This window comes from Podarcis vaucheri (assembly GCF_965113315.1).
Source record: "Podarcis vaucheri genome assembly, chromosome: 1".
Classification (NCBI taxonomy): Eukaryota; Metazoa; Chordata; class Lepidosauria; order Squamata; family Lacertidae; genus Podarcis; species Podarcis vaucheri.
In genome coordinates, this window is record NC_138759.1 from 100,974,592 (window position 1) to 101,181,655 (window position 207,064).

At 41.2% G+C, this 207,064-nt stretch overlaps 1 protein-coding gene across 1 annotated transcript; it reads right to left on the bottom strand.

Annotated features, from left to right (window-relative positions):
- Positions 1 to 3,586: 3,586 nt before the first annotated feature.
- Positions 3,587 to 206,741, bottom strand: LOC309517755 (von Willebrand factor D and EGF domain-containing protein-like). The gene is made up of 30 exons (XM_082197221.1): positions 206,518 to 206,741; positions 168,295 to 168,479; positions 157,601 to 157,829; positions 155,289 to 155,354; positions 154,746 to 154,978; positions 146,997 to 147,086; positions 142,297 to 142,432; positions 139,002 to 139,219; positions 135,876 to 135,949; positions 133,480 to 133,756; positions 130,764 to 130,978; positions 124,716 to 125,668; positions 104,456 to 104,592; positions 101,100 to 101,261; positions 95,321 to 95,425; positions 92,095 to 92,209; positions 89,584 to 89,834; positions 87,096 to 87,315; positions 82,966 to 83,103; positions 79,409 to 79,558; positions 77,359 to 77,523; positions 56,535 to 57,404; positions 47,018 to 47,113; positions 42,623 to 42,718; positions 40,013 to 40,108; positions 38,589 to 38,684; positions 25,475 to 25,570; positions 22,682 to 22,777; positions 12,315 to 12,412; positions 3,587 to 6,059 (listed from the first exon to the last, which is right to left on the bottom strand). Exons 1-30 carry the CDS (start codon positions 206,615 to 206,617, stop codon positions 6,045 to 6,047), a joined length of 5,778 nt encoding a protein of 1,925 aa, XP_082053347.1. The 5' UTR covers positions 206,618 to 206,741; the 3' UTR covers positions 3,587 to 6,044.
- Positions 206,742 to 207,064: the final 323 nt, after the last annotated feature.

Below are 207,064 nucleotides of genomic sequence, written 5' to 3' on the forward strand. Positions count from 1 at the left end.
GGCAAAGAGGCAGAAGCTGTTTGGTAGGTCTCATGTTTGAATTAAGCCCAAATTTATTATCTTTTCATTATATTATCCTGCAGCTTAGTTTTCAGTGGACCCAGTGGAGTAGGTTTTAAGCAGGAAGCCAAATACTGAATGGCCATGATGACTGGATTAACCTTCTTACCACTGCAGGTGTTAGAGCAAGATTAGTTCTCTGGACTGGACTGTTGCTTCCCAGGTTATACTTTTCAATGCAGATAAGAAGGGAGATTTCTTTTCCAAGTATGTCCATAGATCATTTCCTTTTTGCATTGTTCATTTAGTTTTGCAACATCCAGATGCTTGATTTGAATTCCTAGCTCTTTCTCCAGGGAGGACATGTCCTTTGTATTGCACATTCTGAATTTGTGAAAGGCTTCAATTACATGGCAATTATGAACAATGATTTATTCTAATGTAAATTTCCATTCGCTTGGTTGCATTCTTATGACTTTCATGTGAAATATGGAAGTTGTTTCCCTCCCCGATGTTGGCTTTTATGCATTTCTCAGAAACTCTCTTGGATAGTTTGGTTCTTTACCTTCTGGAATATATGATATTAAAGGTGAGAAGAACAAGGACAGTCTCTTCCTTTCTCCCTCTCTCTCTTTTTGTTTTCAGGTACTACAATGCAAGTGACCATGGCTGATTTTGTTGCAGTTGTGCCACACCTAGTTCCATTTTTGTTCTCTTGCCATGGAGTCAAGATGTTCTATTAACACCTCCATGCAATGCTTTTGTCGCTATTTCCTTCTTCTTTACTTGATGGTTTACTTTGTTCTCACTGTCTCAGGAGTTAATTTATATTCATAGTAGTGTGGTTTGCATTGGCTTCCAAATATATACATGTGGTGTTTTAAATAAAACATTAGTTGAGGGAAAGCTGGTATCCTTGTACACATTTCTGTGTGGGTTTTAAAGAAAAATAAACTATAGCTAGCTATGCTCATTGAAAATGTTACTCTATCATGAAGTTCATTGAGGGTACAGATCAACTGCCTTTGGCTTTTGTGAGGGTATATAAGGACAGTAAAACATAGCATTATTATATCTAGAGAAGAAAGAGGTTTGTACATAGTTGGACCATCAGACTTTTGAATATATGGGCAACATAGAATAGGCAATGAAGATAGTTAGATCCATTCTTCACCAAGATTAAAATGGCACTAGCTGATAATAATAATTCAGCATTTTCACACAGCTAAATCAGAAAAATCTAAGGCGTATTATATATTGTTGAGTTATTTTGGGAATTGCTGTAAAGTATTGCTGAGATGTAATATAAAATATTTTCAACATAGGTATCATTTATTTACAGTTCCAAAGGCTAAAAGAATTGCTTACTGCCTAATCTGGATATAATAGACCTGAGGTGAAAATGATAAGCAAATGGAGAAGAGGGCAGGAGGTTTTCACAGCAAAAGGGCATCTGCAGGAGGAATATAATGATAAGTGTACAAAAGATATGTCACTGCTGACAGTCTCAACACTGAGATGTAGTCTATATGCCTAGATATGTCCTTTCTTAGATGTGTAGAGCTGTGAAGCTGGGTTGTTGTTTTTTAATCCAGCCACAATCTTTGATTATGTATGTTCAGCTTTGAAATCCTGGCACAGAAAAGAAAATCCCAACACTAGTTTATGTCCTCAAATCTGCTTTCCCTCTGAAACATAGTGAAGGGGGAATTATTTTAAAGGGAGAAGTGGCAGTAATAGGAAAGGGTGCCAAGTCCTTCCCCTTCCAACAACCTTTCTCCCATGCCTCCCTGTTCCCTACTGGAACCCCAAACCCATGGTTCTGTCCAGTGTACAGGTAGGGGATTGCAGCTTACAAAACCAGCTTGAGGCAAGGGCTATTCTGGAAAGAAAACAGTAGGTGGGGAAAGAACAACTTGTCTCCTCTGCTGCCTCTCTCCTGGAAATCAGCCCACCCCCCGGTTTTATTATAGAGAAGAGAAGCAGAACCTGGGGTCTCAAGGTACAGGCTGGTGGCATAGCATGCAATAAGGCATTTTCTGTGGTGGTATCCCATCTACAGAACACCATCCACTCTGAAGCTTTCAGTGAAAACATTGGCATAGCTGTAGTTATTTCCAACTGTCACAGAAGGTTATTGTGAGGATATACGATAAGAACAGTGAAGTATAGTAATATTCTACTTAAAGAAGAAAGGGACGTGCACCCATATGCACAGTCAGGCTTTTAGATACAGTGGTACCTCAGGTTAAGAACTTAATTCGTTCTGGAGGTCTGTTCTTAACCTGAAACTGTTCTTAACCTGAGGTACCACTTTAGCTAATGGGACCTTCTCCTGCCGCTGTGCAATTTCAGTTCTCATCCTGAAGCATAGTTCTTAACCCAAGGTAATATTTCTGGGTTAGAGGAGTCAGTAACCTGAAGCGTCTGTAACCTGAAGCGTCTGTAACCCAAGGTACCACTGTACATAAGCAACACAGATTCTGCACAGTGGACACATACACAGAAGTTTTTTTGATGCTACTTGCATATAGCTCAGTGGTTGCTCTGAGCTATGTCACCAGACCATCAGACTTTGCAGCATTATGCTGGTATCTTTTGTCTGTTTGGGTGATTTCTCTTAACTGCTTCTAGCAGTCACTTTGGGGAGTTACCATCCCTCATCAAGATCTAAAACCTGCTTTAACCTTGTGTTTTATTGGCAGAGGTGAATGTGTGTGCTTGACTTTCCAAGTTTTTTCTCTGCCAAAGGTGGTGGCGTGAACTACAGCTTCCCAAGAGCAATACGATAAGGCATATTTGTGCAGTGCCATCAGTACATTACAAGCTTCTATAAGTTTGGAAGTCAACGTTTGGCCTGTTCCTTGGCAGTCTCTCCCATCCTTCCTTTATGATCTCTCTCTGTCCAGCCCATCTCCAGCAGAGATTAAATTTTGCTATATTAAAATACAAACAATGAGGCACATTAACTTAACTAGTGAGATGTACTGTGGGAATGAAATCTACTTTAGGTCCCAAATCCAAGCTTGGCAAGGACTTCCTATTCATCAACACTGCCCATCATGGGCATAATGGAAGCAAGGTAATATAGCTTCTTTTTTTATTGATTCTCCCTGTAGTTGAAGAAAGACATAATTGCTACCATCAATTTAATCTTGCAACACTCATCTGTTGCCAACCTTCTGCTCTAGTGCCTTCCTGGAAGCGTTGAATTGAAGTTTCAAACTCAGTTCCAAACTCACCATCTCCCAGTTTTGGACAACCCACGGAAGTGTAATTCTCCTTCGGTAAAAGGTCCTTTCTTCATGTAGCATGGATGGGAGGTCAGCGAGGCTAGAATAACAATTGTATTTCTATGTGCACATCACAGATTTATCTAGAATAACATTCTCTAATATGCTGGTGCCATGAGTTTCTTTGTGTTTCATATTTCCCTCTGCACAATTTTGTAGAGATGACAAGAATTCATGAAAATAGAAGAGAACAAAGAAAGAACTGGGGAGGGGGGGCAAATTGAGGGACAAAAATAATATTTATTCAAAGAAAAGAGTACAATTACATAAAACATCTTAGTCTTTGCAAAAGTAGTACAAAACAAACATTGTTCGCATATTGAAAAGGCAGGTGGCAATATGCAAAGAAATATACTTAACAGCTACAGGAACTGAAACACTTTAAGTAGAAAATAATCTGCATTAATGATTATAAATTTCTTAGCATTAAAAGGACACATTCACATCCATTTTCTGCAAAGATTCTGATTCTTGTGATCCAAAGCACTGTTGGAATGTCTACTCAGCTGGTGTGAAGCAACCCAGCCTATCACAAAAATGCCACAGCATCTTGGCATCAGTTCCATAGATCACTTGTGATTAAACAGCATACTTCTGCATCCATAGAAGCTGCTGTTGTGGGGTTACTCATGAAAAGCATTGTTCACACATTATGGTTCTATTTGTGACTGCCCCAAAACACATTGGCCGGATTCAACTAACGGGGTCCCATTAGTGTAAGCCCATGCAAGGACTTCTGCTAGTGCAACTCCCCCCCCCACCTGTGCCTCCCAGAATTGACTCAGGGGGATTAGGAGAGCCCACAGAACAGTGCAGGGAGGAAGAGAGGGGAGATTGCTCCACCAGGCCAGCACTGCACCCATGCCATGCCAAGCAAGAAAGTCTACAGTCCAAGACAATGTGGGGGTTCTTTTTAGTTTTTAAATAAGATGTTTTTATATTTAAATTGAGTCCATGCTGAACTCAGTTTGCCCCTGCTTTCAGTTCCTTCATATTTCTTTTCTCCCTTGGTATTGCTACTGTGCATGTGCGCCATTGATAAAACACAGCAAAAAAAGCAAGGCTGATGTGCTTGTTCTAGTGTGTTAAAGATACACATAAGTCCTGTTTAGATGTTTGCCTGAATTCACATGGGCTTAATCTGTACACACAGGCTCCACTCACTCCAATGTCCCAAGGCATGCAGGTCTCTCTTTACATCATCATGTATTTGGCATTCAGTGGAATGTGCTTACAAACCTCCTGCAATAGCAGGTACACCCCAACACCATCCTTGGTTTAAGCCTGTGTGGGTTAAGGAGCCACAGGCATTCCAATCCCTGTGCCTCAGTAAAACAGTGCAGGAAAGAAAAGTTGCAAGCATACATATGCTCAAATAACAAATGCTCTTCTAGAAGTGTTTTATCATTGCACACCTGCATATTGATAGTATATGTTTTATGTGTGGAAAAGCAACTGATGGAACTGAACAGATATAAACTGCAGCCATATTCAAGCATTCTTAAGAATGTGTGAGGACTCTAACTCTGCAGGGAGCACTGGAAACTATACGGTCCCAACCCCTTTCCTTTTAACCGTGGTCTGCAGGGAGATTCCAACTACATTCAGTTAAATGTGGTTAGGCTGCTCCCATCATCCAGGAACCCTGATAGTTTAGAGAATTTAATTGCAGAGTGGATTTCCATTCCTTACTGGTGGGAATGGAAGAGTCTGTCAGTTTTGATTTTCTCAGTTTCTCATTTGTCAAATCTTAAATTCAGTTCTGCACAGCCATTTGTGATTTCCTTACCAAAAATTCTTTGTGAGAGTTCATCAGCATTTTAGTGCAAAGTTCTCCTAATAAACACCTTTCCATATGCAGTTTTGACTTAATGTACAGATTTTTTGCAAGCAATTTCCCCTGATATAATGCATTTTTGTATGTTATTTTCATGAAAAGCTTCACTTTTTGCACACTTTCTCCTAAAATATGCATTTTTGTAAACATTGTTTGGTAGGAGAACTGCATTGCAAAGTTCAGATAAGTGTGAATTTTAAGGGTACCTGTGCTTCAGGCCCCATATTGTTTTGGAAAATGTGAATTTGATGGAGTCTGTTTTAAATGTATATGTATTGAATGAATTTGAATTTCTTCCCCATTCCTCCCCACTGGTGTATGTGGGGATACTGGAGATGGGGCCTACATGTGTGTCTCCTACTCACTTCAATGTCACCTGCTTTCTTTTGTAAAACTGAAGAGAATTGGTGCGTGCTCTTGTTCTGGAGTTAATTGTAGAAATTTTACAGGTAAAACTTGAATTCAGGAGGTGTGCAATGCAGGCCAGAGCAAACAAGAACAACAAGAAGAATGGATTAGGGTACACCCCAACATCCTCAATGTTGGCTTCTCTATAGAACCCAAAGTTAGCAGAAAGCGACAGCCTTTCTAAAACACTCTGCAAGTCACAGTTGAAATAGGCACCTGCAGTCAGTGAGTAACTGAGGTATTGGTACTATGCTGCAATATATATATATATTGAGATTGAGAATGGTGTCACCTAATGTGACACAGGCAACTAGCTAAAGCTGTTCGAGTATGTTCTGGAATCAGTAATTTCTCAACATGACTTAATGCTTGCCATGAGTGGAGGCAGGAGGGAGAAATTTAGCTATGTTTCTATAGTGCATTGTCTGCCAACTCTAAAAGAAAGGAGGGAGTCTTAGCATTTCAGCATCAAAATGAATGTCTTCATTGTCCTTCTGCTGTTTTCTTCATCCTATGGGGAGCTGTGAAACAGAAATGAGGATTCAGCTGCTGAAGGGATTAGGTGACAAACAGGCCTACACCCACATTGTCACAAAACAAGTATGAAATATTCTAATGTAGTAATGGCATGGCTTCTGTCTGGTTTTTTCTTAACCCCCTTTTTTCTCTTTAATTATGACGATACTGCAACTACTCCACATTTCAGAATTTGATCCAAGCAGGCAACTAACAAGTGTTATAATTGTCCAATAATTTCACCTGTAGTGGCTGTCTTTATTGTGGAACAATGTGACAGATCTGCTTCCAAAACACGCGCCCACGAGGGTATCATGTAGCAACGGCTGATTTCTCCTCCATCATTCCAACAGAGGAAAATAACTATATTGCTGAAATGGTTTGGCTTTGACTCTGTTATTTGCAGTGGGGTTGACAGTTCTGAAGCTGGAATTAAATTTCTTTCCTCTAAAGCAGGAGTGTCTACAAAACCAATTTGCTATTTTCCATATGACACAGTGAGACTGTTGACACCTTGCCTATATGAGTTTGAATGTGCTCAGCCCATTTCTACGCTGTGGAGGTTTGTCAGTAAAAAGCATCTTAGTTTAAGGGTGGAAGTAAATCTTCTCAGTCCCCCAAACATGATATTAGGTGACAGAAAGAGCTTTTGTCTTGCAGGACTACAAGAGACCTATAAATCCACTAAATGTGCAGGACAAAAGAGTCGGGGGATTATTCATCTCTAGGAGGAGAGGACTGCTGGATCTCTCTGCATCTGACATGACACACATATACTCCATATATGATACTATCAAGTGTAATATTTCGGTATCAAACCTGGATATATAATATTTGATGGTGCAAATTGTTTTCCTGTGATTTAATATAAAGAATATTAAATATTCATATTACATATTTAATATAAAGAACACTTAATGTTTGTATGTGGTTTTCAAGCATTCAACATGCTACACATACATTATCTAGTTATAATTCTTACAATAAATCTATAAAGCAGGGATATTCACCGGATGTTGTCTAACTGCAATTCCATCATCCTGTCCCATGATGGAATGGGGGCTAATGGGAGTCGGTGCCCAACTAAAACTTGGGGAGAGCACAGAGGTTCCCCAGCCGCAGGTGGGATAAGTCAATATTATTATCCTTTATATTGCAGACAGGAGGAGCTGATGTGGAGAGGGAGAGGGAGGGAGGGAGGGAGGGAGGGAGGGAGACAGGCTTGCCAAAGGCCACCTAGTGAGTAAACTGGACTTGCTGCCGCCAGTGCAACTCTTACATCGGATTTGGCCCAATACATTTTCTAGAGAAGAATGTGAGAGAACATAAAAGCTCATGCATGGCTTTATAGAATGTCTACCTTCAGCTGCAAAGTGCTGCAAATTTCAAGAAAGCTTCCAGGTACAAAAACTCCATAAATCAGTTGTGTCTGATTAAATTTCTGTATTCCATCTGACTTTTTGCTAATGATTGCAAAAGCAGTATTATTACCCACAAAACAGCTATGTTCTTAGCTTGTTAGCGTTTTCTTCTTCTTTCATGAGCAAGTCTTTCTGTCTGTCGGTTTTGATTTTTAGAAGCTAGCAAGGGCATTTGTCTTCATGTTTACCTCAAAATTGCTAAATGATCAGAATCTTGCAAGGACTGTCTTATTGCAGTTTGGCATACTATTACAAATTCTTTATCCTCCAACATATATCCTAGCACCACTGCCACACATTGTCATGTCTGTAATATGTAATTCAATTGATTATATCTCGTCAAATGGAAATATGTGAAGGGGGGGACAAAGGAAAGCAAAGAAATAAGAGTTTTATAGAACCCTCCCCTTCTTTCCTGAGGGGAAAAAATGAAACTTACATAAAATGTTAAAAATAAAAATGACACTTCTGCCCTAACAAATGAATAACTGAGGCAAGTCATCCTTCTCTCTCTAGGATGGATGAAGATGTCCATTTTGGTATTTCTCAGCTTCTCATTTTTCTAGTCCTGGGGTCTGCAACCCGCGGCTCCGGATCCACATGTGCCTCTTTTACACCTTTGCCGCGGCTCCGGGGCGGATACTAGTGAGGGGAGGAGGCGCATTGTGCGCCCCGACACTCCTCACTGTGGCGGGCGCTGTACTGGCTGTGACGTCGCATGGGGGCGGTGCGTGTGTTAGTCACGCACCGTCCCGACGTCACCTTCCCGCCCGCTGTCAGATCGGGGCTCCGGAGATATATTTGTTTTAAATGTCGCAGTGGTTTTGCGGATCCCAGTTGTTGTTTTTTCTTCGGAAATGGGTCCAAGTGGCTCTTTTTGTCTTAAAGGTTGCAGACCCCTGTTCTAGTCTTTGGCTCAGTTTGACACACCATCATCATATTAGTGTGTATTTCTCTAATGCACACATTTCAAAAGCCATGCTGCATTTTTGTGTTATATTTACTAATATATACATTTTTATGCACACTTTTCCTAAATACATTATTCAGAGAACTGCATTGCAATTTTCAGATAAGTGAAAACACTGAAAAATAGTTGCATTCCACTGCATACATATAATTTTGGGGAGTTCAAATTAGGTAGCTTCTCATTAAAATGTGAACTAATTTTTTTCATCATCCCTGTCTCCTGTAGTTTATTAGCCAGTATTTGGCAGAGACCTAAACACTGTGTTTGTGTTTGTGTGTGTGTATGTTTTAGTGCTACTAACTGGACAATGAAACCAGGGGTTTGTTTCAGGCGAAGGAAGTCAATCTTCTAACCTGTCTATCCAGTGATTACTTTTCCCTTTCTAGGCTAAAATGAGAAGAGGGACAGGGATTCACTTAGGTGCCAAGATGCAATTACACATGCCCTTGTCCTTCAGCCAATTCAGTGTAAAAAGAACATTTCTTGCCACAAATTCCCATTCAGACCTGCTTTCTGGAGGCCATTATAAATCCTTTGGGAAATTTCTTCCCTCTTGGGACAGAAGTCAGGGCCAAAACTCTAGATTGGCTATTTCCCATTGTGGGGGCTCTCTGCTTTTCTAATCCAGATTGAAGGAGTTGAACACCTGTACCCCATTCAATCCAAAAGCTGCAAAGGAATGAACAATACCAATGCAGCAGCGCTAACTTCAACCAACTTAAACTGAACAAAAGCAGAAGGCTAGGACAACTCCATGACTCCTTAACTATCTCTCACAGATAGGTTTCTGGAAATATCCCGCTCAAACTGAATATGAAATTGTTCCATGCCATCAATTAGCAACAAGCAGGAATTTCACCAGTGGTATATGAAACATTTTCTACTCTGTCAGGCTTCACATTTTCTACCTCCTTAATGACATGAAGCAATTGAATCAAGCCAAATTCTCGACGAGTCTCTCTTCATTGAGGGAAGGGTAGCAGATATTCTTAGGTTAACATTCTCCTCTACAAAAACAAAAACAAAGAAATCTTGCCTTTGGTGGGGGACAGGCATTATGAGGATTGAGATAACTGACATACTCTACTAAGATGGCGTCATGCTGAATCTCATGCTAGGCTCTCCACCATCCCAGGGTGTGCACCAAGGCCGCGTAGTCCCATGTCATTTAAATACTGCCCCCTTAGGGAAGGAAGCTAAGAGAGGAGACAAGAGCTCATGATTGCACTATTGTCAGCCACTCCACTGTCATGCTGTGTTTATAGCTTGGAAGGAAAGGCCTAGATGAAGGCAGGCTGTGATTATGCTTTATCCCTGCCATTTGGTAGTGGGAAAAAGTTGGGAAGAGTCTTGGTATTTTCCATGGGCTCTTCTGTTCCTCTGCCAGGCACATTCCTAACCTGATTACAAGGCTTGGCTGTGGGGACTTCAGTAATATGAAATTCCTCACACTCGACTTGTAATGGACCATGTCCCTTGCTAAAAGATATCAAGAGAAGGAGAGAGAAAGAGAAAAGAAAAGTAAAGTAAAAAATAAAGTACTAAAATCAAGTTCTGAGAGGATGCTGACTAGGTAGGGTTGGTACATAAAGGAGATAAATTAGATCAGAAATGTGGTTGGTTGGCCAATGGCTGATGGTTTTAGGAGTTGTAGTCCAACAACAACTGATGAAGGGTCACAGGTTCCCCACCGCTGTCTAACTTTTGGCTCTGCTTTCTGACCCAGGTTGAAGGGGTGTTTCAAAAAAATCAAGCTTTTCAGAAGCCAGCGAGAATTCCAGGGAAGCTCGGTCAAAATCTTGCTTTAAAGAGAACTTGCTTGCTTCCCCTATCACATCTAGATGTTTTTTTCTGAGACTCATAAGAAAAACATAACACAACATAAAGACAGAACTCTATTTGTGTAGTCTTTTTTGAACCTAATAGTATTCCATTATTGCAATAACTGTATAAACAATGGCTCTGATACAGCTAAAATTAGTTATGACTAAATGTCATCAAAGCAAAGAACAAGTTGCTGATCACTTAAGTCCCATTGCTTTCAAAGAGCATTTTAGGAGCATGATCTTAAGCAGATTTACTGAGAAATCATCAAGTTCAATGTACTTTCTATGTGAAGGTGAATATAAATTGCATCTAATTGCAGCTGGATTTAGAAAGCGTTGAACAATTCAAAGATATATGTTACCTACTTGCTCCTTGTCTCAAAAGTGCATGACCAAGGTGCTGAATTTTGTTTCCTCACAAATTTATCCAACACATGAACTGGGAACTGCTGTTATACCAATTAGACCCACCCTGTAGCATCTACAGATACAGTGTGAATGCCTGCAGGGAAGAAGCCTTTGACCATTATAGTTACATACAAGGGTTCCAGGCCAGATGGAACCTTTCACACATACATTTGTAAGCAAAAAGGCCCTCTTGCAGACAGCCATGTTGAAAGTGTGGCTTCAATAATGCCCCTTCTCACGCTGGATGAACTTGGGAATAAAATGCCTGATCAGGGCATTGAACACAGAGTTTTTGTGTATGTGACAAACTGCTAAATCCCAAATGGTCAGAAGCTAGCATTAATATTAGGATTTAGGTGGATTATAATACCTGCTGCTATTTTTACTTTACGTTTTAGATGCCAATCCTGAACATGCTTACGAGGAAGATAATCTCACTGAAATTCAGCTGGACTTTGTTCAAAATAAGCTATGCTTAGGAATGGGCTGTAATCTTCTTTCTGGAACTGACTTCTGTTGATGACAAGATAAATTGAGCTAGTGACCACTGCAGTGACCCAGTAGCATGGCAATTCTCATATTCTAAAGCTTCTGCTAAAGCTTCTCCAAATTCTATTTACTGTGCAATGGTTCACTGATAGGAAAAATGGATGCTCAGCATTTGATTTGATATTTTATACAAAGTACAGCACAGTTCCACTTCATTTGTGAACTGACAGATCTCATACTGCACATTTGCAATCATAGCAATGGTTTCGAAAACAAACCTGATAATTTTGGTTTTGATATAACAGAAAGGTCAGTTCTCACTGTACCATGAAAAAAACTATATATAAAAACTTTTGAATTTAAACACACACAGACAATCAATCGCTTCAGTTTATCTCACTGAAATCTAGGGTGTCAAAATAGGATATAAAATAGAGCACTTCAGAAAATGCAAGGTATATTTTCCCCGCTGGCTACAGTTGACCAGTTTAAATAGTTTTTGTGCAGTCTGAAAATTACAATGAGTCTTGCTTCATCTTATCTGCATCTGCTGCATGCCAATGTCAATATAGAAGTTTTATTTTCCTGGGAGAATGTCACTGTCAATGAAATGCATCAATAACTGTAATTCTGAGTTTAAAGATGTGACTTCAGTTCCAGAATATTGAATGTGAAAAGGCTGTCATAGTGTATCGTACTACATTATCCAAACATAGTAGAAAACACTATGATTCTCTGCCCTGATGCTGAATGTATAGTCAAGCTTGATTCAGGAGATTTCATGTTATTGAAAGAGGCACACAAAGCCTGACTGGTTAAAATAAAAAATATTAAGAAGAAAAAACATGTAGGGAAACATGAAGGGCAGTATCCAGGGAAGTAGTTCTGCTAGTGCAAAGACTTCTGGATGAACAGTGGAATGCCCCCTCCCCTCCCAGTGCACACCCTAAATCTGTTCCAGGGTTTCCCCAAATCCTTCACAGCAGATCTGTGGAAGCTGAGGTGTGTGTGCCATTGCACACACATAAATCCTCATGCTAATGGAACTACAATGCTGGAAACCATCCAAAATGTTTTGTTCGTTCTGCAATAGTTCGTTCCCCATGTTATGAATAGGGGATCAACATTACAGAAATACTACTGTACCTTCTTTCCACAGTTTGAACCACCATGCCCACTTCTACAGGCACAAACATTTGGCTTGACACATCTCCCTCCAAACTGGCATTTCGGCTCGCAAACAGCTGCAACAAAACAACTTGTAAGTATCATTTCTATTTAAACAACAGCAATTATATTAAACTATTCAGTCACATCAGATTTTGCATCAGATTTCCTTCAGTTGCATCAGATTCAGTTGTGAAGTGGTTCCCGCCCCCCACCCCCCCATTTCACAGTTCTTTCAACCCTCGGAAGTCATCCACATGCTAACTCAGTGTGGATCAGATTTGGGGGCTTGATTGCACCTTTCGAATTTCAGGCATTTGGAACTGGATGGTAAAAGCCACGAATCCATGCTGTGTTCATCCAGTGATGTTGGTTTTCATATCACCAGCCCAGAGTCAGGCAGCCTGATCCAAGAACAGCAGCTGCGATGGGCTGGAAGAGTTTTGTGAAGAGGCTCCAAAAACCTATTAACATACTAAATCTGTACATAACTTTTTAGAGTGGTCTGTTTGTGTGGGCATTGTAAGGATAAAAAACTGAACCCCTCTAAAGATTGTAGTCCCTTGTTCTGATGACATGAGAATACCATTCACTGAAAAGGGGCAATCTCATAACAAAACGCTCTTCTAACGTTGCACTGTTGACGTGAGTGGATTACTTGCACGAGCAGTTCTCTGCATGAGGTAGCCAACTGTAAAGCAAGGTCTGAGTGACTAATGCTCCTATAATAACTTTTTATTAAGGAGAGAGAACAATAACTTCTGTGAATGGGAGCTCTTCATTCCAAAGCCATTACATGCTTGCATCTCATTGTCCTTGCCTATTATCTTAGAATCATAGAATCATAGAGTTGGAAGAGACCACAAGGGCCATCAAGTCCAACCCCCTGCCAAGCAGGAAACACCATCAGAGCACTCCTACATATGGTTGTCAAGCCTCTGCTTAAAGACCTCCAAAGTAGGAGACTCCACCACACTCCTTGGCAGCAAATTCCACTGTCGAACAGCTCTTACTGTCAGGAAGTTCTTCCTAATGTTTAGGTGGAATCTTCTTTCTTGTAGTTTGGATCCATTGCTCCGTGTCCGCTTCTCTGGAGCAGCAGAAAACAACCTTTCTCCCTCCTCTATGTGACATCCTTTTATATATTTGAACATGGCTATCATATCACCCCTTAACCTCCTCTTCTCCAGGCTAAACATGCCCAGCTCCCTTAGCCGTTCCTCATAAGGCATCGTTTCCAGGCCTTTGACCATTTTGGTTGCCCTCCTCTGGACACGTTCCAGTTTGTCAGTGTCCTTCTTGAACTGTGGTGCCCAGAACTGGACACAGTACTCCAGGTGAGGTCTGACCAGAGTTTCTCTTGAACTAACAGAGAAAGGCAGAAGACTCTAATTTCTCCTCTTTAATAAATACGTAAGTATGGGGTTTGAGTTCCATTGGTGAATGGGCCCAGAGTGACCTTTTCAGTTCCAACAAAATAACACACACACTTTAAGATAACCTACCTTGAAGAACTAACAACGACTTCTGTTTATAATACATTACCTTACAATGGAAGAGGAATTTCAAAACCCATTAATTTAGATTATGCAGATGATGACAATGGCCCCGTATTGTAAATCTGAACCATGCCCCTGCAACTACAGCAGCTGTGATCCATGAAAAACTGGGCTCACCTAAATTCCATTAGTAGTATCAGTGGAAATTAAGCACTTCATTCTATGCTTAACTCCAGAACTTTTTCAATGGGACTCTGAAACACCTTGGTTCTTCTGGCTTAAGTACTGTGCCTCATCGGCCTGCCATGTTGCCACAAAGTACCAGCTCACCTCCATGTCAAGGTCCTTCACAATCACATTGGCTCAAAAGTCCCAGTTTTGCTTGTAAATGTTAGCCTGCAAGGTCTAACAAGGTGTGCAATCACCTTCTGTTGAGATGAACAAAGGAGTGCCCTACTCATTATACACTGGCTAATGCTTAATCTCTTCCATTTTCCTAAATCATAGCCACATATAGATGGCAAGCACAGTGAAGAGGGATGCAGGGTCATGCATTCAGTCCTGCCTTCAAACTTCCACTGCCCCCCCCACCCACCTTGTTGCCATGTCTGCAGCACAATGCCTGCACCAAAGAGACTTTTCTAGGCAGGGAAGTTCCCTGGGCAATATAGAGCCCTGGGCAAACAACAATGTTGGGTGCAGAAGAAACAGCAGAACCTTTGGAGCAGAGCTAAACATGCTGTGTGCAGTTCCTTTGATCATGCTTGTCCCTTAAATTGGCTCCCCCCAAAAATCTCAACAACTTTGGTTAATCCAATGGGTTAACCAAAAAAAACCTGCCAGTTTTTTATAGTGGGAGTAGATCACAGCCTCTTGGGAGTTGGACATGCCTGCATTAGAGCAATGAGGCAGGAAGGCCCAAAGTCCTAGAATGACCTCTCAAGTATTACTGCATCACACCCACCTAGACTGCAGACTCCCCCTTCTGTCAAGAAGAAAATGACAATCAATGGCTGATGGACCATGTTTGGATAGAAGATCACAAGCAAATATGGATTGGATTGGGTTACACCCCTGGCACAAATCTGTAAACTATCTGCATAATCCCCTGAATTCTATAGACAGATGATTAGGAAAGAGCACTGCAGCATACAATCCACCTTCTATACAGGATGAAATGAGTTTGCTTTAGTTCATCTAGTCTAATGTGATAAATAACCTTTTGAAATATCACCACTTTGTAAAAATAAATAAACAGGATTATGAAGTGTTTATAAGTAATATAGTTCACCATTTCAAGCTTGTCTGGACATATAATTTATTTTCTAATGCTGGCAAGCTATTTTATGAATCTAAAAGATATATCAGTTCATTAAAGTTATGCATCATATCACTTGTGTGACTGACCCCTGCTTCTGTTTGAGTGGTATTCCGCTAAAACTCAGCTATGTTTCCCGCCTTCATAAAAGTTAAGGCAAAAGGACTGCTGATTTCAAGCCAGTTTTTTCCTCTCCTAATTAGCAGTGTGTGCTCCTATGACATTGTTTTGGCAGAGAAAAAAGAGAACAGCCAATTCATAAGGCACTAGTCCAAGAACACACATGTCATGTTATTATTTTAATTAGATCTCAGGAGCTGAAATTTCTGTAATTTCTTTTTAAACAACAAAATCTTTCCTAGCAGCGAACTTATACTGATTATAGCCAATGTTGTTTTGATACAATGTTATTTGAATTGCCTGTCTGTGTGGCAAAGATACCAGAAGTCACTAGCAAAATACAGTCTCTCTCTCTCTCTTAAATTGTGTGGTACAATAAAGTTATAGATTTGTTAGTGGGTCTGTATTCACACACCAGTTTATTCCCTGTCCCCACCATTTTTTAGCTGTTAATTTCCACATGATAATTGAGTTTTCACACAATGTAAAAACCATGTCTGGAAATACAGTGCAAGTTTAGCACTAATTTCTATGTTATTTGCAGGTGAGTTGTTTTTCTGGAAGCAAATAACGTGGAAATTGTTAGGATATTTCCGTTCCACCTTAAAAGGGAGCAGGCTTTGTGAGTCACAGAGTCTGCGCATGTCCTGTTCACAGGATGTTTATGTTTGCTATTCCTTTCGATTTCTCAGTCTGTCGGAGACTCTGACGCAGAACAGTCATGTCTCTCTTTGTTCTGATCAACACTGAATAAAGCTTGTAAATAATGCTCTTCTGCTGTGCAACTTTCTGGCTGTGCTTCTGCTGATAAAGAGTGTGCACGAGCCCTGGAATGTGGCAAGGTATTCCAGAAAACTCGTGTCGCTAAAAGCTCATACTGCATGACTACAGGGATCGATGGATCGTCCGGCAGCTGGCTTGGGGCCATGATGGACTATATCTCCCTGGCAGTATCCCAACAGAAATGAGAACTAAATTTGAGCTATATTCCCCATGCCTCCTCCCCCTCTCTTTCAGGAATTGGCAGTGATACCTCAGAAGGCAGGTGAGCAAAGATACCCTACCTGTACCACCAGAACCAACCGCTGCTGCTGAAAGGTGACCAGCTTCTACCATTGTGTGCCACTGAATAGGAAAAGTGGAATTCAAGGTCATTACCAGAATATGTCATGAACCAGAGGTAGCCTTCCAGGGAGCAACCGCACAAGCCACTGTTGTGCGGAACTGAGGCGTATTTGCAGTTCTCATCCAAATGAGCAGGGCAGAGGAAAATCTTACACACCCTTGCAAGTTGCTTAGCCAAGATGGCATTATCCTTATCCATATATCCATCCTATTCTGCTAGCTATCACTACCTATCTTGCGATGATCACTGTCTGTAATCCAAAGAATTGCTTTACCTCATGTAGGAGCTTTCATTACTTTCTTCCTAGGACAGCTGAACCTAGTGCCCTATCACAAACTGCTTTTCAACATCCTCTCAGCTCCAACATAGTTTGTCGTGCAGCATAAGTTTCCACCTGAAAAATGCAAGTCTCAAGCTGCCTTTGGTGTATGGAACTAACTCCATAGACAGTTGATTCCTAGTCATTATGCTACTGTACATGCGGGTGGTGCTGTGGGTTAAACCACAGGATGGTGGCATAAGTCCCTCACCATATTTTAAGCCAGTATAATTTGCATCTCTGTAAGTCCCCTAAAAGAAGCATCCCAGGGTTGTGGAACGTGGGTGGCGCTGTGGGTTAAACCACAGAGCCTAGGACTTGCCTATCAGAAGGTTGGCGGTTCAAATCCCCGCGACGGGGTGAGCTCCCGTTGCTTGGTCCCTGCTCCTGCCCACCTAGCAGTTCGAAAGCACGTCAAAGTGCAAGTAGATAAATAGGTACCGCTCCATCGGGAAGGTAAACGGTGTTTCCGTGTGCTGCTCTGGTTCGCCAGAAATGGCTTAGTCATGCTGGCCACATGACCCGGAAGCTGTACGCCGGCTCCCTCGGCCAATAAAGCGAGATGAGCACCGCAACCCCAGAGTCGGTCACGACTGGACCTAATGGTCAGGGGTCCCCTTTACCCTTTACCCCTTAATGTTTATGAACATCAGTGGTATAAAAGACTATTGCTAAAAATAGAATTTTTGTTCACACAGAGATAAGAAAGCCTTTCCCCACCACACCTGAACTTGTACATTTTCCAGCAGCATATGGCTGGTTACTCTTGTACCCAGAATGATAGACTACATAAACGTTTGGTCTCATACAGCATTTCTTGAGCTCTGATTAGAATTTGCTGGTTTGTACACAGATGGATACCTTGCACCTGCGATAAGCCTTCTGTTTCTTAAGAGCTCAGAGAAAGGCAGAAGACCACAGGTGCAACTTGGACCACTGCAGTGATGCAATAACAGGGAAAATAAATCACCAGTCCATTTAAGAGTTCTAAGGGATACAGAAGCTCTATGCCAGATGGAATATGTCAACCTGGTTGTATAGAATTATATGCTTACAGGGAGTGGAGCTGTTTATCGTATTACAGAAGTAATGTAATAGAATTCTGAGATGTAAGACATTGGATGCACAAAAACGGACCAGGAGAAACTCCACTGCCTAGAATATGTAATAAAACAATAGGCATTACATTATATCAAAGAACTATCTTGCACATGAGGTGAGGAAATTAAATCAGCTAATGGGGCACAGTATGTTAAAGGGAAGAATAACTAGCAAAATAATAATAATTCAGTACTCAAGTAGAACACACTCCCATTCTACCCCACGTATTATTGCAGGGAGAGTTAAAACATTTCAGAAGAAAATTGGAATGGAAATCAGAAGATAATAACATAGCTGGGGTTTAAATGAATATTTCATAAATGCATTTACAAGGAACATCAAACCACTAAACACTAACAATGACACAGGCATTATCCTCTATCGTCTTGGCAAGGAGTGCTGTTTAATAAGCCAAGTTTGTGCTGAAATTATAATCAATAAATGCACCATACTATATAAAAAAAGTTTCCCTGTGTGCTAAAAAGAACAGAGCAGTAATTTTCATGCAAATAGCAACCTTTGTTGAGAATGTTACCTTCCTTGTATAAATGGAATAGAAAATCTGGAAGCAAGAGTATAAAAGTGATAGAGGCAGCAAAGGGTTCATAAAATCATGAAGCTGCAGATTTGACATGCGAATGGAAGGAAACTGTTCCTGAAGGGCAAATGAGAAAGCTAGTGTGTGTTCAATAATATTATATTAGAACAGATGATAACCAGCATAAATGACAGGGAGGTCAGTGAAGAGGATTTCCCCGTTATTTCAGCTTCATTCATTTTTCTAATTAATTCCTAGGATGTTTCCAAACACAGCAGTTTGCAGTGTCAGACACGGCGAATGAGTGCCCTCAGCAGCTGCATACCGAATGAGGACCCCCGTGCTGATATTTGCCAGTCCAAAGGGAATGGAATCATTACTGGCAACACAGCCATGGTAGTGTCAAGTCAGGTCAGCCACCACTGTGCCAAACCCCTTTCATGAAAGAAAGAAAAAGCCTCTTTGGAAATTGGAAAATGAACTGTGAACTGCAGCAAGTGGAAGATGTAGCTGTTGATTTTAGAAGAGGAGGGTCTTAACCTGACATTGGAAAGAATCAATGGATTACATGAAGAGCTCCCACACGTCCACCTCCATAATCTGAACAATTGTCCAGCCAAGCCTCAAAGGCCAGGCTTCCAAGATGAATACCAGCCTGGCAAACCTAGATACTTCATACTGCTTGCCAGTTACGGAAGCTGATGTGTATACAACTCCCAATGGTCACTATGCATGAAGAAGGCTCTAAGGCTCTTGATTTCACACACACCCTACTAGACACTGCACATTCAGCTTCTCACCACAGTGAATCCCATACTTAGGTCATGGAATTCCTGGTTTAAGTTCTGGAATCCTTAACTCCCATTGAATCAGTCAACATGGCTTGGTGGCCCATAGGACCACGTGTGGTTTGTAAATGTTGCACTAAGAAGTGATAGAGTAGATGCTAAATATCTAAGCAACTAGATAGTCTTTTTTCTCAGGTATCCCCCTATGGACACTTTATTCAACATTTGAGGCCTTTACCATAAGAAGCTTAGTAGACATATATTAGGAAATCTTGGTGCCCACTCTGTGGAACACCTTCTAAAGGGGGGCATCAGAATCCAGCACTTTTATCCTTTTAGATATTTGGCAAAAACCTGGCTCTTTCAGAAAGCCTCTGATTGCTTCATCTCTGCATTTACCTCTTAACCTGATACTTTGTACTGCTAGCATACTGCTCTGTTGTGAGGTTCTGCTTCCATACGTAAAATGATTATTTTATTGATTTTAATCTGTGTTTTGCTTTGTCTTTGGATACAGAAAAGTAGGATTACTGTTATTTATTACTGTAAGTGAATAAATAAAAACAATAAAATAGAATCTTAAAACATCTTGTTTAATCTTAAATAGAAATGATTTATAACCCCCAAATGCTTTATTTTTAATTTGTCTTTGTAGATTTTTAAACACTCTGTACCCATTTAGTGAACATTTGGACCAGCATATATTTCTTCTTTCCTCTTCAGTGTTTTAGTTTTCTTAATTTTATATAGTCATATTTGGAGTCTTTTAAATAATAAATAAAAGATGCAAAGTGAGGATCTTTACTGGTGGTGCCCACTGTGAAATTATTTATACTGCTCAAAGAGTAGTACATCAGGTGAAATAGCTATGTTGGCTTTCACCTATTCAAAACTATTTTTTAAAAACTGTCTCATATTGGACAAAACAGTTTTCAGAATAAGAAAGTATGATAAGCCAACTTGCTGTGATTAGAACTTTTGCAGAATTAATAGAGGAACCAAAATAATATTTTGCTCTCTCTCTCTCTTAAGCGTGAATGCTGCATATTGTCAGACAACAAGAGGAAACATTAAAGCAAAATCAATCAAAACATGGGGAACCAGCAGGTGGTCATAAGTGTTGGTATTGCTATTAGCAATCTGCCATTTATTTTCAACTGAAGCATTATGGTGGGGAGCCCTATAGATGCTTATTATTTCCTCCATGTAAGTACTTTATGCATGAAATGATAATGTGATTACATCCCCCCCCAACCAGTTCAACATGAAAAACTGCAAGTTTGTTTTACTTAATTTGACTTCTATGCAAAAAGACAGAGACAGTGTTTGAGGATGAAAGAAATGTGCTTTCCCAATTTATACTTAGCCACCAAGAAGATTTCTGTCATACCATTAAAACTGCAAGAGCAGGTACGCTTACTTGGGAGTAAGCTTCCTGAATTTAGTAGCACTAGTTTCTGGGCACCTGGAGAAGGAACTGGCAAACCACTCCAGTATTTTGCCAAGAAAACTCCATGGACATAAAAAAAGGAGAAGCTTTGAGAAGAAAGTGAGCATTTCCAAGGCATGCTCTGGTTCATGGGGTCACGGAGAGTTGTACACGACTAAGACGACTAAACAACAAAATTTGTGGGCAAATGTGCATATGATAAGCTGCATCCCCTACAGCAATGATAGTTTGTGTGCATAGGCGTTGCCATTTGCTCTGCAGATCTAACAAAGACTAAAAACGGTCTATTTAATTGTGTGCATTTGAAGGGCAGGGGGAAGAGAAATTGAAAGAGACAACTTGGATGAAGATTCCAGTGTAATCCTTTCTTATAATTCCTTTTTTTTTGGGGGGGGGGTGTATTAAATTTGGAAGAAATAATTCAGCATAATGAAATAAATCAGATATTTCTTGTTTCTACAGTCATAGTTTGCATACATTTCAAAGTTCATGCTCTCCACTCTGAAATGTGACTGGTGCTGACATGACTTTTCAGCACCAGCCTCTTTAACCAGGGATTGAGTTTACCTGGCCAGCTACACTTATATCTGTAATTAATCTACTGCTCTGTTAAAGTATTAGTTGTACTTTAAATAATGCTCTGGGTTAGTGGAGGATAAAGCTACCAGTGGCTGCTATTCCGGATGGCTGTGCTCTGCCTCCATTGTTAGACACAGTATGTTTCTAGATACCAGCTTCTGAAAACTACAAGAGGGGAGAGTCCTCTTGTGCTTGGGTCCTGCTTGCATCCTTTCCATAGGCATCTGTTTGGCTACAGTGAGAACAGGATGCTGGACTACATGGACCATTGGCCTGATCCAGCAGAATGTTATGACATTATTATGTTAGTGTTGGTGAGTTGTTGTTTTTACCATAGTTGCGGGATGCAGGTGATGCTGTGGGTTAAACCACAGAGCCTAGGACTTGCCGATCAGAAGGTAGGCGGTTCGAATCCCCACGACGGGGTGAGCTCCCATTGCTCGGTCCCTGTTCCTGCCAACCTAGCAGTTCAAAAGCACATCAAGTGCAAGAGATAAATAGGTACCACTCTGGAAGGTAAACGGCGTTTCCGTGTGCTGCTCTGGTTCGCCAGAAGCGGCTTAGTCATGCTGACCACATGACCTGGAAGCTGTGCGCCGGCTCTCTCGGCCAATAAAGCGAGATGACCACCACAACCCCAGAGTCGGCCACGACTGGACCTAATGGTCAGGGGTCCCTTTACCTTCACTACCATAGTTGCATTGTAGCCTACCCTGGGATCATCACCAAATATGCAGATGGGAAAACTATAGTTTGGAGAAGCTAGGGATTGACATGAACATGGTTCCCACACTGTCAAATCAATCCACTCTCCTCATTATTAGCCTTTTCAAAGTCTGTGCTGTTTACCACATTTTCCAGTTACTTTAATGCAGTGTTTCCCAACCGGTGTTCCGCGGCACACTAGTGTGCCGTGAGACACCGGCTGGTGTGCCGTGGGAGGGAGGCGGGCGAGTCGGGCGGCGAGAGGCGGCGGCGGCGAGGATCCGCGTCGAGCCGGGGGCGCCTCCGCGGTGGTGGTGCCGAGCGGCGGGGCAGCGCGCGCAAAAGGGAGGAGCGCGAGACAGCGGAGGAGGAGGAGGCCGGCATGTCCGGGCAGCAGCAGCAACAGCAGCAGCAGCAACTCCCGGCGACGGCTCCTCCTCCGCCCGCTATCGCCGCCACCACCACAACAGCCGCCGCCACCTCAGCTGCTGCCGTCCCTCAGTCCCTCGCTCTGCTGCCTCCTCCCACCCCAGCAAGGGGAAGGGAAAAAACGTTCACTTTTGTGCGTCCCTCCCGGCGTGACGCTGCGCGCTGACGTCACGGGGCGGGGCTTTAATGGTGGTGTGCCGCGAGATTTTTTTCTGGTAAACAGGTGTGCCGTTGCCCAAAAACGTTTGGGAAACACTGCTTTAATGAATAGTGAGCTTCTTTTCCCAACTGAAAGCATACCATATTCTTCAGGCCAGGGGCAAAGGCAAGCAAACAGAAAACGTAACTATGACCAAAGCTCAACAAGTACTTACGAATCTGGCACAGGAGACCCACCCATCCTGCCACGCACTGGCAGACATTAGGTCTGATACATTCCCCACCATTTGAGCAGCTGGGCAAGCAAACAGCTGAACAGAAGAAAAAGGTGAAAAGAGGCAAATGAGAGGATCTGCAGGATGCCCCCATTGTTCGTAAGTGAATGGCATGTGTTAGCTTCCCTCAATTATTTTCAAAATGGTCGAATCTCAAAAGAGCTTAATGAGCATTCTTCACGAGGCAATTAGCATTCTGAAATTTCCATGATTAGAAAGTTCTCCTTAATCTCTGTTAGTCTGACTGCTAGTTTCATCACGGATTTGTTCCAAAGGCAGATTCCCTGGCCATTAAAATTTCATTTCCTATTAGGGCTTGAAGCCTTAATTGATTGATTGGTGTGATTAGCTGAGTAATCCATTAATTTCAGACTAAACTTGTGGGTATTAAATGAGATTTTAACCAGATCAGTGCCCTTTAAAGGGTGCTGAGGGGCAGTATCTTTGCCGTAAACAATCTGCATGCATCAATCAGGCCAGCGCAATGGCTTAGGATTTCCCAGTCAATATTCACGTAAGCAGTGCTAGTGGTTATATGGAAACTTGCCTCTGTGCAACCAATGATTTTGCCCCTTATCTGGGCTGAGATATCATCAAGAATTCACTACTAGGCAAGTAGCCATGGCTGTACACAGGGTCCTATCCGTGATCTGCTTAAAAGCATGGGGCATAGGTCAGGGAAAAACTTGCGCAAGCAGATCCCACAGACCCAGCCTCATGAATGAGCTTGAATACGAAAAAGGACGCCTGGGTTGAGAGGAAGACAGAATGAATAGCATGCAGACCATGCCAAGGGGGGTAAGCCAGCCATAGTAGGAATTTATGATTTTCTTGTAGTAGTAGTGGGTTGTGAATGTGCTTCACATTTTAACTATTATTATTTAGTTATGTTTTTGCATTACCTTTCAATGTAGCTTTCTAAACTGATACACACACAAAAATAGAAAACTGATCAATAATACATTATATATAATAAACAACACAAATCCATGCAATATAAAATAGTTAGCAAGCATTAGCTATAAGCTGCCCTGCATTTAAACATACTATCAGCTACTTGCTCGGTGCTTCTTCTCCTGGAACTGTGTGGTGTAATGGCTTTGGCCTCAAGTCTGAAGAGATGCTGCCTTCCCTTGACTGTCTTATGTGGGACTTCTGAGCCCCATCCCCTTCAATATTCAACAAAGACCAAGTATAGGCTTGCCTCTTGAGGTGCTACTTGATCCTGGACTACGGGTGATAACCAATGAAGTAATACTCAGAGCATAGAAATCAATTAGCTTAAGTTGAGGAAGGGGCATAGGTAAAGGGTAGAGCATCTTCTCTTTATATAGAAGGTCCCAGACACAATGCTTGGCATCTCCAAGTAGAGCTGGGAGAGACCTCTGAAACCTAGAGAGCCACTGCCAGTCACTATTTTCCAGGGATAGTCCCAAATTTTACAGAAGCCATCCTGGTTTCTGGTTTCATCCAACTTTTCCTTAGGACGTCCCCATTTTCAATGGAGAAATGTTGGAGGGTATGGTAGGATGTCCCCATTTTCAATGGAGAAATGTTGGAGGGTATAGAGTTATTCAACCCCCAAGCCATCTGAAGGCAGCCCTGTATGGGGAAATTTTATAATGTTTAATGTTTGATTATGTTTTCATATATGTTGGAAGCCGCCCAGAGTGGCTAGGGCAACCCAGGGTTTAAGTAGCAAAATTATTATGATGGAATAGGACATCCCTGTTTTCCTTGACAAAATGTTGGAGGGTATGCAGTCAGTGTAGAAAATACTGAGTTAGATGAGCCAATGGTCTGACTTGGGTTGTCAGATCCCTATGTTCTTCATAAATTACTTAAATCCTAGGTTGCTTGATTCCATTGTGTCTACTCTGAGTATAGCTAACATTGGATAACACCCTATGTTTTTGAGTGATGAGGGTACTAACTGGCTGTCTGGGGCACAGTTAATATTTGAGAACCTCAGGAATAGCAGGTGTTGTGCCTTAGCAATAATGATAGAATGAAACCCAGTGCTGAATCTTGAAATGTTTTATCAGCAAGACAGATACGATGTGTCAAGCCAGTATATTAATAAGTCTTCTGTACAGTTTGTTATCTTCATTTAAAATTTATTCAGCTTATCTGCCAGCATCATAATAATGAATAACCATGTAAGGGGGGTGGAAGTTATTTCCCCAAACATTTTCAGATCAGATGACTTATTTGACTTATATTTTTTATGTAAACTGCAGTCAAATGTGGTTAGGCTTAACAGTGTAAATTATGCACTGAATGAATGTGCTTGTGATGACCTTGAGAATATATCGGCATAGAAAGGCTTTTACTACAGGCTTTAAATAGTTCTGGATTTGAAATATATGTCATTTCTCCATAAAATGTAACAAAATATGTGTGGCTGCTAAAACAGAAAATCAATACTTCACATTTAATACTACAAAAACTGAATTTCTGCAAAGAAAAATCTGCATAGCAGATAGACAGCTGCATAAGACAGGGGAAGGGTGGTTTTTTTTCTTTTTAATCTTTCTATTCGGAAGCATAAAATGTTTATATCAATTTGTATTGCCAATATATAAAACTGTTTTCTCCACAAAGTCCTGAAGCAGCAAAACTAGATCATTTGCTATATGGCATCCTAGCATTTAAAAGAGATTACAATTCATGCTGGCAGGCCTGAGTGATAAACAAATAGCGTCTTTTTGTACGGGAAGGAGCTTGACTCACGTTTACTGCAGCGCTTTCCTTTCCAGCCAGATGGGCAGTCGCAAATGTCGGGGCTGATGCATCTTCCTCCATTCATACACATAGGATCACAGACACCTGCAGTGTGGCATAGTTAAACAAGGGGAATGACTGAGGAATATTCAAGACTCCCCCTGTCCCAAAAATTTAGTTTTGTTTCGGTTTTGTTGCAAGTTTTGTGATGGCAAAGTTTTGTGTAATTAAAGACAAAAAGTAATTTGGAAGTGAAGAAGTCTTAAACTTTGGGATTTGAAAGCTTTAGTAAATCCTTCTAGAAATCTGCTGAGGTCCACTGCGTGCGAGAGACATTTCAAGGAGCCTTCAATAAGAGCTGCTTCGCCAGAGAAATGAGGGAGACATTAATTACAATGATTCTTGAAAAAGTAAACAAGAAATCTTCAGTGGCAGATGTAGGCAGACCAATACCACTTATTACTGCTGATTGCCAAATTCTTGTTAAAGCCATTCCCCTCCTGATTGGAAAACATATTCTCAGGCATTCATCTGGATCAGCAAGAGCTGGTGGAGAATTGATTAGTTTCACACAATTTCAGGAATGCGTTTGCATTTTATCCATCAAGGATAACAGACAAGATAAGGCTGGAATTGCTGGTGGTTAGAAGAAAGATAGGGAAAATGTCTAAGCAAACACTATTTCAAACATTTATTTCAAAGTCCTTTGGCCAAAGTGGGCCAATTTCTGTGGCTTGGGGAGATAATAATGGTGGCCACAGCTGGCTATCTCAAACATCTGCAGCCCAATGTACCAGGAACCAAATTAGAAATGAGTAAATTGGAGAAAGCTACTTAGTGATAGGCTCAGTTTGATCTTATCCTTGTTTACTCAGAAGAAGGTCCCAGTGACTACAATGAGAGTTACTCCCAAAGACATGTGGCCAGGACTCCAGCTTTACAGCATAATGCAATGCATGCTTGCTCAAAAGTAATTCCCATTGGCTGACTCACAAGATTGCATCATTTGTTTCCGGTAGCAGAACTCTGCCTGGGACTCTGGAGTGCACCTGCCAGTCAAAATATTATTTATTCTTATTTTCTGCATTTAGTAAGGACTGTGCTAAATGCACTGCTGATCTGATCCAGGAGTTTCATATTACAATACATACAGAATGATATTCAGTTGCAGTCCATGGGTTGGCTTGGAGATATTGTCAGGGTGCTGTCAGTGATTCCGGCTGTTGCCCAGGAAAGTATAAAGACAATGGACGATTTCTCACTGTCCTTTTTATTCAGTATTTACAGAGAGAGGCTATACAACTCAACCTCTTGGATAACGGCATTGTTCTGAGTGAATTTCCACCCCTCCGTCTCTCCCACTTCTGCATTTGTCACTTCTACAGGTGCTGATAAGTGCCCTGTGTCTTCGAGCTCTTTGATCTCCTACTATCAAGGCTTGCCAGGTTCTGGGAGAGGGTGGGTCTGGAATGCTTTCTAATGACATGTCAGCCAGGTGTTGTTCTGGCTCTCCCATGATTTCCCAACTTTTCCTCTCATCTGCCTGTGAGCTGTGACCTCCCATAAACCCCTGCTGTAAATCTATACTGTCGTCGTCTTCTTCTTCTTCTTCCTCCTCCTCCTCTTCCTTGGAAGGCTTAGGAGAAGGGGGGATGGTCTCCACCATTCCTCCTCTGCTCAGTCCCTGACAGATATGGAGACATGCTTCTGACATTGGTCTCACCATAGTTTACTTGGACGGGGCAGGGTGGTAGTGGGAAGTTTGGGGCTTTATATTGGATCCACATTGGTGGATCCAATCTGGTACTCCCAGCAGTATGCTAACACAGTCCTAACCTCACCACCCTCTGCCCCAGCCCATCCCTATCCAAATAGGCTGCAGTAATGCTGGTATCAGGAGAGAAGGTCTGTGGCTCCATCTCACTACATAGCCTCAGAATTTTTGGCCTTAGAATTTTGATCACAAACCATGACCCTCTATGCTTCATTACAGGCTTTCAGCAGCCTAGAACTCAGCTAGATTGGTAAAGAAAAGGCGTTTTATATACGCTGTATATGCATTATAACACTGTGGCACCAGGTGGCACTGTGAAGGTCCGTTTTTGCCAATGCGATTTGTCATACAAAGTTTGCAACAAATTTAACTGAAATGCTTCTTTGATGTTTCTAGATCCAGCCTTATTTTGCACCCCAGATCTATCATAGTAGAATACCACCATACCAGTACATTTGGGAAATGAAAGTTAGCAACTCTATTTCAGATATGGAGAGGAGGGACAGACGGACTAAAGGCTAGTACTCCAGAATCTAGCTTTGTAAGAGACAATGAGTTATTTTATCCTGCCCTAGTTTCACCAAAGACTCCTAAGTAAGCTTAGCAGTGAATGAATAAGAGGAGAGGTCCCTGGATCTGTTGAGTCCCTGTTCAGTTATATGTACTAGAAGATTCTTGCTATGTAAAGTTAGTTTACAGTGAGCCATCAATGCAGATAAATGCAGTATTTTCTCCCTTGCTTCCTTTTGCTAACACCATTGCCTCATTCTCCCATTTCTTAATTTTCTTTAAATACAATTCCATTTTCAATACCCACAAGGCAGCCTTCAACATTTGTCGGTGATAACTAGCTCCAATCTAGATCCCACTTTAGGCCTCGGTGGAAAAACTCCAATTTTAAAATAGCAAACAAAATGTTACAGGCTCTCATTGGGAAACTAAATAAATTATCAGACATTGCAAACAAACTGAATTATCCTAATCCTCCCAGGAGCAAGCATGACTTTGAAAAAGATTCAGGATTTCTTTCCTGCAGAAATGCATCACTTACTGACCCCACAGATCATGAAAATTCATTTTTTCCCCTACCTACCTGAGGGGGAAATCTTATATAAAAGCAATCCATTGAGTAATTGCCACAGGAAATGTAGAGTTCCATTTTAAAATTCTTTTCCATTTTTTAAAATAATTTGTTGTTGATAATGAGGAAAAATAATCTTTAGCAGAAAAAAAGAATTGCTAACTAGAAAAGTATTAAGCAGAATAGGTGGTATAGATAACATTTCCAATAAATTGTTTTGTTTAATTTCTGCTTAAGAGCAAAAGCACAATTGTCAGAGATTCTTGGTACATTGTTGTTAGGACTGAAACAAATGGCCAGGCTGAAATACTGCTTTCCAGGGGCTGAACTAACACCCCAATTCTCCCCTTTCTTTTTCCATGTTGATTCCTGTTGTCTGCTAATGTTTCACTTTTTGCTAGTGCTTTGGTGGCATAGTTTGGATCTTCCTGTTCCTGAGAATAGTGACATGGATAATCTCAGCCAAGTGGTAAACATGCTGCAATCACAAAGCCATAAATTCAATCAGATCTGACGATAGCCACAATCACACCATACATTTAAAGCACTATGATACCACTTTGAACAGTCATGGCTTCCCCTAAATAATTGTGTAGTTTGTTAATTCCAATAGTTATGTTTGTAGAGGGGTTGATTATGAAGCCACTCTGGGAATTATAAGTTTGTGGGGTTCACCCTGTATGATGACCTCTATCAAGATAGAGGCAGGGAAAATGTGTCCTTGTTAATTTTCCTCAACCGCTCGGTGGTTTGTTGGTTTGTTTTGATACCATCAACCATGGTATCATTCTGGAGTGCCTGAGTTAGGGGTGGGTGTCACCGCTTTTGCGGTGCTTCTGGTCTACTTGGATGGTCATTTCCAGAGGGTGATGCTTGGGGAGTGCTCTTCAGCCTTGTGGAGCATTCAATGGTGGGGGGTCCCTCATAGTTCAATTTTACCCCCTTGTGTTTAACATCTACATCAGGGGTGGCCAACTTCAAAGAGACTGCAATCTACTCACAGTTAAAAACTGGCAGTAATCTACCCCCTTTTCAAGGGTTCAGGTAAAGGTTATTGAGCTTCTTTAGGGAGGAAGAAAGTGACACTGAGCTCTTTTTAGGAAGGAAAACCCTGTTTTTGGTGGTTCAGGTCAAAGTTGTTAAGCTTTTTTTAAGGGAGCCAAAGTTTTTTAGCTTCTTTGGGGGGAGCTACTGATCCACCCATGATCTACTGGTAGATCACGATCTACCTGTTGGACATGCCTGATCTACATGAAACCTCTGAGTGGGGTCACCCAGAGTTTTCAACTACAATGTCAGCAAAATGCTGATAGCACATAGCTCTACTTTTCCTTTACATCTGCAGCTGTGGCAGTGGATGTGCTGGACTTAGGGCAGGGGATGGATTATATGGAGGCACTCCCCCTTCCACCCACAAATGACAGTCGACAGAAGTCCATTACTGGGGCATTCTTGGACTTCTGTCGGCTGTCATTTGTGGGTGGAAGGGGGAGTGCCTCCATATAATCCATCTAATCCATCCCCTGCCCTAAGTCCAGCATAAGAGATGTTTGGATTGGTCTGTTATTCACTGAAAATTCATAACTGATATCCACATAATACATTGAAATTGCCCATTCCAGATAAGGTGGATCATCATGTAGTATCTATCTAACTTTCTATGGTATTGAAGTAGGGATGCGGGTGGCGCTGTGGTCTAAACCACTGAGCCTCTTGGGCTTGCTGATTGGAAGGTTGGCGGTTCGGATCCGTGTGACAGGGTGAGCTCCTGTTGCTCGGTCCCAGCTTCTGTCAACCTAGCAGTTTAAAAGCACATCATTGCAAGTGGATAAATAGGTACCGCTGTGGCAGGAAGGTAAACAGCATTTTTATGTGCTCTGGCTTCCTTCACAGCTTCCCATTGCACCAGAAGCAGTTTAGTCTTGCTGGCCGCATGACCTGGAAAGCTTTCTGTGGACAAACTGCGGCTCCCTCGGCCTGTAGCGAGATGAGCGCCACAACCCCATAGTCACCTTTGACTGGACTTAACTGTCCGGGGTCCTTTACCTTACCTTTTACCTATGATATTAATGGTCTGTTAGGTTGGCAATGGCAATGCAAGTTTTGCCATTTGATCTAACTGGCACTGGAAATAGGTAGACAAAGAACTGAACACCATTAATGCTGAGTTTTACACAGTATGCTAAGAATGTCGCGATTCATCTTTCTTGCATACTGCAACATCTCATATCTTTTAATAAGATTACCCTTTCCATTAGACCATAATTTAGCACAAAGGGACAGGGTTTTTCACTTTAATACCTCTCATTTTAGCTATAAGAAACAAAATGAGGAATCCTATGTAGGGAGAATATTAACTCAGTTTCCTGGTGTCAGTTACAAGCCCTTTCCTTTTGTCTGGACCCTTTCAGAAGAACTGAAAGTCCATGTACCTAACTAACCTTTCCTGAAACTATAATTTAGATTCTGTTTAGCCCCAGGACAATAATTACCTGTCATCACATAGCCTGAGCAATACTGGAGATAAGGGGAGAATAGGACTATGCTGCAGTGCTGACTAGGAAGATACAGTTTTAGAAACATTGGATTTCTTTGCCCTGAGAGGCTAGTAAATTGACCTCAACAATCTATCCCACCTCAGTGAAAGGCAAGAGAGTACCTCCTAGCGATATGTTCTTAACCAGCCAAACAATCAAATGTATCAGATACAGCTGCTAGGTGGTAATGCCAAAAAATAATGATAAATGATTGAATAGTAGGATAGGACAGCATGTATTCTTGATGCATTTTCAAGGGGAAAGTGTTATCAACTGCAATGGTCAGATTAGGTCAGAAGAGAATCATATGAAAAATACAACATTAGTAAAGGGATCCATAGCTAAGGTACATACCTTTTTCAACAGGTGAATAACCTTATTTAAAGGTAAAGGGTAAAGGGACCCCTGACCATTAGGTCCAGTCGTGACTGACTCTGGGGTTGCGGCGCTCATCTCGCTTTATTGGCCAAGGGAGCCAGCGTACAGCTTCCGGGTCATGTGGCCAGCATGACTAAGCTGCTTCTGGTGAACCAGAGCAGCGCACGGAAACACCGTTTACCTTCCCGCTGGAGCAGTACCTATTTATCTACTTGCACTTTAACGTGCTTTCAAACTGCTAGGTTGGCAGGAGCAGGGACCGAGCAATGGGAGCTCACTCCGTCGCAGGGATTTGAACTGCCGACTTTCTGATCGGCAAGCCCTAGGCTCTGTGGTTTAACCCACAGTGCCACCCACGTCCCTTATTTAGTTATAACCTTATTTAGTTTATATTAAATATGACCAGCCCTTAACCATAACTGGTGAAAATAATATACCATTCTTTGATATCATTTATCAGAAGATGTGTTACTAAAGTGATTGAGGTACATTGTATAAAAGAGAGGTACCATAATTCTTAACTAACAGCTGATTGACACCTCCCCAAAGGACCTCATGCAGTATGTGAACAGATATTAAGAATGTTCAGAACCACAAACCCCACAAAATTGTGAGACAAGTCGTTCAGTGTTTTGTGGTACACTTCATTTGCTATTTTCGCTACTGAGCTGTTATGAAATACAATCATCCAAATGTTAAGTTATTATTATTTATGGGTTGTTGTTTTTTTAAGGCTAATGAGTTCACTACTTCTTTTTTAGGCTTCCATGTTGGCTTTTTCAAGATTCCACCATACCATTCATTGAGGGATTATTTTTTTCAAAGTGCAAACAAACTGTCTTCAGATATCGGCTAAAATGATGCACAACAAAGGGGACTCTTAACAGTATCCAGCTGTACTCTCCACACCCTCTAAATCAGGCACCGGGAATCTACGGCCCTCCAGATATTGCTGGAGAACTGCCCCCATAATCTCTATTTGCCACACTGGCTGGGGCTCATGAGAACTGGGTCCAACAACACAGGAAGGGCCACAGCTTCCTCATTTCTGACCTAAGATATTTTGCCATCAAAGTGTTTTCCCATACCATATTACTTAGGGTGACAGTGGCAGCAGAATCACTAAAACCTCATCCTAAAAGGAGGACAATCTCTCATTCAGATGCAGAATTAATTGCCCAATTGTTTTCCCTGCATGCACCATGGAGGCTTATTCCCATCTACACCCTGCAGTGTGAATGGGCATTCCATCAGGTGTCCTGTGGATATATACCTCTGTCAAGCTTTCAATGTACATCGAGGTACATCAAGGTGTCCAGGTAGATTGGCTGCAGATAAATGTCTGCTCATGAGGAAATGAATCTTCTAAAGCAGGTAACATCTGGTCAGGAGGAAATATAGATAGACTAATATATCATTGTGCTGGAATCTTTTAGAATAGGCATAGGCAAACTCGGTCCTCTAGATGTTTTGGGACTACAACTTCCACCATCCCTAGCTAACAGGACCAGTAGTCAGGGATGATGGGAATTGTAGCCTCAGAACATCTGGAGGGTCGAGTTTGCCTGTGCCTGTTCTAGAATCGAAGTGGCTTAGATAACACATCAACTGCATACTCCGGCTTCTATGAATTAATATCAACTTTAGAGGTCTAGCTGTTGGTGCCACCTAAAGTATCCACTGAATGAGCAAAAAAGACACAGCTTTTTCTGTAGTGGTATCACAGCTCTGGAGAGCTCTTCCTATCCAAAATTGCCTTTTTCCATCAGAGATTTTCAGCTCATTTTTAATGTATAACAACTTTCAGTTTGATTGTTGCTAGGTTTTTTTAAATATGTGAAACATCATTTAGCCTCACTACTGTTGGTTTTCTACTGCTGATTATATTATGTTTTAATAATCTGTGTTGTCTGAACATTAATGGCTATGTTGTAATCGTTCTCATGGATTGTTGCTATGGTTGATGATAGTGATGATGATAAGCGTTTAGTTCTTGGCTTGTGGCTAACACCCTTACTCAATACTCAGCACCAAACGTTCAATGAAAACAATGTCACACAGTAAAGATGACTATACAGTTGTTGCAGGAAAGTACTGATATCAGTGTTTCTACAAATTATTTTCAAGATTTGTCACCAATACCATCAGGGCCAGCTGCAGAGATTTTGCTGCAGAATAGTGCTTCCCCCATCCCATGTAGAAACGCTGAGCAGAGTGACAGTTGGGTAGAGTCCTTCACCACATGCAAGGTCAGCAATCTGGTTTAGGGAGTTCAGAACAGGCTGCATGACACAATGACAGCGTGGACTCTACTCTACTAAGCATCTGCCACCAGAGGCAGCCTCATCACTTTGCTGAATGGTAGGGATGGCCCTGAATACCACATTAGACAAGAGTCGTCAAGAACAAATGTGTTCAGCAAGGCATGGTTTTCCTGCTACTTTCCAATGAAGATTATCACTCAGAGGCACAAGTACAGTTTTAATGCCATACTGAAGTTAGATCTAAGCTAGGCAGAGGGTCAGACAACTGTTGCGTTTGAAGCTTCAGAACAACCTTCATCACAAAAGGAAGATTAAACACATGCCAGTAGCAGGCTGAGGAACAAACATCTATGGACTGAGTTCTCATATAGCTGAGCTAATCCCATTACTTGCTGTTCAATGGCTGATAATCCCAATAGGAACCAACATCATCTACCGGGACTCAAGCAACTCCTGATGATGGCCCTGGGTAGTCATGTGAAGCTAGCAGCCACATTGCACTGGATTGATGCTATGATCTAGTTGAGATGCCTGCAGTGCAGGGGGTGGGACCAGTTGACCCTCAGAGTACCTTGCAACTCTACAAGTCTATGCTGGATACACTAGGAAATGTGGGGAATTTAGAATAGTGAGCACTAATGTAGGGTGGGGCTCACCTTGCAAAACTTCCCCTCATACATTTCTCTGAATCCCAACCAGAAATTACCAATTTTCCTCCAACTAGCTTACGTTAGATGGAGGGATTTGTGAAACTAGTGACTCACATCCTTAATGTATTAATGTATTAAGGATGTTAAAAAAACCCACAACCTTCTCTGATATTTCTGCAGATAATTCGTCTTTAAAAATTATTCAACAACCATATTTGCAAAAGAAGACATTCAATTTTGGAGGGGTTTTTTTAATTAAAAAATATGTATTTCGAAAGGTTGTATGGTTATTACTTCACGTCTCAGCATATTATGGGTTATCATACTCAGAACAGACCCCTTAAAATAAGTGGACTGAAGTTAGTCATACATCCATTCATTTCAATAGGCCTACTCTGACGTATAACTAAGCTGGAATGAAGTCTTTGAATCGTTAGAATCACTGAATCATAGAAGTGTAGAGTTGGAAGGGACCATGAGGGCTATCTAGTCCAACCCCCTGCAATACAGGAATCTTTTGCCCAACATGGGGCTTGAACCCATGACTCTCAGATTTAAGAGTCTCACGCTCGACTGACTGAGCTAGCAAGTCATGGGTTCCTAACTGAAAAGTACAGAGCTATGTCATAATTGTGCATTACTTTGACTTAAGAAATGTCTGTTTAGCTTATGCTAGTCTTTATTTTTTAAAATCCAAGACTTTATAAGAAGGATAAACATTGTAAAGCCTATATGCCATGTTTCTCCAACCTACGCCAAAACGTATTGTGTATGTTTTCCTCTTTAAAAAACAACCCACAGCTTCACATTGCGGGGGGCGGTGAGAGAAAAGCCCATAGGCTAGAGAAAAAGCCTTATGCTGCTGACCCCTGCTTTAAGAGGGTAATAAATCAATGTTCAAGTAGTGTTATTTCTTTAAAATTGAAGTATGGCTAAATATTGTTCTGATATATAATTTGCCATGAAAGGCATTTTCTTTAAGAGAGCTTTTGTTGTTTGGCCCGGTGTGGATGCTGAATAATGGAATTCTCAGCAAGCAGAATATAGGGAGCCTGTACAGTAACTGATGCATAATCATACATTTTGCTGTCAGCTCTGGCATCCTCTTCGTTTTGCTTGCAAGAGTCTGGATAACATAATCACAGTGTGGTTGTTTGTCAGCAAGCATAAAGTGTTGAAATCTCTGCACTTCAGCTGCCAGCCAATCCAAGATATGTGATTTACATAACATCCCCCCCCCCACCGCCCTGCTCCAGCGCTATATTTGTTTACACCAACAATCAACATCCACTTTCAACCTGAATGCATTTTATTTAAAATTAAAGACATAGCAAAACAACGATAGAACAAGACTGAATGACAAGAGACATGGTGAAGAATATGTTCTGCCTCGCGCAACGGCAGCTGCCGGAAAAGGTTCCATAGAAAACTAAAACAAACAAATAAGCTGTGGAAGGAGAGAAACGAGGCCATAAGCAGAACACTTCCACAAACTCATAAGTGAATGAAGGGTGATTGTCACCTCTCACTGTTGTGCCCTCCTTGTGCTTAAAGTTCTTTCAATTTAAGGTGATAATAAGAAATTTATTGGTCATCATTTCAAGCACACTTGTTTTTTAAAAATATTACAAAAAAGGATAATACAGAATACAACAGTGCATTAAAAGTTAGAATAGGGGTCACAGAATCAGAATTGTGGAGTTAGAAGGGACTCCTAGGATCATCTAGCAACCTCCCTGCAATGTAGGTATGTGCAGCTGCCCCATACAGGGATGAAACTGTTAGAATTCCTGCTCCATGATTGCAGTCATGGGATTTTTGTCTATCACATGACAGTATATGTTTTGACTCCACAGAGTGGGAAGTGACAGAGACAGGATGTTTGTGTTACTGTGTTCCGTGAAGAGGGACTATTGTCCTTTGTTCTTTTTCCTGTTGGCAGATGCTGGAGAGAGAGGGAGCCATGTTGCAGTGCTCCGTGTGTGTTTATATGTAAATACAGTAGATTAGCCAAAATGCTGAGTTGCTGAGGTCTGTCACGCATGATGCACAAACTTTGCAGATCCCTAAATGTGCCGGTGTTGGTTGGCATCAGTTGCTGTGATGTTCGGGCTGAAGAAAGCTTATGAAGCACCCGAACAATTGACCAGGAGGGAGGGAACATGCCAGTCGGGCATGTGTCTCTGCCAGAGTCCTACTCGAGTGTAGGCTGAACTCCTGACAAAAACTTGCACTCTTGGCATTATCAGCAGCATGCTCTAACCAGCTGAGCTGTAGTTGCTTGGCAGGGGAGCCAGCTTTCCACAAGTGACTTCCATGCATCTGAGGCAGGGATGAGGGACCCATTGTCTGTGTGTCCCTCTTGGCTTGCCAGGCTTCCCCATTTGGCCCACAAAGCCATACTCATGCACCTTACACCTGGTAAGGGTGGAGCTTGCCCAAAGCTCACTTTGTGCAACTCCCAAGTGCCTGGCAACCAGCTGACTCTTGGGAACCTTTGCAGTGCTGCACAAAACAAGGGCCCAGCACTAAGCAGGATCACTCCCCCTTCACATCAGCCTCCAAAAACTTGCATCCTTGTGGAGTATCAAATGCATATTTGTGAAGGCAAATATACCCATGGAAACAAGAATAGAAGCTACGGGGGACGGGACAGAAAGCAGGACAAGGGTTAAGTGCTCCTGCCCCTAACATTTAGCCCTTCCAAATTACCTCTTGCTGAAGTATCCATTGGATGCTCACACCAGTGTTTCCAACTCATGTGTAGTTCTAGCCTTAATCTAGGAATGAATGCCAAATACACTTCATGGTTACTGAGCAGCCACAAACCATTTCTGTATTGGTTTATTAGACACAGAAAGAATTTGATAAATGTCTATTCTAAATCTGAACTATTCTGAACTAATGAACTTTCTATCTCAAAAATATTTCTACAGAAAATGAAAGGAAAATATTCCAGTAAATGTGTAGTATTCATAGAATCATGGAATTGTAGAGTTGGAAAGATCTACAAGGGTCATCTAGTCGAACACCCTTCAATGCAGGAATCTTTCATCCAATGTGGGGCTCAAACCCACAATCCTGAGATTGAGTCTACCAGCTGAGCTATCCTATTCAGCTAAGTTCTCCTCAGAGTCAACCCACTAAAATTGCAGAACTTGACTAAATTAGATTCATTACCTTCGTTAGGTCTTCCCTGAGGAAAACTTGGTTGACTACCACTCAAAATCCTGAAAGCAGTGTAAGCAATAATATTTAAGTAGGTACAGTTAGCTAACAGAGAGGGAAACATCTCAGCATTTCATGTTTCTTCAGAGCTGTTGACTGAGAAACCTCACATGTAAGCAGGCAGAAGTGCAACAATACTTTTCGGTCTGCTTTGAGAAATGGAAGCAATATATTTTAAAGGTAGAAACAGCATTTTTTAAATGTACCCTGACCTTAAAAGCTAGATGTCAAACTTAAGGCATTATCTATCTATCTCTCCCCTCCCCACCATTTTTCCCTTCTAGGTTCTTCCAGCCATGGGCTTCTATTTAGTTGTGTATTTTTGCAACAAAGCAAGGATGGTGCTTCATTGTTCTCTCAGCTGAAGGGATAATCAATGCAATATGGGGAATAAGGCAGCTTGCATGGCTGGAGGGGGATTCTGAACTGCTTTTTTCTTTGTCTGAAAGTTAAAAGTCCTTTGGAAATACACAGCCTTTTCATGCCATGTGTGGTTGCTTCACAGTTCCCTCCTTGCCACTTTCAAGCTGGTTTATGTGCGTGTCAAGAGAAGTTCGGGAGAATGAATTTTCGCCTGTCTTAAATTCCCTGTATGACAGACATAGGAAGTTGCTGTGGAATTTGTACAACTGCCAAAATAACAAATCTCCCATAGGACTACGGGAATCAAATGCGAATAGATATGCTAAGGTGTAGAGAGAATTATGACTGATAGGAAGAAAGAAGTAAAGCAAAAATCTTATTAGCTAACTGTATTAATTAGGCTAGAAAGATAGCACAGTGACATTTTAGATGGTCTTAGTCAGAGGCTGTGGATTGGGCTTTAATAATTTTCCTCACTAAGTTTAATGCCATCTAATTAGCTCATCTCACCCTGCAGATTTGCTCAGTTCACTTGAAATGAATTTAAACATATACATAGACAAGATCAGAACAAAATAGGCTTAAGCGCTTCCCTTTCTTTGATGCCATGATAGCACCATTAATACACTGGGACATGGTCTAAGCAAACCTCTGGTAATGGGATGTACCGCCTTTTGTAGTGAGGCTGCCAATATGCGTGCCACGATATAAAAATTGAAGATTAGTACATTAATCCAAGCTAAACGTCCTATTTAACGTGCTTGGTAATAAGAATCTTCCTTAGGTGAAAATGCATTTCTAAGGCAGGATATATTTGAAAAGTTAAAGAGGAATGAAAAAAACCTTACTTTTCTGACACCTTCTTCCAACATAACCTTCCATGCAGGAGCACACGTTGTTTCTCATACACTGTCCATTGTTTTTACAAGGAGGATTGCAGAAAGCTAATTTGAAAAAGCAAAGAAAGAAAGTAAATGCCTCACTACTAATGTGACTGGGAACTGCAGCATAATCTCTAGGCAGCATGATGTTATGGAATGTAGTACCAGCAAGGCAGTGCCTAGAATAATATCCAAGACTCCAGATCAGTGTAGCTCACGTTTCCACAGTTGCTTGTTTCTAGCCATAAGAGTTGCTGTGGCATTTGGGGAGAGGGAAATTATCATGTTTTCACACTGAATTGAGGTGCTGTGGTTGATATGACCTGGACACAAAGGGCTAAAGCCCCTCTCCTCCATGCCATATTCCCAATCCATCTTCCCTCCTCCAATCAGACTTGGTGAAAAAGACGGAAAGAAAAACCCTATGAGGGAAAACTCCATCACAAATCATTTGTTCATGGTTTTCCAAACTTGGATCGCCAGCCATTTTTGAACTACAACTCCCATCATCCCCACCAATGGTCAGGGATGATGGGAATTGTAGTCCAAAAGAGAAGGAGACTCAAGTTTGGGAAATCCTGCCTTAGTCAATAACACCACATGAAGATTGTTTTTGGCAGTGTTCTACAAATGCACAAAACAAAACAGGACAGAATGGTATATATCATAAATTGTATAGTAACTAAAACATCTGTGAGAGGAAAAAACTATTGACTGCTCTCACACGTTAGCAGGGAGGAGTAAAGTGGGAACCATGTTTCCTGTGACATGCAAACAGAGTCTTTTTGTGATTAGATTAGGTTAAGATTAGGAAAATATGGATGCATTTGTAACCAAAAGTTTATATCAGATGCCTCTGCTCCCCACCCCCATAAGAGAAGAAAAGATCCAGCTAGACTGTTTCTATGGGTGTCAAAGCAACTTAGTGAAAGTTCAGCGCCTGATAAAGAAAAGAAGAGAAGTAGTTTATAGTCTGACCTCATTTACACTGAATTTAGATTAATTTGGGTAAGTATCAGGCTATTTCCTATAATTGTGAACATACTGGGTTGTGGAATAATAAAATGCTGTCTTCTACACTGTGTAACATTTTGCCAACGTATACTTTGAAGTTCAGTTAATTACACATTGCAAAACCGTTTGCAATGGTACATTCAATATATTTTTCACACATTCCACTCTGTTGCAAAAAAAGAAAGTATAGAATGTATCACACAGCTTTCAGTTGAGACATTATTCTACACATCCTCTAAACAATATGCCGGCTACACGGTAGGTGACGTGTTCTGGATAAAACTGTGATGCAAGTGGATGTAGCAAATAATTGATGAAGATGGTAAAGTAGAGGAAAGGTATATTTTCACCAGTGGGATTCTGTTTTTCCATCTTACCGAATTGACACTGAGGTCCAAAGAAACCATGAGGACAAGCACACGTATTCGGCCGAATGCAGGTCCCACCATTTAGGCAAACCGGATTGCAAACAGCTGCATACAATTGAGGAGAAATTCATTGGTTAGTACACAACCATAGATTTTTATTCCTGGTTTTTCATAAACAATAAAGAATCCTTGTTTTAAACAAGGGTCACAATCCAAAATGGCACCTAAAACAGTGCTTCACTGTGATCAAGACACCCCCCCCTACCAGCAGTGTGTTTTATTTCTTAATTGTTTTGTAATCTTTCTCTCAGGTGGGCTTGTATTCCTGAGGCATAATGTGTTCCTCTTTGGGCAGTTTTGGATGGCTGATCAGTGGTTTTGGGGGTGGAGTGGGGAAAGAGGATTAGCGTAAGCAAGTTAGGCTTTCTCAGCTTGTTGGAAATGTGGTGCTATTGAGATCTTCCATACGCTGACATAACTTCCATTTGTTCATAGCACATAAGAGGTGTGCATTGCATTTTAGCATTGCTGTAAAGGATTTGAGGAGTCTGTCAAGAAAATCTATAAACCACTTAAACCGGCATTTGTGTGCACAAATCATCTTGGTCTCCTATTGGACAAAAACACCTTAAGGGAACCCAGGCTTGTTTTATTGGTTTGTGGATCAAATGAGAGGGTTTATAAACATGCATTTCAAGATCTGTCATTTGCTCCGAACAAACCATCTTGCGACAGGCTTAGTAGTTTATATGAATAAGATAATCATTTCAGCATGCATAATCCTCCCCTGAAATCCATGAGCATTATATGTGGGGCAAAAACAATGCAGGACAGCACTCTATGGGCACAATCTAGAGAAAGTAAGGTTCACTTAATTGCCATTGAAACTAATTGTGCACAAGTACTTTAATAAAAATGTGTGTCTCTTTTATCCCTAAATGCACACACATTGTTATTGCAGAAAAGATTTGCAGGGGCTGAAACAGACAGCAATCTAACAGTCCCAGAGATTTTCTGAAACCAATCAACAGTATAACAGCAGGAATGTACGGGGCAGGGGGAGGGACAATGCTGTGCTGCCACCTTCCTGACAGCTGCATTGCTACTGATTACTGGGGCAAGGAAAGAGTAGTGGCAAGATCAGGGCTGCATGGGGGCACTGGCAGGTGCACCAGATTCACACTGCTGCTGCTTCTGTGCAGCCTCAACCTTCCCACCATGCCTGCCCCATATTGTCTCAGCAAGCAGCAGCAACGTCACAGCTGGGAGGCTGGTAGTACACTCTATGCTGAGAGAATACAAACATCCATCCTGCCTCTGTGAGAGCAGAGAAGCAACTCCCTCTCGATACAAAGAAAGCCGAGAGAAACACAGGAAAACCAGGAAACCAGTGTACGTCACATCCAGTCTCCCATTCCCAGCAGTGGGAACCCAACAGTAACTCTGACTGTGGAATGTAAACAATTGTCTTGTGACAAGCATTTTGCTGCTCAGTGAGGGAAATAGAAACCAACAGTACAGCACTGTCCCACTGCACCAGACACTCCTACAAATTCATTCATTCATACATACATACATACATACATACATACATACAAGTATTTATTTACCACTGTATCCAGGTGGCATACAATGTTAAAACACAAAGCACTGTTTGAAATAATAATCAGATAATCATTAAAGTGACTGGTTAATAAGTACAGATAGGGTGAACTTACAGAATCATCTGTTTGCCACAACCAGCCCTTTAGAACTTTCTTCTCCATTATAACCACTTACTTTTAAGAAAAGGCCTGGTGCTGTAATGTTTTTATTGTATGTGATCTTTCAGGTTGTGTGTGTGTGTGTGTGTGTGTGTAAAAACTTCAAGTTAATCTGGTTAATCAAAAATAAACCAAAAATAAAATTCAATAGCTGGAAATCATCCCTGTGAGCTAAAAAAAAGTCTTCAGGAGATGCCTAAAAGTCAAAAGTGTGGACACCTTCCAAATATCTTCTGGAAGGCCTTTATAATACAGGGAACAACCAACAGTGCTCCTCTGGATGATCTCAACCATAGAACTGAGATGTATGGGCTCAGGTGGTCCTTACCAAGACAAACAATATTGACAATAAGTGAATTTCAGGTTCTCTGGAAAAGGGGGAGTCACCAAACACTTCTGCAGGTAGCTCTAATACTTGTTGAACCAAAGAGAGATGCCCCCATACAACATGCTCTTTCAAGAACTACATGCTACAGTTCCTGAGCTCTCAATGGCATTTCCTATGTACCGGCAGAAGGAGCCAACAGACTGTGACATTCAACTAGTGGCCAGTGGGAGTGGCACGTCCCATAATAGTCAAGGGCATCTGAGATCCTGGAGCAAGAGCAAGAACCCACATGCAATATACTGTAAAATGTGGCTATAATTATAAATTAGTCAGAACCATAAGGAGACTGAACAGTGGAGCTTAAACGATGCCAATTAGCCCTCTGATTTTTCAAAACAGACAAAACAGAAGGAGAGGGGGACTCTGCTAGAAGTACATGCTGGACCTAGACAAATGATGGATGGGCATTGCCTCCAAGTGAGGGTGTTGCACCCTTAAGCTATAAAGGATTCTGCTGTACATCTTTACCTGTCTCACACAAAGGGCTGCTCCATCCAGGTTTGCATTCACATTCATCCGGTGCAATGCATTTCCCACCATTGTGACAATGCCTATTACATACCACTAAAAAAACAAATTAGTCCAAGGTTATTTGAGCAAAGTACAAAGTACTGGTTTGTGTTTTTTTGCTTCAAATTGTGCTGATTAAAATCCAGAGCGGCTATGGAAATTTTCTCAGCCCATTTGCTACTAAAACTGAAATGAGAATGCTATGTCACTTCCTTTTGTTTCCTGTTGAATTATAGACTATGAAAGGATTTATACAGAGACATTATTTAAATATTCCAGTAATATAAGTGCATATATATATATATATATATATGCAGGTTTTGGTGTCTTCGGGTGTCTTCCCGTGTAAGAGTCGGGGTGTCTGTGCGACGTTTCGACGAGGTCTCACTCGTCATCTTCAGGCTGGTGCTTTCGGCTTCTTGTTACTGGAACAGAGCAGAGTCTGGTGTTTGAGTTCCTATAAATACTGTTGAGGGGTGTGGTGTATAGCCTCCAACGTTCTGGGTAGAGAGGAAGTTCCTAGATTAGTGTGCCTTTTCTTCTTTTGTTCCTTAATTACTTGAGGGATATCTTGGGTGATTTCATGAGTGATATTCTGAATATCACTGGGTGGGTCATTAATTACTTGAGGGATATCTTGGGTGATTTCATGAGTGATATTCTGAATATCACTGGGTGGGTCATTAAGTGTAGATTAGATTGCTAAAGCTCTCGTGTCTTGACCTCTTGAGCTTGTGAAGAGTTTTTCTGAGAAGATGGCTGTGCTGCATTTAGTTGTGCTCTGGCTTGGCTTCGTGTATAGGGGCGAGCTATGGTTTTGTGCCTTGTGCCAGCCAGATCTGTGTAGGGATTGCAGGGGGGTGCAGCATCCGGAGGTGCCACTATAGTTTGGTTGCTGGATGGAGTCTGTAATATGTCTGTGGAGAGGGTCTGGGTTTGGGTCTGGTGTGGTTGATTGGTGACGGCGTTCTGTGTGCCTCTGGTTCTGGTGTCGGTTTTTGTGGGGAGGGCTAATTTCCAGATGTCTGGCAGGCGGGACGTGTCGTCACGCTTGTTCATGTTGTGAGGGTGTTTCTCTATCTCGATGGCTTCCATGATTATTCTCTTGTGGTGATGTTCCATGTTAAAGAGCAATTTGGAATCTGCAAAATTAATTTCGTGTCCTGTTTCTTTCATGTGTTGGAAAAGAGAGGAAGTTTTTTCTTCTTTTTTGACGGCATTCTTGTGTTCTGCGATACGTGCATTTATTCGTCTGTTTGTTTGTCCAATGTACGTGGCTGGGCAGACTTTGCAGGGTATTTCATAGACCCCTTGGTTTTCCAGCTGGATTTTGTCTTTTGGGTTTCTGAGGATATTGGCTATTTTTTGGTTGGTGCAGAAGGCTGTTTTGATATTGTGTTTATGGAGGATTTTGCTGATTTTGTCTGTAGTGCCCTTGATATAAGGAAGGAGGGCCATGCCATTGTTTTCTTCTGTGTCTTGGTTTTTGGGGGGTGTTTCTTTTTGGATTAGCTTCGTAACCCTGTTTTTCTGGTATCCATTGGCGATTAACACATTTGAGAGATTCTGTAACTCAGTTGTCAAGTGGTCTTTGTCAGCCAGGCGTTTGGTTCTGGAGATGAGAGTCTTGGCTACGGAGTTTATTTGTGCAGGGTGGTGGTGTGATTGTGCATGTAAGTAACGGTTGGTGTGTGTTTTTTTTCCGGTAGATAGTGTGTCCTAGGGAGCCATCAGGTTTTTTGTAGATTAGGACGTCAAGAAAGGGGAGTTGGTTGTTGTCTTCTATTTCCATAGTGAATTGTATTTTGGGGTGTAGGCTGTTGAGATGTGTGAGGAAGCTATCTAGTTTTTCTTTTCCGTGTGGCCAAATTACAAAGGTGTCGTCAACATATCTGAGCCAAAGTTTGGGTTTGTGTTCTGACTTGTCTAAAGCATTGGTTTCAAAGTGTTCCATGTACAGATTTGCGATGACCGGTGAGAGGGGTGATCCCATGGGTGCTCCTTCTATCTGTTTGTATCTTTGTCCATTGTGGATGAAGTACGTGTTGGTTAGGCAGTGGTTGGTCAGGTCCAGGATGTATTTGGGGGGGTTGTATTTGTTTTGAATGGCTGTCAAGGCTTCATTAATGGGCACTTGAGTGAAGAGAGATACAACATCGAAGCTCACAAGTAGGTCATCGGGATGTAGGTATTGTTTCTTTATTGTTTCTATGAACTGGAAGGAGTTAGTAACGTGTGAAGCGATGGATTCTGCATAGGGCTGAAGTTGCTTAGCGAGAAATTTAGCGAGATTTTGTAGAGGTGAGCCTATGGAGCTGACTATTGACGAAATTAATTTTGCAGATTCCAAATTGCTCTTTAACATGGAACATCACCACAAGAGAATAATCATGGAAGCCATCGAGATAGAGAAACACCCTCACAACATGAACAAGCGTGACGACACGTCCCGCCTGCCAGACATCTGGAAATTAGCCCTCCCCACAAAAACCGACACCAGAACCAGAGGCACACAGAACGCCGTCACCAATCAACCACACCAGACCCAAACCCAGACCCTCTCCACAGACATATTACAGACTCCATCCAGCAACCAAACTATAGTGGCACCTCCGGATGCTGCACCCCCCTGCAATCCCTACACAGATCTGGCTGGCACAAGGCACAAAACCATAGCTCGCCCCTATACACGAAGCCAAGCCAGAGCACAACTAAATGCAGCACAGCCATCTTCTCAGAAAAACTCTTCACAAGCTCAAGAGGTCAAGACACGAGAGCTTTAGCAATCTAATCTACACTTAATGACCCACCCAGTGATATTCAGAATATCACTCATGAAATCACCCAAGATATCCCTCAAGTAATTAATGACCCACCCAGTGATATTCAGAATATCACTCATGAAATCACCCAAGATATCCCTCAAGTAATTAAGGAACAAAAGAAGAAAAGGCACACTAATCTAGGAACTTCCTCTCTACCCAGAACGTTGGAGGCTATACACCACACCCCTCAACAGTATTTATAGGAACTCAAACACCAGACTCTGCTCTGTTCCAGTAACAAGAAGCCGAAAGCACCAGCCTGAAGATGACGAGTGAGACCTCATCGAAACGTCGCACAGACACCCCGACTCTTACACGGGAAGACACCCGAAGACACCAAAACCTGCATTCCTATACCCGTGAAAATCTACGAAAGCATATATATATATATATATATATATATATATATAGCCCATCCTGGGTAACCTAGTGTTCAAACATGGAGTAAAGAGTGCTATTCCAACACTATAATACACATTTGTGGTTTAAAGGTAATATAGACAGCTTTTGCTCTAAGGCAGATTATTTTGCTAACCACCCTTAACAATAGTTTGAACCTTAATGGCAAAGTTTGCTACTTTTTTATTTTCTCTGAGTATTTTTGCATTTGCTTGCATAGCCTTGAATTCCATAAGCATTATTGTACACGAGGCTTCTTCTAGTGCTCATGCACAGCAAGGTGGGCAGACTTCTTATATAATTGTAATGTGCTTTAGGAAAGCACAGCACAGGGGTGATATTCAAACTTAAATATATTTGTAGACTCTAGCTGCTACTGATGTACGTTTCCGAGCACAATTCAAAGTGTTCGTGCTGATGTTTAAAGCCCTAAACGGCCTCTGTCCAGTATATCTGAAGGAGTGTCTCCACTCCCATCGTTCAGCCCGGACACTGAGGTCCAGCACCGAGGGCCTTCTGGTGGTTCGCTCACTGCCAGAAGCCAAGTTACAGGGAACCAGGCAGAGGGCCTTCTCAGTAGTGGCACCTGCCCTATTGAACACCCTCCCACCAGATGTCGAAGAGAACAACAACTACCAGACTTTTAGACGACAGCTGAAGGCAGCCCTGTTTAGGGAAGCTTTTAATGTTTGATGCATTACTGTATTTTAATATTGTGTTGGAAGCTGCCCAGAGTGGATGGGGAAACCCAGCCAGATGGGCAGAGTATAAATAATAAGGCCTAAATGAAAAGGCCTCTGTTCAGTCATCTTACTGTTGCTCACCATGCACTGGTGAGACTGGCACAGGGCAAATGTACCAGCAGAACCAATATGCCGCTCCTGTTGGTGTGTTTGCACAATTCCAACCTCACCACCACCACCACCACTTCCTCTCTAACTCCCGGTAAGCAGCAGTGATGTTATCAAGCAGAGGTCAGATGAACAGCATGGCCTTATCACAGTGTCCACTACTACTTATGAAAACTAAACGTAGGCTGCATTCTAGGATAATATGTTGAAAATACAGGGATGTCAACAAAGAAAATAATTAAATTCAAGAAAGGCAAAATAAAAACAGATGCACATACGTGTTTCACATCTAGGACCCACAAATCCATAAACACAGGAACAGATATTTGGAGTGATGCATGTTCCTCCATTCTCACATGAGGGCTCACAAAATGCTACATTAAAATACAGAAAGCAGATAATTAGAGATTTGATACAGTATAACAGGTTAGCTACAATCAGGAACGCCAGTGACCTGCACTCTGTTATTCTCACATAGCATTTTTCTATATTCCACGACTGCAAAATATGAACCTTCAAGATTTGCAGTAACAGCACAAGTCAATGATTAGAAGAGAGGGCATCAATAGCTGCGTCAGCACCACCTCCTAGCATCTGAAGGTTACACCAGTATTTCAGAAACATTACGAGAGTGCTAATTGCCCATATTTATTTGTTTGCGATATCTGACGTCTGCCTACTCAAGAGTTCCAGGCGAGGAGAAAACAATAACATTAAAATCACAATTGACAATAAATCAATCAGCACCATAAAATTAAGGCCAAACACCAATAAAACAGATGGCAGAAGCAAAAATGAAACATCCCCATACCACCACCACCACCACCCACCCAAAAATTGAGCAGAGATGTGCATCTTTACATATCATGTTTGCCCAATCTGAAATAGCTTTTGAGGTGGTGTCTTAGAAATGAAGGGAACAATTCAGGATGACGTTAAGGCAATTGTTCAACCACAGGAAGCATTTCAGCTTGCTAGATGGAGCAATTCCTCCTTTCCTCACCCAAAACACTGTCCCAGGGGTTCTATTGGGAACCCCATATTTACTAGGAAACAGACGAATTATGAAAGGGTGGGGCATTCCTGTGAGAGAGGGGGTTATTTTGGGAGGGGGCTATTGGTTTTTGTATTAATTATTTATTTGTGTTTTTATCTTGTGAACTGCCATGATATCTTGAAGAAGAAGAAGAAGTGGTGGTGGTGGTGTCTGGTTTCCACCTACCTTGAAAGCCTCAGAAAGACCTGCAGCTTAATCAATTTATTTTTAAGGCATAAATTGGGCTGGTGAAATTCAGCTCCTTCTCAAGTTTCAGGTGCCTGTACTCTGACATATGGGATCCTCCTTAATGAGGGTCCTGGTTGCGCGCACCCCCACTGGGAGAGTTGTTGCTGGGCGTGGCCCAAGCATTAACCATTGGGCCCCAGGGTTGCGCCGGGCTGTTTGGGCCAATCGGGGCAGTTGGCATGATTCCTGGGGCCTATAAAAGTGGCAGCACAGCATAACTGGGGGAACTTGCATCATGTTGCCAAACACACACCCCTCCCTTAGGTGCTGCTGCTTTGGCCTTGCTTTGGATTGGGTCGCCTGCTTTGGAGCAGGGGCTGGGTAGGAATTTTTTCCCTTTGGCAGATTGGATGTAGCCACTTGGTTTTCGCCTACCCACTTAGCAATCATCACAATTGGCGGTTAGGCATTGGCTTATTGAAGTGTGTGGGAGGGGAGGTGCGGCCATCACCTGCCCCTCCATGAATAAGGGTATTCCGGTAAAGGAATCTGGGGGTCCTGGATCTTGTCCGAAGTCCGCTTGAGGGGCTAGGGCCATGTCAGGACCACAGGAACCCCGGGGTGAGCTTCGTTGGTCTTCCTCAATGTTGCTCCCTCGTTTGGTGTTTACCCTTTCAGACTTCCAGCCAGAGAGTCAGTTATAGTCTGTTGCCAATGCCTAAGCCAACACCGCTCACTTTGCTGTAATCAATAAACTTGTGGCCTAAATTTTGCCCAATAACTTAAACTAAAATTATGTGTCAGTGTGAAGTTGTTTTCAGGGGAAGGGCTTGGGGGCCTCGAAGCGCAACCATCTGCAAGGTCTTTTAAGTCATTAATATTTTGGTGGACCCATCTTACAAGGCATACTACTTCTCTCTTTTAAGGTACAAACCCAGTTGAGAAGCCATCCCCTCTTTGCAACAGTATTTGGCTTCTGCGTATTGATCAGCATAATTGGACAGTTCTGTGATTCTGAATGAATTAGTACAAATTTTAGAAAAATTGAATTGCAATGTTCAGTGAAACCCACCTACACCTTTCCTAAAACAGTTGCAACAAATTCGGCATTTTTACCATTAAATGAAAAGAAGATGAGCATTTTATATAATGATGCAGATAAGTAACCACCCAAATAATATCATAGTATATGGTCGAAGCAGCTATTGTTTTATGAAGTGATACAGTCAGTTATATTGGGGTGGGGATGTTCCTGAAAATTGTTAGCTATTTTAACAACTACTGTCACATTGTCCCTGTAAGGCATAAATTTCACCAAGTATTATGTATTTCTTTTCTCTTTGTGAGTCATCTTTCTCTTTTCATTGTATCTTAAATTGTGAAGGGCACTGCATTTTCACTTCCCATGCCAAATCACTTCACCTATTATTTCACACATTTATACAGAATATGAAATTAAAAGAAATCTGCTGCTTGTTAGGAAGCCAGAGTTGAAAAGTGAACATCCTGGTTAGAGAAAACATAAGAAAGATATATAAAGTATAACTAGCAAGCTGTCACCAATAATAAATTTTTTTTTTAGTACTAAATGGCTTTCCAAAGCATGCTCATGTCTCTTATATGACAATTTTCTTCCCATCCTACAAACTCTCCACAACTTATTTTTTTTTAATAAAATGACCCATTTTTGCTCACATTTTCTTATGTTGGCAGAAAATAGTAATAAGGAGAACATTATTTCAGCAAATTGACAATTTTATTGCAAATAATATATATCGAAGTAAAGCTTTTTCCAAACTATTTCCACCATATAAGGATTCAATGCTTTTTGGTTTCAGTGGCCTTTAAAATATCAGGGAGTGATGATATGGTCACCACAACATTTGATTTCCCATTTTTAATGTGAGAACATGGAAACTGCTGAGTGAATCTCTTGTGAACCTAAGGAGATTCCTGTTTAATACAAAAAATGCAAGTTACAGGGGTGAAAAGGGGGGGTGAAGGGGCAAAGATATGAAACAAAAGTGATGACAGCTAAAATGGCAAAGAATAGAGGAAATCTCATGTCTCTGTTCACCTCTTGATACCTCCGTTCAATTCTCAGATCACCCCTAATTGATCATTCTAGATTGGGAAAGCAGCTAAGGCTCATTTAGATTTCCAGCCCAAAGTTTTCCATGCAAAACTCCCCACAAGTTACCACAATGGTCAATCTACACACAATCTGTATATATGTAACATAAAACAGTTACATATATAAAACCAATTCTCTTTATATAAGCAGTTTGAACCACAACAGCACATTCATAGAATGAATTGAAATTCAAAACATATACCAACTGGGATAAACATTTTAGAAGGCTTGTTGAAAAAGGAATGTGTTTAACAGGCACTGGAAAAGCAATAGAGCATGTAGGTATTAGTGAGTAAAAAAAAAGTTTAAGGATCGAAAATAAATGCATCACATTTTCCATATTATACAAGAACAAAGAAAGTGCAGAAGCTCCTGTCTGTACTGCTGACTTTGGTTTCTGGATGGACACACTACAACCCAAGCACAGCTATGCTGAAATCATGGAACGGCCCATTGTTTTGGTTGGGAAGGTGGGGGGGAGAGAAAAGAAACAAATAAGTTCTATATCCAGATGGAGATGGGAGTGGGAAGTTACTGTATCATTTCCTATCTGCTCAACTGAGAACAACATTCACAAGACTTGGAAGCTCCAAGATCTTTTCTGGACTTCAGGGTTTTTTAATTAAATAATAATAATCATTTTCATTTAACTCTTTAATTCACTGTCTTCTTTGTATCTAGTGAGTCTCCCAAACATATTGAAACCACTGCCTTCTTTTTGAGTGGCTTAGTTCACTTCCACCCAGTTTCTCTATTAGATGATGTGATAAGAATCATCATGATAGTCCTGTAAAACTATAAATGCAATGTGCTCAAGGACTCATATAGTGTGAATTCACTGAACTAAGTGTAATTTACATTAAAATAAACTTGCAGATCTTTAAAAATCACTTTTATTTTTAAAAAATAAAACACCAGGCCATATTTGCAGACCACCCCTACATAGCATCTGGGATACTCGCAAAAATCAGTGCTGTGTGGTTGCACTTATTTTGGCATTCAGAAATACAAACAGCTTATGTAAAATAAAATAAAAATTAACGGTAGATTTATTACTGAAACTATGATTAGCATAAATGAAACAGCCTATGCAACATTCATCTTGTTACTCTGGATGCGTTCTGATGAAGGTGAAGCTGCATTCGGTTTTTTACTTCACCTAATTAAACAATTAAGGGAGATACAACCTGTTCAAAACAGACCACAGACGTCATTAGAGAGTTTCATGTAATTACTGATCACAGTCCCATCAAGTGCTGTTGCTGTGCAATCACTATTTAAAATGGATGTACATGAACAAGAGTGGTGCCTGGCGGATAATAGCCATAGTAAATTATTTATCAACATCTAGAATAATTACATGATAAAATAAAGCCTGATGTCTGGGGCCTGCGGACAAGCCCAGTGATTCTCAACATTTAACTGCATATGATATGATTGAAGGAGGTACTCTAGATTATGTGGTTTATGGACTGCGGCCTATAATAAAAGCTAACACAACTGTGTCAAATGGATGGCAGCCTTTGTCCAATAGAGGTTGCTGTTTCTAATAAGCTTGAGTAAAGCGTACCACAATATTTTAAGAACCATATTAGGCAATGTAAACTTTGAGGCATGGCAGCTCAAAGCTGTCATGAATACAGATGAGAGGTATGAGGCCCATTTGATTAAGACATTTGAATTTATTACTGAAATTTAAACTAGTAAAATACTAGCGTTAACATTTTCTCTCAGGCATGAAAAGTTGCCTCATTTTAATCTTCCTTTGGGCAACAAAGCCATAGTCATTATCTTTGTACATCTATCTGGATATTCCATTGTAAATATGCCACCGGTATAAATCTCAGGGGAGAGGAATTACATACAAAATACAATTATTTCTTGCATGTATTCATAATGATGAAAAGTTAATTTTGTCAGGCACAAGTGCTACTCAACGTTTAGCATTCTTATCCTCAATTTATTCCCTCCACAAGACATTTATTTACTATATTCTACAGTTCTCTGAAGGCCTCATTTGTCAAGAACATTACTGTAGGATTTTGCATTACTTTATTGTTTTAACACTCTAACTACCTCAGCACCCTGGCTCTCACCACCAGGAGTTAGCAACTACTACTACTACTGCTGCTGCTGCTACTACTACTACTATCCTTAAAGATTAGCTAGTGCTGCTGCTGCTACTACTACTACTATCCTTAAAGATTAGCTAGTTCAAGCAGACACAACAAAATATCCAGTCTAAAATATTCTAAAAACCTAATTTTTAATATTCACATTTTGATATGCAAAAGCAACAGACTCCACCCTGAGCTATCACAAAGTCTGCCACCTGGTACCTCAAAGAAGAAATGTCTGTCCATGTCCTTGTAATAAACTGTGCTTAAATGCAGTCACTGAAGTGGGTTTAAAAAATGGAAATGGGATTGCTAGGCCAGACTCAGTTCTATCAGCCTGAAAGAAGTGGAATGGTACCCAACTTTAATCACCACTTAAAATAAGTCTTGTTTGATATTTTGTTGGTTCTTTGAGAAGAGTAGATACACACAAACACTTCATGTCATAAAGAAAGAAAGAAAACGGCAAGAGCCTTTTCCTATTTTTTATTCAGTGCCGCACGTATTCTGGTGCACTGCACTGTATTTCAGAAGCACTACAGATATCTCACTTGCAGATCCTGCATAGGTAGAATATTCATGACTCCTTATGCCCTAAATCAGTGGCAGCTACCCAAGATATGACATGAGTGATACAATAAGTAACTGTGTAAATGCTTTTTAAAAGAGAGAATAGCAGGCACAGAACAGAGCCCTAGCTGGTGTGTGTGTGTGAGATGATTTTTTCCCTGTAACAATTTCATAAAATTCTCATGATTTGGGAAAAATGCTTCTGTAATTCTGGAAGCACAAAACTGGGGGGAAGGGGAAAGGAAGAGAGAGAAGTGAAGGGATTTGATGGCATGGGAGAACGAAGAAGGGTCAGATAATAATAATGTATCTGTGGAGGCAGTTGCTAGCACAGAAGGCTGAAGGAAGGTGGGAAAAGGAAATTTTGAAACAGGGAGTTTGATTTTTGTTACCAGATTAATTTATCTGAGCCCAAGGATTTCACACACCAGAAGATCAAGGGCCACATTGGGGAAATGTTTGAATGTACAGTATGTGGCATGATTAGGGTCTGGTGTTATTTTTCTTCATTTCTGTAAACTTTGAGCTTTTAGAAACCAGTGAAAGGTTTTAATTGCATGGAAGGCTTCTAGTGTGGGTGGATGATGGATTGTCTTTATTTTAAAGGAGTAGACTTTTGTGCAATTGGGAATATAGTTTGGAGACTAAAGAGTTCACACTGTATGGAAAATCAATGGCTAAATTTGGGGAACAGAAAATAGTGCATGTGTAGTATATATCTGCCTGTCTATATAATTTTACTAGATGTCACTGTGTTGGTTTTGACACTGATTTTGTTTCTTCTATGAATGCTGAGTGTCTAGGGGGAAGGAACTGGTCCATTATTTTCCTGTAGTAATTTAACAAACAATAAATAACCCCCATGGTCAATCTTAAAATAAATAAAAAAGCAATCTGTATTAATTCAAAAGGGTCAGTCAGCATATGCTGATTGAAAAAAACTGTCACACAGTTTTTTAAAAAATGCTGAACTGTATTTTGTAAACTAAAATATTAACTATGAATGAAAAAGTACCTCACAAACTACAGTGTACAGTGGTGCCCTGCAAGATGAATGCCTTGCAAGACGGAAAACTCGCTAGACGAAAGGGTTTTCCGTTTTTGAGCTGCTTCACAAGATAAATTTCCCTATGGGCTTGCTTCGCAAGACGAAAAACGAAAACATCTTGCAAGTTTGTTTCCTTTTTCTTAACACCGTTAATACAGTTGTGACTTGAGTTCGAGGAGCAACTCATAGAACGCGGTGTGGTAGCCTTTTTTGAGGTTTTTGAAGACTTTGGTGATTTTTGAAGCTTTTCCTAAACTTCTTTTAAACTTTTAAAACTTTTTTGGGGGGTTTTGGATTTTGGGTTGGGGTGTTTGGAATTCAAGGACTTGGTGTTGGGGAGGGGTTTGCAAGAATCTGGAAGCTTGTGTGTGTGTTTTCTGCATTTTTATGATTTTCTGTGACCATTGGGCCACTCTGCTGTTTTTTTAAAAAAATTCTGGATTTGAATTTCTGGGTGGTGGGTGGCTGGGGGAACAGTTGAGGAGGGGTTTGCAAGAATCTGGAAGCTTGTGTGTTTTTTTCTGCATTTTTATGATTTTCTGTGACCATTGGGCCACTCTGCTGTTTTTTTAAAAAAAATATCTGGATTTGAATTTCTGTGTGGTGGGCGGCTGGGAGAACAGTTGGGGAGGGGGTTCTTCAGCAAGAAGCAAAGAGTGGAAGAGGAACCTTCTTCGAGTTATCCCCCAGAGTCTTAGAAAATGTACTGTACACTTTGTTGATTTTTAAATGTTTTTCTGTCATGTTTCGAAACTTAATTTATTGTTCCTTCAATTTTTGAAATGCTCTTTACAGTATGTGTGACTTTAAAGAGCACTTAATAAACTCTTGTTGTACCAAATTTGGCTTTGTTTTGTTTTTGGGAGGAAGGGAAAGGAGAATGTTAGCCGCTTTGAGACTCCTGAAGGGGAGTAAAAGGCGGGATATCAAATCCAAACTCTTCTTCTTCTTTTGACCATAAGAACGCATTAATTGAATTTCAATGCATTCCTATGGGATTTCGTGCTTCGCAAGACGAAAAATTCGCTGGATGAAAAAACTCACGGAACGAATTAATTTCGTCTTGCAAGGCACCACTGTACTTTGTTTTAATGGAACAAGGTAACAGAGTTTAAGTAGTTAATAACCAAATATACAAAGTAACCTATTAGCACTTCCTATGGGCATGAATAACTAGCATCTGACTTGTAAGCATCTATTTTCAGGTGCATATATGAAAACTTGAGATAGGCAGTGGTAAACCTGCCTAATATATGGGGTTAGATAAGTCCTAGGAACAGCAGGTGAAGAAGCTACATTTTTGGGGCAAATAGATTTTCATGCATATGGAAATTTAATTAGATTAATAACACAGGTTATTTAATAATAAAATGATGAATTTAATTTGCAAGAAGAATTTCGAAAGAGGAATATACCCAGTCTCCCGTAATTGTGTATAACATTATTTCACCGTGCTCCTTTAAATTGTCTAATTAATGTGCTAATTTAAGCAGGAAAGTTAATCATCTTTTTCACAATGCAACACAGTGATTATATCTCTGGAGACATGTATATCAGGTCATAGGACAATTATCCCCTCCTTACCTCCAGACTACCAGTGGAAGATTTTAAAAGTAAAGTTATAATTTGGTACAATATAGGTTGTGAGTAATTGTATAGTTAATAGACATATGGTACATTATGTTAGTTTCATTTATGCCTGTTTTAATGTTACAGACGACAATAGACGTTTTCCCATTTTTTCATTCAAGTAATTTGGTCATAAATTTCATTGGTCAACTTGTTGAAGGAAGTAGACTCTACTTCTAAATGTTGTGAATTCAGACATTTCTCCCTCTGTCTCTCATACCAAATAGTTGTTCCTAGTAGTTGCCCCTAAGTGAGTGCACTGTCTAGCAGTTGCTAGTATATCAGCACATGATCCATGATTCTGGAAAATCAAAAACAGCCAGAGATGATGTTGGAGCCATTGGGTGTTGGACCCAGACATGCCCTTTGTCAAATGGAAGGGCTCCTTCCATTCATGGAAGGGATTCCAATCCAGTGTAGGCTCCCAGTAAAGAAGGCAGGGAGAAAAATTTCACCAATTCTCCCTTCCCCTTGTTCCATGTGCCATTTTCTGCACTGTTTCAGAATTTTTCAACCTCCAAAGCACCTTTTCAGGAAATATGGAGGAAGTAGAAATCTGCAAAAAACAACAACCCAGCTTCCTCCCCTTCCACTGGCACAAATGTCCCATGGGAAGTTTCATTGTTCCTTTGAATAAAGAAACAGTGACTGAACAGGCATATCTCAGCCACATCAATCCCACAAGCTATATTTTACCCTTTATCCTCTACTCATAGTTTATTATCTGCGTAGCTTTCCTACTGCAAATTAGGCAGTGTGGTCTTTGTGGATGTGGCAGAATCTACCTCACCAACTCTGACCGCAACAGTTTATTTATTTACTGTTTGTTCTATTTATATTCTGTCTTATATCCCACCACAGTTACTGATACATTACGGCAATTGGAATAAAGATTGTAAACCCATTTGTACACTCAGACTCCTGACCTATATACACATAGTAGATATACTTAAATGAGTTACTATACTCACATACACTGTAACTGTAAATGTGTTATATAAGTAAAACACCAACTCAGCACTTGAAATGACTGAAATATTAACACAGGCACTACTTTCTTCCCGTCTCTTACCTTGACATTCAATTCCATCACCGCTGTATCCAAATGGACAGGGTCCACATCTGAATTCCCTGTCCTTTGTTGGCTCACAAAGCACACCACTGAAACATGGTGCATCTGCACAGGTGACTTTCTTCTCAAGTAGCAACCTATCAATTGGTGTGGAAAGGCCCAAATGATTGGCTGGAGAGGCATGAGGCTTTCTGCCCCAAGATGTCCATACTGGAATCCTTGTTTTTGTAGAAGCTCCTGCTGGGCGGATGAGGCCTTGTGGGGTTATACCAGAAAAAGTAGCTTTCAGATGGGATGAGGAGGCCAATGGTGTTGCTAAAACAGAAGTACCTGGGCAGCCTGCTTTAAAACCAAGAGCAGATCTAGTGTGTGAAGTCCCAAGAGACTTTTTCCCAAAAGACTGTCCATCAAATGAGGTATGAGTCTGCAAATCAGCATGTGGCCTTGTATTTAATTTCTGTTGAGTGGAAACATTTCTTCTGGCAAGTGACTGGGCATGACTCTTATAGTGTGATAAGATTTGGGATGCCCCTTGGTGAGTTGTTTCATGGTGCAGAAGAAGGCTCTGGGTGCTATTTTTTGCTTCATCTGATGAAATGCGTCTGTGAAACAGTTTGGAATTCAAAAGCAGCTTCTTCACAGATGATGCCTGAGGCCAAGGTTCCACTCTTTCACTGGCTAGTGGTTGAATATCAACAGTGATAGGATATCGAGCTGTAAGGAAAGTTGTTTCTGGTTTGGAGATGTGAACTTCTGAGAGTCTCGAATCAGTATTATTTGATTTCTTTAAGTCATCTTGAGTGGAAGAAACCTTAACATCCCCGGTGACTTTCACTGGTACGTCAGTCACACTTTGGGTGGACCTTGACACTAAACAGAAAGAAATACGGTAACAGGAAGTATTTAACATTTGCTAGTGGCATGGACAGCCTTGACATGGGAGATATGTGGTCAGGATCTCTTGTGGGTTTGATTGGGGAAGTGGTGCTGTGGAGAGATTGTAACCCTTTCCTCTTTTGCCTATCAAAATCCTTCCTGAAGGAGGGGGAAATAAGTAAGTGTGATACAGGCTCTTTCTTGTATGTCACCCCTTTCAATCTAACTTAATAGCATCTTAGAAGGGGGAGAATTTCTATCAGGAAAACAACTGCTTTCTCAGTATGCCTTTCCCCCCTTTCTATAATACACACGTGAGTGTTAATTAGTAAAATAAAAACTTGAGTGGAAGTAGGTGGTCGATTTTAAGGGTGAACCTCAACAAAATGGCTTGAGAAAGATACGAGAATGCACCTTCCAGCTTTGCATACCAGTTCAAATTATCACAATTATATAAACACACTGTAAAAGATGTTGTCGGGATGATCTTTTACATAGGACCGTAGGAATCTAAGTGCGAACATTGTAGCCCAATGTTGTCAACACTGAATGGAATCATTTCTCTAGACAGGAGTCTTTCTCATCCCTTCCTGGAGATGGTGGGGACTGAACCCACCAGCTTGCATGCAGATGCTCTATCACTGGGCTATGTCTTTACCAGACATATGATAAACACCTTTTTGAGACCTAGAAATGCATGCTATTTCTTAATATACTCTTACTGTCACCCCTCTCCATGGCAGAGGCCTGTTTCCATCAATACCATCCCTGCCCTCCCTTTCTGAATAAGGCTATAGGCTTTCAAGACTGGAAGAGCCTTACAAAATCAAACTGCCATTCAAAGGCAGGCTTATCCATGCATCAGCTCTCTTCTGCATAGTACTTTCCCTGATTTAATGCATAGAATCGACACTGCAGTGAGCCAGTAGCACATCCTGCAGAAATCAAGCACAATGGAGGTCCTAGTGCTACAATGGATTCAGAAATAAAATTTTCTCCTACATCAGTGTTACTGACAGCGGGCAGTAACAGCTGAATTTCTGATTCCTTACCAAAGTCTTTGTATGTTATTTTGTTTTAAACATCTACTCTATACGTTTCCCTATAACCATAGGGGGAAGCTTATAGCATCAATGCACCACAAAATGGAGTTGTTTGGGAATATCCATAGTGCAGTTGAGTCTTCACCACTGTGTGCACTATAGAGATTGCCTAGTGAGATTTTGAACTGATGAATAAAATGCAATGGGAACCATAACATGGGGATGTCTGTTGAAAACTGCTAGTGTTGGAATAAATTTCCTGTTTCCTCTTCCATTTAATTCTGAACTGTACTTTTGCCGGCAGAATAATCACATTATTTCTCATTTGAAGAACTGCATAATTTACCAACCCCTGAGAAGAAAGTAGGTTTCGTTAATAGAAATTAGAATCAGGGCAGCATTTTTAATTTATTTCTTAAAGTGGCACTTTTTGTTTAACAAAGAAAGGTTGAAACTGCAAGGTTTGTCTAAGGTCATGGTTCATATCTTCAAATCGTATTTCATGCAATCAATCAATACTTTTAAATCTATATACCATAAATCTATATGCAGAGGTGGAGCTGGTTAGACCTATTCATTTTGCTTATTTAACCTACCAAGTAATTAAATATTGGATTGGATGGGAGGAAATACCAATGACAGTGTTCAAGGTCAAAGTTGACTTTATATTCCCCTCCACAAAGTGTTTTGCATATGCAGTACCAAACTGGATTTCCTTCCTTCCTTCCTTCCTTCCTTCCTTCCTTCCTTCCTTCCTTCCTTCCTTCCTGTGTCATGCATCTTTGGAAATATGTAAGCAGAATGAGCTACAGCTGGAGTGACTTCCTCCTAATACGAGTATTTGCCAAGTTGCATGCTTGGTATTATGGGGAACGTCAATGTCTTTGTAGCTAAAAAAAAATCAAAGGGAAGGGCCATGGCCACAATGTTTATTACTTATGGCAAGTGTGCTGCAGAAAAGGCCTTTGGTTAGTACTTAAACAATTTAAAATTGAGTGTGTGTGTATTGTTTTGTTTGGTATTATATTATGTATCTTTGTGTTTTTATATTGTATTTTATATTTATATTTATACTATGATCCTCAGATGAAAGGCAGTATAGAAAATATTTATTTATTTATTTGAAGTGTGTTTATTAAAGAGTAGCATTTAATGCTGGGGGATCTACCTGCAAATATTCCTTTGAAACATTGACTTGGCTATAATTGTAAATTGGGGTAGTATTACTCGTGTTATCTTCTTGCAAGGAATCTGAAACCTGCTTTTCTTCCTATCTTTAGTTTTCAGCATCACTGGGTCTGAAAACCGTAGATCAGGAAAGTAGCCAGAGTGCTTCTATATGACTGGAAACATTATTGCATGCTTTGGTGACAACCAGGCTAAATTATTACAACTGGCTTGACACGAGTCTGCCTTTGAAAAGTGTTTGGAAATCACAGTTGGAACAAAATCCTGCAGCCAGAATTTGGGCTGGGGTGTGTTTACTGGAGCATGTGACTCCACTATTGGACATTATTTATTGGTTCCCTCCTTGTGTTCCATTTGTGAGCACACTTGAAGCATTGATTTTTACCTTTGAGCCACAAATGGTTTCGGGAACACCCCTATCCATTGCCTATCCATGTAAATTTGGCTATCCTTCCACTGGGTGGTAGGTGTGAATGGTGTGATTGACAGCTGATGTCTGATCAAATTGATGCCAGTGGAGAGTAAACCAGTGGGTACCAAATGACTGAAGAGGTTTTTTATTGCCCTTCTACCCATGAGAGTTAGAAACTCTCTCATTCTCAATAATGAAATGCTTCAATAGACAGATGCTTTAGCAGTCCCGTTCACAATTAAATCTGTGTTACTTCTACCTGGGCATTTACCCACCATTGGATCATTATGAGCCGCTCTGACTGGCCATGCTGAATATTTCCCCCACTTGGCTTCCTATTTTCTTGTCACAGCTTTACAATGTACTCTATAATTTTAAGAATGCATCTCATTATTAAGACAATTCAATAAATTTTCAATTTGTATAGCTTTAGTATCGTTAACATTCAGCAGCACATTCTGAATAGCTCATCCTTCATTTAGAAAAATGTCTGCAAAGAAACATTTCTCTGACGTATTGTGCTCTGTGGTTCATTACTTTAAACTAGAAACATATGCCACCAACACCGCATATGCCTTATCTAAATTGTCGGGAGAGTATAGAAAAATTATATTAGTCTAAGGAGTCTTGCTACAAGAGTGTAAGATATCGTCCCATCTTTCCATTTATCTCTCTTCGCCTCTTTATTAACCGCTTCTCTGGGTTTCCCCTCTGAATTTCTTTTGTGACACAGAGAATCTATAACCTAACCACGCTTTTTTAAAAAAATAATAGGGGGAAACCAAGAAGACTGAACAAGTCAACAAAATTGTCAAAGAGAAAATGACATGGTATGGGCACTCAACAATGTCAGAAGCCATGTTTTTATATGCACTGCTGCTCAACACTCCACATATGGATGTGTGTGTGTGTGTGTGTGTGTAGTGCATCCTTCTAGTGAAGTATAACTATATGCTAAAATTTAACAGGTTTCTACTAGGGCTGGGTGATAACTGGTTTTCAGTAGTGTGGTATATCACCAGCTAAACATCGTGATATATTAATATATCAATATATATCAATATATCGCAATATCTGAAATAAGGAAGGAACTACAAAGAAGTGATCAGGACAATGTCCTGGCAGCTGCTACTGCTTAAGGGTCTAAAACAGGTAAATGATGATATTATTAATCACCTCAATGTACTACTCAAATTCACCAGACGAACTTTGCATGTACATGTATATACATGACATCTATTTGAAAGGTGGCTTCCAATGTGACTGTGATCATGTCAACTAATTCACTGAGTCTCCTCAAATGATTCACAGATCATTCAGATTCGGTGTTCAGATTCTGTGTCAATGAGGAAATTCAGAGGAAGGAATTACGGTAAGTCTGTATAGTTAAAGCTATGGTTTTCCCAGTAGTGATGTATGGAAGTGAGAGCTGGACTATAAAGAAGGCTGATCGCCAAAGAATTGATGCTTTTGAATTATGGTGCTGGAAGAGACTCTTGAGAGTCCCATGGACTGCAAGAAGATCAAACCTATCCATTCGGAAGGAAATCAGCCCTGAGTGCTCACTGGAAGGACAGATCCTGAAGCTAAGGCTCCAGTACTTTGGCCACCTCACAAGAAGAGAAGACTCCCTGGAAAAGACCCTGATGTTGGGAAAGATGTAGTTTACCAGTGAGATGTTTTTAAAAGTTTAGCTGGAATAAAAACGGTGGCAAACACTGTTGCAAAGACTTCATTGCTGCCAAGTGAGTGGTGCTAAAATCTTGAGTTATTTTATAGCGAAAGAGGTTGTATTAAGTGAGAGCAATCTATTTACTCATGTCATATTAAAGGACTTATTTATTTGTCTCAGAGTCCAGATCATTCCTTGGTTTTCAAATGAAAATCTTTCAGAACAGTGTAATTGACATTTAAATCCATTTATTGCTGCATTTGAATAAAATGAGATCGAAGAATTTGAAAGCTTCAATCATTAAAGCAAACACAGTCCTGGCATGCAGCAATGATGAGGTGGAGTGCAAGTCAGAGGATATTTTTCTGAACTGTATAAGATGTGAGAGGAAATAGCATTTAATTCTAGTTAATCCATTTAATGCTTTAGATATTCCCCAAATGCTGCACTAGATATATCCCTCTCCGTGCCAGCTACTTCATTATGAAAAGGGCAACATAAAGCTACAGAGAGCATTTAGCAGGAGGAAGCAATCAGAATTCAGGGCTATGGTGAGTGTAACATTGCATCAAAAAGCAGTAGAATATGCTGAACCTAAAGGAACTATGAAGATTGGGTAGGACACCAAATCCCACTCTTCTCTCCTCATGTTCCCTACATAGGTAGGAGGAAAAATGCTGGAAGGCGTATTGGCCCTCATGTACTTGGAATTACATTACATCACAAATGCACATTGTCAACTGGAAAACAATAAGTAAAAAGAGGAAAGCAATGATTATTTTTGGACACATGTCAAATTCACAATGAAGTAATCCATTTTCATGGATCATTTCTGAATCAGATGTGGAGAGTGCTGGCCTGCCTATCATTAAATTCAGAGGATATTAAGTAGATTTATGTCCCAGTAGAAAATCAAATGTTCTTTGGTTATTCATGCTAGTTAAATAATGTTTAGAGTAGTAGCAGTAAAAACTGCCGATGATGACATAGCAATGGTGGTGATTATGTTTGTTGACCATGCACACATGCCAGCCATTAGACCTGCTCCCTTACAACTGCTGTGGTGTCCTTCAGTTATGTAAACACGCCAGATGGGAGTTAATAACAGCAGGGGGCATAGCCTGAGTACTCCAATTCCTGACAAAATACGTGATATATATGGGTCTTTGCAGCTGTCTACTCTTCACACATTGACTTGTCCTAAAATGTTCATCCCATGGATGGTGACATAAAACTATTTATGCATAAGTATTTGGAAGATGCTGCTGGGACATCAATAGCTCTTCTTCATTCCTACAAACCAGACCAAATATAATATTAGCTAGATGAAAGAAAGAGTTGTTGCCCTCCCCCCCCCCATTTCCTATCTTTTTGACAAGAAAGTGGACATGTTTCCTCATGCAACCTCCCTGGTATGTCTTTCCAACTTTCTGCAGCACCTGAAATTAGAATGAACGTTTTGGAGGCAGTTTGAGGGAAGGGTGGGAGAAACTGAGTACAGTGGTACCTCGAGTTACAAACGCCTCAGGTTACAAATGCTTCAGGTTACAACTCCGCTAACCTGGAAGAGTTACCTCGAGTTGAGAACTTTGCCCCAGGATGAGAACAGAAATCGAGTGCCGGTGGCATAGCGGCAGCAAGAGGCCCCATTAGTGAAAGCACGCCTCTAGTTAAGAACAGTTTCAGGTTAAGAACGGACCTCCGGAATGAATTAAGTTCGTAACTAGAGGTACCACAGTATGTCAGTTTTAAACAAAAAGGGGGAAACCTCCATATTTGGAACAGCCAAAATTATTATTTTTTTAAGCAGTGGCATGCTGTACCACTGAGAATCCCCCCCCCCCTCTATACAGTGGTATCTCGGGTTACATACACTTCAGGTTACATACGCTTCAGGTTACAGACTCCTCTAATGCAGAAATAGCGCTTCAGGTTAAGAACTTTGCTTCAGGATGAGAACAGAAATTGTGCTCCGGCGGCACAGTGGCAGCAGGAGGCCCCATTAGCTAAAGTGTTGCTTCAGGTTAAGAACAGTTTCAGGTTAAGAACGAACCTCCGGAACGTACTTAACCCAAGGTACCACGGTACTCTATTGAAGCCTAAAGTGAACTTTCTTTGCTTAACCTCTGCTTTGTGCATTTTATCTCCTTTCTCATCCCAGTCTCTATATTTACTAATAGTGCAATACTAAGCATGTCTGCTCAGAACTACGCTCAGTTCAATACTGCTGCTTTCCAAGTCAGTGCAGGCTCCATGTAAATGGGGATGAGCAGTTTTCGTACAGTTTCCTTAAGATGGGATGCAAGTTTAAAATAAAAATAAATAAATAAAATTGGTTTCTTTCTAAATCATACCAGTCTTATAACTCCCGAACTGACCTGCTAAATCAGATAGATGGAGATGTACCCTTGAGGTTCTTCTGGAAAGTCCATCTATTTATATATTCCTAAACACAACCTAGAGGGACGCAGGTGGCGCTGTGGGTTAAACCACTGAGCCTAGGGCTTGCCGATCAGAAGGTTGGCGGTTCGAATCCCCACGACGGGGTGGGCTCCCGTTGCTCTGTCCCCGCTCCTGCCAACCTAGCAGTTCGAAAGCATGTCAAAGTGCAAGTAGATAAATAGGTACCACTCCAGCGGGAAGGTAAATGGTATTTCCGTGCGCTGCTCTGGTTCGCCAGAAGCGGCTTAGTCATGCTGGCCACATGACCCGGAAGCTGTATGCCGGCTCCCTCGGCCAATAAAGCGAGATGAGCATCGCAACCCCAGAGTCCGGCAGAACTGGACCTAATGGTCAGGAGTCCCTTTACCCTTTACTTTTAAACACAACCTGCACACCATGTGACCAAGCTGACAGTGAATCCAATGGTTCATGGTCAGAAGCAGGTTGTAGGAGCAGAGGAATGGGAGGTCCCATTCTCTGAGCAGAAGTCCACTTACATAGCATTGGATTTCGCTCTGAATATAGCCCACTGGGCCTACTAGTCAGATGGGCTGTCATACAGGTCTGTTGGGTTATGTTGGACTTTGGTTGGTCACAAATTATGCAGTTGATTGCTATTTTACAGTTTTTGAGAGCTGACATGGGATGAAAAGGCATTCGGCATTTTATCATTGGCCCACAGTAGTAATTAATATTTGACTGTTCTTGACAGCTGACATTCAGTGGTATTTAGTATTTCACAGTGGACAGCTTATGAGATTTCATGTCTGATGCCTGCCAGAATCAAAAATGTAAATATTTGTTTCAACTCTAATTAGAAGATAATATTTGTTTGTGAAATATGTGATGACAGCACAGAACTACATACATTCATGACTTTAATAGAAATAGTGCCAGCATTGAAAGTACCAGTTACTTATTTAAGGTGAGACTGCAAGGTAACAAAGGAAAATAAAACATGTAGATGATGCAATAGAATTTTAGGATATAGAATACTAAGATTATTATTGCTAATATATTTCAAGGATGCATCAGTGATAATTAAAACTGAAAAAATGATTTGATTCTTATGACCAGGGTGTGAAACTATGGAAAGAATAGCTATGGAAATCTGTAAGAGATGTCAGACAGCACTAGCTGAAGCTTCCAGTAAATTTATATATGAATTTATGAATCAGGATTGTACCTACTGTCCTCTTTCCCAAACACCACGTGTTCATTCTTCAGAGGTTGGATCCCGAAAAACTTCCTCCCCACCCTCCTAGTAGCTCACACAGCTGCACAAAAAGGCTCCCTTGAGGGTCAGAAGACCTCAATGAATGGGGGTGGGGACTGTGACATAGGTTGCTGTGAGGGAAGGGAATTCCTCAAAACTGGCTACAGGCAACCTGTGCAGGTGGAGTTTCTGAATATCAGTGTTACTTTCTTATTATTTTCTGGGATCCCCACTTTCCTCTCTGTCCTCCTCATAGTCCCATGACCTTTAGGAGAGCCTGTGCAATGGGCTGAGAGTCTGCTGGGGTGTATAGGACAGTGAAGTCAGTTTTCCCCAGCTTCCTTACACATCTGTTTCCCAAGTTCCAAGTCCAAGGCTAAACACACACAAATGTACTTAACCTGTTCAGTTCCTAATCACACTGGAAGCCAACATGCAAACAACTTGCAGAAACATTGAAATGTTTGGACGCTGCGAGTGAGGATAATGGACACATATGCAGCAGCCTTGCTCATATTAAAGTGTTTCCATAGTATCCTGAATGCTATTTTTCACCTTAAGGAAAAAAATAGCTGTGAACTGCCTTTTTATGACAGCATAAGTAAAATATTGGACTTTTTTACAGATAAATGCACATACACATATATATGTTACATTAAAGGTACAACAGGTAGATAATGTTCCCATTATCTGGATAATTATGAAATTACTCAGAAGGGTGTTCTCTAAAGACAGAGCAATCCATCAAAATTATTTTCATTTTGAATTTCATTACCTTAATGCACACAGTAGCCAGCTAGCTTTCAAAATCACTAGCCAGATAAAGTGGGAAGAAAGCCAGGGCATTCAGGTCTTTAGCAATATTATTTTTTTCGTACATTTGTAAACATATAAATTAGGCGCATTTGGCAAGGGACTGATTGGGTGTATTGATTAAGTGCAAAAACAAAATGAGAAGAAACAGATCAGTTTAGTCCTGTGAGGCATTATTCTATACATGAAATTAAGACAGCATGGAAAGGGAACTGGACCATACAAGCTGCCTGTTGGGCTCCCACAAAAGGTAGGGATGGTCACATTTGTAAAAGATAAGGCTATCAGTTGCTACTAGCTATGATGGCTATGTTCTGTTGTTGTGCATATCCTCCAGCATGCTGCAGAGGAAATGGGATGCTCATCTTTAGGGGCTGTGCTTCTGGAGTTTTGTCAGCATGCCGAGAGAGTGGGGGTGGGGGACAGACAGCAGTGCACTGACTGGTGGATGTGTGGCAAGTAGAGACATAAATATGGGGAAAGGCGTAGAGTGACAATACAACCTAAACTTCTGGTAAACAGTTGAAGACTCTGAATCTCTACGGCATGGAAAGGCGCTGCTCTGGCTCTTAGGCACTCAGCAATGAACCCCTTCTCCCTTCTCTGATGCACAGTTTTCCACTGAGAGTGTGTGTTGAACCAAAGGGGAATTGTTCTGGAAGCCCTGCAAATGCCATCTTGGGTGGTCAAGATAACCCACAATTAATTGCTAGTTGTTGTAATCATGATCACATATATGTTTAATATTCACTTGCTTTGATATAAGTTAATTGGCTTGTTTATGATACTATCCTTACCAGTGGGCTTGGGTTGCTGCCACCTATGACCTCATCTGGTCAGATGAAGCGATAGGAAGTCCTGGCCAAGGAAGTCCTGCTGCTTTGGGTGTAAAGAATGTAGGCCCCTTTGCTTGGGTGCCAACAAGCCATCTCCTTGCTGCAGTGTCCATCCTGTGTTTGCTGTAAGTCGACACTTTTCTTTAATAAAGCATTCAAACGGACCACTGTCCTTTTTGACATCCTTGTTTGGTATCTCTGCACCCACCAGCCCTCCTTTGGGCCAGTGAATCAGGACAGAGAGCAGAAAGCAAATTTTTCAACTGGAGACTGAAAGTCCTAGGAGAGGTTTGCTCTACATTCTTCCACATCTCTATACTGGAGGAGGAGGAGCCAGAAGTAGCTCTTGGTGTGTTTTGGGATGGGCAAGCATCAGGGAGAAGCAGGCAGGCAGGCAGGCAAGGAGAGGCATCTGCGCTCCAGCCACAGCTGCTGTGGGGAGGCAACAAAGAAAGGCATGAAGGAGCCAGCACAATCTGCGCTAGTGACTCTTTTGGGGACTGCACTCTCTCAGGAGCCCAAAGAGAACATCCTGGGATCTGAAGCTGGTATGGCTTCCATAATTCCGGAATGTCCCAATAAAATCGGGACTATTGATAAATATGCAAGTGGGGAGTGCACTGTGGCTCACTGCTCCTGCTAGAAGGCTTCCCATGGGTGTCTGGTTGACACAGCATGGGAGCATTGATGCTGGACTAGCTGGGTATTTGGTCTGATCCAGAAGAACTGTTCTTATTCATTAGTGACCTCACTCCCACGCTCCATGTGCTGTAGGATTGTTTGGAAATGAGAAGTCTGCTTGACGATGCATAGTAAACCATACAGGGTGGGGCAAGTGCTCCACAATACATCACTGCTATCTCTCTAGATTTATTGTATGGATTTTTGGGACCTACCATACCGGCATATTTGCTTCTCAAGAAATAGGATCCTAATAGTGTGTTTTCTTAAAGTATTTCAGGCATGCTCCCCTTCCAATACTCCCACAAAGATAGAGAGAGAAAAAATGTTATTGTTATCTGATGACTCTAGGACTGTCACTGACTTACTCATGGCTGAAACTGTTCAATATTGGTATAAGTGGATGAGCTACAACTAGCGAGGTCTGATCTAGTTCGCTGAGCTACGTGAGAATATTAAGATGTATAAGAACAGACAGCGGAAGAAATTCATAATATTTTTTTTCAAAAGAAAACCCATGCCATTTCCTCAAAGGAAAAATGGCTCAAATTTAAATATTTTGCAAATAATTCTGTCTTTCATTTAACTCCCAAGCAGTAAATGGCCTAAAATTGCAACCACATTATTTCCAGCGATAAATACATAAAAGTGACATTTACTTAACATGTGATGAAAATCAGGATTTCTTTTTCTAAATTGCAATTGCTTCAAAAGAAATAATAGATGCCTTTTAATATCACATAAGTATATGTAAATGCCCCCCAAGAACACTTTTCTTTAGGCAATTCTGCATGATTTCACAGTTATTTTCAAATGATTAGATCTCTGTGTGTATACATGTGTGTGTGTGTGTTAGCAGCTTAGGAATATAGGAGGTTTCCTTATAACAGGACATACTTCCTTATGGCAGGCAGGACTATTTACCAATCTAGCCCAGTGTTATCTTACTTTGTTAGTACTTTTCCAGGATCTCTAGCAAATATCTTTTACATAACCCACTACCTGATTCTTCTAACAGGAGACACCAAGAACTGAACCTGGTATCTTCTGCATTCAAAACATGTCACTGAACTATAATTTTGTAATGTCCCCTAGGTATATTTATATTTGTTAAAGACCTCACTAAATTTAGTACTGTACTGGATGTTGATGTTTTTTATAGACTGGTGACTTTTAGTGATTGTTTGTTGATTTTCTGTTCTAAACAACAAGCAGAAGACTTCTACGGTGTATTTTGGAAAACAACCAAAATAATGTAAGAAACATTTTAGTCATTGTTAATACCTGACATTTGTACAGCACTACCAAGTGTTCAGAGCACTTCACACACATTGTTCCATGGTCAATAGCTACAGTGGAACTAGCACTGTGTGCAATGGATAGTATAGAGAATTAAAGTCTGAGGTAAAACATTGTTAACACGCTATGTAGATTTTTTTAAAAAAAATGTATATTGTCGTGATTATGAACTGGTAAACAGTTAGAGGTTAAAAACTTGCATTTACAGAAAGCCCAACTGTTTACTTTGTATACTACACTTATTGTGGGCTGTTGTAATTGTCATTTATGTTGCTAAACAAGTCATGAAAGACGCTGTCATAGGTCTTAGTGCTTCACAGTTAGATCTGTCAGTTTATAAACGGGGCAGGAAAACATAAAAGCTTAGGTTTTGAGAGGCCAGTTAGCCACTGGTCAGAGGGGCCCTGACTGAGGTCGTATAAAAGGGCGGTCACCACATTGTCCAAAGTCAGTATGGTCAGTTGAAGCAATTTAGGCAGGGAAGAGCCTGAGGAGTTAAACAGCACAGCCTAAGTAGGAGACTGGATAAACTGTGAGGGCTAGTAAGGAGAAGAAGGCACTAGAGAAGAAGGAGACGAAGGCACTGGATAAACTGTGAGGGCTAGTAAGGAGAAGAAGGAGGTGGTTTTCTAGAATAACCTCTGGTCACAGTGACAGTGGAAGGCAGTTGGCCTCAGGTAGCAAGGGACTTCAAGATGTTCTTGGATGCATCCTGATTATCACGTTCCTGACCAGAAGGCACTTTTCAGGAAGAACCTGGCAGTTTGTCTCAAGAAGTGGAGATTCCAGTGTGTGACAGCTGTGAGACTCTATATACTCTCTCTGACCAGAGACAGAACCCTACATCTTGTTCTCTACCATATTATTGGAGAGCTAACTTGGACAGAGTTATGAAAAGGACCATTGGCATCTGGGTTTTACTCAGCGAAGTGAATATAACAGCTTCCTTTTAAGAAAAAGTGCAAATGAAGTAAACATTGAAGCATCTTAAGATCATCTAGTCATACATTATGAATATATATTACATGTAAAGAATTTTTTAATAAAAATAGATTTGTTTTCACCTTTGAATAATTATTGTGTATCTTCATTCTATGCCTATAAATCTAATACTTGGCTATTATATTATTCATGATGTCCTAAGCAGATTGTTTTGTGAAAGATATTGTGGTGGCAATCATTTTTTTTAGGGATATGTAACAAAAGTATATTTAGAACATATTTTGAGCAAATATTGATAAGTCAGATCTTCTACATTTGAGGTGGTTTGGCAGAATAGAAAGATAACCAAATATCCATAGCTGGCTGGAACTGTTGGGGCAAAGCCCCATAAACGTCACAGATGGGCATAATCCAAAATGTCATCCATGGGGGGTGGGGACTATTAACTTAAACTTCAGCAACAACCCCGGTTCTCAGGGGCCTGAATAGTAGGCCAAACCAAGCATTTGGACAGAATGTCCAATGTGAATTAGTCTAATCCCATTTTAAAACCATCTAAGCTTGGCTGCCATCAGTACATCTTGTGGTGTTCAAGAAAAGCATTCAACAAAGCTGGAAAGAATATCTAAGCTTTGTCCTGTGGCTGCCACTAGCATTCATTGTCACTGTTGTGAAAAGGCTGCTCTCTCTATTTAGAATGCATAGTTACATAGAAATGTAATCACCCGAACACCTACATTTAAATGATTACAAAATCCTCTCACAATTACATACAAAGTCATTTTCCTCTGTTTAGATACTTAGTAGTTGGGTTGTTAGTCTTTTCTATTAAAACTCAGGAAGGAAGTGCAATTGCTTAAGTGGAGTTGGGGGGAGGGGAAAATAGCAGGGCCTTGTTAGAAAAGGGATGTAATCTGCGGTAGATGTTGTGATTGAATGCAAATATTATTCATGGCTTGTAACACGGGCCTCTCCCTAGTGGTTTTATAGCTTGGGATTCATGGGTCTTCTGTTGCTGAGCTACATTGCTTGCTAAATATATCATCTGGATTTGGAGTGCTTAACATATTCTAGATGGATGGAATGTATGGATCAGCAAGGCTGGAAATCATTTATCTTTTAAATTATCTAAAATATTCTTCCCATCGTGTCTACCTTTGGGTGTTATATCTAGGTCACTGAATACTCCGTAGAAAACTTCCCTGTAGTATTTTTTCCCCTTAAGTGTCTAGATTTTTAGTAGCTATTGCCTAGGCAAGATAAATTATTGTAGAAAACTCATTTTTCCCTGAGAGGTAGGATGACTCCTAGCAGCAGTTCCAGTAACATCTACTGGGTACTACTGGATTTATTTTGCATCCCAGAAGCAAAAAGCTATTACTTCCCTGGGTCCACGGTAATTTTCACAGCACATCTGAATAGTTTGCCGCCTACCACCACTGAATGTTTAACGCAACACTCTGACATGATGACATCCTTTTCCTCTTCTTTCGATATGCCCTTTATTTTTACAACACAACAAGACATTGTTTTGCTTAGATTTTTCCTAGCTATCCCTGAAAGAAATCTCAGCAGGTTTCAGATCAAATCCCATTTTCTTTAATTGCACCATCCCTCCTCTTTATTTGTAGTCTGCATTTATCCCTTGTGGATGGAGTGGAAAAGCTGAATTGTACATGCAAGCCAACTGCTCCCCCCCCCCCAGTTTAATCTCTCCCTACACTCCCTGGGAAAGATGGAACTCCTGTGGAGGAATGCACATAGGAACCAGGCTGGATGAGGCTATAGACAGCATCACTAATACCCAGCACCTGACCCAGAGAAATTTGTGACTAACTGAACTCCATAGAATCTCTCTCTCTCTCTCTCTCTCTCTCTCTCTCTCTCTCTCTCTGTCTCTCTCTCTCTCTCTCTGTGTGTGTGTGTGTGTGTGTGTGTACGTGCGCGTGCTTAAACAGCAACCCCTTCTCACAACATTGAAAAGGGCAGGACAAAAACACTCAATTATATTTATATTATTGTTACTGCTTATATGAAAGAAAATATATTAGGCCTTCAAGTAGTTGATATCTTTTTTCGTGCATTTTGTTAAACAAAAAACAAAACCAAAATAAAACTGGCAAATATCAAGGTATAAGCCTCAAAATTATGTGCATGGGAATAACCAGGGCTAAACTTATATGGGCCCTCACTATCCGTTGCCCACTGCCAATCATCTTGGTGCTCACCACTTGGCAGCACTGCATATACTCCCACCCTAGATTGGCATATGCTGCAATAGGATGGTAGCCAATCAGCTCTGGTGAGCAACAGGAAGTAGCCTTGCTTTATCTCCCACAATGCAAGGCTTTGGCACCCAGCACTGAATGCTGGGCATTGCATCCCTTCCCAAATGACACTGCCCAAATCCAGGGTGCCATCTTCTGGGCTTCTACCCCTGCATGAGTTATGTGACCTGTACAAGATTGTGGGGCCCCCAACAGCACTTTTTCTCAGGCACAGAACCCCAAAATGCATGTGTTGGCATGCCATGTCTAAAAAAAGTGCTGCCTGAAATAACACAGCCATTTGGGCCACTGTCCTCTTGCAGGAAAAAAATTAGGATATTCTGTTTTTTCCCGGTCAGTTGAGGAGTATGTCAATGTATTGTGGGAGATAAAACATTATGGCTACCCAACTGCTAGTCAGAGCCAAGCAGCTGATTTGTTCCCATCACATATTACAGTGCAGTCACTGGTTAAACCCATCCAGGCAGGGAGAGGCTAGTTGTCAACTAGCAGGTGCAGTGAGTGCTACCATGGCCAACAACCCTGCAGCTGGGTGATCAAATACAAGTAGCCACTAGCTGCAGTGCCAGGGAAGGACAGCAGCAGAGGCCCCTTGGGCTGTTTTGATAGTGGAACACACAGCCTCCATTTCATTAGAAATTGCAAAGCAAGTGGCCACCCAAGCTCTATTAAGCATGCTTTACTAGTGGGGTCCCTGCAAATTGTGTCCTGCTCCCAGAAAGCGCGTGTTGCGGTTAGATCATCAATCCTGACCTCACTCCTGTTGTGGGTGGAAGTGATTGGTAGCCACAAAAACCCGATTGGTGGTCCCTCGGTGGCTGGGGTAAATCTGGCCAATGGAATTTTTTCATGCATTAACTGAGGGACCCATATATACTGCTGCACGTTGTGTTGAGCTTCCTCTTTTCACCTCGTGCATCGGATCACTCTCCCACCCTCCCTATATTTAGGGTCTTGCTATGCCCTGCTTTGCCGTCGTGGGTCATCTGTTCTTGGGACAGGGGCCCGGTAGGAATTTTCCCATTTGGCTGATTGGCTGGTGCCACTTGGGTTTCATCTGCTGCGTAGCAAATTGTTACAACTTTGTAAGGTTTGGTGGTTAGGCATTGGTTCAAGGTGTGGTCGAAGGGAGGTTGTCATACCTGCCCCCCCAATGTGCAAAAGGGTATTCTGTTAAAGGAATCCAGGGGCTCGCCTTGCTTTTGTCTGATCCCCTTCTAGGGGTTGGGCCACGCCGGAGCCTCTGGGAGCATCTGGGGTGAGCATCTGAACCTGGTCCAATGCTCCCCAGGGATGTTTTCCCCTACTGATGTGTGCAGGAGTCCAGGTGTCAGTGCAGCCCTGCTGAGGTCAGGTGCAGCTAGTCGGGAACCAATGCCTAAGCAAACCACTCCCAATCGGTAATCAATAAAGTTGTGGCCAAAATTATGCCAATAACCTTAAACTAAATTCTGTGTCAACTGTGTCTTTATTTATTGGGGGGTGGTCTTGGGATCGTAACACGCATCTATAGGGACTTGCACTAGACAGCCTTGAAAATCCCAGTTCCGACTGTAAGGCTTGAGTTGATTAGAAGCTGCTGCTCAGTAATGGCAGGTGCAAACCTGAGAGTAACTTCACCCAAAGTATTGCTTTGCAGCACTAACAAATAGTGTGCTAAGCTTCTCTCTCATAGCTCATAAGCCTTTGTGCAATTTTCATTGTTGTCATATTTGAAAGAGAAAATACAGTTCAGCAATAAAATCTACAAGTGAAATAAGAGAAAAGCTCTACTTTTCTCTTTACCAGAGTAAGAAAATGCATCTCAGAAGCTGATGTATGGAATAGGGGCAATAATTGAGCTCACAAATAGCACTAGTTTTCACTCCTATCCCTAAGCAGTAGTCAGTTACAATAAAGCGCTTGGTGACAATAAATCAGAATGTTTTTTTCTTCCCAGGTGCTGTCTTGAAAAATAATTTCCTGTTTGCAAAAAGAAAAGAAAAAGCTTATTTTTCTTCCCCCATGAGTACAAAAACACTTTGGTAAAGATGGGCAATTTTGCAATTTTTGTATGAATAAATGCTTATCTCTTAATCCTTAAATCATGACTACTGAATCAAAACCATCTGATAAGACAGAAAAATGTGTGAGCCACCGAGAAGCTCCTTTCGTTTAAATATTTTAAATGTCACTTGGAATCTTACTAGTCAGAGGAGATCTTTGTTTAGGAACTGGAAGAGTGTTCTTTGGCAGATCAAAACTATTATTCAAATAATCACAATTCTTCATGCATGTAAATTTAATTTATCTACTCTTCCATTTCATCCACTTTAATCATCAGGTTATATAAAGTACTTGAGCCTATCCTGTACACATGGAGGTGCAGCCACACAACTGGAACCTTGAGCTTTTGCTCCACACATGGAAAAGCCTTTAAAAGGCTTAGTAAGAACATGTTAATAATAATCTATTTTGCTAAACAAAGAACAATGAAGCAATGACTAAAGACTGCACCTATACTTTCACACTTCATTTTTTTTTACGTTAGCACAAATTTAGGAAATCCTCACTTGTACTACTTCAAAAGTTGGTTATCTGTATCTCTCAAGGATGAGAGATGCAAATCCAAATGACCATCTATAAGTTCTACTTGTGGTCTTTTTTCTCAATTAGGATTACACCTTTCTTCAACACAGAAAGAGGAATGGCATGACTGATGTTTCTTTCTGCTCAAATAAATAAGTCTGCTCCTAGAGTCTGCTCATTATAGGAAACTGTCCATTCAGGAGGCCCCATTTAAAGAGAATTGCATGTATAACTAATGATTAACTGAAGTTTTGCACTCCATCATAATAACTGAAAGTCTTATACTGAAAAACCATCAGACTATTGAATGGAAGCCCTTTCTCCCCAAAGCCCATATGCTTCAGTTCGGTCAAATTATTTTTCCAGTTGTGCCACTCTTGGAATTTGGTATTAAATTAAAATTATATTAAAAATGGTGCAACAGATGAGTGCTACCTTTGCAGAAGGGTCATATCATAAGAAATATAAATAGGAACTCTCACTTAAATAATTAAATAAAACCCTCCTCAGAATTCTAAATGAACAGTTGACAAGCTTTTTGATGAAGTTTCAGGCACCATTTAGCAGACAAGGATAATTTATCCTGTTTGTCCTTCCAGAGGCTATGAAGAATTGGGAGAATTAAAAAAAAGGAGACAAGAAATCTGGTTGGTTGATAGCCAAAATCTTGAATTCTTTTTTGTGGCCATGTGCCTTGTTTCTACCATGTCCCTAAGACCTGGGGGTCACCTCTTTCTCTATCATCACAGCACTCTTCATAACCCAAATACAGAAATTAATAAAATAATCAGTGTTTGAAAACTAGAGCTAGACCATGTGCAACACACTACCGAGAGATAGTCCGAACACTTTTATTATCAAATACCCCCTGTCATTGATGCAAGGATCTGTTTCTAAATGGGTAATGTTGATATAGGTAAAGGTAAAGGGACCCCTGACCATTAGGTCCAGTCGTGGCCGACTCTGGGGTTGCGGTGCTCATCTCGCTTTATTTGCCGAGGGAGCCGGCGTACAGCTTCCGAGTCATGTGGCCAGCATGACTAAGCCACTTCTGGCAAACCAGAGCAGTGCACGGAAATGCCAGTTACCTTCCCGCAGGAAGGTACTACTTGCACTTTGACATGCTTTTGAACTGCTAAGTTGGCAGGAGCAGGGACCGAACTGTTAGGATATTTCCGTTCCACCTTAAAAGGGAGCAGGCTTTGTGAGTCACAGAGACTGCTTATTTCCTGTTCACAGGAAGTTTCTCTTTTGTTTATTGCTTTCGTTCTCTCTCTGTGCCTGAGACATCGAAGCAGGCAGTCATGCTTTTTCTTTGTTCTGATCAACGCTGAATAAAGTTGTAATGCTCTCCGGAGTGCACCTTTCGTTGTGCGAACTCTGCTGATAGAGCGTGCACGAGCTCTGGAATGTGGCAAGCTATTTCTGAGGCTTCGTGTCGCTAATTGACTGATACTGTATCTACGGGAGATCGATGGATCGTCCGGAGGCGACGTGGAACCATGATGGCCTTTGTCTCCCTGGCAGTATCCCAACACGAACAACAGGAGCTCACCCCGTCGCAGGGATTCAAACCGCCGGCCTTCTGATCACAGTCAACAAGGAAAGTGGGTACAGTTAACCAATGACATCATAGTGTTAAACTGTTGACTAGCTTGTGGATGCTATAAACTGGGAGCTGCGAATGCTAAAATCTTGAGGTTATAGAAAAAAGGGGACTACAGCTGTAAAAGATTAAGTAAAAGAAAAGAACAAGGGAAAATTAGATAAAATCAAGGGGGATGATTTGCTGAAAAAAAATTGGAAATTGGGATGCAGAAAGGGGAGGTATGGGGAAGTCGGTGAAGTAAGGTTTAAGAAAAAAGGTTTTGAAATTATACATGTTTGTTTATGTGTTTGTTTGTTTGTATTGTGCATTGTTTGTGTTTATAAAAATTGTGAAAAACCAATAAAATTTTTATTTTTTATATATATATATATATATATATATATATATATATATATATAAAAACTGGGAGCTGCTTTCAGCTCCCATTTCAAAAAGATGATTTGATTTAGAGCACAACTGCTGCGATGAAGTCTCAGTAGCTTGGTGGTAGAGCACATGAACTGCATGTATAAGGTTCCAGGTTCAATCCCCAGCAGCTTCAGTTCAAAGGATCAAGTTTCCAAGAGCCTCTTTTTGTTGGAGTAGAAAAATCCTGGGCTGGTTGGACAAATAGTATGACCTGGCATTCTGATGCTCCTTTTCTTTTACTGATTGAGTAAAATGCTAACATTGAAATATAATGCTACAATGTATATAAAAAGTCTACCACCCAATATCCAACTTATTTAGACTAATGCTAGACTAATGGTTGCCATTAATTTGATTCTGAATTAATTTTAGAATGAATTGATTTTTGAATGCTGTGTTTACTTTTACTGTTGTTAGCCACTCGGAGCCCGGCTTTGGCTGGGGAGGGCGGGATATAAATAAAATTATTATTATTTATCATCATCATCATCATCATCATCATATTTAACTTCCCAAACGAAAGGCAGGTACCTGGTCTTGATGCTCTTGTACAGATTCGTCCATTTCCAGATAAACCTGTTGGACATCGGCCACAGAGATATCCAATATCAGGAGGTTTACGGTCAATGCAGACAACTCCAGGAAAGCAAGGTCTGTTGGCACAGTTAGTAATGGGTGGCAGAACTGCTCCATGACCTAAAACAGTATCCAAGAGCCATTTCTCAATATTAAACTATTAACGGGAAAGTTAATTAAAAAGTTAAGCAGGGAGCTAATATGAGCTTTGGCCAAGGCTTTCCATTATTTTTACTCTTTTAAAATATAATTAATGTTGAATGTCCCAAAATTGTGTGCCAAGCATAAGAAAACCCTGAAGGCGCAACATATCAAGCCAGCTGTTTCTCATTAAGGCAAGATTTATTAGCCTTCTAATTACATGTTTTAAAGTTTACTATTCAAAGGTGCTTGGCATTTATCAGGAGTGAAATAGAAATGGTAATTTTTCAGTGCTGGGGAACAATTACGTAAGCGAAGAAGCTGCATTAGTAGGAGGCAAACAACGTATATTTCACCACAAGCAAATCTATGGAAGCCCTAGAGGCCCTCTTTCCTTTGCACAGCATCTGTTGGAGAGGGTGCTTTGAAATGGAAAGTACCAATGGAGAAGGGAGTGCTCCACCCTCCTGCTTAAAGCCTGTTTCCCCTTGAAACATCCCCCCAAATCTCATTTTAGTTTGCAAACATGGGTCTGGAACCTTAACGTCACCACCTATTTCCTCTAGGGCTAGGTGCAACATTGCCTCCCCTCACACTTGCTTGTATGGAAAAAGTGGTATTTCACATTAATAAAAAAAAACACATTGACCCTGCTCCTGTGCCTTTAACAGAAGCTTGGCATGGCAATTTAGCCGATGTAGTTTTCCTGTCATTTATTAACTCTGCTGTTGCCTGATCTGCACCTTTCAGAATAATGTGCAGAACAGAATTGAACAATCTACTGGATTTTCATGGCAGTTGGAAGCAGTTTAAAGTCATCAAAACACACATTTAGATATTTTTTTGGGGGGAAACTGCATGTTTAAATTCCACCATCATCATTCTATTCTGTTTCTGCAATGAACAGTGAATGGGTTGTGGTGGCAGTGGTTGCATTTGGAAGGGAGTAACAAAAACAACAACAACCCAATTCTTGGTTCAATGCAGAAATGGAATAACATGAATATAAAAAAAATATGCCAAAGAACACAAACTAGGAACAGAAACATCAATCAGCCCCTACTTTATAGAGGATTTTGGAGGATAGGGTCCTTCAATGGCTGTCAGTTACAATGGTTAAATGAAACCTCCATGTTCAGAAACAGTGCCCCATTGAATTCCAGTTGCTGGGGAGGAGCAGGAGGATAATAAGGGCTTTGTAGACTTCCCAGAGACACCCTGTTGTCTACTATGGGGAGAATGATGCTGGGCTAGATACAATTCTTCTTATGTACTTTTGAAACCACAATCCCATGTGCATTGGGCAGAATTAACTTTTCTATGCATGCTTTATATTATTTATCTTTTATTTCCTTAGTAGATAGGGTCAACCCCCCAGTCTTGGCTAGACAGGAATCTGCTGTTCTAAAACAGGAAGGCGGGAACTTCCTTCTCTCATAGCAACAACACTGTGTCCCTAAAACAGAAATAAGGAACCTTTCAACCTCCAGATGTTGTTAGACTCCAGCTCTCATCATCCATTCCTATTGGCCATATTGGTTGATGCTGATAGGAAGTCCAACAACTTATTGGAAGGTCACACCAGGAAGGTTGCCCGTCCATGCTTTATTGGGCCCGATCCCATAATTTTAGAAGCACAGGCAGTCACCCAGTCTTCTTATCAATCATAATTAATATCCCTGCCAACACACTGAAGAGCTAATGTAATTTAAAAGTGATTTGTATGCTTTTTCAATCCATATGTTTAAGCTTTTATGCAGACTGTTTAGGAGACTAGTTTTGTGCAACCAGTGACAGCTATGTACATACACAACAAAGTCTGAAAAGAAACCTTTTGACACTCATCTAATCACACTTCACTTACCATGATCAGTAATATTAACATACTTAATTGCAGGCAACGTCTTCGCTTCTAGAGGTATGACTGGCTGTTTACTTTCACTCTTTTTCCATTCACCTTTAGGATTATGATTATCATTAATGAAAGCTTCTGTCATGTCAGCACTGTCCTCAACTGTAATAAAAAAGAGCAGAGGTGAAAGAAGCACTGCGTTAGTTTTTGCTGTGATTAATGATGGAAATGAAGACTTAACATCAAATCAGATAACCCTCCAGGATGTTATCCCAGAAGCCAACTGGGGAACAAAGGCGGTCAAATGAGTCAGCATCTGGAGTCTCATCAAAACAAGATATAATTTAGCAACCACATCTAATGGAGGGCGTGCAAAGAGAAGTTTGCTACCCAAACGACCTTTGATAAGGTAACAGACTTTGCTGAAGGGACTAAAATGACACATTACCTTGGCCAATTAAAAACAAAATCATGCTGGCCTTACTCCAGCTCTGGCCTGCATTTATACCAAATGGATCGTTGCCAAACTACACTGTGACGTCTCCAAGCAGCAGCTGGCTCAAGAGCTGTACTTTGGACACTCTTGCTTAAAGTGCTCAAGGAAGTAAATCAAGTAAATTGTCCATCGGAGACTATTTAAAATATTAATTTCCTCCAATAAGTTAGAGACTGAATATTCCACTTGGAGCCATGTTTCAAAGCAATTAGCTACTGGCTAGCTTCACTGAGAAGGCAAGTGTGAATATTTTCCATCAAATGTTGGGGAGCCATTACTCACGGTGGCGCTTTAGGCACAGGTTAGCATAGTCCACCTACTGCGCACAACATATAGCTGAAACTTTTCCAAGGCATGAAGATTTGTGGGACTTTGCGTGGTGCCGGGATGAGCATAGGCGTTAGTGTGGAGACCCAGCTGAGGATAAGGCATTGATTACAAAAGAGGAGCCGCCATGAGACGTGCTAATGAAGGAATGCTGTTGCGATGAATAAAGCAAAATATAACAAAAAAGCCCTCAAGGCTGACTTAATGGCCCATATCTTGGTAATAAGCCATGGATGTGCCTCAGATGCAACGTATGGGAGGCTTTTAAAGTATGGGCTTTAGGAGACAGGTAGCAGCTTCTTGCATCATATTCTTGCATCCGCCAGAGTGGGCTATGTCTCTCCATTAACTAGTGTCACCAACAGAGATAAAACAATACTTTCATTATTGTCATGCAACAATGGTGGTGTAACATCCAACTTGTCTGACCTTGGCTAGCATTGGGGCTGTGGAACTCTTTCTACCCTCATTCCATTCCCACATGTCTTCAGATATTCTGCTGCATAAGGCGAGGAGGATTAAAACACTGTCCCTCAGCACGGCTGCTCTAATCAAATTTGGAGGTCTCTGCAGCTGCTTTTACATGCCAATGGGTTTTTGTTTTTTTGTTTTTTGGAAAGCCAGGCAATCCAGTTATTGAATCAGATTTGTTTCAGCTCTCAGAACAGTAACTCTTCTTATATCTTGGAATGTCATTCCAAGCCAAGTTGGCAAGGCAGTAGAAAATCTTCCATGAAAAAGGAATTTGCAAGCAATAACTGTTCTCATTACTTCAGTGAAGTTGCTTATTTAGGCTTGGTACAACTGTTATGTCAAAGAAAGCTTTTAAAAAGCTTGGCTGTGTGCAAATAAGCAACTACATTTTGGCTAAGGGCAGGATTTTGCTTAGACTTTAATTGAATCTTCCTTTCTCCAGTCACACTTAATCGAATTAACCCACACAAAACACAGATGCACTTCAAGGCAGCCACAAAATGCCCTGAACTCAAGCAAAGGACTAGAAAGCTGTTTATATCAGGCTAAATTGTAAATTTAAGCAAGGAAAGATTTAATCAACTTTACAATAGATGGTACATTGATTCTAGGATTCCTCAGTTGTAAGCTATTGTTATCCTCACACGCTCTCTCCCCCCCCCCAGTGCTGTTTTCTTTTATAATCAACAAAAGAGTGAAGCTCTTGGCCATTTCCTCTTTAGTTCATTTAATTTGTTTCTTCTCCACACTGAAGGTTAATAGACAAGTATACACAAACAGAAAAATCAAGAAGGCAGGTGGCTAGATCCTCAGGAGTGTTCATAAATTATTTTATGCATAATGAAGTGAATGATTCATTAAACACCCTCTCTAATACCAGCTCAGGGAATTCTGAGCCTCACACGCTTTTCTTGAAGTCAGGGTTAAAACACACACGCACAGTGCTCACCCACTGACATATTTTTGTAACTAGATTTTTATTGATTTTTAAGTAAATAAAATGTATCTCTTGTGTGAGAAGGCTACAACAAAAAGAAATAAAGGTTTGGGTGAGCATAACCTCTAAACCAATCAAGTTTATAAAGTCTGAAGAGTGAGGGCACTAAAAGAAAATCAAAATTTTGAGTACGGCCAAATTGTCAGAGATATGTTATGGTTTAACAAACAAAAATACAGAGCTGCAATATGAAAAAAAGTCATCATAAATCAGTCGACCTGAGTTGAAAAATAAGCTGCTAAATGATGAAAACTAAAACAGAATTGGTCTAGTATATAAGTGACATTTCACATTGATGAGGCCTGTTATGATGAACTGGAATCCTGTTAGGTAACAGGATTTCAAAGATGGACTTTTCCATTTGTCAGAGTTTGAGGTCAGTAAGTAAGTTCCTCCATCCTAGATCTTTGAATGCAGCTGGGCAAGAAATGGAGAATTTGGCTCATTCTGTTGTGTTTAAACAGTCATCCTAGCAGCTACCAAGAAATATAGAATATGTGGATGGGAATAATCCTCCTTCTTTATTAACCAATTTAAAATATGGTTTCAATTAGCTAAAAAAACTTACTATTTTTGTGATTGTACTTTTTATATTTAAGTTTTTAATAAAACTCCCCCTGCCCTTCCAGACCTAACACAACACTTGCAGCATCTCTGGTTACCTGTGTTCATTCTCAGATATTCTGAACTAAGCATGCATGAGCTGCTTGACTAAAAAAAACGGAATCTGGTCCCTTCAAACATTATGCCTCAAATGACAAAACCCTTGAGGAGGGATTGATGCTTGATCCACCACTTGAAGGGGCTGGTTCTATGTATAGTGGTGAGTCAGGAAGGCTCTCAGAAGCCATGTGAAGATCTTCTAGCGGCCAGGAAACCAAGCATCTGGGCTCAGTCTTAATCCTGTTTACTTCCTAACCAAAGCTGATTATACTGTGCAAAAAAGAAGACGGCATGTTCCAGATGTTGCATGGGTTACTCAGCTTGAAGCATCCAGCCTATTCTGATGCAGAATTTGGGGTTGTTGTTGTTGTTTGTGTGTGTGTGTGTGTAGTATTTTTTATTTCTACACCTTTTCACATGCAACAGTTTTTGTAGACAAGCACCAGAATGTATGCCGGATGGGATACCTATATATATTGCTTAATCATATGTGCTTTCGTAGCTTAATCATATACATACACACACAAAGACACACACACACACACACACACACACACACACACATGAAATGATATAAAAATAAATACAAACAAACAAACAAAGAATACTCACATTTGCAGCTTCTACCATCACCCTGCATCCCATTGGGGCAGTTGCCACATGTGTAAGATCCAACTGTGTTTGTGCAAGAGACACCAGAAAAACAAAGTTCCTCTTCACATTCATTTGTATCCTCCTGACAAGTAAGCCCTGTGCCAGGAAAAACACAGTGGAGGTTAATAAACAGAAAAGCCTCTGATTAATCCTAAGCTTAAACTTTCATGCATACTAGGCAGGTGTCTCAGCTGTAAACTCATTGAAGAATATGTCATTCATTTGCCACCCAAACTCCCCACTGGTTCATTTCATCCTGCTGCTGCTTCACTGTTCATTACTGTCATCTTATTGCTATCAAAAATGTGGAACCTTGAGAGTTATGGTGAAAAGCATTAGCTACCCAAAGGAAATGAATAACCCCCTTTTCTCAAATTGCGGCTCATGCTTTTCTTGTTTTCCTTTTATCCCGGCAATGTTATCATATAATTTGAAATCTAGGGTCACTATTTGGGCCTTTGGGTTTGCTAACCAAAGCTGATTATACTGTGCAAAAAAGTTTTTTTGCTGACCATCTGGAAGAAAAAACAATCTGAGCTGTCTCCATGATTTAGATAGAAATTTGATACAAAGAAGAGTGTGTGTGTGTGTGTGTGTGTGTGTGTGTGTGTGTGTTAGAGAGATGGACCTAAATAGAATAATCAGTGAATTGCTGCAGTTCAATCTGCTATTAAGAAATGGGTTGCAGAGAGTGGTTGGAAATCTGATCATGTGTTTTGGAAGGGCAGCACAGATTGTTAACCAGGTGCTTTTCTTTAATCAGCATGGGGTTCATTAAGTGACAATGATAATCTTAGCTACACAAAATATTTGAAGCTTTGTTTAGCTATTTTGTTATAGTAGATAAAGTAAACTTCACCAGTTGGTTTAGGGCAGGTTGTTTGTTCCCATATATGTAAATTACATGATGCTTTAAATTACTAATTACCCCCTCTCCTACCGATATTCTTTAGAACCCAATTTTTTCAGATATCTTTGGTTTTGGGGATCTGCTGCTTGTAAGTTTCTGTAATAGTTTTATTTATTAATGGCTTTTGCCATATCTTTGTTATCAAATTAATCATTCTGATTGTATAATTAATCTATTGGTTCAGGAACCCAAAAACCATTTAAAAATTAGGAAATAAACATTATGGTTTCTGCTGATATGGGTTTTCCAGAGGGAGAAAAGCAATGGCGATGTTAGGATCACTTTCTTGAAAACAGAAAGAAGATGATGGACAGGTCATGTGGTGCTAGGAAAACCATAAAAGAGCACAGGCCTTGTGGTACTGATAATGGAATGAGTGGGTGAGTGTTCTACTGATTACATTACGACACATGCAGGGAGGTTTGGCATTTGCATGTATCAGAATTCTTCAGCCCATGACACTTAGGGGTTAGGACACACTGTTTTCATTTTGATAGATGGTAGGGGTTAGCCTGGTCAATCCAGCACCCTTGTTTTTGGTTGATAGTCCTTGCCATTTTAGCAATCCAAGATAGACAACATGGTAGGTGAGAGGCAAAATGTAAATGTGGAAACAAAATGGAGGTAATCTGAGCGGGAAAATATTTGTGTGTGTTAGTGTAGTGCAGTCACAACGGAAAGACAATTTGATGCATAGCATCCACAGTCCTGATGGAAGGACTCCTTGTTTCTCTGTATGTTGGTTTCATTGGAGAGCAATGTGACAAGCCTGGGACTGAATCCGCATCCAAATGCAGGTGTTGTCTATCCAGGTCCACATCTCTCCAAAGGTCCATTCTAATGTGCACCCTCAACAGCCTTTTGGAGCATCTAATCACACATGACTAGAGCTCTCCCAACTTGGCAAAAGGGGCATTTCTCTCCCCAAATGTGAAAATCTTCACACTCTTTTACACAAGAACACTGCAAAGGGAAGGCAGGAAAGGGTGTGCTTCCCCTTGTGAATTATGCCCCCCACCTTATTTTTTAACTTGTCGATATCTGTGCTCCTCACTGTGCTCTTTCTGTACAGAAAATGGTGGCAATGAGCATCAGCACCAAACCCTTTAAATATCTGTCAATGCGTTTAGATGTCCCAGTGGGAAGGTATCAAATGAAAGTTTAAAATTACTGCGAATGAACTCTGGGCCCACAGCCTACACAGGCATTCCCATGGCTCTTGCTCATTTTTAAAAATCTTTAGCCCTCTACCTGTTCCCCTGGCATGCATCCAAAATTAATGTTGCCTTATCAATGACAGCAGAGAGGAATTAAGATTGCCCTTGTATTTCTGTATGCATAACAATGCTTCCTGCACTCTCCACGAGTTGCTTCTCCAGAGATGATACTTAAGGTGCTCTCTAAAGAGTTCGTGTCTTTGTTCCTACTATCTGTTTGCTATCATTTGTAAAGAACTGACGCTGAAACAGTCTTGTCACTTGAGCAGTACAGCATTGCCTTCTCATTAGATTATTGATGGCTTTCTAGGGAATTGAGACATAAACACAACATCAAGGATAAGCTTTTATTGCTGTAATGGAACCTGCCCTGAAGTGAAATCATCTACCTTCCCAGCTGGCTTCCTGCTGCACTTGCATATAATTTTTCACCTGCCATTAAAACAAGTGAAAGATATTCCTATTTCACTCAATCATTTGATTATTTGGTTTCCCCTCCCCAAGTCTACTTGCTACAGGAAAATAATGGCAAAAACAGTGAATATTTTTATTTACATGAACCTGAAGGAAAAGGGGGGAATTGAAGCAGATCATTTTTCCTAGGATTATTAATAAAGGGAAAGAAGGGGCCCCATTGTTCACAGTGTATTTGCTACTGTCAGGACTAACTTAAAAGATTAATATATTCCCTTGTTATCTTACAATCTAAAGAACTGAGGTTCCCCCCTTTTGCTTGGTGGTTAGCATCATCTGTTGCACACCTTCTTTTTTATTAAATCATTGTACATATTGGCCTTAAACCCTTTTGCAGAGAAATTCATTCTCTCCAGAAATTAACATGGGATCATATTCTTAGAAAGCCTTGATTACTTAAATCACGGCTTCACTGGAAATGTGACTATTTTGCTTGTTGGAGATGTCCGCTTGGAAATGGAGATCTGTTTAAGCTCCAAGATAAGGGATTGAATTTAATATATTAGTGGTAATGAATAGCTCCTGACTTATAGACTGAATAGACTATCAAATAAATAATTAAAGCCCCACCCCCACCCCAGGGGAAGAGAAACTGACATTGTGGTAATTCAAAGTAGCTACTCAGGGAGCAAATAAGACTGTTTATAATCTCCCAGCCAGGAACACGAGGAACAAGATGCTTTCAATTAGCATTTGCTGAAAGCAATTTTGGTGAATTTGATTGACTTGAAGAAAGATATTAGAAAGACATTGACCAGAAAAACGATATTGCTAGGTAATAAATGGGGTATATTTGCTGCTGTGTGGAATTTGTATTTGTATTTTGTGCTAATAGGAGAAAAGCAATGTCTCAGATGTACTAAAGGGCCTTAGTGTGGAAATACTCCAAAGTTCCTCAACCTGTGTTTTGATTATCCTGAGGTGTCAGTTCAGGCACAAGTGTCAGATGTCAGAATCATTCGTGTTACCTAATCTGCAACAATTAAGCAACAAAGTACAGTAGTGGGGAAAGGTGGTCAGATGCCTGTGTTCCAGAGTTAGTAAGTAGAAAATAACTGATTCTGTCTCTTTGCTTCAAAAGAGTGGGAGAGAAATTTGGTTTGGTTCACAATTTAATGCAAAACTATCTAAGTTTTACTTCCCAAAACAATATATGGACCAAAATCCATTTGCACCTCTCCAAATGTTACCTGGCAGTTTACCAACCAAAGGAATGCTGATGAATTTTTGTGAAGATTTTTAAAGAAAAAAATCACAATGTAGTGAACTAAACTTAAAACTGGGAAAATGAGCGATTGAAATTGACAGATTAGTCCATCCTTAGGTTCTATGCATTAACCCTGTCATGTGGAAAAGATGATATTCAGATACGACTTCAGTGTGCCAGACACTACTTCCACATACCAGGAGTAGTATATAGACTGCCTCTAAATTTGACCAGAAAACAGTAAGGAGACTCCAGAAAAAAAATGCAAAGCTCTGCTTACCTTTCCAACCTGCTGGACATTTACAAATGTAACTATCTTTTCCATTGATACAGGAGCCAATCCCACATGGGTTTGATTTGCAGTCATTACGGCTGTTCTGGCAAAGTTCCTGTTCAAATCCACTGGGACATATGCAGAGATATTCACCAACACCCGGAGGGAAGTTGATGTTGGTGATACATGTTCCACCATTTAAGCAGCCACATGCTTTCACTGCAATCTAAAAGAGGAAAGCACTGGGATGATGTTTCTTCTTTCTCTTGCACTGCATTGCAATGGAGCATCTAACTACCTTTTCTACAAAGGAAGGGTTCAGTATCCAGCCTCCTAAAACTTTCTTTTAGTAAAACAGCTATTTCAAGATCTAGTCATTTAGAATTCTATGTAACCATGGTTTGTAGCTCCAAATATGAAATTATAAATACAAAGCAATATTGACTGAAATGTAGCTGAGACATACCGAGGGCCAAATTATTGTTATTCATCATCTTATACCACAAGAGATCTCAAAATGGCTTGCATCAAAAAATGCAATACAGATACAAAATTACATAAAAATTAAGCACCAGAGAGAGTTTCAAAAAGTAATCCTACAATAAACTGCAGCAAAACACACAACATCAGCATGATCAGCATTAAAATACCAACCAGCAGCAAATCACACCAAGCAACAGAAAGAATCAGATATGGTCAGTACTTGGTGAACTTTGCTGGGGAGAGCATCCCACTACTGAAAAGGACCTCTCTATTGTTGCCACTCTTGTTGCAGGTCTACTAGAAGCAGCACTTATGGGAATTGGCAGAAATGACTGGCAGACTCCGAGACCAGGGAGAAGAGTTGGTGGAAGAAGATTGGAAAAAGTTTAAAGATTATTTACAGAAATATTTTAAAATTAATGAATGCTAGAACGATGCTGGATAGAAACTAAGTGGTCTTTAGCTGTAATGCTATAAGGGAATATGAGAAAATGGCTATTAATAGGTAATAATTTAATGTTACAATATTTTTGAATTTGAAGACAAAGAGAATGAAGAGGGGAGGGATTTGCTGAATTAACAATTTGAACTGGAATACAGAAAGCGGAGGCGTGAGGAGGTCCGGGAAATAAGCAAATGAAAAACATGTGATGGAAAGACTGAATTGTTTTTAGCTATTTTTTTTTTGGTATTTTTCTTTTTTTCTTTTTCTTTCTTTCTTATTATTTTGTAATCTTTTGAAAATTTTAATAAATATCTTATAAAAAAAATAGAAGCAGCACTTATGGGGCACTTAATGCAACTTGAGAAATATGCAATAGCCACTGAAAACTGAAGGTATGCATCGCCTCCCAGCACCTTTGTAATAGCTGGCAGAACTTGCTCATCTCTTAATGCCACAACATCCTGCATTTCCCCACTGCTGCGCCACATCATTGGCTGCTGGCATGGATTAAGTAAAGATGAACTATCAGGACACAGTTAGCATTGCAGAGAGGAAGGGGAAAGTTAGCCACACACTTGCCATTTTCAGTGGCAGCTGTGTATTTGGCATAACATCTGATTTGGCCTTATATAGACTATGAATCTAATCCTTGACTTACCGTATTTTTGCTGTATAAGACTCACTTTTTCCCTCCTAAAAAGGAAGGGGAAATGTGTGTGCGTCTTATGGAGCGAATGCAGGCTGCGCAGCTATCACGGAAGCCAGAACAGCAAGAGGGATTGCTGCTTTCACTGCGCAGCGATCCCTCTTGCTGTTCTGGCTTCTGAGATTCAGAATATGTTTTTTCTTGCTTTCCTCCTCCAAAAACTAGGTGCGTCTTGTGGTCTGGTGTGTCTTTATTTTTCATGCATTTCCAAGTAAATCTGGGTGTGGTACCATGTAAATTCTTTATCAAGTGTTGTGGGTGAATATTTATCCTGCACTTATCTCGTTCCAGGCTCCTTAACAATTACCCATTGTGAGTGAGACACTTCTGGTTGTAAGTTTCCTCCTCCTATGCATTTTCCTCATTAGCCCACCCTATTGAAGGATTAATGGAACACCTTGCAATAAAGACAAAGCAGAAGAGAAGCACTGCCAGGGAGCTGAGGCTCTGGAGTAACGACATAAGAGCATGGGAACCTCTAAAAATATCATTGCAAATGAATTATGTTCTCCCCTTTATGGCGAAAACCTGGTCTTTTATGTTGTTATGTGCTTTTCTTCAAAGATCCAAATGCACACAGTGAATTTTAAAGCAGATTAATGAACCATTAAGAGGCTCGGCAAAAGTGTTCTTTCAGACAGCAATCGATAGTACCCTCTCTTGTTCGTTGTATATATGGGTTTTACGTTCTCCGAGTTATTTATTAGATTAATTGATCATTACTGTCATGTTGGATAATATGCACTTACTTGAAAATAGCTGAAGTCTTAGCTTTTTAAAGACAGTAACAAATTATTAGCTATAATGGAAGCAACGGATAGTGTGATAAACCAGTTTTCTGAAGGGTTCCCTATTCCTACCTGAACCGAGTGCCTGCTTTGTGCATTGCATTCATCAGACACGGTGAATTCAAAGCTCTCTGATTTGGCAGAGCTGACTTTCCAAATGAGAAGGCCAGCAGGAGAGAGGGTGGCTTCTGGAGGTCCGCCTTCTAAGATGAACAGCACGGCTGATCCCTCGGGATCCACTGCTAGCAGTTGGTACACAAAATTCTCTCCTGCAAACGTCAGAAGCTGGCTGGCTGGGGCTTGGAACACAGGCGGCTGGTTATCTAAGCAAAATAGCAAGATGCAATAATGTACGGAATGTTCTAATTCCCTAAGACAGCGGTTTTCAAACTACATCTACCACCTAGACCACCAGAAAATTGCTGGCAAAAATACACCACCGGTTGTAGTCTTGTTGGTTGTTGGTACATTCACATCATACATTTAAAGTGCATGGCTTCCACCAAAGAATCCTGGGAACTGTAGTTTGTCAAGGGTGTCAGGAATAGTAGCTCTGTGAGGGGGACTCAGCTCCCATGATTCTTTGGGGAAATCCATGACTGTTAAAGTAGTAGGAGCAGGAGCATCATTGGTCATCCCAAGGTTAGTGAGGCTCATCTGACAGTGGCCTGAAACCAAGCCTTTAGTGTTCTTGGCCCAGTCCTGGGAAAGGCTATTCCAAGAAAGATTCAGCAGGTGCCTTTTTTCACCTTTTGAACATCTGCTGAAAACTTTTTTATGCTGCTAAGCTTATGCAGGCAATGCAATAATAATAAAAAAATTCAGTAGTAGGTAGTTGATGAGGTTTTTATTGTATTTGATTTTATGGCTGTTGTAAAATGCTTGGATTTTTTTAAATGAAGAGCAGATTAAAATATTTTCATAAATAAATGCACTTTTAATGTATGGTGTGGATGTCTCTCTGCCACGTTTCTCCCTCTTTCTGGGCAGCAAGGGCACACATTTTATCGTTTTAGTGGCATACACTTAACATTTGAGGTTGATTGTGGTGGCTACAGTTAATGTTACACAGCAGTTGACAAAGACGATAAAATCCCTTTAGAACATTTTAGTCAAAAACAGTTACCAGCAAGTTTGAGAAACTTGAGCAATGCATTCAGGAAAGCTTTTATTTATTTTACATTAAACTTTATACTGTGCATTCCAACTGAAAACAGTCATCATGTCTCACAGTCAATAAGAACCTAGATACCATAAAAAATACTCTCAATAAAAACATCAAAGTAATATAACCATGCTCTTAAAATAGATTAAGTATCATAAAATGGATTAAGGAATGCCTTGACCTAACTCTTAAATACATGAAGCAATGTGTAGTGCTATCCTTCAATGGATGTATATCGTCAGTGGCGGACTTGAGGACAGTGAATAAACTCTGTCTGGATAAGCCAGAGTTAACGATTGCAGGGAACTCAGTAGTGAGGCTGACTTGGCATATCTGTTTTGGGTGAAGTCACCCCACTGTAAGGACCACTGTGTGATTCAGGGATACTGTTGGACCCAGCATTACTGCCATGTGGTAGCTATGGCCCAAAGTATCATTTACTGGTTTTCCTTGCTGATGGAAAATAAGTCACCTGATCACTGTAGTTCATCTTTCCAGATTAGACTATTCTGTCTTCAAAGGATGTGAAAATTTATTCATTCATAATTTTATTTGCATGCTGCTTTCACACACAGAGATACCATTCTCAAAGCAGCTTGCAACAAAGAAAACAGGAATGCGTTTCAAAATCAAGCGGTATGAAACAATTTCATAATATAATAAAACAACACCACAATGGCAAATCTAACATACCAAAAAAGCTAGTATAAATATAAAAAGATTTCATAAAAAATACTGAACAGCAAAAATAACAAAGAAGCGTGACAGTTCCACCTTGGTCCTAGAAAAACATTCCCCATGATGTTGCTCAGAAATATCTGAGCACACACCTGGAACCTCTGCATAATCATTAGGGTCCAAAATGTACATATTCCTATTAATGAGAATCTGCCTTATCCAAAGAAAGTACAGTGGTACCTTGATTGTCGAACTTAATCCATTCTGGGAGTTTCTTTGACTCCCAAAACCATTTGAAAACCAAGGCGTGGCTTACGATTGGCTGCAGGAACTTCCTGCACTCAATCAAAAGCCACATTGGATGTTCGGCTTCCAAAAAGCATTTGCAAACTGGAACACTCACTTCCGGATTTGCGGCATTCGGGAGCTGATTTGTTTGGGAGCCAAGCCATTCAAGAACCAAGGTACCACTGTAGATTACATCCTACAGAAACTTGGCCAATCTGGGGTCATCCAGATATTCTGAAATACCTATCAGCCACAGCCTTGACAGCACAGATGTGAATTGTCATCCAGAACATCAGGATGACACCAGCTTAATAAATGCTGGCCTAGAGAAATGTCAGAAATGTACACAATATACAGGTCCAGAGAAAGAATATCCCTCTCTCTAAAACACCGGATGGGTTTTGCAACAAAACCTGAATACCATAGAAACATTTTATGCATTTTAGGCTTACTTTCATTGATAGACCAGGTGAATTTGGAAATATCTGGTTCACAGAGAAGACAAGGACTCGTAAGGCTCGAATCACCTTTTGCATAACATAATCCATCTATATTGCAAGCGTTTTCCTGCAAGTAAGGGGAAGAAAGATAAATTAGCAGCAAGTAATTGCTTGAAATATTTTGCTGTAGGAATAATGAAATGACAGCAATTTAAATGCTAGCACTCTGTTGCCTTGGGGAAGAATACAAGTGTATTCTTAAAAATTGCTGTAATGACACAGGCTTTGCCAGCTTCATTGTGAGATTTTTGTAGTTGTGAATGGCTTATCTCAGGCTGCCGGATAATGCCACTGTAACAAAAAATCATATGAAAATCACTAACATGTTGTACAAGATCATTAATCCCAGACACCTGTTATCAGAGTGATTAATTATCTGGTCCTGCTGAAATTGGGCTCCACTCTAAGGGTATAATAGCTAAAACTCTGTATGACAGAACTCTATGACTACAGTTATGAGGAAACTGCTTTATGACCCAGTACAAAAAGTGAAACTGTTTGCTCAGAGATCCTAAAAATCTCCTTTCATTCACATACAATTAAAATTGCCAATCTGCTCGGAAGCCATTTGTAAAGGGGAAAATGCCACATATCCCCATTCAATAGCACAAATCCTTGGTTATAATGGGATGCAACAACGTGCTTCAGTCATTTCCATTTGTGTGTGTGATGGCCTCAGGACTAGTAAGCCTTCTTGCCTGCCTTAACTTAAGCACCATGACTTTCCCCATGCCTAGAGCCATGCTGCTTCTCTGGGGACAAGGCATACTAAAAGAAGACATACATGAAAAGGTCATATTGAACAACAGTCCCAAAACAAAGCAGTTCTCTCTCCCAGGCGCATTCTAGTCCTCCCTCTATATGGGATGGCTGATGTTACACAATGCACACTGTGCAACAATTGAGTCCTTACGCAGAGCCAGCAGCAGATGGCTTGGTGGGGTGGCAGCACTCACTGACTGATGTTGCTTACTGGGAAAGAGAAGGGAGAGGCAGTGGAAAAGTCGGTGCAGTACAATCTGGCACTCCTGCTGGTGAATTTCCACTGTGCTGGCCTCCCCACTTGCCTCACCCTTCCCCATAAGGAACAGCAACTACGGTAAGCTGTATGGAGGTCAGGTGAACACCACCATGCCACAGCGCTCTAGAAAATAAATAAAGGCTGAATGATGGGATAAACAGTGGCTTGCTAAATAACACTTAAAGTGGCATGTTGGAGCTCTATCCCACTTGGTTACATTCACCAGCTGCACTCACACTAGGTGGGTGGAGCTAGGCTGAGAATCTTCAAGATTAGCCAATGTGGTAGCCATCAGATGTTGTTGTGCTCCCATCATCCCTAGTCAGCATGGCCAATAGCCAGGTAGTGTGGGAGCTGATGATTTAGTGCATAGGTGCCTGAAACTTGTTCCCACTTAATGAGGGGATCATGGTTGTAAATTTTGAATTACATGCTTCATGTAATGCTGCATATTATTCGCCTCTGCTAAGCTAAAAGACAGACTCATCTGAATGAACAGTGATGTAGAATCTAATCTGTTGATTCTTTACCATTCTTAAGTATGATGCTCCGGTGTATATTGGCAGTCAATACAGATTTTGAACTGTATTAACATGGCTCCAGCTAGTTGCTCCACTCAAAAGCTAAACTACTACATCTGGATTAGTTGCAATTTCCAAGTGGTCTGCAAGAGCCGCCCTGTGGACTACAGTTATCCAGTTGGGAGCTTATCAGAGCATGAATTTCTATGGCAAGGCCATCCCTGTATAGGAACAGCCATAACTGGCCAACCAGCTGGGAGCTAAGAAAAAGCCCTCTATGTCACTTGGCTCTCCAGTGACAGAGAAGAATGAGCAAGTACCTCTAGACTACAAGGGGAGCGCAGCCCCATAGAGAACTGGCCATATGCTTATCTCCCAAGCTCAAGAAGTGCCGAGTCATAGAACCTTGATCTAATTCCACCTCAACTAGCCTTCATCCAGTCCATTACAGTGGCTGAGCACCAATGCAGAATCTGCGCAGCCACACATGTTTCAGATAGCAAGAAGAAATAGGAATTGAATGTCAACAGCGTATGGATGGAACCCAACTCCAAGCCCCAACTCCAGCTGTCAAGGCAGCATATTAGTTAGAATGATATTATATGCTTCCTTTTCAATAAAACCTCCTGAATAAGTCATTCTTTTGCTTTTAAAAACTTTTTTTTTTGTTCTTTAATCTGCTTCGTAACATCTCTTTATTTGATCCTGGGATGCTCATTTCTAAATAATAAATACGTAAATAACGTAATAAATAATGTAAATAACAACAACAAGAATGATAACTAAACCACAGAGCTTTGCATAACCCTTAAAAATACATTGCTTCACATAATGCAATTGGGGCAGAGCCAACAGGTGGGAAAGTTACAAAATTAATGAATTTATGGCATAGAACCATGTAGCTAGTTTGCTGACTCGGCTGCATCAGGGTGTAAAAGGTCAAATAGTGAACTTAGCAGAGTGTAAATAAAATAAAATGCTGCTAGAATTACCTATCAGAGTTGGGTCTGAAATCAAACTACAGTAGACCTTCTCCTCATGTTTAAAAGTCACTACAGAGCAGTTTTGAGTCTGTGTAGTTGTTGAGAGTTGTTTCTCAGCTGTGGCAATCACATCTATACTTGAAGATAACAGGCCCAGAGGTAATAGGATTGGTCGTTGCAATACCCCCAGTAAATCTGAGAGGACTGGTAAGAATTTGACACCATGTCTTACAAAGAAATGTTGCTTGTGGAGACTGAGAGCAATGTTGACCCAGCATAGGCTCTCTGTAAACCGGAATCTTCTGAGTGTGAAAGATGCCTTATTTGAGATAATAACAGAACCTCTGCTGTTTCCAAGTTTCATTTACTTACATGAACATTTCCAGCATGGAGGTGCTAAATTCTTTGTGAATATAAAATGTTAATTTGGAAGAAATGTTTTTTTATGTACAATGTGTTGGCTTCCTGACGATTGATATAAAAAGGGCATAATTTACAAGTGAATGGAAGAAAATATATTTAGCTTCCCAGCTGATCAATAAACACGTTTTCTTCTCCAACACTTGTCAAGCTACACAGGCAATCCAGGGAAACTGGAGGGTTAAGGAAAAGATGGATGTTCTGTATTAAACCTCTAAGTGCTTTGAAATTACCTTTAATTTACAAAGCCCATTTTGATGGAATTCGCAGTCCTGGCAGACTCCGTCATACAAGGTCAGGACTTTTGAATTACTGTACTGGAAACCATCATTAGAAATCTAAAATATACAAAAAATATATCATATCATTTTATGTGATCATGTTCCATACAGATACTGTCTGCACATTCTAAAGCACATGCCCAATACACCCCTGAACTAAATGTCTGCCAAGAAGATAAATTAAACCACTTGCAAGTTACTTTCCTGCAAGCTAACAAATCACTTGATGCTGCAAACTGAAAAGCCATTCATTTATTACCAAAATATCTTTTCACTCGGATAAAATCTGGAGTTTCTGATAACTGCCGTGCTCTGTTTAACCTCTTCCTGTAAATTTCTTACTCAAGTTGACACAATTTTGAACAATAAATCCTGCTTCAGACATTTTGATTGCAATCCATAAAACATTTACTCTAGAGGAATCTCATAGATGTCAACAAGATTTTATTGAGCCTGCTTCAAAGGAAGATGATTCTGTATGGCAGCCTTTGCCCTTGACTCCCCCTAAGATGGATTTCCATACTCAGTGCAGCTATTCATTCATAAGATGTAATGCCTGAAGTGTTCAATCTAAGGGGAAATGAACAGAAAATCAGGGCCAATACTGCCCCCACTGCTGCTGTATGTATTTCCTGTAGGCACAGAATCCATGCAGTTTACCTGGTGACAGAATAGTGGAACAAACAAACAAAAAAAGTGGGCCCCACATTTTGGCACATCATAACCAGTTTTACTTTTCACATAATATCTGAATGCACATGACTGGCGTGATGTTGGTGGCATCTGGATATAGTTGCTAAGCATTCAGTTGGACAAGAACAACAAGAGGAAGAGTTTGGATTTGATATCCCGCTTTATCACTACCCTGAGGTGTCTCAAAGTGGCTAACAATCTCCCTTCCCTTCCTCCCCCACAACAAACACTCTGTGAGGTGAGCGAGGCTGAGAGACCTCAGAGAAGTGTGACTGGCCGAAGCTCACCCAGCAGCTGCATGTGGAGGAGCAGGGAAATGAACCTGGTTCACCAGATTACGAGTCCACTGCTCTTATCTGCCCCTCTCTGTTAGAGAAAAATCCTTTATGTTCATTGTTCAAGAATTTGGAAAGCAAGTTCTGGTTTATGGGGTTTTAACATAGATTCCCAGTTTTCTGATTTTTGTAGGAGGTGCTATTCAAGGGGCAGAACTCAGTGGCAGAGGAGATGCCTGCAGAAGTCCTCAGTTGAATCTCCATGTAGGGTTGGAAGATACCCTTGCCTGAAGTCCTGGATAACTGGTTGCTCTGACTTGGTTTAAGATTAAGAGGTCCATTTGTCTTGAGTGTTTATACCCAGTGGTGTAGCGTGGGCAGGGCCACAGGGGTACAAAATTTCAAAAGTGTGCCTTCCCCCTCACACAGAAAATATCCCAATGTTCATGTGGACAGACTGAGGAGTGGATTTGAGCAATGGCTGATTGCCAGGGTGCCCCTGCATGGGCTTTAAAAATACAGTGGTACCTCAGGTTAAGAACTTAATTTGTTCCGGAGGTCTGCTCTTAACCTGAAACTGTTCTTAACCTGAAGCACCACTTTAGCTAATGGGGCCTCCTGCTGCTGCCACCGCACCACCAGAGTACGATTTCTGTTCTCATCCTGAAGCAAAGTTCTTAACCCGAGGTACTATTTCTGGGTTAGCGGAGTCTGTAACCTGAAGCTTCTGTAGCCCGAGGTTCCACTGTATACTCACTCCCTCATCCTGCTCTCCACCGTTCTTGACACTCACGGGTGCCGCAGTTGCCTCTTGTGTAGGCTGCTGAGCTATTGCCCCTTTGTTCCAACTTATTGGCAGGCAGTGCCAAGGATCTTCACCCCATGCCACTGCCCCCTTGCCAGCTGGTGCTGCTGGCAGTGGTGACAACATGGAATAGAAGGAGAAGTAAGTTATCGGTCATAGACCAATCATCAGAGAGAGTCGGGGGAAGGGAGTGGTGCCAAGGGAGAATGAGAGTCCCACCACCACCCCAGTATCTCTGCATAGGGAAGCTGCTGGTCTCTGAGGTGCTGCAGGGGTGAGTGCAGGGGCTGGTGGGGCAAATGTCTCAAATGTGCACATTAAAGATACAGGTACGGTAAAGGTGAAGGACCTCTGGACAGTTAAGACCAGTAAAAGGCAACTATGGGTTGTGGTGCTCATCTCGCTTTTCAGGCTGAGGGAGCCAGCATTTGTCCACAGATAGCTTTCCGGGTCATGTGGCCAGTATGACTAACTCCCTTCTGGCATAACGGGACACCATGACGGAAGCCAGAGCGTGCATGGAAACACTGTTTACCTTCCCACTGCAGCGGTACCTATTTATCTAATTGCACTGGTATGGTTTCAAACTGCTAGGTTGGCAGAAGCTGGGGGAGAGCAACAGGAGTTCACCCCATCGCATAGATTCGAACTGCTGGCCTTCAAATCAGCAAAGCCCAAGAGGTTCAGTGGTTTCAACCACAGCACCACCCGCGTCCCCCATGGTAGAGTATTTCATTGACTTTATCAATATTAGACTGGTGGAAAGGACTCAGGGAGTGCTAATGGACCCCTGGTTAACAGGCACAATACTTGCCTAGCCCTGGGTGCTGGCAACCCATGTTACACCACTTTTGCTACCCCTTCAGAAACATCAGAGCAGATGGAAGCACTGAATCTGTCTACTTAGCCTGGGTACGGGAAGACACGAAAGAAAGAGATATCAGCATCACCACCAAAATTGAAGAGGTTGCCACTGCTTCCTACATCCCCACAAATGAAAGGAGTGGAGGAAAGACTACCACCCAACTCAGTGTTGCTGAATGTTTTGTTGCCATTATTATTATTATTATGAGTCTACTCTGAGCAAAATTTACTTGAATAAGTGTGTGTGTATTTTTTTGTATCTCATAACTGTAATCATGGCACATAGCTTAGTTAGGTACTAAATATTTGTAAAAATGCAATTCTTCACAGTATCTTTTCAAGAGAGAAAGAGATGAGGAGAAACCCATAACAGTGAGGCCACACCCGGTGTCTCCACTGGCCATGCACCCATCACCTCCTTGACACCCGAGTAGGTCTAGTGGGTAACAACATCCACGGCATTGAACAGATGGAAGGCATCATTGTGAAGCACAGAAAAGGGTGAGAAGAAAAAAAGAGAGGCAAAAATCACAAACAACAGAAAGAAAACTCATGTAAAGCTAAACACACACAACTGATATTTCCTAGTGAACAGAGAATGGGACATGCCACAAAAAAATCAGCATTAAGTGAACTGTTCCAGAAACATTATATTATTTTAAACTGATAAAATACTACCTGTTTCACTCAGGTGTGAACAGGTGGGACCGAGGTATGTGAGGATTTAGCAGTGCCTAGCATTTGCAATTCAAAGGAAGGAAATAAGTTTACAATCTATTCAGAGAGTTTGAAACTGAATTAGCATAACTTAACATAATTTAAAGAATGAACTCAATTCTCTCAGTATTTGATTTAGAAGAGGGGCTCCCTAGCCACATTCTTCATAGACAAGCAATCTTAATAAGGCGGGGAAACCATTTCAAGGGTCTCTAGCTAGGGTTTAATCTGCAAAGTGTGTGGTCTGCAGCTCAAATCTGAAATGGAAAGCCATGCTTCTATTTGGGACTGGATGTAGCTATTTGATGGGGTGGGTCAATGTACTCTGCACTCAATCAGACCCAGTCTTCGCATGAGCTAGCATATATAGAAATAAAGGTCCCAGATAATGTTAGTGTAGGAGATGATACGACTGATACAAACTCCTGGTGCTGAAAATGGATTCTAGGCCTAAGCGAATCAAGCTCTGAGGCGGAAAGAAGGATTAGTTTAGCATCCTGCCATTTTGCAGGCAAAAGCACTACCTCATCTGTATAAACTGATCACTCTTAATGCAAATTTTAACCTTAATTTCTTTCCTTTACTAAAGCCCTCAAGATGTTCATTTTCTCAGCACAGCACTAATGATCAAACAGATGAACATTAATAATGATTAGGACTTTAGCAGCCTCTAATAAGATATTCAAATAAACCCCATTCATTTGCTTGCTGTGCTTTGGTTAAAACAAAAATAAACATTGATCTCCTCTTCAAAAGTTAATAAGCTACTGCAAAAAATAAAAATAAAATGTACATAAATAATCCCAACTATTCTGTTGTGCTTTGGAGGAGCACGGGCAGATCAAAGTCTCCTATAAAGCAGCTAGGGTAGAGTATTAGGCATCTTCTTGGCTGCCTGTCTAGAAAATTGTGAAACAAATATGTTGAGGTCTGCCAGTGATGATCTTTGGTAATTTCTGACTCCATAGGTCTATTTTGGGTGTGGGTGTGTGATGGGGCTCTCTTTAGAGTGCAATATGTCTTACTTCACTTCATATTACTTTACTTTGCCCCACATGTGCCCACTCAACCACTTCAATAGGTGGAACTGGCACTACTGCGGGTGCCAGATAATACCCGTTACGCATTTGTAAGAACTCAATCGTTTAGTGTGGCAGCAGATGCACTTTGGAACTCCTTGCCAATTGAGATCAAGCAGGCACCTTGACTGCACGGCACCTGCTGAAAATATTCAAACCCATGTGCTTAGAAAGTTGAGGTAACTTTAATATGTTTTGGTATTTCAATGTTGTAAAGTATGATTGTGGTTTTTTCCTTGATTTTATTGTTTTATCATTTGGTTAGACTGCTTTATGGTGAATCGAGTGGTGCATAAATTTTATGAAACAAGTAAATAAATAAGCCAGCACTTCTACATTTGGGGGCCTGAAAATCCTGTGCTGGTGGCACCATTGTCCTATCTGGCTGTTTGCAATAGCAGTTCACAGTTAGCATCACAACAAGCCTTTTAGTTAGGTTTTCTGTCTTAATTTCCGATCGGTGACATGTTTGCTCCTTTATTAGATTTTGTGTTTTTCTGTTTGAATGACATGCTCTCCACAACTGTGGTTAATGCTTAGTGTGTTGTGCTTAATAACATCACTGAAGACCACTGCGCCCCCCATGACACCAGAGGCTACCCTTAGATCTCAGGGTCTGGAGTGCTCTTGACCTGGGTAGGTTCCAACCACTGAATCAGCAAGCTGAAGTGCATTCTGGGTGTGCCACATGCACACATGTCAATTCTGTGGGAAAGGATGGTAAGTTTGACTTACATTCATGTGGCTGGGCCACACAAATATTACCACACCCATGCAGAAGCATCTCACAGAAAAACCAATTGCGCTCATCTACAGTAAAACTGAAGATCCCCAAGTATTCAGCATCGTTCTCTGCCATCGCTTTGAGTAGGACTGTCCTGTACAACAATTTCAAAATGGAGGGTGTGAGCCGGAAAGGCCCCCAACAGGCAGCAGTATGAAGCTGAAGTCATTCTGCACTTGTGACCTAATCAAGAATTTCAGCCGTGTCTCTTGAAATGAAATGCAGATGATTAAGAATTGATTCACCCACTATATCAGCTCAGGGTGATTACTAGGAACAGTGATTGTAATTTGCACCTTAAGACTACTTATTAAAATGCCCACAATGCCTGTAATTTCTGCTATTTCTTTGTTTTCTTATTTATTATGAGGCAATACTAAAGATCTCTTGCTCTCGTGTGCACTCCTATTCACAGTGATTAGCAGGAAGAAATCCGTAATCTCCCATTTTATCATCATACTGCTTGAGAAATGTCTTTTGAAATTGTTTTGCTAGTAGCACAAGAAATTCCTACTTTCACTTGCCATCTTGCATAAGGCACAGCATCCATCATGAAACGAACAGCTCCTGCTCCTGTATTGTTCAGAGGTGGGATCTGACAGTCCACCATTGTCAGATTCAGAAACGTTGCTTTGGTGTTTTCATGTTCTCTGGATATCCATTCACCATTGTGATACTGCAGGAAACAGAGCAGGAAGGTGTGTGTGACTTATTGCAGGTCTACATGTCCTTACTGTAGATTTCAAGTGATCTACATGGATATATAAAAATTTCTTTATGGAAGATTTTGATCAGATGTGCTGCTGTGTTAAGTGGATTAACACAGCAGACACAATAGAACTCCCGAGGAAAACAAAGGAATTCCATATGTTCAAATCTGATTGGCATAAGTACAATGGGATGGGGTGTATAGTCCAACAGATACTATAATGCTTCAGAGATTATGCCAGTTTTGCAGACTTTATTGCCGAGACCATACAACACCGGTCCTGAAAGACCTACAACTGGCTCCCAGTACATTTCTAAGCACAATTCAAAGTGTTGGTGCTGACCTTTAAAGCCCTAAATGGCCTCAGCCCAGTATACCTGAAGGAGAGTCTCCACCCCCCTCTTTCAGCCCGGATACTGAGGTCCAGTGCCAAGGGCCTTCTGGCAGTTCCCTCACTGCAAGGTCACTACCCGGCAGAGGGCCTTCTCGGTAGTGGCACCCACCCTGTGGAATGCCCTCCCATCGGATGTCAAGGAAATAAACAACTATCTGACTTTTAGAAGACATCTGAAGGCAGTCCTGTTTAGTGAAGTTTTTAATTTGTGAAGTTTTATACTGTTTTTAATGTTCTGTTGAAAGTCGCACAGAGTGGCTGGGGAAACCCAGCCAGATGGGCAGGGTAGAATTATTATTATTATTAAGGTTGATCAAGAGAAACTCTCCACCTGCCCTTTTCAGAAGCACTTCCTGTCCAATGTGCTTCATGGTACAGAGGCTTCATTAATGAACCATCCTGAATGATGAGCTTGGATGAGTTTCCTTTTGGTGAATATCTCAGGCTTCCTTTTAGAACGTCCAACCTGGATGTCCATTTTGTGATATCTCCTCTCAAAAGCACCACCACATGAAACCTCTCTTTAACATATAGGCTACGTAGTTACACAGGAAGCTGCCTTATACAAAGTCAAACATTAGCTAGCTCAGTATTGTTGTCACAGACTGACAGCAGCTCTTCAAGGTTTCAGACAGGAAACACATTCCCAGCCCTATCTGGAGATTGAACCTGGAAGTTTATGCTTACAAAGCAGATATTCTACCCCTGAGCCGAAGTCCTTCCCCTCTCTAGGTAGCTGGAGGGAAGGAAGAAAGCTATACTAACCCTATGCTTACTCTGTTAAATAATAATCATAATTGGAGTCAAATCTGACTCTAATATTTGCTGGTGTTGTAATTATGCCTAAAACAAACACCAGTGGCAGACCTTGGTGTCTCAATCTTCAGTGGCCTCCTGGTGATGCCGAAATCTGCCCGCCCATCTCTCACATTCCATTGGGAGTCATAGCTGTGGCGCCCCAGAAGCTCCACGCCTGGTGTGACCGAACTGATCATGCTCCCCTGGATCTGCCTTTGCAAACACCTTGCTGATTGCACTATTCTGTCAGTGACTTTAGAAACGGCGCCCTTCAGAATTTAATAGCAAAAGCTTCAAAACCTAAACATGCAATGTCAAGTCTTTGGGGGGAAATGCATTTTAAATGGGGAGGGGGGAACAACTGTAATATTTGAAGTCTTGGTTTTATGTTTTCAAGTTTTTCCCCCTACTTTGGTGAGAGCTGGAAAATTGCTTTTTTAAATATAAAACTGAAGCAGAGCAACTTGAGGTCCTCATGGTATTGGGAACTGGATTTTAAAATGGATGGATCAGACCTTCGCAGCTCAGTTATCTTGGCTGATGGCAGTATTATTATTATTATTATTATTATTATTATTATTATTATTATTATTAAACCCCACCGATCTGGCAAGGTTTCCCCAGCCACTCTGGGTGGCTCCCAACAGAATATTAAAAACACAATAAAACATGAAACATTAAAAACTTTCCCATGTCAAAACTGGAAATGTTATTTCAATGCCTGAATCCTATCTTCTGTGGCAAGTGCCATGTCCACATTCCCATAGCTGGAGCAACCTCATGTAACAACATCTGAAGGAATGTAATTTGTGGGACAAACTGATTGTGTCATCCTATCAGTAGTATTCCTGACTGATGCTGGATTTGGTAGTATTTGTGTGATTCTGTATTTCAAATGCATGGGATCTAGACATGCCCTTCATGAAACTTATGGCTCATGACACAGTCTATTTGTACATAAATATTCTATGTGGATCTCTAGGATTGTAGGATACATCCTGTCACATAGAAGTCTACTTTCTACAAGCAATTTCAGAAAGTTCTGTATCTTTCTGCTTCGATGGGAAAGACTTTTTGTAATGAATCCAATTTTGAAACACTCTGATGGAGAACCCCTCTCATCCCAATAATTCTTAACCATACTATCATATTACATGATTAAGATGTAGAATAATAATCTTAATAGTCCACCATTCAGCTGTAGACTACAGCTGTGTATCCGGAAGCTTGAATAGTTAGCTATGATACTTAAAATTCAAATGCATTTAGAAATACAACCAAGCGTATAGATTCCAGATGCACCAAATTGAGAAATAATAATACTGTGATTTCAAGCATCAGTGAACTAGGGTAAAACTGGGATTAGAGCTCGCAGAGAAATGGAAGAGATTGCATGGTTTTGATTCACTTATGGACCAATCTTGAGGTGATGTGACACCAATTGTATAAAGTGTACATGCCAGAAAGAAAACTTATCACTTCCAGTCCCAATAATAACAGGCAATATACACATATAAATAGACTAAGAGAATCAAACCACTAGATGCAGGCCAGTAAACAAGAAATAGGACCAGCTGAGATTCATGTTATCTCTCCAGCTTCACAGTATTAGAGCCATGCCGGCTTAGACTCAGGCTGCTTCAGACATGGGGTTTATTGCATTCGTTTTAGTGATGATATTTGTAGTACTTCTGTCCTGATGTCTAATATTCCTTTCACACTGCAGTATAACATAGAACTGTGGCTTTTTGTGGGGAAAACTCAGCGATAAGCTTGTGCGTGCATATGTGGGTTTATTTTCAGAAATGAACTATGGACATGCCACTATCTCCCAATGTGATGTTTTTTGCCACTGAATACTATGGCAAACATTGCTGTCTGTGCTCAATAAATTATAGACCTAGAGAATACGCAAAGGTTCCTGATGAAGATAGCCCCTTTCACCTATCTGTGCATCCATATTGCTTACAGTCAACCAGGTGACCTCACAATGAAGATCAGAAGAATCTCTGAAGTTGTGTCCAAACACATGGATTCTGCTACAGTCGGACGTCCGGACGTCACAGAAACCCCCATTTATTAGATCTGTGATCTCCACTGGATGCTCTATAAGGGAAACAAACATGTAGTAGTGGGACTATGGTACATGATCATGCACATAATTTTCTATATTGTTTTTATTACTTCTCTTTAGCTTTATCTGCAGGCACATGTCCTTTGGAATCCCACTCTGAGCATTCATATGTCACCAAGCTGATGTTCTAAAGGCGGGGTAAATTGAGTAAAGGCAGGGAGCATTAAGGAATGAGGAAGCCCATATAGGAATGGCTGGGCGGGCTTTACTTGTTATAGATATATATAGTGGTACCTCGGGTTAAGAACTTAATTCGTTCTGGCGGTCCGTTCTTAACCTGAAACTGTTCTTAACCTGAGGTACCACTTTAGCTAATGGGGCCTCCCGCTGCCACCACCACACAATTTCTGTTCTCATCCTGAAGTAAAGTTCTTAACCTGAGGTAGTACTTCCAGGTTAGCGGAGTCTGTAACCTGAAGCATTTGTAACCCAAAGCATTTGTAACCCGAGGTACCACTGTATGTATATGTGTGTGTGTGTGTACACACACACACACACACAGAGAGAGAGCGCAACTGCAACCACTTATCTGTCACCCTGTCACAAAATTGCTCCACGCTGCAGCTACTGCTTTTAAACTCCATACACTCATCCTAGATAGCTGACGCTGAAGGCTGATCAGGGATTTCTGAAAATACCCTTAATCCAACATAATATTTGGTAATCTCATATATGTGGCACTTGAAGAGATCCCATAAGTGTGTATGTGTGGGGAAAATATGTCAACGAAAGGTGTTCCTCTGAGGGCTTGGATCTGAGCAGGATCAAAGATTCCTGTTGAATGTTGCTCAAGGGGATGTTCATCGGAAGCTATTTGATAAGCCATCCATTGATTGTCATTTCGACGGTTCAAGAATTACTACAGATCATCCTTATAATAGCAAAAGCCATAGGATATGCGACAATTCCCCCAAGCAATATTATTCCATTCCGTGTGCGGACTACATTAGCCATACTGGTTCTGCAGTTTCAACAGTCTGCAGTAGGGACAGAGGTAGCATTTTAAAGCAGACCAGCCTAATTCCAGGAGTTATACACAAATAGGAATGCAGGTGCTATGAGCTGGATTTTGTAATGCAGTTTCAGTTCAAAGAACGTGCATAAGATTGCACATTTTTACTGAAAAAATTGTGAACAAATATGCATGTTTCAGGGGAGAATGCATTAAAAAGCACACAAAATGTTATTTTAGGGGAAGAATGTGTATAAAATGCATATAAGGAGAGAGGTAAGAGGGGGCAGAACTTCTACCTGCACATTCCTCCTTACTGACCTTGAAGCCCATGGGTATTTCCAAAACCAAGAACAAGAGAGAAACACCAGCTGTGGGCTACTGCTACTTTCCTGCTCTTTTGCTCTGTTGCTATTATGCAAAGGGGGTGGGGGTTCTTTCTGTGGATGCAGGTAAGAGTCTGGCTGGGTTGGAGAGTGGATGCGAAAGGTTTTACTTTGTTCAGAAGTTGCAGAGTGAGAGTCTGTTGGTGCAGAGTGGACTCCTCTTTGTATGAGACACAGGAGGAGGGAGTGGGCTCACAGGTGAGAGATGGAATGGGGTTGTCATTGAGACCATTTAGTTCAGAGTGTTGAATGCTCTTTTGTCTTTACCCAGGAATTTGGTTTAAACTGGGAATTCTAATGGTAGTTTAGCTCTGTTTGCCTTATGATGCACCTGTTAATTTCTTTTTATGTAATGGGTCTTTTTACAATTTTGTAATTTTTCTATATTGTAATTTTTCTATATATGTTTTATTGTTTTGATTTACTGCTCCCCAGTCTGGGTTTGAAAATATTCAATGAAGAGTGGAATATATGTGTTGTGCTTTAAACAAAGAAACAAAGAACATATAGAAACCAGGTACAATTTAAATGTGATTTTTTTTGTTCGTTTTTTTAAAAAAATCCTGTTGTATATATTTTCACTCCTGCCAACCTAGCAGTTCGAAAGCACGTCAAAGTCAAGTAGATAAATAGGTACCACTCTGGCGGGAAGGTAAACAGCATTTCCGTGCGCTGCTCTGGTTTGCCATAAGCGGCTTAGTCATGCTGGCCACATGACCCGGAAGCTGTATGCCGGCTCCCTCGGCCAATAAAGCGAGATGAGCGCCGCAACCACAGAGTCGGTCAATACTGGACCTAATGGTCAGGGGTCCCTTTACCTTTACTATATATTTTCACAGGATTGTAACCAGCACAGATCTTGGGGTATGCTTTAAATAAAAATAAAAAGAATTTTTCTTTTTTAAAATCAACATTGTGACTATTGCAGAACTATTATAACAATTATTCAAGTTATTCCTATAGGGAGTTCCCCTTCAACTTTAACACCTTGACTATAAACATATTACACATTAATTTCTAAATTCAAACTGTTATCAAAATCAAATGATACATGGATGTGATTGTTTACAGTCTTTATCACTTACTGGTGGTTGATTTATTATATATGATTTAGCTGGATATCAAGGCTTTTATGCAATATAGTCCAATACTCAGAAGTAAGCCCTTGCCGACTGCACCGGGCCTCACCTCCAGGTAAGTGTGTGTAGGATTGCAGCTTTAATGTTGTGAATTTAGTAGGAGCCCTTTCATAACCTGTCACCCTAACAAAATGCATTGCTCCTCTACCTTCTGTAACTGTTGTGATTTTTATGGGAAGCTGCTTGAGCCTTCCAGGTTTTGGCAAAGGTCATTCTAGCAGCTACTAATAAATTCAAAATGAAGTCTTGCAGGACTGCACACACACACACACACACACACAAACACAGACACACACACATGCTATTAGTTTCATACTGCAAAATAAAATAAGTGATATTGAATATCTGCTTTGTGGTATTTGTGAAGGCAGGATTTTCTCATTTGTTCTTTCTCATCGGGATGTATGGGATGTTAGAGGAGGGGTAGTACCTCTGGTGGGGGACTTGTTGTCCTCCTTCGGTGTAGTTTGTCTACCTTTGGTCCCCACCCTGCACTCAACTCTCACCTGTGGCTCCTAGAAGCTGTCAGCATGTGACAGAGGCCACATCCCAGGAAATGGCTTAGACTGACCAGCTGAACCAGGTGAGGATAGCTGATGGGTCTCAAACCCTCTGTGAGTTAGAGACTTTCCCTGCATGCAAGGACAGACTTCAGCAGATTGAGTGGATGAAAGATCTACATTGTTGAATGTGCTAATTTATCAGTATGTTGAGGACTACAATCTAAATCATTGATATATTCAAAGCACGTATGTATACCTTCCTTCCCTTGTAAAAACAAACAAACAAACAAACAAACAAACAGATGAATGATTGTATCTTTGAACATCTCTAAATGTCTACTCAGAAGTAAATCCGATGGAGTTCAGTGGGGCTTACTGCCAGCTTGTGGTGGAGAAGAAATTAGGCTTGGAGCAGATTTAAACTGAATGTGCACTTTCCAAAACAATATTCAAACAGAAACATAGCAATCCTCAGTAATCCGCACTTGTCAGAAATTTGCAATGCAATTTTTCAACCAAACAATGTTTCGAAAAAAATGAATGTATTAGGGAAAAGTTTTCATAAAAAAAAGATACTGGTGAAAATTAACATACAAACATTAATTATATTAGGGAAATCTGCTTGCAAAGGTAGTACTAAATCAAAACATCATATGAAAATTAGGAGAAATCCACCAAAAAAATGCCGATGAATTTCCATGAGGATTTTTTGAAGAATGCAAATTGCTGCAAAATGTGAAGAACAAAGAGTTGGAAAATGAGAAACAGAATACCAACATTGGCAGATCCTTCCATCCGTATTCCCAGGTAAGTTGGTCTAGGATTGATGCCTTAAACATTTAATAGTACCCCTTTTGCAAGTACTAGCTGCTTCCTAGATGTCCTCTCATTCCCTCTTGTAAGCCCACCTGACTGGCTAGTCATCTTAATGAAAGAGTAAGAATTCCCCACATGGGATAAATAGATCCAAGAAGCAACACGAATGTGCTCTACCACTGCAAAGCACTTCTTTTGTTTCCCTTGTTTTCTGCTGTTGTTTTTTAAGAGCCATCAGTAGTATTAACAGCATCATTAAACAACAATATTGTATTTACAAAGAGCCAGTTTCCTGCTTATCAGCATTCATCAGCTAGTTCAGTAGTCGTGTAATACACAACACTATTAGGAAGGCAGGATGAGCTGTTTTGATAAATGATGGGTAGCGCATAAAAATAAAGGCTTCATTATGTTTTTCATGAGGTTTTAATAGCACTGCCTACTATTCCCTCTAGAATTTCCAAGTTTTTGGAATTTACAAATCACAGTCAGCCACAGCTTGTAGTGTTAGGTCCCACTGAGTTATTTCTGCAAAGCATGATGAACTACTATTGGCTGGTTGCAAACATCCCCTTCCTAGACAATGTGTTTGGTGGGTGGTAGTTGTTACCCTGCTGATCCTGTTGAACCTTTCAGCAGTTTTTAGTACCTAAATAGGTTGTCTGGGTTAGGCTTTGGAGGTATTGCATTACAGCGGTACCTCAGGTTACATACGCTCAGGTTACATATGCTTCAGGTTACAGACTCCGCTAACCCAGAAATAGTACCTCGGGTTAAGAACTTTGCTTCAGGATGAGAACAGAAATCGTGCACCGGTGGCACGGCAGCAGCAGGAGGCCCCATTAGCTAAAGTGGTGATTCAGGTTAAGAACAGTTTCAGATTAAGGATGGACCTCCGGAACGAATTAAGTACTTAACCCGAGGTACCACTGTACATTGGTTCTGCTCTCACCTGGGTAGTCAATTCCAGAAGCTGGTGCTTAAAAAGGCACAATTTTTAAAATCTCATGGCCAATGCTATGTTGGCTTCCAATTCATTACCAGGCTAAACTCAAAAGGTTGGCCATACCTTTGAAGCCCTAAATGAGTTGTGACTATTTTGCCTGAAAGTTGCTTTCTGCCACATGTACCTGCACCTAATGGAATGAGAAAGATGGTGATCAGGGAAAGGGTCGTTTCAGAGACCCTTAAATAATGCCTCCCTGGAAAAGATGATCTTAGCATCTTGATTTATGCCTTTAGGTGCCAGACAAAAACCTTTTTATTCTTTCAGACCTTTTAATTTATAAAAACTGCATTGCAGCAGTATCATAGTTTGTGTACAGGTTTGCTGGGGCCTTCCTGAAAAGTATTAGGTTCGTATTTTGCTTTAATTTCTTGCATCAGAGACCCCTCTTTTTGTTCTGTTTTATCCCAGTGCTAACACTGTTTTTATGTTACTGTGTTTTCAGCAGCCCTGGGTTGGGTGTGCAGGGTGTGCCCTGAGGGTGGTGGGGCACAGAGGGAGCCCGCTGGGCCCACAAGAATGCTGCCTTCGCAACATCCTCACATGGTGCTGCCCAGCCAAGGAGAGGGGCAACCCCTCAGGTCCCCCACGCTACGCCCCTGTGTGCTTGTACTGGGTTTCATGCTCTTTTATATTTGTATTGTTTATATTTCTACTAACGACGCCATCTTGAAAGGATCTTTGTCAGCAAATGGCAGAGAACCATGGCTAAAAAAGCCACCTCTATTGGTCTTTCTCCCCCCCCCCAACTGTATTACCTGGGTTATGAAGGCGCCCAAAAGATGTTAAAGCAAAGATTATGGGATAATGCACACAGTGACTTGCGATCTCGATCACACGCAGTCTGTAGTCCGCTGGCAGTAGGAGTACAATATGGGTATGTCTTTAAGTTAACATCTTACATTAAAAACCTGACAGTACCAAACTATCGAAGGCTTTTCACCAAAGCCAGACTAAATGTCTTTTCTTCTGCAGTGTTGGATGGCAGGTTGAGAGGAGTTCCCTATCAGGACAGACTTTGCTCGTGTGATCAAGACATTGATTCCATAAAACATATTTTGTTGCATTGTGCAAAATATGAGCAAGCCAGGGCTGAACTGATACTACCCTTGCTGGTACCTTTTCCCGGGAAAATTAGAGGCTCACTATGTCAGGTTCCTACTGGAAGACCGGACAAATGCTAGAACATTAGCAGTGGCAAAGTTTCTATCGGTGGTTGCAAGAACAAATGATCCCTATATTCTAAACAAAATGCTTGTTTAACTTGGAGGTAGACTGTATGAATTGTGTACTGCTTTGTAATGATTTGTTGGGTCTTCGGACCGTAATAAAGGTTGATGATGATGATATTTCTACTGCCTATGTCATATCTGATACAAGATATTTATATATGTATGCATATGTTTTTCAGTAGGCCATACAAATATGTAAAATATTTCAGATATCAAGGCCAGAGCAACAAATCTATTCTTCCAGTACTGTGGTACGCATGGAAGGCATCCTGCAGTAATAAGTACAGACTGAGTACGTACCAACAAGTGTTTCCAACTTAAATTGGAACCTGGTGGATTTCTGCACTCTGGTCAAAAGTGATGAATGCAGACACCTTGGTATCGGCTGAATGCTAAAATGCAGCCTTCACACTCTCTGCTCCAATGGTTTCTTCAGAAAGCAAAAAAGCATGTTCTAGTGGGACGTGACCCTGCTACATTTTGGAGTCTATAAAGCCTTTCCTAACAAATTAGGGAAGCATCTTTAGCCTGTGAGTGCACTGCAGAACTGGAGCTTCAATAAAACATTTTCTACGTACTGTGACAGTAGGGTCTGTTTAAGAGTTCTTGCAATTGCTCTGGTAGCCTGTTGAGACTGGTTGGGGTCAACAGTCTAAGAGTGATGCCTGCTTGTATAATGAACCCTCATGCCAGTTGGATCCTTCTGAAACCTGTGCTTTGCAGCCTTCACAGTCTCAGGGATGTTGCCCTCTGTAATGACCTTCTCCCATTGTTCTAGGGAATATGATTGTTTTCAAGCACAGGCATTGCCATATGTGAAGTGCACTGGAAATGTACCAGGTCCCTACTTTTCATTCTCAGGCATGTTTTCAACATGTATTGAAATGGTCATAATGTACAATTACTTGAGAATTGTCATTGTTAGTGTAGTGGAAAGCAGAGCTGTACAGAACACCCCATCCCTTGCCTGTTTGGAACAGGTTCTGCTGATAAGCATTGTTTTGCAAAAAACAACAACATACCCATTGTCTTTAAAAACCGTTCCGACATCTGGACTCCACCTACAACCTGTTTCCTCTATTCCATGGGTGGGTAAGTTCAGGCTCAGGTGCCAAATGCAGCTCTCTGGGCCCTTAGAAGTCTCTGCAGATCAACAGGTCATGCTTCGCACCCTTCTAGAGTGCTTGCAATGTGTCCTTGCTCTGTCATAATACCTCTCACTTTCCCAGATGGAGAGGTGGGTGGGAGGGTGGGTGTGTATAAACCACTGACTTTTGTATGGGTGGAATGTACTCTACTGTGTAAAAAGAAAGAAAGAAAAAGGTATGAATCACACCCATTGCTCCACCCATCTTTTTGTCTATTCCACCCACCACTGGCATGTGGACCCTGGAAGGTTGACTGTGAGAGAAAGCAGCCCTTGAGCTGAAGAAGGTTCCCCACCCATGTCCCAGATGTTCATCTGAATCTTATTCTGCTCATGGACCAGAGAGGTATCTGCATAATTACAACTACGTACCTGAGAAATAAGAGAAATGAATTATAGATGCTTAGGATGGCAAGGCAGGAGAGAGCTCCAGCTGTGCATAAGAAGGAATATCACCCATCTAGATTCCTTCCCATGCGTACTCTGTGCCTACCAACTTTCCTTCACCCACACAATTTTTAAGGAGATGTGAAACCTCTATTCCATGCTTCTAACCACCCTATAAGGGATGCGGGTGGTGCTGTGGGTTAAACCACAGAGCCTAGGACTTGCCGATCAGAGGGTCGGCGGTTCGAATCCCCGCAACGGGGTGAGCTCCAGTTGCTTGGTCCCTGTTCCTGCCAACCTAGCAGTTCAAAAGCATGTCAAAGTGTAAGTAGATAAATAAGTACCGCTCCAGCGGGAAGGTAAACGGCATTTTCATGTGCTGCTCTGGTTTGCCAGAAGCGGCTTAGGCATGCTGGCCACATGACCCGGAAGCTGTACGCCGGATTCTTCGGCCAATAAAGCGAGATGAGTGCTGCAACCCCAGAGTCGGTCATGACTGGACCTAAAGGTCAGGGGTCCCTTTATCTTTAACCACCCTATAGGTGTCTTTTAAAGACTGCACCAACAGGAAAGGAAAATCAGCTATTGCTGGACTTGTAGTGTAATGTACTGTAAGCAAATCTGACATAGTATTTAAGTTAATGTTCTAATTGCTACATTACAGGGTGGGCAGGGAGTACTGAACTCTGTTGTTTCAGGTCATACTACCCAGTTGTCCCAGGAACAGTGCTTGACCTTAAGTGTGTTGATGGCATTTCCCCCCCTTAAATGTGGATAGATAAATTTGAGGTTCCTCAACTTTCATGTCATCTTTAATGAAATGGTGCAGAATTTTGTTGACACATTAATGTGTATAATCACATTAAAAGGACAAATAGCAATTAAAGTGTGTGTAAAAAGAAAGAAAAAGAGTATGCAAAAGGGAATGCCTTGCTTGCTGCTTATTATGCACGGTCCCCTTAGCAGCAGATCCGGCAGCTCAGGAATACTATTAGGAATATTTTAAATGGAGAGAAAGCCTATGAAACAGGGAGTGGGGAATCTAGGGTTTACTAGAGGCTTCTGTATTACAACTCCCATAATCCCTGATCATTGACCATGATGGTGTCTGATGGTGTCTGACAGCATTTGGAGGGCTGTGGGTTTCCCATTCCTGCTGTTTACATAACAGAGTCCTGCTTCCATTCCCCTCCCACTGTGGAATGCATGTACTCACCCACTGCGACTGGCTGTTTAAAGGGATGGAAGGCCTCCATTATCCTTGGCCAGTCAACCCCTCTCTGCTCTGTCAAGGAATTCAAATTGAAGGGGCCAGCAAGGTGGAAGAGGGCAAGGAACAGAATTCTGTTATGTCCTACAAGATCATTCCTCACATACCAGCTGTGTGGATTTGATTGAGCCTTTGGTATTCACGTGGTGCTTTACTTCCTAAGAGCTCAAAGCAGTTTATATCTCAGCAGTCCTAATTCTAACAATGCAATATATGACAGCATGATCACAGTATATATTTCAGAAACAAACAAACAACCCAGCCAAGATTCTCTGCTAGAAAAAGCAAAAGGAGACTGTGATGGAAGGAAAAATAGAATATACTGCCCTGCTGAAGCAGCAGGTTCCTCTGGGACAGACTAATGACAGTGGGTGGTTTCTCCTCTAGTGTCCCCACTTCCAGCAGCTGTCACAAGGTTTATTTCCTTTTCTTTCCAAGAAGCCTTTTGGACTCCTGGACTCTGCATTCTAATCCCACAATCATTCTAATCCCACTGCTCCAGCGGGAAGGTAAATGGCATTTCCGTGTGCTGCTCTGGTTCGCCAGAAGCGGCTTAGTCATGCTGGCCACATGACCCGGAAGCTGTATGCCGGCTCCCTCGGCCAGTAAAGTGAGATGAGCGCCGCAACCCCAGAGTCGGTCACAACTAGACCTAATGGTCAGGGGTCCCTTTACCTTTTCCTCCTTTTCACAATGACCCAAAAAGATGACTTTGGCATAATCTATAAGCAGACTTACTGGTTTCAAGGTGTGTACTTGACTCTCTTCCTCTAATTCTACAGCTGACGACTGAAAATTAATCTTCTGCATCTTGGTTCCTATGTATGCATTTCTACCTGGCCTTTTCAAAGTGCATCCCCTGCTACTCTTGGATCAACTCATTCACTATGCTCTTTAATGCCTTTAATGCCACGGTGGTGCTAGCAAAGTTGGCATCATGCCGTTCTTTATCTCTTGATGTCAAAAGAACTTCCCATGGTGCACAAATCACAGGCTACACCTGCAAATTCATCATTATGATAAGCTGTCTTGGCAAGCCATTTACAGTTGAAAAACAACTTTATGTTTGGTAAATTCATCCCATGGAGTGCTTCAAACTGGCACTTTGTACTCTATTTATGTTCTTTGCTGCCCATAAAGCTGCCCTGTTACAGGTAGTGCATCAAAACCCTTGACCCGAAATTCTGGCTGAGCTGCCTTATTCGTACACTTGCAGTTCAGATTGCATCTGCTCCGTCTGTAACATACTGTTAACAACCATTCAACAGATTAACTGCTGAAGTCTTGAGCTTCAAAACTTCAGCTCTCTTCTTGGTTTCATTTTCCTTCTTGTGTCCTCTTAAATGGCTTTGCTATATGAAATGTCGAAGGAGCACTTTGGTTCTTTCCCACTGCTACTACTTCCTGCTTCTAATTTTACAGTAGCCATTTTCAGACTTCCTGTCTTCAGGTGAAGCTTTCTAAAGTGCTTGGGAGTCTCCCGCCCCTTGAAGATCGCAATGATATTGAGTTTAAAAGGAAAGGCAGGGAGATTTCTTTTGGGAACAGGGTGATACAGCCTAAGCAGGATTAAAGGCTGTCCCCTAGCCCATTGGCTGACATCGCCAGTGACATCAGCTGATAGGCAGGTGGATGTAGCTTTAGGGAAACAAACTGGATGCCCAGGCAGTCAAAGACTCCTGCAGGCCAGATGTTCCCCGCCTCTGTAGTAAATGGTTGGGGACATGAGAATTCTGAAGTTAATGCTTTGCAAAACAGGTTATCTCTGTTGCATATTGAACCTTGATTATTCATAGCTGTTGGTAAAGCAATATGTTTATTAAACAGGGTTGTATACGGCTCCCTAGCTGGGCTCCAAGAAAAGACCTGCAACAGGCCAAGGCAAGAGAGGTGTTAGGAAAATCTGGAGGCTGAGTAGGCAGGTGACAGTTGATTTACTATACCTGACTAGAAGACAGTGTGCTGCTTTAAGAAAAACATGCTCATGGATAATTGCCAGTGTATGAACCAACAGGAAAAACTCCCTGCACTAAAGAACCCATGTTTAGTTCCTGTCACTTTAAGCTACTTAAGTGAATTATTATTTACATGCAGGGACTGTGTGTGCACACTGATGCAGGACAAATGGCTCACTGTGAATAATTTAAAACACAAATGATCTCATTATCTACAAACAAATATTTATTATGAATAGTTGCTGTTTTGAAATTGTTTGGGCAGGTAATGTATTTATGTTTTAAAAGGACGATTTTGAATTGCAGGGGGTGGAGAGGAGGATGTTCCCTTTACAGTGTTTTCAGCCCACTAGGTTTGAATTTCTTTTTCATGCCTGCACATAGTATTTTTTAGAGAATGGTTTTGCCACTTAAAATCAGAGCACGTTCTTTTGTGAAGCCATGTGTTAGTTAATCCTAGATGCCTTAAAAATAAGACTTTTTTCCCAACTGCTTGTTTCACAGAATTGTTTTCACTGCTTTGCATTAAAGCAAATAAACTAATCACCAAAAGGACTAATCTCCCTTATTTGATTTGCAGTGGTACAATATAGATCAACAGCCATGCAGCCTCCCAGGTCCCTTATGATAAAGATTTGATATCCTTTCTAAATTTAGTTTCTATTGACTTTTGTATCTATCAAGCTAATAGACCTGCTACAATCCAGCCAGATTTGTGCTTTGGATGAAAAGTAATGGAAGCTAAAACAATAGAAACTAGGGCACTATTGATGTTTTTCTTTGTTTTTCAAAATGTTCACGTTTCGCCAGCTCTAGGAACAGAGGCAGATGTCTATAATCACAGACCAAACAATGGGGGCTACAGACTCCTGCTTTTAATGCTATATGCAGTACTGGTATGGTATACACTGGTACCTCGGGTTAAGTACTTAATTCGATCCGGAGGTCCATTCTTAACCTGAAACTGTTCTTAAGGGGCTTCCTGCTGCTGCTGTGCCGCCGGAGCACGATTTCTGTTCTCATCCTGAAGCAAAGTTCTTAACCCGAGGTACTATTTCTGGGTTAGCGGAGTCTGTAACCTGAAGCGCCTGTAACCTGAAGCGTATGTAACCTGAGGTACCATTGTACAATACACAAAATATTTAGGATGGGAATTCACTGTAACATTGTAGGTCCCACTGCCATGCTCCATTTATGTCTGATACATTATTTGACCACAATGCAGCATGGGAGTTTACAGCGCGCAAAGTGGCTCCAAGTCATTTCTGTATATAGCATAGCACACCACTATGTCTGTCTATGTTTTTTAAAATATTATTAGTAGTAATGTATTCCTGAAAGTTCACTTTCCCCCCAACCTTTAACTACTATATCCCCTGCAACCCACCCCTTATAATCCCTTCCATGCCAATAACTGAAGAGTAGTTGGTTCTTTAAGGGGGTGGGGGTACAAAAAGGGGAAAATAAAGAGAAATAAACAAAAATGTATATGAGTAAATAGGCAAACCAAATCAAGGAAAAGGGCATACAATTGCCTTACATAATGTAGGGTACTCAGACTGGTATTAGCATTGGTTAGTTTCATTCCACAAAGAGCTTAATTTGTGTGTGTACATACGTACGTATGTATGTATGTATGTATGATGTGCATATCCATTTATGTATATATGTATGTATAAATAATGAGAGGAAATATGCATAAAATGTATTTTCATAGGCAGTCAATATCAGGTGAGACCTTGGGCGCAATTATCAAGGTGGTTCTGTCTACCTGCAAAATTCCCAATACCAACTCTATGTCCTGCATGGGTATGCACATCTATCTTTGAGTGACTTTTCCAGGATTGTGATTGTTCTTATCCTGGCTTGCTTCCATAAGGTGTTATCACTTAATGACTCCACAGAACATAGGTGGCAAAGCAACAGCACATGATTTTAAGAACCTGTCTTGTTCAGTTCAGGATGAACTGATGTGTCTGATCCCTTCCATTACAAAGTGGAATTGGAGCTCAACAGTTTTGTGAAATGCTTCACTTGTGTATGCTGCCTAAGTATTAACAATAAAGACACCTTTCATTCATCACTGATGGGTCAAACCTACATTTGGCTCTGGCCCATTCTGCAAGTCACATTGCACATGGCTCTCATTGTAAGTTTTGTTTTATTTTGTTAAATTCTCCCCTATCCACATCCTGAGAAGAGAAAGCAATCTTCCTTCAGTCTTGTCTGCCATCTGTTTTATGATTGTACATAAAGCCTTCAGTCCAAACTTTCTGTATGTCTGTGGTGCTAGCTGAATCCAATGGGATTATGAAACATGCTATCCTGAAAAGATCTATTCAAAAGAAAGCTCCATTCATAAGTGGGCCTTATTCCCAGGTAAGTGTGTATAGGATTGCAGCCTTAATGTTTTTACTTGTTTTAAATTAATATCCTCTAATCTAAGATGCAATAGAAGAACTGAATCCAGTCTAACGTTAGAAGGATAACATTGGAAAATGGTTAATATTCTTTTAAAATCTTTTTTTAAGCACAACTCATATAACTACTGCTATAGGGGATATAGTTTGGCTCCAAAATATGTACATTCAGTTGGATATATATTTTCCAAGCATAGAAATAGTAAATTTATGGATATATTTGCATTCCAAGTAGGGGAAGATTTCACTAATATAGATTTGAGAACTAAGTAGCCCAAGGTAAAGTGATGTATCAAAGTAAGAAAATGATGCAAATGAAACATTTAATAACTCTGACTTTTTTTTTTTGCCTATGATGCCTCTTCTTTCCTGGACATTCCACAGTGGAATTGAAATTCACACCCAGAAAGCTCTTAAATTGTCATTACCATAGTGAAACTAATTTGTCCTTATTACTCCTCATTACCTTTTATTTTGCGATTGCTCCCCAGAGTATTACAGAAGCTCTATATAACTTCCTAAGTTGTGCTTGTTGGTTATGATTAAAAAAAAAAAAAAGCTACCATGGTCAGTGTACACAAATTGCAGGCCAGCCTGATTTGTTATCCATGATAATTGAATTCTCCATTTAATTACAGTAGGTAATGACATTTTAAGCACCTTCTACAGGTGTTGGGAGTTTTTTTTCCTTTTAATGACGCTAGAAAGGAGCATTAAAGGGTGACATTTTCCTGGACTAATGCCAAATTTTGTAACTGCTTTTCATCTCTAAATTTCTATATCAGTTTGATGATAATTATAAATCTGGCCACCTGGACAATTTTGCATTGAGTTGTGAGTATTTAAGGGTTGGTACAATCTACATTTTAGTTCTAGCGCATTCAAATGTGATTACGGGCCCATCCACATTTTTGTTTGTCCCTTGATTTCAAGTTATGGGTCCAAAAAGATTTTTAAATTGTTGTTGTCCCACTGCTTTCCTCAGGGAAACATGCTTTTCTGTTTAAATTAATAGGTCTTGCTTTGACATAAAATGTGGATCTATTCTCATGCGTTTGGAAACAAGAAGTAAAACCTAGAAAACCAACCTCTGATTTCTCTCAACTGCACCACCAGCAAATGAAAGAGTTTCAAATACTGGGTATATTTATGAACCACCCCGTCAAGTTGATATTAGAAAAAACCTAGGCTGCAGAAGAATACTAGTCCTGATCATAAGCTATTCATGTGGACCTGGTACATGTGGATAAAGGGAAGTAGGACCACACTGCTAGCACTTCCCCTTCATTTCACATGCCACGGACTCTACTCCCTCAGTGTCCACTTGTTCACTACACATGTCTACAACAAGGTGCCTATTTGTGTTTGGCTGAAGCTTGAACACATGGAAGATGAATGAAGGAACCTAACGGCACAAGCACATCCTCCCCAGATTTACTTGAGTGTCCTTAAGTGCTATCTGACTATTGTCAACTAAATATGTGACACCCATAAATAAGGTGTTCCTTAAAATCAGGGGCATTGAACAACCAGCTCTCGGGGGGGGGGGGACCCTATTTAATCCACACTGCTAGCACCTTTGGACAAACAACCAGGTGACTTTGCCTAGGTAAAGACATGTCGCTTTGCCTAACAAATGTGCATCTTGCTGCACTCTGGGGACCATGCATTATAATATTCCAGGTTTTCTTTTGGTCGTAGGTACCGGCAAATATCTCTGGGAGTTTCCGTAACTTTTTCAGAAATGTGTAATTATAGAATAACCATTAGTCCCCATTTGTGCATCTTGCCCTGAACCTGTCAACCCTGACTGAATTCACCACCAAAAGATCTTGTGATGGAAGCTAGCATCAATAGCTTTTAAAAGGAGCAGTATAAAAATAAACAGACAGAAAAGAAAATATGATAATATAGTATTAGATCTGTCTACAAGTTACAGTGGTACCTCTAGTTGCGGACACGATCCGTTCCGGGGTGCCATTCGCACCCTGAAAAGTCCACAACTAGAGCGGTGCTTCTGTGCAAGTGCGAAGCGCGATAGAGCGCTTCTGCGCATGTGCGAAGTGTGCAGAGCACTTCTGCACGTGCAGCGGAACCCGGAAGTATACACTTCCGGGTTTGCCGCGTTCACAAGCTGAAAGGACGCAACATGAACCTAACGCCACACAAGGTATGACTCTACTCAGAGTTTTGACAGAAGGACAGCCTCCACATTTACAGACGTACTTCCTCCAAGTACACCCTGGGGATAAGCTACAGGGGTGTCTGTCACTACCTCTCCCTGTTTATGGATCTCCCTAGGTCATTGCTGAGGAAGCTCTGGTCCTCCAGATGTTGATAGAGTCCAATTCCCATCTATCCTGCCAGCATGACCAGTGCTCTGGAAATATGGAAGTTGTAGTCCAACAACCTCTGGAGGGCTGTAAGTTCTCCATCCATGTCCCAGACCATCTGTTAAGCCACAGTTGAAGGGGTAACTCTGATCTAGCTAAACCACCAGTCTCATCTAAGAAGACAGTTCTTATGTAACCCCTATTTCTTTTTCTTGAAGAAATTCATTGAAATACACAAAACTGTTCCCCCCCCTATATTTTAAGCAGGAAGGTACACTGGAACTAGAAAACTATCTCAGTTCAGATGATACTTTGGGGCATCCCATAGGCATCTGGCTGGCCACTCCGAGAACAGGATTCTGCAGTAGATAGCTCACCGGGCCTGATCCAGCAGAGCTCTTCTTATGTTCTGATGAAACTCTTTCTTTTTTTGCTACGTTATAGACAATACATTTAAACCTGATATTTTATACAATTCAATGGAATAGCTTTTTACAAAATACCAGAGAGCAAACATAATTCAATACCAATTCAAGCTTGCTTTTCTTGCCCTGTGCTCATCAAATGCAGGTACCAAGGCTATGTTTCACGTTGTCTCTGCAATCCTTATTTGCAATGTCTTCACCTTTTTGTTTCTTGATAGGTTCACTGGAGGATTACTTTATTCCCTATAGCACAAGTATCAAGGTATACATTCCTCAACAGAAGGCATAATTATGCACACTTGACATACAAGTCAAGGAAACTATCGTTCTGTTAGTACATTGTTTTGTTGCATGTTTTTATAAAAGAGCGTATTTTGTGTGTGTGTTTTTTTCAGAGGGTTAAGCTGGTTGTTAAGGGGAGGGGAGTTTTGTCTGTGAACAAACACAGAGATAATGCTAAGAGACCTGAGCTGTTGTTGTTTTTAAAAATGTAGGTTTAAACATAACAAATTTGTTGGTGCTATTCTGTTTGGAAGAGATGGTCCCAGTTTGCACTCTCATCCTGCAGTTTCCAGCAACTGGTACAATAAAATCAGCAATATTAATATTATAAAATCAGCAATATTAAAATTATAAAATGCATTTTACCCAACAATTATCTCAGGGGTGCCAGGAGCAATGTTTTTAAATTCAACCTGAAGGTCAAGAATGAGGGAGACAGATACACCTGACCAAGGAGGGCATTCCACAAATGGGACATGCTCACTAAGAAGCAGCACCATTACTGAGGCCGCAGACCATAGGATAAGAAATTATTGATATTGGGGAAGGTGCACTTTTAGGTACTTGGGTTCCAGGCCATTTAGCTGCAAAGGTGACAAGGAAAGTCTAGTCTGGGCAGAATACCCTGGTGGCCTTAGCTCACACTGGACAAGTAACCTGTTACACAGGCCAGTCCTTCAGAGAAGGAAGGTGGACAAAGGGACTCATGAAGTAGCAATTTTTAATTCTCCAGTCCCCTGATCCTGCACTTTGATTTGGAAGTATGTATGTAGCGTAAGTGAATTAAGAGTGAATGTGAGAAAGGGTGGTGTTCAGTTAACTTTTACTCAGAGTAGAGACATTGAAAGTAATGCACATGATTAAAATCCATTAACTTCAGTGAGCTTACTCTGAGTAACACTTGAACATCTCCCATAGTATATGTTTATATGCAGTGCTGGTTTTCTAGAAAAAGGTGCTGGACACCTCACCATGGAACCTCTCTTGTTCTCTTATATTGACAATAGCACCCATCTGACAGGTGCTGAAAACAAGCTCTGTTTATATGTAAAAAGGTAAAGGGATCCCTGACCATTAGGTCCTGTCGTGACTGACTCTGGGGTTGCGGTGCTCATCTCGCTTTATTGGCCGAGGAGCCGGCGTATAGCTTCTGGGTCATGTGGCCAGCATGACTAAGCCGCTTGTGGCGAACCAGAGCAGGGCACGGAAATGCCATTTACCTTCCCACCAGAGCGGTACCTATTTATCTACTTGCACTTTGACGTGCTTTCAAACTGCTAGGTTGGCAGGAGCAGGGACTGAGCAACGGGAGCTCACCCCGTCATGGGGATTCGAACCGCCGACCTTCTGATCAGCAAGTCCTAGGCTCTGTGGTTTAACCCTCAGCGCCACCTGCATCCCATCTGTTTATATGTATGCATGTGTATTTCTCCGTTATTATCTGCCACTTAAAGTTTACCTGGGCCTAGATAACCCTCAGATGGCTATACTGGCAGCAACACATCTTCCCATGATACATCTACCACAGCTTAAAAGAGAGCACAATAATATTATTTGTCATAAGTTCAGGCTATCACTCTAACAAGTGCAACTGTTTATTACAGTGGTGCCTCGCAAGACGAAATTAATTCGTTCCGCGAGTTTTTTCGTCTAGCGAATTTTTCGTCTTGCGAAGCACGGTGTCGGAAAAGTTTTTGAAAAGCTTCAAAAATCGCCAAAAACCTCAAAAAAGGCTACCACACCGCATTCTATGAGTTGCTCCTCGAAGTCAAGTCGCAACTGTATTAACGGTGTTAAGAAAAAGGAAACAAACTTGCAAAAAACGCAAGACGTTTTCATCTTGCGCAGCAAGCCCATAGGGCTTGGCAGGGGGTTGCTTGGCAGGGGGTTGGACTCGACAGCCCTTGTGGTCTCTTCCAACTCTATGATTCTATGAAATTCGTCTTGCGAAGCAGCTCAAAAACCGCAAAACCCTTTCGTCTAGCGAGTTTTTCGTCTTGCGAGGCATTCGTCTTGCGGGGCACCACTGTATTTCCTTATCTCTGTTGTAGCACCCAAGTGGTTAATATGTATCTGGAGGACTGTATGTGAATTGGGTGAGTGATCTTTAAGAGGAAGCTTCCTTTTATGAGAAAACAACATGCAATCTCAGGTGCATTATGGAAAACTGAAAAAGCAAATGTTAAAGGTTTCCCAGGTCCATCAGCCTCACCTTTTGGAATGGCTGCTGTGCATTACCTTGACATTGTTTGTTGGAGATTTTGCCATCACTTTATAAATGAAATGGGGGGCGGGGGAAGAGAGAGCGACTCCCTTTGGCAGTCTCCTCTGATTTTGCAGTCTGATTCTCAGCTACTAGTCTCCATCTCATGTAAGTGGACAGGCTACAACCACAAATAGCAATGTGGAAGCAAGTTATATTGGTATCAGTGGGATTTTCTCCTAAAAATGTGTGTTTAAGATTGAAGGGTTAGTTGGTCATTTTATAATATAATGTCAGAAAGTTAAAATATCAGGAAACAATAAGAAGGAGGAGGAGGAGGAGGAGGAGGGGGAGGAGGGATGAGAATCAAAGTTCCCTACAAAACTGAACTATTTTTAAAAAGAAAAGAATACTGCTTTTCATCTGTGGGATAATGTAAACATTTTAAAAAATTGATCAGAATTGGTTGTCATACAAGTTAATTTGATTTGAAGCCAAATTTATAAAGGGTGTGTGTGTAGCATAGGAGCCAACTCCTAGGAGCTGAGGTCCTTTTGGTCTTGCCCAATAAAATATTTGAGGGGGTCGTCCCCCACCAAAGTTGATGGGGATTGCCATTCAAATAGTGTGTGCATGCTGCGTCTTGTGATTGATTATGTGGGGCAGGGCTTACCTGCCCCATCAATATTTTATTCAACTTGGCACCCCTGGTGTGTAGTGACTGTAGGTGTCACATGTTCCGACTGCCTGGCACCTGACATTTTGCACCAGTTGGTGTTTCTAACCACCTTTAAAGGTAGCCCCACATAGAGTGCATTAGATTAATCCAGCCTGGATGTCACTAGTGCATGGATAACTGAGGTGAGATCCATCCTCTGCAGGTAAAGTTGCAATTGACAGCTCTGAGCTGGTTAGAAAATAAATAGCTTGAGCTTGTAAAAAGGAGGAGTCCAATTGGTTATGGATCAGTTGCAAACCTCCTTCTAGAATAGGTGGTTTCCCTACCCTCAACATCCTTATCTTGTCTGGCTGCTGCTGCAACTTGTTTGTCCTGATCCAGCTCAAATTTGCCTCCAGACATCAGTTCATTCAATAGCCTCCATGGAATGAGTAGATGGGGAAGAAAGGTAGAACAGAGTGTCGTCTGTGTACTGATGACATCACAGTCCACACCTCCAGATAGTCACCCCCAATATTGTGATATAGATGTTAAAAAGTTGTGGGGAGAATGAAGCCCCAAGGCACCTCCACCCCCACTTCTGCAACTGAGCCTTCTGAAATTAGTACAACATCTGTGTTGGGGACTCTCTCTCTTTTATTTTAGGAGTTTGTTTTTGTAGCATGGGGATGATAAGAAAAAAATCACTTCTCTCAAACCAGTTTGTTTAAGGGAATTGTCAAATCCATTTTTGCAAGTTTACCAAGGTAAACTTGCGTGCACAAACCCACACGCCTCCAGAGCAGCCAGCCAGGTATTGCGATCAGCTTGTCAAGGTCAAAACCTGATTATTAATTCATCATAGGTCTTAACTAGTGAAGCTGTTTGAAGAGCAAATTGCTCTCTGCAGATGTTCCATTAAGTCAAATGCTACAGGAAGATACACAGGTTACGAACAAACATAATTCTTTTCTTACTCACTTTTGGCGGTTGTACAGTCATGGGAATCGTATCCTTCAAAGCACTGGCATCCCCACATACTGCACTGCCCATGTCCATTACATAGATTGGGGCACCTGAGAGCTCTGATTATTTCTTTATGTGTAGCAGGTAGCTCACTTGTTGAATCAAACCACATAGTTATGTTTTCCAGAACCCTTTTTTCACAGGAATTTTCCAGAAATGCAATCATTGATTCTCCCCATGTGAGGTCATCCTTGCTTTGTACATCCAAAAGGCACATTTCAATAGCCACATCCAGCTGGGTGCCCAGAAGCCCTTTACAAGCTAAGCCAATGGGAGAGGTTTCAAGAACCTTCTGACAGCTTGCTAAGGCTTTTGCTGAGGTTAGGCCACTTGGAGTAGGCCATGTGACCTGAACTTTAGGCCGCCTCCCTTCAAAATAATCTTCTGGGAAAAAGTAGGTGAAACTTTCCAAGTCAGCCTGACTCAAGCTTTGAGAAGAGGAAGCAGATAAGGATTCCCAGTAAGCTTCTTGCCTTTTTTCTCTTGATAGCTCCTTCCAATGATCGGAAGACTCAAAATATGTTTCATTTCCTGATTTTTTCAGTGAGATGTTTTGACCAATTGGGTTTAAAAGGCCATTGGGGCTGTCTTTCTTTTTGGTTGCCTGAGGCAAATGCCACTGCTCAAGAGATCTAGGTGATAATATTCCATCAGCTAGGAATGCAGAATCAGCGTCCAAGTTAGTAGGATGTTCTGATGTGACATCTAGATATGGGATTACAGAATTGTAATCCACACGCTCATAAAAACAACCTAAAGATTCCGGGGGAGAATGCTGAAAAGTGTGTAGAGCATTTACTGACTGTAAATACAGTGAATGCTCCTTCTGACACAGACAGTAATGTGTCATTTTCTTCCATTCTGACAGTGGTGGAGTCTTGTCAAACAAACTCATCCCTGGAGCTATTCTGATAAAATAAAAGAGAAGCAGGTCAGAAAGTTAAAAAGGCTTGGTGTTCTCTCACTGATCAAACTTTCATAGTTATTTATCTCTATAATAAAAATGTAAGTATATCATCACACAGCCCCTGTTGGAGGATTTGTAGTGCCAAGTCACAATTCTGGATTGGCATGATATCAGGGTGGGATAGGGAACCAAAAGTGAAGGCAGGCTGCACAGCACCCATGTCTGTTGCACGGGAGAAAAGGCAAGGGACACTGAGAGGGAAGAAGTGGTAGCTTAAAACAGCAGACTATTGAGTAAAGCAGAGCTGGAGGGAACTAAGAGGAAAATGGCAGTTTCAAACCATGGTAGAGATTTAAGTAAACTACTCTGGAGTATTTGGGGGCTCCACATCCTTTGTCTCTCACACATGTGGCAGCTGAAGAACTGAAGGAGAAGTTTGAGTAGAGTAAGAAGAGAGGGAATGGTGGCCTCACAATCGGTGGCCAATGAAAAGGGTGTTTAGCAGTTGCAATGTGTGGAAGGAGGAAGATGCAAGTGGTTACTGGGGGGGGGGGTCTGTGTGCAAGAGGTGTGTGCAAAAGGAGAAGGCATGGGGTGAAGGTGAAAATGTGTGCAAAGCAGGGCAGCAGAAAAAGAGAGAGAAGTGGCTTCTGAAATGGAGTTGGGAAAGTGAAAAGTGAGTTTAGTAGTTGCATGGGATGGGAAAGGGAAACTATGGGGTTAACTTGGGGGGAATAACAGGGAGTGGTGAATGCAGCAAAGAGGGTCTCAGCCCCTAGCATCCTCCATATTTATCTTGTAAAATACAGAAAATACACTGAAATACAAACAATATGAGTACAAAATTCCACATTTTTTAATTAAATAGTAATAACCTGTGGCAGGTTTGTGCAGCCTGTAACAAGCTAAGCCAAATGCAACCCAGCATCCAGGTAACACTGAGGAGCCAATGAAAATTCATTTCATTGAACTTTCCACTGTAGCTGCTTGTTTCTTCAGCAATGCTGAAATGGCTGTGTTAAAACTTCAAAGAGAACTCTAGCTGCGTGTACATTTCTCAAATGGCTTGCATTTTAAGTAGTCTCTCTCAGTAGAAATGTTTGAACTGACAAAACATCTCATTGATGCAGAAATGCCTGCTAACCCAGCCTCTGTGCTACCTAAAAATTCTTCCTCCTCTTCACATTGTACATCTCTCCCCCTCCCACCCCTGGTTTTTGGACATAGCTTATCTTGCCTAGAGAGCAAGAAGGAGTTGTATTTTAATCTGAAAATATTTCAAGTTGTCTCCCCCATGACAGCTATAATATGAAAAACACAGAGCCCCAATATTCTGCAGTATAACCAATGATCTCTAGTTTAAGAAAATGAACCCTTCTTTTCCCACATATTTCCTTCCTGAATGGGTGGGTACAATTGAACATCGCACATGATCATATACTCCACACATGTGCATCAGTACACCCAATCAATATTCCACATTTTTAGGACTTCAATCCATTTAATTCACCACAGGAACAGTCATTCACACAAACATCTGTACATGTGTATGGCATAATGCATAAGCTTCCCTAGAGTGATAACCAGAGATCACATGTGTACTTAGCATCCTGCCAAAAGCTGAGGAGAAATGTACCATCCATCCATCTATCAGTGGATATGTATACACACAGCCATAAAGTACATTGTCTGCCTTCTCTGCTATCTCTAGTATATCAATAAACTTACAGGCAAAATTATTTTTTAAAAGGGGTTTGGGTGCTGAAAGAGGAAGGAGCAAAACAACAACAACAACAACAAACCACTGTGCTTTAAAAACTGCTCACACTGTCTGCTTAATGTGCAGGTATGGACACTTGCAAAGAGATGTCTACAAAGTGCTTTTGGAAAACTCCAAAGCCCAGCATTTCATAGGCTGAAGTGTGTACATAGTGCATACCTGGTCAGAAACAAGGAGAGAGTTACAATTCTCCTTAGCACTTAATAGGACATTATAGATGAGATTACTGCTTTACATAATGGTTACATCATAAGTGATTACTTGGCAAAGGTCATCAGCATTTATCCTTTGGATTAAAAAGCTACAAGGAAATAATTGGAGTTTGAGTCCGCATGCAAAGCACTTTTTAAAGAAGGTGAAATAACATCAATCAGAGAAGGAAAGTGGTCTCCCCTCCACTTGCAGCTGAAGCAAAAAGAGAGGGGGAGGGGGCTGTATGACTGGATTCAATCCCAAGACTCCATACTAAACAAATGTTCAGTGGAATAGCGGCTTTTTAAAAGGGGGCGTGTGCCTACAACCTCCATTGCTGGATTGGGCTGTGGAATTGTGCATGTAGCACATGTGGTTTTTTCACCCGGCTAGGGATAAATGCAAGAAAGCTTCCTTCAACATGTATATGGCCCCTAGCTGTATAAGGTAATAGAAGTATTCAAAATAATGCCCTTGAACACTTATTTACTCCAGTGGCTAACAGGAAAAAAGCATGAATTCCTCTGCTTGGATCTTAAAGTATGAACATGCATTGGTGAGATGAAGATAACAAACTGTTATCAGCAGGGTTGTAGCAACAATCTTAGAATTCAACTGGAACTTATTATTATTTTGCTAACCTTCAGAAGAAAGTGAGCAGGAAAAATATTATTAATAATAACATTTTTACTTGGAGTGAAATGCAATAATGTGGCTGTATCACTCCAATCTGACTTTCGGGATTTAAGTATGTATACCTGCTTAAAAGCAAAAATAACTATGATAAGAAAAAGCAAGTCTTGTGGCACCTTAAAGACTCATTTATTAGAGCACACGTACATTTATAGGTTTTCATGGACTACGGTCAACTTCCTTAGAATCATTAAGCAATATCCTGAGTTGCAGGTTAAAAAGGAGTTTAGAACTTTTAACAGTGCTAACAGAGTGAGTTTGATGGGTCTTACTCCTAGTTAAGTGTTGATACGATTGCAACTCTAAACTCTTTTATTTTTGCAGGAAGTATGTAGTGCTTTAAACAGCTGTGGGACACCCTCAGTTTTACAGCTGCAACGAACAATGGCTGTGGAAATAAGAGAACAGAACTACCAGTAGGCGAACTCTCCAACTGGTCCCTGGTGATTGGAGGTGCTGAAGTTCCAAGTGCTTGAAGGCAGCCAATTGAAAATGCTTTACTAGCTTCCATCTCCATTACTTCTACCTGATTTCGTAAACATGCTAGCAGTTTTGAAAATCTGGAGAGCTTCATTATTTATATGAACAACATTGCTGTGTTTTCTCAGTGATTTTCACAAATGACACCTAAATCATCTGTTTCATTTCCTATATCTGTAGTTCTGATGTAAAACCTATATTGAATACAACATAAATCCCTGAATTAACAACATCCACAAACAGTGTGTCCTGGGCTAATAGATATGACTTTGGGGTCTGAAGCTGTGTTCCAGACCTTTTTAATCCAGCAAGTGTTATAATTTAATCAAGGCTTCTAATTCCTAGAATATCCAAGCTATGAAGGTGAAAGCCTGGGTGATGAGCCATTAAGGGGAATTAAGGGGCTCAGTGTGAAACAGCGAATAGGTTGGGGGGCCCTCCTTCAATAGATAAAGCCAGAGTTTAGAGTAGACAGTTTTGGAGCAGTAACGTGATCTGGAAGGAAAGCAGCAAGCTGAAGAGAGAACTAGAGAAACATTTGAGAGCAATTTTGATTTTGATTTTTATCCAAGGTTGCAGCTATGGGGAAAACAAGACCCTTTTTGGGTGCTGATGCCGTGAACTCCTCCATAATAGGTTCAGGTTGTAGAAAGTGCCTTAAGGAAAGTTGAACCTAGAATGGCCTGGCATGTGCTGCAAATCCATGTTGTACAAATCAGTCCTAATGAGGGAGTGTTGATATTGAAGGAGAGGTACAGGTTGGTTCATGAAGACTTTGGCTCAAAGCATAAATGACTGAGTGTGTGCTGCTCTTGTCCACCACACACCTCCCACAATGTGTGATGTGAAGGCTTTGCACAGAGGTCCGAAAACGTGATGAGAGCAAGTCATTACTTGCTGCACTCAGAAAAAGGAGGGCAGGTAATGATTCGTGTTCTGAGCCTTGTCATATAACTGTGAAACCCGTAGGTCACACATTGTGAAAGGCACATAGTGTCAGTAAGGGGCAGAGGTCCACTATTCCACCATAGAGATGATTCTGTAGGGGTGCTGAATTTTGCAGCATTTTGGAGGAGAGCAGAAAGAAACAATGCTGCTCCATTAAAACTCCTGACTGCAGAAGCCAGAATTGCTTCTGCAAGTTGCTGCATGTGTTCACCTTAATAGTCACATTCTTCCTGCATTATATTGGACGGTGGAGCTTTAGTACTTCCTAAGTGCTTGGTAACAGCTAAAGATGCTTCAGAAGATGTGTGGGAAACCTCTGGCCCTCTAGTTGCTGCTGAACTACAACTCCCAGGCCATACATGCTGGGGCTGCTTGGAATTATAGTTCAGTGACATCAGGAGGGTTAAAAATGCCCCACACTTGCTTTAGAAGAAGAATGGAGGTGTTTGGATTCCACTTTTGGAAGTTCTCTGAAATGGAAGGTGCCTATACTCAGTCCTCCAGCTGGCATTTGAACAGCCATATCAGATGGTTTTTATACGTCCTATTTATTTATCAGAATAGGCTTCTTAAATATTAACATTTCATTCTACGCACTTTGCCACATCTTGTCAAAATCTGTCTTTGAATTCCATAGCCATGTACTTGGCATCAGCGTTCAGAAATTAAAGAACAGAGGAAATATCAAAGCCTTCGATTTCTGCCTTCTGTCCCCATTTTACATTTTCCTGGATGGCTGGGAACTGTCCTTTGTAACAGCTCAGAAGGATCTCAGGGCAGTTGGCAATGTGACGTCATTTGTGAATATGAAACTTCTCTCTAACAGTAGCTGAAAATGTGTATTATTTGAGGGGTCTTGAAGGCCACTGCATTTTCTTTTGTCACTGCAGCTCTGTGCCGGATCATTAAACGAACACTTTTTGAACAGCTTGTATAGAACGCTCTTATAATGGCGATTCATTTTTCGGTGCATCCCTTACCATTGAAAATCTCCTTTCCTTACCTCCAAGCTTTTATGAAGTCCTCCTCAGACATGTTATTCTGGCGAGAAAGTAAAGGGCTCCCATCAGGCCCATGGAAGTCATTCTGACTGTTTCTGTCAAAGATGCCACATAAACCTCTGGTGCTATTAAAATCAATGCTTGGTGCCCTTACTGTCAAACTCATTCCCCAGTCGCTCACATCAGCTCGAACAAATGCTCCTGAAGGGAATGAGATCTGGAGAAGGAGCAAATCTGGTGAATATGAACTCCATCAGCAATTGTGTGTGTGCGTCTGTGTGCGTGCATGCGTGCATGCGTGCTCACCAGCCAGTGCTTGAATTTTGGGAGAACAGTAGAGAAGCCTTAATGAAAGCTACAAGCCATGCAAACTGAGTCCCCCTCCCACATTTTTGGCTAAATCTTTCCCAATGTAACCTTTAAGCAGCAGCTAAGAGGATCCATATAAAAAGCTGGGGGCAGGCTGCCTCTGCCCCCCACCATCCCATAAATTAAGCATCAAAGCAGAGACATGCACACACAATAACATGTCATACGCACAATAAAAAAAAGTTGAGATCTGCTATTGGCATCAGTAATCCACAGTGCAATATATCTCAGAAGAAAGCTCCATTGAGTTCAAGAAGTCTTACTCCCAGGTAACCTGCATGCCACTTTCAGGTTACAATCCTGTGCACACTTACGTGGAAGTAAGCTCCACTGAACTCAGGGTACTTACGTCTGAGTAGACCTTCATATGCTTGCTCTCTTAGTTATACTGAACATGATCAAAATTGTATTTACAATTAGGATCTGTTTTTCTTGATGCTGATAGAGGGAGAAGTACAGTGGTGCCCCAGTTTATGAACTTAATCCGTTCTGGAAGTCCGTTCTTAAACCAAAACCGTTCTTAAACTGAGGTGCACTTTCCCTAATGAGGCTTCCCGCCACCAGTGCCCTTCCACCGTTCGGATTCTGTTCTTAGACTGAGGTAAAGTTCGCAAACCAGGATACTCCTTCTGGTTTTGCGGAGTTCATAAACCGAATAGTTCTTAAACAGGGCTGTTATTAAACCGAAACTGCCAACATGACAATAAGATCACCTGTGTGATTTTCCTTGGGAAATGGTCATATATATATATATATATATATATATATATATATATATAGCCAATACTTTTAGAATATTCCTTGTAAGACCAATTCACACAGGAAATGATTATATTTTAAACTGAACAGAACAGCTGTCTCATTATAGAAATGGCTTAGGTTGTTCCTTCAAGGTGGGAAATGGGCCAGCTTTTTATTCTGAAAACATTGAGTTAGTTTTGATCATGTGAGGACTTAAGCCTGATGGAAATTCCTCACAGTTGTAAGATGCAAACACACCACACATTTAAATCACATTATTACCCCAAAGAATCCCAGGAACTGCAGAGCGACAATTCGCAGCACCCACGGCAAACTGCCATACCCATAATTTTTTCCAGGGAAATAATGTGCTTTAAATGTATGGTGTGTACACAGCCATATTATCACGTTTCTCTAGGTTTGTGTTTCATTTTATAGCCTGCCTTTCTTCCGGGATTCAAGGTAGTGCCCTCTTCATCTTAGGAGCCAAAGTTTCTTCAGTGCATTAGTATGTTAATGATACACCATTTAGACTGTGAGGCAATGCCTATGACAGTGTTGTCTTGTGGCACCCTCCTCCTTCTGAAATTAAGCCATTTCTGTATGTGCACTGGCAAGGAACCCATCTGAAACCTAGGCTTAAAAATTATCTCTCTTGTGTCACTAATCACTGCCCAGGATATTTCTCCTGTTGTTGGGATGTTGAGACAAGCCCCGCCCCCATCAGCAAGGGCAAGCTGATATAGAGAGAAGTGTTCCTTTATATACCCATAGCCCAACCTATTTAGGGCTTTGTAGGTCAACACTAGCACCTTGATCAGTGTTCAGGATCAGTGTTATGTGACCTGCATTATTTATGAACCAGGTAGCAGTCCCCAGTGAGAGTTTTTTTTGTTTTGTTAAGTGCTCTTAGATAATTAATCCTATTTACTGTTGGTCATTTGGTTCTGTATTTTATGATTCTATAATATATTAAAGGTTTTATTTGGTTTTGGTTGTACATCACCACTATATATATTTTTCCTTTTGAATTAGTGCTGTATAAATAGTCTTATAATGAATGAATGAATGAATGAATGTGGGGGAATTGCAGGATATTGGCTTCCACATCAGCAATGCCGTGGATCGATGATTCTTCCTAGTCTGACATGGATTTAAAACTTACTTGTGCTCACCTATAATTGGTCAGGCACCAATCCCTTCACTTGGATCTAGTCACTCTTTCCATTAGCTTGGCTGGACACAAACCCTACTGTAATCAGTAAATCAGCCAAGTCAGGGAAATCCTTTGCTTTATCAAAGACCATAGTGACCGCTCTGTAAAAAAAGGCAAGCCTCTTGTAATGAGACAGAATGTGACTTGCTCAGTGCCACCATTAAGCTTGTGGCTAAGTCAGGGCTTGAACTCCTGCTATGATGTTTTATGGGCAGTATTCTGTCCATTGGAAGACACTTCTTAGCCTTACATTGAGTGGAATTTACCTCAGCTAGGACAGCCTAATACACACCAGTGGTTGGCCATTCAACTTAGCAAGGGATACTCGATCTTTCACACTCTCTCGTTGGTAATTATCAAAACCAAAACCCAAATAAATTTGAGATACGTACAGTAATTTTTCTCCCTCCATAGGACTCCAAGATTCTGACATTTGGTTGTGACGAGGCTTTGATGCTTTTAATTGCCAGTTGAGGTTTGGTTTCCAGAAACTGCCCATTGCACATATCTAAGATGACGATATCATTATCTTCCCATGCGGCAACACCACAGTTACAAGCAAAGGCAAGATGGCGGTTGCTGCAATGCCACTGACGCACATGCACCTCAAACATTCGGTTCAGACTTCTGTACAGCACAAAAGTTCCAGTCATGTAGCTGTCATAACGCCTAAGCAATCAAGAGAACAACATAAAGGAAGGATTTACTCACAGTTTGTTAGCTGCTCATTTTTACTCTAGCCAACAAGGCTCCCTAATTAGACCAGTTTGGTGGCTGGCCTCAGAGGGAAAAGAAAATAAACTCTTGGTGAAGAAACACTTTTTCATCAACATAAGCAAACTAATACCACCAGAGTTATTAGCTGGGAGTGCATAAGAATTCATGTGAGGAGCTCATAGCTGCCTGAGAGCCGCTGCCATGGCAACAGGCATGGATAAGGAGGATAAACATTTGATAAAAGTAAATAGGAAAATATCTCTGCCTCCGGGCCTTAATAAATATGTTTTAGTTGTAACTGGATGCTTTACAGCATGATGTTCTTCAAAGCAAAACCAGCACTCAAATAATATCTTCTGTGACTAATCACCCACTTCGACAAGGTTGACTATGACTAGGTGAACATTTCAAATGAAAAATTAGGGCTCTGCCAGAATTGCATTAAAATGAAGTCATATCCCCCCCCCCTTTAGAACATCTTGGCTGTAAACATAAGTTTTACTCTTAACTGGATTCCCAGCTGGCAAATGGCCACGTCTGGAAAAATTTGTCAGTTTTACTCTTCACTGTTGCATGAGCTCAAGTCTACTAGGGTTCACTGAGAAGCTGATGATGTTCTTGCTCTGGAACGCATGCCAACATAGTGGCTGCAGCACACTCTGCATTTAGCTATGGATGACATATGCTGAGGTGGTTACATGAGTGTTGATTCCATGCAAAATGCTCACAGAAGATTGGCTTTTTCCATATGGCTGAACAAGATGCTTTTCAAAAGCAACTGACACAGAAGGCTCTTATTCCTGTGACAGTCTAACCTAATAACAATCACTTGGAAATTTCATTGAAATTAATGGAACATTTTGAAGCAAATATGCTAAGGATCACAGTTTCCTAGATTTCAGTGTTATGGCATAATCCTATGGACAGCCATCTTGTGGGATGGGATGAGACAAAAGGGTCAACGTGATCATCTGTCAAAACTTGCTATGAACCAAGCAAAATGTATTGAATAAAATTCTAGCCATCGTTCATACTTACATTAGGCTTAATTCTCATAAAATGTTATCCCTTTGCTTTGAATATATTCAAGAAAAATGTCCTGCTTCTATAATGTCATTCCCACACTTCAATGGAGGCGCATTTGCCACCCTCTTCCCTTCTTAAAAGATGACTCAAGAGGTGCAAGTAGATAAATAGGTACCACTCTGATGGGAAGGCAAATGGCATTTCCATGCGCTACTCTGGTTCGCCAGAAGCGGCTTAGTCATGCTGGCCACATGACCCAGAAGCTGTACGCCGGCTCCCTCAGCCAATAAAGCGAGATGAATGCCGCAACCCCAGTGTCGTCTGCGACTGGACTTAACGGTCAGGGGTCCCTTTACCTTTACCTTACCTACTTCCAAAAGGCCACAGATAGTTAAAGGCCAAATACCTGGTTATAGAGGAAAGTTTTTGCCTGGCACCTAAATATATGTATTGAAGGTGCCAGGCAAGTCTCCCAGGGGAGAGCATCCACAAAGAGGAAACCACCACAGAATAGGCCAATTCTCATGTTCCCACCCTTCAGACCTCTTGTGGAGGGGGCACACAAAACCAGTTTATATGTCCAGCAGTGTGCACACAATACCTTTAAAAGTATTCTAGGCACTGTAGTTAACCCCGCACAGAGTTGGAATTCCCAGCACCTCTTAAGAAATTGCACCACCTATAGCTTTTTGAGGAGGAAAATATACTTCAAATGTGATTTAAAGGTATAACGTACACACAGCCTTAATTAAATCCTAATTTGCAGAAGCTATTGGAATTTAGTTAATCTGGTTAATTGGTTTGTTGTTATATTTTAATAGCTATAACTATCATCCTATTTTCTGGTCTCACAAGTCTTTCTGGGTGTGACAGCAAATGCTAGAAACTTGGAAGGCATTTTTTTTCATGTGTGTGTTTAACGTCCCTTGGATTCTGCACTACAGCATTTACTGTAAACTCATAAAATAGCATCCTAGATAGCTGAACAGAATACTAAAGCATATCATTATTGTGAAGCCAAATAGCTTCATGAAAGAATACTCACCATCCATCAAATGTGATGATGTGTGGATCAGTCAAAGAGTAGCAGTTCTCTGTGGGGAGGTCTTGAACTGTGACCTAGTTAAAATGAGATGTGTAATGCATACAGTCTCTGAGGCAGAGCTCCATTTTTTTATTTTATTTTTTTACTCATAAAACATTATGGGCTGCATTTGACTTTTATGGGTGAATGAAACAAAATGTGACTTTTAAAGTGTGTTACAGGATCAGTATTTCCTGTGTTTTACTTATTATCATTACTTATTTTATATGCACCCAGCAAGTATATAAAGGCTATATAATTTATTTCTTCTAGGTAAACATCAGCAAAAAAACAAGTCTCTCCCTGCCTATCCAAAAAAAGTTTACAATAAAAAAGTTTTTAACTGGAAGTGTGTGAAATCTAGAATCCTGAAAAGCAAAGCAGCGATCAATGAATCAATTATTTCTGATCCATGTCATTTTTGCACGTGCTTACTAATAAGTCATTAGTTTCTGTGTTAATCTGAGAGTTCTTAAAAGCCACAAGAAAATTCACATGTAAGTATGATGGTTGCATCTAATTAAATACTCAGAAATTAATGGATTTAACATAATCATGTTCATTCATTTCAGTAGGTCTGTTCTGGGTGTGACTATTGTCAGCTACAACCCTGGTGAAGGACAAATTTTCAGATGATATAAAACTGGAAGGTGTAGCTGATACCTCAGAAGACAGAATTAGTACTGAAGATGCTCTTAACAGACTGCAGAGCCAAAAGTAGCAAAATGAATTTCAACAGGGACAGACATAAGGTTCTACACTTACGCAGGAATAATCAGATGCGCAAATATAGGATGGGTGACACTGGGAACTGTACATGTGAAAAGGATCTAGGGGTCATAGTAGACCATAAACTCAGTATGAGGCAACAGCGTGATTCACCAAGTGGGTGGGAAGCTAATGCCATTCTAAGTTGCATCAACAGATGTATAATGTCCAGAAGGGAAGGAATAGTGCTACCTTATCCAGCCTTGGTCAGACTCAACCTGGAGTACTGTGTCCAGTTCTGGACACCAGAATTTAAGAAGGACATTGACAAGATGAGACATGTGCAGAGGAAGATGACCAAGATGGTAAAGGGTCTGGAAACCAAGCATTATGAGAAATTGTTGAGGGAGTTGGGTATATTTAGCCTGGAGAAGAGAAGACTGAAAGGTGATATGATGGCAATCTACAAATATCTGAAGGGAAGTCACATCAACATTGGAGCAAGCTTGTTTCAGGAGCAGATTTAGTGCCGTTTGAGCAATGTGCAAGCACTGGGCACTGAGCCAAGGTATCACTGTCTCAAAACCTAGTAAGCAAGGAACTAGGCTTTGGGAAGGAGGAGTGAGGCTCTGACAGAGTCCTGGAATCCTTCTGCCTCCTTCTCAAAGCCTAGTTAGCACTTTCTCAGCTTTAGGAAGGAGGTGGAAGGGCTCCAGGATCTTCTCAAATCCCTTGTGCTTCCTTCCCAAAGCTGGGCACTTCCAGGGGAGGGGAGTTGCCAAATTTTGGCTTTGCACAGGGTGCCATAGTACCCAAGTCTGCTACTCCAAAGGGTGGGACTAGAACCAATGGATTCAAATTCCAGATAAACATTAGGAAGAAGTTTCTGATGGCAAGAGCAGCTTGACAGGAAAATGGACTATCTCAGAAGGTGGTGCACTTATCTGGAGGTTATTAAACAGGCTGGATAGCCATCTGTTGGGGATTCTTTAGCTGTGATTCCTGCATTGCAGGGGGTTGGACTAGATCAGTGTTCCCCAGCCTTGGGCCTCCAGATGTTTTTGGACTACAACTCCCATCATCCCTCGCTAGCAAGACCAGTGGTCAAGGATGATGGGAATTGTAGTCCAAAAACAGCTGGAGGCCCAAGGTTGGGGAACACTGGACTAGATTACCCTTGGGATCCCTTCTGACTCTACACCTCTATGATTCCATGATATTTTAAAAGTAGGTTCTTCCAAAAAAAATTATTGGAAAATACACATTTTAAAAACAAGTTTTTTACGTTTTTTGAGCCTATATTTGGGTCTGAACCTTCAAGAACGAGAACAAAGATAAATACTAAATTCTGATCAGATCTGCACATCAATCCAAGATCTGGTCTGTTCATATCAGAATTCATAAACATCAAATTTGTCAAGCAAAGCCTCCTTATATAGTGAGTTGCTTTGTTAGCGTGGCAATGTGAAACTTTCCCCATAATGCGAGAAGCAGATATCTGACTGAAATTAAGGCACTTCTTTAAATAAAACCAGTTTCAAAACCAGAAGTATTACATAGGGTCTATTCCAACAGTAGTTCATTATCATATTTAGAAGCAAGCAATTCTTGGCTCTTTTGACCTTTACATGTTTTAGTATGTAGTTTGAATTAAATCACTTAGTGAAGATTTTTAATTAGAGCCTGATCTTGGCTTCATTGTTGTAAGCTTTTAATATAATCAGATCAACTATATATCAGAACCTTGTTAGCAGATGAAACAAATATTTTTATTAGAACAACAAATTTGAGATTCATTGTCAATGTCTACAAAGTGATACCACAGAGAGTTAAACATTGACACAGAATCTCAAGACACTTATTAGGATTTACCCCAGAAATTCCATTGATTCCTTTCAATTATGGTTGTGCAATCTTAGCTTTCTTGCTGATCATAAGCATTTAGTCATATGTAAATCGTATCAGACTATGAGACTTACTTTCAAATACATGTGTTTAGGATCATTGCCTACATCTGCACTCATGCACACTTAAGATTGCTTCACACACATTTTTAGGTGTAGTGTTGTTTTTTTAACCTTATAGCTCCAAATGGGACACAATGGGACAAACATGTACTATATTTGAAAATAAAAAATATTAAAAAGTTACGCTTGCTAGAGAGACATGATTAGCTGCAGTTCTCTGGCCATATTCAGATTATCAAATGTGAAATTACTTGGGGTGGTTGGAGGGGAAAACATGATAAAAGGGTACACATAAAGTGGATGGGGGGATTTTCTCTGGGACAGAAAAGTGAATTACAAATACAAAAATAAATAGGACAGCAATGCCTTGGTTAGAATGCTCCTATCAAACTCATTGTTTGTTTAAACCTACTTTGACATCCATTGGTGTATAATCCCGCCAAAGCGGCTCGCTCGTTTGGACAGGCTCCACTCTGATATAGCTGGTGAGGTTTCCATCCTCGGTGAAGTCATTCACAGCCCTTACAGCTACCGAAGCTCTTGCACAGCTACCTTCCTGGCAGGGCATGTGTTCCAGAGCCACCTGGCATGCTGAGAGAGCGATGTCTGGGGACCTCCTTCCCAGATCATCTAAAATGCAAATATATTGGCATTCATAACTCTGTTGAGAAGTTAATAGCTAGGTTTTCTTTTTAATCAAAGGAAGATGGATGGTTTTCCATCTGTGATCAGAATAATTGTTGCTATTACAACAGCCAGACATGAACTCAAACAGAACCATTACATGCAAAAAATGGCAGCAAGAAAAATACACACTTCTCTCTCTCTATTTTAAATCTCATATATCACCTCTCTCTCTCTCTCTCTCTCTCTCTCTCTCTCTCTCTCTCTCTCTCCTCCCTCCAAGAAAAGAAAAGAAAAGAAAAGGGTTTCAGTACTTCATACTGGTAAGTACCAGCACAAAAAGGCTATATAAAAGGCTAGTTCACCAGAACATGCATCACAGCAGAAAACAAATCAAAATAGAAATCTCCTGTTTTACAGAATTCATCATGAGATTGCTTGAATTTGGAGATCTCTTTCTGCATTTGTGAATGACCAATATTCACTATGATATTTTAGCTTTGCTAGATATGAAATAATAATAATAATAATAATAATAATAATAATAATAATTTATTTATACATACATACATACATACCCAACAAATTTGCTTCCAACAAAATATTAAAAAACAGTGGTCTGTTAAACATTAAAAGCTTCCCTAAACAGGGCTGCCTTCAGATGTCTTCTAAAAGTCTGGTAGTTGTTGTTCTCTTTGACATCGGGTGGGAAGGCGTTCCACAGGACAGGTGCCACTAATGAGAAAGCCCTCTGCCTGGTTCCCTGTAAGTTAGCTTCTCGCAGTGAGGGAACCGCCAGAAGGCCCTCGGCGCTGGACCTCAGTGTCCGGGCTGAATGATGGGGGTGGAGACGCTCCTTCAGATATACTGGACCGAGGTCTTTTAGGGCTTCAAAGGTCAGCACCAACACTTTGAATTGTGCTCGGAAACGTACTGGGAGCCAATGTAGGTCTTTCAATTTTAAATATGTCATTTAAATCTGTGTTATATATTTTACATCCAGCAGCCTCAAACATGAGCTGATTATTTTTTTTAAGTATTAAAAAACCTATTCTATAGGTTTCTTCACATATTGCTTTCTGGCACAAGTCATCTTCACTTGGGGGGGGGAGCTTTGTCACAGGTGATGGATTGAGAAAATGTCTTTCTGCATAAGGACTCTTATATCAGCTTCCCAGCAGCAGTACTTCATGCAAAAAAATGACATTTGTGTCACTCTTCATACATTAAACACAATACTGACAATCTCTGTGTCAGATAAGGTAAAATGTGAAATGGCCTTTAGATCAAGGATCAGTTAAATAACACAAATATATCAATACTCATGAAATGTTTAGCTGTAAATGCATACTAATATAAAATGTGTCGTATTTTATATCACTGAAACAATCTTCTTCAACACCACTGAAATAATCACAACCCTACATATATGTGTATACTAAGAACTAAGTCCTATTAAATTTGATGGAACTTACTCTCAGGTAGGCATTTTATTAATTTGTTTGTTTGTGTGTTTGTTTGTTTTGTATACCACCCTATACCTGAAGGTCTCAGGGAGGTTCGCAGGATAAAATATACCATTACACTGCAAGCCTTAGGATAGAGAATCATCACAGCTCATAGTCATCTACTATGTGCACGTCTATACATTTGAAGCACATTCTTTTCCTCAAAGAATTCTGGGCACCAGGCACACCGAGTTGGTGGGACTGTCGAGTGTGTGTGACATCACATGTGTGATGCCCCGCCCCCCGTTGGGCCACACCTGCTTGGACGTGGGGGTGTCTACCGGGATGCTCTGACGATTGCAGAGGGCAGCACGGAGGGCGAAAATCGGCCTCCCACTTGCCACACTGGCGCTCACCCAGGGACAGTGGGGGATGGTAGCCCCCTCAATATTAGGGGGGCTGCACCCCCTGCCTCAAAATATTGAGGGGGTTTAGGCCCCTTTTGCCCCATATACCCGGCGCGGCTGATGGACACTGTAGTTTGACCCTTGCCGTCAGTTATGTTATGTGCAAGATCCAGTGTTGCACTAGCAAAGGCAGTGGGGCTTCCCCTTTCTCCCCTCCCCTCTGTATATCCCCCATTTTAGAAGTACATGAGGGATGCGGGGGGGGGGGGGGAGAAGGGGAAGTTTGCACAAGCAGGAGTCTGTTGCACAAATAGCTGTGTGTGTGTGTGTGTGTGTAGCTCCCTATTTATTGGGGGCTTTTTTGGATTGTGTGCACTGTGTGTTGCTTCATTTATAATTTCAGCCTGCATCAGATGTTTCTTCTGAAGCATCAGTAGTAAACTGTAGAACAGATTTACAACAGTGCACTCCTTTGGATGTTGACGTCTTTCTGCTGTGTTCAGTTGTTAGTGTGTTTAGAATTGCAGCCTAAGAGCTTTCAATGATAAGGAGAAGTAGTTCCTGATCAGAAGAACCACCCATTATTTTTTAACCATCTAAGTAACATTGCAACCGGATCCTAATATTTATTGCACTAGTTAGTGATGAGTACACAGGATATGACATCTGCTACAGTGGCACAACTTCTCAAAGCAATGATATTTTTAAGCCATCACCAGGCTTCCAAAGAAATTACTCCAGTGGCCAGCAACATAACAGGGCCAACGTGCAATTATCATCATCATCATCATCATCATCATCATCATCATCATATCATTTTCTTCCATACAAATATGTTCAAATCTTACAAATAAGTAACTAGGATTGAGAGGAAGTGATTGATCTAGCTAGTGAGTTTATTGCAGTAAACACACACACACACACACACACACACACGTGTGTACACACCTTTATGTACGTGACTATAAGTAAATAAGTAATACCGTTATTAGTCAAATTAGCCTAAAACATTAAGCCAAATAGTTTAATGCACTGACCACAAGCTTTAAGTACTTTCCCCTCATCTCTCTGGTTTTACAGCCAATCACTTTGTTTGTCTTATGAAGCCCTCTAGCAGTAAATGATGGCGGTTCTCCTACCTATGCTATGCTCTTAGATTCATTACAGAGATTTCAGGGAAAGTCAGCAAAAGTGCTTGATCAAATGCTCACTGACATAAGACTCTTACCAGAACCCCCGGTAGTCAGCTGCAAAGTAATTTTACAGATGTCATCCTGGCCCAGACAGGTAATAGGGATGGTACTTAGGATTGTCAAAATATGCTCTTCACTATCTTCTGAAATTTGTATGGATTCTGGCACAAACTGGAAATAGAGACAGATGATCAGTCTTACACTGCACTCATATTAAGCCTTGGCCTGTTTTGATGGCAAATGCCTCTGATTTAAGGCACAAGTAAATTTTCAGTTATTGCATCAGAAGTTTCCCTTTCAAGAAGGAGGAACATTTTCCCTGAAAAAGCAGGCAATATCTAGATTTTTAAAAAACATTTTTTTAAGGCTAATTTGGGGAGGGAGAATGAAGAGTAGTTTCCAAGATTTTGTTTTGTTTTTTATTAAAGATTTTCTTGATTTACAAAAGACATGTGCAATGTCTCTCTCTCTCTCGTATTTTTTCCATGTAACATTTTTACAAATCAGTTTCATTTGTTGAGACATTAGGAAGAAAAGGGGGAAAGATGGGTGGGGTCAGATGGCAATGTTTCTATTTTTCTTAATATATGTAGGGTTTGGTGTCAGCGTTGCTTGTGCAGGTTCTCTGCTCAGTGGCGTAGCATGCGTTGTCAGCACCCGGGGCAAGGCAAGTAATTTGCGCCCCCTAACTCCGCACCGCACTGCACACCTGGCACCCCCCCTCCACAGTGGGCGGCGACCCGGCGGCTTCGATCGGATTCGCACAGCCAGCACTGCAGTGAGAGAGAGTGAATGAGCCAGGTAGGGGCAGAGAGCTGAGAGCGCCCCCCCCCAGATGTTGCGCCCGGCCCCCCTGCACCCCCACGCTACGCCACTGTCTCTGCTGTTCACTTGTGTTCCTTTGGTGGTGAGAGAGGTTGGGGTTGGCCTAGGGTGTGGTTGTTTGTTTGTGATTAGCTGTGGTGATCTTTGTTTTCGTGTGTGAGTGGGGTGGGTGAGTGTTTTGGATCAGGTTAGCCATATTGATTTGTATCCTGTTGGTGGATTATTGTCATTGTCTTGTTGGGCTCTTTCAAAGTTTTGAATCTCTGAAGGAAAGATATTCAAAACTTGCCCTTCCTGCTACTGCGCCCCCAACTTTTGCTAAACTTGTCAGCAGCCGGGGCACTTCCTCAAAATGTTGCCGCTTAGCTTCTCCAATCTGGGGAATGGGACTCAATCAGCAATGTGTCACCCGGAAATGCCCTGGCTTTTGCCAAATTTGGTAAGAGCCGGGGTGCACCTCAAAACGTAGCTGCTCATCTTCTCCACCTGGGGACAGAGAAGACAAACGCCAATGGCACATGCCAGAATGCCTTCCTTTAGGCAGCAGAAGTGATGGGGCAGGTAGAGCACGGCCTCTTGCACTTCCACTGCCTGAGGCAGGTGTTTCCTCCCCACCTCCTGGGCGAGCCAGCTCTGCGGGATGGGATCCTGTTTGCACCAGGGAAGACCTCTGTAGGTGCATGTGTGGCCGCAGGTGCTATGTTGGTGACATATGGGCAATGTCTTGAGAAGTCACAGCTCCGTGGTATAGCATGTAGTTTTGCATGCAGAAGAGTCAGTGCCAAACTTCCCTATTTAAAGACCCTCAGAGATAGCAGAGCTGGGAAAGATCTGGATCTAAAGCTTTGGAGAGCTGCTGTCAGTGAGAATGCACAATAATGGGCTTGATGGGCAGACTCAGGCTAAGGCAGCTTCTTGTGTTCATAAGAGGAAAGGGAGAGAGGAGGCAGCCTCAAGTTGCTTTAGAGACAAATTATTTGCACCTATTGCTGTGCTTTTGCGTTGTTGAAACCAGTCACTAAGGAAGGGTTTTCACATGGTGTCTTATTCAGCCTTTGCCTTCCTTATTCTCTCTCACGACTTTGATAGCACGTTAAGAAGATCTGAGCTTGCTGCTACTCCAAGATAAGGTGAAATTGCTATTTTGGTGGCTCGCCGAGGCTTCTGCTTAGCTCTCAAACATTCTGCCAAATTAGCCACCGTAATTGCTTATTAAGTAAAAATTGCCTTAATTTCCTAATGTTACCTTTTGCTTTTGAACATCTTCAGTAATTACAAAATCATTTTCAGGAATAGCAGGGTAATTGTTTCTTATTTCTGATGCAGGAGAAAAAAATCCTTTTGAAAAATCCTAATAACTAACAGCATGGAACCGATTTGCTCAGTGCAGAGCTACTAGTAAAAAAAAAAAGTTAATTAAAATGTGCTGGGCTGTATATTAGGATAATTAGCTGGTCATATGGCTTGCACATTACTCTACTTTCTATGTGTAAGGTAAAGGGGGGGGGGACTAATTTATGCTAATGCATATGCTTTATGCAGAGTCCAGGACCAACCTGAGACATTTTGTTGCCTGAAGTGAAAGGCGAGATGACACCTCCCTGTTCCATGTACAAGAGCCAGCTGGGCAGACAGCTGAATCTTATTTCATTACTAGCAGTAGGGCAGCAGCCTCCATTGCACTCCATGGCTGCCTTGTGTAGACAACACAGAGGCAGACAAGACACACATCTCTATCTTTCAACACCTCCCTACTAATCCTCGCCCTCAAGCAGCTACGTACTGCCTCAAGCAGCTCCCTCCCTCAACCTAATGGTAGGGTTGAGTGTGCAGATTCTGGCCATTTGTTTCTCCATCATGTTAAGTATTGGCTACACTACTGGAGAAGCTCTCTGGGGCTTAAGGTAAGGTTCCCCCACCCCAGTACCTGCTACTTTCCAATGTCCAGTTGGAGATGCTAGGGTTGAAACAGAAACCTTATAGATCATCCTTCCCCAACCTGGTGCCTTCCTGTTATTTTGGACTCCAACCCCCATTATCCCTGGACATGGGCCATGCTGCTTGGGGCTGATGGGAGTTGTAGTCCAACAGTATGTTGAGGGCATCACCTTGGAGTCAGAAGAACAGCTGTTATAGATACTGAGTATATGCTCTAATACAGAGTCACTCCCTCTGTCCCCGGCCTGAGTTCCCTCATTTCTTAACAGTTTCCTTATTTTGTTCCAAATGAAAAACAGTACATAACTGGTTTCACAGCGGAATGGCTCTGGTGGCTTTCCTGTTGGAGAATACAAGATGCAGAGTTTACTCTTGCTACCCGTTCCCTTCCCTGATGGTTACATATAAACAAGTGCCATGGAATAGTTGCTTATGCATCTGAAGATAAAGATGAACAACCCATAACTGGAAATGATTGTGCCACATACAACACCCCACTCTTAAAAAAAAAAAGGTTTCTGCAGAGCCCATCACATCTTACCATTCTTTCTAACCCTAAATGAAATGACAGAATGATAATGGAGGGGAAACAGATAGATTCTTTCTTCTCCCAGGTTTGCTGCCAAAGCAAAATAATAATAATTTTTAACAATGCAGTGAAAAAGAAGACACAGTCCCTGTATTTTAGTTTCTGGAGCAAGGGCAGATTTTGTGTTGTTTTGGTTTGTTTTGGGCCCAGGGGATTCCTTCCCTCTCGGAGAACCACCTGAGGACTGCAAGCCAGTGGTGGGTGGAGACAGATACAAAAGTGGTCAGAGTATTGAGTGTGATTTGAACCTTTGTTCAACAAATAGGCTACATTCCAGCCACACAGTTATAGGTTTCTTACACACATCTCTCTCCATCCACCCTCCAGGCAAGCAAGAGGCATTAGCACAGTTCAAGGAGTTATGCCAGACAAACAAAAACACTTGAGGGGAGCAAAATGGGGCCAGAGAGAACTGTAGCCTGTAGAAGGGACATGGGCTAAGTATTGAGAGCCAGGTAGATGCACCCCTCACCCTGCTCTGGAGTCTGTATCTCTGTGGTTTCTGCAGTCTATGGTGTCATATGAGTTTTCGAAAGAGAGAGATGCCACATTACCTAAAGATGGGGATTGTGCTGTTAGGTCTCCCATCAAAGGCATTAGGTATGAATCAAAGTGAAGTCTGCCCCATAAATAATGTATTGTCCCATAAATAATAATGGCAGACTTAGCATGCAGGTCCTTGTTTTTATAGGCTCAGCTTTTGAAAACTAATCTGTACTACAGCCTCCTTAATGGAATGACATTTTTTTTTTTGGCCAGTTATTTATATTGCATTCCAGAAAAAGCTAACAAAGGGGGAAAGAAAGGCTCTTTTATGAAATATCTGCTACTGAATGGCCAGCCAAGGTCAGAAAATGTTTTAGTCTGCTAAAATTCTCCATTAACATAATGGGGGGTTGCCCCCAGAGTTTTGTGAATGGGAGAGCGCAGTATTCAAAGGATGCAGACGCTAAATGCCAGTCTTCGCAAAAGCTGTCCATTTAAAGACGTCCCAACTTTTATTTCACATTGTGTGAGAGACAACCGCAAGTGCTCAGGCATTATGACCAAATCACTCTGAATTTGCAGAACTGTGCCTATCTACTTAAGGTTGCATATAATCACCTCTCGGAAGGTGAATGAACATGAAACACTTTCACAATACATTTCTTGGCACCTAGATGCTGTAGCTGTTAGTGCCTTTAGAAAGTCTGATAGAATGATTGATAGAATGGCAGGCAATTTTTGGAGACATTTTCTCCTTGGGCACCTAAGAAGTACACTGTTTATAATCACCAAAGCCAATTTTACAGTGTGTTGTCTTGCGGAGCAAGGTGGTTAATATAGAAATCTCCATTGAGGATATGCTAGAGAAGTTTGTTAAATGAGGTCTTTTGCTGTTACCTTAATCCCAGCATAGAATCCATCGCTTTCTTCAGGGAAAGACTGTTGATCAGGAGAGTCCCACCTAAAAGCTGTGACAGTGCAAAAGACCTGCAATAAATAAATTGTTCATTTTACAACTTTTTTTCCCTTTTTAAATTAAGAGTTTATGAAGAGTGATTGAAGGTGTTGTAAAGGTTTGGCTGAGATATTCTACTCTATGAAGACTGATTTTGCTGTTTTGTCTTTCCCTTTGCTGACTGCAAAGCCAATGCATTCGCCAAGTGGGGAACCCATGGGGGGCAGCCATCCTCTTATATCTTGAAATGGAAAATTCCATGTACTTACAGATATCCATAGGTGTCTTCTGTAGCAATTAAAAGCTGATATCCCTCACTCTGGGTAGGCTTGGATCAGGTAGTTTTGATGTTCAGAAATAATGCTAGCTGGAAACTAGGGCATCTGGTTATTAATCAGTACAGTGGTACCTCAGGTTAAGAACTTAATTCATTCTGGAAGTCTGTTCTTAACCTGAAACTGCTCTTAACCTGAAGCATCACTTTAGCTAATGGGGCCTCCCGCTGCCACTACGCGATTTCTGTTCTCATCCTGAAGCAATGTTCTTAACCTGAGGTACTATTTCTGGGTTAGTGGAGTCTGTAACCTGAAGCGTCTGTAACCCGAGGTACCACTGTAGAACATTAAAGCTGATTTGTGGTGATTGTGTAGTGATTTCTGCAGCTGTATTTGTTCTACACCACAATTTTCAGGCGTAAATATATAAAAAACAAAACAAAAAACATTAATGGCAGACATGCCTCTCAAAACACCCAGGGGCAATTTGTACCTTTCTGAAATAGTTAATCAGGCATTCATGTTCCAGGGACACACATGCAAGCCTTGCCTTCAACATCCATCAGCACTCAAGCTGCTCTTTAGATCTTTGCATGGATTTCTGAAGGTTGTATTGTATTGTATTGTATTGTATTGTATTGTATTGTATTGTATTGTATTGCAGTGCATTGTATTTAAAGTATGTTTGATTGAATGTGCTTAGAAACTGTCCCCACTACTAGAAACCTTGACAAGCCAGAGTTTTCACTTGTGAGGAAGCTTCTACGCAAGTTCAGCTGAAAATGTTTTCAAAACCCTTTAGAGACCTTTGTGCTAATCACATGGTCTGAAGACCAGGCAACATGGCCAGGGACATGGGAGGCAGGGATTGTGCATGTTCCCTTGTCTCTATTCTAAACTTGTTCAAACAGGGCTTTGATGACACACATATCTGTCCTTCAAAGGTTGCATGCTTACTGTGAGAAGCACAACTGTAACCCTCAGGCTACACATCAGTGCATGCACCTACCTTCATAGCTGGCTTTAAGAGGGTGTGTGCAAGAGTTTAGTGATGCTTAGCAGAGTGTTGTCCAGGTCCTGAAGAGAGGTGGTCCTCTATACAGCCATAGTTTCAGCTGCCACTTTACTTTCCAAAATGTAATGTGCCTGAAATCCTGTTTCTAGAATATTATGGTTTTAAAAAGGGTGGCCAGGATGGGGGGGGGGAGGTCATTGCAAAGTGGCCACCAGGTTTTTGTGGTGGCTATGTTTTATTTTATTTGGTTTTATCAAAGCTGATATCAGGAAAATTTATCAGGAAAATAAAGATGATTGGCATAACTGTCATGTTAAGGACACCATCGTGCAGGGCTCAGTTTGGGTGGGATCACACAAGTGTCACCAGTGGGATAAGCCCTGGCATTTAAAGAAAGGTTGTGTCCCAGTGGCAGTGCATTAGGTGTGGGTCAATGAATTGGAGATTGTGGCAAGACTTAAAAGAACTGTTGAGCTAGTTCTACATGCTTAACTTCTCTTTAGAATATGTTTCTTGGAAAACATCCCTTGACAGCAGATGACAAAAGACCGAGAAAATGAGGGGCTTGTGAAATCATTTTGTGGTATGATATGAAGCCTGCTGCTCAAAGAAAAATGCAAAATAAAAAACCTCAGAGAGGGGAGATCAGCTGTTGAGTTCAGCTTACGTAGCTTTTGGGTCACAGCCTAAGTTACCAGGAAAGAGGGAGGCTGCGCATTTGTATTGTACTATCCAAATTCTATCCAACAACCTAAGTATAGCTCCCATACAGAAACTCACTGCCTGCTTTCTTAGGCTGTGTTCAAGGGACAAGGCTTTGCACTAGTTTAGGTTAAAATAAATCCTTTCTAAAAAGACAGAGATACCTTTTATATCATATGTTGAGCTTCGGTTTTGAGAAGTCATTTCCTCGCTTTTACCCAGTGTATAAACACTGTCCAAAGGACAGCAAGGTCTATTTTTCAGAAAGCGCAAGAGTTCTGGCCAATTATGTTTGCTCATACAGTAGCGATACAATTGTTATCTCCACTGAGGCAACACACCATCTACTATCTTAATGGGGTTCTTTCACCCTAGTAAACTTTTTCCCCTTCCACTTTTCCAAGGCTAAACCAGCAAGTACTGTACCTTGAACAAAAATCTGTACAATGTGAAGTGGTCCTTATACCAGAACTTTTCATTTTTGTAAAAAAAAAAAAGGATGCAAAAAGAAAAAGAAAAAAGATGAGTGTTGAGCACGCCAGGCACTCCTGTCTTCCACTGCCTCCCGCAGTTTGGTCAAACTCATGCTGGTAGCTTCGAGAACACTATCCAACCATCTCGTCCTCTGTCTTCCCCTTCTCCTTGTGCCCTCAATCTTTCTCAACATCAAGGTCTTTTCCAGGGAGTCTTCTCGTCTCATGAGGTGGCCAATGTTAATGCATTTACCCCTTTACAAAATGAATATGCAATCCAAATCCATAGTTCCCACTGAAATTTGGGGAAGAGCCATAGCTTTGTGGCACAGAATCTGCTCTGCAGGTGGGATGCCCCAGGTTCATTCCCCACTAGCTGCAGGTAGGACTGGGAAGGAACCCCTGCATAAAATTCTGATGAGCTGATCCCAGCCTGTAGAGACAACACTGAGCTAAGATAGACCACTAGTCTAACTTGGTTATTTCACCAAAGTAGGTCTAGGATAAATAGTTCATATTATAGTTTTCTGGAAGACCTGGAAGAAATTTGTAAATTCCACATGGTTCCCTTTAAAACATTGGAGATGAATCATATATGTAGGGTACATGCATTGCATGAAGAAAGTCCCAGGTCCCTGGCTTCTCCAGCCACGGGAATCTTTAGTAAAAGACGAAAGATTTATATGATCTGAAGAGAAACCAGAGTACAGGGATGAGACAGACTCCTGTCTGAAAACCTTGAAAATCACTGCCAGTCAGTGTAGACAATACTGACCTGGGTGGGCCGTACATCTGACTCAATATTAAGACGCTTCCAAGGGGAAATCTGAAAAATCTAGTCTCACCTGTATTGTACTGTATGTGATTTTGAATGCAATCCAGGAGAATCAAGAAGGGAAGTACAATATTTGCATTGGAAAAGTACTGCGCATTCCGTACCCATTATACTATGTGCACAGCTCCTTCCTTTTTGAGGATGAATTCTTCTTCTTCTACAACTCAGGTGTGAACTTCTCACAATCAGATATGCGCATTGGTCACTGATCTACAGACTTGACAGTTTGTCACATAATTATTAAGATAGCTTTCCTTAGGAGTTTCTTGCCTCCAGCTGAATATTGGCTTCTACTCTGTAACTCCGCTATCAGAGACTTTTCCCCTCCTTTTATCATCTTATCATTTCAAGGGACGGGGGGGGGGGGGAGAATGAAAAAGGTACCCTGCAGGCAGTATGAATGCAACATTGACTGACTACTCTGTGGTTGGGTACTCTCCCCCCCAAAGCTTTTCAGTAAAATAAAATCCTACTGTCAGTATTTTTAAAACACTTGCAATATAAAAAAAAGAGACTGGCATATTCAGCCAAAAGACAGTAATGAGATCCAGGAACTTGAGAAGGCATAATAACAGCAGTTAGAGTTAGGCAAATGCAAGTGGGGAAGAGGATGGCCTTGCTGATGACCAGTTTTAATGTGCTTCAGATGGAGCTTATGCCCATTTAAATTTATTTGCGTCCAATTATCTGGGGCAAATTTTTAAACTTTTCCAGCTTCTGAGATATATTTCATTGTGTATATCCTGGTGAAGCCTCGTTATACTTGTTGAATTCGGTCTGAATCTCTAAACAAAAGGACCTGACCCACACCCCTCAGACTAACATGCAAATCACAACTTGGCTTTCCTTCCAGGTTTTCTGCTTCTCTGAACGTTGCGACACAGTTCTTGGAAGTTTCAATGTATCAAAATGTGCATTTAAAACTTATATGTGCATTAGAGGAGCAAATATACATTTATATACCTGTTTTAAGTTTTTTCTAAAAAAACAAACTACAGATTAATATGCAAATGAAACTGAATTAATTAAAAAAGCCTACAGATTAATATGCAAATGCAACTGAATTATGTATAAAAATATGTAAAAGTGACACTGGGTGGAGAACAAAAATCCACCCACCCCTCACGCAATGCTATGCATTCTGGATTCCTAAAGTGAGGCTGTGAATGGCTGAAAATTCAGGCACAGTTTATGAAGAATGCTAGTAAGCACAGCTTACTTTCATTCAGTAGTGACCAATGGGGTGGTGCAATCAGGGCTGACTGGCTTCCAGACACCATGTGTCACTGGCAGTTACAGAGGGGTGGGGAGCCAAGGCAGCAGAGAGCTTGCTGTGGTGCTGGTACAGTGGTGGGAGCATCAGATTGGCTCTGTATTCCCACTGTGCTAAGCTCCTTGCTGCCTCGGCCTTCCCCCTCTCAGAAACAGGCAGTGATACATGGTATTGGGAAGCCAGGTCAGCAATGCAGACCCACCAATGATACCCTGCTGGCCGCTGATGGAGTTTCAGGGTTGTTTTTTTGTCTAGTGAGTGTTGATACACCTAGGCCTAGGTGGCAATGGTGCCTTTTGGGGAGTCTTGATCATTGGGTGAAGGCACAGCATCACATGTGCCTGGCTCCCAGGGTCCCTGGGCCCTGTGTATACAAGTGAAGACCTCTGCTTTGCATCTTCCTGCATTCAAACAAGAGGCTAACATGTGCTCCATATTACTACTTTCCTAAAGGACCATAAAATGCACTGAATTTCTTGGCATTCTCAGCACAATGAGCTTTTCTCTGAGTTATCCACAAAGATTACATTAAAGTCAAAGACATTTGTAATGGAGAATATGCTTAATTCAGGTAGGGTTGCTCTGTGTTTTGTTTTTATTCATAATGAAACTGTCAACCAAAGCAAATCCGTGTGTATTGAAATATGGAATCTCAGTGTGAAAATTCATTCCAAAACATCAGAAACCTTCCTATTAGCGGTGATTATTTTTTAAAAAAGAATGTATGTAGAGTTATTGTTCTGTGGTGAAAGGCTGTAATTAAAGAAAAAACTTCTCTCCTTTTCCTTTCATGGTGGAAGCTAAGCGGCTCTCTCTCTAATCTTAATGCGGAGATAAATCAGTTTATAAGCTTGTATATGGAGCTGAATTTATTTTATTTTATTGCTGTTGCATTTGCAAACAGTGTAACCTATCAGCAAGATGGCCACTGCCACTGGCAAACTTTTTTTAAAAAAGTGATTTTGCATAAGCCTTTAAAAAAAATGTATGCCATCTCACCGCATGAACTTTCAAATTGCTGTGCAGAGCAAAACCTGGCCAGTTTCTTTGGCACATCCTGCTTCCTTAGCATTACCCATTGCACACACTGTGCCTGCTGTAATTTACAGATGGCTGTACCTCCAGGTATGGAATGACCTCTGTCAATATAATCTAAATTGGGCTTAGGAACTGCTACAATTTCAAATCAGATGGAATGGGCTATGTTGAGTGTTTACGAGGTGGGAGGGAGGGGGAGCAGTGGATTATAGATTTATTTATTAAAGCTGCAGTAGTTTTGCAAACATTTCTCTGCCGACACAGTTTCCAGAATGGCCTGATTGGGACCTAAAGTATGGGAAAATGCTCTTATAAGCATTATGAAGAAAAGGCCTTAGCAATTTCATCTAAAGAGATGCTAATAAAAGCTCAAACTCCATTGGACCAGTAAAGCTCAATGACTCTATTAAAAGCTATGATATGAACAACATCTTGAAGGAAATTTTGTATTATGCTTGAACGATATCGCTGAGAGAGTTTGAAATGTGTGGAAAGTAGCGTAGATGGATATCAGTCAACTGGAAGCAGAGCTTTAACATTTTTTCCTCTCCTTTTGACTCAGAACCATGCAGCAGCTTTCAGAAAAATAAGTTGATAGGGAGATGAGTGCAGGTTCCTGAAGACTGCACTGCCAAGGGACAGAAGAACGGGCTGATTCTGCCACTAAACCCAACAGATGCCTCAGTTTACATCACGATCAGAAAATACACATGCAGAGCACTGGATGGGTGTTAAGGTCAGTTTACAACTTTGGAGCATCAAATGAGGCCTCATAAACAAAAGGAACAGCAGGTAGCAATTCCTCAAATAAGGTCTCACATACCACAAATCACACACACACCTTGTGTTTGTGTTTGTTTGTGTGTGTGTGTGTGTGTGTGTGTGTGTGTTCCTTTTAAAAGAGCAGCCATGGAAGATCAGGATTACTTGTCCTTGCTAGTGCTATTTGATGCCTTGTCTTGTTTTTGCCTAAACTGTTGTTAATTTGCTGCAATCTAGCCCTTTGCCTGGCTTTAGACCACTTCACCAAAGATAGCCTACATGCCACAGGAGCCAACTCCTAGGGGTCGAGGTCCCTTCGCCCCACCTATCAAATATTGGAGAGGGCCAAGCCCCCACCCATTTCATGGGCATTGCCATTCAAATGGTGTTTATGTGTGTGCCACATTATGTGATTAATTATACAGGTGGGGCTTACCTGCTCACACACATACACCATTTTTCTTTCAAGTTGGCACCCCTGCTATCTGCATCTAAAACATAACAGGATTTTTTGAGTTTTATTCTTCAGAACTGTTGTGTCCTCAAAAAAGCCTTCAAGAGCCTATCAAATGCCCCACCCCATCAGATGTCAAGGAGATTAGTAACATCTGAAAGCAGCCCTGTATAGGGAAGCTTTTTTAAGGTTTAATGTTTTGTTATGTTTTTATATATGTTGGAAGCTTCCCAGAGCGGCTAGGGCGAGCTGGTCAGATACAAATAATAAATTATTTGTTATTATTAGGTCATTTACTCATTTCAGACCAAGTTGCTCTTTGTCTAGAGTTAAGGGTTTTCTCTAACCCTGAAATACTTTTCTATTTATGAGAAAATGAGGGAAATCCAGAAGAAGAGTTATGATGCTGCTAAGATGAGAAAATGTCAGGTTTGGACACATGGATTGGTTTGTGAAAGTAAGTCTAGTGCTGTAAGTCCTTTGATCAGACTGACCAAACCTGTTTGTCATTACAGCAGTGCCATGACATGATACACATATCCTTAATCAGTGACATTTTTAGGCGTAAGTTGTAAAAGAAGCAATGCTATGATATGTAACAACAACCAAAGTTCTGATAAATAAATTGGATACCATAAGTGAACTTCCTAATGCATTGGAATGCTCAGGGTTCTAAACTTGATAAATAGCATTTAATAACATTATATTAAAATGTACTCCCACTTGGGGGCTGTCTTTTAGATTCAGGCCAAATTCAGATTCAAGAGAACAGTTAATAAGAGCTAAAAACAAACCAACAAACAAATAAATGCAGAGAGATTCAGCTCCTCTGAACGCTTGACCTTGTTTTCAAGAAAGCATTACCGTATCTCCCAATCTGAAATTAACTCCATCCATCTCCACGTAGGAGAATGTCTGCAGCGTTGTGTCATGATGAAGCTGTTCTTTCGCTCTGGATTTGGAAAGGCGTGACCAGACCACCGCATAACCTATAGACGGATCTGAAGTTGGAGTGCTGAAAGTGCATTTGAGGTAGACGTGGCCTCCCAAAAGCTCAGGGGTGACAAGTGGTTGTAAAAGTGGAAGTTGAGATGCCCCTGCATACAAAGAAAAACAGAGTGGGGGCATGATGCACTTGAGTGGGGTAATAGTTTAGCCAAGAAATCATAATTGAGATAGTACTAGAAAATATAGACTGGTTTCACCAGCAGCAGCTGGTGTAGTAGGGCAAAGCTGTCTTTCCAACAGTGGTGTTGCTGCAGCTCAGCTGAATAGGTGTGGGGTGGGGCAAGCTGCACTATAAAAGCACAGGTGTGAATGTGGAACATTTTTCATGGCCTTTTGGATCCCAGCTACTCTGTTCCAATAAATAACAACACATATTTGATGCTAACACTAATAAATTACCTTGAAAGTTGATGTCTGCTCCAGTTCCTCTGGGACCAAAATAGTTCAATTGTGGTTCTTTAACAGCTAAAGAAATAAAATGAGATTAGTATGGCCCCATGAAGTGATAAAACTAGTGTTTAGAGGTGTGTTGTTGTTTAATTGGACTCATTGGTCTGAAAAACTTCCAAAGTTCTCATTCATTCCCAAACACAAAATTTATAGTAGCATGCCTATTGTGAAAGGCATATGTGAATTTAAATGTTCTGCTTCTGTTGCAATAATCAAAGAACTGGACATCTTGAAACGATTGTCCTTAGTTTTGTATATATTTCACTGAAACCCAGGCATTCCTAAGTATGTGTCCCATTTACAATGAATGTGCCAAATACATCATACTCAGGTGCAAACAGTAAAATGCAGAGAGCACTCTTGTCTTCTGCTGTTGAACCCAGCCAGATGGGCAGAGTATAAATAATAAAATTGTTGTTGTTTTTGGGAGTGTGCATATTATGAAATTCACAATCCAGCCAAGGTCAACCACTGTTAAGTCACACTGATTTCAATAGGAGAGATTTAAGAATGTTTATTTTAATTATTACATTTATATCCCACTTCCCACCCCCCACCCCTGATGCTCAAAGTGGCATGACTAATTCTGCCCTCTGCATTTTATCCTCAGGGCAACTATGTAATGTAGGTCAGGTTGGGAAACCATGACTGTCCCAAAGTCACCCAAGCTTCATGGTAGAATGGGGATTTCAACCATGGTCTCCCAGGTCTTAGTTCAATACACTAACTTGCTAACTACTACAACAGACAAGCTCTCATTTGGCAAGTGAATATACTTATCTTTCATTGAAATAAGGGAGAAATTATTGTAATTATTTCATATAGTGCTGCCTATCTGCATGGTGCTGTACAAAGTACCAGAGGAAAGCTCCCTGCATTTAGTAGCTTATAATATATGAGGATGTGGAATTCAACTTTGCACTAGGGCAAGCATTTCAGCTGGCCAAAAGGAATAATCTCCCTCTATCCCCCACTGTTCTGGGGGTTCTCTCAACTCTCAACCACTACCACAATTGTGCTAATCTTAGGGAGCGGCATGAGGGGAAGGAGGGAAAACAAGTAGAAGTTCTTCCACAGGGCTACCACTGATGTGACACATTAGTTCAACCCAACCCTAAAATCTGAACCAGGGGAAACAACAGAAGAAGGGAAAGGAAGTAAAGGTGGGAGTAAACATTGATAAAATCTGGAATTATTTCAGTTGCACATACTTAGGCTAGTTTTTAGTAGGGAATGCGAATTAGGAGGTTGTGCTACAACCTTCATTTAAAAAAGGAAGGTTTTGAGGAGAGTTATGGATAAAAAATGGAATTAGCATCACACAGGTGTTCAGGGAAGCAGTTCCAAGCATACAGGACAGCAATGGGGAGTCTTTTGAGAAACAGAAGTCCAATCACAAATTAATATTTCAGTGTTCCTTTCCATTCAAACTAAAACATGATGGAATGGCAGAAAAGTTCACCTAAATAGCTATGGTTAGTGACTTGCAGAAGGTATGGAAACAGGATTTTGAAAAGCTGATAGCTCTAGTCTTCTTTGTGTTGAATCCATGAGTTCCAATTTGTACGATAAGATTCAGGTCCCAAAGGCAAATACAGAGGAATAATGATCTGTGCCTTTGTGAGTCTCTTAAGGGAGAATCATTTCTAGCAATCTATATGCACTTGAAGACTCTGAGTTCAGAAGGTGTAACAGAGTGAGGAATTGCTATCTGCCATTCCTTTTGTTTTTGAAATATAGAGGCTAGAACTCTTCTGGTGGTTTGGCAATTATATTTGACAAAAGTAATTATAAAGAAAAAAGACACCACAAAGCTGTTTTTTTATTCCCTCCCTTGCATCCTTTCAAAGGCTTTCAAATCATCATTTTATCTCTCATAGATCATTTCAGTATTAGATGCCATTCTGTGATGTAATCAAACAAACAAACAGTAACAAACATGCTCAGCCAGTTAGCTTTGCTCTTTAAACCAAATGTGGACGCAAAAGGCTGCAATAAAGGTTACATAGGAAGTGTAACCAAGCTAAGCACACCTTGGTAACATGCTGTAGATTAAATTCTGCCAAAGTAATAACAGCTATTCCTCAGAAACACCCTGGGCTGTTGCTGATTGATTAGCTACATTGTCTGCATCTTACTGGGAGCAATGCTTGACTTGCAAGGTCACTGGGATGTGCAGAGCAATAACGCAACCTTTGAGCACGTAGGAAGAGAGGGGCATATACAATCTGGGTGACAAATATGGACTGTACGAAACCCACCTTCTGCGCAGTAGCCCATGCACCCCTGAGTCGGTTGCAAGAGATAAACAAAGAACTCTCCACAATGTCTGACCGATATGGGTATCCGGAACAGACAACAGTCTTTGATGCTTCCGAAAAAGAACTGCCAGGTAGCACAGGCCGTGAGCTGCTTTCTCTCACCAGGCTGCGGGAGGGAGTCAGGCTCAAGCGACAGCCAGACTGGAGCTTGTGTCCCACATTTGTTCATCTGTGGAAATATATAAACCAAATCAATCAAATGGCTGCATTTCTGCTTGGCTTTTTTCCTTGAATATAATTCTTTCCCCTGGAGCGGGAGGTGCAACAGTGATGTTATCAGCTATATTTTGTCCTCTGTTGAGGTGAAGGGCAGGGTATAAATAGGCTTAATAAAGAACATAATAAACACATCAGTGCAGGACTTAGGGACAGGTGTCTAGGGGTCCTCACAGCAGAAGGAGCAGGAGAGCCCCCAAATACAGCAGGAATGTTTTGAAGCAAGTGGGGTAACACCTAAAAACCTTTCCCCATACAACCAACAAGTCCTCAGTCTTAAATGGCCAGCTCCACCCACCTCATGAGGTGTCGCGAAGTGGCAGGACAATGGGGAGAAGGAAGAGGAGGGAAAGGAGTGTATCTGAGACTGTGACACACTGGTGCAAGCTGGGGGTGGGGAAGGAAAAGTTGGTGTATGAAGTACTCACAGGGTGACTGAGGATGGCAAGGGGATGGGGGGGAGGTCAGTGCACAGGAACCAGAACAGCTGGACCCTTCACCAGAGCCAGGGAGACCCCTGTCTCCACAAACACGGTGGGCTCTGAGGCATAGGAAGCAGCAGGAGGGGTGCTCCAGGAGGCTGAGGCGGGCAAGGGCCCACAGCCTGGCTTCCTAGCTGGCCAGGTGGGGCTCATTAGCTTTGGAAGGAGGTGTGTGATTCCTCAGCTGGAGTAGGCTCGGAACAGGTGATGGTCACATGCCTCATCAAGCCCAGATGCTGCAATCAGAATGCAAACTATAAAAGGGCAGCAGAGCTTGAGGGGTTGACGGATTTCAGCATGGATGAGCCAGGATCTCTGCAGGACTTTGGACATGCCAATTGATCCTGGATTGAGGACTTGGCAAACTCACTTGCTGCCAGGTAGGCCAGGGGTTCAGCTTCTGTGGACTATAAATGCTAGTAGCCCTTCTCAAGGTTGGCTCCTCAATCAATGTTTAGCCCTGAGACTCAGGCCTGTGCAGAATAGGGGAGGGGGGCAGATACACATTCTCCAGGATTGTGGGTGGGGAGGCTAAGCTGCCCAGGGGCCCTGGCAGGGACTGGCTACTGTTTGGTTTAAGTTTATAACTGTTCTAACAAGACTCTCACTCAGAGCCTCAGACAAGCCCTGCATGACACTACTGAGACCATCCCAGAAGTGGGGTGGGTTCTTGAAGTTCTAAGGGATATGGAAGTCACTCCTAACATAGCCTGCCCTCATACTGGAACAGGTAAGGCTTTAGGGTGGCCAGGAGTTATAAGGAATGTTGTCCAATCTTCTTCAACCACCTGGTGGTATTTTGTATGTGTGTGCACAGTAGCAGTTTGCCTGTGAGAACCATGTGAGGGAAACTGGCTGGCCTGATCTTTCTGGTGAAAATTAATGGGGTGCCCTACGCTACTGAGGGACTAAAGAGTGTGGAAGAACTTGAAGGAAATGTTAAAGGGACTGAAGGCCCAATGGGCATTGGTATGTGCCTCATCTTTTCAACAATTCTTGTTCCATGTGGCAGCACTGACTGCCCTTGTGGGGGGTGGGGGGAGTTGCATGTTCGAGATCTGATGGCAGCCTCTAAGGCTTGACAGCTCATGCACTGCTTTAGAATTGGTGGATCTCACCTTTAAAGGGTGAAAGGGTGTGTGTGTGTGTGTTGTACTCAGTTGGATTCGCCAATCTAAAACATATTAGTTTCAGAAGGGGCAGGTTTGTTTATTGTTTGCCTACTTTTCTGTGGTGTGACTTTGCTCTGCAGTGGCTTTCCAGGAATTTTTCAGGATCTGGGTTTTTTGTGATGGGGGGGGGGGTTCCCTATGACCTGGGATTGCCTCCTGCCAACATTGCTTTGAGTCTGGCCATGTTTTGCAGCCTGTACAAGTCTTTGTGTTACACTTGGGAGACAATGATTTGGAGGTTATTGACAAGTATCTTTCTGGCCTGTATGGACTTTGTGATTATTTGGCAACAGTGGCTTGGGGTGGCCAACTTTTGGTTGGGTATGTTTCTCTGAATGGTATGGGGAGGCTGCCCTAGGGGTTTAATCAGGGTGGTCTGCAAGGTAAATGGGGAGCTGCAGCCTCTTTATTCCTGAGTCTGTTCACAAAACTCAAGAGGCCAGTGCTGCAGCAAAAAATATTTCAAGCACACTGACAGCCACACTGATGGAAGCGTGACATTAATCTGCTATGATTGTATTCTTGCTCTTTTGTGTATTTCTAATGAACCTCTGTGGTGCAGGTCATGTTATTCATATTTGTGGTCCTCAACACTGTAGCCATTGGAAGAATATTAATTGCCTTGTATCATTATTATTCATCATTGGGTTGTTGTTTTTTTAAAAAAGTGGCAGTTTACAGATGAGACCATCATAGACATGCTTATATCTGGAATAAGAGATATAACATATTTTCTGCTTCAGAGCTTCAAAGGAATGCATCTTCGTTTGAATTCTGCACATTTGTTTGAGCAAACCATAAAGTAAACAAGAATTTCAAGTGTCTGGAGAAAGTGGGAAGATCTAAAAACTAAACAGTTTTTCCTCCCATCTGGGAAGCTGTTTGGTTTCTCACTGATACTGAGAGAGCTTTAGTAGCTGCGGTATAAGCAGAAGCTTACTGTGGAACAACTAAAACAATATTCAGCAAGTGGAATTGAGGCATAAGTGTGTTTTAAAAGTCCTATTAAAAGCCTTCCAGTAGTAATTGTAAGCTTTTTTGTTAAGATTCCTTAAAAGAAAACATTTTTATGTACATAAAATGTGAAGAAAAGAGCACAGAGATTGCATGGTGGCACGCATGCCTGCCATAGGCGTCAGGACTAAGGGGCTCTGGGTGCCAGGGAAGCCATAAAAAATGTGGGTGCTTAGCACCCATAACACGGGGCTCAGAAGTTGTGTTGGAGCACCGATGCAACCTTCCAGACCACGTCAAAGGCCTTCAAGCATGACTTTTGGTTGAAAGAAAGGGAAGGAGCTGGGATTCCCATGTGAGCAATGGAACCAGACATGCCTGAAAGAAGGGAAGGCCATCCAGCTTGCCCATCTCATTCATTCTTATCTCCCTCATTGTCTTCCTCCAAATTCTGCCATTCCAGGTCTAAGCCCTGGTGTTGTAGGTTTCATAACAGGCACCGGGGAACACTTTGGGACAATATTGGCCTGTCCCATAAGAGTGAGCACCACTTGAGCCAGTAAGGAACCAGACTGCTGGTATTTGAAATCAAAAAGGCATGCAAGCAGCTTTTAAGGTGATTGCTGGTGGGGAAAGTGGGCAGGAGCTTGGAGCCTCCAGTTCAGGACAAATAATCCTGAAGGGATGAGGGCAAAAATGTTTGATTGTGCAAATGGGAGAGGGTAGAACCTGGCAATGTAAAAGTGAGGGGACACGACAGAAGTGCAAAGGAGCCCAAGAGCCAAGAGGGGAAACCACATGGGCCAGAGACATTTAGAGAGACACCAGGAAAGGTGTACTAACAATGGTCTCACTCTGTCTATAATGGGGAGGGAACCCTTTTCAGCCCAAGGATGACTTTCCTTTCTGGCCAACCTTCCAAAGGCTGCGTGTCAGTGGCGAGTGCAAAATGAGACAAAAGGGAGTGGATCAATGAATGCAATCTTTACTTTTTGTACAGTAGGCTAGTTTCTACACACACACACACACACACACACACACACACACACACACACCCTCTGTTTCCCATCTAGACAAGCACAAGGCATTATCAGACTTCAGGGACACATTCCAGCCAGACCAAAGCTCTCAGGCCAGTGAGGGGTGTGACTTGGGGAAAGAGGGATGGCCTAAAGAGGCTTCTGAGGGCCAGAAAGAGAGGCACCCCCTGGGCCCGAGGCTCACCATCCCACCAGTCAAAGAGGACATGGAATCTGGCAAACTATAAATCCTAAAAGTGGAGGGTTCCTCCACATATTCCTTCACATATATGGGTAGCAATACCAGGCCCCAAGAGCAATTAAGTGCCGGGAACATACTATCTCAGCCTCAGCTAAAATACTCTGTGTGATCCTGAAATCGGGAATGAATTCAATGAGATATCTCAAGGATGAAAAGTTCTAACAATGGGTGGGTGGTTTTAATTATCCTCATTTGGACTGGTTAAATGTGTATTATAGTCACGACAAAGTAACAGCATCCTAAAGCAGCTGGTCATGGAACAGAGGGCAGGTGACCCTGGCCTGGCCAGGGGACTAGTGAGAGATGTGTCATTGAACTGACTGGGGATAGTGACTGCCTTGCTTTCTCATTCTACATATATGTAAGCAAACAATTGCCAAGCAAGTCCAATGCACTCACATTTGATGTCGAAAGAGAAAACTTCCCAACAATGGGACGATTGGTAAACAGGAGGTTGAGAAGGAAAGGGGGGGGTCAAGCCTCCCCAGGATCTTGGCAAGTTCTTTAAAATAACAAGCTCGGTTAGAATAGCCCAGCTTATCGTATTTATTCAAACTTCCGTAGATGCTGCCGTGTTGGTTGTTTTAATGTACTTGATTTTAATGAATTTGATATTGGGGTGAGCTGCCTTGAAATGTTTAATGAAGGGTGGCATAATAAATAAGCCTGAAAGGCACTTGTAAGAACTGCACAATGAATAAAGGAAGAAATCATTATCACAAATTGGAACACTTATAAGCTTATACCGCCAAAATATACACCTTCAAATAGGTGGAAGAAGACTTGGCTTATTTGCTGCTTTAAAAAAATAAATAAAAATTGGCCGTCATTACTTTTTTTTAAAGAGTTTAACAGTTACCCTTTGCAAAGAGGTGAGCACTTTCAAATTGTGCACTATTCTGCCTCAATTTTGGAGCTACGTGAAATAGTGTCGTGCTAAAATGAGACTGGTAAATCTGAGCATTATGTTAGGTTTGGGGGGGTGTGGAGAGAGACTTTAAAAGAGTGGGGAAGTCCCCCCCTGCTTTGGTGCAGCCCTGCTGGATTCCTTAAGCAGCAGCAGTAGCAGAAGCTCTTTTGTAGCACACACAAAAAATGGATCGTGTATGACAGCAGGGTGAGAGTGGAGGTCACAGTATAAGTTATGCTGGCTTTATTGTAGTTCTGTCAGCTGAATTTTACCTGGCAGCCCCAAGGCTAAAAGACACAGGGGAAACTAAAAGCCTGCCTGGGCTTTGAGAATAAAATGGTGGGAATGATAAATTAATATCTAGCATTTGCCAAAGCATATTTAATTTGTTTGTTATTGCCTTGTTTGAAAGGCTATTATTTTATTTTATTATTTTCTCTGATGGGAAAAGATTACTTGGGGTTTTTATTGAATTCATAAGATTCATAGGAAGTTATCACAGGACGGATTTAGGCTATAAAGCACAAATCCTTGCCCAGAGCTATGATTCTTCATGCCTCAGCCCTCTTCTCCTCTTTTTCCCTGTCCTTTCTCAGTGCTCGGCAGATTAAATGGCAGGAATCTAGCCACTTTGTGCCATAAGCAAAGCACACCGCACCGATTTCTGCTTCTAACTCAAGGCTTCTGCTTATGACTGATATCCAGGTACTAAAGAGGAAGTTAAGCAAAGTACCCACTGTATTCAAATAATGAGTTAAAAGCAAGCATGACAAACCTTATAGGGAAATTAAAGAAATAAGTGTACCTCTATCAATAGAAAATTAGAAGGTGGAACGTGCATGCATGCACACATTTGTATCCACATATATATTTTCACCCTTTGTTGGCATTCCCACAGAATTCCAATGGGCTATGGTGGTGGTACTTGATTTCCGAATGAATAAATGCACATGTGCATGTGTTAGAATCAATCTAGAATTAAAGTTGCAATGTTAGAAGAGAGAAAAATAAAATATGCAGGAAGTATAAACATGGGAGTCTGGGATACAGAAGCATGTTCAAGAATATCCCATATTTTTTGCAGTATTAGGAACATATTTTCAGTCATTGTTTTGTACACCTTGACAGAATGGACTTTTGTTGTTAACTCGGTCATCAGTTGCCCTGTAAAAGTGCTTCTAAAGGCACAATCAGTGATGTTGAATGTGATATTTTGGACAAATAAACACTCCTTCATAATGGTGTCTTAAATATAAAGCAAGTAAAGTTTTATACATAGCTAGTTTTAATGCATGTGCTTAGGAGAGTGATACAGGCAAAGAGGCACTTAGTATAATAGAATTATATAATTATAGAGTTGGAAGGGAGTCATCTAGTCCAACCCCCTGCAATGCAAGAATCGTTTGCCAGTGTGGGGCTCAAACCCACAACCCTGAGATTCTCTTACTGTACCAATTGAGCTATCCCACTGCTTCTATTGAACTCGGTGGAGAGTGAGCATTCAGATTTTTCACATTGAAATAAGGAGATTTCTGTTTGCTTAACTTCAGCTAGATTGTGGCCAAGATTTTTGTTATGTGCATGCCTGATCAAGGTGCAGGAGGTGGTTGTATGTCTACGCCACTGGCAGCCAAGGACATGATCCGGGCATATTGATACCTCATTGATTTTTCAGTGAGGTATTTAAATACGCACTTGAGTGTCTCCTACTGAAATTAATGGGAATGAAAAGTGTTCAGGTTTGCTGTTCAAAACATCCTCTAGGTGTGGAACACCTTCTGAAACTTCTGGAGTTTGGGGTGGGAATCAAAGATATGTTGACACTGTTCTGTAGCACAGGATGGAGATCTCTTGCAGACTCCTTGCTGCTCATCTTTTGATGAAACCCTCCACCCAAAAAAACCTCAATACGTTATCTGCTCTTCAGTTGGGAAGAGTGATATGATCAAGCACCCTTCTCCAAAGCCGGCTCAGAGAAGATAATATGTAATTTCAGAGGGAAGTAGTTTTTGGCATTAATGCAATCAGATGCTGATCTCTACCTGGCACCTACTGAGCACTCCGTGAAGGGGTTCATCTTCAAAGTGGGAATCTGAATGCTCACTTCCTACCATATTTTGTCACTTTTCATTAAAGCATACTGTACTGACATTTCTTAATTAATCCATGCAGCGCCACTGCAAGATAGGTATGTATGTCTTAAATATTATTCATTCCTGGCTAAGCAGCCACTAATCCATCAAATTATTCAACTTAGAATCGACGCATGAAAAAGTGGACGAGCTGCCCATTTCAAGTAAATGGAAAACACACTGGAATTACTGCTGCACCCTGGGATGTCTTATTCCACTTATTCGGGATTTAGATATTCAAAGTGATTTGATTGATTGAACATTCCCAGGTTATATGCAATTGCAAAGTTGTTGTTTTTTTAAAAAATCAAGCTGTTGGACCTATCATTTGGGGTTTGCATAGAAATTATGGTATTAAAAATAAGTAGGAGCTTATAAGAAAAAAATGCTGCTGATATTTAAGTAATAGAGCAGCTTCTTCAGCGTTTTGCTGGCTGTTGGTTACTGATATTGCTGATCAGTGCTTGAGATATTACAAGCTGCTTCATGAAATGCTGCACTTTGTTAATTGGTTTTTTTAAAAAAGAATAATCATATGGAAATTAGATGCTCTATTTAATTTCATCCAAAAACAATTAATTTCTCAGTGAACTGAGTCTTGATAGTGCATATTCTGAGCACATGATATTATTCAACCAATCAATTAATATGTATTTTGATACATTTCATTCAACTGTTTTCTCCGTTTGGTGTTTGGTCAATATTTTTATCAGTAAATGTTTGTGCGAGATTAGGTTGCAAAGCTTGGAAAATCACGGTAGATTTCACATCTTGAGTAGGCTGATTAATATAATTTAAATGAGATGGTGATTAACTCTGCTGCATGTATTTGGTTCAGCTCTAATGGGCTTACTCTTACTTGACTTAGCAGCAATTAGCATCTGGAAAATCTAGTATGTAGCTGTAATGCAGGAAGCCTTATCCCAAGGCAGTGGAAGATGTTTTAAATGAACAGTTCCAGTGGTCCTGAAATAGACAAACATAATGTGACTGGGGGGTGATCACAGACATGGAGCAATTTCACACACTTACCATACAGTGGGGTGCATGCGTCTGGTGGGGGAAATGGGCATGTGTGCATGCTCCCACTATACAAAGAAGATATGTGTCATAGGTGACATGAGTGTACATCTACAAATTTCAATTTGTATTCAAAGTACTGCTACGTAGGTCTCTGCACAAGTGGAATGACTTCCCCTTCTGTAACCAGGTTTTTTCCTGCTTCCCCCTCCCCCATGTGCACTCCTAAATCTCTTCTGAGGTTTCTCCCAGCCCTTTCAAGCAGATTTGGGGATGGTGTGGAGCATGTACAGTTGGAGGAGATGGGGTGGGGCAGCCCCCTTACACAAGCATAAGTCTTGATGCTTGTGCAGCTATTTAGTTGAATGCTACCAATATTTTTCTTACTCAAGGACGAACAAAAATCACCCAAACCAGGTGTACAATAAATAACTGTGTCATGTGCTGTCTTCTATATTTGATGTGGGAAGGACACACACAGGATCCATGCTTGGTGGGTGGGTGACCCAGCCCCAACAAGTTGGGTGACTTTGGTGAAACTTTGAAGCCATTTTAATCACAGGAATTGCAGCTGGTTCATTATATCTTTGGTTGCACACTTTATGTATTATGTGAATTGATGGTTCTGCTCAAATGGCAAATAAGGGGTGGGAAATCATGTGAGCCAAACTCAAGACTTATGCAAACATGGATTAGACTGAACATCTGTTTCCATGTGAACATTGTTTGATGTTTTAATTGAGGGGGGAAAGAGTGTCTGCTTAGACTGGAGAAGAATATATGATGGGTTTCAAGAAGAACGTGGGTTTTTTTTTGAAATTTGGGTATCATTGGACCTAGTATGCTGCACATTACTGGATATGCTAGCGTTGTTTATGAATAATTGACTGTTAATATTTATGAATCCTAAACATTATTGAGGGGGATCTGGCACATTGTACTATGAACACACGTGTGTGTGTGTGTGTGTGTGTGTGCACGCACGCACACACACAACCAACTTCTAAGATGATTGCTGATCAGCTTGGAAAATGCTGATCACCTGCTTGTGGAGTCCTGAATCTAGGTCTAATCCCTTTCCTACAACTGTTGTCCATTATGGTTAAAGCCAAGAACACTGACTAACTGGTCTTGGAGATTCTGGATGGGGACCTGTGTCCCTTTGAAGGTCATTCAGTTGACTTTCTAGTACTGTGCTGGATAATTTTTTTACATGATCAAGTATGTAGTTGCTGGAACATCAAATCTTAAATTCAACATATATAATTACAGCACAGTTTTACATGTGACTACTTAGAAGTAACTGCCATTGAGTTTAGACAGTGACAATTTAGACCAAAAGAACCACCAAGAAAGGGAATGCTAAGTTTTGTATTCATTTGCTTAAAATCCAATACATTCCACTGGTTCGGGGGTTTTTTTGGTACACTGTTAAATTACGATTTTTCCCCCTTCTCATTTCAGTTCAAATCCCATTTCACTTCGGCTGATATTAAATGAAGCCAGCTTTTAGCTGAGCTGCTGCTTGGAATTATGAGTTTATGAATTTATTATTTCATTTGAATTATGAAGTTATCCACAGAAGAAACCAAATAATCTATTATTTAATTTGAATCAAAAAGTCATCCATAGAAGAAGCAAAACCTCAAAGGAGCTGTAGCTTTAAGTAGTTGATTAGAGGGATTGAAGGTGTTTAGAAATGCCCAACACACTGGGAGTCACCCACTTCCCCTGGGACAGCTGGAACATTATCTATGCGCTTCCTGAGAACACCACAAAAGTCCTGCATATTCATGGGTTGCTTCACAATATGCCAACTTCTCAACCCACATTTTGCATGCAAAGCAGCGGATGTCAGAAAGATGGTTTGGAGCTGTGAACCAGGAAAAGTGTGTTGACTTGTAAATGCTATTTTCAACATGTCAGTGGAATTGTCAAGGTATGAACAACGCAAGAGAGAATTTCATTTGCTTATTGAATGAAGAAATTCACACTCATCTGTTTGCCTCTATGTACACATTTCCAGCTGCTCCTGGGGCAGGGAAGAAAGAAGTCAGGACTTCCATGAGAACAAACTCACCAATAGTGAGTCAGATATGCCACACAACACAACTAATACAGTAAAATCTGGATGATCTAGCCCAGGCATAGGCAAACTCGGCCCTCCTGATGTTTTGGGACTACAATTCCCATCATTCCTGACCACTGGTCCTGTTAGCTAGGGATGATGGGAGTTGCAGTCCGAAAACATCTGGAGGGGCCGAGTTTGCCTATGCCTGATCTAGCCCATCCAATATGGAGGGGGACATTTCTTCCAGATCCTAACCATGCATATATCCATGGTAACATAGGAGGCTAGAATATTACTGAGGAATATATCAGAGGTGAGTTGCAGAAGATTATGTCACAGGTGAGCTGGAATCGCACACATACTAGGAAAAATATATTTTTAAAAAATGGTACGAACCTCTATACACTTGGTTGGCATTTCTGCAGGCTTGTTGTCAATCATGAAGCGGTACCATCCTTGAGGAAGGGAATGATCGCAGACCATGTCCTGAATGGCAGTTTCCTGCAATTCCAGGGAATCAAAAGTGATGCTGCGATAAGCATTGTGCAGAATACGATGTCCTTCTGGCAAGCATTCTGGAGCTAACGATAAGAAAAAAGACATCTATTTTGCTGTGTCTTTTCTGTAAATAATAACCAATAAATCATTTGCGTCCTGAGTTTTACACTAAAATTACTGAATTCATGTAGTTAAGTGAAATGTCAGAACTCATACTGGTAACCTCTCTGGTAGTATTTTGAGACTTTTCTTATCTACCCAACTTCCAGGGAATTCTGAGATTTCTCATCATGAAATTACGTGCCAATCCTGAGTGATCCAAACCCAGCAGAACCATTCCATCAACATGGGGCTTGTGGAATGATGAACTGATCCTGGGACCCAATGCCATGCCAACCCTTGCCCTGCCTGCTGCTGTCAATAAAGATTTGGCCTGATTTTATCCCATCACCTTTGTACAGTCTGGCAACAGCTTAATGGCAAGTCCCGGCACCTGTTTTTCTCTCCTAAAAATAAAGCCATGGTCCTTTGATTCCCCACATTAATTCTATAGATCTTTTTGAAATTTACCATAATAAGATCTGACCATTGTAACCATACTATGTATTTAGAAGAAAAGATACTGTAAAACAAAACAATAAAACAAACTCTTACTTATTGACTTTGTCTTCTTCCTTTCTTTGTAGAGCAAAGCAAATTACTCTTATAAAGCACCAAAAGAGCCAAAGCAGCTGTGGAAGAGTGCACTAGTTTCATCTTCCTCATTCATCATCAAAAGAACTGTCAGTTAATTTCACACTGTGGGATCTTTATTACTGGTGGTGATGTAAGAAGTAGGAAAAAATAATACTGCTTTCCCCCCACTACCTAAGATTACATATGCAAAGATATCACTTAGAGCCACCATCTTTTTTTGACTTGTAAATTAGGACTACCGTATTTTTCGCCCCATAAGACGCACTTTTTCCCCTCCAAAAATGAAGGGCAAATGTGCCTGCGTCTTATGGGGCGAATGCAGGCTTTCGCTGAAGCCTGGAGAGCGAGGGGGTCGGTGCGTACCGACCCCTCTCGCTCTCCAGGCTTCAGGAAGCTCTGCGCAACCCTCGGGAGACTGGCTCCGAGGGTTGCGCAGAGCTGCCTGCAATCCCGGGACCAGCGCAGCTCTGCGCGGCCACCGGGAGCCGGGGGAGAAGCTCCGACCCCGCTCCCGGGGGCCGCGCAAAGCTGCCTGCGGTCCTGGGACCAGCGCAGCTCTGCCCGGCCACCGGGAGCCGGGGGCGAAGCTCCGCCCCGCTCCCGGTGGCCGCGCAGAGCTGCCTGCGGTCCTGGGACCAGCGTAGCTCTGCCCGGCCACCGGGAGCCGGGGGAGAAGCTCCGCCCCACTCCCGGTGGCCGCGCAGAGCTGCCTGCAGTCCTGGGACCAGCGCAGCTCTGCGCCGCCATCCCGACCGGGGCGCTAAGTCCCACCCCGCTCGGGATGGTGGCACAGAGCTGCCTGCCGTCGCGGGACTGCAGGCAGGTCTACGCCGCCATCCCGAGCGGGGCGCTAAGTCCGGCCCCACTCGGGATGGCGGCACAAAGCTGCCTGCCCTCCTGGGACTGGTGCACTTCTCCCCATCGCCAGCCCCACAAGCTCGGGGGACAGCGGGGAGGCAGAGCGTGCCTTCCCACTGTTCCCCGACCTGGTTCTTCCAGCCCGGCACCTGGGGGGGGGAAATAATTTTTTTTCTTTATTCCCCCCCAAAAAAACTAGGTGCGTCTTATGGGCCGGAGCGTCTTATGGGGCGCAAAATATGGTACTTTATGTTAAATCACTGGCATGAAGAAAATCTGAGGCCGTATTTCAACTGTCATTTCCCAAATTGATTCTGACCCTCCTCCAAGGACTCCAAATGTGCTGAAGTAAGAGGACTGAGAATTTGTGGAGCTGTTTTACCAGTGACATGATGATGTGTCATTTTTGATCATTTGGTCTATGGGCATGATACAGAGAAGACTGACATCTGTTGCTTTGATCTAGGTTGGTCATTATCATGGCAATAGTGACGAGATCAATCCAGACAAAAATGTAACGAATCAGAATAACTATCATATCTTAGTTGGGGATGTTGTAACAACATAGGAGTAGTAGGCAGTGCTTTTTTTCTGGGGGCACTCAAGGGTATGCAGTACCAGATCCTCCCCCCCCCAAGTGTTAAAAGTTTGGCACATACTGTGACAACTTCGTGGTGAGCACAGACACTTAAAAAAATTATTATTTTAAAAGCACTGGTAGCAGGTATTACTTTTGCTTATAAAAGTATTCACAAGGTCCTATACAAGTCTACTTGGAGATAAGCCCCATTGAGTTCAATGGGACTTAAGTGAAAGCCTTATTTCTCTTCACCAGGGACAGCACATCACTGTATTTTGTTTTAATGGTTTATTTTATTTTTTAAATTACCACTGTCCTTTATCAGAGAAGCGCTAGATCTTTTTCGCAGAAACCAGAGAAAATTGCTGTGGAAAACACTTTGTTTCAATGGCCACCTCCTCACAACCAAGGTTTGCCTTTGGCTGACCTAATACAGTGTCAAGAAAGTGCTGATTTATATACCATAGGTATTCCATAAATATGCAACATGAAAGCCACAAGGAATTTTCTTGACACTTTATACAAAACAAATCAATGGTTGTGAAAAGAATGCATGCAGTAAATGTATTTTGTTAAGTGAAACCAGGTTAGAAAAACTACATCAGGGTCTCACAGAACACGATCCTTAATCTGAATTCTGCTTACCTCAGCAGATGGTGTGGGTGAAGGCTGAGTGGAAGAGGGACAACAGGATCATAGAGGTTTATGGGTAGGAGAACCACAGATGCCTTGTCTTATGCTTTAGCAGATTTCTGCTGCAATCCTGTGCACACTGACCTGAGAGTCCTATTGAACTAAATGAGGCTTACTTCTGAACATGTACAGGATTGCACCAGGATTATCCATGGTGTGGGGCTTGAGAGGTGGCATCCCACTACTGTGTCAGTACTGGTTGTGAACTTGACAGACTCCATCAGACTGAATAGGTGAAATATCTGTGGCTTGAAAGTGGTTATGCAAGAGGCAGGATGAATGCTCAAACTGAAATTATGCACCAGGACACAATAATTACCATTCTGTTGGTGTGTTTTTTAAACAACCCCCCCCCCCGTCTTTATGGTTAGTCTAAACCAGGCATCCCCAACCTTTGGCACTCCAGATGTTTTGGACTACAATTCCCATCATCCCTGACCACTGGTCCTGTTAGCTAGGGATCATGGGAGTTGTAGGCCAAAACATCTGGAGGGTCGCAGGTTGGGAATGCTTGGTCTAAACAGTTAGCATGTACCTTGCCTTTTCAAGCGAAATGCTACACTAAGGGAACTGCTGAAACGATATTTAACTAGGATGCAATAGAATTATTCTTGTTCTATTTCAAATATATAACTGTAGATTTCATATCCTTGTATACTCTATAGTCTTGTATAAACTATTTAGTGCAATGGGCATTGTGATTCCTCCCCCCCCCCAGGAAGCTGTAAAAATTGTTCCTTATTATAAGCAGAACTGCTTAATCAAATTGCACAAATATGTACACTTATATTCAGTATGTCATTCAGAAGATTCAGACATCTGAAAGGGACACCAACAGTGCTGGAAGTAATCTTAAGACGCATGAAAGTTGGTTGTGACAAGTTGAATTAATGAACCTGGGCCCAGATAATTCCACTTCATAATGCAGGTAGGGGCACACTTTGTTGAATGCTTCTCCATGCAGAAGAATTCCCTCCACATGCAACCACAGAAGTTGGTGAGAAGGGCCTAGCCCTGAAATTGACATGCTCTACTTCACAAGCACAAAATACCTGAGTGTTTAGCTGTGAGCATAGGTGCTAAGGCAGTTTCACCCCTCAATGTATTTTGTGAGGGGTCCCAGCCCCCCTCAATGTTCAAAGGGTTTTCAGCTCTGTCCCCCAGCTCCTTGCAACATCGCACGTATGACATCATGACGTCGCACTGGGCCCCCTCAATCAACAGAGAAGATGGTGCCTCACACTGTGAAGCAAAGCAGAACATGAAGTTCGAAAGGTGGACTTGCTTGCCCTCCATGCATTCAGTTTACATGTAGAGGGCCATGTTTCTACAATGGTACCTCGGGTTACAGGTGCTTCAGGTTACAGACTCCACTAACCCAGAAATAGTACCTTGGGTTAAGAACTTTGCTTCAGGATGAGAACAGAAATCGCGCGGTGGCAGTGGAAGGCCCCATTAGCTAAAGTGATACCTCAGGTTAAGAACAGTTTCAGGTTAAGAACGGACCTCCAGAACGAATTAAGTTCTTAACCTGAGGTACCACTGTACATGTACAGTACTCATGTTTCCAAAAAGCCAAACCCAAACCACTTCCTTTAGCTACTTTTGGCCAGCCTCTTTAATATTCCTATCTCCTCCTGCTTTCTGCCTCCCGGGATATTGGCCCTGAAACCATGCTCTGTGCGGTTTCTACAAAACCTCACTCTGCTGAGACCTTTCCCTCCATTTGGAGAGTATGCCAACCCTTTCCCGCAATTAGGTTTTTTGGGGGGCAGAGGGGAAGTTCTGGTTGACATTTATGGAGTTAATCCTACATTTATGATTTACTTGTTGGTACTTGTTACCATAGTATTACAAAGTATCCAACACCATAAGCATTTCTAATAGTATTTGCAGTAGGAGAAAATGGGTGGTGGGAAGAAAAAGAATTTTTTATTTTAGAAATATGGGTCCCTACTGAAATACCTAATCAATTTATTCAAACTTATTATCTAAGTAGTTATAGCTGAATGTGTAAATGATTTCTTATGGTGCCTGAATAAGTACACTTTCTTTCTTTCTTTCTTTCTTTCTTTCTTTCTTTCTTTCTTTCTTTCTTTCTTTCTTTATTGTATAAAAATGTTACTCTGGAACAGTCAGAAAGCAGCATTTGACTTGCATAAAACATTAAAGTACAATTTGCCTGGGAGGAAGGTCACTTATCATCCAGGGTCTTCCATGAAGTAATGAACATGCTGTTGCCAAAACACTGGACAGCTGTGCTCTCTGTTTAGTTGCCGAGAAAACAATTACCTTTTCATACGCTGGTCTGTTAGCTGGAGTTTAATATCTGTTCCTCATGTGTAGATTAGGAATGATTGCATTGAGGATATGAAACATCTATTATAGTCAGACTTTCCCGAGAGTATTTATCAAAAAAACAACAACCCAAAAACCCCACATACTGTAGTTTGCAGCCAGATGCAGAAGAATATAGCAAACCATTTTTCCTCACAGATGTTCAGTTCTTCTTGGAAGAGGCTAAGAGACATGAATACTGGAGAAATGTATTAAGCAAATAGGCCTGGGATATCTGTATGTACATGTGCATGAAATCAAGTGATTCTGAAGGTGGAAAGATTCTGAATTCCATAAATTACAAGCCCTCTTACACAACACTTGAAAATGGAAAGAGTGGAGTAATTTGACTCCATGGGACTGACCAGGCAAGAAAACTGGTACAGTGACAGAGGAACAAGACTGTATATGGTATATTTTCTCACAAAGGGGATAATTCCTGAATCTGCCCGATGTCTTCAGAGTATGACCATATTCATCAACATCAAATTGACACAAGGCAAAATGGTGGAAGAAAAGGGTTAACAAACAATTCTGGAAAATGTATCTTAATTGAAAGGATTTTGGCCTGACAAGCCAAACTATATTAATGTCTGCATTAGATTTTATTGGCTTTCTAACCTGCATAGATTTAGCAGCTTTCCGTGCTGCTATGATAATAATGAAAAAATGTCAGTGTCATTTCTTGTGATGTCAAGCCAAAGAAACAGTGAGCATTGTTTTCGGCTACCACTCGTCCTGTGGCCAGCTAGAAAATACCACTGTCTTAGTTACTAATTCTAGCTCTTTTACTGACTAAAACCTGTAAGAACTTGAAAATAGAAAGGCTATTGCTTTGTTGAGGATTTTTAGTTCTGTAAATTTGCACACTGACTTTAAATTAATGAAGGTGCCTTTAAAGACTTCTGAGCAATCAATGAAGAAAATTATAATTATAGTTATTGATTGGCTCCCCCCCCATCTCTGAGAATGAAGAAATGTGGCAAAATTAACAGGTTCCTGCATCCTAATCTCAGCCAAACACACCTTGCAAATGCTGCTTTCCTAAAGAACACAAATAAAATGAACAAATATGCCTTGATTTTTAGAATCCAAGGGTTTGTATTCAGATGGAAATTTGATTTTCATTCTTCCCCCCCTTTGAGAATCACTTATTTCCATACAGAGGCCATAATGCAGTCTAATTATAATTCAGGAATCAAAATATTTTTCTCACACTGCTCCCATAGTGGACCGGTAACTGAATTTTGACAATATTCCTCTCATTGTATTCACACTGTAACTCATCCAATCTCATTTCTACCTATAATCAGGAGAAAGGCTTGGACTCAGATATGCTATATTTTTGGACTGGCTACAAATCCACACACTAGCAGTGCCACAATGCCATAAAAATAGTGATTCTGCTTTAAAATGGGGAAACAGAGTGGAACCGCAATTGGGGGTGGGGGAAGTTGTTTAACTGTCCTCCCACCATTTCCCCCTCAAGCAGGTTTCAGCCATCACTGTGGTTTCAAATGTGTGTTTATCTCTAGCTGTGCAAATGTACTTTATTCTGCTATAGCTAAAGCTCCATATTTTGGGGGTTTATACCAGTGATCCAGGCTTTTTGCTTATTCCTAAGTAGCCTATTGCATAGCACTCTGCCACACCAAGGCCATGTGTTGCTGTGTGATATATGGGCAGTGCTTGCCAGCTCATTTCTGGTCCTTGCTGAAGATGCTCACATTAGTACTTAAAACCCTAAATGACTTGGGTCACAAACCACTTTCATCCCTTCTGATCTTCCTTGGGTGTTAAGATTGGCAGAGCAGGGAATCCCTGGCAGTTGTCCTGCTCTCAGAAGTGTGGGAAAAGGTAGTCCAGGGAAGGGCTTTCTCTGTAGCAGTCTTTGAGTTGTAGTGCTATTTTCACTATGCTGAAGATTCATTATTATTTTTTGAACCTTGCTCTTTGTCAGCTAAGGTATTTTGCTGTGCACTGCCAACCTCTTTTATTGAATATACACTCTTTTGCATGAAATGGTTTTGTTTCATCATTATAACCATTTAATCTGGGGGTTTTTTAAATAGAGGAACATCATATTGCTATAACTGATCCAATAATTTTATATTACCTTGTTGTAACCTGCCTTGGGACCTTATTGTGAAGGGTGGGTAAGAAATCTTAGTCTAACAGACTATTGCGTTAGTCTTTGGCAGCCCGTACTAAGACATTCCATTACAAAATATATTTCTTCATGAAGTGTGTGTGTCTGTGTTAATGGGGGGGGGGTGTATTAGGAGCTGGCCAAGTGCAGATGCTCCAGGTAACAGGAATGTTTCCCCTGAAGAATGTGAGCCTTCTAGCAGCATGTGATACTTTATTCAAACATAGACAGCCAGTGGTTTGCATGCTGGATGGTCTGCCTTGTTCTTAACAATAAAGTAGGCCAGGAGTTCAGCTTTCATTGTGGCCTGCTCTCTTTTCTGTCATTGGGATAAAACTAAAAGGAATATTTGGTTTGGAATACAATGCAAACTTTGTACTTAAGTGTATTATGTACTGAGAGTCCCAACAATAATAGGTGATGTGGTTCTGGTTGGACAAAGATATATTCCTCTCATCCTCTGCTCCCCAGACATCCTCAGGCAAAATCTAACAGCCAAAGTTCAGGCCAGTTCACATTACAAATGGAACTATTTGTAATTTACCCCCAAAGCCAAATGCTTTTTAGAAGCATGTTTAGATTCAGTCCCAAGTAATTCTGCTTCCTTTTCCATCGCTTGAAAATTCAACCATTTTTTTGCATAGCTTCCAGGACTGGAAGCACTCAGTAAGCTTGCCTGGCCAGCCTGATAAGATAAAAGTTCATGCTCCCAAGTCTGGAATTAAAGCATTAATTCTCCAGTGTCTGTTGTCCCTTGTTCTGATCAACAGCTGTCTGTGTTTGCTTTTTTTCAGCACTTGTAAGCAGTAATTTCTGAAAACATATCTGAAACAATTTAAATGCTGAAATATATGAGCTTCCAACATTATATAAAGCATGAATTAATTCTGTAAAGTGTGAGGAGAATGCAATTTAATTTATTTCTCTGGGCTTGGAGCAAGGGGTACTTGAACTATAATGACATGTCCCAGGAGCTTTGCAAGAACCTCTTCTTAAACTCTCTTCTGATCCTTATGTCATTACTAAAGTACATGCCTCTCTTGAACCCATTTAACAGCAGCTTTCTTATAAACACAGTTTCAAAAAGTGAGTTGGGAAAAGTACCATTTATAAGCAGCCAGTAGTCTGCTTATATGATTTTTTTCAGTGTGCAAGTGATGAGCTCCATAGAAAGTTATTATAACCTGACTTTGAAGAAGGTATCTTACCTGCTCTTACAGCTATCAGGGCCATGAAAGTACAGGTATTGTGAATAGCAATTGTGTTTTCCTGAAACTTCATGCACTCCAACATTTCTCTGATAGGGACATCCCAATAATAACAATAACTAATAATAACATTTATTATCCCACCCATCTGACTGGGTTGCCCCAGCTACTCTGGGTGGCTTCCAACATATATTAAAACATAATAAAACATTAAACATTTTTTTTAAACTTCCTTATACAGGGCTGCCCAGATGTGTTCTAAAGGTTGTAAAGTTACTTACCGTATTTTTCGCCCTATAGGATGCACCGGCCCAAAGGACGCACCTAGATTTTTTTTGGGGGGGGGAATAAAGGGGAAAAAAATATCCCCCCACCTACCCAGGTGCGGGGCTGGGGCGGGGGAAGCCCGAGCTTCCCCCGACCCCAGCCCCCAGAACAGGAGCCAGAGCGATGCCGAAGCTGAGCGCAGCTTCAGCATCGCTCTGGGAGCTTGTGCAACCTTTGGGAGCCCGGCGCAGCTTCGCGCCAGGCTCCCTAGGGCTGCGCACAGCTTTCTGAAGCCTGGAGAGGGTGCACACCGACCCCTATCGCTCATCAGGCTTCAGCAAAAGCCTGTATTTGCCCCATAGGACACACACACATTTCTCCTTCATTTTTGTAGGGGGAAAAGTGCGTCCTATAGGGCGAAAAATATGGTATATCCTTGGCTTGAGGATCACACAACTACATACCATCCATTATTTATCCAATGAAAATAGGGATGTTCTAAGGAAAAGCAGGACATTCCTGGATCAAATCAAAAACCAGGACGGCTTCTGTAAATCCAACACTGTCGTTGGAAAATAGGGACATTTGGAGGGTCTGATACTAACATTTTACTTTCATTCCTGGAATTCTATCCCATTACAGCAATGTTTTTAGTTCTATTTTACTTTTTAAACAATGTTAACTTTTCCTCTGTGTGTATCCATATGATATGTGCTTTAGGCTGCAATCCTATACACTTAGTGGGGAGTAAGTCTCACTGAATTCACTGGGACTTATTCCTAAGTGGGCATGCATCGTATTGTGCTTCCAATTACTGTATAATAACCTTCTGATGATTTGCTAGAAAGATATCAGACTTCCAACAACCTACTTAAGACTTCAGATGGAAGCCAGTTAGTGATCATCAAAGGCATTCCAATACAGCTGGTTTCAGCTAAAGTCCTTGTTACACTTCCAAATGTCTGTCATGCTATTTCATTCAGTTGTTCCCATAATAATGAAAACACCCTATTAAATGCCCAGAGAAGGGTATCAAAAGCCAGGTGTACAGTGCATGGAAGAAGATGTCAGTGTCGCAGATAGAAGGAAATGCTATATTTTGCCCCATTTCGTGTATGTTAAAAGTAGAATTTGTTACAGAAGGTACAGAAAATGAACATAAGACAAACTGTTCTTCAGTTGAGTACCTAATATAAATGCCACATTTCTGAGTGTGTTGATATTATTAACACATGGGCAAACAAAAATTTAAAATATACAATATTAAAACAAGTATGGATCAAATGTTCCCTCACAAGATTTAGCTATAAGAGAAGAGGAGGAGAAGTTTGGATTTGATATCTTGCTTTATCACTACCCTAAGGAGTCTCAAAGTGGCTAACAATCTCCTTTCTCTTCCTCCCCCACAACACACACTCTGTGAGGTGATTGAGGCTGAGAGACTTCAGAGAAGTGTGACTAGCCAAGGTCACCCAGCAGCTGCATTTGGAGGAGCGGGGAAGCGAACCCAGTTTACCAGATTACGAGTCCACAGCTCTTAACCACTACACCACACTGGCACAAAAGTAGAGAGCCCTGTTAGTTCAGGCCAAAGGCCAATCTACATAGATTAGTGTCCTCTTAACAGTGGACAACCAGAAAGCCTATTAGAAACCAGAAAGCAGGATCTGCATGCAACACCACACTGCCCACTTCTGATTCTCAGCTACTGATACACAAAGATATGCCGCATCCCTCAGTGGAGGCAGAAAATAGCCATCAATGCTAGTAACTTCATGGAAGGACTATCAATAGCTATCTAACCTTCTTTCATTCTGACAACTGAATGAATAATGGAATAATAGTAATAAACACTTGAAGAAATTGCCGAATGGTGGAATTAAACCAGACTCCCCACTAGGCCCAACTATTGGCTAATTTCATCATACATTATAATTGTTTCACTGTAATATACAATAGGCCCAATCTACTACTGTTCTTTGAAACATACTGTGAACTTTCAAAACATGAATTTTGAAAACTGGCTTAATAAAGGCAAACTTTCATCTTCATACCTGCAGGCTAAACAACATGTTGTTGTTTTTGAGAAACAAGGCCAGGTTTTAATCATAGTTGATACCTGGAGTTTATTACAGGCTTTCCATTTGCAATTTGTGTTTTTTAAAAACAAACTCTAAACAAGCAATTTACATGTAAAAAGCTGTAAGGAAAATGAGTACACAAAGAAAACAACAGGCAATAAATTTGCATTTCAGTCTTTGTTCATTAGTCAGTGGTTGTCTCTGCAAACCTGCTGTTTCAAAGTTGTCATGGTTGATACAAAATTTGTTCAGTTTAGAATGTCTATGTAGAGCTTTATATGTAGAGCAGGAGTTAACCAAACTCTGGTGTGCAGACCACCAGTGGTTCACAAGTTTCATTTGGGTGGTTTACAGCATGTCTGTATTTGTGGTTGAAGACAGGAGATGGCACATCCATTGTGTTACATATTCATATCCATGTTTAACTGCATTTGTATTGCATTGCTTCTTTTATTTCTTACATTGTGTTTTATTGTATTACAGTTCACATTCTATGGAATTAATACACATTGTAGCATAATAAAATATAGTTTGGAAGAAATAAAGGAAATAATAAAAATACAACTGAAAATCATATAGCATCTAGCACAGTTTTACAATTGTTACAACAGGCAAAAAACCCCATTAACTGGTCAGCCAAGATCCTCAGCAATTTTCAAGTGGTGAAGGAGCTTGGGAACCACTGATGTTTTAGAATATAAAAATGGAGCTTTTCTTATAAGTCTCTTCTTTTCTATCAACCCTGAAGGCACATGAGGCTGCCACCTCACTGAAATTAAACAGATTTCTTTCTAGTTAATGCCCAGATGGGTGAATGCCTGAGAATAGCATGTAATCTGCCTTGCATTCCATGATAGAAGACAGGTGGGCTATAAATGTAAAAACATAAATCAATAACGTATACTAGAGTCTCCATTGTTTCCCAGAGTGAGGCAATTCACTCCCGTTGAATATAGTGCTGGTCACAAACTTGGATATCTTTTCAGATTAGACGAATTCAGATTAGAGGGTTATTGTTCCCTCTGACAGTGAACTCTACTGTTAAGTGCCAACAGTATTAAAGTCGAAATGGGGTTGCTGAAAAAGCACGACAGAGATATCAGCAGGCTCAGGGTACCCCTAACACTTGCAGAAGTAGAAAATAATCTTCAGGGAGAAAATATAAGAGTGCAAAAGTTCAGCCCAATGAGGTGTGAACAAAATTGTACATCTATCTTCAGTGATAGTTGCACTGCTCTGAATACCAGGTGCTGGGGATAAACAAATGGTCGTGCTGGTACTGTTATGCTTGTAGGTATCTGCTGGTGATGGTTAGAAACAAGATACTGGACTATATAGACCTCATACTGATCTAGCAGAGTTCATCTTACGTTCTTATGTGTTCTCAGTTTAGAGCACCGAATGATACAGTTTTCTAAGCAAGCACGAACAATAGCAATGCACAAAATATTTTATGAGCTGGTGTACCTGCTACTCATACATATCTTTCATATACATATATTACTGCACAGACATCTGTTGTAAGCATCACATCAGTTCATTCCAACACAATTTCTCATTCTGTGTGATTAGTGATACCCATGGTTGAAATATTAGGAACACCTCTTGGAATACATAGTATTCAGTTGACACCATACATGCCTGGAATAGAAATCTCTTCATTCTGGGTGAAGAAGAAGAAGCAAAAGAAGAGTTTCTTTAAAATAACACCAAGTTTACCTCGCCTGAACTAAAATTCTTCAAAACAGAGGGCATATCTAGCCTTATGTGAGGAACGCATTTCATGTTTTGCCTTTCAACATGTGCAAATAAGAATTTCATTAACCTTTATTTCAGCCTAGGTGTCAAACTGAGCTGTATAAATGGTATCTGGAGATAATTAGAGGATTGTGGCTGAAGTTACTTCGCCTATGATGCTAAAGCTTCTTGTGAAATCAACAGGGATTACTTAGGAAGAGATTTTTTTAAGAATCATTATGTTCTTAAGATTCACTTTGCTTCTTTGAGAACAGGCGCTGAAAATACCCTATGATAATTGGGTAACAGGTCTTGTTCTCAAAAGCTGCCGTCTCTGGATCTATAAAAAGCTATTGTCCCCACACACCCTTTTCTCAATTCCACATTTCTGAACTTGTTCTGTGTTTTGGTTTATATCATCAGTTCCACTGCAACATGGTGTGAAGAAATGAAGGATAATCACATGATTAATGTGTTACTCCTGAGGAATTTGCAACCATGATGCAGTGAGGATTTACAATCCCCTTGCAATGTTAGAAAGAAACACAAATATTATCTTTAACCAAATGGAATTTAGTTTGAAATCTGTCATTCCACTAAACTGAAATGATGTTCCAAAACCGTTGGGAGATTCAGTAAAAATTATCACTGAATACACCACTTGTTCATTCATCAATAAACATCTCATCAACAAACATTCCATATGCTAGGATTCATCTAACCCAGCGTGCTAGCACGAGGGCTCCCACTAACACAATGGCCTTTTGCCCCTGTCCTCACCCTCTGCACGCCCTGTGCCTCCCTCAAATCTGCTTTGGAGGGGTAGGAGAACCTCCAGAACAATGAATGGGAGAGCAAGCAGGGATTGTTCTGTCTGGCAATCAAAAATGTTTGTGACAATGGGTTGATTGGAAGAGTGTGATGTTGAATTCCTCCCATATTGTTCAAAAGAGTACAGTGGTACCTTGGGTTACATACACTTCAGGTTACAGACTCCGCTAACCCAGAAATTTTAGCTTGGGTTAAGAACTTTGCTTCAGGATAAGAACAGAAATCGTGCTCCAGCAGCACAGCAGCAGTAGGAGTCCCCATTAGCTAAAGTGGTGCTTCAGGTTAAGAACAGTTTCAGGTTAAGAACAGACCTCCAGAACGAATTATGTTCTTAACCGGAGGTACCACTGTATTATTATCCAATGCTCTGTGTGCAAAGCCCCACAGGCCCAACAAAATTTCCATCTTCTCTCCTCCCCTAAAAAGGTAAAGGTAAAGGGACCCCTGACCGTTAAGTCCGGGTCATGTAGCCAGCATGACTAAGCTGCTTCTGGTGAACCAGAGCAGCGCACGGAAACACCATTTACCTTCCCGTCGGAGTGGTACCTATTTATCTGCTTGCACTTTGATGTGCTTTCGAACAGCTAGGTTGGCAGGAGCTGGGACCGAACAACTACATGCTGTCAAATAAAGCCTCCCACCCTCTGGACTTCATTGCAAGGGTGTGTGGTGGACTGGAGTGAATGTGCTCTGTAGTTTGCATGGAAGTCTTTTGCACCAGCAGAGCTTCAGCATTGGCTGCAGCTAATACTTTAAGGTTTAAATGACAAAACATATTATTTACTGCAACTCTGAGTGAAGCACGCATGCACACAGAAGGTCACTGTTCCAATCCCTGGCCAAAAGGATTGTGTAGCTGGTAATAGGAAAGCCCTCTGCCTTGGAAAGCTGACAATAATTGGCAGAGCTTAGATGGACCAGCATTTGACTCAGTTTAAGGCAGTTGGATATGAGCAATAATATGCAGCCTGCAGCTCCTGTAAAACATAGGACAGTGTCACTATGAACAAATCATGCATGCATGATAAGCAAACTCCAAACTGTCTGGATTTTGAAAGAAAGGGTGGCTGCTTCATAGAATTCTGCTGCCACCAAATGAAATAAATGAATTCATATCAATAAAATACCCTGCCCTAGGATTCACTGAGATGAAGCGCTAGCTATAGATAGCCAAATAATGGGGGGGGGACATTTTTCCTGTAAGTTTTGCAGACCCCCCCTCAGCACTCAAGAGCAGCTTTTCATGATGTACAGGGGTTGCAATGGGGGAATTCATGGAAATTGGGTGCCGTGTCCTGAGCACAGGAAAGTCTAGCTCAAAATGAGCACTGGATACAGACCATAAAATGTATATTTTTATGTACAGTGCTCCGGAAATTATATTGACTTCAGACAAATGGAAAGTGAGAAGAATACTGACAAGAGTCTCTGGTCATCACTGAGATCAGTCAATTGGGTTTCCCAAACTGGTTTTTTCCCCTCTTTCAGGGACTTGCTTCTGACTTTTGATATGAACAAAACTCAGGCCCTCTTCCATAAATCCTAACATCTGTTAGCAAAAGTTAACAGGCAGTGCAAATGGAGTTATGAGGACTCCTGCCAAGGACTCTGCTTTCCCAGAGTTTGTCTCAAACATATCTATGCCTTCTGCTAGTTCAGTGGAGTGTTAGTTTTGGTTAGATTATCTTTCAATGGGCAAAATGATTCTGTAACAATTTGTGTTTGTCATGTCATGTCTTGGTCTCTGCAGTCCTAAAAAATTAACTTCCATCAAGAAAGGTATCTGGCACAGTGCTCACTGCCTCTGAACTTGACTGTGTATCATAGACCACAGTACATTTCTTCTTGACGGGGGTGCAGTACTGAACCTTGGACTTCCAGGATGTACACCATATCAGGAATATAGTCAATGCAGTTAACAAACCTCTTTTTCCATCATTCAGTTTTTTTCTTCGTTATTTTTTATCTCTTTCAAAAAAGGGACAATTATCTTGCCGATCACTCTCATATAAGCTTTGTTTCAAATGGGTTGCTTTGGATGACATTTCCCCTAGGAATTCATCTTGAAAACATCTGCTAAGTCTTGTTTAAAGTACAATGCTGGAGTCTAAAACTAAACCCAAGATTATTATTAGGGTATAACAATGCGACAAAGTGCTGCAGGTCACGACACCTTGCTGTAGACCAGGGTTAAGTAACCTTTGGCCCTCCATATATTTTTGGGACTATAACTCTCACTATCCATGAACATCCACCATGCTGGTTGGGGCTGATGGGAACTGGAGTCCAGCAAAGGCCGGGCAAGCAAAAAATGTCCCACCCCTGCCTTAGGCCACAATAGCCACGATTTCCCATAATTTCTCAAACTGTTCAACACTATGTAAAGAACAAACATGCAGTTTGTATAAACTGTCTTTATCCCAGTAGCCTTTCTGAATCTGTAATAAACTTTCCCCATGTACTAAGAAAGCTATTTTGAAAATATAGAAAAGAGGGGAGGGGGGAGATTCATGTCTAAGTATACACCACAGCCCCACATGGTAACCAGGCCCTTGACATTAAAGTAATTTTGCTTCCCTTGTTTACTATTACCACTGCAATCCTTTTTTAAAAAACAAACAACAACAGCAACATACGGTTTCAGGATAATGTCATTACAGTGCATATTGATTCATCAGTTGACTCATTAATATTAATGACATTCAAATGGCTGAATTTCTGTAAGCTGGGATAAGAGTTTCCTCAGAGGAATCCCAACTCCCAGAGATGAATTAAACTAAATACACTTCTTCACACAGATAGGGGACCACATTATGCTACAAATTACGTGGTGTAAATGCAGAAAGACTGAGCTGCTTACAGACATGCTGTCTTTCCCCGGATTTAGTCCAAATGCTTATGTGTATTTGTGTTATCAACGGATTATTAAGTCTGGCTAATAATTTGCTGGTTTACTTATGTTACATTAATATGAATTAATTTAATTTCTGTCCTTTAGAACATTGAGGGGGGGGGGTCCAAAGTAAAATCAAGTGTCCATGCAGCTTAATCCTGAGAATCGGCATTGGCAGCTACATCCCTGTGCATTGGGAAGAACTGTCGTTCACTAGCAGAGAATAAGCTTTGCACATATTCAGTTCCCAGTATCTGCACATAAGCCAGGAAATAGCAGTAGCATTTGGTGGGGCAGGGCTTTGCTAGTTATCTGGTTTCTCAGTGTCCTGTAGTAGTTTATTCCTATGGGTGGCATTAAATGCTGGTCAAAGTAAACCCATTGAATTTAGTAGATATAATTGACAGGAGCGAGCTGGCAGTAATTCATACTGTGCACATTGGAGTTAACTTTTTATTTGTGGGAACATGATCTGCACAGACTTGGTGGAGCACAGGAACTTATCCCTGGTAGGTCTTGCCCCTAGACAAAAGGTCACCACAGCTGTCTATGTCTCCTCCTCCTCCAAGGTTTCCCCCCAAGCAATCAGTAACAGCACCTGCATGTCTGCCTTTGCTCTTCACACTTCATGCCTCTTCTGATTTTGGGAGACCAGCAGGGAGGGGAGCTTGTCGCAGTGGAAGGGACTCTTCACCAGCCTCACTCATCTCTGCCTCTCTCCTCCCACCCTCCTGCTTCAGCTTCTGCCTATGATTCTGGATGGACTTATCCCAGCCACAGACTGTCTCAGCTCACTAAGCCATTACGCCTTCAGCTTCCGACACCTCCTCTTCCCAGTCTTTTCCCTCTTCTCCCTCTGACCACTCATCATCACCCCACCACCACTTCCTGAGCTCTGAGCCTTCTTCCCTTGGTGGTTCCCCAGCTGGTTCCTCCCATTGGTTCCTCTGCACCCAATCAGACCATGACAATAACTAACTTTACCATTTTAATTGGTCTACTCTGCAGAGGGCTTAGCTGAATGCAACCCTATGTGTTTGGCCTTGATGGTCTGTTTATTTCCACTATAATTTTTGCTGAGGTAAATTTTTAAGCAGTGAGCCCTCTCTCTGTCTAGTCTGATTACAGCATCTGGGAACAAACCATAGGATACTGCAGATTCACCCTTCTGCACTCTGTGCCTACCAAGCAGAAGGTGTTTGTGTTGAGTAGGTGGTCTGCCATCATAAATCTTCTGGTTGTTAGCACAGAAACCTTCATTGCTCTGGTTGCTCTGATACCAGCAAAAAGGGGGCATTATTTGGAAAGATTGAAGAATTTGGATACAAAGTTATACCTGCTTTCCTAACGCATCCTCAGAATGGAAGGGAAATGTGTCAGCTCTGGAACTGATGCAGTTACATTTCATCCCATTGAGAGCAATAGGATATATTGTAAAAATGGGTCAGAGAAGACAAATGGAAAAAACAGGGCATTCCACTTTAGCCTAAGTATTTGGTGGTTTCTCCCTGCTTCCTCTCCCACCCCTCCACAGGATTATTCTGCTGGTCTGTTTTGTTCCTCTTCAAGTTTTCTTTGTAAATTTCATTCATATGGTTTGTAATCATATTACAAATAAATATTGCAAATGGTTTGTAATATAGTTTGATACTGAGAGTGCCCCTGAGGAAAAATGTCATTCAAAATGCAGTGGGCTCAATAATAGTGTCCTGAGCAGTGAATGTATAGGACTCATATCCCCCAACTGTCTTGATTAAATTGGGACATCCTGCTTTTGGGCTCCGCGCTCTCACAGAGGCCAGCACTGTGTGAAGAAGAGAAATAAAGAATATGTTGTTTCTTTAAACTGAATCACACTGTCTTCTCTGGAAGTACCGTAACCTGCCTGGCTGAACTGCTGGAGTAGGTCACACAATAGTAGTACTAACAGCGACAATTACTGCCAACAACAATGTTCTTGTGCACTTGGACACTTCTTCCTTATTTTCCCTGCCTGTATAAGAAATGCTACTAGCTTTCAACAGCATTGGTAATATGTGACTTTTCTATGAACATAATTAATGAGAAGTTACTAGGTAACACAAAGCATGGAGGGCTTATTGGGCTGTTGTTTTATTTTGATTATATATTTTGTGGTTATATATACTGATTTTTTTCTGTCAACTGCTCTGAGACCTCCAGGTATAGGGAAGTATATAAATTCAATTAACAACAACAGTTTTCAGTTTATCCTCCTTAATACCAGTAAGGCCAATACCATATGGGCCTCATTGCTGTTATGCATGATTAAATCAATTCCTTTAAAGCTAAATTTTAATTTATTTTTACTACATTTAAACACTTTGCATTGTAGCTTTAAAAAAAGCATTTTCTGTCCCTCTCAAAACAGTGTGATTCATATAATAAAAGTATTGGGTCCAATCCTATCCTGTCAAGTCCATTGCTTTCTTTGGGTCTACTCTATGTAAGACTAACATAGAATATCACCTACTACCGACAATTAATCACTAAATCATTTCAAATCTGAAATATTCATCATTATATTTTTAAAATTCACATGCCTTGAAATTCAAAAAAAGAAACTAATATCTCCTAAAGGAGTCAGATAAAGGTGTTTCTCCAAGGAAAAGCCATTCTTTGCTCTATGCTTTTCTGTTGTTCAGACACATATTTCTGGCATCTATGAATAGGCCGCAGCATACAGATATTCATGAATTTGGATTTGCTCGTGCTATTATTCTCTCTGTGGTTGGTTTATATGCGCTCGATTTAAGTTACTGTCTACTGAGAATTTGACTCTCAATACCTGAATTCACTGTATCTCTTGGAGATAACCTTACATTAATTCCCAAAGCGCTACTCAGCTGATAAAAATGAGAAGAGTAAGCACTTTGTAAGATGACAGTGAATAAATAAATATATTATTGCATTAGCATAGAAAGCATTGAGAATGTCTGACTTTGTTTATTAGGGTTTTTGTTGTTGTTGTTTAGTTCAAGCAAAACAAGCCAGTCCATCCTAAGAATGGTAGGTTTTATTATTATTATTTTAACACTATTTTTGGAAAATGTTAAATCTAGCATATTCTAATGCCAACCAGCACGAAATGAAGTTTGCATACCAAATGGTTCTCTTTTCCTGAGCATTTGTGATTCCTGGGAGAATTCTAAATGCCAATAGTTTGCAGCCTTTCTCTGCCTCTTTTTTTGGAGTTTTCCCCTATTACTTTCTACTGGTGCACAAAGGCAATTCATCTAGCCTTAGCTCAGTTAGTGCTAGCAGCTGTCACATGACGGCCAAGTGTGCATACCCTCCTCCCTACACATCAAAAGGTATGCAAGTTGGGACCTCCACAATGATTCCTGATTTTGTAAAGGGCCCTCCACCTTTGCTCTGTGTTTAGAAGGAAGAGACTTCATTTGTTCAGGAGTTGGCATGGAAGCTTATGTGTTCTCCGAGGTGCATTTTAGAGAGGCATACATATCCAGTCCACCCCTTTGAAAGGACCACTTTTGCAGCTGGTCATATATGAAACAAAACTGCCCTAGAGTAGAAGAGAATTTGGTCTTACCTGGCCGAAATCCATGCACCCCTCAGAAAGATGAAGCAATTTGATGGAGTGTAAGTTATTTACAATGTCCTGGGTGGCCGTTGTCATTTCGTGATTATAACCTTGTGTGTAGTTGCAAAATTATGTGTAAATCACCCTTTAAGATATAATGAGCAATTCAATGGGCCCTTACACCAACTGCATTATCAAAATGCCTACTAAAAGATAATTAAGGATCTAGGTATGTATATGTGTGTATGCTTTTTTCTGGAGAAAGTTAAGCATCAGGAACATCCCTTTTGTGATCTGTTTCTGATCTTCAGCTATGACATCACTTTTTACTCTTCAGGGAGGTGGCGGAGAAATGAAATCTCTGGAATGCTGTGCAAGAAGGGCAAGCTTGTGTAACAATTCAATCATAGTTCTGCTAACTTTTATCAGCTGGGAAACAGGCCTGTGTACATCTGGCTGCCTATCTCTGGAAGATTTCACTAAGAATCAAATGGCTAGCAAGAAAGTGAGATCATCAAAAATATCAAGTATCTAGACATTCTTAACACTGTTTCTCGGTGTGTGGGTTTTTCCTTCTTCCTCTTCTTCCCAGAATTAATCTGCCAAGACTGCTGCTTGAAGAAATATTTCTTTTAGTAGTATACATTGGCCCATTATACACATCCCCCATGCTAATCGCCACCCTGGGAAACTCAAGCTCTATACAAGGCGTGGAAATTGCTTTCTGTAATCACCCAGCATTATTTTACATTTGATTGCTTGAAGGCTCTGGGAGCAAATATTATGCTTGATTACAGTTCTAATGTGTTTAAAGCAAGGGGCACTCATAAATGGAGAAGAGGCAACGGGAAATACATCTAACATTTGCACTACCTCAGTCCAAGAGGCTCCAAAGGTCAGAGTGCCCTTTTCACCTAAGTCACAGTTGCTTCAAAAGAAGCCACTTGTGACTATATTTATTTGTTGCATTTAATGCATTAATAAAGCTGTAATAGCTGTGGGGGCAACTTCCTTAACTGGACCTGCCATTTTAAACCTTTCCTAATAATCTTACTGTGCATTTAATTTGCTTCCTGTCCTTATTAGCTCCTGTCAAACAAGGCGAGGCTATTGTGTCTTGTCTTGCTCATTTTAATTTAATCATTGCTCCTGTAAAGAAAAGAGAAAGTGCATAAATAATTTCGTCTTGGAAGATGAATGAAAGGGGAAAGGGAAGATGCCCAGCTGAGCTAGTTTAAGAAAGTATTACTTTAATCTTGAGGTAAATTTCTCTGTCTTTCTATGAAGAAAGGCAGAGAAATTTACCTAAGATTGCTTTCCCAATTCTTCCCATGCTACAAGATCCAGGAAATGCTAGCTAGTTGGGTGGCATGATGAAAAAAAGACAACAGAGTTCCAGAACAGAAAATTTCAGCTTGCATGACAAGCTGCACCTGCTGAAATTCCCTCTTCTAAACAACAATGATGTGAAACTGCATTTGGCTTGGTAGATCAGTGAGGGATAAGGAGTAGGATTAAATGAGGGATATTGGTGACCATCCCAAAACACCACTTGGCACAAACAGTGAAGGTTTCCCCTCTCAGGAAGAGCTTTCTATATATGGAAGTTCACTGGTTGGGATTTGGCTGTCTTGGCTGCTCAGGCCAAATTAAGAGACAGAACTTCATTTTCTCTCTCCTAAGTTTAGTTACCACCGAATGCACTCTATGTACTTGCATTATATACTGCATCTTGCTAACCATTATTACCTATTTTGCCATATTAACATGAGTAAGTGGACTGTTCTTAGCATATTTGTTCATGTTCCCTAGCCATCTCACAATAAATATCCTAGTAACTTTAAAATGTCTGATTTGTAGACCCTTTCTGTGAATAAATTAAACTGGATTTATAGTTGCTTCTCTGCAGTTCTGTAGAGGTCATTGTGAATGTGGACTCACAGTGCTCTGTTTTATTCTGTTGTATTCCCAAGTGTACTGTAGATATTTATTATTTGCAAATAGTTTTTTTTCAGAGTTGCATCCAGACACACTTGTGCTTAGAGTAGATCTGTTGTAGGACTCAGATTAGTCAAGACTGACTGAAGTTCCATTGCTGTCAATGGGTCTACTCTAAGCAGGACTAACAATGCAATCCTAAAGCACAGACAGAGTCCTACCTTATCAGCTGACTTATCTGGGGAGGTAGGTTGTGGGCCCCCCTCCATGCATAAAATGATCATTTTGATGATTTGGGAAATGCAAATAGCATCCACATTAGTAGGCAAGGCTCTGCCTGAGCACAGTGCTCTACCTACATCATCCTTATAACTATTATTTTGCCACCACAGCCAGAATCAGTGGGGTTTGGGGAAGCCAGGTAAGATCCCCAGAACTAGGGTTTAGTCTCCTCTGCTCAAGTATCGAGGATATTCTTCAGACTTGATTCCTACTACCTCCAAAAGAAAGCTGACTCACTCCATGTACAGCTTTCCTTAAATTCTGTGGCCAAAATTGGAAACTTATCAGCATGCTGTGTAACTACAAGTGCATAACCATTTATTTTTAAAGTATTCCATTTTTTCCTACTTCAGAGCTGAACCACAAAATTTAAAATCACAAAAGATCAGAGAGAGAGAGAGAGAAGAACTAACTAACATTCATGCCAAAGGCCTTACAAAACAAAACAAAACAAAACAAAAAATGTGTGCACATAATCTTTCAGCATGGGAATATAGTATAAAGTAGCTTTCTGTGCTCTAAATCAGATCATCTGGCTGCCTATTTTGTTATTTTAAATCTCTGCTTGGGTTGCCTCACCTAAGAGTAATTGCCCCAAACTTGGATCTTGACAGGAATTCTCCTTTTATACCTATTTTTTCCTTGCAACCAATGCTGAGCACATTGACTAGCAATTGCTGTGCAGCCCTACCTGGGGACTGAACCTGGGATCTTCTGCATGCAAAGCAGATGCTCTACCATTGAGCCATAGCTTCCCCTCCCACCTTCAGTGAACTTAACCAGACAGGCTTGTGTCAGTCTTGGATATAACTTTCCCCCCTCGCTCGCCCTGTTTTGCAGTGTCAGAGTGGTAGTGTTATTTATTTATGTATTATGTTTCTTAAGAGAAATGTAGTCCAATGAACAAATGATGGATCACTTCAGAGTTATATAAATTATACAGAAAGCTTGAAATTGAGGGTATGTTTTCCTCAAATAAATAAATAAATGTTGTTGTTGTTTAGTCGTTTAGTCGTGTCCGACTCTTCGTGACCCCATGGACCAGAGCACGCCAGGCACTTCTGTCCTCCACTGCCTCCCGCAGTTTGATCAAACTCATGCTGGTAGCTTCAAGAACACCATCCAACCATCTCATTCTCTGTCGTCCCCTTCTCCTTGTGCCCTCCATCTTTCCCAACATCAGGGTCTTTTCCAGGGAGTCTTCTCTTCTCATGAGGTGGCCAAAGTATTGGAGCCTCAGCTTCATGATCTGTCCTTCCAGTGAGCGCTCAGGGCTGATTTCCTTCAGAATGGAGAGGTTTGATCTTCTTGCAGTCCATGGGACTCTCAAGAGTCTCCTCCAGCACCATAATTCAAAAGCATCAATTCTTCGGCGATCAGCCTTCTTTATGGTCCAGCTCTCACTTCCATACATCACTACTGGGAAAACCATGGCTTTTACTATACGGACCTTTGTTGGCAAGGTGATGTCTCTACTTTTTAAGATGTTGTCTAGGTTTGCCATCGCCTTTCTCCCAAGGAGCAGGCGTCTTTTAATTTCGTGGCTGCTGTCACCATCTGCACTGATCATGGAGCCCAAGAAAGTAAAATCTCTCACTGCCTCCATTTCTTCCCCTTCTATTTGCCAGGAGGTGATGGGCCCAGTGGCCATGATCTTCGTTTTTTTGATGTTGAGCTTCAGACCATATTTTACGCTCTCCTCTTTCACCCTCATTAAAAGGTTCTTTAATTCCTCTTCACTTTCTGCCATCAAGGTTGTGTCATCTGCATATCTGAGGTTGTTGATATTTCTTCCGGCAATCTTAATTCCAGCTTGGGATTCATCCAGCCCAGCCTTTCGCATGATGAATTCTGCACATAAGTTAAATAAGCAGGGAGACAATATACAGCCTTGCCGTACTCCTTTCCCAATTTGGAACCAATCAGTTGTTCCATATCCAGTTCTAACTGTAGCTTCTTGTCCCACATAGAGATTTCTCAGGAGACAGATGAGGTGATCAGGCACTCCCATTTCTTTAAGAACTTGCCATAGTTTGCTGTGGTCAACACAGTCAAAGGCTTTTGCATAGTCAATGAAGCAGAAGTAGATGTCTTTCTGGAACTCTCTAGCTTTCTCCATTATCCAGCGCATGTTTGCAATTTGGTCTCTGGTTCCTCTGCCTCTTCTAAATCCAGCTTGCACTTCTGGGAGTTCTCGGTCCACATACTGCTTGAGCCTTCCTTGTAGAATTTTAAGCATAATTTTAGGCTTCCTTTAAAAACAACAGCACATAATTAAAACAACTCTGTGGTAGCTTTCATTGTCACGAATGAATGCAGAGTTCAAGTGCAATATATTTTGTTCAACAGAAGCTATAACAAAAAGCCAAGGAATTGACATTAGTTGACAAATAACTTATTCTTGTCATTTTTATTAATCTTGATATATGAGCCATATTATAGATTTGTCTCTGGTGTGTGTGAGAGAGAGAGAGAGCGGGTCTAAATTACACAAGACTGGCAATATTAGTCTGTGCAGTGAAAATGACTGCACAGCATGAACAACTGGCTAAAAAATATGTTCATTTGCAATCATTCAAATTATTACTCTTTACGCTTTTAGATTTTCTCCCAAATAAATGGTAATTCTTGAAAACAGAAGAAAAATAGAGATTCGCTTCCCCTTTGACCAGCATTCTAAATATTCAGGGTGAGGTAAAAGTTTTTGGCTGAAAGTAACAATGTGGTTTATTTGTTGTTTTAGCAGAAATACAGTGTAATACTATGTGTTATTATGCAGAAATCTTATTAGTGGGACTTATTTGCAGATGAGTGCTCTTAATGCCTAAGAAGACAGTCAACTTCCATAGGGTGACATACTACAGAAATACTATATCACTGGATTCAGTGGAGCTACATATATTGTTTAAGATTAATATATTTTAGGGTAATGATGATACTGAATCACTGACATTGAGGAGTAAGTCAGTTTGCAGAAAGTCTGATTTAAATTTTTAACCTTCTACCAGACATTTATTGTTTTCCTCAATTGGTGAAATGGATGCCACATGTCTCAACATCAAATGGGTCTAGAAAACTGACAGAAGTAGGTATTTGTCTGCTAATGGGGATATTGTGGTGATTAAAGGTAGCTCCACAATATTTTTTAAAAGCCAAAATATCTTAGTTGTCATTGGACAGAAAGTGGATGTTTTAATAATTCAGGGAAGTTTTTGAATTAAATTGAATTTTTATGTAATAGACCTTAAGCCAGGGCCTTTGCTTCCTATAATACATGGCAAATTAATTTCACATATCCATTTTATTAAAATAAATCAGATAGTAATAGAGCAATTTGATAATTCAGTCAAGTCAAAAAGGAGACTTCTACCAAACACTTCAAATATATTTTAGTAATGGAGAAAGAATAAAAATAGGACTGTCTCTGTGTTCACCATCAAAAGAAATTACAACTTAAAAAGATACAGACTATGACTGTACCATCAAGAAATGGTTACCACACTTGTTCAGCGCATACACCTGAACCTATTTTTCATGTTTGAGGAATAAAGTACAAGGGATGACCGAAGAATTTAGTCTGGTGTTAGGGAGACTTTATTCCCTTAGCAACTCCTGATTCCATTCCCACCAGAAGACAAGTTATTGTCAGTCTAGCATAGCTGGCCCCAGAAACTAGCACAAGTTGCCAGATTTATAGGAGTATAGGTAATTTAGGACACTTGGTCTAGATAATGGAGCATTCTGAGGAAAATTGAAGTGAGTGAGATGAGAGAACAAGAAGAGAATTAATAGAGAACTTTACCTATTTTCAGTCTGCTGCTATGAATGGCCAAGCGGTTAGTGGAGGTTCGCCCATTAGGTCGAACAAGGAATTGCCCAACCAACTCCTGCCTTCTTACTTACAAACCAGCTCAGGGAGTGACACCGGCTTCCTCTTTCTTAGTTTCAGTGTTGCCATTGTAAAACTCAGCAAGGAGGATAGGGACAAAACTAGAATGAGGTATCTTTGCCAATCATTAGCTCCAGTTCCCCTACTGTTGGCCTTCCTGTCTTTCACCCAACCATTCCAATAGCACCTACACCATTGGTGGAAGAGGAATTCTCAGCAGTAGATTAAGTCCTAGATGACAGAGGAATCCAGCAGATTGAGCATCCTCCATACCCCCAAAAAACTGATGTTGAGGGATCAAACAGCCCTCCATGATGCCGGGTGGTGGGAGGGGAAGTTTGTACATAGGATTATACAGGAAAGGAGATGTGTGAAAATCACTTCTCTATCTTCCATCCAGTTAGTGGGGTGAGAGCCTCCACAGGAACAGAGTCCTATCCATGGACAGAAAGAGACCTTCTCTTTAGAGGAGGATGTTTGGAGACAGACTACAGCTCAGTGGTGGAGTATCTGATTTGCAGGGAGAAGATCCCTTGTCATCTCCAGGTGGGGATGGAGAGATCGCTGTCTGAACCCCTGGAGAATCCTTGTGTCAGTGTAGACAATACTGAGCTATTGGTTGGTATAAGGCAGCTTCCTATGCAGCTCATGGTTTTGGTGCCATTAGTGCCTTTCTGATTTTCATTTTAAATTCTCAACATGATTTAAAATCCAAGGTTATGCACTATGACCAGGTGCGCAGCCTGGGAGTCATTTTGGACTCACAGCTGTCCATGGAGGCACAGGTCAAATCTGTGTCCAGGGCAGCTGTTTACCAGCTCCATCTGGTACGTAGGCTGAGACCCTATCTGCCTGCGGACTGTCTCGCCAGAGTGGTGCATGCTCTGGTTATCTCCCGCTTGGACTACTGCAATGCACTCTACGTGGGGCTACCTTTGAAGGTGACTCGGAAACTACAACTAATCCAGAATGCGGCAGCTAGACGGGTGACTGGGAGCGGCCGCCGAGACCATATAACACCGGTCTTGAAAGACCTGCATTGGATCCCAGTACGTTTCCAAGCACAATTCAAAGTGCTGGTGTTGACCTTTAAAGCCCTAAACTGCCTCGGTCCAGTATACCTGAAGGAGCGTCTCCACCCCCATCATTCTGCCCGGACGCTGAGGTCCAGCGCCGAGGGCCTTCTGGCGGTTCCCTCATTGCGAGAAGCAAAGCTACAGGGAACCAGGCAGAGGGCCTTCTCGGTAGTGGCACCCGCCCTGTGGAACACCCTTTCAGCAGATGTCAAGGCGATAAACAACTACCTGACATTCAGGAGACATCTTAAGGCAGCCCTGTTCAGGGAAGTTTTTAACGTGTGATATTTTATTGTATTTTTGGTTTTTATGGAAGCCGCCCAGAGTGGCTGGGGAGGCCCAGCCAGATGGGCGGGGTATAAATAATAAATTATTATTATTATTATTATTATGACTCTACTGCTATTGATGCAGACTGCCACCAAATTGGCCACATCCCTTTCCCCTTTCCAAGAGCTCCATCACACACAACGTGTGATGTGAATAGGTTTCATTTCTAGGTGACATTATTGTATTGTATTTAATTCCAACTACAGATTTCAATTTCTCCACCATAAGCAAGGCAGGTGGCCCTGCGCCTTTCAGAACCAAATTCTATGGACAGGAAAGAATTATTTATTACTGAAAACAGTATTATAGGAGATGAATGGAAAAACATTGAAATTAGGTGCTTTGGGGTGTTGCATCTCAGACTCATTACATCATGCTGTTAAATTGGTATAATGATTTGAGATTTTTGCCCAAGGAAATGGGGAACTATTTAGCACTTTTTGATTCAACAATAATTATTAGAACATCTGCTGTTGAATAAATTTCAATCTGTGAATTTTCATTTTCTAGCTGGGGCAACTAGGGAAGGCTTAAACGTTTCCTGAGAAAACACTGAGCACTTGAATACAGTATAAATTATGGAATGATATATTATATTTACCCCAAGTGTATTCCTGATTTCTTCCTGCTGGGTTTATTAAAAACAACATTTTTATACAAGTTGGTAAAAAATGAATTAGACAATGTGGGGAAAAAGTAACTAAAGATGCATATTGATACACTTGAAGAACACAGGGCAAGCTCTTCCCCTGCATATATATGTACTACACCTGCAGAGCTTGTGATCCACCAAGTCTATCACTGCCAAGCATTGGGGAGGGGAAGTTGTACCTTGTCCAGTGACTAACAACCCACCTCTTTGTGTAGTTCCAGGCAAGTGGCCAAAGTAGGAAATCCATTGAGCTTGATTGGCTATCACACAATGCTCTGAAATGGCATTTGGCTTGGTATGTCTTGGTAGAGCCATTGTGGTGTACTGTAGTGGTTAGGTTCAGGTAGGTAGCCGTGTTGGTCTGACACAGTCGAAATAAAAAAATAGTCCAGTAGCACCTTAGAGACCCACTAAGTTTGTTATGGGTATAAGCTTTCGTGTGCATGCACATAAGTACTAGGAGAGCAACTCAGCCACAAATCTCACTGGGCGATCTTGGGCCAGTCATAGTCTCTCAGCCTACCCTAACTCACAGGGTTGTTGGGAGGATAAAATGGGGAGAATTGTATCTGCTGCCTTCAGCACCTTGGGCAAATGGTGGGATTTTAAGATAATAATAACAAAGTAAGATTATTGTAGTGTGATAAAACAGGTAGGACTTAGTCTTTAATAATGTGCTGTCGTCTGAACATTTTATGGATTTTGTATTGTCAGAGTTTTAAATTTTTCTCTGGTTGTGTTGTCAAGTCACATATATTTTTTTACTGTAAAAAGCAACTGATAAATGAAATGAATAATAACAATATATAAGTTGTGCAGGCTGTACCCATTCATGCTGATCCAGAGACTCAGCAACATAGGAAGACAGACCAATGGTCCTTTCAGCTTAGATGGTCTACATTGACTGACTGTGGTTCAGCAGGTTTTCAGAGAGTGGTGTCTCTCAGTCTGACTTGGAAGTTGTGGTGTACTGAACCCGGCAACTTTTGTAGGCATTGCATATGTTCTACTACTGAAGTACAGCTCTTTCTTTGTGGCAATGGGGATCTGATACATGCATGTGCTTTGACATTCATTTCAGTATCAGGGACAGCCCTTCGCCAGCATTAATTTGTGAATGTACAGCTGCCCCTTTCGTTGAAATCAGTAAGGTGGCCCAAGCATGCATTACTTCTGTTGTGCTTAACATCACAGTCTTCACACAGCCCTCAGCTGGAGTGACTAGCTCCATTACGGACGCAAGGAGACATCCAGAAAAAGAAAGGAGAAACAGAGGCTCATCCTTTCTCAACCCTATTACAAATATTATGAATTAAGTCATGAAAATACATAGTTAAATTATCTCTCAGTACCTCAGGGGCAATGGAACAATGTTTTTACAGTGGTGATTTGTCATGACTAATGTGATCCAGAATATCAATAGGTTTGGCTTTGGGGCTGAATTATAGTTAGGGAAGAGAAATGTCCCCTTTCTCTCTAAGATTAGCTACTTCGAAAGTACCTAAAGGCTTGGCTGCATGAGCTGGCATTCTACTGGTAGAATGCCTGGAACTGGGTTTTAAGGATTCAAAATTTGTTTCAAGGATACAATTTTTGACCTTCTGCCCTAGTTCCATCTCAGAAAACACTGGGGAGTGGGGGCACACAACCCGTACTCCTTAAAAGCTCCCAAGTTCAAAAAGCCATTTGGAGAACTGTTAAAAGAAGTGTCATTCGTGTCCATGAGTTATATCCTCCTGATTGTCCCCCCCCCAACACAAATAGACAGTTGCAGATATGTAAGTCAAAGACAAGGCTTGAAGGTGGCAATGGAAGTCTCCCCACAATTCTAGGCTTAACTTTGAACTGAGAAGAATCACCAGATGCCACTGAAATAAACAAGAAGTCTCCACCGACCTCCCTGGGGCACAAAATGTGTTGGTGTTTTTTTTTTTTTTTTAAAAAAAATAACATTTAGGGTTTGTTAAAAACACCGCCGCCACCACTCTACAGCCATATTCTTTCTCATATATATTCGAAAGTTTGGAGGAGTTTCTTCTTTGTCCCACCCTCCCCTCTGGGAAACTGACATTGTGGTTATTTAAGGAGATGTTGAACATTCTCTGTACAAGTTCAGCCCTCAGGCAGGGAGAGTAGAGGTGCTTTGAAACAAAGAACATTAATACTGTACTATTGTTTGAAGTGTTAATGAACTGAAGTGCCCACATGCTCATGCAAATGAGAGTAATAAGTAAACAAGAGCAAGATATGCTAATTGACAATGGATATTGTGGTGGGATATGGATAGGCATAATTTAAGCTTGCAGAGAATCCCCTCCCAGCCCACAATGAAACTATTTAAATCAGTATATGAGAGGTTTGTTTATATAAGCAGCTGATGTCTGAAGACACAATATTCACATATCCCAGTCCGATCGTGTGCTCTCAGAATACACACACACACACACACACACACACACACACACACACATATGTGGGATATAGATAGGCATAATCTCTCAGGCAGAATTTTTGGGGTGCCCTCATGTGCCCTTGACTTCCTGGTCTCCATTACACATGTCCACCCACATCTGTTCTCCAGGAAGTGCTGCATAAGATATGGGAACAGAAGGCCCAGGTGGTGCTGATAGCTCCTTCTGGCCGGGCATGGATGTGGGAGCTTTTATCCTGGCAACATCACACACACCCAGCAACTGCCGCTTTGCCAGGACATGCTCTCCTAAGGCCCTCTCATTCACTCAGATCCATGTTGGCTTTGTCTGACTGCGAGGATTTTGAATGGAGTTGTCTGAAGAGACTGCACCTCTCTCAGCCAGTAATTACAACCATTCTGCATTCCTTCCACACAATGTCTATACCAGGCCAGCTGGAAAACTTCTGAAGTGGTCCTCACCTCAGGCAGAGCTATGTCAGTGTGCAAGCTGACAGTTCCTGACATACTTGCCTTTCTACAGAAAAGCCCCAGCAAAGGACTTTGACCCAACACACTGAACCACCAGGCAGCAACTCTGTCATCTATTCTTTCACTCTCAAGTGCTGAAGTGCTTTCCTCATGGTGCAGTCCTAGAGTGTCCACTTGGTAGCTCACTGTTTTCATTCCTAGGAACTATTTTCTCAACTCTGCAGAAGCCTCTCTTTGAACCCTTGGGCAAAATGTCACTTAAACTCTCATCCTTTAAAATTCTCTTTCTAATTGCTGTTACATCTGCTCATAGAGTGCCAGAGTTGGGGGCTCTATCTGTAGCAAAGCATATCTGTATTTTCTATAAGAACATGGTGGTTTTGAGAACTGACCTCTCCTTTCTGCCCAAAGTTCTGTTGAGATTCCATGTTCAGCAAGAGTCAATTCTCTTCATGTCTTGTCCCAACTCTTCTCATTGAAAAAGGCCTGGCACACATTAGATGTGAAGTGTGCACTCGAGATGTACTTAGCCAGGACTAAAGAGTGTAGATTAACTGACTTCTTATTTGTTTCCTTTCATCCCACTTCGTTGGGCAAAAAGCTTAGCTCCTCCAGCTTATCTAGGTGGCTTACAGCTTCTATTGTGATTGTATATGGAGGTTTGAAGCTTCCCCATCACTTTCTATTACAGGTCGTTCTATTAATCCGGCAGCTACTTCAGCAGCTCTCTGCCAATGCCCCTTTGATGTCTGTCTATTGGGCTGCCACTTGGGCACCCCAACTACATTCACAACACACTACAAGTTGGAGGCTTAAAGCACGTTCTTCCTCCTTAGTACTGGGTCATTCCATAACAAATGATCCAACTTTTTTACCTATGTCATCCAATTTTCTCAATAGTCTGTACCCTTGTTAAATGAAGTTTAACAAGGGTACAGACTATTGAGTTTAAATCTGAAATCTGAAATGGTAGCTTTTTATCTCATCCCTTTTTTATCTCATGTCCCTGAAGAGTTTTTTCCTACCGTCTTGTCATCAAGGCTGAACCTCAAGCTCAACCTGATAGCCCAGCGAACGCCCCCTAAATCTACCATTCAGGCAAGTACCAACTGTACTCTTTCTGCCCCCTCTTCCTTTCACCCATTGTCTTTGGGAAACAGCCAATTAAAATAGTGTTTTGACAGATCACTGCAAATATGGTACAGCACACAAAACTGGCAAGATGCCACCATTTCAGAATAAACATTGCACTTTGATCTATAAGCAGTGACACTGTGTATTCCAAATTTTGTAGGACTTTTAAAAATGTCCTAACAAAGTTGTGAGTGTTTGCTACATCATGAGAAGAACAGTAGGATTTTGAGAGTCACTGAACTGATGAGATGTTAACATTACCTAAGGGATCATACATTGGGATTGCCAACAAATGAAGCTGTCAAGAGGCTATCATGATATAAATGCACCTGCCACCATGTAAGATGCATCATATCAGTGAAGCCTACAGATAATTTGCTGTCCAATCCAGAGAAGCTGCCCTCTGTACCTAACAAGGGAGTAGAATATACTTACCTGCCAATCAATGAATAAACATAAAAACAGCAAGAAAAGTCATACACTTTCCTACAATTCTGTTGATATTATATTAGGCAATCCATTCTGTTTCTCCCATTTTAGGACTATTCCCCCCATGATTCTCAGAAGATGTCACAGAGCAATCAAAGTAATGGAAGTTGGACTAGTCAAATAGCTATGCGTCAGAAATAGGTTTACCTTAAACAAAATCAAATAGAATCATAGAACTATAAAGTTGGAAGCTACCCCGAGGGTCATCTAGTCCAATCCCCTGTGATGCAGGAATTCCAACTAAATCATACATGAGAGCTCAGTATGTGTAACTCCTTTCAGAATAGAATGTGCATTTGTTCGTTGCTTAGAATTATATGCTTTTTAATTGTGTAACGAATTCATCAATATTGAGTAGACAAGAGGCTGCTGGTGACCCATTGACAATTCTGTCAAGGAGCATTGTGGGCAGAAACCAAAGTAGTAGCTCTGTGCATGCAACAAAGCTTTGGAGTAGTGTTTGCAAAAGACCAGCTCTCACCACCGCTGCCTATAAAAGTTGCCCATGCTTGAGTGGGGAACCTTTTTCAGCCGGAGGCCACATTTCCTGCTGGGCAACCCTCTCAGCGCCAGATAATAGTGGTGGGTGGCAACAGAAGCAAAAGTGGGTACAGCAACGCATGTGACTCTTCATACAATTCAGCCATGGAAAATTCAGATGTTTTATTCATTCACAAAAACACACACCATTATCACCACCCAGGCAAGTAAATACATTGTGTTCACGAACACCTTCCAACCAGGCAAATGAAGGGCATGGTGAGAGGTGTGGCTTGGGGAGATTAACACTGGCCAGATAGGGAAGCCTGCAGAGCAACGTCCAGCCTCTGGCCTGAGGTTCCTCAGCCCTGCTGTGAGTAGAGTCCGACATCCTCTGATTCCCCTCTCTTCTTCAACTAAGAGAAACCTTGCTGCAGGCCTATATTTCAGAAACCCACCAAGGGTATATAATCCTATTATGAAAGCTGTTCCATTATCAGTAGTGGTATGCAGCCTGAATCAGTTGGCAAGGTTCAACAAACAATGCAACAATACATTTTAAACCAGTACTGCTTCTTAAAATTACAACTTCCACTGAGGAATCCAAAAGGTGCATCTGTCTTTCAGGACATCTTCCTGGTTCCAATCATCTCACAAAGATATGAAAATACAGTTTTGGAAAGAATATAAAGATATGTTGTTATTAAGGTTAACAATATCTCATGGTTTCCTATCTTTCTTTTTAAAAAAAATGAGAAAAAGAATGCCACTGAATTCTTATTAAAAGAAGAAGCCACACTTAAATCCAATATATATATATAAAGTTTTACAACATTCAACCAAAACAGAAACTATTGAAAGATCAGAAAACAAGAAAATACTGATTTAATTGTACAGTTTAGTTTTTAAAATTTGAAGAAGGAAATGGGCGTGTTTCTGGTATTTAGCTTCAAGTTATTTGCACAACATATAGCCTGAAGATCTTTTAAATGAGAGTATCCTGAACAGCAGTGTGGTCATATGATAATAGAGCTATCAGCTTTCCATTTGTATATTAGCCTCTTTATAATAAAAATGTAAGAATGTCATCAAGCAACACCTATTGGAAGATTTGTAGTGTCACATCACAATCCTGGATTTACATGAAGTCAGGTTGGGACAGGGCAGCAAAAATGAGGGCAGGTTGAACAACTGCTGTGGCATTGGCAGGGAGAAGGGGGTGAGACTGAGAGGAAAATGGCAGTTCTAAACAATGGCAGAGGTTTGAGTAAAGTAGCTTCACTGTATGTACTGTAGAATATTTGAGGGCTCTGCATCCTTTATCTCCCTCACATGAGCTGAAGAATGGAAGAAGTATAAGTTTGAGCACACCAAGAAGGGGGAGACACTGAAAGCGGGGATAGTGGCTTTTGTCTTTACACAAATATACTCCTGCCATTGAATTAAATGGTCAAAACATTATATTTATGTCATTTATCTGTTGTTTATCTGTTTATTGCAGGGGACTGGAATACTACCGCCCACCCCAATCATGCCACACAAAATACCCAGAAATTTCTCTACTCTTTTCTGAGGAGGAATTTCCAAACTCACTTTGAATTTAGGAGAAATCTGTTGGCAGCATTCACCAACACTAATATTATGCTTAATTACAAGGCAACCTAACCCCAAATTGCATGTTATATTAATCATATTTTTCTTTCACTTGTAGCCAGCATTGGGGGGGGGGCAAGATTAGTATTAGGATTCTGACATGGGAAATGGTTTTTTTTTTTTCATCCTTTGTCCCTGTTGTTATTTAGACTGGACCATGCTATTTGGAAGGAGGCTAAAGCCAAGGAGCTTTGCTACCTTGCAAATAACAGGTGTGAGAGGGGTAATGGACTAAATCTCTCCCCTGCTCCTTTCCAGGGTCATTATCCTGACTAGGGCCTCCAAAATGGCTATTGAGTGAGGAAATTTTGCACTTAGTGGCAAACCATGTGATTAACATAAGATGTAGTTTTTCCCTTAGAGCTGGTAGGAAAGGAAGGGAAATTCAGAATGAGGGGAAGACAGACACTGATCCCACATTCTCCTGTTAAATGCTTACTTGTGGCTCAGCAGTCAGAAGTGGCCCAAAGGCATTTATGGTGTGTGTGCATGTGTGCATGCACACAGTGACCTGCATGCTTGGTTCAGTGTACTTTGGTTCTGCCTAGAGTCAGATCTCCAACCTACACATAAAAATCACCAGTACCTTTTATTGCGTGTTGAGTCCCACAATTGCCACCCCCCAATAATTCACACTTCACACATCAATTTTTGTTTAGGTTTTTGGCATAATTTTGGCCACAACTTTATTCAATACAAAAATGTGAGTGGTTGCTTAGGCACTGGTTATGACTATCTGTCCATGCCCTCAGGGACAGAGCTGGCATTTCCGGACACCAGCGGAAGCCAGAGGCATTCCGGACACCAGCGGAAGCCTTAGTGGGAAACAAGTATTGGGTGAGAATGAAGCTGGGCATCAGTCCCTCACTTCTCACCCTCATGTTCCTTTGGGGCTTGCACGGCCCAAGTCCGATGCCAGGGACAAGGACGAAAGAATGGCAAGCCCCTGGATTCCTTTAACGGAATTCCCTTCGCATCATTTGGAGGGGCAGGCACTTACCCCTCCAAGCACCACTTTAACCAATGCCTAACCGCCAACCTTACAAGTTGTGACGATTTGCTACGCAGTAGGCGAAAGCCAAATGGCACAAGCCAATCCGCCAGATGGCAAAATTCCTACTGTGCCCCCGCACCAAGGCAGACGACACCATGACAGGCATAGCAAGGTCAAGCGATCCAGAGAACCCCCCTATTAAAGGGAGGGAGGGCGGGTGATCCGAAGCAAAATGGCCAAGAGGAATTCCAACCTCTGGCCCCTTATATTTATAGACTCTAACCCCTCCTCTGAATTTGGCAACATACAAAACTCCCCAGCAACCCAATCTTAACCCTTTAGAAGGCTTGGGTTCTCTCCAAATCTGCCTAGTCATGGCAGGGTGGCATGTTTCCCCAACCGCAACACGTGCTCTCTGGCTAGGGAGAACACGCTTTATTGTGTTGTGCATAGTGCTTAATTCAAGTAATAACTACAGAAAGCAGCTACTGCTGGTAACCCTTTCATGTTTCTTCTTGCACAAGGAAACATGAAAGTGCGAAAATAATGAGAGTTTCATTAATCATTACTCAGTCCTCGCCTTGTAAATGTTGATGGAGAAAATCACAAAGAAAATGTTATTTCCTACTCCTTAAGATTTTTCTCTTCTCCTTAATGAGGCATCTGCAGACAGCTACTTGGTTGCTTTTCCCCTATCCACAGTGGAATTAGCAGATTTGTTATCGCCAGAATATAAAAGCAAACAGCATATGGTTTTGTTAATATCATCGTAATGTCACAGCGCAATCTGTCACAATGCAAACTCCTTCCAAGCAATTTCATTTGAGTGGAATACTCAGCAAGAAATGAAAAAAGGAAGGCAATCACCAGTTTCATAACTCTTTCATAATGCTCACCTCTCCCATCATTTGCATCTGTCCCAGTGTCTATAAATATTACTTTCATTGGCTATAACCCCTGAAACGGAAATCAGTTGCCTCCAGGAATTAAAAAGTCATTTCCCCTTGGTGCAAAGTCTTTTCTATCAGATAAGTAGCCACTTATACTCTGGCAACCCTTCAAAGAGGTTTAGAAATTAGAGACACTGTTTGAAGATCAAGAAGATAAGGTGGTTTGCCGTGTTTTTAGCCCTGGAAACCTTCCTGGGTGACCCTTTGAAATTCAAATGAAGGATGCTTTAGATAGCTCTTTCACTATACAGTACATGCCAAATAAATGCTGCCCATTGATCACTTTTGAAATCAACAGAAGGTCCAGCGCTTGCAACTTATTTTCTGAAATACTGCAGTATATATTTGGCAATAAGGAAATTTGCTTAGCGTATCCCATTCCAACTGTGGGCGCACATAGCCTTTTATGCTTCAATTTCACCGATCAGCTGCTTTGCAGAGATGGAAGACTGCACAGAGTCCTCTCTACTCCCATCCCTGAACACCTGCTCTGTGCTAAGGGCCTTTAACTACCAGGTTAATACATGCACAGCACTGGCAGCTGAATAACGGCGGAGAATTATGTGTGCACAATGATCCATCCAGCTAATGATGCACATGTGAATTGCCTGCAAGCAAATACATGTGACCTCCAGCAATGTGACCTTTTTAAATGCCATGCCCTCTCTATGATTGGAAGTGTTTTTTCACCTTCTGGCTGTCCTTGCAGTATGCAACCAGTTAAACAGATGCTCTCAAGGTATCATGGTTAGCTTATGCATTCTACTCTGTTTTGTTGTCTGCCCATTATATCAATACTTCTGAACAGCAGCATCTTTTCTGTGCATTTAAAATCTGTATCCAGTTATTGGATAATTAGGCATTTCATTTATGAATGCTACCACCACAACCACAAAAATTACTTTCCTGTCTTGAAATTTTATATTGCTAAGTGAGCCATTAAGACAACTACATTTTTTTAAAAAAGAGCCAAAACATTTCTTCTTACAGGGCCTGTTTTAAAGGGGTTTTTATTTACTCAATATAAGTATTTTCCTGTATTTAACTCCCCACCCCACCTCTAACAAGCATATCTCAAAGATTTCTGTTTTGTTTCATTTATATGCTTTCAAAGAGAAATAACAAGATATACTAATACTTCAAGCCTAACAACTCTTGGAAGAAAATTCCACTGAAACGAGCAGGACTGATGCTTATGTAAAAAGCATCAGAACGAAGTTACAGTGGTGAGCGGATGACATGCATTCCTCAGAATCTACAGTATTAAATTTAACTCTGCTTCCAACTTACTTGGGATCTAGAAATGTGCTGTTGTTGTTTTGCATAATTTCTGAGTTTGGGTGTAAATCCCACACAATAGACAAACTCTTCATCCTTCCCAGTTCATTCCTCTTTGAGCCTACCACCAGCCTTCCCCACACCCCAGAAAGGACCAAGTGTTAAAAGCTCAGGATTCTTACCTAGTTCAGCTGCCCCAGGACCAAAGCTCAAGAAGGAACTCCAAGCAAGAGCTGAAGCAGCTAAGAATTGCAGGTGGAGGCAGAAGGGCTGCTGCTGCATGTTGTCCCAAGGGTATTGTAGCCATACGTCTGCAGTTAAGAATTAACTTTTTTAGAAGTCTTGGAGCATTGCAGGAAGACGCATCAGCTTTCCTTTGTGCTTGTGCTCATTTTTCTTTAACTTTCTGTTCTAGGTAGGACTGACTGTTTTGCCAGTTTCCACTTTTCCAATAGGAATCCCCCTTCTCCAGTTATAAGCACACACCCTGATCGGCAAAGAATGCAATCCCCAGTCCAGCTGCAAGCAGTCCAGCTGCTACAATTTACACACCCTTCAGCAAACACACACATACACAAATGGAGCAGTTGTTGCCATGTTCCACGATGCTGACATTTTCAACAAATCCACTGGCAAATTCAATAAAAGTAGGGTCGTCAGCCAAGTGCTCCTAATCAGGCCAAAATAGAGTGTGTGTGTGTGTTTTTTTTTTAAAGGACCCAAACTGTT

Coding starts and splice junctions, on each gene's coding strand:
- LOC309517755 (XM_082197221.1), bottom strand. CDS start 206,617: ATGCAGCAGCAGCCCTTCTGCCTCCACCTGCAATTCTTAGCTGCTTCA. Junction 139,220..142,296: donor GCTGACTACCGGGGGTTCTG/GTAAGAGTCTTA, acceptor TTTGCATTTTAG/ATGATCTGGGAAGGAGGTCC. Junction 83,104..87,095: donor ATGTCCAGCAGGTTGGAAAG/GTAAGCAGAGCT, acceptor TTCCTGGCACAG/GGCTTACTTGTCAGGAGGAT.